The 227,110-nt window shown below is 40.5% G+C and overlaps 10 protein-coding genes, 2 long non-coding RNA genes and 6 other non-coding genes across 31 annotated transcripts in view; 10 read left to right on the top strand and 8 right to left on the bottom strand.

The window, feature by feature from the left end:
• Positions 1-1,089: 1,089 nt before the first annotated feature.
• Positions 1,090-8,079, bottom strand: cnp (2',3'-cyclic nucleotide 3' phosphodiesterase). The gene is made up of 4 exons (XM_061701368.1): positions 7,975-8,079; positions 5,082-6,343; positions 3,790-3,917; positions 1,090-2,296 (listed from the first exon to the last, which is right to left on the bottom strand). Exons 2-4 carry the CDS (start codon positions 6,301-6,303, stop codon positions 1,844-1,846), a joined length of 1,803 nt encoding a protein of 600 aa, XP_061557352.1. The 5' UTR covers positions 6,304-6,343; positions 7,975-8,079; the 3' UTR covers positions 1,090-1,843.
• Positions 8,080-9,536: 1,457 nt separating this feature from the next.
• On the bottom strand, positions 9,537-14,662 carry odad4 (outer dynein arm docking complex subunit 4). Its single transcript, XM_061701280.1, has 8 exons — positions 14,537-14,662; positions 13,212-13,343; positions 12,974-13,127; positions 12,732-12,787; positions 11,858-11,969; positions 11,482-11,706; positions 10,320-10,527; positions 9,537-9,916 (listed from the first exon to the last, which is right to left on the bottom strand). Coding segments are annotated over exons 1-8 (1,014 nt in total). The 3' UTR covers positions 9,537-9,915.
• A 467-nt stretch (positions 14,663-15,129) lies between these two features.
• dnajc7 (DnaJ (Hsp40) homolog, subfamily C, member 7) lies at positions 15,130-23,776 on the bottom strand. The gene is made up of 14 exons (XM_061701279.1): positions 23,667-23,776; positions 22,096-22,184; positions 21,856-21,980; positions 21,669-21,782; positions 20,986-21,060; positions 20,798-20,916; positions 20,370-20,523; positions 20,124-20,288; positions 19,820-19,911; positions 19,657-19,730; positions 18,126-18,272; positions 17,900-18,052; positions 17,753-17,815; positions 15,130-16,464 (listed from the first exon to the last, which is right to left on the bottom strand). The coding sequence occupies exons 1-14, from the start codon at positions 23,738-23,740 to the stop codon at positions 16,427-16,429; spliced, it is 1,482 nt and encodes a 493-aa protein (XP_061557263.1). The 5' UTR covers positions 23,741-23,776; the 3' UTR covers positions 15,130-16,426.
• A 906-nt stretch (positions 23,777-24,682) lies between these two features.
• Positions 24,683-28,539, top strand: nkiras2 (NFKB inhibitor interacting Ras-like 2). 2 transcript variants are annotated; one of them, XM_061701459.1, is made up of 4 exons: positions 24,683-24,705; positions 24,904-25,113; positions 26,156-26,397; positions 26,511-28,539. In XM_061701459.1, exons 2-4 carry the CDS (start codon positions 25,020-25,022, stop codon positions 26,751-26,753), a joined length of 579 nt encoding a protein of 192 aa, XP_061557443.1. In that variant the 5' UTR covers positions 24,683-24,705; positions 24,904-25,019; the 3' UTR covers positions 26,754-28,539. The 2 variants fall into 2 exon arrangements, with proteins under 2 accessions (XP_061557443.1, XP_061557442.1); XM_061701458.1 differs by lacking the exon at positions 24,683-24,705 and having other exon boundaries at positions 24,724-25,113.
• A 2,608-nt stretch (positions 28,540-31,147) lies between these two features.
• LOC133415268 (uncharacterized) lies at positions 31,148-32,323 on the bottom strand. Its single transcript, XR_009770107.1, has 2 exons — positions 32,065-32,323; positions 31,148-31,612 (listed from the first exon to the last, which is right to left on the bottom strand). It is a non-coding gene; the product is annotated as an uncharacterized LOC133415268 (long non-coding RNA).
• A 1,150-nt stretch (positions 32,324-33,473) lies between these two features.
• znf385c (zinc finger protein 385C) lies at positions 33,474-146,800 on the bottom strand. Of its 4 annotated transcripts, none has more exons than XM_061701603.1 (10): positions 146,633-146,800; positions 112,694-112,984; positions 58,086-58,228; positions 53,177-53,287; positions 46,336-46,534; positions 40,652-41,011; positions 40,261-40,448; positions 38,810-38,905; positions 37,905-37,994; positions 33,474-33,683 (listed from the first exon to the last, which is right to left on the bottom strand). In XM_061701603.1, exons 2-10 carry the CDS (start codon positions 112,980-112,982, stop codon positions 33,606-33,608), a joined length of 1,554 nt encoding a protein of 517 aa, XP_061557587.1. In that variant the 5' UTR covers positions 112,983-112,984; positions 146,633-146,800; the 3' UTR covers positions 33,474-33,605. The 4 variants fall into 4 exon arrangements, with proteins under 4 accessions (XP_061557587.1, XP_061557584.1, XP_061557585.1 ...); XM_061701600.1 differs by lacking the exon at positions 33,474-33,683 and adding an exon at positions 33,808-36,674; XM_061701601.1 differs by lacking the exons at positions 33,474-33,683; positions 53,177-53,287 and adding an exon at positions 33,808-36,674.
• trnat-cgu (transfer RNA threonine (anticodon CGU)) lies at positions 47,847-47,918 on the top strand. The gene has a single exon. It is a non-coding gene; the product is annotated as a tRNA-Thr (tRNA).
• trnat-cgu (transfer RNA threonine (anticodon CGU)) lies at positions 48,807-48,878 on the top strand. Its single transcript has one exon. It is a non-coding gene; the product is annotated as a tRNA-Thr (tRNA).
• Positions 49,449-49,520, top strand: trnat-cgu (transfer RNA threonine (anticodon CGU)). The gene has a single exon. It is a non-coding gene; the product is annotated as a tRNA-Thr (tRNA).
• On the top strand, positions 49,768-49,839 carry trnat-cgu (transfer RNA threonine (anticodon CGU)). The gene has a single exon. It is a non-coding gene; the product is annotated as a tRNA-Thr (tRNA).
• Positions 90,261-161,619, top strand: LOC133415489 (uncharacterized). The gene is made up of 4 exons (XR_009770134.1): positions 90,261-90,458; positions 91,660-91,763; positions 135,132-135,231; positions 160,337-161,619. It is a non-coding gene; the product is annotated as an uncharacterized LOC133415489 (long non-coding RNA).
• trnai-uau (transfer RNA isoleucine (anticodon UAU)) lies at positions 125,419-125,512 on the top strand. The gene is made up of 2 exons: positions 125,419-125,456; positions 125,477-125,512. It is a non-coding gene; the product is annotated as a tRNA-Ile (tRNA).
• trnai-uau (transfer RNA isoleucine (anticodon UAU)) lies at positions 129,886-129,978 on the top strand. The gene is given in 2 exon segments: positions 129,886-129,923; positions 129,943-129,978. It is a non-coding gene; the product is annotated as a tRNA-Ile (tRNA).
• On the bottom strand, positions 156,918-168,542 carry dhx58 (DEXH (Asp-Glu-X-His) box polypeptide 58). 2 transcript variants are annotated; one of them, XM_061701598.1, is made up of 14 exons: positions 168,084-168,542; positions 167,397-167,526; positions 167,139-167,325; positions 165,258-165,363; positions 165,159-165,190; positions 164,392-164,582; positions 163,534-163,647; positions 163,320-163,452; positions 162,240-162,425; positions 161,384-161,622; positions 160,690-161,001; positions 160,293-160,483; positions 158,815-158,914; positions 156,918-157,344 (listed from the first exon to the last, which is right to left on the bottom strand). In XM_061701598.1, the coding sequence occupies exons 1-14, from the start codon at positions 168,158-168,160 to the stop codon at positions 157,159-157,161; spliced, it is 2,184 nt and encodes a 727-aa protein (XP_061557582.1). In that variant the 5' UTR covers positions 168,161-168,542; the 3' UTR covers positions 156,918-157,158. The 2 variants fall into 2 exon arrangements, with proteins under 2 accessions (XP_061557582.1, XP_061557583.1); XM_061701599.1 differs by having other exon boundaries at positions 165,159-165,363; positions 168,170-168,542.
• Positions 168,543-168,598: 56 nt separating this feature from the next.
• Positions 168,599-186,303, bottom strand: kat2a (K(lysine) acetyltransferase 2A). Of its 2 annotated transcripts, none has more exons than XM_061701596.1 (17): positions 185,705-186,303; positions 185,320-185,443; positions 182,498-182,643; positions 182,309-182,398; positions 178,824-179,197; positions 177,600-177,706; positions 176,191-176,295; positions 175,978-176,114; positions 173,831-174,039; positions 173,630-173,756; positions 172,607-172,717; positions 172,394-172,537; positions 171,575-171,689; positions 171,463-171,499; positions 171,102-171,165; positions 170,843-170,927; positions 168,599-169,419 (listed from the first exon to the last, which is right to left on the bottom strand). In XM_061701596.1, the coding sequence occupies exons 1-17, from the start codon at positions 185,933-185,935 to the stop codon at positions 169,226-169,228; spliced, it is 2,400 nt and encodes a 799-aa protein (XP_061557580.1). In that variant the 5' UTR covers positions 185,936-186,303; the 3' UTR covers positions 168,599-169,225. The 2 variants fall into 2 exon arrangements, with proteins under 2 accessions (XP_061557580.1, XP_061557581.1); XM_061701597.1 differs by having other exon boundaries at positions 176,239-176,295.
• A 390-nt stretch (positions 186,304-186,693) lies between these two features.
• On the bottom strand, positions 186,694-201,361 carry rab5c (RAB5C, member RAS oncogene family). 4 transcript variants are annotated; one of them, XM_061700198.1, is made up of 7 exons: positions 201,191-201,361; positions 192,842-192,911; positions 191,638-191,912; positions 188,836-188,987; positions 188,535-188,657; positions 188,354-188,447; positions 186,694-187,649 (listed from the first exon to the last, which is right to left on the bottom strand). In XM_061700198.1, the coding sequence occupies exons 3-7, from the start codon at positions 191,804-191,806 to the stop codon at positions 187,513-187,515; spliced, it is 675 nt and encodes a 224-aa protein (XP_061556182.1). In that variant the 5' UTR covers positions 191,807-191,912; positions 192,842-192,911; positions 201,191-201,361; the 3' UTR covers positions 186,694-187,512. The 4 variants fall into 4 exon arrangements, with proteins under 4 accessions (XP_061556182.1, XP_061556181.1, XP_061556184.1 ...); XM_061700197.1 differs by lacking the exon at positions 192,842-192,911; XM_061700200.1 differs by lacking the exon at positions 192,842-192,911 and having other exon boundaries at positions 191,722-191,912.
• A 2,585-nt stretch (positions 201,362-203,946) lies between these two features.
• On the top strand, positions 203,947-222,072 carry LOC133415026 (plexin domain-containing protein 1-like). 2 transcript variants are annotated; one of them, XM_061700812.1, is made up of 13 exons: positions 203,947-204,069; positions 210,628-210,734; positions 211,112-211,255; positions 214,647-214,716; positions 215,802-215,924; positions 216,892-217,010; positions 218,161-218,257; positions 218,322-218,417; positions 219,474-219,555; positions 219,630-219,690; positions 220,728-220,836; positions 221,572-221,729; positions 221,805-222,072. In XM_061700812.1, the coding sequence occupies exons 1-13, from the start codon at positions 203,997-203,999 to the stop codon at positions 221,922-221,924; spliced, it is 1,359 nt and encodes a 452-aa protein (XP_061556796.1). In that variant the 5' UTR covers positions 203,947-203,996; the 3' UTR covers positions 221,925-222,072. The 2 variants fall into 2 exon arrangements, with proteins under 2 accessions (XP_061556796.1, XP_061556797.1); XM_061700813.1 differs by lacking the exon at positions 221,805-222,072 and having other exon boundaries at positions 221,556-221,668.
• A 2,275-nt stretch (positions 222,073-224,347) lies between these two features.
• LOC133414373 (LIM and SH3 domain protein 1-like) overlaps positions 224,348-227,110 on the top strand; it is a 37,926-nt gene continuing 35,163 nt past the window's right edge. For 2 of the 4 annotated variants that reach the window (XM_061699669.1, XM_061699666.1), the window contains exon 1: positions 224,349-224,686. In XM_061699669.1, the coding sequence (XP_061555653.1) occupies positions 224,618-224,686 (69 nt within the window). In that variant the 5' untranslated portion in view covers positions 224,349-224,617. Of the gene's footprint in view, positions 224,687-227,110 lie in introns of all 4 variants that reach the window. The other 2 variants (XM_061699667.1, XM_061699668.1) reach the window with 2 other exon arrangements.

The raw sequence follows: 227,110 nt of genomic DNA, 5'->3' as shown, positions 1-227,110 counted from the left end.
TTTTTTAGAAACATGTATTTATTGATTTTGTTTTAACAAATCACATCCAAGTGCATTTTGACAAAGAATAGTATAGTGACTATGCAGCTAGTATAGTGATTATACTATTATTATAATGTATAATATAGTATAGTCAAATCAGATGACAGAAATTTGACAAAACTGTGGTTTGATCATCCCAAAAAATCAATTCACTGAGACTTGTAGCATTTTCATTTGAATCACGGGCTCTTGTGAAAAAGCGCTGCTGCTGCTATCAAAACAGCTTCCAGTGGCTTCAGTTTTTCAGCGCGTTTGTTCGCCGGTAGCTTGTCGTAGTTAGCATGTGTCGTCTGGTAATTAAATTCTTTGAAAACAGCCACAGCCTCTTGGCAAATTAGGCGGACACAGTTGTTTCGCATGTCAGTGAAGAAATCCACTTGTCCTGGACACTGCTGCCCTCGTTGTCAGCTTTCCTCTTTTTAGTTTCAGTTGCCATTTTAGAAATGGGGTAAAAACAAAAGTTCACCAAGGGGTCACACAACGAGAGTGCGGCCACAGGTCTACTGCCACCCTCTGGTGAAATATAAAATGGCTTTTTTTTTGTATGTCTGTATTGTTTACTGTGGTAAACTGTGCTGGCGGCCCACATATTATTGATTTTATGACATGACGCTTCGGGCCGGAGGAAATTTGGACACGGGCCGGATTTGGCCCACGGGCCGGACTTTGGGCATGCCTGATCTATGCCAACGACAGAACAATGAAATGCTCTTCCACTAGATGGCAGAAGGTACTATTAACCTGTGTATCCAATATCCACCTGTCATTCATACAACAGAACAGAACGTCTGTGTTCAACTTGACAGGCCCAGATTTCACATTTACTTTTTGGTATCTGTTGGGTTGTGTCCTGCGAGTTTTTCACGAATCGAAAATGTGCCAGCACACCATTTTGGGGAAAATAACGTAGTTTTGTATTGAAGTGGGTAACAATTTCTAACAGCACTCAAGTGGTGACTGACATCTGCTGGTCATGAATGCATCACACAAAACTATGGCACTTAGAACACTTTTGTGCCGTCATTAATAAACAGACGGGGCGCAACATTGCTGTAGCAACACATGATCTTGGTTTTTATTATTAAGTGTACAAAACAAGTGCAAAAATAGTCATTCATAAGAGCTACACAAAGTTGGCCTTCCAAACAAACAAAAAAAAGTTACTCATTGAAATGTAAATTAATTGCTCAAAGTGGCTTTAAGAAAAAAAAAAAAAAAAGTGCGACAAGATTTGGATTTACGAGCATTCATTTTAGGTGCAAGCAGCTGAGCAGCTAATGCCAAATTCATCCATCTCCCTTTCAAAACAACAGTGCAAACGCGTAAGGAGGCATCTCTAACGCATAAGTCACGAAGACAAGACGCACAGCTTTGGCCTATTTGCTAGTGTAACAATCACTCTCAATGACTAGTTAGTCTGTTTGAGTAAGACACAACAAGGTAGCTTTAAAGCAGTTTGGAATGTTGACTACGATGTAAGTCTGGTATTGGGATGCGTGCAAAGGAAGTAACATGATTTCTACTTGTGCACAGGGCAGCTAGGATGCTAGCTGAAAGGCTGCTACTGATATGTGTGAGCAGCTTAAGTGAACTATATGATCTAGACTGAAAGCGTAGTGAACTACGCTGAAGGCATAGGGAGCTATATGAACTAGACTGAAGGCATTTTAAGTAGTGCAAAAGGGCGGGAGGCACACGGCTTCAAGATTCCAGCTAGCTACATTTGAAGCCCTTAACACTGCACAAAACACACTCTACTACATTGGAATTAACCAGCCAACCCATGCCACGCCTCATGTCTTCACAAGATGGCGCAGTTCTTCTTCTTCTTGGGTTCCTTTTTGCCCTGGTCGTGGGATGGCCCCCTGCGCTTGTAGAAGCTGGAGAAGCACGCCGCCGCGCACACGGGCTCCTTGAGCTCCAGCATCCACCTGCCTTCACCGTAAAAGCGCAGCGAGCCGAGCTCCAAGTCGGTGACTGGTTCCACCTGCTGTAAAACCAGGATCTCCAGCAGGTCCAGACCCGTTTGAACCGGCTTCACGCCCTCCACACAGCCCAGGGTGATGTGGGCGCGGCTGCCCATCGGCAAGGAGGCGGCGCCGGGGACGGAGGACTCCGCCTCCTTTTCGGCATCAGCCGGCCACAGCACGAGCTGCTCCTCGGTGAGGCTGACGCGGGCGCCGAAGGTACGAGGTGTGACGAAAAGAGCGCTCACAGTTAGATCGAACACTGAGCCGTATAATTCTGAGACCGCCTGAAAAGGAAATAAAACCCATCAGTGTCAAGATCTTTCACATAAGAGGTTTAAGTGTGAGTGTGCCCTACATACAAATTACATAGCACCTGCTAGCTTAAGGCTAGAATACAATGGGAAACACCATTGTACACACCAGGCTAAAAATGTATTACACATTAACCAACAAATAGGAACACAAACAAGTGTAGGCAAGACATCTAGATAGATCATTTACAATACTCACTGCCATATATTATATATACTCTGCAAATAACTAATATTGCTATGCCAAGAAGCATAAAGGCGTCAAGTCGTGAATATATTCATGTCGGTGTTCTACTGTTCCCAGATGGCGAAGGCGCACAACAGCAGAATGAGCAGCACAATGTGCATTGATAGGTAAAGCGACAAACTTGTCTTTTTGAGTCTACTGAATGATTTTATTATAAGTTTTCATACATTCATTTCAATTAGACGGCTAATTTGACATACGTGTGTTTTGAGCTACGAGTGACCACAGAACCAATTGAACTCTTATCTCAAAGCTCCACAGCAGTCCTTTTTCTTTATACGGTACTGGGTTCCCACATGGACCATTAGGTAAGGGATAGAAGTGTAAGTGCATCTTCTTCAAACAGTGCAGCTCAGCCTCTGGTTAGCGGACATCATGGCAAAGCAGTAAATGCCATTGTTGTTTTTCTAGCATAATTCAGACTGTTACTGTTGTCACAAACAACAACACTGAGCATTTTGTTCCCTTACTGTACCAATGTAAAGCTAACAGTGACGCTAAAACTAGGGTACATGCCAAACTGATTTTTTTGGCATACTGTAACTCCAATAGCCACCACCACCAACTGGCTCAGGACTGACTGCCTTTGTTTCTTTCACGGACCATTTGTTTAGACTCAAAAGAGAAATTTCTAAATCAAAATGGTTGCCTAAACGAGTGGCAAGCAGCAGTGGCTCTCGAGCCGAATTCATTGTCGATAGTAAATGCAGTAAAACATTGGATATGGGTCTTTTGCTGACATTTTTGGCCATCAAAAATAAATGGGAGGAGGTAACATTGAAACTGATTGTGCATTACTGAAAACTCAGGCAATCAATTTCTGCTCATTGTACCCTGCACAGATTTCAAAACAACCTGTGGCAGATGCAGCATAAGAAATCAAAGCTTAAAAGAGCTTCGTACGTTTCACAACAGTGTGCCTCCGTTCAAGGGAGCGAGTCTTCTATTTACGAATGGGTTCCAGTCACACAGCCGCGACAAATCTTGAATATGTACACAAGTCAGAATGTGCCGCAGTCTGTCACTTAACTACACTACCACAATAGCAAAATCATAATTACAGTAAATATTTCTATGAAAAAGAATTAAGCCAAAACCATAAAACAAAATGTACGGTGGGAACTTTGGGTGCCTTCTCATCATGTTGGGACAGTCCTAACTGAGGGACATGTGTGCCGATAATTTTGTGTGTAAAACTAAGCCAACAATGGTGCCTTACTGGTTTCTCTGCATATTCTTTGGCTCCCTCTGCCTTCCCGTAGTCACAGAATTTGGTGGTAGAGTGGAGGCTTCCTTTGGCTTTGTAGTACTGCTCCAGAGGCACCTCCTGGCCTTCTTTCACGGACGCTGCAAAGACGAGGAGAGATGAGTCAAGAGCAGTTGTGGGAGGGAAGGAAATTACTGCACTTTCCCCCCCCATATTTGTCCTTTACTTGTGTATCTAACTGAGGAATCTTTACCACTTTTACAGACCTGTACTTTCAAATACTTTGTCAAAACAGACTTAAGTTTTCACCCTTCCCAAATGATAGCATCACAATGTTAGAAAAAAGATGCAAACGGCTACACGAATGAATTGTGGCAAATTGGTCATTTTCCGACTAAAAACAATTGTACTTGAACGCTACATGTAGTTTAATTCTTCACTTTATTGCATTCATTGATAATCGATTGCACTACTAGATATTTTGGTAGTTTGGCATTTGTCCACTGAACGAGTTTTATTCGATTATATTTTAATTTTGCATTTTCTATATAAAATCTGTTTTGTAAATAAATGATGAAAAAGTTACAATTTTATAATTTTAAGGATACATACCATTACGATAAACAAATTTTTGACTTAAAGGTGTTGAATCAGTACTTATACCAGTCTGTTTTAACTGTACTCCATTTAAAGGGAGTTTATAATCCCCTCCCAAAAAAATACTTGTCATATTTCTTAAAACTGTCAATATGATGACATAAAAGAAATTTGATCTGTGGAATAAATAAACTCACCATCTTGTGCCTCTAATTTGGTTTGCAAATACTAGCTGCTGAGAGGAAAACAACCAATCAGAGACAGAAGTTGTGACTTACGAGGTGTCAATCATTTGTTGTGCATTAGCAGGCATACACATAGCAGGCGCACCCCTGCAGCTCACAAAAAATAAAACCGATATTTACTGTTATAGTAACACTCAATTACAAATAAAATGCTTTTCTGGGGCAACAAGTTGGTGCGCGACAAACGATTGACACACTGTTAGGGCAGATCTTGTATCTCAGATTGGTTGTTTTCCTCTCGGCGCTTTCTTTTATGAAATTAGAAGGCGGCCAGAGACTGCAGATTTTTATCCGCAGATCCTATTTATCATGTACTACTGTCAAGTCATAATGACTGAACAAATATGACAAAAAATATTATTTTTTTTTTAAATGCAAACTTCCCCTACAGTAGGTGAGAACTTTTGCCACCGCTGGTCAATGGCAGCAAAAAGTCAAGAGGGCACAAGCCGCTTCACTCACAGCCAACCGCGTTCTTCTTGAAGTCGTCCAGTGTGGTCAGGAAGTCGCTGCTTGTGGACCTGAGCTGATCCTGCACGAGGGGCAGCAGGAACCAGCCAAAGAAGAGCGGCAGGCGCACCTCCTCCAGTTGGCGTTTCATAGCGGTGATGGTGGCCGGTTTGCGTCCGGTCAGCTTGGTGAGCTGCACCGCGTCCGTGCTCCATTCCGTGCGCGGCTCCAGGAAGACCACGACCATCCGGTGCTCCCGGGCCAACTCGCCCAGGCGGGCCAGCCGCTCCTGGGTGTGGTTGGTGTCGTCCACAACCACTAGCACTGAAGGGGTGTCGGCGCAGCAGGCCACCACCGCCTCATCAAGGGCCTTGTGCGTGTCCGCGCCGGAGTCAGCATTCTCCGCATAGTCATCGGCACAGAAGACGGAGCAATGTTCCTTGTAGGCATCGGCCAGGGCGCGGGACAAGAAGGTCTTCCCGCTTCCCGGGAGGCCCCTGATGACGACCAGGGTGCGAGAGCTGCGCAGAGCGTCTTTGGTCTTCTCGTGTTTAAGCAGAGGGAACGACAGGGAGTCGGCAGAGGGAACAGTTGCAGCGTCACTCGCCTCGGCGCCTGTTGGATCTGCTGACTTGGCACTTTTTTCCAGCGTGCCTTCCTTCTTGGGCACTACAGGGGGCACCACTTCAGCCTGTTTCACCTCCTCCCCCTGCACGGTGGCTTCAGCTGGCTTCTCTTCAGACACTTCAGTTTTCTTGCCATCATTTTGTGTCAGAGCCTCTTTGACAACTTCTTGTGCTTCAACTATAGCCTCTACTTTCTTCGGGCTGGGAGGCTGTGGTTCTCCTGGCTGCTGCGGCACAGCCTCTTCCTGGGTTGTCTGCGGCACTAGCTCAGCTTCTGGGACCGGCTCAGACACTGGCTCTGGCTCATTTTCTTTTTCGGGCTCCAGCTCTTGCTTCTCAGGCTCTGGCGCTTTATCTGGTTCTTCTGGTGCAGCAACAGACACCAGTGGCTCAGCTTCAGGAGTTTCACGAGGAGAGTCATCTTCGACGGGCACGGTGTCATTTGTGGCCGCAGCGCTGCTGCCATTCACTACCAGAAGGAGGTTCTCGGCAGCTGCTGGCTTCTCAGGCTCTGCGGACTCCGCCAGTTGCGTCGCCACTGCCACCTCCACCTCCTGTTGTGGACTCTCCAACATCTCGGAAACCTCACCGTTGTTTTCAGGGTCCATTTTTGGCTTGAGAGGTTCACCACTTCACATTAACAAATACCTTAATATGCAACACAAAAGAAAACATGTCAGCCAGATTAAATCACGAGCCCTTTTTGTAGTTGCATCCTTTATACAGGCAGTCTGAGCGACCTGACACTCACCAGTTACAACATTAGGCACATCTGCACCATCTAACGAGATCCAGTAAATCTAAAAATATGCCATTAAGTCGATATGATACAATAAAACATTTTTAAAACACTTGATTGACGATATTAGAGAGATAACTAGACCCCTGTTTGATATTTTGAAGCTATCTTGTACCTAAAAATCTTATAACAGCAAATATGAAAAGTCAAAACTTACATTTTAAAGATTAAACAAAATACTTAGAAATACTAATTAACAAATTTCAACAAAAGAAAAACTTGAAACAAAACAATTAATTGCAAATGGGAAATAAAAATAACTAAATAGAAAAATGAACCAAGATTTGCAGAAACAAAACTCAATTAAAAAGGTAGATTAACTAGTAAACAAATAAAAATAGTGGAAACAAAAATATTTAGCAATAGTAATTTTAAAAATATGGCATTTTAAAAATTATTAATCCTGTGCTACTTTGAGGGATTCTTACTGGTATGTATTGGTCTTTTTACTCAGATTAAGACTGGGTAAAAAAAAAGACCAATAAATACCAGCATGTTACACATAACTTAAATACTTTACACCACTCTTTTACCTCGAAGTACAATAAAGTAACTTGAATGCCCTGAAGGCATGACTAAGGACTCTGGCAATGATACTGAAGACTTAAGCAAATTGATTTGTTCCTCTTATTTCAATTTAAGGATTGGGCAACTGTACCGAACGGTTGCAGTACATTTTAAATTAAGAAGGGGGGCGACATAAAATGGCTCCCAAATACACACCCTGTCCTGTAATAATACCAAATGTTACTACACAAACTAGAAACAAATGGAAACAAAAACCGGAAGAAAAAAAAAGCACATACAAGAAAAAGATCATTTGAGCCGCTGGAGTCAACCTGAAAAGCGCCATCTATCGAACGAGAGGCAACAATTTCGATTTTATACCCATATCTGTGTTTCGTTTACCAGATGTGCTAACGTGTCGTGTCATGAGACGGGAACCGGGATGCTTCCCCAACAGTAAAGAAAAACAAACAACAAAAACATGACAAATTGTTAGGTCACGTTGATAACTACGCAGGTAGTTTACCAAAGACGAAAAGAAAACAAAAATTTTCCTTTTTAGTTAACATGTCGATACCAACAGCTGTTGTGTGGGTGACGCAATGGATAAACTGAACACGCGTTGTGCTTAAACTGGGGGGGGGGGGGGGGGGGGGCACATACGGTTGAAAACTAATGTGCCATTACAGTAAGCCAACTCGTTTAAAGTGTGCGTAGTTTATTTATTTTTAAAAAAACAAAGCGAGAGCGATGCTGGAATCTAACATGTCACACAAACTATTAGCATGCAAGTCAAACGGAGTACAACTGGCTATCATCCTCGTCTTTGTGCGGAGTACAAAGTCGACGTCGCTAATTCAATAGTTCAGTTTACGCCACACTGCCAAAACATGCCAAGAAAAACAGAGGTAAATATGTTTCGGTTTTTTTATTTTATTATTATTATTTTTTTTTGTTCGGTGTGCCAACTTACCACCACGCGCTCGTCGGTGTACAATGACAAGCTAGCCAGGCACACCCACGCCCGCGCGACACCCTTCTTCAAGGCACAAGTGCACGCACGCACAGCGGCGGGGACGCGCACGTTGAACCGGGACCACGGACACGCCCTTCAGAAACCGGAAGTGTGGGTAAAATGAAACTGCGAGGAAATTAAAACTGACGACTGATAAACTGATTCATCCGATTCACTCCGTTCCAACTTCGACATGCTCGAAAAATTCACTCGACGCGTGCTATTACTCATCTAAGCCGCAAAATTTTCACATTACCCACAATTCCACATTTTACACCCAAATAATTCCCATTCATTCCCAATGACACTTTCAACAAAATACTTTCACATTATTCTCTTTCACTTTTAAAACATTCAGCTCATTCAGAACTTCTTCACAACACAGAACACAAGATATTAGTGTTGGTGAGATGAAGCCACCTGCTGGTCAGGTGTATAATCACGGGCAGCTGTATCTTAATGTGTATACAGTCTTGCTCACCATTATTGGCACGCCTTCATTTGTTTGCATAACCTGTATAATATCTTCAGAAATAGATGGAAATGTACCAAACATATCATCAGGGTCTTTTATTTGGAGGTCCAAAGTAGTTCAACAAAGGACATTGTTGTTGTTGTTGTTGTTTTTTCAACTTAGATATTGTCATTTCAAAGAAGAAGAAGAAAAAAACTGATGAGGACTCATTGCTGGCCGTGTTAAAACAGTCCATTTTTTTTCCTTTTGAACCATTCCTGGGTGCTTTTGGATGTGTGCTTTGGCTATGATCTTCACCTCAATCCAAGTTTTCTTTCACCGGGGAAGAGATTTTGCTCTAAAATCTTGATAATTTTCTGATTTCATGATACTTGTGATATAGTCAAGGCCTCGAGTATACTACATTGAGTGAAGCAGCCCCACAATATTAGGGATCCTCCACCATTGCTTGACTGTTGGCAGGGTTTTCTTTTCCTTAAAGACTTCATTGTGCAGTCTTTAAACATACTGTTTGTTTGCATTGCCAAAAAGCTCTATTTTTGTTGCACCTGTCCATAAAATGTCGATTATCATTTGCTCTTTTGCGTCAAACACAATTTCGCTATAGAAAAATATTGTATATTCAGGCGATATTCCACATTTAGTACTTGAACTTCATGGGTGCCAATAATGGTGAGCAGGACTGTATAATGGGCATCTATGAAATAAGGGCACCTATAAACACTATAAGGCTACATTGTTGAAAAATCAGACAGCATTGGAAATATCAAAAACACTTTCAATGTCAAAATCAGTTTCTTGCACCTAAGGTAACAAGCTCATTAAGTGCAAGATTGCCAACCTTCTGTGTTACTACTAATCTGACAGTACAAGTTTAGTTCAGCAACAATGAAATATCAGGGACACAGACGAACTGCAAAACAGCCTTTAACCAGTAATGGCGCATTAACAAAGAAATGACAACACAGTGTGTATTGAACACTTGCCAGTTACATTGCCCATTACAGTATCTTAACAGCTGTATTCTGAAATTATTGTGGCGAGTAGGAAAAACATTCACAAGCTAGAGAAGAGATTCACATACTCATCTAGAGTAAGTTTAGGGACTTTGCACGTCTAGACTCTTCAAATAAAACTCGAGAGATTGTGCAAACCAGTGCAAGCAGATCCGGGCAGTTTTAATGTGTTGTGTTGTGGCGTTTGCATTTCCATTGTGATCGGTCTCGGCCGCTGTACATTTACTATACATCGCGCATCACCGCGGTCATTATTCAGCGTTGCTCGGATATTGCAGCGATTGCAACGTTGGCGTCCCTTTGTGACCGCAGGGCGGCCTCAGTCGGAAGCGGGCGGTCACCGACAGACTGATGTGGGGTGTGGGGGGCGCATCACTGGATATCTTCTCGCCACCTACTGCTCCCAACTCTAGAGGGAAAAAAAACGAAGGACTCATTAGAACGCTTGTTTTATTTTATTATTGCTTTTTCACAAGTGGTGCTTTGTTAAAATAAAAGATTGACCACTGCTTTTCCGGGTTTGTCGGCCACGTTGATGTCTCCCTCCATCAGCGACATTATGCCGGCACACTTTTCGAAGAGGCTGTGACTTATCAAGGGAACATTTCCTACAGGTGTGTGTACGCACAGTTTGATAGGTTTGATTTATTTATTTAATTTTTTTACTGTACGGCATTTTCATCTTTTGCGCATACGTCCGCTTTCAGTCAGAAACCTTCGCACTTTTTGAGAAGTGAGGTGACTGCAAGTTGAGGAAGACTATTTAACATGTTGAAACCTTAATTATAATATCATATCTTACATATTCTCACCATTTTTCAGCCAAGACCAAGTCCTTGAGGTGGTACTCCCTCGCTTTGTCCATCTCCCCGAGGTCCACCAAAGCGTTCCCAGTGAAGCTGTGCGTGCTTCCCAAATCGTGCTTCTCATCCGGCACGTCCTTCTCCGACCATCCCTGCACCATTCGCAGAACCCCCTGAGCCTTCTTCGAACTGCTGTTGCTCTTTCCTGACGCCAAATCTATCACCACTCCCCACAGTTAAAACAGTTAATCGACTTCAAGCTATAATCGTCATTGTGCAGTCGTAAAGTCAATCAATCAAAACCTTTATTTTACCGGAAAATCAAACCCACAGAGACCGAGGCCTCTTTTTCTAGGGTAATCTGGCCATGAAAGCAAAGCACAATTCCCGACACGTCATAACAATAACAATGTATACGTAAAAGAGCACAGTACAATTACAATCTGAAAACTGTCTGTCTGCGTAGAGTACCATCCAACCAGAATGTAGACCAGTAAATACTGAACAAATGTCTATAATGCAAGCACAACAAAACAACAGCAGTCTAGCATATCACAACACCATGAGGAAGATTTACAAAGTTAATGCGCACAGAAAAGGGTTACACGTCAGAGCGGGTGCCACTGGTATCAAGAAATTCTGCAACTTTTAGATTAAAACTATACAAAGAGACTAATGAGGTCAGTTTAAATGGACTCTGAAGGTCATTCCAGGACCAAGGGCCAAAGTAAAATACTGCACGCTTCTCTTACTGGCCTCAGTTTGCAAGGATAGCACTTGAAAACACACCCAGGTGCTCGATTTGACATTCTAAAAAAATCTCGATTTTTGTCCAACCAGATGCCGAGGTATTTGTCTGTCTCAACAAACTCAATATGAGTACAATCAAGGGTGGGATTAGAGGTGAAAGAGGCAGTTGACCTAGATGGAGCGAATGTCATTGCTTTTGTTTTTCTACCTTTCAATAATAATAATTTGGAATCAATTTGTTTGTTCTGCGGGATCTCTGTTTGAAAGGGACTTCTGATACCCCTGCCGAAGGGTTGAAAATGGAGTTACCGTAGTACCCCCTTCAGAGAATAAGGCAGATACGGTAAATCCTGGCTTCAACAGGCTGTATAAAAGGGTCTTTAAGAGAAATGTAATGCTTTAAAATGTCCTCTTGACTGACCTGCGTCAATGTCCTCCAGGCTCTTTAGTAAAAAGTGCGCAGGTTCCGAGGGGGCACGGGCGGGCGCCTTGCCCCGCTTGCTTCGCTGCCGTCGAGGGTCTTCGGGTGGAGGACGCGGGGGCTTCTGCTGGTTCCAGAAGTCAGCGCAGTAGTCCAAGTACGTAAGGCAGCCCTGGATGAGGTCCTGCAGTTGCTCACCGTTCCTCGTCCTGCTTTTCACCAAGGCTGGAGATCAGCATGAATCCAAACATGATTAGATGATGACAGAGGTATTACTGTAATATTTTTTTTTTAATTTGAAAAACAACAAAATATGTTGCGCTGTGCTTTTAATACAAAAAAAAATGGTGAAAACAATGACGAGAAACAAACATACCTTCATCCTTCAAAAGGTTCTCTAGATATTTCCTATCCTCGTAAAACTCCCCCAGAAATTTCTTGGACTTCTTTTCTGTCTCGGAGGCTTGAGGGTTCTTGTATGTTGTCATCTGCTGGGTGAAACTGTTTGTGTTAATCATAGCAATACGTAAAGATACCGTAATTTCTCGTGTATAGTGCGCACCCCCAAAGTTGACCTCAAAATTCTGGAAAACTCTTCTACCCATGTATAAGGAATTTACAATGCATGATTTTACTTCTACCCATATGATCAAAACTAAGTCCTTTTTCAAAGAATGATTCTGAAGTTAAGCACTTTACTTGAACATGTAATACTTTTTTATTTACTTGCTCTTATTTTGAAATTCACAGCCTTACTTTTATTTAGTAAATGAGAAAATACATAGTTGTGCTCATGTTTGATTAACCAGGCAAAATTTGCAAGATGGGTACAATTCTAAAAAAAAAAAAAAAAAAAAAAAAAAAAAAATATATATATATATTTCACAAATTCTGCCAGGGTATGTAAACTTATGAGCACAACTGTACATACAGTCTATGCAGTCATACGTACCCCTGCCATATTGGAATGAAAGTGTAGGCTACACCTTTTTCATAACCTCTAGGTGGCGGCATATTAGAATGAAAGTGTATACCTCTCATAACCTTGAGGTGGCGGTGACATTGAAATTAAAGTGTACAGCTTCTTCATAACCTCTAGATGGCAGCATACATGTATAAAATGTGAAAGCTTTTTCATTTCACCCTACACCTATGTATAATGCGCACTATTGAGTTTTAAAAAAAATTTTTGGGGGGGGAAGTACGCATTATACACGAGAAATTACGGTAAAATGTTGATGTGTGACTACCTGCTCATCTTTTTGCAAAATGTCTCCTTTAAGCTTCTGTCTGACAGCAGCAGGGACTGAGTGGGGACACATATGGATGATGATATGGACAAAAGTATTGAGACAGTCCTCATAATCAGGGGTTGTTAGGTAGTTGTTGGTAGTTGGTCCTGTGAAGATCATCAATGGTAGTTGTTCATTGATGATCTTAGCAGGACATTTTGGAAAATTGTATGCTTCCATCTTTGGAGGAAGCAGCATACCTGTTATGACGTTCTCGATGGCCTCCTGCGCTTTCTGGATGCCCAGCTGGAAGTCTTGAACTTGTGGACGCAGCTTCAGCCCTCGGTGGTAAAACACAAGCGCGAATTCAAACTCCCCCATGCAATACAAAGCCTCGGCCTTCTGGTACAACCCCTTGCGTAAAAAAATACATAATATTTATCATTTATTCCATGCAATGGTATACTGTGATGTTGTTGGAAAAAAAAAAAAACATACTTTAAAAAAGGACTCGTCTTCTTGAAGTGAAGCTTCGGCGTCCCTCAGGGCTTTTTCGTACTGACCCATCTTTAGGTAGCACTTGGAGCGGCCCACAAAGCAGTACTTGTCCTTTGGTTTTAGTGTCAGAGCCTGTTATATGATATATAATACTATATACACTTAATACAGTGCGAATCCCTGCTATTCACGGGGGATAGTGACTGAGCCCTACAGCAAATAGTGAAACTCTGGACAAAAAGATTTGTCATTGCCTACAGATGCCACAAGATGGTGACCATTCTTTCCTATTAGACAAAGCTTTGACCTGACTTAAATGAAGCTCCTCTCCTCAGTTCGACATAGCGTGAGGCAACAAGATGCCACCAGATAGCGCCAAAGCAATATTTTTAAATTAGACATGGCTTTGAGCTGAGCACAAAAACTCATGAGTTCTCGTTTTTTTGTGTGCCCCAACACTCTTAGTGCCCCGAGTGGCTGCCGTAACCTGCTGACGCACGTATGCATTATGCACTCCACCGATGTTTATTCCCATCATTCAGAGGCTTATTTTTTTTTTTACCGGATTACTTACAGGTGGTGTGACTTCACAACATGAGCCTCCGGAAGTTCACCAAAGATGACAGCAGCAAGGAATGAACTTTCCGCATCTTAATAATATAGGCTTGAATTCCTGTACCTCACAATTAGAAAGGGTTTTCAGTAGGCCAAAAATGTTAATATATATTATATATAAGAATAAGATTACATTTGTAATCTTCCGACTGTTTGACATGAAATCACTGTGTGCAGGAATTTATTTACATTTTCAGGGACAAAGGTTAATTTTGTTTGGAAGCAGCAACTATTAGTCATGTTCACTGGCAGTTTTGTTGTTAGAGATCAATCCCAAAGGGAATACTTTTGATAATTTACTGTTGCTAAATTGTCAAACATTTAAAACGCTGAAGCATTCACACCTTGGAATGTTGGAGAAAACTCACACAAGCACGAGGAGAACATGCAAACTCTTCGCAGGAGATTCGAAGCCAGGACATCACAACTGTGAAACTGACCCCCCACCATTGGGGTAAAATGGGGTGTTCTCAGATTTGCGTAGCTTTCAAGACAAACATTTTTCCAGAGTTACTTTATAATAATAATAATAATAATAATAATCTAAACAGAAAGAAACAATGCATTTCCAAGCCAAATTGAAAATATATTTTTTTCACTGTGAACAGGGTTGGGGATTAGGGAAAAGGCAGTGTTTTATTAAAAAAATATATATATATTGATGCCAACTTTTGGAGTGTGAGAAAGTTGTGGATCATGTGAGCGCTCACCGTGCTATAACTCTCCGCCGCCTTCTCACACTGGCCCCTGAGCAGCAACCAGTCGCCTTCTGCCATTGAAGTGGAGAAAACACCCTTGGCCTTCAGAGTTTTGCACTCAGACTCCGTTTCGGACATTTTCCACTGAGAATTTAGTCTATATGAGCATAAAAAGAAAAAAGAAAAAAAAACAAACAAACAAACGCAGCCGAAGAGGCACTCCTGTGGCTCGGTAACCCGGCAACCGCGCTAACAAACAGACCCAACAGCGCCCCCGGCTGTACAATGTGCGGACATGCAGAATTTCCGCCAGACAAAACTTAAGGTACACTTACTCAAAGAGAACCAGCTTCAGCGATTGGAGTTGAATCGCACATGTTACATGTATTTATACACTGCCGTGAAAAAAATATTTGCCACCATTCTCAAAATTTGTTCGCATCACTTCTCCACTTTAAGATCATCAAACAAATGTTAATATTTGTCAAAGGTAACACAAGTTAACACAAAACGGCGTTTATAAATGATTTATTAAGGTGCTGCGTTGAAAAGTAACTGCGTCCCTTGTTAAATCGTCAAATATCTTAGCTGAGTTGATATTCACTGACCACACCCAAGCCCGACCTGTGTAAAATCACTATCACAATCACGATACAAAATCATGAAATCTTTTTAGTTAGTATGTACTAAATCTTTAAATTTAGGGATTTCAGTTTCTAAGTTGAACTACTGAAAAAATGTTTTTCAAGATATATTGTTAAGATGCACCTGTACGTAAAGATGTTATGCACATTGGCATTTATTACATTACTATGAGATTCCCGTTGCCAAGTGTTCATTTGTGAGCTTGCAATGTCACTATTTTCCTGCTCTAAAAACTGAAACTTCTACAAAACAGGAATAATAAAATCTCATTTCATTTAAGATTAAACATTTATAATTAATTTAGAAATTTCTTAGATTACCATACCTTCGTAAAAGTATGACATTGTGCCGTTTCACACAAAAATCCCAATAATTCACACAGACCAAAAAAAAAAAAAAAAATCAATCTAGTATTTGCATTGTTGTTGTTTTATCTATTTTGTTGTAATAACATGTAAAGAAAAGGCAGGTGAGGCCTCTATTTTATTGACATGGTTGATAAAAACAGGTAGGTTTCACCAAAATGACAATGAGAACAAAGGTGAGGACGCCCCTATTTTTCCCACCTTATTAACGTCATCAGGAAGTATGTCTGGACCCGATTGTTTTTTTATACGCAACATTCTAAATATACTCCCATCCATTAGTTGTGTTGCATTTTAATGCTTGGAAAGTGATATCTTCCTTGTGATTTGTTTCTTGGATAAGAAGCTGTGACTGGCGCTGTGGGGGGAAGAAAAAAATAAATAAAATAAAACTACAATAAATATTGAAAAAGGATGACCCCCCCCCCCCAAAAAAAATAAAATAAAAAAAAAACATAATACATTCCAGTCACATTTGCAACTCCACAATCTGTAGATGTCAAATATAAAAAGTGGGATTCCATACACACAATGGACACTGGCGAGGACGCCGTTCAGCGACCGTCCCGATGAGATACTTTAAATAAGAAAATGGCGGTTGTGGTTTCATGCAGAGCGGGAAGCAGTCTTGGCTTCCCACATGGAGGCCCTAACAAAAAAAAAAAAAAAAAGTAGCTGCACGACGTTCACTTCAAATGTCTTCCATGTACGGCTTTTCTGTGTTTGGATGGTGCGTGTGTCAGTATGTGTGGTTGCATTGCGTCAGTGGCGTAGATGACGAGGATCCGTATCTGCTCAAGGATACAGACGGCGGGTCGGGGTGGATGGAGGGGCGGCGCGCATCGACAAGTCCCGCTGGTCCTAGTGCCGGACCAGCGGGAAAGCAGACCGGTTAACCGAACTGGAAGAAGAAATTTCCTGGTCCGGAGGCTGAAAGGTAAACAAAAAGTCAGACCAGTGACAGCCTGCTTGAGGTGGACACCATTAAAGTCACGTTTAATAAAAGAAAAACAACAACAATAAAGTACAGTACAGTATCGACTACAACTGGGTCTAACCTAAAGAAAAATCATGACGGACATTAAAATACAGTAGCATAGTAGGCTCAAAGAATCACGAAAAATGAGGCAGAGGCTTTATTCCAAAAAAACATTTAAAAATGATCGTAAGCCACTGTAACATTTTGCAGTTTTAATATTATCACTGCGCTTAATTATAGGGAAATTAAAAATCTGTACTAAAATAATGATTCACTTAAGCTGTACTGTACATAAATAAAAAACTACCTAAATTATTGTTTGAAAACTAACAGTTCTACAAGATTAAATGCAATTGTTATGCATTTAAAACTTAAATATTACTGAACTGTACTTTACAAGGCAGCACGTTGTATGACTGGTTAGAGCATCAGCCTCACAGTTCTGAGGACCCGGGTTCAATCCCCGGCCCCGCCTGTGTGGAGTTTGCATGTTCTCCCCCTGCCTGCGTGGGTTTTCTCCGGGCACTCCGGTTTCTTCCCACATCCCATAAACATGCATGAATTGGAGACTCTAAATTGCCCGTAGGTGTGAATGTGAGTGTGAATGGTTGTTTGTTTATATGTGCCCTGCGATTGGCTGGCAACCAGTTCAAGGTGTACCCCGCCTCCTGCCGGAAGATAGCTGGAATAGGCTCCAGCACGCCCGCAACCCAAGTGAGGAGAAGCGGCTCGGAAAATGGATGGATGGATGTACTTTACAAATGTAATGTACTGGATTTAAAAAGTTTAAGCCACCGCAACATTATAGAGTGGTGTGAAAAACTGTTTGCCCACTTCCTGATTTCTTATTTTTTGCATGTTTGTCACACTTCACACAAAAGTGAACAACATGCATACCATTTCAACACAATAGTTTCTTTGTTTTGAAATTTAAGCCCTTTCTATGCTATCTTTCTGGGTTAGTGATGCAAACCTATTTAATTCAAAGTCCAATTAGTATTATACTTGAAGCTACATGATGACTTGGAGAGCAGCTAGGTCTTTTATTTTGAAATTTGAGAAGCTTTAATGCTTCCCTTCACTGTGATTGAAAGATAATTAATGGCAGACAAAAAAAACAATTCTATTTCCTTTTGCAGCTTCTTTATGAACTTGCACTATTATGATTTTAACAGAAGTAGGATACAGGTAGGGTGTTTTAATTTTAAAATATAACTTGATTCTATCACATGAGCTTACCTTCAAAACTAAAACCTCCTGGACCGCCAAAGAACGCCTTGAAAATATTGTTGGCGTCGAAATCTGGTGGGAGAGACAAAACGTGAGTTTGCACAGAAGGACTGCAGGGCACCGTGCGTTGACAGGAGCTCCTCTGGCCGCGCTCACCGCCCATGTTCATGCCCTCGTCCTCCAGGTCCTGTCCGCTGTCATAGCGCGACTTCATCTTGGGATCCGAAAGCACGCTGAAGGCCTCGCCCACCTCCTTGAACTTCTTCTCTTCCTCCTTTTGCACCTCTGGGCTGGCGCCGCTGTGGCGATCTGAAAAGAAGTAGCGGTCAGTCAGGGTAGAAATTGAGGGGGCGGGTGGTGGGCGGTAATTTGAGTGACACACCTGGGTGATGCAAGAGCGCCCGTTTGCGGTACGCCTTCTTGATCACCTCATCGGTGGCGTTCTTCTCCACGCCGAGCACCTTGTAATAGTCTTTTCTCTTGCTTTTCTTCAGCTCCAGCTGAGCGTGTTTGAGCAGCTGCTTGTGCTCTATGACATGAAGAAGCATTAAGAGGCTCAAGCTGTGTGGAACCACTCCCTATTCACTACATCTATCTTCATGCTAAAATACAATGGAAAATGCCATTGGCATGCTAGTGGTTAGCTTCAATAGTTGCGGTTTTAGAACCTTTTAAGCAAACGGGTATTTGAACACAAACTGTGGAGCAACACCGCATGGACAGGTAATAACAATATTAACCGGCATGCATTGGTTATCATCTACAAAAAAAACATCTACAACTATTAGAGCAACTTATTGAGTAACTTAACATAGTAATAGAAGTCCTATTCTTCGGTTGCGTCTGCATGACTGTATTATACTGCCTCCAAGGGGTTAAGGTGGGCACAAAGAATTAAAGTGTAGCATAAAATCATGATGCACAAACTGTTTAACTCTTTAAATTAAATGTAATTATGTTATTACTTTGTTTTATGAAGTATAATATTATAGAGTGCTATTTTACTTTATTAAAAACAAAAAAACTTTTTTTTTTTTTTTTTGGAATGGCTTGATAACATTTTGTGTAAAGTGCTTGTTGCGCATTTTTGCACAAATGTTTAGGAATAACTATTATTGCTGGAAGCCAGAAATATGGTACATACAAACTAAAACATTCAAAATTACTTCAATCATTAACAAAGCAAAACATGTCTCGGACTACAATGCACTCATATATACACTTTATTGTACACTGGTCTTGCCATATTTGAACTATTGTATAAAAGTGTGGGGTAAAAATTACAAAAACGTGCAGTTAGAAACATACACAAGGTTGGATATTTTTGTCACACAAATACATTATTTTTGCAGTCAAGAATATAAAAACTTTTTGATGTAGCAAACTTTTATACTGCACAATTCCTGTATAAAGCCAATGAAAACATTATTACCAGGTAATATCCAAAAACTACTTAAAGAGAGGGACGGGGCTACAACTTGAGGGGGTGTCGGAACTTTAAAGAACAAGCAGTAAGAACAACCAGGAAAAGTTTGCGTGTATCTATATGTGGGGTCAAATTGCGGAATGGATTGGGAATAAAGCTTAAGCAATGTCCAGATATTAATCACCTCAAAACAGGGTTCAAACAAATGATGTCGCCATACAAGGCTGAAGGGTGTTTTCAGGAATTATTATTGTTGTTTGTATGTAACTGTATAAAGGGTCATTTTGTTTGTATATATACTAGTGCTGTATAAACGGAGACATGTGTTGTAAAATACACTAGAAGTAATAGTCACAAAGCTGCAAATAGCTACATATAAAAATCCATGTATAGTGGTTTGGGAAGTCTTCCACAATCATTAGGGAATGAGTGAATGATTTCGAACATGCCTCAGTGTCTTGACAGCCCAGCGAAGTCTGCTTCTTACCTTTGGTCTTCTCTGTCTGGTAGACTTTGTCGTAGTCGTGAACCGCCTCTTCATACTGCTCCGTGTCCATGTAGCTGCAGGGTCAAAAACGGACAGGACGTTATACTACGGTGGTGTCACGTGAAATAAATGTACCTGCGTACACACTGAAGTATTTTGGTACCATTGCGCTCTCCGCAAATAGGCCTTGATGTAGGTCTCATCCAGCTTAACGGCCTTTGTGCAGTCTTCGATGGCCTGTTCTACTTTCTTCAACTAAAAGACAAGAAACAGAGATGCGCTGGTCCGATTGTGTTCAACTGACACGGACAAACTGTGTGCTCCCTTCTTTAAAAAACTGCTCCTATTGAAATGCTCCGAAACGGATGGGGTCATAGCGCAAATCAAAAACTTTAGATGCATCGTGAGATGTGAGGTTCATGACCAATTGTCATCAGCCACATACGAACAATCAGCAGCGTGCCTACTTTGGCGCCCACAGTGGCTCTGTTACAGTACAGCTTGGCGTTGGTCTTGATGTTGTTGGGGTCTATTGTCAGCGCCTCAGAGTAGAGGACGTAGGCGGCATCGAAGCTGCCCTCCTTGAACGCCTTGTTGCCTTCCTCCTTCTTGGCCTTCAGTGCCTTGGCGTTCTGAACATAACACAGGGTTGTGTGTTAAAAAGCTACAGAACAAGTCTTGAACCCTCCATAAGAAAACTCTATAATACTGACTCTACAAGCAAGCCGCGCTTTCTCATGGTCCGGAGCCATGCGGAGGGCCTGCACGAAGAACTGGACCGCCTTGTCGATGCAGTCCTCGTAGTACAGACAAATGCCGCGCACATACAGCGCATCTGCGTTGGTGGAGTCCATTCTTAAAATGTCACTAAGAGTGTAAAAACAGCATTAGATACATGCACACTTTTAAACTGTCGCAAAGTATACAACCAAGTATTGTCAAATCATGAGAGCGATAACGTATATTCATTGTTGTAACGAAACGGAGGACAACTACTTTGCTATTGTATGCAAGTAGAATTTTCGCCTGTTTGTACTTTACAACATTATTTATTGTATATTTCAGGCAACTTTACTCCACATTTGAAAAGTGCTGTTTATTTAACAATACAGTCGTGTACAACAGTGCAGCGTCAAGAGACCTGGCCACGGACTGAGCCTCCGGGTAGCGTCCCAGCAGGGCCAAGCACTCAGCTTTGAGTATCTTGAAGCGATGGCAGGCCGAGGCCGACTGCAGGGCTCTGTCCATGCAGAAGACCACCTGGAGACACACAGACACACACACGGTGACATAATGTCACGGAGCCTCGCCGAGGGTCTTAAAACTTACCATGCGGTAGTCTCGCTTTTCGAAGCCGATCTCTGCCATCCGCTCGTACTCCAGGATGGACTCGGCACTCTTCAGCTGAAAACATCATTTCAGGGAGGTGCCGTTTATTTTGAAATTGTTATAATACCACCCTACTATTATTAGCATTGACCTGTTTAACATTTATAAGATTAAAAAACACAAGTTTATATTGACAATGCAGTGTGTCACCCGACAATTGGGACAAAGTATTTCATTCTGAAATTAGACCAGATACTGTGCCGCTGTCGTGTCTAATAATTAGTAGTTTTTCCCACTTCTACAGGGAGAACATGATCAAAACTCCACAAAAATATTTCAATGCAACTGGGAGGAAGGCTAAATTAAAATTTTAGCAGATTCTTATGTTTAAATCATTGTTATTAACCTGGGGTTAAATATCTAAGAAATGACATAGGCTAACAATGAGTAATTTGTAACTTCTATACAATGACTTTATGATAAAATTGTACAACGACATTTAAACACAATTCAGAAAAGGCCTCTGAGTTTTTTTTTTTGCCTTGATGATCAAAATTATATGACAAACATTTCACCGGGATTGCGAGATAGGCTGACTGTTCCATTTTGAAATTTGAGCAGATTGAACTCTAATGAGGAAAATTCTATCAATTCCATTCAATCAGATACCAGAACCAGCTGACCTCCTGGTGTGCTTGGCTGTTGTCGGCCTCCAGCTCCAGAACCTTCTGGAAACACCGCGAGGCCGCCATGGCATTGCCGAGGGACAGGTGGCACTTGCCCTCTCGCAGGTGGCCCTGAGAGCCAGGTAACTTTATTTGTACGACAAAATAACACACGGAACGTTCGTAATACATTTTCTTAACGCACCTTCATGAAGGAGTTATCCAGACGCACTGCTTGCTGGGAATCCTCCAAAGCCTCGCGGTACCGACACAGCATCATCAACGTGGCTGCTCGGTTGCCATAGTAACTGGCGTTCTTTGGACACATGTCTGCATGTGCAATAAAAAAAACATACAAACAATAAAAAAAAAAAAATTAAAAAAAAAGAGTAAAAATGGATTGATCTCCACCACAAAACTAATAGGAAATATCGTTAATATGTACCGATGGCCTTAGTGTAATAATTTAAGGCTTCAGCGTAATCCTTCTGGATGTAGAAAGCGTTGCCTTGCTCTTTGTAGCAATCTGCTTCCCTACAGTGGACACAAATGCACATTTAATCTACATTTTATTCATAAAGGAAACAAATAAAAGTGATCTTAAGGCACTTATCTTTAAAGAGCACAACACAGGACAGTGCACACGAGCGATAGCAGGAACCGTTGTGGCAATAGCGCATCATATGTAACCTGGCGGAACGCCAAATTGTTTGCAATGTATTGTCGCTGTCGAATAAAATGTATCCATTTCCACATTTTGGGTTAGTTTTCAGTTTCTCTGTACAGAAACGCAAAATTTATATTTCAAACAAAGTCCCAAAGTATCTGCTAAATTACTTTTCACTTGTAAGACTCACTAGTATTGGAACCAGGGCAGTTCAACTGATTTTGTCCCTTGCAAATACAAAAGCCTTTTGGGTAATAACAGTTTCATGTACAGCGCAGCATTGCAATGGAACAAATTGTCAAAGGAAATAAAAACAATCACTGACTACCTTCAAAATAGCCCTTAAAAAGTAGCTACAAAATACACAAATGCAGTTATATATTTATTTTTTAAAGCAATCTAATTTGCAAGTGTTTTTTTTTTTTTTTTTTTAAATATGCATTTACTTGTACAGCTATATTGCCCTGCTGCTGCCGTTACCTTGCTGTTTAAATTAATTTCACTGCCATTGACTGCTGTTGAATTCGAATATCCATGTCAACATAGAGGAATGGCAGTGAATGAGTTAATGCACCTTCAGCGAAAGAAAGAATAGCAAATTTCGGTGATTATTATGTACTGCTGTACATAGCTTTTATCATTTCATGTTTGAATTTTATTGTTCTTATACCTGTTAAATTGCTGCTGATTTGATGTTGCACTTTCATGTCTTTGTTTTATGTTGTATGGTGTAGTTATGTTCTGAGGACCAAAACGGAAAGAAGCCCTCAGGCTTTGTTTTTATCCTTGGTGATGATACTCTTTTCTGTGCTATCAACAAATAAAATCAATCAATCAATTAAAAACCAACACCGAGTGGACTTTGAAAGTCAAAGTCAGCTGACAACTGTAGTGGAAAATGAAACTAAGTGTAAGGCTGTGAAAGGACAGCAACACTGTCCAAATTTGAGTATACTCGTTTGCTAAACATAGAAAGGAGCCAAGGAAAATATGACACCAAGCACATGACTTTTTTGGGGGGAAGCCTGTCATTGATTGCCTGTAACGTCACGACCCCTCGGAACTTTCGAGAATGGCCTTCTCACAAAAGTCATGAAAAAAATACATTTCAAATTTATTTAAAATAAATAAATAACGCCACCGACAACTTTAGCACGTTACTATCAGGCGCATGGAGGATGTCGGCCAGTGAGAAGAGGACAATAATATAAACGCCTCCATGTAGGCAAATAGCGGCTAGCTTTGGTAGCTTCGTGACGCGATGACACAACTCGGAGGCGTTGCGGGTTTTAAATAGAACTCGAAGGCGTCGCCGGGTTTCCGTTTTGGCCGCTGTCAGCACGTCCTACCGTTCCAGTTCCTCGTCGCTGAGGAGTTCGATGTCGTGGTCCATGTTCACAGAATCGCATCTCTCCGCCGCCATTTTGACGTGAAGGTGGAGGGGGCGGGGACAAATGCTGCAGTCGTCGTGACGTCATCATAAACATGAAGTCGTTCCTCTTGTCAGGTTCAATTTAAAAAAATAATAATAAAAAACCGTCATCTATTTTTCTGGGTGACATCGATTGATGTTTTATGTATTTATATATATATATATATATATATATATATATATAAAAGTTTGACATTTCAATATTTAATTTGTTAAAATGTTAGTTAGCTGGACAGTGACAAAATTTACAATGTGTAAGGATTATTTTCTACAGACGCCTCACAAAAAAAAAAAAAAAATAATAATATATATATATATATATATATATATATATATATATATATATATATATATATATATATATATGTTATTATGACATTACCATCATGGTTAGTCGGTGAACTGTAAAAGAAATAGGCCAAGATTATTAAAACAACGTAAGCTTTTTTTTTTTATCCCAAGAACGTCAGAAGGAGGCGGGGCATACGCGGGCGAGCGCTCCGTTTTAGGATAGTGTAAATTTGACACACACACACACACACTCACTTTTCAATTTTGTTTGAATAAAAACAACTGTAGATCAATTTTATTTTATCTTGTCTTATTTTATCGGATTTCTTATTCATTTATATTTGACAGGGCTTGGGATTTGTGAGTAAAAGTGTACGATTCGTCGTAGTTTGGGTTTTCTTCGGGAAACAATGCATCCACACGACTTGCCCGGGATGAATGGTATCGCCTCGAGCCACGCAACCAACAGTTTTGCCCCTCAAAAATCGTCCGAAATCTTCTTAAAAAGGCAAAAAATTGTCCGAGGCAATGCAATAAGACAACATGGCGTCCATAAACCATGCGATGTAAATTTAACCAATGCGGAGCAGTGCGGTGAGTTCAAAGAGTGTCCATTTATGTACCACTAGGTTACGTCACTACAACTCCCACTTCCGGACTCGGAGGTAAGCGTAAACACACAATACTGCGCGTTCAAATATAATATTTTGATGGAATACATATGTTTGACCACAACTCGCACACATCGGCGCGTTTGCCTTTAAATACACGCTTTGTTATGAGTTGTTGCTTTCGCGAACTTAGCGATTCGCTCTGCCACAGCTGGTTTGTAGCTCAAGCTAAGCTAGTTTGTTTTTAAACAGATCGAGGAGCCGAACGAAGGAGGAAACGCCAAAACGACGTCGTGGAATATTTATCCCCCCCCTTTTTTTTTTTTTTTTATATAAACTCGTCCGGGAGCAGAAAGGGGGACGTCGTCATGGGCAAAAGCTGCAAAGTGGTGGTATGCGGCCAGGCTGCAGTTGGTAAAACTGCCGTGTTGGAGCAGCTGCTGTACGCCAATCATGTAGCAGGTATTCACTCACTGTCACTTGCTGACAAGCCCATCGATTACTCGTTGCTCGATTATTTAATTTTTTTTAAATTGAGAGTTTATATCTGGGGTGGGCAACGTATGGCAAACAGTCAGGGGCTCCTATTCAACTGCTCCTCTCTGTTGTGGCCAAAAAACTAAATAACCAAACTGTTGAACTTTGGTTGACTCAAAACACAATGATGCTAAAGTACAAGTCACCAAATCATTACATGTTCAACGGCATTACGAAACTATACAATTTAGTAAAGCATCGTTCTGGCCAGCAAACTTTTTGCAGACAAAATGGAAAAGACGTAAAAATATTTCAACAATTTCTAAAATATTCTTTTCAAAAGTCAAAATCCTTTGGTTTCTGTCTCTCAAATCTCCTTTTCTCTGTCAGAGCAGAAAAATTGTCTGCGGGTTGAAAATAAGACATCCTAAGACTGATAAACATATTTGACATGTTTGGTAACACTTATCCAGTCATTTTCAAACTTAAAGAGTGATGGAGCCCTATTTGAAATACAAAAAAAAAAAAAATTAAAATCCCCTGAAGCCTACCAAAACCTCAACATGTGAGACTTAAGATTAAAATAATTTAATAAAGAAAATGATAGTTTTCATAACCAAAATAAGTGTACGTGAACATGGCGATATAAAAATGCAGTCCGATTAACTCATTCAAAGTTTAATGTAAATAAATGTTTTTATCCCTCAACATAAACAATAATTTGGTTAATTAACATTGAAATACAGTATGAACATTAACTCAGACTGTTTACTTACTACGCGTTTCAAAACATGGACTATATATCGAGCACAGCTTTACAATTCCCTTTTATAGATAGGTTGGTATTTGTAAATTTCATAAAACTCTATTATTAAATTAAATTAGCTACATTATCAGCGTCTAACGGGTTTACTCAAATACCCAAAATGAGCTGGGAAAGGCTCCATCACACCCGCGACCCTAGCGAGGATAAGCGCCATAGAAAATGGATTAATGGATGAAGATCCTATGTGTCTTCCAACACCAGGTTCCGAGCCCATGGAGACCCTGGAGGACATCTACATCGGCTCCATCGAGACCGACCGGGGTACTCGCGAGCAGGTGCGCTTCTACGACACCCGGGGACTCCGCGACGGCATGGAGTTCTCCCGCCACTACTACAGCTTCGCCGACGGCTTCGTGCTGGTCTACAGCATCGACAGCAAGGAGTCCTTCAAGCGCATGGAGGCCCTCAAGAAGGACATCGACCGGCACAGAGATAAGAAGGAGGTAAATGACTTTTTCAAATATTCCAGGTCACCTTAAATGAGAAGTAGTAGTAAAGATGCGGATACAAGAATTGATTTTCACACACTGCTTAAAAATGCTGTGCCGCGGCGCAGGTGACCATCGTGGTCCTGGGGAACAAGCTGGACAAGCAGGAGGAACGGCGCGTGGACGCCAACATGGCGCAGAACTGGGCCAAGAACGAGAAGGTGCGCCTGTGGGAGCTGTCCGTGGCCGACCGCCGCACGCTCATCGAGCCCTTCGTGTACCTGGCCAGCAAAATGACGCAGCCGCAGAGCAAGTCCACCTTCCCGCTCAGCCGCAACAAGAACAAGGGCAGCGGACCCACGGACGGCTGAAGCACCCACGGGCAAAAACGCAACGTACGCAGTCGGGGGCGGGGAAAAGATTTCCCCTCCTCTTCTTTTTTCGGATATTTATCACACTTAAAGCAAATGTTTCGGATCGTCAGGCTAATTTAAAAATCTACCAGGTACAGCTCAATAAGTTAGAAGTGTCAAAAGATTAATTTAGTGAAGTAGTTCCATTCAAAAAGTCAAACTCAGACATGCACTACAGACACGTAAACTCACCCTCTCTAAAAACTAGAATATGTAATAAACATTCAAGAACCAATGGAATTTTTTTTTTTTATCTAGTAGAAATTAGGTAGGAATTTCCCCACTGAAAAATTATTGTTTAATGACTCTATATAATGTATGAGTACTGAAATACATAAACCTTTCTACCATATTCAAGTTTGAGATGTACCTGTAAATATCTGTGTTGGGAATTGATCTGATGATCGAAGCACTATCAGAAGCTCTAAGCTACTTTTACAACCTTAATTTGTGCCTTGACATTGTATTATTTCTTCCCAATAGTCCATACTCTTCATTTCGCAGCATTTCTCTTGGCTCCACTGCTTTCAGTAAATGTTCGATTTTTTTTTTTTTTTTTTTTTGGTCCACTGAGATTTCAGCCTCTATCTGTTGCCATGTCAATCTAGTCTGCCCATGGCCTTCAGAATCAGTAGTGCTGGGTGAAACGAAACAGTGGTACCTTGATTTACAAGTGCCCCAAATTGTGAGTTTTTCCAAATAACCAGCTTCAGACACAAACCCCATGATGACAGCTACTGCGATCACTCACTAGGACACGCCCCTTAAAGGCACACAACACCAATGTAGTGCGGTAGTGTGTGTTTGTGAGACTTAATTGCAATTTATAAAACTGGTTTATTTCTTCATATTCTCGTTTTTATGTGGATGCTTTTACAATACAGTGCTTTTCTTCATGGAACAAATTAAACGTTTTAAGTCGAGGTACCACTTTATTTGCTATTGGACAGTTTCTTTAGCCAATCACATTTTAAAATGCGTGGTCCTCGATGACATCAGAATTTTTCCATGCTCTGATTGGTTGATCACAGCAAAACCTTTTCCAGCCAACTGACTCACAAAAAAGCGTCAGTAGCGATCTGCACACGTCAATACATTTGATAATCAGCATTTCTGTTTTTTATGTAATTTGTTACATTTTTTAAAATTAATATTGATTGTGAAATTCTCCAGATTGATGTACGTGGCACAGTTGCATGCTGTTTTATTGTTTTTGTATATTATTGATGGTAACTGCGATGTGAAAGTGGTGATTTATCACAACTGTGCGGGGAAAAAAATTAGAAGACAAGAAAAGGCCCAAATGTTTTTCACGTCACTATATTTGCGTTAGCGTTCAGACTGTTAATCATGTCCCTTTAACGGCCATTCTTCATTTTCGAGCCATCGTAGCAGACATGCTGTTGATGGTGTGTGCCTGTACGGTAAATGTCGTCGGGGAGATTTGTTAGACTGCTTTTCTTCATTTACTGTTAAATGACTCAATCATTATGGACAATTCACAAAAGCTGAAGGAGTAACAATGTTAAATAAGGAGGGCAGCGCATACTTCCGAAGGACCATGTACAATAACATTGTCATTACACCTTCGTATGGCCCTGTACACGTGTATCCATGTCTATCGGCTCAATTGGGCAGCTTTTTTTCAGGGATCAATTGTTTGCTTGAAATGTGTTTTTGTTGTTAAAATAGTCCAACCTTTAAAATTGAGTGTGTGTTAATATAAATGGTATTTGTGCCTAAATTGTCTTGTATTGTTGTCGTATGTAAAGCACAGCTATGATGTCAGACTGTCCTTCAAGGCAACACTTGACGACTTCGAGAAAAATTAATATCCATCATCTCTCTGGTTGTTGCCTTCACGTACAGACTGAATGCAGAGCATTCTCATACAACTTTAAAGCATAATTAAGTCAGGTGTTATCTTCAGGGACAGTGTACAATCATAAGTTTCCATAAATAGCAACTGAGCGATGGTTTCAAATCCCTCCGATGCTGTGTGAGGAGAGAAATGAATGTTCAGACTGTCCTTGAAGGCAACGCTGAACTTAATTTTATAGTATCACGTATTTATGGACATTTGAAAATGGCAACCTACAATTAGACACTGTCCCTGAACAGCCATCTTAATTTGACAATCTTAGGTTGTTGTGTGAGGAACACAGGAACAGTCTGAAATCACACAGACTGTCTCCTGAACCTGAAGGCAACACTACATAGCTAGATAGATCACGACATAGAAGTCAGATGAAAATTTCCAGGCAAGTTCAGACAATTGCGGTTGTTGTGCAAAGAAATCTGCAATTCCAGACTGGAGGCATCACCCTGCTTAATTAGATGGATAAATATGCAATACAGTACTAATATTTGAGGGTATTCATAGTGGTCGTTTGGTTATCGGAATTTCAAACAGTCCCTGAAGGCAACAACTGATTTGAATAGTTGGCTGATGGATAAATGGATGGTTCTCAAACCGTGCAAGAGTACCAATAGATGTACGCGGGCTCCCTCTAGTGGTATGCAAAATAATCAATGAATTAAACATTCACAACTGTTCATAAAGCTACTGTGGCTTCAAGTACACTTGTTGAGTGCAGTTCAGTTCTATTTAACTTTAAGTATGATAAAAAAGATTAAATGAAAATCAGTCTTTTAGAATAGTTTTGAATCATTTTAGGTACAATTTGTGTTTAGCTTTTATATTGAATACATTTTAATTGAATCCATATTTAAATACAGTTCTTATTTTCCTATATTCAAGGGCAGTGTTCATGTTCAAAATGTGCTTGATGTTGCAGTGGATTACAAAATTGTTAAATACACATTTTAGGAATAAAACCTCTGCCTTGTTTTTGATGAACACTTGGGCCAACTACACTACTGTATTTTAATATTGATTATTATGGTGGTACTTGACGGTACCTACAAAAGTCAAAATTAAGTCGCTCTGTTGTTGTTCGACGCAAATTGAGATTGAAGGCAACAACCAGACCCTCTATAGTCAATTGGTTATCGTTAGTGTCATTGCGTAAATTGGCCACCAGAGAGCGCTCCGACATCGGAGTTCTCCGTCCAGCGTCCCTGCTGGTTCAAGTTCAACCTGGAATTTCTAGTGGCAGGAAATTGTTCAATTTAACTGATTGACGAATACAAACAATTTGAACATATATATGTCAAAAGCAAACATGAATGATGATATCTGGGAGCCATTCCAGGGCGCGGGTTACACAAGGTCACAGATGTTAACGCAGTGAAAAATGACGCGCTCAGTTCCGCAGTCGCGCTCGCTGCCTGTAAAGGTTAATAATGCCAGATGAGGAGGAAAACCTCAAGTGGAACATTTATGAAGCGTTATATTATTACACACGGCGCAGTCGCCCCCCGCGGGTGATTGCATCTCATATGTCCCATTCCCATCATGTTCTTTTTTTTAATGGAGGTCATTTCACGCTTTGTGCTTTGACTGAATAAAGTCACATTTATATAATTTGTGTTTCAACTTTGCTGTTTTTAGGCACAAATGTAAAAAATAAAAAATAAAAAACATTAAAAAAAATTAAATTCAAAGAAATGTTAAAATAAAAGTATTCAATTCTAAGAAAATACAGTGGTGGTGCTTTCTGCATTGAAATGAATGGAGATGCCATTAATCCACCCTCCCAAAAAAACTATTTTTATCATCTGATTTTTAATAGGGAAAATAACAGCATACAATATTGTACTTTATAAAAACAGTGTAATACTAGAATTAAATAGAATGTAAAGAATTAAACATTATGACTTAATGCTTCATTTCAATTCCTGGTGCTGGTCCTTCTGGTGTGCATGATTTGGCCACCGAGGGGCAGTAAAGGACGTTCATATAGACCCAAACGAGTAAAACTAACCACTACTCTCAGTGAATCAGTAATGTGAAATAATCAATCCATCCGTTTTCCGTACCGCTTCTCCTCACTAGGGACATAGCCGTGCTGATATCAAGCTATATATATGGAAGCTTATGGAAGGCTTAGTGTTACATTCAAGAACAATCTACCCATTTGCTTGAACAGAAAAGTTTTCGATCAATGATGGAATGGATGAAATCATTAAACGCACCGGAATACACTGGCAACAAATTGGAAAATGTCGTAGTGGTTGGAAACGTGAAGAAGAGGTCTTCATCCTGCAGTGGATAGATAATGGCTGATGATGATGATGATGATATATATATATGTTATATATTATATATATATATATATACACACATTAGGAATGTAACGATTCGCTTTAGCAACGATTGGAAATTTATTTATATGAAGTCCACCTATATTTAAATTTACTGTAGTATTGATTAATAGTCCAGCCAGACATGAAGTTAAAATCATTTATTTTCATGCCTAGTTATACTGTAGAGTCATTAGCACATTCCTCACACTATTCATTTGTTTGTAGTCAATCTGTTACTTTACACTTATGTTTTAACATCCATCCACCGCTTAGCCTCACTAGGGTCGCGGGCGTGCTGGAGCCTATCCCAGCTGACTCTGGGTGAGAGGCAGGGTCACACCCTGAACTGGTCGCCAGCCAATCGCAGGACACATACAGTATAAACAAACAACCATTCGCACTCACACCTACGGGCAAATTTGAGTTTTCAATTAACCTACTGCTGCATGTTTTTGGGGGGGATTTGGGAGGAAACCGTGGTACCTGGAGAAAACCCAAGCAGGCAATGGGGAGAACATGCAAAGTCCACACAGGCAAGGTCCGATTGGAACCCGGGTCCTCAGAACTGTGAGGGAGATGTGCTAACCGGTCGGCCAGGGTGCCGCCATCTGAAATAATATTATTATTTTTTAAAGAGGAAACATAAAGAATACAAACATAACATAACATAGGCCTGTATTGCGATATTGTCTGTCTACGTGTTGCTACATCATTTGTCTTCACACATCCATTGCTTAAAGGCTTAGAACACCGCGACTATCGATGCTAATAGCCCATCAGTGGTGTTTTCTATTATGTGTTAGCATTAAGCTAGTGGGAGCATGTTGCGCATATTTTTTAATTTTTTTAAAATAAATAAACAAAGTGTAAATCTCTTTGTTTTAGGTTTAGTTTTAACAGTAAACTTTATCCGGGAGTGGCATGTACACTATTTAACAAACTGCTGCTTATTGTGAAGTGAGTTGAGTTTACTGCTAGCATACTGTGCTCGTATCTCAAGTTTGCACTCACAAATCAGAGCACAAAAAAAAAGAAAAACCTCTCAAGCGCTTTCACCAACCTTTCTGTCTTGGTTCCCGGTGATTGTACATCAAAAGTAGCTTGAAGTTCTCATAGTACTTGTGTCCCCCGGGTCGTAGAGGACCGCGGTCAGCATTTAAAAAATATTTTTTTTGCATGTTCGTCATGCTTTATCCTTGATCGTTTTTGATGACTGCAAAACCAAAAATGCATCCATATTTCTGATTTAAGCTTCGCAGGAAGTTCTAGTTAAGTTCTGCGTTCTGCTCAATGCGTCGTGAAATTTCCTGCACTGCGCATCTCCCATGAGCCCCTGCGCACTTTGCAAGAGTTCATGGGAGATGCGATTTGCCTCTCAGATTGGTCAATAGTGCCAGAAAAAAAACTACTTGTTTGATACTGCCATGACCCCTTGCGACGGCATAGACAGGTAATCTTAATCGCGTAGCTAAACGTCTATCAGAAAAAGTACTAAAAAAAAAAGACACACGCACATCCATATAAAATCTGCCATGCTTAAATTCATACATCCATAAATCGATACAATTGATTGTTTACCTTTCAAAACGATTAACATCTTTTTATTCACGAAGGCTAACTGGCCGAGGACAGACCGATTCAATTGGATCGTAGGAATATAAATCGATATATTGACATAATGAATGAATCGTTACACCCCTGACAGGCTTAATATTTAACATTTGAAACAATCGCTTAGTTGTTGTGTGAAGAAACCCATGATTTCACACTGTCCCTGAAGGCAACACCCATTTTAATCACATTTTAGGCTGTTGCATAAAGAAAACTATGATTTTCGACTATCCCTGAAGGCAACAACGGGCCGGCTATAAAGACAGATGAAATATGGACATTATAAACAATCCCAATTTTTGTGTGAAAGCTCAGATTTCATACTGTCCCTGAACTAAACACCCGATTTAACAAAATTGATAGCTAGACTAAATGTTTGAGGACATATGAACAATTTGCTCATTGTTATGTGGGGCAACTTGGAATTTCAAATTATCACTGAAGGAAACACCTGCCTTGATGATATTTCCAGTTGTTGTGTGAGGAACCCTAGAATTCCAGACTGTCCCTGAAGGCAACACCTGACAAATATTTAAGGTTGTTGTGTGAGGAACGCTAGAATTTCAGCCTGTCCCTGAAGGCAACCCCCGACTTCATAGGACGGATAGTTAAACATTGGACGTTTGAAACAATCACTGTTGCTGTGTGGGGAAACCTATGATTCCAGACTGTCCCGAATGTATCGCCTGACTTAATCAGATCAATTGATGGCTCAATTTAAACATTTAAAGGCACTTCAATCCCTCGATTGTTGTGTCAAATGCTATGATCTATACCACCAGACTTCATAAGACAGATAGTGACACTAAAGAGACACACTAACCCACACAAAAAAAAACGTGGAGCATTTAAGAAGTTCTAAAAGCTTTTTTTTATTTTCCCAAAAAAATTCATGGGGTACAAGCTCTCTTCATGTCTTGCCGCGCTTGTCGTCGCTGTGACGATGGGCCGAGCCATACCCTGAACGTGGATGGATTGGTCACAACCCGGTCACCCCTGAGAAGGCCTGGAACACTTGGAACTTTTTTTTTTTTTTCTCATTTCCCCTTTTGAAAAGAAGGCCTTGCACTTAAAAAAGAAGAAGTAAATAATAAACAATAACATGAGCTAGTCTTCCTCTATGGTACACATAACAATATTAACTCTGATAAAAGCTCTATACGTCCTCTATGGGGTTTGTTTCTACACGGAACCTCCACAAGACAGAGAGAGGCTGGCTGCTTTTGTTACGGAGAGGCGGGAGATGGCGGAGACTGGCTTTGTCACGACAGATGACGCAAACGCACACACACACACACACACACACACAACTATACATATTGCACAATGAGAGAGAAATGCATAGGACGTGCTTCAGTCCATCACTGAGAGGAGGAGTCCCCGCCTCGTGATTGACGGACAGATCTGCATGGCGTGAGGAAACTGGAAGCTATTGCTTATAAATGTCAACCTTTGCGATCACCTGATTTGTTTGTTGGTGTGTACGAAGCAATTTTAAGGTGCTTTTTTTTTTGGTGGTTGCTATGGTTACACTGTGCTTTTGTTCCCTCCCACACACTGTGCAGCGGCTGTCAGTCAAACCCTCCTCCTCCTCTTCGTCGGTTGTCCGTTTGTCAACGTGTGAAGTGTTCTGGTGGTTCGGGTGGTGCCAAATGGACACGTGGGGTATCAACTTGTGGACCTATGAATGTCTCGGTAAGACATTTTAAAAAAAGGGCATCAGGTGAAGCAGGACTTTTCAAAGTGTGGGACAGTGAGCCTCCTCCGAGAAAAAAAACCCATCAACAAAACACAGGAGCTAAAAAACGAGCCGTTTTGCCGATGAATTAGCTTAGCATGTAAAAATAATAAAAAATAAAAAAACGTCCTTTGTTCGGGAAATGTTCTCAAGCTGCCATGCCTTCTCCTTTGAAATCCTGTCTCACAAATACGTACTTTTTTGTTTACAGTTCCCCACGTTTGTTATTCGCCATTTGCACACTCACCTATTGGCACACTGTTTTTTGTCACCTATGCATTCGTTAGTCCCTGTAAAACTTTTGTGCTCAGGCCAAATCCCTGTCTCATATAAAAGTAGTACTTTGGCACCTTCTTGGTGCCAACCAGAGTATGTTGTGGTGAGGAGCGTCTATTAGACAGGCTTATTGCCCTTACTAACACAAAAGTAGTGCTTTGTTGCCATCTTGTGGCAATTCAAAATTTTTGTGGAGGGGCGGCAATTGCTCACAGGGCCCTGTCCCCTGCAAATAGCAGGTTGTAGTTGTAACTGAAATTAGCTTAGCTCAAGGTAGCTTAGTATATTTAAAACACATACATTTTTCTTTATTTTAATTAAGCTACTAACGCCACACTCCTCACAGGTTTCTCCATGTAGTTGTGGCTGAAGTTAGCTTAGCTAAAGTTAGCTAAGCTGCAGTTAGCTTAGCACATTTTGAAAAACAAAGGATTTTCTTTATTTTTATCCAAGCTACTCTTTCTGCCTCACATATATTTTTGTCCACATAGTTGTAGCTAAAGTTACGTTTGCACATTAAAAAAAAACATTATATCATTAAAAATGTCTATTTTTCTCAAGCTGCCATCCCATGCCCCTTTAACTCCATATAGCTGGTTAGCTTAGCAAATCTGAAATAAATAAATGCTTTTTCCTTAAGATGCTGAAGTCCTTTACCTGATTTCCTTTCGCCCATGTAGTTCTAGCAGAAGTTAGTCCATTTAAAAAGAAAAATCTGTTTTCCTTTATTTTTCCTCAACCTGTCCTGACATCTTGCTTTTGAAGTGTTCTCCCTTACTGACACTTTTGTCCAAGTAGTTGTAGCTGAAGTTAGCTTAGCACATTTAAAAATAAATCAATGCTTCTTCTTGATTTTTCTCAAGATGCTGAAGTCCCTTGCCTCACAAAAACTTCTGTAGCTGAAGTTATCTTAGCTCATTTAAAGCAAAGCTTGTTTTTTCAGTATTTTTATTAAGCTGCTGTTCCTCTTCCATTGGGTTCCTCTGCCTCACAAATACTTACTGTCAATAGCGTCAAAGCGGCTAAAGTTAGCTTATAACATTTAAAAAAGAAGAATCCTTTTATTTCAACCTGCGTCTCCACCTACTTTGAATTCTTGTGACTCACAGTGCGTATGGCGTTGTAGCTGAAGTTAGCTTAGCAGAAATGAAACGTTTTTTTTCTCCCTTTCAGAAATGAAACGTTTTTTTTCTCCCTTTTCCTCTGCCTCACAGATACTTTTGTCTAAGTAGTTCAAGCTGAAGTTAACATTTAAAAAAATTTGCTGTTTTTCTCAAGCTGCTGCAGTCCCCCATCTGTCTAATACTTTTGTCAACATAGCTGAATTTACATGTTCTTTGTTTTTGTCAAGCTGCTGAAGTAACTAAATGCTAACTGGTTAGCGTAGCATATTTTTAAAAAGGTTGCTGTTTTCCCCTCATTTTTCTCAAGTGGCCACACCTGCTACTTAGAAATCCTTGCTTAAGAAATACTTTTGTCCAGATAGTCATAGCTGAATCTACATTTTCTTAGTTTTTTTTTTGTCAAGCTCCTGAGGTTCTCTGGCTCACACTTTGGAAAGCGCTGAAGTAAAGGGAGATTACCTTAAACGTACAGCTAGACTGGTCTACGAAACGACACGGTAACAGCCGTAATGTCCCCCGAGCACCCCTCACCCATGTAATGGCTATCAATGCGGCCTCCGCTCCCTCACTGGTGACTACTGGAACGGGAAGAAGGCGTGTTGGGGGGGGTCCTGCCATTCTTTCCTTAAGTCAGGCTGACTGCATAGTTTGGTCACACAGAGAGGGGGGACACCTAGGGGGGCATTAGTATGGGGAGAAGATGATGGGCGTGTGCGCGGCCCGCAGAGGCCCCGGCGCGGGCCGGAAAAACGCAGGCCCCAGGAAGGGTGTCTGCATGAAGGCGGCGGAGGCGGCGCCCAACGGGTGGCGCAGCGCCAGCGGGTTGGCGGCCACCGTGCACAGGGTGGGCGGCGTGAGGGGGCCGGGCAGGAAGCCTGCAGTGAAGCTCTTGGTCAGCTGCTTCTGCAAGGCCAGTTTGGTCTGGAGAAGACACAAGAGCAACACACAGAGGACATGTTTTACTCTGTAAACATGCGGCCCCGACTCAACGACTCACCTGCCAACCAGCACTAGGGACACACTCAAAAGAATAATTGCACTACCAGATTAGTCGAAATATTACGAAAAAATAAAAATTCTACATTGGTGACTTGAGATTTAGTTTAATTCGTTCTGTGACAACGCTCTGAACTCAAAGCACTCATTTCACAAATCATCTTTCCCCATTGAAATACATAGAAATACCATTAATCCGGAAAAAGCAGGAGGTAAAGTTGTGTTGTTGTTTTAAATACACAACATGTAATTCTCTTTGTTTGATGTTGAAGAAAAAAAGTTGTAGATTTTCAGGAAAATATTTTTTTAAGGAAAAAAACATTTGGGGAATAAAAGAAGAATATATTTTTGCCATCTCTAATTTTAACAAAAATGTTTCATCTTTTCTTGAAAAATGAGGTACTATTTTTGTAAGGTCACATTGACATTTTCTATTGGTTTTCTGGTAGCGTAATTATGATTTTTTTTCTCTTTGTGTTCTTTTTGGTGTCCCTATATTCCTTGGTGTTGACCAGACAAGGATGAGCATTGATGCATTGCTTCATGACACACATACACACACACACACAAACATCATCTGAGCGCTCAATGCATTGACACTCATTATCAGAGAGAAACAAGTTAATGCTGAAACATACATCCACATACTGTATGTATGTTATCCTCATTCAGTAAAAACATGAATGGACTCTTCAAATCAATGTCATCATTGTTGAAGGCACAAAGGTGTCATTTAACGGATGCGTGGTGACATCCTGTATGGCTTGTTTCCATGACATTGTTTTTAACTCCTAATGGATAAAAACAGTTGTTTTGGTTGTTTGTTTCTATGACAACTGTATTGTGAAGCTTGCCAACTAATAGCAAGCAATCAAAACAACACCTCTCACCTTTGCGTTTGGTATAGGTAAATATCCAAACGTTGAAATGTTTCATAACTACGTTCTTCTCTCACATCTCCATGATCGACTTTTATATTTTTGTAGATTATTCAAAACAAATACAGCCGTCGTGCACGAAGGGAACTTTGATGAATGCCACATTCTTCTTCAAATGTGAAATTTAAAAACAAATGTGAAGTCAACTTTTATGTTCTCATCCGAAACACGCTCACGCGGTCGGAGAGAGCCCCCTCAACCGGGCCGGCCCACTGACCTGCGAGGAGATTGAGGTGAGCCTGTACTGGCCCAAAGCTTTCTTCATGGCCGACACAGCCGCGCCTGCACAGCCGCTCCATCGCATCCTCTGTGGGGGCATGCAGCTGGTCAGCAGAGACAGACAGACCTCGCAATACTTGAAACACAACCACAGCCTGCATTGGACAACAACTACGTACTTTACCATTGGTTTTCGTTTCAATACAGTTACACTTACTTCGAACAATTACATTGATTAAAGACATTGAACACGTCCTTCCTTCCTACCTTCCCTCTCTCCTTCCTCCCCTCCTTCATTTCAGACTACCCTTGTTTCCTCCCTTCCCTCCACCCTCGCTCCCATCCCACCATACCACGCTTGTATCCTTCTTTCTTTCCTTTCGTATTGTACATCCTCTTTTCCTTCATTCCTTCCTTCCTCTTTCCTTCATTCCTTCCTTCTTCTCTTCTCTCTTGCCTTCCAGCCTTTTCCTTTCAGACATCCTTGTTTCCTTCCGTCTTTTTTCCTTCCTCAATTTCCTTCCTTATTTCATCCTTTCCTACATCCTTTGCCAGTTCCATCTTTTCATACATCATTTCCTTCTTCTTTCCCTCCATCATTCATCCTTCCTTCTAACACCCTTCCTTCCTTTTTTCCTTCTGTCCTTCTTTTCGAACCATCTTGCCTCCCCTCCGCTCCATCCCTGCTCCTTTTCATGCATCCTTGTTTGCTTCCTTCCTTCCATCCTTGAATACATTCTTGGTTCCATACTTCCTTCCTTTCCAACAATTCGATCCTTCCTTTCTTCCATATTTCCTCCCTCCCTTCCTTAAATAAGTTAATTCAAAAAGTATTAGTTAACCACACACATGCATGCACACACACACACACACACACACACACACACACACACACACACTCACTGCTAAGCTGGTCTGCTGGCTCTTGCTGTGTGGGGTAAATTTGGGCTTGGGAGGTTTTCCAGCCACTCGATCCTTGTGCCGTCTGCTGTTCATGTGCTGAAAACAATAACAACAACAACAAAAACAACAACAACAACAACCCATGAGCATCATCAGCATCTGCTCGGTTACCATCGTCATCTTCATCTTCCGTACAAACAATGCAGAGCGGTGACTGAAGCGTATACAAATCCTGCCGCTTTCTACCCGATTAACTTTCTTGCCGTCCTCTCCTGGGAGGAACGCTTTCGTGGGATCACGGTGGAAATGTAAGAATGTGATCGCAATATAACCACACAGTGACTCAGCAATTCTCTATTTTAAGAAAACATCTTCAGAACATCATCATATCTGTGGAGCTGAAGGAGACAATCTGCATATGAAAATACACAAAACATGACAATATTCAATATACGCTATGACATGATGAAAAAATACACTAAGGTTTCAGGAAGCCAAAATACAAGACTTTCGAAGACTACTTTGATCAAATTTAACACCGCCTGTTTATTAAACATGTCCATTAGGAATGGGCCTACATGGGCTAATAAACCAGGATTAGGGTTTCGAACCAGGCCCGTGGTTTGACGTTAGGGTTTTAAACAAGGGTTAGGGTTTCAATCTTGGGGTTAGGGTCTCTCAAATTAGGGTTTAAAGCTGTTTAAGATTAGGGATTTCAAGTTAGGGTTCCAAGAAGTGAATGTGGGGGTTTAATATTTCCAGGCATGGTTCAAATTACGGTTTAAAGCCTTGGTTAGGGTTTAAAAATAGGTTTAGGGTTTTGAGTTACGGGTTGAAGCCTTGGGTTAAGAATTTCAAACAAGAGTTAGAATTTCAAGATGAAGTTATGATTTCCAAGTAGGGTTTCAAACCACTATTAGGGTTTAAAGACAGGGTTAGGGTTTCAAGGTAGATTTTTAAATGATTATTAATGATTGCTTTGCAAACTATTAGCACACAGTTTTGTTTTCATTATTCCGCCTGAGGCATCCTAATCGTCATCCTGATGATGCTGAAGAGTGCAAAGGTGAGCTAATTATAGGTTACTGTTTGTACAGCAGCTGACACATCTGCTGGAGTCCTTTTTTATTTTCTCTACAACAGTGGTTCTTACTTTACTTCACACCAAGTATCCCCTAAAAATACACTCCATATACCTCTATCATGTTTTATTCCTAGCATAAAGTATGTTTAATATTATAGTAAGCTTCACTAACATGCACAGTTTGAACATTAACATTGCGCTTACATATAGGAAAATAAAACAACTGGTCTTAGATAATGATTTAATTAAAATGTATTGCACATAAAGGTTAAATAATAGTTTTTACCGAAATAAAAATTTAAAAACAAAAAGTTTTAAAGATTAAATTGCACAGGGCGCCATTAAGTCTAGCAGTGGCACTGCTCACCTGGCTGAGTTGCATCTCTGAGTTGACAAAGATCTCGCACAATTCGCACTGAAAGCTCTTGCTGGACACGCCCAGGCTGCCTTTGCTAGCCAGCCTCTTGCTCTTACAGTTGGCACGAGCCGCCGCCATCTTGCCACGGCGGCGGGGCAGCACGCTCTGACCCTCCAGCATCAGCTTGTGCTTCGTACCTGACAGGCACCAACAACATGATGGATAACAACCAGAAAGATACAACCAGAGGGACACAAGCACACCACACAATCACAACCGGACCACACGGACCAAAGGAGACGGACACAAGCAGATGGGCACAACCAGACAGACACAACCAGAGGGCTTGAGCGACATTAATTGGAAAGAAAATATCATTATCATTATTTCACATCTGTACCGCTGTTGTGGGCTTCTAGCTGGGATGTGGAGTTCATCGTCACTTTGCAGACAGGACAATGGAGGTGTGCTTTGCTCTTTTTGCCGTCCTCATCCGCCTGCACCTCCACGCCGGCATCGGACTTGTCCGCCCGGCCGCCCAAGTCCCCGACCTCCACGACTTCGGCGACATCCGATGCCTCCGGGTTGCCGGAGTCAGAAGCCGTCTCAGACAGCCGCGAGGACAGCGAGATCTGCGGCGGGGAGAGCGCCGCCAGCTCACTGGCCGACACGTCAGACACCGGCGTCAGCATGACTGAGCTCCTGGGACTCTCCGCCATCTTGACGTCCAGGGCGGACGCTTCCAGGTCTGACTGAAGTCCTGCAGGAACATACACAGAAGTGGACCATTTACATTGACAACACACAAGACTTTGAGAAGAACAATACCTGAATGGGTTAGGACTGAGTCGAGACCATGTAGACCGAGTCAAGAAAGATACTCTGATGGGTTGAGACCGAGTGGAGAGCAACAATTCGAGGTTGAGAACAAGTCAAGACCAAGACTTGTATGGGTTAAGACCGAGTCAAGACTGAGACTTGTAATGGGTTGACATCAAGTCGATACTGAGGCGTTGACGGGTTGAGACAGAGTCAAGGCCAAGATATGGATGGGTAAGACCAAATCAAGACCAATATTTGGATGGGTTGAGACCAAGTCGATACCAGGACTTGGATGACTGAGTCAAGAACAAGACTTTGATGAGTTGGGATGGAGCTGAGATTAAGACAGGTTAAGACTAATTCAAGACCAAGACTTGGATGGGTTGAGACCGATATTTTGGTGTGTTGAGACCGAATCAAGACCAAGACTTGGAGGGGCTGAGTCGAGCCTAAGACTACTTCGACAGGGTGATACAAAGTCCATACCTAGACTTTGACAGGTCGAGACCAAGTCGAGACTGAGACTGAGACAGTTTGAGGCAGTAATAAGACCGAGACTTTGATGGGTTGAGACTAAATTGAAACTGACTGAGGGGGGTTGAGCCTGAGTCAAGACCTCGACTTGGATGGTCTGAGACCGAGTCGAGACAGAGACTTTGACGAGGTGAGACAAAGTCAAGACCAAGTCTTCCACACACAATGATGAAAAATCTAATTTCTTGTAATTTAACATTGCTCATCCATTAAGTACAGTATATGTGGCTAATATTTAGTACCAACTGGACAAAATCTCTCGGACAAGTCATCTTTGAAGGACCCCTGGAAAAGAACAAGATTAACCTACAATGACCGCTTCAAACAAAAATAGCAGACTTCCTGTCTATTCAGGCATGGGTTCTTGTGAGTTTTTCCTGGGTTGACTCGTGAGAGACGCAGCTACAAAGTTTTATTTTGCCAAGTGAAACTGGCTATGGTAGCCTCATTTTTTTTAACTCAACTTATTCGAGTTTCCTGTTTTTTGGCAAGTTGACGCTCGACTTCAACATCAAAATGTAGTAATAATTGGGAAAAAAAATTACTACTACTATTACTATTACTACTTGTTTTTGAAGGACCCCTGAAAATGAGCAGCAGGACTCTAAAATGGCTGCTTCAAACGAAAATGGACAACCTCCTGTATCTTTGTGGGTATGGGTTATTAAGACTTTTTTTTGTGCCTCTAGTTACTCTATGATTGACATGACTGCCAAAGTTCAAGTTACTGAGTTATACTGGCTTTGGGGGCCAAATGTTCAAGGCCCCTCATGTCTGTATTCTAGTGGTCCAGTCTGACTCGATATAAGCAAACATATCGACTGCAAACCTGGCTGATAGTCACCAGAGTTCCATTACACAGCACGTCTTCATCCCCTGGGGAATTGGCACACTTTACCCTGGACGACTGAGTCCAACTGTCACTGAATACCTCCATTTCATTTGCCGCTCTTCCTCCTTTCCCACCATTGATTTTTCCTTCTCTAACCCTGAGTAAATTCAACATTGGAGATAAGCGGTGTTCCTGCCACAGAAAATGAACCTATAGACAAGTGAGATTATAGCTTAATGAGAATCCCCCCCCACCGGAAGGATTCAAGCTTCTCTGTGGGATCGCAACTGGAGAAGCCTCCTAAGCGGGAGTGATAGCGATCCATGGATTAAGCAAATGGGACTCCAAGTGCTGAAGGAACTTAATTCCGCAGAGAATTTTGCTCAGTTTCAGGTGTTGGATGAAAAATAGGTACTTCTGAGTTGGACAAATCCCCAGACAATTAAACTGAAACCAGGCCACAAACCTTCCTAGAAAAGAGCTAATGAGAAATCTCATAATAAATCTGGAATAGAGACAGGCATTTGACTACATTTTCTGGATTGACTAAAGACTAATGAACAAGGATAATTTTTGGTATTTTTACTGAGGAGTGCCAAAAAGTGATGGACTTTGGATCTGTTACTCTGCCATCACAACATTTCACAATGTCAGCTCAGAAAATTGGGAATCGAACTGCTTGGTACACATTATCCGAGATTTCAATGGGTTCGGATTGAGCCAAATCCAAGACAATGATGGATTGAGACTGAGTCAAGACCAAGACTTTGACGGACTGTGACCGAGTCAAGCAAGATTTTGACGGGTTGAGATCGATTCATGACCACCACTTGGAATGCTTAAAACCAAGTCAAGACCAATTCAAGACAGGTTATGACCAAATTAATCGAGATCAAAACTGGGATGAGTTGATAAGAGAGTAAAAAACAAGACTTTGTTGGGTTGAGACTGAGTCAACACTAAGATTAAGTTATGGCTCGTGTGGTAACATTGGGAGAAATTAATGAAAAATTAAAGGTAATTGCAATTGTGCATTTTCTCGTCAAAGCACTGATGGAACTGTAGTTTTATTCTTCACTGGTTTTGAGATTAAATCACAAATCCACTGTGTCTGAGTCAGAGACACGACAATTCCAAGACCCCCCCGAAACAGTGTTTCCCAACATTGAGCCAAGGCACCCATTTTATTCTGCTGTATGAATGGCAACAGGTGGCTACACGGGTTTATTGTACTTTATGCCATCGAGTGGAAGTGCATTGTCCTGACTGTCACTATTCAGTATATCGCTGCCATAGACAGATGAACAAATATTTGTAGTTTAATAATTTTCAAACAAATTATATCAATTTGGATAATTTCCTGCGACACCCCTGATGATCTGTCATGGCACACTAGTGTGCCACGGTACCCAGACCGGGAAATCACTAATCCAAAACAGTCTCCTGACTGATCGATAAAGCTTTGTACCAATCGATGGTGACAGAGATGCTCAGCTGGAAGCGAAAAATCCGTGGGAAGTTTTGGTGCTGCTAAATAAAAAGAATCTTTTGAGTGCCAGCGTGTCCCAGGGCTTGGCAATGGGTCGCAGACACGCTGGCCAGATTGGCGAACTGTCAGCGCGAAGAGCAGACGATTGGCAAGCGCCGGCGGGCCCTCGGAGGAGGGCAAACACTCGCCGCTCATTTATGGATCTTTGGATCAATGTTGCACCGGCGATCTTTCCTTTTTTTTCTCTAAAGCAACACAAAAATGAATCCACGCTTGAACAGTTCAATTAAATGGGCACACTGTTTGATAGTGAAAATGTAGTGGATTGATCCGGTCGATGTTGGGCGTCATTATGTACACCAGAGGTAGCGATCCGAGGAGTGGACGAGCTCACGACGTTACAGCTAATCATCATGAGTGTAGACTTCCTGCCACGAGTCAATCAGAGATGACTGTGATTGATGCTTGTCGTCATCAACGCAGGCTCGCCGTCTCCGGGTACAACGCCTCCGTCCCACCCTCCCCCGCCATCGCTCACTCGACTGCCAACACTTTGTCGTCTTTGATATCGTCCCTTAAATGGTGACATGAAGACTTGAATCACATGAGTGCATGTCTGTCTCCATCAATACATTGTAGACATTGATGACTGCTTAATTTGACCTCTGACTTGCAATATTGGGTCTGAGTTGAGACTGAAACTTGCATGGGTTGAGTCCAAGTCGAGACAGAATTATACGTTTCTTTTAGTTTAGTATTACATCCCCGTTGCCAAAGACAAAACATAAAAAGCTTGACTGGCATGTGATCTCTCTGTTCTTGTTGGGCTCACTGGTATGGTGAATAATGCCAGGCAAAAAGTGACTCACACGACTGTTAGGAAGAATCGATCTATTAGTCAATGTTGCTGCATCTGCTTGCTCAGAAAAATCTGTTTCACCTTTTAATAATAAAGAATACATGCAAAAAGTCTATTCCCTGGTATGTACAGTACCTGAGTGGTTGGTGCTACCTGTAAAAGAGTGTCGGGTGTTAAAACTCCACAACCCTGTCCTAAATGTATAGGCAACAACACATAACGTGATGACATGGCATTTTGGTGGAAACATGTTAATATATTTTTTTCTTAATTTGGATTATTTCTAAATGTAAGTGTATTTATTGTATTTTTAAAAAATAAATGTTTTTGTAATATGTTTTAATTTCTAAATTTGATTTGAATTTTTTAATTTTCAAATTAAATTAAAAATAGCATGTAATTATATTCTATAAAAACAATGTATTTTGGTTGTTTTTGTTTTTCCAGACGTGTAATATTGATGACATCTGGTTGAAATATGAAAATCTGGGGGAAAAAAATTATTCAGGTATTTTTTTTCTTTTTTGTAATGTTTTTTTACAAAAATGAAATAAATACATTTCTTTTTTATTTTTAACATTTCTTTTATTTTTAATTTGATTTTCACAATACAAATGTGTATTTTCTCAAAACTATTTTGGTCAGATGCGGAATCCCACCGACACCTAGTCTTTGGAAATGAGCAGCTAATTTCCTTTGAGGTACCTCCGACGGACAACCTGAAAAGCAGCATCATCGGAGAAGGTGCTTGGCTGCCAACGGGGATTTAATAGCAGAGAACTGAAGTGATTTATGCGGATGGGATCCAAATGCGAAGAAGCTCGGTCTGTCGTCAATTAGCAGGTAACGTCACTTGGATGATGAAGCGCCCGATGACGTCCGTGGAGTTGTTTAGAGGAGCAGGTGTGTTATTGGCTCCTGGTGTTCATTACAGTCTGGCAGGATGGCGCTGGCTGGCTGGCAGCGGCTCGCACTGCTGCATTTCAATTTCACGTCGGGCCAATCATGCAATTATCGTCGTCATAAGAGCATAACAACTATCTTATCGACTTCGTCTCTGGTGCTTTGCTTCTCCATCATCTCTTTCAATTCAGCCTTCATTTGTTTTTCCCAGTGCGCCCCAAATATTAACTTGAGATGTTATCTTTTCCACCTTGTCCTTCCTCAAGGAGACTCATGCCTTCTGTTTTACCTTCACATCATTTCCTCTCTGATGTTCCTGCTTGATCAAAGAGAACCAGTTATATCTGGAACCGAGCAGAAGAGCGTGCAATTCATTTAAGCCCGACTAGTCGGCTGCCTAGACAGCCTCCTTGAGCTATCGAAACAGAGAGTTTCGACACTGGGGTAAATAAATATATTAGAGGAAGTTACGCTGAGTGTTCACCACAGTGCATTTTTCCCTCAAAATCAAATCATCTGTAAGCCATCTATTTCTACGGGTAATGTTGTAAAATGAGTTTTGGGATTATAGTTTGTGGTATATTTATGGGTTAAACTATTAATATAGGCAATTATATACATGTTTTCCAGGCACATCTCACGTACTTGTTGCTTCCTCTGAGCTGGAGTCCACGACAGAAGGCGGCGCCACCACCTCCGACGTCTTAGTCTTGTCCCGCTCTCTGTCCCGCACCCTCCCGCCGGACGAGGCCTGGCCGGCCCGCCGCTGTCTGTTCTTCTGAGCCTCGATGGCTTTGAGCTTGCGTGCGTGCTTGTGGCCCTTGTAGTGAGCCTCCGCCTGGTTCTGCAGCACAGCCAGAGAGAACGAGAGAGAGAGAGAGAGTGAGAGAGAACAGGTTAGCCGGAATTTTAATCGATGTAATAGATTTTCGGGAAAAAAAAGCAAGCGGCATGTTAAAAATGTACATTGTTTGAGTGAGTCTGGTCCAGCCTGACAACGGCGGCAGCACGCCGGGATGTCAGAGGTATAATTGTGTGTGAAATACGCAACAAGAGTACACAACTATAGTCTGTCAATGTGCACAGTGAGGGACGCCTCTCAACACAAGACTCACACACACCGCACATGCTAATTGAGACCCCCCGCCCCACCACACGCACACACACACACACACACACACGCACTGAAGTACACTGCGACTGCTCACATCTTAATCGGAGAGCAAAGCACACCGAGTAGTCCAATCGGAAGAAATTGATAAAGATTACAATGTGGAAGCTGGAAAAAAAAATTCTAATTGAATGTTAATTCTTTTCAAATTTCATTCTTATTAATTGAATGTATTTTTTGTAGTAATTTTTTTCAGTTTACATTCATCCATCTTCTCTGTGCCACTTAGCTGCACTAGTATTGCAGGTGTGCTGGAGCCAATCCAAACTGACACGGGGTGAGAGGTGGGGTACACCCTAGAACTTATCACCAGCCAGGGCACAAAACATGCACGAGGACAGTCCTCAATGAACATACCATCCATGTTTTTTAATTCAACAACTGTTGGGTTGTAAAGCTTGTAAACAGAAGCTCATGGGCTTAACTCCCATCTGTGCCTTTGAAATAGTTGGAATCCAACAAATGTTTTGATCGTCACCGTGTGAGAACTATCTTTACAGGTAATAATGACACACGATCCCCATCTGTACCTTTGTAAAAGGCGTAAACGTTTGTTCAATAGGTGTTTCTGCCCTTGAATGAGTTACAGCAATTTGGTACTCAACTACTTTTGTTCCAGGTCAAGGTTTATGTTGCGAGAGACCTCGGCAAAGCTCAACTAGTTGGCCGTTGCAGTGGCCAAGTGGTAAGGTGTTGATTTTGTAAACCGAAGATCATGGCTTTGACCCCCATCTGTACCTTTGACGAAGGTGTAACAGTTTGAAATTCAATCGGTATTTCTTATCCTCATGAAGATGTCACATGAGACCTCAGAAAACCTCAATTGCTTGAAAAAGTGACCAACTTTTAAGGTGGCATTTTAGTAAACCAGAGATTATGGTGTCATATCCCATCTGTGCCCTTGAATGAGTTGCAGCTATTTGGAAATGGTTCGGCCGGTCGTTATATTATGAGAGACCTTAGCTACGCGCAACACAAATTGGCAGGTGTAGTGGCCAAGTGGTAAGGCGTCGGTCTCGTAAACCGAAGATCATGGGTTCAATCCCCATCTGTACCTTTAGAAAAAGGTGTAACAATTTGAATTTCAACAGATATTTTTGAGCCTCATGATGTCACACGAGACCACAGCGAACCTGGATTGCTTGAAAGAGTGGCCAAGTGGTAAAGTGGCGTTTTAGTAAAGCAGAGATTATTGTGTCATACCCCATTTGTGCCCTTGAATGACTTGCTGCAATTTGGAAGACTGGTCTTTGTTACGAGAGACCTCAGCAACGCGCAACACAAATTGGCAGTTGTAGTGGCCAAGTGGTAAGGCGTCGGTCTCGTAAACCGAAGATTATGCGTTCAAACCCCATCTGTACCTTTGTAAAAGGTGTAACAGTTTGTTCAATAGGTGTTTCTGATCCTGGTGAAGATGACTTGCAGCAATTTGGAACTTGTTCCAGGCTGGTCTTTATTTTACGAGAGACCTCGGCAAATTTGAACTGCAATTGACAGGTGCAGTGGGCAAGTGGTAAGGTGTCGGTCTCGTAAACCGAAGATAATCGGTTCGACCCCCATCTGTACCTTTGTAAAAGGTGTAACAGTTTGTTCAATAGGTGTTTCTGATCCTCGTGAAGATGTCACACAAGAACTCCGTTACTTGACAGAATGGCCAAGTGAGATGGTGGTACTTTAGTAAACAAGAGAGTATGGTGTTGTACCCTTGAATGAGTTACAGCAATTTGGTACAAAACTATTTTTGTTCCAGGCCAAGGTTTACATGAGACCTCCGCAAACCTCGATTGCTTGAAAGAGTGGCCAACTTTTAAGGTGGCATTTTAGTAAACCAGAGATCATGGTGTCATACCCCATCTGTGCCCCTGAATGAGTTGCAGCTATTTGGAATGGTTCGGCCGGTCTTTATATTGAGAGAGACCTCAGCAACGCGCAACACAAATTGGCAGGTGTAGTGGCCAAGTGGTAAGGCGTCGGTCTCGTAAACCGAAGATCATGGGTTCAACCCCCATCTGTACCTTTAGAAAACGTTATAACAATTTGAAGTTCAACAGATATTTTTGAGCCTCATGAAGATGTCACATGAGACCACAGCGAACCTCGATTGCTTGAAAGAGTGGCCAAGTGGTAAGGTGGCGTTTTAGTAAAGCAGAGATTATTGTGTCATAACCCATTTGTGCCCTGAAATGACTTGCAGCAATTTGGAACTCGACTGGTCTTTATATTGATAGAGACCTCAGCAACGCGCAATACAAATTGGCAGGTGTAGCGGCCAAGTGGTAAGGTGTCGGTCTCGTAAACCGAAGAGTATGGGTTCAAGACCCATCTGTACCTTTAGAAAAAGTTATAACAATTTGAAGTACAATAGGTATATATAGGTAGGTATTTCTTATCCTCATGAAGATGTCACATGAGACCTCAGCAAACCTCAATTGCTTGAAAAAGTGGCCAACTTTTAAGGTGGCATTTTAGTAAACCAGAGATTATGGTGTCATACCCCATCTGTGCCCTTGAATGAGTTGCTATTTGGAATGGTTCGGCCGGTCTATACATTGAGAGAGACCTCATCAACGCGCAACATAACTTGGCAGGTATAGTGGCCAAGTGGTAAGGCGTCGGTCTCGTAAACCGAAGATCATGGGTTCAACCCCCATCTGTACCTTTAGGAAAAACGTGTAACAATTTGAAGTTGAAGAGATATTTTTGAGCCTCATGAAGATGTCACAAGACTTCAGCGAACCTCGATTCTTTGAAAGAGTGGCCAAGTGGTAAGGTGGCGTTTTAGTAAAGCAGAGATTATTGTGTCTTACCCCATTTGTGCCCTTGAATGACTTGCAGCAATTTGGAACTTGTTCAAGGCTGGTCTTTACGTTAAGAGAGACCTCGGCAAATTTGAACTGTAATTGACAGGTGCAGTGGCCAAGTGGTACGGCGTCGGTCTCGTAAACCGAAGATCATGGGTTCGACCCCCATCTGTACCTTTGTAAAAGGTGTAACAGTTTGTTCAATAGGTGTTTCTGATTCTCGTGAAGATGTCACACAAGAACTGTTATTTGAAAGAGTGGCCAAGTGAGATGGTGGTGCTTCAGTAAACCAGATAGTATGGTGTTGTACCCTTGAATGAGTTACAGCAATTTGGTACGAAACTATTTTTGTTCCAGGCCAAGGTTTATGTTACGAGAAACCTCGGCAAAGCTGAACTAGTTGGCCGTTGCAGTGGCCAAGTGGTGAGGCGTTGATTTTGTACACCGAAGAGCATAGGTTCAACCCCCATCTGTACCTTTAACAAAGGTGTAACAGTTTGAAGTTCAACAAATGTTTTTGAGCCTCATGAAGACGTCACACGAAAACTCAGCAACCCTCAATTGTTTGAAAGAGTGGCCAACTGGTAAGGTGGCATTTTAGTAAACCAGAGATTTTGGTGTCATACCCCATCTGTGCCCTTGAATGAGTTGCAGCAATTTGGAATCTGGCTGGTCTTTATGTAACAAGAGACTTTGGCAAAGCTCAGCTGGAGTTGACAGGAAGAGTGGCCAAGTGGTAAAGAGAATCCCGATTCCTTTAAACAGGTGTGATTGAAAAGTGGTAAGGTGTACGTCTCTTAAAATTAATCCTATGGGTTTGACCCACATAAATCACTTTGATTGAATTGGAAGTGATGCAAGTGATACGGCATCAGTCTCAGAAGCCAAAGATCATGGATTGGAGCCCTTATCTGGGCCTTAGAATGATTTGGAATTCTACGGCAACATCAGCAGCAGCAGTGTTTGTAGGATGTAATAACGCGTATGCTTTGCATGATGAAGAGGCCTATAAATACAGTGGCTGTCACGGCCGAGCGTGCTGTGACTAATGTGCTGTGAAAAGGCTTCAAACATTGCTGTGATGCGACCAATTCCGCCGCCAGCTGAGTCTCCCCGTAACCGGTGACACTTCCTCCCTAAACACTGACACTGATTGTCTCCCGCCAAAACATGAAACAATGCTACTTGGCTTGATTTCACAAGCACTGTGCATTTTTATTTTGATGGCCACTCTTTGTTGCTATAAATAACCTCAAATAACCTCAAAATGCTTGGGAAAGGTCCCTCGATGGAACCTTTAACCCATATAGGTTACTACTGGCCAACCTTTAAGAAAGGAAAGGAGATATGTTACACATTTTACTGTACGATCTTTAAAGTAGAAGGTGAAGCGCAAAACTCTATGTAAATAACCTGAAGTTTCACGCTAGTCTTAAAAAATGTAACATTTATTTTAATAAAAAAAAGTACAGACAAAATAGTTTTACAGAACAGTAGTGAATATGAAGGTGAATAAATAGCTTCATGAAGGCTAACATTACAAAACATACAGAAAAATACAGCTGTAAATATGAAATATAAAGTAAGATAGAAACGTGTGAGTGATGAAACTGTGTGAGAGAGAAAAAGGACAGAAAAAGTAAAAGAAAGCAGGCTAGAAACTTATGTCAGCAATACTCGTCGGTTAGGAAAAGTTAAGTTGAATTAATTTTAAGAAGTGCTGTCTTTTCCTATGTTCGAAAGGAAGGAACTATTCATCTCGCCTTGACCCAATGACGTTTTGCGCAAAGGTTAAGGAAAGGTGGTAAAAAGATTTTACTTTCCGAAGAAGCTCAATCATATTACCGTAATGTCTGTTAGAAAGTGGGACGAGTGGCAAGTGGCAAAGCATTGGTCTAGCAAACTGAAGATCAAGGTTTCAACACCGGTTTGCGCCTTTGATTTGAGTTCAATTTCAAAATCGTATTTACCGCAAGAATGGAAAAATTAATGGCGTGTGCTTCCCAGGCTAATGTTACAAGTGAACGGTTAACTAACAGACAAACATAACGTTGATGGCTTGAGCTGGTGGAACTGAGGTTTACCAGGCAGGTAAGGTTAGCGCAGCAATATGTGTACTCGCATAATTTTGGAAGCTTGCGGCAGTCTAGTTTTGATTGCCAGGTTATCACTTGACAAAAGGTTCAGATGCGGTTTGAAACCCAGTTTGCTTTTTGCATTCAGTTATTTGTGGTAGGCATCTGCCAGACCCAGTAAGCCAAGAGGTTCTTTATTTGTGATATTGCAAAAATGTTGAATCGAACGGCTAGTGGGATTGCACAAAAATGAGACAGGCAATTTCTCAGTAGTCTGCTAACTACCAATTGGATGAACAAAGAAAGGCACCCTGGGATCCATGGTACAGGAGTGAAGTTAGCATATCGTGTCAACTCTGGTTACTAGTGAGTATTGTATTGGTCGCTGTTGGTTAGCAGGATTATGCAAAAATGACAATCAAATTCCTCAAAACTTGCATGCTAACAAATAAACAGAGGAAAATAAAGGCACTGACAGGGTCAAACCCATGAATTTTAGTTTACACGGGGTGATGTGGGTAATTTCAACAGAGACACGAAGTCACAGACTGGGGTAGAACCCTTGATTTTCAGTTTACGAAATCAACGCCTTACCGCATTTTTTCCACCAAGCCTGACAGCAATGTTTAGTTGCAGATTGTTCCTTGCAATAACAAGAAATGGCTTCAAGACCTGGAAGATAAATGGAGTGAGGTTCCAGTGTGGTGAGGGTAATTTCAACAGAGGGATGGCTCTCTGGTTTACAAAAACAATGCCTCATCGCTTGTCCACTATGTGGAGACAACAAAATTGTCTTGCTTATATTACAATAAAGTTAACAGAGTAGCTTCTAGATGTTTCCTAAGCATTTTACATACATCTATTTGCGATACACAGCTCGAACTGGTAACAGGGTCCATCAGACTTTACATACCTACACTACACACAGACAGCATCAAAAGTACTCAGTATCTTCTTCAAGGCCCTGAAGGGGATTTGGGAGTTGAACCAGCAGAAAATGTTGCACCTTCTTCCTCTTCTGAAGACTTTATCACTGATGCCTGCCAGTTTGTTTATGTGCATATGCATGAAACGACCTGAGCCATGTGACTCACTCCCGGTGTGTGTGTACGTGTGTGTGCGCGCGTGTGTGTATGTGTATGTGTGTGAACGCTTCCTGCTGAGCCTGCTGATTGTTTCTGCTCGTGGCTGATAAACGGAGGCTCTCCCTGCTGTCTAATCCCTTGTGCCGAAACAAAAAAAAAAAAATAAGGTTTGATAAAACACACACAGTTTTTATATTTACAAGAAGTCACAGTGCAAGTTGTGGACTGCTCGGAGGAAGAAAACCAAAAAAGTGTGGTTCCCTGTGGCAAGGTGATTCAGCTTTCATGTGTTAAAAGGTTGATTTGTTCTCGCCGTCCAACCGCAAACACAACTGAAATTAAAATTTTTCTTACCGTGGAGTTAAAGCGCAGGTGGCAAATGTTGCAGGAGATGATCTGCTTCTTCTTGAAGGGCTGCGGGACGCCAAAGGTGTGATTGATCACTGCCTTCTGCACGGGGTCCATCTGAAAGAGAAAAATCCATAATCAATACACTATCTATACAAGAGAGGCTCATGTAATTGGCTGCCTAAAGTGGCTGTGCACATGTCAAAACTTTGAGGAAGAAACAGGTACATTACTACTTAAGAATGCCACAGAATCGCAGTCATCGCAACTGTCAGTAACAAATGAGATTTGCTAAGGTCTAGGCGTGTTGGAGCCTATCCCAGCTATCATCGGGCAGGAGGCGGGGTACACCCTGAACTGGTTGCCAACCAATCGCAGGGCACATACAAACTAACAACCATTCGCACTCACATTCACACCTACGGGCAATTTAGAGTCTTCAATTAACCTACCACGCGTGTTTTTGGGATGTGGGAGGAAACCGGAGTGCCCGGAGAAAACCCACGCAGGCACGGGGAGAACATGCAAACTCCATACAGGTGGGGCTGGGGATTGAACCCCAGACCTCAGAACTGTGAGGCTGACGCTCTAACCAGTAGGTCACCGTGCCACCCTCCAAACATGTTAAAACTAAAGATTTTACAAGTGCTTAAGCAAAGGGAGGGACAGAGTGCAGACCCGTGACCTTCAATTTGGCTTACTCTTTGTGCACTGCACCTTTCAGTAGCACAAGAGATTTGGTGAAGTCTTGCATGTAATCTTGATGAGGATTGAAAATTCCCCAAAACTGAATTCCAAACCAAGATCAGATTTGTTTAACAAAGGCACTAAGAGGGCTTAGAGCCGTGATCTTTGGTTTACGCGACCAATGCCTTCTCACTTATTCACCCCACGTAAACTAGAGAGATTTGCCGAGGTCTCGCGTAAAATCATCATCTGGACTGAGCAAAATTTGCCTGAATTCCAACAAGTTCAGGTTTGCTTAGCTAAAGTAACAGATTGGCTCTTCAGGTTAGGAGATTGAAAATTAAGAGGCAAGATTTGCTGAGGTCACGAAATCAGGACCCAAACTGCACACGTTCAGGTTGTTTCACGCAAAGGAAAAGACGGTGTCCAGACCCATGATACTCGACTAACAAGATCAACGTTTTACCACTTGGCCACCAAGCCTACCAGATTTCGGGGTTAAATTCCAAATCATACAACTTCAGGTATGTTTATCCAAAGGAACAGACTGGATTTGGACCTACAGTATAATCTTCAGTTTACTGGACAGACACGTTATTACTTGCCCACCACGCCTGTCAGTACCTAGTGAGATTTGCTGAGGTCTCGCATGAAATCATCATGGGGACTGAAATGGCCAAAAGTCTTTAGTTGAATTCCAGTGTACACAAGTTCAGGTTCACTTTTCGATTGGCACAGAGAGGGTTCAAATCTCTTGATGTTTGGTTTACCAGACCCACGCCTTACCATCTGTCTACCGCAGCTATCCCTTTGTAGGAGAAGTTTACTGAGGTCTTGCGTAAAATCGTGACGTGGATTCGGGATGGGGGACAACAAAAACTTTGTCAGAATGTGGTTTGGACGTGTGATCTTGAGGTGCCGAGACCACCGCGTAACAGATTCTTGCAGGAGAGATTTGCTGAAGTCTCGTACAAAATGATGAGAACATTTTAATTTTTTTTTTGTGGAATTCCAAAGTAGTCAAATTCAAGCCAAGTTCAAAGGCATGGACAGGATTTGGACCAGTGATCCTCAGTTCACAAGACCAACAGCTTTCCAGCTACTCACCACACCTGAAAACACAGTTGTTCTTTTTTTAATTATTATTTGGTGATAGAAACAACTTTATCCCCCCCTTTCAGTATTGGTACGGAAAAATCCACTGCTTGATTAGCCAGTAGCAACATTCACACATTGGTTCCAGAAAAGTGGCAAATCAGAGTTTTTGCAGCAGTACCTTAAGAGTTTAATTCGTTCCGTGACCAAGCTCGAAACTCATTTTACATAGAAATGGCAATAATCTGTTCCAGACAACAAAAAACACCATTTATTTTGTTTTGTGTTTGTATAGAAAATAAATACCACTGTATAGCAGAATCTGAATATAGAAAGAATAAAAGAGAATGTAAAAAAATTAACGACTGTATTTTAACATTATTGTCACCTGAGGGTGAAAGTAACCTTCTTCCTCCACGTCCATCGTTCAAAAGTAGCTTGTGGGTACATATTTGTTTTAGGAATGTTCCCATTGTGTGTCCGCAGACATCCTGAGCGCCCTCTGCTCTAAATGCCTCTTTTGTTTTCTCCACTCTGCCGCAGACAGACCTGCGGATCCTGCCCAGCGTGATGAGGTTTCAGAAGGGAGGGACGCTAGGGATGGTGTTTAGCTGTAGAGACAGGTGCATCTATCGCCCTTGCCTTCCCTTTCTCCCCTTCGCAAACATCCAGGACATGAGAAAAGCAGCTGAACGGAGCATGTGATTGATGTCAGAGCTGCACCCGCCACCACGGAGATTTATTATCTCCTCCGGGAACTGAGGTGACACCCGCCTTGGTGATATTTGCACAGTTCGGCCATTTTGTTTTGATAATGTATTTGTCATTCAGCTCAATCAGCAGGAGAGGTGTTTCAAGATGGGTGCTTCACTTTATTTGCAGATTGATATCATCATACGCCAGTCGCAGTCATTCAACACAGTAAAAATCATCTGTAAATGGACACAATATCAGTTTCTGAGATCAAGACAAATTACAGTGAAGCATACGACTCTCTTTTAAAAGTGCAAAAGAAGTTACCTCATTCTGCTTGCCGAGGGCGCCAATCTAAGATTCAAGAGTTTAGCTTTGTTTCTTCTTTCTGTAGCTAACCTTCAATGATTGAAACACGAATGATGCAACGATGAACACAAATACGTTCACGTAAGTGAAACTTAGCTATGTAATTTACAAACGTGGCTACTGACTTTAAATGAACGATTGCACAAAAACACAAGCATATGGAATGTCCCAGTTTACAAACACTTCATTGAAATATCGAAAAGCTGCTTTGGCTAGGAATCAAACCGAGGTCAACTGCTTGGAAGGCATCTATGCTAACCACTATACCACCAACGCAGGTGAGAACTGCATTAGACCATATCCTTGGTATTAGCAATGACAAGGTCTGGATTGTTAAATTGTATTCCCTAACCCTTCTTTAGGCAGCTGTGAATGCAATTACTGTTGCTAAGCAAAACAGCAGAAACCCCCCTTTTGGTTGAGATCCAATTCATTCAACATCAAGTTTCTTTGTCCAAAGACGAGCTCAACACGTGATCTTCAGTTTGCAAGACCGATGCCTTACACTAATTCTGGCACCAGAATACAGGTATAACAAAGAATGCTTACTATATTACACGGTTGTATACTTTATCTCCATGTTTGCTTTGTCCGAAAGTAACATGGAACCCCCCAAAAAGCCAAAGAAAAAGACCCAAAAAAGTCGGGTAGTTTGGTTGACCTCAGAATTTTTGGCCTTCAGGAGATCTCCTCATCAAAGGCACGGACAGCGTTCAGAACCATGACTGACATTTCACTGACACTTTTCTGTTGTATCCACATCCTTGCTGCATCTGCATTATTTACACACTTACAATTGTACATAAACATTTTAAAAAATCTCATATTTTATCTTATAGTCCAATTCTATTTATATTTTCACGTCTTGGGACTTACTGGGTTAATCTGGGTCCTCCGGTATTGGACTTTGTGCCATATCATGTGTAAATGTGTTTTTGTATGACAGTAAAATTCTTTCAAATCTTCAACCACTTACACTATGTTTATTGCTATTTTTTGGGCGCTATCACATTAAACATGATCACAAAATACGCTTGTTAGATCTGATACTGCCTCAGAAGCTGGCAAATTTGCAGGTAGACTTTAGCATCGAATTTCTAACGCTAACCATTCTTTAGGCAGCACCAAGCATCCAACTTCAGGTTCATTTCTCCAAAGGCACAGACGAGTTGAACGCGTGATCTTTATTAGAGTGACACCGTACCATATGTCTACCGTGTAAGACAGTAACATTGTTCTACTTTTACATTTCTCCCTTCGTGTTTGAGGCAATTTCAGTCTTCCCACTGCCTCCTGAGACAAAACAACTCTGCCGCCGACATTGAACACACAAGGCCATTGTGTATTTCGTGGCGCCTTTCTTTCACCACACGTGCCGGTTTCTCCGTAACGCCATGTAGGCGACGCCAGGGAGCTGAAAGCGTTGGAAGGCGTGGGCGGCGGCCAACAAAACAATAGAGCTGGACACTTTTCACGCATGCATTTCTGTGTGTCATCCACACACATGCAGACGTACACACACTCAGACTATGTAGTCTGCCTTGCTTTCTGTGGCTGTGAGGGTGCAAAGTAGTTTATGTTTCATTTAGCTGCAGATGGATGCTCAGAGAATGATAGCAGAGGAGAACACACAAACACACACATGCACAGACACACACAGAATACAGAGGCCACACCTGGACACTATACCAACTTTAAAACCTGAATTATTCATAGCCAGAGCACTCAGAGAACGCAGACCTCCACCACGTCTTTGTCACCTGTGAAATCATTCAGTCAGCATGAACCATCTTTATGTCATGTCATACAGCCAAAACATATTAAGAGCATTCAAGGACTTTAATCTCAAGTGGAGATTTAAGACATTATCCAGCAATAGTGTCCATGTGTTAGGACATAATAAGATAATACATACAGTGTTACAAAGCACCTCTTGGAGCCTATAATTTGACTCGTCGATAAGGTTTGTTGCCCATTGAATTTTGACTTGACAAATCAGATCACCATAGACCTACTCCTGGATGAATGGACAGTAAAAGGTGATAAAACGGAGTGGCGTGACGTCACTCACCGTGTTGAAGTTGGGGAAGAGGCTGAGAGGCGAGGACCCGTTGAGCCGGAACGGCAGCAGGTGCTTGAGGTCCAGCTGAGGCTGCAGCGGCTGTCGCGCCACGGGCAGCGAGGCCAGAAGCGGCCCGCCCTGCCCCGACGTACCTGGACACCAAAGATGAGAAGACAAAACGTAAAAACGACGTAAAGAGAGAGAGGAAAAATCAACTCCATCGATTGACAGCTTGGAGACTTGTAAAGTGGAAAAAACAGAACATTAATGATGATAATGTAACAGATTCGGAGAAGAAAGATATTCTCCATTCATGTCCTTATTTAAGAGAATTGGTCAATATTGTCGGTTACAAGAATGATTATTAACGAATTTGACACGTATGGTTATTCCGTTCACAACATAACAAAGGTATGGGAACACATTGTTCTGATAGCATAAAAGTCCAGCTAACGCTAGCTCGCTCTTAAACAACATGAGACATGTAACGTATTTTATTTTCTTCTTCTCAGAACCAGCTCCGTCTCAATTAAAAAGTGTTTTATGTTTTTTTTACTTTTGCAGTCAAGTACATTGCAAAAACGTAAATCAAGATTGAATATCTCAAATAAACCAAAATACTTGTTCTTTGTCTGCCAAGATATTTGTTTTAACCAAGCAGTTTTTCCCCCTTAAAAATGTTAATAAGGTATAATAACTTGTTACAAAAATTTTATTACAGATTATAAATAGGTTTATCTTAAAATAAGAATTTCTATAGGTAGTATAAATACACTAAGTTTAGGACATTGGTGGGTGTTTTTTGAGGTTAGCTATGTTTACTTCTTTGAAGAAATCTTGCCTAATCAAATTTTCCTGTTTTATTCACTGGCAGATAGTTTTGGTTGAATTAAGTAATATATGCCCCATTTCATTTAATCTATAGATTTCAGAGTCTCGCTGTAGTTTTTCACTTTTACTTAAGGGCAGGCGTTGAATCAGTACTGCTACCTTTACCAGTCTTTTCAACTATCTGTACTTCTACTCAAGTACGGAGTGAGTACCTCTGGACGTTTGCGAGAGAAAAAGAAAAAGAAAAAAAGAAAAAGCGCTCATTTAGACTTTGATTGATGCCTGCACTGCAAAAACTGGTCTTGTGCAAACAAGGTAAAAATGAATGAAATAAGGAATACATTACTAAATTACAGCTATATGATCTGCCAGCAGAAAAGAAAAAATGGACAATGGCAAGATTTCTTAAAAACAAGTTACCATAGCTAGCCTAAAGAAAACACCAATGTATTTGCGTATTTATACTACACTTATAGAATAATCTTATTTTAGGCTAAAGTTACTAATAACCAGTGCCAATATGTTAAGATTTTTAAGGAAATAAACGTGTGAAACAAGTGAAATACTCTAGCACAAAAACTGCCTAGTAAGAAGAAATATCTTGGCAGACAAAGAACAAGTACATTTTGCCTTGATTTAAGATATTTAATCTTGGTTAGGTTTTATTTTTCGCAGCGTATGAAGCTCTGCTGCACCTCCAGCTCCAATACAATGGCTCAGGTGGGAGTGCACCCCCACCGCCCTTCATGTACATACACAAAAACGCATCATTTCATTACCGACGCAAAGCAGCGAGGGGGTGTGGAGGTGGACGGAAGGAGGGGCGGATATCGGATTTTAAATGGAGCTGGGATGAAGAGATTTCTAATTTTCTGCTTGGTTGCATTTCAGTGCGCCGGTGCGCCATGGCGGCGCGCAGGCATTTACACAAGCGGCAGGATCAATCATCGGTGTCAGCCCCGGGTCAGCGGAAAAGGGGGTTTGCATCGGTAGGTGATAAGTTACAGCACAGACAAAAAAACAGCAATCAGTGACCTCACAATGAGAGGCGAAGGCAGGGCAAAATGCACCATCAAAGGACACTCGGGAACACTCTGGTCGGAACACTTTTTCTGTCTTTTTTTTCAAAGCTCCGCATACAGTTGATGGGCTCTATTTTCGTGACTAGCACAAATTTGGCGCGGCGTAAGGCGTGAGGGGGCGGGTTATACCGGGTTGTCATAACTTCGTAGATGCGCGCATGCAGCATATTTGACAAAAGGGACTGTCTGTGTGGGTGGGTGTGAACGCAGCAGGCTTAATTCGCCGCCAATTTACGCGGTTTAGGTCATTCATTCCATTCTTTGAGGTGCAATGACGGTCTCGCATGGAGAGAGTGAACCGTGCGTGACTGGAGCATTGTCGGCGTGTGTGACAAAAGACGTCAAGCTAAATATTAGTGTAACCACGAGTGGGTCGTCAGGAAAGTCAATTCTCAAGTAGAAAAAGTAAAAACGAATGCTGAATCAGAATTTTCGCATTCGAATGAAAACGACTCCATGTACTTTTTTTATTCTGACAAATGCTGCAAAGTCATTGCTTATTTCCGGCGCCACCTACTGCGCATCGCTTCTGTGCATGTACGCATTGTGGATTCACTGAGAGCGCCGTAAAGTTTGTTTTAAAAAAAAAAAGGGAAAAAAAGGATGCTTGCTGTTAGCGTGTCCAATGAGCTGAATGGATACAATGAGGCCATCGCTATTCGTTGGAGGAGGCGACCGCGGGGGGAGATTTAATGGGAGAATGTTGAGCCCACGCAGCGTGCCATGAAGCTGCTCGGTAGCAAGTAGTCTACCTAGAAAGGCGGCAGTCTGGTCTTGTCAGTGAGGATTTATGGCTCCCACGACCAGCGCATAACAGACCATTCTACCTGTGGCCAAGCTGCAGTGAGGGATCCTCATTAAAGTAAGACAGACACTCACATGACGAGTCGCTGATGTCACACACCGCCCCACCAGGCCCCGCCTCTTAAAGGCACTTGCATGTCAACAGACTCTACAATACGTACAGTATTTTCTAAACAGTTTAAGCTTCCAATTTTTTTGGTGTGTTAAAATATGGTTACATGCTTAAAAAGTGTTTTTAATATGTTTAAATGGAGTTAAGAGTGTAGTTATAACTATAAAAAAATAAATAATCATATGGCCTCTCTAGATTGTGGATTTTCACCCATTGTAGGTTTGGAATGTATCCTCTGCAATAAACGGCGGGTTCACTGTATACTGAAACGATGATGATCTTACTCTCAAAAATATACTTGGGATGAAATATGCGCCTGGTTGGTTGAACACAAAGCTATTTTTCTGTTGTATGAATGGCAACAGGTGGACACATGGTTAATTGAACCTTCTGCCATCTGAAAGCTTTTTATTGTTCTGCCAGTTACTATACGTCGCTGGTACAGATAGATGAACGAAGACACATTATTTATAGAAAATAAATACACATTTTCTTTAATTATGATTACACGATGTGTAAAACTGAGACGATTGAAGACTAATTTATTTTTTGGGTTCCTAAAACTGTAAATTAACCCAGATAAATGCGGCCTTCTGCATAACCATTTGAAACCCTGAAAAATCAATAGGAACACCTTTTGTTTGCTCCAAGAAAAGTCCACTTTGAGATACATTTTGGAGAATACAATACAAGGAAAACGCAAGAACACAAAATCAATACAGTAACCAAAAATATACTTTTTTGACCAATTTTGATTTCAAATGTCTCAGGTAAATGACAGAAATTGAGAACTGGTTATATGGATACATTTTCTAAGATTTATTTACCCGCATTGAGTGCTCTGTGTTGTATTTGAATACACTTGCACGTTATTTTATTTTTTTTTAACTGCTAAGCCAATCCCCTGAATAGCACATAACAGAACATTTTCAGTTTACATAAGACAATTAAAATGTTTCTTTTGTAAAAAAAAAAAAAAAAAAGAAGAAAAAATGGCCTAGTCTAGAGAACCTCCTCCCTGAAAATGCTAATATTAGAATTTTCTTATTGCATATTTACTCACATTTAGGGCTCCGTGTTGTATTTTATTGTGTGCTTTTTTACTAGTGTCTGGACTCTGGTGCGTCTTGAACTTACTCTGGGGACCAGTAAAGTTTCCTGAATTAAATTTGAGGTGAACGTGTTCACAGCCCCGATAACTCAATGAAACGGCGACATGCTGTTGACATGAATGCTCTTTTATTTATTTTTTTGATAAATGGAGGACACCTAGGGGGGAAGGAATCCTAGGAGAAATGTGCTGTGGAATCTGAAAATATTCCAGCCTACACAAGTCAATAAATTCAAAATACACAACTGTTTTACCCCTGCTTCTTTTTATATTGTCAGTATTTTCAGCACCACTTTAGGATATTAGCAGTTTCCTCTGGGGTTTTTGTGGATTGGCAGATATGATGGAAGTCCCTACTGGAGACTGTCTGACACCCGCAGACAACCTACAAAACTCTCTGCCAAGATCAGAGTAAAAATATTACATTTTGCTGTCATAAATGCTGGGAAACACCCGTTTGTTTTATTCCTACCATAAGAAATTTACTAGAAACAGAGAGCAGAAAAATAACCTTGCTTGGAGAATGATCCACACGCTGCTTCACCAAGTCTTAGGCCATAGACATTATCTGATCACACTATGGACATAGAGTATTCACCACATTAGGCAATCAGACTGAGTAGCATCAGTTTATGTAGCACCTGAAAGTGAATGTAAAGGGCACCAAGAATAATCAGCAGCATTGTCTGTGGCAACTGTGCATGAGTAATATATACTACACATATAAGCAGGTGTGAATGGCACACATGAATAGATACAATATGTGGTGGCAGTCAGCAGCAATGTAATAAATGAATGTTAAGGACTATGTACAGTAAGTGGAGGAAAATGGGAAACGCTACATGACAAATACATACTACGTACACAGAAGTGAACGAAAAGAGCACCAGGAACAATCAGCAGCATTGTATGAAACAATATAATAATAAATAAGAATAATAAACACTATATATATGCCGTAGTGAATGGCAAACACTATGTGAACGAACAGTATCTATATAGAAGTCAATATGAACGGCAGAAACAATACAGCAGCAAGATTGTACGTATGTAGCAATACATGAAATTATGAGAACATCAGCAGTGTTAATGTGGAGTGACAACTATAAAACACAAACTACACTATACAGTATATACTAGTGATACACCAAAATTTTGGCCGCCGGAATATTTCGGCCAAAAATAGACAAAAAGTGCATTTTCGGTTTCTGACCGAAATACTTTTTCCACCTAAGTAAAACTACCGAAATAACGTTTATATAATATAATAATGTCACATGTTGATCACTGATGACCAGTGCGCGAGTGCGTACACATCAGAGCAAAAAAATCATTTACTATTAACCATAAGTGTCAACAGTCAACCATAAACGTGAAATACGCATCAATGTGAACTAACAGATATTTAACAAGCTATATCCGTCACCGCTGCTTACGTCACTTGAGAAAATGAACCTATACTTTAAAAGTACATTAATATCATACATCCTTATCATATGACCTTTATTTGTCCCACAATGGGGAAATCTGCATCATTTCAGCAGCCATTGTGGATACAGGAAATACTAAATTAGCATGCAAGAGAAGACATGGCTAAAAATGCATTCACCAGGTTGATGCAAGAAATACTTGAGCAAATATTGAAGCCATCATTTATTAACAATTACAATTATAGAGTAATGATTACGTTGTGAAATAGAAAAATATGCAGATTTTTTCCCATCCTATTACATAATATACTGCAATAGCTGTCTCACGGTAATGTTCTTGACATAATTTTAAAAATATGGAAATTCAGAATAATTGTTCTGAAAGTGAATTTCTATAGGTTGGCAGCTCGGCAGTCACAACCATAATTACAATTTTACTAATAATTGGCATACTTTTGTAATTAATAATTGGTGGGAAATATTTATTCTTATATTTTAATTAATGTAAAGTGCTCTGGGTTGCATTTTTTGTTTGAAAATAAATACAAATAAAGTTTGATCAATAATTTCGTCCGGCATTTCAGTTTTCAGCGCCCGGGCTTTTCAGTTTCGGTTTTCAGCTTCGGTCAAGAACTTTCATTTTGGTGCATCACTCGTACGTACGATATACTATATATGCAGATGTGAATGTGAAGACAAAGTCGTGAGAACAGTCAGCGGCGTTGGACGTGACGCCTATGCTTGGATACTATACCAATATGGCAACTCTCAGAGAATCTGCGCGATGGTTTTTACAGAGCGCAGCACCCAGGAGCTCTTTTGTGGACTTGCAGGGAAGACAGTTATCAGCCGATAAAGCTCAGCGACTCCCCAGGCAGCTTATTAAATCAGCACCTGCGCGTGTGTGTGTGTGTGTGTGTGTGTGTGTGCGTGCCACTAGACGGGTGTGACACACAGCAAATAGAAATAGTTGCCCAAAGGTAAGTTTGCAGTGGTTCTGTGCGTGTGTGCTGGCTTATTGCAGCCCGCAGCCGTGGACAACCTCTTTCTATCACGACGCGACATTGTCTGTTCATTCCACGCTGCGTTTGTGTTTGTCCAAAGTCCGCCTGGGTCCAGGCCCCAAACCAAAATGTCCGACTTCTTCTTCTTCTTGGTCATGGACATAAGCGATGGTGAGTCACTGCGTTTGGTTACGCAACAGCCAGTGTCACGCCGCATCTGTTGGATGTGTGTGCGTGTGTGTGCGCATACGTGCGTGTCTCTGTGTGTGTGCGTGGGACACGATCATGGATTCCAACAAGGGATAGACACGATTAATTGATTAGTGGAACGAATTTTGTCGATCGTGTGGTATCATGAGTAGATGACATCTTTAGACCATGAAATAATGAAACCATGAGACCCTGGCATCATGAGAACATTACATCATAAGAGTATGAAAAAAAAAGCATCTGCGCTTCCAAAGTCCAACAGCCTCCGCTTCTTTTAGCCGTCGACTTGAACAAAGTGAGAGCTGCGCTTTGTGCATCTGACAAACTGTCCAAATGAGTCGTGAAAAAGGACGGGAACATTTAATTTGACTGCGAGACAGCCACAAAGTGACGGTGAGCGGAAAACGATGGTGCACGGAGGCGCCGAGTCACCCTGGGAGCCATTTTAGATGGACGACATTAGCCACGCCGTCACTTTTAATTAAAGACAGACGCTTTCCGCCCCACTCTCCGCTCTGATAATAACCGGCGGACCTCAAGGTTGGATGTGAACGCGCTGATAACGAGGCAGGAAGCTCACACTGATAACTGGCACGATATGAGCTACATCTACAGGTGTGTGTGCTCATCACGCATGCACACTTCCAGTCTGCTTTGGTTCTCCTGATGCATTTACAGGTGTTTGTGTGCTAAGTACATGCTGTGCTGGGGAAACTGCGACTGTACCACTGGATACAAAATTGAAGCACAGTGAGGATTGTGTTCAGCCTGAGAGATTCAACTAGAGAGGGCCCGAGTTCTTCTACTAGTAAATTCTCACACATTTGATTGTACTTGACAGTACATGGTGTCATGTTTTCTTGGGCTAATGTTTTCATGGTGCCATGGATTCAGTGTTGGGACTAACTATCCATCCATCCAACCATCCATCCATTTTCTGAGCCGCTTCTCCTCACTAGGGTCATGAGAGGGACAAGAGAGGCTCATGTAATTGGCTGCCTAAAGTGGCTGTGAACATGTCAAAACTTTGCGGAATAAACAGGTACATTACTACTTAAGAATGCCACAGAATCGCAGTCATCGCAACTGTCAGTAACAAGTGAGATTTGCCGAGGTCTTGCGTGAATTGAAACCTCCAAACATCCATCTTCTGAGCCGCTTCTCCTCACTAGGGTCGCGGGCGTGCTGGAGCCTATCCCAGCTGTCATCGGGCAGGAGGCGGGGTACACCCTGAACTGGTTGCCAGCCAATTGCAGGGCACAAACAAACAAACCACCATTCGCACTCACATTCACACCAACGGGCAATTTAAAGTTGTCAATTAACCTAACATGCATGTTTTTGGGATGTGGGAGGAAACCAGAGTGGCCGGAGAAAACCCACGCAGGCACGGGGAGAACATGCAAACTCCACACAGGCGGGGCCGGGGATTGAACCCCGGTCCTCAGAACTGTGAGGCAGACGCTCTAACCAGTAGGACACCGTGCCGCTGGGACTAACTCATCACATGTAATGAGATTACATAATTTAACTACAAAATGTATGTAATGGTAATACATTACATTACTGAGAGAACGTGTATTTTAATTACAGTTGCTTTGGGAAATTTCCATTATTACAATTTTAGTTACATTTGAAAAACGCCACAAAAGTTCAGACTTTTTTTTCATATCTCTTCCTCCTAAAGCCAATGCTTGTGATTGGCTCTGTGTGGTCATGTGCCATTCTGCTGTCGTCTCAAACATGACATAATTTTCCAAATCTGACCTTGAAGGACCACCTGGTGGTTTGTCAGCGATTTTGAAAGGGTTAGACTCATAATTACACTTGAAGAGTTTCATCTTTTTTTGGACTTTTTCATGGAAAAAATCTACTGTTCTCATGATGCCATACATGATGTAATTTTCTCATGATCTCATCTCACATCCTTATGATGTCATGGTCTCAAAGCTTAATTTTCTCATGATCTCTTGTTTCATAGTGTCATGTTCTCATGATGCCATACATGATGTAATTTTCTCATGATCTCATCTCACATCCTTATGATGTCATGGTCTCAAAGCTTAATTTTCTCATGATCTCTTGTTTCATAGTGTCATGTTCTCATGATGCCATGTTCTCTTGGTCTCATGAGTTCACTTATGTTTTCATGGTGTCGTGTTCTCATGATGTAATGGTCTCATGGTGTTATGTTCTCTTGGGCTCACGTTCTCATGTCATGTTTTCAAGGTGTCATGTTCTCATAACGTCATGTCCTAATGTTATGTTTTCATGATGTAATATTCTCATGGATCATGTTATCATGGTGTCACTGATTAAACGAGGTGAGGATTTCATGAGTGTGCATGTGTTCCTCCATCAAAGAGCATGATAATGTTTACTTTGGTGTGCTGTGGTTGGCGTGGTGACAGACAGTGCGGGGTGGATATAAATAATGAGTTTTGTCAGGCGAGCGGCGAGTACGCCTTTCGCCACCGAAGCCAACCTGAGCGCGAGTGCGGGGCCCATCTGTCAAGCTGAGACAATAAGCTCTGAGCCATGCGCAAACAAATTGCTCCGCTTCCCCGCCGTGAAGCCCCGCCAGGCGACTTGGCTGCGGGCGCTAAACTCCTGATGTTACACGGGGAAACAAACCAGACAGGACATTCCAACACAACAATGGGCGGCTAGTGATTGTGAAAGTGAAGGAACTTTCGCTTTCGAGCCTGAGGCCTGATGTCCACATCCAGACAGATACTTCTAATCTACTTCTAAATTAAAGGTCTCAGTCTCGGTCCACAGAAAGAAAACACATTCAAAGGCTGTCAAGGGCAAGAGGAAGCAACACTAGAATAACCAATGCGCAATGGTGGAAAAGGGGAATCATATTTATGGACTGATCATAAAGTGACGTTAGATCATAAAGTGACGTTATTTATATCCACCCCGCACATGACATTTTTGAAAAGGCATGGCTGTAAGTGGTCACAATGTAACGTACATTTCCTGTCAGAATAATGTATATAATGGACCATTAAAAAAAATCAGGTAAATAGATAATTATTATTTTACTACTACACATAAAAAACAAATAAAACTAAAATATAAAGACATTTTTTTGAGGTCTCAAGCACTGTTAAACATACATTTCAATCAACGTATCCCTCCAATTCGATAAAAACATCGAATGCACAGGGATAGCGGAGCAAACTGGCATGACATCTTTTCCAGAAAAGCGCTAATAATTGTGTGACATGAGGGAAATTGTGACAAACGGTTCAAAGCGTCTGTTTAAATGAAGCTTGGCATCATCATTAGCATTAGTTGCGATCTTCATCTCATCTCAAATTGTACTACATAAAATAATTCATTGGTAAGATTGACAGAAGCTCCGACGAGGCTCATTTCCTCTGGAAATTGAGTCATTTACAGAATTACAGAATGAATGGTCGTCCGCGCGCATCGGCCGACCGATCATCGACTGTGACGACTCATTTGCGGACTGATTAGACACAGGAAGTGGCGAGAGAAGCACTAGCTGGTCTAATTTGAAGTGGTTAGATGGTTGTCCAAGATGCAGGTGGCTAACGAGGCCGTGACAAATACAAGCAATGAAAATGAAGTCGCTGAAGGATGTGGAGCTAAATCCCGATGTCGCTAATGAAACATATTTATTGTGTGGCTATCTGTACTTTGATATCTTAATCATTATTAGTCAAAAGATATGCTGCTTGCGACTATCCCTCACTGATCGAAGAAGAAACATTGACACGTTATGCTCGACAAGTGGATACACGTACTTGGATGTCGTCACGGAAATGTTTAGTCACGACAGTGCATGATATTCCGCTTGCTACATAATGAACTAAGAAAGACGAAAAGAAAGAAGACTGACACTGCTTTCTTGATGAGATTACACTCAAGATTTTTTTTAATTTAAGACAGTGCATGCTCTGCGGCTCACCTCAATGCCTCATTGAATTCAGGAAGAATTTGCCGACACTACGTGATCAACGTGAGGGTTGTCGTACTTTGGTGTCATCACGGAAATCGTCTTTCGTCAAGACCGTGCCAGATATGCTGCTTGCTGTTATGGCTCGCTTAACTCAGGAATTAGAAAAATGACAACATTGACACGACAGTCGTGATCTTTGGCTCGTTGTACTTTGACCTAATGAAAATATGATTCTCACATCAGGACTGTGCATGATATGCTGCTTTTTATTCAGCAAGATGTTGTCAGTGGTTCCTTGATGTGTTTACAGTGATACTTTCATGTCGCTGTCATTGAAATAACCTATAGTCAAGACAGTGCATGATATGCTGCTTGCCGCTACATCTCACTGAAATCGAGAAGAAGACTTTGACACTACATGCTCAACATGTGGATGTGGATTAATATATATTGCTCTTATTGAAACGAGATTTGTTAGTTAGGACAGGGCATGATATGCTGCTTGCTGTGATGCATCGCAAAGTAAAAGACGCTGACACTGGCTGTTCAACGCGTGGATAGACACAATGAGGTGAGTATGGAAATGCTCTTTCGTCAAGACAGTACATGATAAGCTGCTTGACCAAGGAAGCATAAATAATTTTTGGTGACAAATTGAGATGCTATCTAAGCCGTTATGTTTGCATGTGATCTGATTTTCTACGTGCAGACAAGTTTATATATATATATATATATATATAGAATGTGTGTGTGTGTGTGTGTGTATATATATATATATACACACACACACACACACACATTCCACAGCATGGAGAAATTCACTTACATGAAAATTAAATGATTGGCAATAAAAGCCCTGCAACTAACAAAAGTTTGGACAGTGTAATGCATAAATTAGACTTGAGAAAACAATACATAGGAATATGAAACCCCCCAAAAATACTCAAAAATAATTGGAATAAAGTTTGGTTTGATGCTGAAAAACAATTAGGACTCGGCTGCTTATTTTCCGCTACATTTCCATTACTTGCGGCCTCGGGAGTAGCGACGAGCTAATTCATTCCGACCTCCACAGTAATTGTCTCAAATCAGGCTCCTCGCCGTGGTTAGAAGAGTACATTGAGCTGGAGGAGAACATCTGCGGGACTTTGTGTACGCCTCCCGGAGTCACGCCTCACCGGTTCTATTTTCTTTTTCAATCGTGAGCGGAGTACGCAGCTCGACAAAGGTGACATAATGCCGGCCGAATGTCGGGAGACGCGTGATGTTGGAGGGAATTTGAAAGCATTTTTGGGAAAAAAATAAACAATGTTAGCAGTGTATTACAGTGGTGCCTTGAGATACGAGTTCAATTTCGTCTGTGACCATGCTCATAACTCAAAACATGTCTCTTATCTCATTGAAATGAATGGAAATCCCAATTATGTATCCATTCCAGCCTTCCTCCAAAAAACAACAAAATTATTGTAATTTGTATTTGACACAATAAGGAAAAATAGCAGTCCATAATATTGTACTTTATAAAAAAATGTGCTGCTCTTTCTGGTGTGCACTCCTTGGCCACCTGGGGACAGTATAAGACAGACACACAGATCTACTGTCCAATGAGACGTCACAACTCCTCGAAGTTCATCAGTATGGCACTAATATTACATTAAGAATATTTGACTGTGAGTGCTGCTGTGTTGTCTGACCACATGTCTTGCCACATCATTTGTGTTCAATCCAATGCTAAAACTGTTATACCACTGCAACCTAGATGTTATTTGGCGTGAGCATTAAATTAGGACATGGAAGATAGGAAGTGGACGCGAGGAAGTTGAGGATGGGAAATGGAGGACAGGAAGTACAGGTAAACAGGTGGAGGTTAGGAAGTTGACTCAACTTCCAAGCCTCCATCTGTACTTTTTACACAGCACAGCGACACAGGGAAAAGGCTGGCTTTGACGGGCAGCGTGAAAGGGCCTCTCACACTCGCGGGCACTCATCAGAGCGGTTGCTTACCTGTCGCCCGCTGTAAACAGGAAATGAATAATTCAGCATCCTGAGAATCTTCCTTGCCAGCTAATGAGTCTGAACGTCCTTGAGATTTTGCGGATGGGCATTTGAAGCAACGTGCATCAGCGACATGAGAAAACTTCAAACTGGGTTTATTTTTCCATGCTGCTTTGATATTGATATCTATAACTTCCTGGTTTTCCAAAAATCACCAGTCGCGCTCTCGCTGAGATGGTGCCTTCAAGGGATATTTGAACACAAACAGTGGAACAACACATGTAAAAAGGACCAATATTACCAAGGGCTGCGAACGAGTCACTGCTGAGGTGAATAAACTCGCGAATGAAACCAAAAAAACAAACGCCAAATCATAATTTTCGCATTCCAATCGCAACAGATCAAAGAACAACATACTACTTACTTCATTCTGACGATAGCTATCGACAGCCTATCTTCGTTAAGCGGGATTTTCTGCAATGACCTCCACCAAACAAAATTTCGTTGACTAGACATAAGTAACACAAATGGGGTGTCATTGTTTCCCATTACCCCAAGATGGGACCGGCTCGCTGAAGAAAACAAGCACAGGGCTCACATTAATTACAATGGCTACATTCATTGTAATGGTAAATTGGATCATTAATATAGCAATCTCCATCCATCTCTGGGGTTAGGTTCCAGACCACCCCCGCAATAACTGAAATCCGCGATATCAAAATACCCTATTTAAATACACCCTAGGCATATTTTTAATAGCATTTACAGCACTTACATTTTTTAAAGGTCTTTCAAAACACAAGAGCAAGAGCAATGATAAAAATATTCTCCAAAAAGATACTGTATAAGTAAAAACTGTAATAACAGTCTCGTCTCGATCTAGCGGGACCATATAGCGGGGGTATGCTGTCCTGTAATTTGATTTGAGTTTTTACTGTACATAAAGCTGGTCCGTGGCACAAAAAAAGATGAACAAAACAAAATAAAAAACATTTTATTCTTAATTTAATTGCTGTTATTTTACTACTAATATTAATTGCGATCCATGATGCCTGTTACTGTATCCGCCTGCACCCAGACCTGCCCAAAAACCCCATTTGCGCACCCTTTTGCATTTGAAGAATATGGGCCAACTAATTCGGAGCAAGGTTTTGACAACACCCACACACTTACTCGCCTCGCTACATCCGCAGTGGCATACGGGAAGTTGCAGGTGAAGAGGCGGGAAGATGCCAGTTGGGTCTGTAGGGTAGCTGAAGTGATTGCTTTTCCCAGCTTCTTATCGCCGCACCAGAAGGTGTACTTCTCACAATTATTACACTCGAGCCACACATACACACACACAACACAGAGCTATACTTCTTTACGCCTTCATCCCCCAGTCACTCGTTTCCCGCTCTCTTCTGGCCAGGTGAAATCCCGCCGGTTCATAAAGATCCTGTTATGTCTCAGCTCCAGCAAACGTCTGCACGACCTCTGATAATAGTCCATATCTGAGGAACTGGAGGCTGCGTTTTGCCGCGTCGACCAGTCACCTTGGTTGTTGTTTCCACCTGCATTATCGCTCTCGTGTCATGTTAGAGAGCTTTCGAGGGGGAATTCACAACTTCCACAACGGCTACAGGGGCAAGTAGTAAATAGTGACATCATTGCACAGCAATGAAGTTTAAGGTGTAAGAGCAAGTCGTGGCTAGCTCCGCCTTTTAGGTACCTACCACTGAGCCGACCGATGGGCCGTAAATTGTGACGTGGAACGGAATGTAGCCAATCAAGGAGCGACGATAATAACACCAGCCATTAACTTCATTTGAGAATGCACCTCTCGCTTGGACTTCAGAAGGCTTTTTTTTATTTATTTATTTTTTTCCCATTAAAATGTATCCCAAGACCATCCCCATTGCCTCCTCTCATGTGTCCTCTTCCATGTTTTGCTTTTTTCCCCCGTGGTTTCTTCTTCGTTTTTATTAGAGCACATTTGTCTTGTCTTGGAGGACTAGATTCTAGATCGGTGGCAGAACAGAATCTTTATATGTGTGGTGTTATGTGTTGAGATAATCAGAGCATGCCACACACAGTATGATTAAAACTGTGAAATGCCTTATTTTGTATGCGGGGTCTTTCACAGATAAACCATCTTTTAAGATTAAAAAAAAATCCTTATGTGTGTACCTGGCCTAACATCCACTTCCTTATCTCCACTTCCCAACCTTCGCATTGCCGTAAGTTAGCTGGGATAGGCTTCAGCTCTCCAATAACCCTAAACACGATAAGGGGAAGGGGTCGAGAAAATGGATGGGCGGAAGTAAAGATTCAGAAGTGAAGGGTCAGAGGTAGGAGTGGAGTGTGTAGTGGAGTGGAGCTATGTAAATTGAGGATAGAAAATGGAAGTTAGAAAGTGCAGGTTACGAAGAGGAGGATAGGAAGTGGAAGTTAGGAAATAGAGATTAGGAAAACAAATCTCAGATTCTCAACAGGTTTCCTCAAACGTGATTCCGCTGAGAGAATGCGGGCGACGAGCAAGGAATAAAACTAACATCTTCTCCCCGCCTTCAGCCGAGTCCGCTGACAGACGACAAAGCGAACTGTCGCCTCTGGCTGAAGCGTGCGTCTTGGGGATGGCGGCGACAAATGACACGTCTCTTCGCGTGCCCTCACTCCCCCTAAAAAGCCCCTGGAGACCTTGGCAGATCCCAAAAACGGATTAATCCTGATGGGAAGTTGCTGAAGGCTCCTCGATATAATGACAGTCAGGATGCACTGCAGTGGGATTGATGAACAGCCACAGGCTGGCCATCTTTTTTTGAATTAAATCGTTATTATTTAAAATCTTGATTGAATCTTGAGCGTCGGGGTATCTGTTACACCCATGCTAATCAGTAAACCGTACTTTTCCTGTACATGACACTAAGTGGCAGTAGAAGACACACAACAAACCACCGTATGAGAAAATACCAGCTTCTGAAGTACACTAGCGCAAGACACCATTATGGCGATTAATGCCTCAGGAATAATAAAGTGACATTGGAGCTGACGAATGGAAAGCTTTCAGCCCTCATCTGTATCTTAGAAGTATACATTCTTAGGGGATTAATTGATGATCCATGTGTTACAAGGCAAGCATTGCTTAAAGTGGGGTATCTTTGAGAGGGATACAACTTCGTAAAATTTGACAATACAATTTGTAATTTAAAAAATATATATTGTACTTATAAAAACAGTAGGGATAAAACAAATAAACAGTACCAGATGTTCGAAAAAATAGACTTAAATGGTTAATCATTTTAAAAGAAATTGAGTGGATTTTTGTGACCCTTTCAACATTTTAGAAAAATAAAATTTAAAATTATTATTATTATCATTTTATGTCTCACATTTAAATAATGTAAGCATTTTTTTTATTTTCACTGTCAAAAAAACAGTAGGGTTTTGTAGAAAACTTTTTTTTTTTTTTTTACAATTTACCATTTTAAAAACATTAGGAGTTATGTAAATGTTTTTTTTAAATTTTGCAGCAAGTCACCATTAAAAAAGGTAGATATTTAAAACTATTTTTCTAACATTTTAAAAATGTTGAGGACTTAAACAAAAATACAATCTATATTTTGCCTTTTTTTCAATAAAATAAAACTAAATGAAATGTTTTTTGGTTTACATTTTATCATTTGAAAAAAGGTCGTTTTTTAAAATTTTATTTTGCTATTTAAAAAACAATGAGGATTTATTTTTTTAAAATGTTTTTTTAAAAGCCATCAATTTGGATGCCCGCTTTAAACAAAACTTTGCCATTTGTTTGGACATTTCAAATTTTAGAAAATGGCAGGGATTTTTGTAAATGTGAACAATTCCATTTGGAAGGTCATCAACATGTACATTATCAGTAAAATGTATTGGGAACATTCGTGGAAGAAGTGCTATCATTTAAAAAATCCAGACTGATGTATGTAAAAATGAAGCGACTTGTCTATTGTGACGTGCAAGATAACAAAACGCTGTGCTGACCTTGGGCTGACATATACGCCAATACGGCGTTAGCATGGTTGGGTGCGCCTGCCCGCTGAGAAAAAGAGGGTTGGATGTTAATCTGGCTTTAACTACAGCGGGGGATCACAACACTCCAGACAACTGCACTAATCAAGACACAGAGAGCACCACAGCGGTGACAATTACCTCTGATCAGTTCCATTTTGCTGACTGGAGGACAGCCAAAGTCTCGATACATTATACTCGATTACACTTGAACAAATGATTTGCTACCAAACAAATCATTCAAAAAAACTGCTCACTGACTTTATATCAGGGAACTGCACTTTTTAATAAATGCTACTGGTTTCAAATTAGGGTTTCAAGCCAGAGTAGGGTTTTGAATTAGTGTTTAAAGCCAAGGTGAGAGTTTCAAAATAGGATTTCAAGCCAGGGTTGGGGTTTCAAATTAGGGATTGAAGCCAAGGTGAAGGTTTAAAAAGTAGGGTTTCGAGACTGAGTTAGAGTTTTAAATTAGAGGTTTAAAGTAGGGCTAAGGTCTTGAAACTGGGTGTTTGAAATTATGGTTAGGTGCCTAAGTTAAGGTTTCAAACAATGGTTAGGGTTTCAAATTAGTGTTTCAAGCAAGAGTCACAGTTTCAAATTAAGGTTTAAAGACAAGGTTAGGTTTTCAAGTTAAGGTTAGTGTTTCAAGTTACCGTTTCAAATGAGGCTTAGGGTTTGAAGCCTAGTTTGATTTTCAATGTAAGGGTTTGAAGCCAGAGTTAGGGTTTTGAGAAAGGGTTACAACTTCAAATTAAGGTTTCAAAACAGGGTTCGGGTTTCAAAGAAGGGTTTGAAGCAAAGGTTCGGGTTTCAAGTTTGGGTTTCAATCCAGGGTTAGGGGTTCAGGTAAGGGTTTCAAGCCAAGTTCTATTTTTAATGTCAGGGTTTTAAAACAGGTGTAGGGCTTTTTGAAAACAGCATTACAGTTTCAAATGAAGGTTTCAGGTCTCAAATCAGGGTTTCGAGTCAGGGTAGGCGTTTTAAATTTGGGTTTCAAACCTAGAATAGGATTTCTTATTAGGGTTTAAGCTTGGACCTGGCTTTTATGCAATGGTTAGCCTTTCAAACTATGCTTGTTGCCTGGGTTAAGGTTTCAAATTAGGGTCTGAAGCCAAGTACATTGTTAAAAAAATTTAGAGTTCCAAGCCAGGCTTGAAGTTCCAAATTAAGACTAGAATTTTGTTTTAGGGTTTCAAGGCTGGGTTAGGGTTTGAAGTTTGTGTTTCAAATTATGGTTTGGGTTTCAAGTTTCACAGGTCATTTGTTGCCCGGGCCAGCTTTCTACATGCAAATCCAAAAATGTCACTCAATGATGCTGAGTGATGATCAGTGATGTCCAATGAGCCACTAAATAAAGGCAATCAGCTGTCGTAAAGGGCGCAGAGCTGCTAAATTATCCTTCCCAGTGTGCTCGCCAGCGTCTGCCTCAGGCAAACACGTCTGCTAGGTCGGGGCTCGTCGCAGAACATCAGGGAGTATTGCAACGCCCTTACCTCTCATAGCTTTTACTAATCTGTTTCATACGTCCCCCGAGAGCAAGAAGAGGGTAAGTGCACAGCTAAAGAGACAAATTGAGCTGCTCTGGTCCCGGATATGTTGGGGATGGAAAAGCTTCGGGATCAGAGCGGCACAGCGTGACGCCGCCCTTACCGCCTGCCGCATGCGTCCACCGTCACCGGGAAGACAAATTCCGAAACCACTCAACAGTACAAATGCACTACACAGTGTTAAAGTGCTATGCCGTTTGCTTAAAATCTTTAATGTAGGGTTTCAAGCCAAGGTTAAGGTTTTAGGGCTAAGTGAATTTCCGAACTGTGGGATCAATAACGTCATCTTCTTCTTAAATTAGAGTTGCAAGCCTGGGTTTGGGTGTCAAAGTAGGGTTTCAGAACTGGGTTAGGGGGCTAAGTTAGTGTTTGAAACTTGGGTTGGTGTTTCAAACAGGGGTTTCAAGCCGAGGTTAGGGTTTCAAGACAGGGTTAGGGTGACATAGTAGGGTGTAAGGACTTGAATAGTGTTCCAAGTTAGGGTTTTTAAGACAAGGTTAAGGTATCAAAGTAGGGCTTCAAGAGTGGGTTAGGGTTTCAATAGAGAGTTGGGGTATCAAAGCAGGGTTTCAAGACTGTTAAGGTTTCAAGTCAGGGTGTCAAACAAGGGTTAGAGATTCAAATCAGCATTTGAAGCCACGATTAAGATTTCAAATAATGCTTTGGGGTTTAAATAAGGGCACAAAGTCAACGTTAGAGTTTCAAATTATGGTTTCAAAACAGGGTTGGGGTGTAAAAGCAGCCCTTCTAGGCTGCTTTTAGGGTTTCAAGACACATTTCAAACAAATGTTAGGGTTTTAAATTATACTTTGAAGTCAAGGTTAGAGTTTCTAGTTTGAGTTTGTAGACATGTTTAGGGTGCCAAAGTAGGGTTTTAGACTGGGTTAGCGAATCAAACAAAGGTTATTGTTTCAAATTAGCGTTTGAAGCCAAGGGTGTGGTTTCATGGTTAAGGCATTACGTTTGGGTTCAAAGCAAGGTTTCAAGATAGAGTTAGGGTTTCAAGACAGGTTTAGAAATTAGGGTTCTGGACAAGGGTTAGGATTTCAAAGTAGGTTTTCAAACCAAGATTCGGGATTTAAAAAAGGCTTTCAAAATAGAATTCCAGTAACGTCACTGCCTTCGTTGTGCACTATGCAATCACAATCAAGATTTGAAAAGATTCAAATTCTAACATGAGTGACACAACCTCTCCTACGTGATTAGCTCGTCCCGCTTAATCGCTCCTTATTAGCAGCACTTACAACGTCATCCCGCGTCATTGTAGGCCATCAATGCAGGACATTTTCAACATGGGAATCAGATGCTATTCTCCTATAAACACTCCACAGCAGCACAGCGTTAGTCGAGTGGGGGGGATGTGCAGCCGTGGATAAAAAGACAACCTTATCAGCTTCTGCACGGAATGAAGGCGCTAGCTCCGTTGAAAGAGGAAGATAAGCCCACTGAGAGACGGTAGCTAAGCTAAGCCTTCAGACTGGAGCTGGCATGCCGAGGGAATGGAGAGAGGAGACTGACTGAACGATAGCCCTTCTGTGTGAAAGGTACAGATAGTTAACAGGGACAGGCCATTCGAAGTTGACCTGTGAATTTTCCAGCGTCCAATGTAGTATCAGAAGCGTCATAGAGGTACAATATCGTGTGTGAAAGGGATTCGCCCCAGAAAATGGAACAGGGTTATAAAGGTGTTAAAGAAGTGAAACGTTGACATAGGCACCCTTTCGTCTCTGTTACGGCTTCGATCGGACGTCTGAAGCTGTAAAATCCACCTGTCGACTTCAAACCACCATTCTGTGCCAGCACCTTGCATACGGAACAATTACACGGCAAAAAAAGGTGTACCCCTTTTGACGTTCTCCAGTTTTCCTTTGCCCTCATACACCGTGCCACCTCCGTTTCACCTCTGATGCTTCATCTGAAGCTGGGAAAAATGCAAATCGATCTTCGCCCCCCTCATTCCATCTCAGTACCTTTCACACAAACGACACTGAAATGCAGAAAGGGGCCAGAATGTTACACTCCGGCTTGCTGTTGCAGTCGTTCCCTGAGATGACACGAATTACAGGTTTTTTGAGACAGTTTGGCAGATAGTGAACATCTCTTCAAAAAAGAGGCTTCCAGCTGTTTATTGCCACTCTCAGTTAAAGTTTACTCTCAAAGTTAACATAAAAGAAAGAGAATTACACATGTATTTAAAACAACAAAACAACTGTGTCTTACGAATGCACCCGCTAGCTTAATGCTAACACATAATGAAAAATGCCATAAACGGGCTAAGGATTAGCAACGATAGTTGCGATGTTATAACCCTTTAAGCAACAGACAAACGATGCATCAACACATGTAGACAGACAATGTAACAATACTCACAGGCATATATTCTTTAGCCTCTGCAAAAAACATACAATATTATTGCAATTGACTGAGTGTAGTGGTGACTGTTCTTCGTTTGTGTCTGTGTTACTGTAAACAGTAATGGCCCCCAGGTGGCTCACTAAGAGGCCAGTTTATGTGCCGTGGTAGGTGCTGCAGTTTTGGTCAGCAACAGCACAGTTAACTCTTTTATCTCTGTGTCGTTACAATAACATTTACGAACTGAGATAATTACACCATTTTTACCCATTTTTTTGTAAATGGGAAAAGAGAGGGGCCTATTTGTTTGGAGCGTTTCTTGCCTTATTTATTCGTCGATGGCTTCCTCCATCTTCTCACATCCTTTCACTCGTTCTCCCTCAAGTATCTCTCGTTTGTTGAACTCAAGGTCGGAGCTTTGAGCTAAGGAATCGTTGCCCATTTAAAGCTCAAAGACATGGAACGGGAAACACACTCGCACGCGCACTCACACACACGCACGCACGCACAATGTGTTCGGGAACATCGGGAAACGTTATATGTTGCCCCAATTTGCCTTCAATGCCTGCGTCTTTAGCCTTAGCACCAGAGGATAAGTGACTCTCTGTGCGTGTGTGTGCGTGTGTGTGTGTGTATGTGTGTGTGTGTGTGCGTGCGTGTATGTGTTGGGAGGCACAACACAAGACCATTACTCATGTTGTCAGAGCCATCGCTCATACACCTCGTGGCATCCAGAAGCCGTCACTTCAGCAGCACACGGGCCAATCAAAGGCAAGACGTCACTTCAGACCAATGACTATAACTGTCACTCGCAGCCGCCATTTTCTCACCAAAAAATGGGGGTTGGTAGATGGAGGGGACACCAGAGGGGCTACCGAGGGTCACATATGAAGAATGCATGCAAACATATTAATAGCGAGCATATGTATTGACAATATTGCACTGCAACCCAACAGAAGAGCAATGGGGACATTTAACGTTAAAAAAAATAGAAACCATAATTATTTGTCAGTAGTTGGCGCTGTGAAAGGAGAATGAATAGGAATATATTTACAGGCGTGAATGGGAATAACCTGAGATTCTATAGTGGTTGTAATGGTTAAAATAACCAAATTTTATGCAAATCTAATGGAATTACATACATTGCATTCTGCATCCACACACAGCTCAATTTTTATGTTTGTTTATCCATCCATCCATTTTCTGTACCGCTTTATCCTCACAAGGGTCGCAGACGTGCTGGAGCCTATCCCAGCTATCCTCGGGCGAGAGGCGGGGTACACCCAGAACTGGTCGCCAGCCAATCGCAGGGCACATATAAACAAGCCACCATTCAAGCACACATTCACAATTTAGAGTTTCCAATTAACCTACCATGCATGTTTTTGGGATGTGGGAGGAAACCAGAGTGCCCGGAGAAAACCCACGTAGGCACGGGGAGAACATGCAAACTCCACACAGGCGGGGCCGGGATTTGAACCCCGGTCCCCAGAACTGTGAGGCAGATCTGCGAACCGGTCGGTCACCGTGCCGGCCTAAAACATAACATGTTAAAAAAAAAATTTTATTCAGCATCCATGATTTTAATATCATCATCTAATTTATAAATAATTGCAATTAAAACAACACTTAAAAAATCCCTTAGAAATGTATGTATTTTCATTTGAATATAAATTCAATTGAAAACTGCTTTAAATGTTGAACATCATTTAGTCAACATTTATTCTGATCAATTATGATTTTAATAATAGGCAGCACCGTGACAGACTGGTTAGCACAGCTGGCTCACAGTTCTGAGGACCCGGGTCCTGTCTTGTGTGGAGTTGTTCTCCCCGTGCCTGCGTGGGTTTTCTCCGGGGACTCCGGTTTCCTCTCACATGGCAAAAACATGCATGGTAGGTTGACTAAATTGCCCGTAGGTGTGAATGTGAGTGCGAATTCCAGTCATTTCCATTTATTAGTAAGCAGAATGTAACATTTTTAACATTCACACCATTCCTCAGCTAAATTGTCCAGAAATGAGCCATCATTTTACAGCCCCGCATAACCACTATGTTGGATTTAATCTACATAAAGACACACTAATTATCAAGTGGCGCCAAACAAAAGCGTACGGTGTTAGAACGGCTTGCATTGCAAGTGACGTCTCCCACAAAGAGCTGGTAAAAGATCAGAGGCTGCTGATGAGTTTCCACAAAAAAACTGCCACCACCTGCAGGGGATGCGCGAAACCATCAAACCACATCACAAAGCCTTGTGACAATAGCATCACGTCCAGCATTCAAATAAATACATTAAGACATAGGAAAAGAAAAGAATGTGTTTGGCGTACAACACTTCAGTTAGGGTGAAAATAATATAACATGCGTTTTCTTATTATGATGCTGCATATTTAGGTTTTGATAGATGCTGCAAACACTGCAGAGATGACACAACGAAAGCTAACACAATTTGACTGCAGAGCTGTTTGTCGAGCTAATAAAACTGTGTGCGTGTGTGTATGTGTGTGTGTGCGTGCGCACGCGAGCAGCCACCTTCACGCCTCAGGCCCGACGACGATGAACGCCGAGGCTCGGTAGGTTCATCCATCAACCAGCATCGCATCTGAATGTGAGTGTGTGTTTTTTGCTACACACTCTCTCTCTCACACACACACACACGCACGCAGTCACATTTCCAGCCAAAATGTACCCACAAAGAAAAATGACACCGCCATTAAAAAAGTGGGTTGTCAAAGGTTGTGCTACATACAGTTAGATAGACAAGCGCATGCACAGATACACAAATTGTGGGTTGTGCCACACAAAAATAGAAAGACAAGGACACACATACTACACACATAACAGATGGATGTCAAGGGTTGTGCCACATGAAGATAGAAAAAAAGAATACACACACCAAGAGTGGGTTTTCAAAGATTGTACCACAAAAATATGAAGACAAGAACATGTGCTTACACACACTAAGAAATTGTTGTCAAAGAGATGTGCTACATACAAACAGAAAGATAAGAAGACGCACACACAAAGTGGAATTGTGATGTCAAGCGTTACGCTTTTATGTACGTAATGAATGTAAAGATGGAACACGCTCACACACAGGTGTTCCCTGCAGAGCTGATCTGTGTGAACTAGAGAGACACGGGCGTTTAGCCGAGTTGAAAGGAGGCGGAAGGAAGGTCGCTGCCTTCTCATTAGGCTTTACACGATCAGGATTTTTGGGACCGATCACCGATCAGCAAGTGTAAAAAAAACGATATCCGATCACAAGAGGGAGCAATGTGTCTATTTATATGACTTGTTCATTTACTGTATATACTTCTGCACTGTGTACTGTATCCATCCATCCATCCATCAATTTTCTGTACAGCTTATCCTCACAAGGGTTGCGGGCATGCTGGAGCCGTCGTCCCAGCTCAAATTATTCTCTAGCATTTTAGACAAAAGTTAAAACACCAATGACCTCTAGGGGGCAGTCAAGGATTGGCCACAGACATAAGTTTCGGTCAAATCAACATTACATGACAGAATTAATGGGTGCTAACTTACTGCAATTAAATTACTTTATTGGAATTAAATTACTTTAATAAATAATGTTAATGACATGCTTAGTCTAACTTTCTCACTGTCCCAGCTATATGGACGGTGTTGTCCAGGGTTCGAGTCCATTTGACTTTGTTTTTTCTTCCCCCCACGCTGCGTTGCTTGATAGGGCTCCACCATTTACCCGAGCCGGAAGGAAATGCTTCAACCTGTTTTGGTGAATGCGGAACTAGATTGCACATATACTGCATTAGCTAACGATGTTTACTGTAGACCTGCAGTTGTGTAATTTAAGACAGTTGTACTTTGAAATAGGTATATTGCACTTTAACTTCTTCTATTAAGTGTGAGATGATCCCAAAATTTGGACATTGTCTGTCTTCAACGTACTCTTTCCTCCTGCGTCATGCTTATTGCTCTGCTATTGCTATATGATGTGGCGAGGGATTACTGTAAATTAACTGGTTTTATACAGTGAGATGACTGTACGTACTGTAGTATTCGTATGTTGGGTGTGTCGCTTTTAAGAGGCGTGGCCGAGTGAGTCTGGGTGTGAGCACCTGGGCGTGAGGTGTGGCCTACAGCAGCTCCTTGTGAGTATTCTCATTTTGTATTTGTGTGTTTGACTGTTTGTCCTGTTCAAGTGAAGGCGGCTCTCCTTGCCCGCACACGAGGGTATTATTTATTTATTTTCCCAAAAAAAATTCTCATTTCACTCAAACGACTGAGCATCTAAAGCGTTCCAAACACAAAGCAAAAAAATCGACCGAGGGGCTGCTTGTAACTCTGGGTGGGGAAGATAAAAACTGTGAAAAAAAAAAACTTTTCCATTCACGTTCCGTGCAAAGCGACAACCACTTCAAAAGCATGGTGGCCATTATAGGCTCTATGGAGTGCGAGTTTTTCTACTGGTCTAAATCAGCGTCTAGACGTGTTAATCGTGAAAAAAAGATCAGTGAGTCAAGGAATACGTCAGCTTACACTGTAAGTCTGCTTATTTGCTACTAAGCTCTCTCGTAGGCCTGCTTGTAACGCTAACCCCCCCTCACCAAACACCAACCCACCCACCCACCCCGGATGAGTAATTAGCTCTGATTGAGCCCAGGACCCCTGTTTAGTGCAGATTACCCTCCCCGTTCAACAAAAAGATGGAGAATGGCACCCACTCCCTGAGGGACAGGCCTGTAATCAGGCCTGCTCAAGACCTCTGATGCCTGCCTGGAGGGGGGCAGGGGGGCTCGTCGCTGAAACCCCTCCAGCCCCACCCCAAAATGAAAAATAAAAAACGGTGTTTGCTTGGCGGGTCCCCCAAAAAGGACATAACAACGCAAAATCAACTGCTCTCGTTCGACTGCTCGTGTCTGTTGTGGCGGCGTCCATTTGAGAGCATCGCAGGCCCGACGAAGACCTGAAAATCGACAGCCGCCTTCCGAAGGAATTCGTCACGTTGAGAGGAGCAAAACAAAACTGTCCTTCCGCGGATATTGCACGAATTTTTGCTTTTGTAGCGGGAGCAGATAAAGAAGTAAAAGTCAGAGTGGCAAATGTCCATCTTTGTTGTCTCAGGGGTCACCTTGTGTCAATAAAAAAAATATATATATATATTCCGAATCTACCTTGGGTTGCAATTATAAGAAAAGTCTACTTAATATGTCTGGTTCAATTTTCACATTTTGATCCATTTACATATAATTTTGTTTTAAACAGTGCAATTTTCCATCTTCAAAAAAAACATAAACAAATAAGATTTAATCTGATTCAGTGACAAATGAATTAAAACCGTATTTTTAATTTTGAAGCACAATAGTTTTTTTGCTCAATGCTCAAGTAAGCCTAAAAATATTTTTAAAATACCCACTAAATAGTATATTTTTATGAATTAACTGATTGCACATTCCTTACCATAAGAACATTTTTTAAATTTTTTTCCATGTGAAAAAAAATATGTTCAAATCATGGGTGATATTTTTAAGGGCACGTGATAGTGGATTATAATGATTATACAGCTTTATTAAAATATTATATATTTTGTGTTAATTAACTGATTGCACATTCCATATAATAACCCAAAAATAATGTTGTGCATTTATTTCTATTTTAAAAAATAGAGCTAAATGGTGAGTAATTGTTTTAAGGGAAAGTGACTTTTATTTATTATTTTTACAACAGAACACGGTAAGATGCATGTAACATATTAAATGTTTTATATACTTCATATGTTATTTTCTATCGAAATGGAGGATAAAGTTCTTGCCGTGTCTGAAGAGGAGGAGGTGGATGCTGTGCGCTCTCTTTAACATCGCAAAGAATACATCCCAGTTTAAACAACCGTTCATTCATGAGAATACATTCAGGGGACTTTTGTTGGTGTTTAATAATTAGGAGCAGAGGACTCACCGACAAGCATGGCGGCAGCGTGTTCGTATGTCACTCGCATGTACTTCACCGCCTCCACAGGGAGCACAGGTGAGCACGGAAGCGTTCAAGAAGGTCCTCTCCCGGGTTTGATGTATCCGTGCAGTGACAACCGCCACCCCGTCGCCCCTGTCTAATCCCCGGGAATTCCGTGCCGTACCCTCAGTTAAAATCTCTCCCGCCGTCGCTCGCTGCTCGTCTCGGCTTAACGGAGGCGAGGAATGAATGAGGTGGAAGAGACGAAAAAAGCGGAACAGCCCAGACTCTCTCTCTCTCTCTCTCTCTCTCTCTCTCTCTCTCTCGCTCTACCTGGACAGCACTACAGATGGCTGATGTCAATATTATGTCTTGACATAATATTTCCACCAGTTCCACAGTCAAAAGAGGTGAAGAGTACCGAGATGACTTATTGGTAACCTTCCATTTGAGTCCTGACGACATGGGTAGGGTACCGAGTGGTCACTTCCATGTGACATCGGGAATGGGAAACAAAAAGTTGTAGTCGAAACAAAGTCGTACAGTTTATTCATCATCTTTAAAATGTTGTGCCGGTACCAAAATAACCAATTCGTACTGTACCATCATTTGGTGCCCTGTGATTGGGGTTGGATCACCTATTTTGAGTTTGTTTATTGCCAAATGTTGTGAAAGGGGACCAAAACATTTACGATTACCACTTTTCAGTACCCTAACTGCAGTGTTAGGACGCTGTGATGTCACATTAAGATTCCACACTTTAATGTGACGCTACAATGTAGAACTACGATGCAATTCCACAATGTGACACTACAATATAGAGCTACGACGTAGTACTGCGATTGTAACACTACCATAGTGTATGTAAAGTGTTTGTCATGCCACAGTGTAAAGCTACAATTTAGAGCTATGGTCTAAAAGCTATATAATGTTACAATGTAACGCCACAATGTTGAGCTATGATGTAACGCTACCATGTAACACTTTGATATAGAGCTACCATTTAACATTACAATGTAACGCCACGATTTAACACTGTGATCTGGCGGTGCAATTTAATGCTACGATGATGATGATGATGATGATGTATGTATGATGTAATGCTGCAACGTTTTTCACTTAAACCACAACAAAACTGAGATAACTGTTTTTGGCAGTAAAGAAAAGAGAATTGATGTTCGTAAATAGCTGGAGTCACTCTGTTTAAAAACCAAAGACCAAGTCTGGAACCTTGGTGTACTGATAGATTCTGACCTAACTTTCAACAGTCATATCAAATCATTTACTAAAACAGCCTTCTACCAGCTGAAGAACATATCCAGAGTGGAGGCTTGCATGAGCCAAGTAAACCAGGAGAAACTCATCCATGCGTTTATGTCAAGGAGGCTTGACTATTGCAATGGCCTTCTGACTGGACTCCCCCAAAAGAGCATAAAACAGCTGCAGCTCATTCAGAATGCTGCTGCTCGAGTTCTGACCATAACAAAGAGGTCAGAACATATTACTCCAATTCTAAAGTCTCTACACTGGCTCCTACTGAGCTTTAGAATAGATTTTAAAGTTCTGATACTGGTCTATAAATCACTAAACGGCTGAATACTTGAAATAAATGCTAACGGAATATAAACCCAGTAGGGCTCTGAGATCTAGACTCAGGTCAAATAGTGGAGCACAGAGTCTAAAGCAAACATGGTGAAGCAGCATTTAGCTCTTATGTTGCCCAGAAATGAAATAAGTTGCCAACAGAAGTGATCTACGCCCCAAGTGTGAATGTTTTTAAGTCGAAGTAGAAAACGAGAAAAACAGCATTTCCACTTTTAAATAATCTTTCTTGCCCTGTACGCTGTTAATTGTATTTTTATTTTTGTTTTAAATGTTTATACGCTGTTTTTTTATGTTTTGAAATACTTTTAATAATGTAAAGCATATTGAGTTGTCTTGTGTATGAAATGCGCTATACAAATACATTTTCTTTGCTTTGTTACAATGTAACGCTATGACGTAACACTACAGTGTAAAGCTAAAATGTTGGGCGACGATGTAGCGCTACAATGTAACACTACAATGTTAGAGCTAAAATGTAACGCTGCGATGTAACGCTACGATGTAACGCTGCAATGTCAAGCTACGATGTCGGGCTGTGATTACACACAGCTATGTCTTGCTACGACAACGCTACAATGTCTGGTACGACATCATGCTACGACTAGAGGTCCAACAATTAATTCATTCATCTACAACTAATCGATTATCAAGTAGCCTCTCAACAGTAAATATTCAGATTTCTGTAGTGCTTCATGAAAGGAGATCGATTATCTTTTTGTTTAATCAAAAAAGGACATTTACAAACATCTGCTTTTACTTTTGAAAATAACGATCAACATACTGTAGTTCCCTATTTTCTGACTTGTTACCGACCAAACCAGTAACTGAATCATATTCAATTTATGGAAAAAGTAATTGTCAGTTTAATCTATTGTAAAAATAATCATTTTCAGCCATTGTAAGAATAACCTGTAATTGACATGTAGTTAAACCGAAAGCAGCTTAAAGGGTACCGTATTTTCACGACCATAAGGCGCACCGTATTATTGGGCGCAGGCATGGTAAAACATACGCTGGCATGCAAAACAATGTTTTTAAAAAGGCAGCGGGAGCAAAACTGAGTTGGGTTGTACTTTATTTAAGTATTTAACAATGTACTCATGTTATTTTTTGATCAATCCTCATCCACAAATCCATCAAAGTCCTCATTTTCTGTATCCGAAATGAACAGCTGGGCAAGTTCTCCATCAAACACGCCAGGTTCCCTCTCGTCATTGTCGGAGTCAGTCTCGTTGCCGTGCGGCTCCTCAGAAATGATGCCGGCTTTTACGAAAGCTCAAACAACAGTGCAAGCAGACACGTTAGCCCAAACATCCACAATCCATTCACAAATTGTGGCGTAACTCGACCGGGCTCTGCCTCCTAGTCTTAGTAAAGATGTGTTCGCCATCTGTCATCCATGGCTCCCTGTTTACACCGATGTCCAGCGGTTGGAGTTCATTAATCCATTGCTCGAGTTGGTCTTCCAACTCGGGCCACCTCGCCTCGTTTCCGCGGCTTCGTCTTCTTGACTTGGCGAAGCTCGTTTTCCTGCTTCCTCCACTTGCGAACCATGGATTCGTCGATCTTGAATTCTCTCGCGGCTGCTCGATTCCCATGTTCCTCCGTGTACCTGATAGCTTGCAGTTTAAACTGTGCTTCGTAAGCGTGTCTCTTCGTAGGTGCAGTTTTCGACTGCGGTCAAGCCAGCCTCCACTCGTAAAGTATTCAGTCAAGCCAGCCGCCAAATAGATAAATAAATACACAAATAAATGAATAAATATTGAAATATAAAACTGTAATCCAAAATATTTTTTTATTTGATTAATCGATGGAATAATCGAAAGAATAATCAATTCTGAAAATATTCGATAGTGACAGCCCTAGCAATGACATCATTCAACGATGCCATGCTACAGTGTCACATCATATCTTCAAAGCCGCCCTTCGATGTCACCCTCTGATGTCATGCTACAATGTTGCGCTGCCGGGATGTCGTGCTACGATATAACTCTATGATGTCTGTCTACGATTTCACGCCGGAATCAGATTTCTTACCAACTGTGATTAGCGGGAAAGCAAAAACAGGGACGATCGTAAAACACACGGGAATAAGTCCCGCGTTCGGACCTTTATTAACATCAAAGCTGCAGCATCGTGTATGTGTGTGTGTGTATCTGCGCACGTGAAAGGCGTCTGCAGGGAGAGCGAATATGAGGGACAATTCCTCTCCATCGCCGCCGTCACCTCTTAACTTCAGCTTAAAAGAGGAGCCTCTTTTAAGATGCATCACTCCATGACACACATTCAAGGAGTGTTTGATTTCTGTTTGTTCTTATGCTTTGTGTGTTTGTGTGTGTTTATGAGGGTGTGTGCGTTATTGTTGAAGAGGCTTGATGCATTGCTGAGCTGTCATGGAGCCACGCCAGGGCAGCGCGGGTGCTATCAGGAACTTAATTACAGCCTTAAATGTCTCCCTCCCGCTTCTCAATGCGCTGCCTTCCTCTTCTCTCCAGCTTTGTCTGCTCCAAGTGTGCTGTACATCCATCTCACTCTTCGTCTTGTATCTCTTTTTTTCCTTTTTCCGTCGGCCGTGGCAAAAATGTGTCTGGGCTGTTCCCAACATCCAGAAATACCAATCTGGATTTGTCACCTATCACCATCGTATCCAGGCGTTGTCATCAATATATGGGTCATTTGTAAATGTTTTATCATTATTTATTTATTCAACGGTAAAGGCATGCCCCACTGAGTTTCCTCTTGAAAATCTATTAATTTTACTGATCTGAGTATTTGAATTATTGACAGTTGTTAGCCATCAAAAGGTCCTAATTGTTTCTAAGGGGGAAAAAAGCAAAGTAATACTTTTCAAATGCTAAAATGTCTTTCCTGTTAGGTGTACCAAATGAAGCTTGCTGATTTGCATCATGTTTTTGTCCTTTGTCTTTGTGTTTGTCATTCAAGCTGTTTTTACTGTTAATGCCACTGGCGAGAGCCTCATTATGTTGTTGCAACACACCAGGATGAGGCAGCCATTTTGCATATACACAACAGCAGATAGTAAAATAAATGGTGTTTTCTTAGAGATATGAATACATCGGTACGTATTTGTGAACGTGTCGGAACATTTGAATGTCTTTGCCGTTATTACGATTGAACAAAGACAAGAGTGACGAACTGAGTGAGGATGTAGACAGCCAAGTTAGTTGGCTATCTACAGCCAGCTTCTCACTTATTCCTGTAAACAAGGAATCTTCTATGAGGAGAGGGGTGCATTTGAAACCATCCGTTTGTGCTGTTCGACAGGAAGAACTGAGTGACATAGTGACAAAGTATCTCCTCATGCTATCTAGCTATCCAGCTAGCCCGGTACTACTTGAAAGCAAAAACACAACCTGGATGCAGATCTTCTGTGACTGCTGTGGTGCATCTTTTTGCGCTGTTTGACAAGAGGTAGCACTGAATAAAGATATACATTGGTGTCTAGCCACCAACTGGTTGTCTTTTTTTGCTGAGATGCACATCACATGCGATCAAAAGCTATCGTGCTATAGGTATGCATTATGTTTATTGGTAGTGAATTTAAGGTTAGAAAATGAGATTGATTCCATCTTCTGAGCCAGCCTTCGCCCCCTTAACTTTCCCCACAAGGCTTCATCTTCCCTCGAGCGGAAGGTGTATACACCCTTTTGGCTCAGTAAAAAGCACTGAAGCGCTGACGTCCATTATGTTGCCGTCGCTGGAGTGAATCACAACTGAAGTACAAAGAAAATCCAATCATCCCAGCGTCCGCCCGTCATCTTGTTTCACGGCTATGAGAAACAACAGCTCAGCAGAGCAAATAAAGGGCGTCTTTGGCTGTTAACACTGAGTATTCAGCCGGTTGGGTTGCCGAGAGCAACTATCTATGGTGTGTGGAGAAGGTCAAGCTGTCACACCCCCGTCAACAAGTTCATTAGTTCCAGGAGATTCCTGCCTCACTATAATAAATCTTCTGTTAGAGGAGAACCTAATTTTTCCTATGCCCCAATTATCGTATTATTCTGTTTAAAATGTTTTGTTTTTGTTATAATTTTGTCCCAGTTTTTGTACATCCGCTCCCTTTTCGCACAGTTGAAAATGGTTTGTACCCAATTCATCTGCCTACCCGCATTACTTGGTCTGTCACAATCCTGTTTTTGTTTCCGCCCAGCTCTGGTTTTTCTTTCTGTTTGCAGTCTCCATGGAGAGTGGTGGTGGTTGTACTCCTGTGTCGCACCTGCTGGCACTTTTCATTCGTGGGGTATTTAGATGCAAGAGAAACGGAAGGAAGATGCAGAGTTATTGTTCACTGCTCATCACCATTGCAGCAAGCATTGTGTTCCTCTCGTGGTTGTTTCTTGTTTGACGCATCCTGCCAGTAGTTCCCTACTATCAGTCAGTTCTTCGTAAGTACTACTATGATTTTCTGTTTCTCATTTTCTGCCTTGTGTAGGTTTTTAATTTTGTGTTTTGTTTGGTAACTGTAGTCTTCCTTCCCTTGTACTCGGTCCACCTCTTTTTGGTTGTTCTGTGTTGACTCTAGCGTTTCCACATTGACCTTTTGCTGACGTCATGCTCTTTTGGTTTAAATAAATACTGTTAATACGACTTGGTTACGTTTGTTTTCTCTGGGTATCCACTATCAGCGTTTGACATACCTTGACACAGCCACTTATTTCCTGGAACTGATCCCCACACAAAGCATCCCATACGCATGTATAACTTTACTGTTTTCGTGAGTCAGCGTCGCACCCCTCATCAGACGCATTTTGAAGGTTTTTGTGTTTATTTGTTGAGTGGGACTGAAGAAATTTCCTGCTGCTGGCCCTTTTATAAAGAACACAAGAAACACCATAGTAATTGTTTACCTGTTTCAGTTTGGTATGGTACACATTTTTCACAGTCTCCATTATAAAAGGTGAGGGATGGGCAGACCTTGGTCTCTCTTCTGGTCCTCCGTAGTGGACTGAAATTAACTGTACTGCTTGAGGGAAATGTGCTTGAACTGCATGCTTGGTGGGTTGGTCAAAAGATGAATATGCATTTTGTACCGTTTTCCTTGTACAGGGTCACAAAGTGACCTGACTTAAGGATGGGAATTTGACTAAATTTCCTTGATTGACTACTGTGAATTATTTTTTGATTTTTTTATAATCAATTAGCTGCGGTGTTTTGGTTTAGTTTTCTTTGGTGAATTTTAAGCTATTTTAGGCTGTGGTAGCGAGATCATCGGAACTGAAGGGCACCGTGTGTAATACAGAGACATCTTTAAAGCTCTGGCTCCCCTACAAAGTCACAAACTCCCCTTGCACCTCTCTGCTGGTCATTAACAAACAACACACACCCCAGGAAGTCTCGTTGGTGTTTGCTTTGCAGTATGCAACAGATGTGACAAAGAGTGTTACCGAAGTGAATCGTATTTGATGCCTTTTAGTTGCCAAACTAGGGACTCATCGTTGCAGCCTGTCTGGGTAGCACATTAGTAGTGAATCCACAGCACATACTGTACACTTCTAATGTTTTAGGGCCTTTACACACAATTAACACAACCATAAGCTTGACAATTTCGAAAATGTGTTATGATTCCGACCACATTGTGATTGACAGGTTCATTTAGGGAGTTCTGGCGGTTCCTATCTGGCCGCCTCAGTTTTGCCCCGCCAACCTGCCGTCGAGACACGGCCAGGTAAAGATTGACAGCATCTTAAAAGGTGAGTAAATAGCCAACATTTTATTTTCAAAATGTGGACCGTCAACCTAAAATACATCTACATTGGAACCTCAGCACATCATAACTGACTAACTAAATAAGTGACAGCAAGACACAACGGCTTGCATGAGCACTGAGAGCAGGCCAAAGTAAACCCAAGAGTGACAGACGCTAATGGGAGACAGATGGCACCTGAACGCAACACTCACACTATTGTTTTCCTTTCATTACTGACAATTTCTTGTGCATGAAATCGATATATACGTTATTTTCTCGGATATATAGAGGCCGGGGGGTTGGGGTGGGCTGGAGTGGAGGCCGTTTATTGACTTAACTGCAGAGAGTACCAGGCATCTAAGATGTATATTAATGAGTAGTTCAGGCCTCTGCCCACACGGAAGGATAGATCTCCTTTGTTTTCCTTTGAGCTTGAAACCTTGAGCAGCTTTTGCTTTCTCTTTAAAAGCCATTGTAAACGTTAGCTTGAAGGATACCACTTCTGTTTGCAATGATTGTCATTTGTATCTCAGGGCGTTTGGTACTTGGGCACCTGGTGTTGTCTAGTAAGTTCATTAGTCACAGACGGAATACTACAACGTGCAACAACGCAACGCATACATCCTTGTGATTGTCCCTTGTAGATGAATAAAGCATCTATTTAGCTAGCTATTGATCTACAACAAATGCTACGACTTATCATCATACAACACAACACTGCATACACTATTGATGCAACGCTATGAAGCAACGCTACCTATGCTATTGTGAATTTCTCTTATGGATGAATGAAGTATCTATCGATCTATCTATCGATCTATCGATCTATCGATCTATCGATCTATCTATCTATCTATCTATCTATCTATCTATCTATCTATCTATCTATCTATCTATCTATCTAATCTCTCTCTCTCGCTCTCTCTCTCTCTCTCTCTATCTATCTATCTATCTATCTATCGAGCTAGCTATCTATTTAGCTATCTAATCTCGCTGGCTATCTATTCATCTAAAACATACGCTATGACATAATGCTAAGACATAATGCTAAGACACAAGGCTAAGAAGTAAGGCCCACAAACTTCACTACAATGCAAGGCTAGGACAAAAGGCTACGATTTCGTCCATTAATTGTCCATTTTATTCATAAATGCCATGCAATTTTCTTTTCTTGCTGACAATACAAAAATGTTCTTTCATGTACATCTATGTTGTTCTGCACATGTTTATCCATTCGCAACTTAATACCGCAATTGAATTCCAGCTCTGGTAATCCATCAGTGATAAGCTACTAATGAAGCAATTTTGGCTGCGATAGTTTGTTTTTGTTGTGGTAATAATGTATGACAGCGGTGGATGAAGATGGCACCTAAGTAAATAAGTGAAATGATTCAGGGGCTGGCAGCCGGGCTGGCTTCTCCGACATAATGTGTTGATGCAGAAAGACTTGCCCTGTTTATGTAAGAGCCCCAACGTGGTGGGCGAGTGCAGCCAACTGTTCCTAATATAAACCTGGAAGATTCTTCTGTGAATGGAAATATATGTCAGACATTAGTCACATCCGCACCTCCACATTTAGCATAGTATACAGTATTGGGACAGGAGGTGAAAAGTAAAGAAAATTCAGTATCACTGCCATACATGAGACTGTGTGTGTGTGAGAGAGAGAGACAGAGAGACAGAGAGAGAGAGAGAGAGCAAGAGCGCTGCTGGGTTCCCTCACGTCAATAAAGCATCAATGAGTTTTGTCAACTGGGGTTCATGAGTGGATGCGGAGAAGAAGGTGGTGGAGTAAAAGTCACTACTGAGGCGAGCCAAAGGTGAGATTTCTTTCTAAACCTGCAATTGAACTTTGAAAACTACATTCTGCATGGTCTTAAGGCTGTGCAGCAAGTGCAAACTTCAGTGCAATTCTCAAACAAATTATGTACCTAGCAACCATGAGAACTGAAATTCAAATAAATATTTTGATTAAACAAATGCCACCAGACACAATTTGAAGAAATACAGTACAATGGTGCCTTGCGATACGAGTGACTCGAGTTATGTTTTTCAAGATATGAGCTGTTGTTCGAATAATTTTTTTGCTTTGACTTGCCAGCGCAACAAGTCTTTACAAAATGGCTTCAAGTTGTTTATTGCCCATCCCAGTGGAAATTTACAGTTACACTACAGATAAAACAAAGACAATTACACTCTGTGTATTTAAAACATCCACAAACCTTAGCCTTTCAGTCCACTAGCTTAATGCTATTGATAAATAGCATCTTTAACCCTTTAAGCAACAGACTGAAAACAAATGGTGCAGCAATACATGTAGACAGACAATGACAGTATTCACAGATGTTTTTTTTATTGTGAAGACCGACAAATATTAATGCCGTACTGATGGGATGAGAGAATGAACAGTATATGTGTTTGTCTGTCTCATACTGCCCCCAGGTGGCCAAGGCGGGCACACCAGAAGGAGCATCACAATGGCTATTCAATTGATGCAGTGTGACAAAAATAATTATTTTTAATTATATTTAATCATGTTATTACTGTATGTTTATGTGTACAATATTACAGAGTGCTAGTTTTCCTCATTAAAATACACATTACAACAATTCTTGTTGTATGTTTTGGGGGGAGGGGGGGAATGCTGGAACAGATTAATGGCATTTTAATTCATTTCAATGAGAAAAGATGATTTGGGAAGTGAAGTGTTGTCTGGTCACGGAACGAATTAAACTCGTATTTCAAGACACCAGTGTATATCAGTTCTGTTTATGGGAATCACGTGTCTTGACATAAGTTGGTGCTGGTAATTCAGTACTTGTAGTCCAATCGTTACCACCATCATGGAAGATACTGGAGGGAAAATAACGGTCTGGAGAGGTACGGATGGTCCAATGGAAACACAGAAATGTGGCTCAACTCTGTGAAAATGAGGGGCCTCACGTTAGGCCCTGAAACATCTGTGAAAAACAGTCCACAGACATCAAAGGCGATAAGGTTTGGGTCTTGGAAGACGCGCTAGCTGTAAAACTAGGCCACATCGGATCCTCAGCCAAACACCAAACTCAGCACGGATGACAAATTTATTCTCAAAAGGTCATGAAAGAAGAATAATAATAAAGGATTTCAAATGTCATTGCTGCGTATGATTAAACGTATACTTTATCATCTTTTATGTAAACAAAATGTTTTTTTTATCCTGGTTACATGAGCGCTGTGGGGCTGTTCCCGCATCACATTGCTTCCCGCAGGCCGCCTGCCTGTCAGGCTGCATGAGGGCATTGGGTTGGCTTTAACGTTGACGAGCAGCGACAGCCTGCGCTCTGACTGGGAGGAGTCTAGCCGAGCGAGCCAAATGTGCCAGCGCGGGCAAACACATGCGCGCAAATAAACAAACCCACGAGTGTACACCAACGCATTGTTTGTGTGTGTAGCGTTATGCATGCGCAACTGTGTCACTTCGGCACAAACTTGAGTCAGGAGGCTTTGATGTTGTCGCGTTACATTTATGTAATAAGGGCACTCCTTTCCAAACCCCTACCATCCGGATAACAACCTCGGTGGTAGGGTGGCGCTCCAAAGATTGAAGTCTGTTGACTGGTTGACAGGGAATGGTCATTCCGGTGTGCCAACAGAAGAAACGGAATGGAAAGAAGGCACATGAAGACCTAAATTTGAAACAAATTTGGGTCCTCTGTAGCACTTTCTGCTAGACTTTACACCGATTTTATCGGGCTGATTGGTATCGGCCGATATTTAGCATTTTATGCTGATCAGCTGATCAGCTTTAATGTCATAATTCGCCGATCCTATCAATGACGTCTTTGATTGGCTCCGCAAAAGACATTTACTCCGCGTCGCCATTGTGCACAGTATATTTGAATCCAAAAGCTAGTTTATTTGTAGCCTTTTCGCGCGTCTTTTGACGTAGTGTTGGAAATATCTGACGGCCAATAAAGTCAACAAGGCCAATAAAAAACAAACAAAAAAAAACACGTTGGCGGTGTGGAACAGACAACGCATCTGAGACAGACAACACGTAATGCCTGGATCAGACAAATTTGCTCTTTCACGATTGCACTATGTCAGACTACTGCAATAAAATCTTGTATTCCGATACCACTGCATCCCGTTTTTTACGATCGTTGGGCTTTACCTTGTCAACTCAAATGCGACCGGATACACTCGTTACCGTGGCGACGACAACAAGAGTGGAAGGCGCCGACTTTGTATTAGAAGGACAAAATGGGGAAAAACGTGTGTCACCGGTGCTCAGGACAGGAGAGGACGTTCGTTTAAGGCTTGCTGGAGGTATGTTCACATACTTTGAATACGATACGGCTCGCATGGAGGCAACAAAACGTTCTGTAGCCTAGCAAGCTAGTGGTACCACGAACGGTTGGACGTAAACATGCCGCCATTCTGTCGAATCATGCTCTAAAGCTTCGGTGTGGGTGAAGTAATTTAATTAAAAATAAAGTAATTCAATTACAGTAAGTTATCACCCATTATTTCTGTCATGTAATGTCGGTTTGACCTGACTGATTACAATACACGATCTGACTAGAGCAGTGATTTCCAACCTTTATGGAGCCAAGGAAAATATTTTATAATTGAAAAATATCACGGAACACCATCCATCCATCCATCCATTTTCTGAGCCGCTTCTCCTCACTAGGGTCGCGGGCGTGCTGGAGCCTATCCCAGCTGTCATCGGGCAGGAGGCGGGGTACACCCTGAACTGGTTGCCAGCCAATCGCAGGGCACATAGAAACAAACAATCATTCGCACTCACAGTCGTGCCTACGGGCAATTTAGAGTCTCCAATTAATGCATGTTTTTGGGATGTGGGAGGAAACCAGAGTGCCCGGAGAAAACCCACACAGGCACGGGGAGAACATGCAAACTCCACACAGGTGGGGCCGGGGATTGAACCCGGGTCCTCAGAACTGTGAGGCTGACGCTCTAAACAGTCGGCCACCGTGCCGCCTCACGGAACACCAGCAAACAAAAATGTCACAAAAAGTGGATACATTAATTACTGTATGGACTTCCTGTCATCTAGACACATTCCTCCATCTTGTGATCGGATCGGTTATCGTTTTTTTTTTCAACTCACTGATCGGCCCCAAAAATCCTGATCGTGTAAAGCCTACTTTCGGGCGCAAGTCCATCAAGGTAGCAATCTCAGTGGTAGGACACGAAAAGAAGACACAAGAAAACCCCTATTGGATTCAAATTTGATTTCTTCACACCACTTTGTGCGACCATATATTGGGGTAACAACATACGAGGTGCCCTTTGATTGGCTGGTGACCAGTTCATGGTGTACCTCTCGCCCGAAGATACCTGGGATAGGCTCCAGCATGCCCGCGACCCTAGTGAGGATAAGCGGTACAGAAAATAGATGGATGGAACAGACGAGGTAGAGAGTAGCGCTACAAAGACTGAAGTCTGTTGACTGGTCAATGGAGAATGCTCATTCCCATACGACAAAACCAGGAACTGAATGGGTAGGAGACCCAATTTGGAACCAGATTTGGTTCGATACCCCAGTTTCCAAGCCTTGTGGTAGGAAACAAAGTCACACTAAAAGTCACTAAGTCACTAACACTAAAGTATGTTGATTGGTTGACAGAGAACAGTCATTCTCATGGGACAACAGAGGAAACGGGACGGGACGAAAACACACAAAGACCCAAATTGGAAGCACATTTGGTCGAAAATAGATTGATGCAATAACCCAGATAAAAAGAAGAGAAGGAAAGCAGCGTGAAGACAAGGACTGACTAACAGCTTGACAGAAGCGAGCTAACGCCGCCGCGGGGCTGACAGACACGAGATGGAATAAAAGATAGAGGCAGTGACAGGGAGTCAATGCAGCGGCGACGCAATAGACAGATCGGCCACTTCTGTCAGCCTGAGAGGAGCCGCTGCTCTCTCTTTCTTTGTGTTGATTTTTTTTGACAAATGAGCTTCTCGAACGAATCAGTCTACCCTCACAAGCTCCGTTACGGACGAACAGGACAGATTCAAGAACTTTTCGGCCATTGCCGAGCCCGTCATCACTGCAGAGAGGTGCAATTATTCACTGATATGGATTATTGATTGTGAGGAAGTGGGAGAAAAATGGATACCTGTGCTTACTGATTTGGAGACCACATTTTGTGGCTGACAAAACAAGTCATTTCTTTTGGATAATTTTAAAAGCCAATGAAAACATTTCCAAAAGCATGCAAAGCATAACAACAGGGAGCATGATTTGAAAATAAAACATTTATTTGTTAACAAACTAGTAGAAGTTGATTTTTAGTAACAATGTAGCTTCTTTCAAAACATGCAATACATGAGGTTACAACTAAATACTATAGTTGGAACCTTTTCAAATTTATCTTAATGAAGAACTGAATTTATCAGTCCCGTTAAAACCCTCATGGAAATATGAAGTGAAGTGGGACGCTGACGTTGTAAAATAGGCTTATATTAATGATGGAAATAGGACTTTTCAGTTGCAATATGCATTTTTATTTGTTTCACAAAGATAATTTAATTCATGCAACAATAAAACTGTAATTGTGGACTGGAGTTAACAGAGTTACGCTCTCTAAAATTTGCGTGGCGTAGAAAAGAAAACTCGCTGTCCTCATGGTAGGGCGCTTCCAGGTTTGGTTCGCTTTCCGTAATAGTGTTTTCGCAGTGTTATTCTAAACTAAGAAGGTCCTGACGACTGTACATAACCTTTGCCCAAAATTGAGTGGTATTTCCAAGCGAAAATACACAACAATAGAACAAAAAAATGGCACTAAGTGTGCTGTAACGACATGGCCATTAAGATTGCTGAAGTACCGTGTGGATGGACACAGTCTGAAATGTCAATGTCTCTGATACCAGATCCTACGGTGTAAAATCAACTCTTAAATTTGAATATTGATAGATAGATATTGATAGATTTGATACTTCAGTTATTTGTGGTACTGTAGTTGCAGTATTGTATCAGAAACAAAAGCTGTGGTATAGAATAGCAGACGCACACAAGAAAGTGCTTTGGATACATATTGACAGGTAGCATCAAAATCGTATGAATGGCAGCCAAAATAAATGTGAGAAACACTGAATACATTACCTGTGTTGGAGGGAGCATTCAAATGTATACACTCGCACGAACGCAACTGGATTAAATTCTTACTCGCACACGGTGAATAAAAGGTCACATAGGCGACCATTTTGGTCGCGGTCTCGAGCCCTGGGTGGAGCTAGAAACACTACGGTAGGTTGACACACACACACACCCTGCCGGTCCTTGACTTGACCTCCAATCTATCAGACGGGGATAATGGCGCTTGATTTACTCACGCACTTCAGAGCACGCGGCGCTATTACAAATGTCCGTCCTTGCGGTGGCCACATTGTCTCTGGGAGAGAGTGGCATCTTATAATTGGAAAAAAATAGAACGGGGATAGAAATTAGGCTTGTGTGTGCGTACTGACGGTGCTAGATGGGCATGACTTGGAGTTCAAATTACATCCACATACAAATATAGAGTCTCTTATGTTAGGAAAAAAAGGTCCTTCGCTGGTTAATCCCGGTGGGCCTATGGGGGGCTCTAATCCTGTTATCAGGCCCAGCAGATGCTGTTGACAGAACAATAAGCGGCAGCACCCCCACCCCACAGAGGAGGTCATGAGCCAAAAGATGACTCTTCACACTCATTTGTTTCCCGCTATTCAAATCCCATTCTGCTCCGTGGAGCGCAGTCACAGTGTGTAGAGGGAAAGCTAACGGAGTATAGATGCGGTGCGGGGGGACTGACCTCAGGAATGTTAAAAAATAATACAGTCCAGACACACTAAACACACACCACAGCTTCAAACAATCATCCTTCCACCAAACGCTGCGAACAATATATATATTCACAATTAATGCTACGGACGCCCAAATAGGGTATCATGGCTATGGAGAACAGGAGATCTAAAAATAAACCATTTTGAAAAGAGGCTACCCAGCTCAGAACAGAGATGGAAATTGGGTGGTCGACAAGAGGGGGCAAGTGGGGCAGCGACCCACCAGATAGAAATAAAAGTTGCAATATAGAAATAAAAGTTTCATCACTCGTTTTTCATTTGTTGGTTGATTCGTTAGTTTGCAGGGTTAGACTTTGGTGAAGATCTGGACAAAAGTGCAGATTAAGGAAATGATTTCCAGTTTCCACTTGCATTGGGTCCAAGTGGGGCAGTAACCCACAAGATCCCTCAGGTGGTGCAATGGTGGAAAGAAAAAAGAACTTGCCGTGTATGGCACTTGGTTTTTAAATGCCAATTACTGCCACCTACAGGATCAGAGAGGAACACCATGGTTAAAATTCAATTTCAGTTGGGTGTTTTTGTCCATTCTGTTGTGAAAAATTCAATCCACCTTACATGTCAATAACTACAACTTCACAGTATGTTAGCGGCAGAATGCTACATGGGGCTGGGTTGGCTTTTCTCCCGCCTCTCCATGACTTTTTGCTCTACATCCCAGCTGAAGCAAATCCCATTAAAAAAAAAAAGCCTTTCATCTGATGGCACTTCATTACGGCGCATAAACGCGGCGGAGACCAGCGTGGATTAGCCGATGCCATATTATACATACATATATACACGCGCACACATATATTTTATATATAAATAAATACATATATATATATACATATATATATATATATATATATATATATATAATACCCTCTTCGCAAACTGTCGGATTATGTGAACCATGATCATGCTTGTATGCAAAATAATGAAAAATAGCCCAGCATCCCCGGAAAATTATAGCAGATTCTTGGGAAAAGAACAAAGAATAAGGAAAGAATAAACAAGCAACGTCACAATGCGTGTGTATGTGAGTATGCGCATGTGTGCGTACAAATGTGTGTGTGTGTGTGTATGATTGGACGCTATGGGTCACAGGCTTTCAAAGGCAATTTCTGAATGCTTATTTTAGGCAGAGCCAGGCTTAATCTTGGCTGCTCGCCCCAACGAGGGTGCTGATTAAAAGCTAATTATACGCTACAAATAGGGCCTCGGGTGCACACAGACTCTGCTGATTTGACACGCGGCCCCTGACTCTGGACTGGACGCGCACCCGCGGGGCGTCATGCGTGTCCTCTCTCTCCTTTGCGGAACATCGCAAGGGAACAACACAAGGATGCTAGGAGGTTTGTAGCCATGTCACCGCATGTGTCGTTTATGACCTAGTATCATGTAAAATATAGACATTCAATATAGAGCAGCCCCAAATTTAAATGGGGTGCACAACAAGATGAAAATGTTTCCATAAGTTGAATTCAGCTGGTAGTTGTTATTATATATTCATATTAAAAACACGTTTCATCCATCCATCCATTTTCTGAGCCGCTTCTCCTCACTAGGGTCGCGGGCGTGCTGGAGCCTATCCCAGCTATCATCGGGCAGGAGGTGGGGTACACCCTGAACTGGTTGCCAGCCAATCGCAGGGCACATACAAACAGACAACCATTCGCACTCACAGTCACACCTACGGGCAATTTAGAGTCTCCCGTTAGAATACATACAAAAAAAAAAGATATTTTTTAAATGAATCCAACTCTTCACTAATACTGTACCTTATAAAAAAATATATATATTTGGTGTCAGCTCCCATTCTAGTGGTACGTGAAAAAAAAAAAAATCATGCCGAAGTACAATTCAGTTGTACTTAACTTTTAAGTATGGTACCTTTGCATAATGTTACAGTGACTTAAAATAAGTTAAATTTATGTTTTAGGGCTAAAACCTCTGTTTGTTTTTTTGTTACGGTATTTTAATATTAGTCACGATGGTGTTACTTGGAGTGCTAAATGTTTTTTAGGTGTAAAAGGTTTGAGAACCCCTTGTTTAAGAGATCTCAGTTACCACCATACTTAAATCCATAAAGCCTAATAATATGTTAGTTCTGACCTTGGTCTACTCTTATGTAAATTCTCAACTTCTCTTAAAAATCAAGCATTTCCTTGTTGACCTATTAGCCTCTTGTCGTTGACATCCTGACTTCCTTTCGGCGTGCTAGTAACCCTCCCTGCAGGGAGCTGGCAATAACACACGGGGGGGCAAAAAACAAACAGCCAATAGCCTTTTGGCCATCTCGCAGTCGTTTGCTATTTACGTCTCTCCACGCGTGACACGGACATTTTTGCCCAACTGCTTATTTTCTTACCGCCGCTGCCATTGCGCTACTCTCAATAAGCGTCTCAATAAAGCCTGGTTGGTGTGTGTTAGAGTCGGGCCGCTGATGCATTGGTTTTATTTATGAGCTGAGAACTCATCCTCAGGGATTGGATATACTCTATAATTAACTTTTTTTTCTTGTGCAGTACAGAAAGATGGACATTAAATGTACCATATTTGCATAATGTTTAATGTCCTATACAACAGGAATGTATTATATTTACATCCAATTTAATGTACGGTACAACTGTAAGGCGCCATATTTACATCATATTAAATGTACGCACTATGAATGCATCATATTTACATCATATTCAACGCCATACACAACTCTAATATAACATCCATCCATCCATTTTCTGAGCCGCTTATCATCACTAGGGTCGCCGGCGAGCTGGAGCCTATCCCGGCTGTCATCGGGCAGGAGGGGGGGTCACCCTGAAGTGGTCGCCAGCCAATCGCAGGGCACATACAAACAGACAACCATTCACACGCACAGTCACACCTACGGGCAATTTAGAGTCTCCAATTTATGCATGTTTTTGGGATGTGGGAGGAAACCGGAGTGCCCGGAGAAATCCCACGCAGGCACGGGGAGAACATGCAAACTCCACACAGGCGGGGCCGGGGGTTGAACCCAGGTCCTCAGAACTGTGAGGCTGACGCTCTAACCAGTCATCCACCGTGCCGCCTAATATAACATATTTACAGAATTGTTCTATACAACTAAAGTAACATTTAATGCTCGATACAAATAATGTACAGTATTCACATCCTATTTGTACTATATTTGCATATTTAATGCATTGACCTTTAATGTAGCATCCTGACATATTTAACATTACATAAAAGTCATATTATATATTATATTTACACCATATTTAATGTAAGCAGTGATAGTGTGCCATACTTATATTATATTTAATGCTCTATTTAACTTGACTATAACGTATTTACATATTAAATGCGCTATACAACTCTAACGTAACATATTTCTATACATCTCTAATGTACAATATTCACATCATATGTGTACTAAATTCTCATATTTAATGCATGGACCTTTAATGTAGCATATTGAAATCATATTTAACACACTATACGAGTCCATTGACAATATCTACACCGTATTTAACGTAAGCATTGCTAATGTACCATATTTACATTATATTTACTGCTGTAGTTGAATTGAATGTACTGTATTTATATATTTAAAGCACTATACACCTTGAATGGACCATATTTACTCTATATCTAATGTTCTGTACAACTCTAATGTACTATCTTCCCATATTTAATATTCTATACAAGTCCAAAGCACATTATTTACATCATATTTCATGTATGCACCACAAGTATATCATTACAGTTCATGTATAAACACCTTCTAGTGTATTGTATTCAATCTGTTTTCCAACTCTACGGTACCATGTATACACCTCATTATAATGTCTATATATACATAGAATGCCCATATAATTATAGTGGAACATATCAACACCATATTAAATGTTTTATTTCCATATTCAAGTTTCTATACTAGTCTAATGTAACATATTTACATATTTGTTGTTCTATATACCGCTAGTGTACGATTTACATCATATGTCTATATACCTATAAGCTAACATATTTATACCATATTAAATGTTCTATACAACAGTAATGAACCGTATTTACATTTTATGTTGTATAAAACTCTAATGTACCACATTTACATTATGCCATATTTATTATCTAATACTATATGCTATACAATTCTCAAGTACTATGTACATATTTAATGATCTGTACATCTCTAATGTAAAATGTATTTTAGGGTGTATACACAATGATGTGTAATCATCTATTTTCCATCTGAGGACCTCTGATTTAAGCCTTAGAAGTTTTGCATAAATGCATCTGTGGAGTTTGACGTTGAAGCCCGATGGTGCAATTACAAGTGTTGTCAAGTGTTGACATTTAAGGTTGACTTGACCCACCGTGAGGGGACGGGGGTTGTAGCGGGGGTTACACGCCAGCCAGTCCTCCGTGTGTTAGTTCTGTCCAAGATTCTTTGTGGGGCGAGGAGTGAGACAAAGGCAAAAAGTCACCTCGCGGGTACTCGGGCAGCCGGGTTGTCGACAAGCGAAGGAGGAGAGCGCTACACGCTCAACCTGGTGTCAAGGTCACCATTCCATCACAACTGGAGCACACCAAGTGGACTCCAAGCCTCCTCCTCCTTCCTTGCCTGTCTTTATTATCGGCTTGAGGCGGTGGGCCGGAAAATTCTTATGGAGGAACAAACCGGCATCTGCATATTCCAGCCCCCGTTTGGCGCCTGCCACCAGCGAATAAATTAATACATGAATAACAATGAAAATCATCCGCTCTAAATGTTGACATGCGTGTGTGTGTGTGTGTGTGTGTGTGTGTGTGTGTTGTCTCTTCTGGTTATACTCATGGGAGTTTATTTGCATAAAGAAGTGACATACTGACAGTGCATAAATATTTGTTTTATTTGTCATATCACAGAGGCTTTGAGTACATATACTACAGTACATACAGTAGCTTAAGGCAGGGTGGGAAGTTGTTTAAAGTGGCACATTTGGGAAAAATAAATAAACTGTAAGCGAGTGATACAAAAAGGTGTAAATTCAGATTTCCATGGTAGTCAATGGTATTTTTATTTTATTTTTTTTACAAACACATGGCCATTCTCGACTAACCAACGGGACAAGCACATGAATCGTGCCACCCTACACTAGTGTGTCGTAACGTACCCCAATAAAAGTGTGTGTAAAAGTGGAACTGTACAGGACGAAACTGTTTTCATGATCTTGCAGGAAAAAAATCAAAATTTTCAAACCCTTCACAATGGAAATGGCAGAACGCATACCGTGCCGAACTAAACCAAACCGTACTGCTTGGCGGAAACAAAGGTTTGTCAGAACGTCATTGCTTTTGATCTTGCGTAAAAGGTCCAATAATTTGGAAAAGTGGGGCAATAAAGGTTGGATATTTTGGGACCCTTAACAAAAGAAATGACAAAAAAAATGTGTATCACGTGTAAAATGTATATATTTTTTTTCTCTTTCGAGACACTTATTAATTTACCTGCTAACTTGCTGTTTATAGTTGGTTACGCTCTTTAGTTCTCTCAGCAGTTCCAGTCAGATATCTGTGAGAAGTTTACTCTATCGCCGAAGCACTTATTCTGGTGTATGAGGACGACAATTCACGATCGCTTAGCAGTTAGCATGCCTTCTCCGTCTTCTCCTGTTAATTACTCCTCATCCTGTGATAACGATACCTGTCAGAACTGTTGCTTGCCGCCATGAAGGCAAGGATTAGTGACTCAGAGGAGCGGCTATACCCCGTGGAAGGACAGTTTAGTCGCGCTAGCTACAGTATCAAGCCACAGGTCGTAGCTAGCTGGTGCAGTGCAAGATAGCGTAGCACCTAGCATTCCCACCGAAGTTCCCGAGCAGCGGGGAAACCAGGGATGACAACATCATCAAGTGTTGTCACAATTGGTCAGTACAGTCCAAATCTATACCGTAGGCCAAATTGATACCATGTAAGGCACATATTGTGCTTGATTACGGAATTATTATGAAAAGCAGGCACAAAAGTAATAGTTCACGCGGTATGAGTCCTATATTTTGAGACATTTGAATTGAAAACTAAAAAAATATGTACCGTACCGTCTTTAGGATTTCTTGACTTTACCACCACCTTTTTGTGTTTCTATCCATAATCTCGGGTTTTGATTTGTGAAAAAAATAAATTCCAATGTCTGCCATTGAACCTTGAATGTATGGTGGTGAAAAAAAAATGTCTGGTCCCGCCTTGGAGACTCCATCCGAGGTCCCCCATCATGCTTTTATTCCTGCCAACCTCCTCTGTGTCTGGGTTGTAATAAGTCACTCTGGTGTAATTTTGCCCCTCTGAAGATGGGCAATCATCGTGCTCAGAGGATGGTTGAGGTGAAGGCGAGATGAGGGTGAGGGATGGGGGGTTATGGAGGATCATTTCACCTGCCCTGAATGAGAGAACTTTTCATGTGGCTTTTAATGGCGACCACTTGGATGGACAAGAAAGGGGAATTGTCCAGACGAGAGCGAGTGAGTGAAAGGCTCAGCAGGCAATGTAGTTCCTTTGTAGTTTCTATGTACAATATATACAGTACAATATATAAGTATCATCATTGATGCTATGGGAGAGAGGTGTCTAGATGGCACTCCTAGCGACTAACTGGGGCACAGGTTCAGGTCGTTCAAATTGGCTCAGCAGTCTCTTGAAAATGTCCATGTGAACTGAGATGATTGAAAAATGTCTAAGTTTTTTCCTGGTGGAAGGCTGTTATCTGAAGGAGGTGTTTATTTTTCTATTAGACTTTGACACACAAAAAACGCTGATCTTTTCACCTGTGTCCTGATTTGATCGCATAGCGCTTCACCAGAATTGATATTTTCTGACATTTAGCAAACTGGCAAAGCATACAGTTCGTTGAACACGTTCAAGAGCTTCTCTGCAGACAAATGCGCTGGACCCGGGAAAATGCGCAGCCCTTCCCCCACCGTGGCTTGCTCCCGCCACGTTTCTCGCATCGGCGCATCTCCTGTACGCCGGCCTTGCGTGCCCGCCGACCTTTTCCCAGAGTTTGAACCCGCCGTCACGGAGAGGGCGCACCCCGGGGCAGAGCAGAGACGACGAGGGGAGAAGGATAGCGAGTGGGTCGGGCGCAAAGAGCAGGATTCGCTAGCCACGTCACATTTGAAGAGATGTCAGAGGCTTTAAAAATTTTTTGTTTACATGTGGTCCTACTGAGTTTTGAATAGGGGTGTAATGGTATGCCAAAAATGACGGTTCGTCGTGTACGTTGGTTTAAAGGTAAGAGTTAGGTTCACATTGGGTACAGGAAGTGCTTTTCCTTGGTGTAAACAGGAGCAGATTTAATGACATTTAAAATGAAACATAAAAAAAACTGATAGCAGTAAATTCTCTAATACTGTGGTGTCTTGAGAGACGAGTTTAATTTTCTGCGACCGTGCTCGACACTCAAATCACTTGTATCTCAAATCATCTTTCCGAATTGAAATGAATGTAAATGCCATTAATCTGTTCTAGAACCCCCTGCCACCCCCCAAAAAAATTGTTTTTTTTAATACGGGAAATAGCACTCTATAATATTGTACTTTATAAAAAAGATACAGTAATGACACAATCAAATAGAATTTAAAAGAATAAAACCATTTTTGTAACTACCCACCTTCACCACCTGGAGGCAGTATAAGACAGCTCGACAGATATACAGTATTGTCCATGCACGTCTGTACAGTATAGATGCCTAAGCTTCTCTCAGCTCCTTGCAGAGGATAAAGAACATATGACTGTGAGTACTGTTATATTGATTGTCCAAATGTGCTGTTGCACCATTCTTGTTTAAATAGCAGTTGCTTTGAGGGTTTTATATGCATTTCCCATTATGTGTGAGCATTAGCATTAAGCTCCAGCGCAGCACTATAGAAAATGGATGGCTATACAGTAAGAGCTTAAATTATTTCTCTTTAGGAAAGTGCAACATCAACACTTTGTCTTCTTTATAGGAAATGGACGAAAGGTGCAACAGTAACAGTTTGCGTGACGGTCTGAATTATTATGCTATAAAAACACCAATGGCATATCACTAGCCATGACGTTTGTTTATTGCGTAAAAGCGTGGCTAGAGCATGAGAAAGCCTCATTTTCTGTCCTTTTGCTAATATTATCAATTTTCTATCACATCCAAATACAGTGGAACCTCGATTTAACGGACCCAGAAACAACGGACTTCGGATTTAACAGATAGAAAAGTGTCAGATTCTCATTGCAAAGGAGAATCAGTTCCCACTAGCCTTACCTGGATAAATGACGGATACATAAATAAATAAACACATACATTAATAAATACATCCATCCATAGATACATTCATACATACATACATCCAATACAAAGGACATCAAACCAGCAACTACATGAACATTTCTCTCAATGACGTGACATAAAATGCTAGACCTCACACACCCACCTGGCGGTCAAAGGTGTTTCAGAGGTGTCAGGGTGAGGGACATGGGGGCGGGGGGTGGACAGGGTGGAGTGGGGGGTTCGAGAGAAGTAATTTCCATTTGTCGAAGAGGAAAAAAATGGGAAAATGGCATGAGGCGACGCAAAAATAAAACACAGATGCGCAAATGCATTCATGCAGAAAATCCTAGCCTTTAATCCAATCCGTCACGCTTTATTAAAGCAGCGGCGCGGCGGAGGAGATGGCATCAGACGGGCGGCCATGATGGCGAGCGCTCGCCTAACACGCACGGCAAATTTAAAAGCCCAAAAAAAAAGTGCACACATCAGAGGAAAATGAGATATGGAGGAGCGTGAAAAAAATGCTAATTCCTTCTCCTCCTCCTCTCGTTTTGGTTTGGCGGTATCCCGACGACACTAAACACACACATACATACACACACATAACGCGTGTGTGTTCTCTTTACTGGGTCAAATCAGGCCTCTCTCCCATCATCATGTCATCAGCTGCTTGTCGAGGCTTCCGTCCACACGAGATATGAACAAGTGCGTCGGCCCCATTCTGTACGCCACACGGGGGTCTTATTGCAACGTTCCTGACAGCACTAATCATAAATAAATAAGTCCTCTGTGTGTCCTGCTAAAGGGCTTGACTTCATCTGCAGACATTTACAACTAGGATGGTAAGAACTGTTGGAACTGGGGGTCTCGAGGGGGCTCGACTTGGGATCCTGCTTTTGCCATGGTCAATGAGTCATGACCTACTTCTATTGGAGTCAAAGCAGGCGAATACATTTGGTCAAAAACACGTCATCTTTTTTTAACATTGCACATGTGCAACATTTACATCAAAGCACATTATCAGGGTAACTGAGGAGGAGCAGGATAATTGCATGTCTGAAAGTTGTGAGACGAGGACAAGGGTCTCCAGTTGTGCACGGAAAGTAGAGACAAAACATTTTTTCACAATGACACAGAGGGCAGAGAAGTAAATGCAGCGCTGCAGCCAAGTGGAGGCTATAGGAGTCTATTACTGCAGTGTCACAGCAATGGCATTTGTTGTCAGATGTCCACAAGCGTGACAATGAATGACCAACAGTGAGGAAACTGCAAAACACATGCCGCATTGAGCTCATCAGTAGAAACGAGCTAACAAGCGACAAAGGAGAACAAGACTCTCCGAATTTACTTCTCAGATTTGTAAACAGTATGGAAACCAATTTTATCCGAGAGGAGACTGAGGCCATCTGGAAAACTGTGTGCTACAGCGAAGTGTCAATTTGCGACTGTGGTGTATGATACTGCAGCATTCCAAACTAAGGCAATACAACAGGGTAAGATAACGTTTTGCATCATTTCTAATCACGTATCCCCAAGCGTTACAAAGAACTAAGACTAATGGTAACCTGGAAACCTGCGAAATACACGTCACTTTAAATGTATCAGTCGAAAAGGGACATGCTAGAAAATATCTGAGGAGAACGAGGGTCTCGTCCTGTAATTGCTTCTAACATTTAAAAACCATAAATTGACCAATTTTAATTAAGAGGAGACTGAGAGCAGCAAGAAAACAGAGCCCTGCAGCAAAGTGGAGACTGTGGATTAGCAATGAGACAAGATAACATTAGCTTATGTTTTGGATCATTCCAAGCCTCAAATGATCCTTCAAATGCTTGTTCACTGACAAGCAATGGTTTTAGCCAACCATAGGATATCAGTTTAACAAGTTTGGAAGCCCGGAATGATCAGGTGCTAGAAATAGTACCTGCTTTTGCCAATGGAAAAGCATTAGTACCGAGTGGAGCCTTATCAAGCCAAGTAGTGCAGTGGAAAAGGACTTCTGTAACTCCTAAAACGACACGTGACCAAAAGCTAGTGGAGATCTTCAAGGTCAGAACATCCAGTGGGAAAAAGCTGCCTTCATATTGCCTGAGAGGCGACTCTCAGGGCGAAAGAAAAAGCTTTAATAAGTGACTCAGACAATGTGACATTTTGGTCAACTCTGACCTTCTACCGCCCGCAATATAATCACTTCATTATTACATCGCAAGACTTTTTCTGCCCCCAATTCACACTTTAAGCAACTTCATTTGAAAACACAAAGCTACTCAGTAGCGACCCCTGAAATATATCAGCCGCTGCCACAAGCTTCATCAATTTGATAGTATTTTCTCTCATGACAAGACCCTTGCCTTAAAATGAAAAGCAAGTCAGCAGTTTTGCTTTGAAGCGGCCATTGTAGGTTGATTTTAGTCATTTACAGGTGTTCTTCACAAAAACTCGTCTCAGAGATTCTGTCCGACTGCTCCGAAATTAAAAAAAACATACACTAAATAGATGGATGATGTTATGTTTTGAGGGATTTGAGTTTTTGCCATTGTGTGTGGGGAAGCACAGCGGCAATGGAAACTCTAATTTTTTATTTATTTATTTATTTATTTTTAAATCAGCCAGTGAAGTCAATTTCACTTAACACCGCAACATTTGTTGAGAATGTCTATCATGAGCACTCCTGCAATTAAGTCTCAAGATCTGCCTGAAAATAAAGTCAACCATTTGATTTAAAGCAGCCATTTAGGCCATTTCCAACGGTATTGCATAGACGAACTTCTAGACATTTTGTCTGACTGCTACCAAATTTCCAAAACGTACACTAAACAGGGTTTTCATCATCAAAAGATGGCGGTGAAGTTTAACCATTTTTGGCCAATTCAAAGGGTCAAAGGGTCAGAATTAAAACAAAATCTCAAAGAGCCAAATGAGCGTCAAACGGAATCGGGGGAGACTCGATGGCTGGGCCGTGATAAATTGCAAAGGATTATAGCTCACAGCGCAGGATGTGTTTGATGATTCGCCATGCAACAAGAATGAAAAAAAAGAAAAAGCTCTGCTTCAAAGGGTCTGCGCTTATTTTATTTACTTTGTTCGTATTACCTGACGTTCACAACCAATGATGAACATTAGTGGATGTGAAAAGACAACGGACAGTTTCGCCATGCACGTGTTTTAGTGCATTTGGCTTCCGCACATGTCCAGCATCAACGCCAGAAGGAACAAGAGGGAGGTTAAAAAAAACATTAAAAAAAAAAAAAAAGAACCCAGACCTACTGTCAGCTCAGTGAGGCAGAGCGGGAGGACAACACACACCGACGTATTCAAAGACACACACATTTTAAAGAAAAAAACTTTTTTGGAGGGGCGGAATTTATGAATATATAAACATATCTGCAAGTGTGTGGGCTGACAAAAACACTTATTTACTTACTATTTCCACAGAGGACTTTAACATTCTAAAAATAGCCAAAGGAGACACACATACACATAAGCAGAGGGGCAGAGGAGCTGAGGACACAGCAGGGCGGCGTGCAGCCTGAGGGAGTCAGCAGAAGGTGAGTGGAGATAAGGCTCTGCGATTGTGACTGCGCGTCAGAGAGAATCTGCACACAGCATCGGTTCAGCACGGCTACATCGCACCACATGCACATTTACATCACCTGCAACACTACTGCCGCCGACGGTACGCCCGGACCAGACAACTCCGCGTCAATCCACTGTTTTAATGTTTAACACCATAAGACAAAATAATGCGTTTGACGGCGAGTCGGCAAACTTGGCTAACGTAGTCCGCCCACACACAAATGACGAAAATTCTAAAATATCTGTCATTTTAGAGTCGCTCATCCATCTTGTATACGTGGTTCTAATTTGCAAACAATTGGATAGAATCTCAAGGTCGAGTTTGTCTTTGAGAGTCCCCTGGAAATGACCAAATTGACCCTAAAATGGCTGCTTCAAAGCAAAATGGAAGACTTCCTGTGTATCTTCAGGCATGGGTTTATGAGACTTTTTTGTGGATTTACTCATGCTACACATGCATACCGAATTCCATGTTTCTAAGTGAAACAGGCTTCAAAGGCAAAATTTTCCAAAAGGTCTGCGGTGCACTTCTGAACCAATGGCGAGTGACCAAAATGTCACCTGCATACTCCGCCCACACGCAAAGTAGGTTTCTCACAATTTCGTGTCATCCAGCTGTCTGGTATATGTGGTTAAAATTTGGTAACCATCAGAAAAAAACTCTCAATCAAGTTTGTCTTTAAAAAGAAAAAAGGCCAAAATGAGCCTCAAATGGCCATTTCATACCAAAACGGCTGACTTCCTGTGTCTTTTCGGGCATGCCATCTTGAGAGTTTTAATGGATCTACCCATCACAAACATCCATCCATCCATTTTCTGAGCCGCTTATCCTCACTAGGTCGGGGGAGTACTGGAGCCCATCCCAGCAACCACCCTGAACTGGTTGCCAGCCAATCCCATGACAAACATGATTACCAAATTTCATGTTGCTAAGTTAAATTGTCAAAACACTTGTGGGTGCTACCAAGCCAATTTCTGTGATTCTTACCAAATTTCCACCTGCATTAAAAATGTTCACTTGGCAGGAACACAACCATTGAAGATTGGCTTCACTTTCATTAGCTTCTTACTCACCCGCTCATGTATAACGAGTGTATGTGCCTACGGCAAACATGATCCAATTTCATCTCTGTTGGGTGACCAATGCGAGTGAGCTATTCAACATTCAGCTTTAAAAATTATATTTTGCCCACCCCGCAAAAAAACATGTGCTGGATGACACCCAACCCGCCAGGACAGCCCACCTTTGCTGTTTGCCGCCTTGCCTGCATGACAGTTCTTCTTGAGCCTCTTCTGGTGCGACTTGCCATTGTAGTGAATCTGAGCCTGCGCCGCCGAGTTGAGCTGGATGTTGCAAATGTCGCACATGGTGTAGCTGCGCTGTTTGCGTTCCCTCTTGGGCCTGTGAGCGCCCCCCAAAGGCGGCCGCCTGTCCGCCACCGCCGCCTGGCCGCAGTCCCCGCCGTCCGTGGGCAAGTCGGACCGGTCCGCCTCAGAGCTCGACAGGGCTGATTGGTTGCAGGGACGCTTCATAGCTAAGCAAAAAAGGCACAAAACAGCAATTACAACACCAGATGGCTCGACTTTTTTCCCCCATTCAAAGCATGCACAGTATTGTGTGGACACGGTTTACTGTTTTCCGAAAGGCTTCCTTGCTACTGAAATGATACATATGCGTGTGACGCTATGGTTGTAATCTTACAAGTGTTGTATTTTTTTCAAGACTATATGCTGTACGTTTTCCTCATCACGTCAACTTTAAAACTATTACTATTGCCTATGTATTGTATATGTATTTTATGTGAACACAACTTTATTTCTCAAAAGAAATTTGTATCTTAAAAAACTTGAATTTTGAAATTTGCACCAACTAATAATACAATCCTTTATGTAATGTGTATTACTGTTCACCCACAAGAAGGCGCTACTTCCCGCCATTCAAAGCATGTGCCAATATTTCACGCCTTCAAATGATAATTATGTGTCGGTATTGATGAAGGATAATTGTGTGCATTTAAAAAGAAAAAAAATTGGGATGAATGTCAGAATCTTGTAAGAATAAAGTTGTATTTTTTCCATGTGGAATTTCCACTTTAACTTTGTGATAGTACCATTGTATTTCTCTAAAAAAAATGTTTTTAAATTTAAAATTAAAAGTATGACTTAAATCTTGAAAAAATGTTAACTCATCGTATCAGCATTTATGTCCCCCCCAAAAAATATAATGGGAGCTTCGCCGGGGTGGGTGTCGGGGGGAGTCGGGCCTGCCTCGCCGGCCGCCGGGCAGCGGGGCGGCGCGGGTCCGGACTGGGGCCATGATTAGGAGGGACGGCCGGGGGCATTCGTATTGCGCCGCTAGAGGTGAAATTCTTGGACCGGCGCAATACGGGCGAGAGCGACGGGCGAGAGCGAAAGCATTTGCCAAGAATGTTTTCATTAATCAAGAACGAAAGTCGGAGGTTCGAAGACGATCAGATACCGTCGTAGTTCCGACCATAAACGATGCCGACTAGCGATCCGGCGGCGTTATTCCCATGACCCGCCGGGCAGCGTCCGGGAAACCACAAGTCTTTGGGTTTCGGGGGGAGTATGGTTGCAAAGCTGAAACTTAAAGGAATTGACTGAAGGGCACCACCAGGAGTGGAGCCTGCGGCTTAATTTGACTCAACACGGGAAACCTCACCCGGCCCGGACACGGACAGGATTGACAGATTGACAGCTCTTTCTCGATTCCGTGGGTGGTGGTGCATGGCCGTTCTTAGTTGGTGGAGCGATTTGTCTAGGTTAATTCCGATAACTCTCATAAATTATGGCTTTTTCCTCAAAGCACATAAACAAAAAAAAAATGCAATCATTTTACAGTTAATTTCAGTGTGGATTAGGGCTTTCAGTTCTTTATTTCTATATCTTTATTTCTATATTTGTCCACCAGACGGCACTACTTTCCCCCATTCAAAGCATGCAGCAGAATGTCACACATTTGATTGTTTTCTGCGATAATGCCTTGCTACTGAAATGATAAATGTGTGCTGCTATTGAGCTTATGAAATTTTATTTTTTCGAGGGAAAAGTCAGAATCTTATGAGATTGAAGTTTTATTTTTTCCTCTTTAAATTTCAGCTTTACCACCGTAATATGATGACGTTATTTCTCTAAAAAAAAAAAAAATAATAAAACGTCCATTTTATCTAAAAGATTATGACCTTTTCTAGGGGTACACAAAATAATGAATTATACGGGCTTTAAAAAATTTTTCCACCAGATGGGCGTACTTTTTCCTCATTTAAAGCATGCAGCAATAATTAAAAAATGTTTTCTGTGACCCACATTGCATATCTTTCATGTCCATATTCTTTTCCACACTGCATTATAAACCTATTCAATAATAAATAGTTAAAATTACTAAAAAAATATCATTAATATAGCATATGAATATTTGAGGCTGAAGTCGATTGACTCATTTAAAATGGAAACAGACAAGGATATATCATGTTTTGACACTGAACATGATACTGAAACGCTGATATCTGAGCTGAAATAGCTCTGATACCCCAAGCTGGTGCATGCTCATCAGAAAACACACAAGCAAAACAAACATGATGGACCACATGTAGTGGCAGTGCACTTGGGATGCACCACAGGGGGGAGACAGAGAGCTTCAGTGTGATTCAGTGAGGTCTGGTCTGGTGCGACCCGATCCCTCTTTGTCCCTTGAAACAAATACAACACAATACACAAGAGTATTGGGACTAAGGGCTAAAGCTCAACCTCTGATTGATTAATTTTACCCTTTAATTAATACATTAAAGGGTAAATGCTTTTGTATTTAGACAGATAGGCCCAAAATTATTCTGAATCTGGACAAATGTGGGGCAAAATTTAAATGACATTGCGACTGGGGGAATTTAGTTTACACTGTAAGTGTTCATCATTTACAAAAATGTGTATTAGGGACACACTGAAAAGAAAAACAATGAGAAATAAAGTCGTAATCTTATGAGAAGAGTCATATTCTTTTCCAGGATAAAAGTTGTATGTTTTTCCTTTTTAATTTTCAACTTTAAAAACAGAATGTTATGAAAATTGTTCTACAAAAATAAAATTTTATTCTCATTATATTACTACTTTTTATCAAAAAAAAGTTTATTGTCATAGTTCTGACTTTTTATCTTGTAAGAATGTGATTATCTTGAATTAATATGATGCTTTATCTGTTGTCGTAATAATATGACTTTAATATTGAAGAAATATTAGTTTTATCTTAAAAGATCTCCATTTTTATCTTGAAACAATCATTTAACTTAGTTCACATAAAAGCCTGACATTTTTTTCTTTAAAAGTACTACTTTTCATAATGAAAAACAACTATCTTCATAATATTACATCTTTTTCCTAACAACAACAACAAATAAAATTACTAGTTTATTTTTTTTTTGCGAAAGAAAATCCTACTTTATTCACACTATCTCAAAAAATACAACTTTATTCTTGTAATATTACAGCTTTTCATTCTGAAAAAAAGTATTTTTTATCTTGAAAATATTTGGCCTTTTGTCTTGAAAAAATATGACTTTATTGTCATAATAGTGCATCTCTTTTCCTCCAATAATCTGAAAATTTTTTAAAATTACTGGTAAATTATTCATGATACTGTGTGTGACCTCTTACTTTTTGTATAAAAAAAAACATGACTTTATTCTCATAGTATGATGTCTTTTTCTCGAAAAACTTTTAATTTCAGTTTTGAAAAACAATAACCTATTTCTTGTAATATTCGGACATTTTATTTGGTGGGGAGAAAAAATGTAAACGTAAACCCCAGCAGGAGGTTGTCTGGCCTGAGATGAAGACTCTCCGGGTAGGAGGAAAAAAAAGATGTTTGTTTCATATGCAGCTACTGTCACTAGAAATAAATAAATGAGAAAGGTTGGCCCGGCGAAGGGGGGAAAAAAAAAGTCCCTGAAATAAAACCCGCTTCTGCATTTCTGAGTTATTTACGTAAATACCACAACCACTCACACACACTAAGACACACACACACAAACACACGCGCGCACTGAAAAAGACATCACGGCAGGCGGCGTCCATGAAAAGCTACATGTTGCCAATGTGGGAGCACTCAAGAGGCCCCATCAGATGTTTTGTGCGAAGTTGCACCCTGGCATCGTATAACAACATCTCTGTGGTGTTCAATTCCGCAAACCTACGCATACGCCGGCGGCCACTCGGCCAGATGCCCCGGAATTACAGTGGTTGTTGGAGGGAAAAGCCTTCATAGATGTAAAGAATATAATATACAGCGGAATACTGAAACCATTCTATTAACATACTGTATAAAAATCTACAATCTAGCATGCATTTTATGCCTACTAGGGGGCTATCATTTCATTTGATAGCTACTCTATATAAATATACTGTAAGGATAATTGTGTTCATCTGAAAATAATAACACAGAGAGGAGGTGTCCAAGTTTGTGCTGATTCAAACTTTGATCGGATTTTGAAAAATGTTTCCAATCTCCCATCATAAAACCTAACAGTACCTTAACAGTCATAAAAGTGTAAAAAAAAAAAAGATTAGAAATGATAAAAGACGAAAAGACATGATGAAAAAATACGACTTTTTAATCAATTTTTTTATTATTGTTGAAAAAACTGACTTTTTATCTAAGAAAAATATGACTTAATTCTCAAGTACTACATTTCTTTATTAAAGAAAATACAAATGTGTTCTTTTAATATTTTTTTTTATAAAAATGACTTTATTCTCATATTAGCCAACAACATTTTTCGTGAACATTTATTTTACATTTTTTGAATATAAAATAAAATATTTGTTTATTCTCATAATTCTGATTTTTTTTCTCTGGAATAAATGTTTTAAAATGGTAAAATAATATATATATATTTTTTTTTATTTATTCTTGTAATATTTCAACTTTTTATATCTAAAAACATATTACTTTATTCTCATATTATACTTTTTATCTATTGTAATTAAAATATGACTTTATCTTTATCTAAAAAAACTACCATTTTATTCATATATTTCAAGTTATTTGAAAAAACAATTTTGTTCTCATATTTCAACCTCTTATTTAAAACAAAATACGACTTTTTTCCTCATAATATTAAAAAAATACTTTTTATACTGAAATATATAACTTTTTAGCTTAAAAAATACACCTTTATTCTCATAATATAAGTTTTTAATCTACAAAATAGGACTTTTGTCTCATAACTTTTTATCTAATTAAAATATGACCTTATCTTAAAAAACTAGCACTTTATTCACATAATATTACAACTTATTTTTAAAAATATAATTTTGTTGTCATAATATTTAAACTTCTTATTAAAAACAAAATATGACTTTTTTTCTCATAATATTACAAAAATGCTGAAAAATCCAACTTTTAGCTTGAAAAAATACTAAGCGTAAAGACTCTTAAGAATTTATCCCGACAAAATGCTACTTTTATCTATTTTGAAAAACACGTTTTTAATCTCGGCGGCACGGTGAGCAACTGGTTAGAGTGTCTGCGTCACAGTTCTGAGGACCGGGGTTCAATCCCCGAGCCCGCCTGTGTGGAGTTTGCATGTTCTCCCCGTGCCTGCATGAGTTTTCTCCGGGCACTCCGGTTTCCTCCCACATCCCAAAAATATGGATGATAGGTTAATTGAGCACTCTAAATTGCCTGTAGGTGTGACTGTGAGTGTGAATGGTTGTTTGTTTATATGTGGCCTGTGATTAGCTGGTAACCAGTTCAGGGTGTACCCCGCCTCCTGCCCGATGATAGCTGGGATAGCCTCCGGCACTCCCGCAACCCTTGTGAGGATAAGTGGCTCAGAAAATGGATGGATGGATAGATGTTTTATTCTACAAAAAAAATAGACCTTGATGCTTGAAAAGTACAACTTCATTCTTATATGGCAGCGTAATTGTTTTCCTTTTCAGTGTGACCCTTACACTCCTTTGTGATAATAATGTACATAAGTATTTGTCATTATTCTTGTGGTCTTTTTACCCTCTCTCTAAATCCTTTGACGCTCGCCTGCAGGATGGCCAACATGGCAGCCGTCAATGACTCAGCAAAGCCGAGCAATAAAAAAAAAACATTTACGATACAGCGTCTGCGGCGACCACATCCGAAAATACACCCGAATTTACACCCAACCCTCGCCGGCTCCGAGCAGCTGTAACCACAAGCCCACCTTGAACAGCACCCCCGCCCATCTACTGCGCCCACACTTGGCACAGCGGACAAAGGGTCCCCCCGAAATCACTCCAATCTGAACACATGATCAACGACTTTTTAATTGGATGAGATCAACTCCCAGAATGTTCTTGACTCCTGCTTCCTTGTGTCCCTCGAAGTCCCATTTTACCATGCTTAACTGCCATCCAAGTGTAAAAACAAGTTAAGCAATAGCAAAACATAAAAACAATAAAAGAGCATGACTCATTTAACATTCTTGATCTGCCAGAATGTTCTGTACTCCTATTTCTATGCCTATGTCCTTCAAAATCACATCTTAACGTGATTTACTGCCATACAAGTGTATGACAACAATATAAATACTATATATAAAATGATAATACAATATACTGTATAATATACAGTCAAATCCTTAAATATTGGGACGTGGGCACAATTCCCATCTTTTGGGCTCTTATCACCACCACCATAGATTTGAAATTAAATGAACAAGATGTGCTTTAACTGCAGACTTTCAGCTGTAATTTGAATATGAAACCGCATCGCGCAGTGGGTGGCGGGCCTTACTCATCAACAAAAAAATGTAAATCTACTTGAAAACCTAACACAGGCTTTCGTAAACACCAAAGACAATTAAGTCTTCAACAAGCCGAACGTAAGCATTTTGGTGTCAAATTAGTTCAGTTCCTTATAATTGTACGTAACTAGTCTTGTAAACATCAAAGACAACTTAAAGTCTTCAACAAAGCTAACATATGTGTTCTTTTAAACATCAATGACCATTTTCAATTGTCTCCAACAATCCTAAAGTAAGCATTTTGTAAATAGGGAAAGAATAAGTCTTTACTGTACCGAACGCGTGTTTTCGTAAACATCAAAGTCAATTTAGAGTCATCAAAGCAACTGTACTCTTGTCGTTCTTGTTCTTCTTCAATTAGACACTTGTTGGTCTTGTTGGTCAACCAAGAAGAGTCCAATTTCCTCGGTTCAACTTGTGTGGATTGCCATGACCCGGATCACTGGGAATCTAACGTAAACATGGAAAACTAATTTAGAGTAGTCACTGTCATACATACAGTTAATATTGAGTTTAGTTTGATCCTGGAGAGGATTTTCTACAGCACAGGGGTCAAAGTCAAGGCCTGTGGGCCAGATCTGGCCCGGCACATCATTTTATGTGGCCCGCGAAAGCAAGTCATGCGTGTCAACTTCCATGATTCTTGCTAAAATCTATACCAAAATTTTAAACTGTCACACGGAATTAGTAATAACTTGGTGATATTGCAAGCATTATTTTGTTACCAAACCCCTTTTCACAGTAACTTCAATAACAGTTGAACAAACTTTCATCCTTGACTTCTGATTTCAAAACTAGTTCTCCATCAGTTTGTTGTGTATATGTAAAAATATGATGAGGCCTCTAAACATTTATATGGTTGCACAGTTAAAACGACCCTCTGAGGGAAACCATAACTGCTATGTGGCCCGTGACAAAAATGAGTTTGACACCCCTGATCTACAGAGCTATTATTTGAAAAAAACATACTTGAGTTTACTTTTTCTTCTTAAAGCCTAATTTGGGCGGCACGGTGGCCGACTGGTTAGCGCGTCAGCCTCACAGTTCTGAGGACCCGGGTTCAATCCCCGGCCCCGCCTGTGTGGAGTTTGCATGTTCTCCACGTGCCTGCGTGGGTTTTCTCCGGGTACTCGGGTTTCCTCCCACATCCCAAAAACATGCATCAATTGGAGACTCTAAATTGCCCGGAGGCATGACTGTGAGTGAGAATGGGCATGTGCCCTGCGATTGGCTGGCAACCAGTTCAGGGTGTAACCCGCCTCCTGCCCGATGACAGCTGGGATAGGCTCCAGCACGCCCGCGACCCTAGTGAGGAGAAGCGGCTCAGAAAATGGATGGATAGATGGAAGTCTAATTTGAAGATTTCACAAAATGCAACACAATGGTCCTAAATGAGTGAAAAGTGCTGAGTGTGAGTTATCGAAATGTTTTCTTGTTAAACATTGGTTGGCCTCAATGTCGAAATGTGCAATTGACTGATAGTTGAAAACTACTGAATTGAGAGCGGCGGCACGGTGTTCAACTGGTTCGAGCGTCTGCCTCACAGTTCTGAGGACCGGGGTTCAATCCCCGTGTTCTCCCTGTGCCTGCGTGGGTTTTCTCCGGGGACTCCAGTTTCCTCCCACATCCCAAAAACATGCATGGTAGGTTAATTGACAACTCTAAATTGCCCGTAGGTGTGAATGTGAGTGCAAATGACCCTAGTGAGGAGAAGCGGCTCAGAAAATAGATGGATGGATGAATTAAGAGCGAATATTATGACCCCACCCTCCAGCGTGCCTTGTAAAGTGACCTCACTTTCATAACTGGCATACCGGCGCGCCCATCCTTTTCCAGTTCACCACTTATTCATTTTTGCAAAAAAAAAAAAATGAAGCCATCCAGTTCTCTCATTTGTCAAACATTCTTGCCTTTAGCTAAAGTTAGCAGGAAAACAGAGCATGTTCACATGGAACCACAAAGTCTTACTGGGGAACTGCCCATGAGGAGTAACCACAGATATACAGGGAGGGGTTCCGTCCAAGACTGGATATATTTAGACTGGGGCAAACCCCCAAGATGGCCACGCATTGAAGTTTATTTTCTATTCTTTGGGCCCATTCTTAGGTTGATTGTGCAAGCACCTGGCACAACCGATCTTGTCCAAACAACTCTTGTGACTAAGAGATGCTTAACATCCAATTATTATTCATCCCTGGCAAAGAGCTAGCCGAAATGCCGGCGGTTTTCAAAGTCACGCCAGTGTTTTTTTTTGGCGTACGCTTGAAGTATTCCCTTCCAGACGCGGCGTGAAGGACATCTGCCACCGGTGGCGTCAACACGGAGAAGCCTGAGGTGCAGTCGCGGTAATGCGGAGTGACAAGCGCGAGCCTACCATTAACTCTTATTTTACAGCCTCTTTCTCTAAACATACTCAAAGCCATTTAGCCTTTCCGCAGTGAACTGACAACATGATGTTTTGAGATGGTTGCAGGTCAATAACTCAAACACGCCTGAGTGAATCAGAGACATCAGAGTGTTTGTTGTCGGCATTCTCGCACATCAAGAAGTCTAAAGAGACATGTTAACATGGCATGGACAGTTCGCTTGAGACTGGACGTCCACATTTTTTCTTCCTGAGAGGCACAATTTGTATACGCGTCATGGCAGCAACTCTAAGACTATGGTCATACTGCAGTTCAATTCCGATTTTTTTGCCTAAAAGTGACGTCTGATTTTTTTTTTTTTTTTTAGGTCAATGTGAACAGTATAATTATTTTTTCAAATCCGAATTACGCCTCTTTCTTATGCGGATATAAAACGGATATGTATCTGATCCGACTGCAGTATGGACCATCAGGTCGCGCTCATCCGACCTATACGTCAAAATGCGACGTCTCAACTGTTTGACAAAACAGACAAGCGCAAAAAGCAATAGCAGACAAAGGATCAGAAGACAGTCAGTGGCATAAAGAAGATGCTTTAGAACTGATCAAATTGTCTCTAAAGTTTACAAAAAGGCACGTTAAAGACACAAAATGGTATTCAATGTTTAGGAAAAATACGTTAGGTTTATTAAAGGTCCGTCCATCCATTCTCTCTCCCACTTATCCTCACTGGGGTCGCGGTTGTGCTGGAGCATATCCCAAACTTTACAAAAAGTTATATTTGTTAATTGAAAACTCTGTCGTGGCGAAATTACTGAGCAATCATTACGCTCATCTGAAATGAGCATGAGAAATGCAGTGAAACAGTGGGCACGTCCAATACCCGGGGAGCTTCTTTTTAGAGGTAGGTGCCTTGCTCAAGTCTTAAAAATCTAACTTGGGACCCTTAGGTTACCAACCACACATTCAACCACTTTAGCACAGCTGCTCTGTGCGTGCTGACACAGTAAAATTCCATTTTATTGGCAGCGAGGAGTCTCAATGGCACGACTGTCCCAAAAAAAGTTGATATAGAGGGATGCCTAAACGCTGGTTCAGCATTCAGTACAGGTGTAATTCCACTATGGGGGTGTGGGGGGTTGGTTGGGGGGGAGATAGCCACAGTATTATTATTCCGGGATTAGCAGTAGTGTCCGTATTGGCATGCGAGCTGCCCTTTGCTATAATCTGTCAGCGCATCCGTCATTCCCAGTGCCAACACTTGTTTTTCATGTTGCCAAGATACTCCACAAACTACAGCCAATAAAATAATTAGCACAGGGAGGCACCGCTGAAGATTCTCTCTTATATTAAGACATACTGTACATTAGGTTTGTCCAAGACTACAATTGTCTGCGATCACAGTGGCTACAAAAAAAAGTGTTATCTTAATTGAAGATTCCATATTGTTTTTGTTTTACCAAGACAAGTACACACACACACATATATATATATATATATATATATATATATATACACACACACACACACACACACACACACACATATATTATCAGCAGTTAGCAGAATGACGCAGACAGGGAAGGAGGAACAAAAAAACTTTAAAAAATAAAATATTGCTGATCTTTCTGACATATTTTCAGCATAAATATGAGAAAACTATTCAAATCAGGTTGAGGCTCGTGTGTGAGCTTCCCTCAATGCCATTGACTTTGCAATCTGAGCAGACCTGCACTCTGCTGAGCCTGAAGGAGGAGGCGGAGGATGGAAATGAATAAGTCCAAAAATAAATTACAACACTTTTTTATGGTAAAATTTGATGAATAGTCATAAATCACACATGCATGATGTCATAACTCCGCTTGCAGATGTGCGCTATCTGGGTCACGAGCAGCATCTCGCGAGTAACCGTGGGTCGCTCAGTGATGGATGGACTGCAGTTACACACACACACACGAACACACACACACACACGCTTGTGCGCTCACACACCTGACGCCCTGTTTGAAACCTGTTAGAAAAACATCACAACCCGCACTCGCTTTCACATGCACAGACACAACACTGATACAAGTGTGACTTGGACTTCCACGTGTTTGTGCGTGTGTGAGTGTGCCTGTCCGCGTGTGTGCGTGTGTCACACTGCTTGCCACAAACGCTTGCCCAGCTTCCCATTTTCTGTCAGCACCCCGAAGAGATGGAGAATAAACCTATTAGCAGAGTTAAACTAGGCTAATTATGTAGTACACTATTAACACACACAAGGGTAAGAGAGCATGCAACGTGTGCTGTGTGTGTATGTGTGTGAGTGTGCGTGTGTATGCACATGCATGTGTGTGGATTTTGCACATTGTGTTTTGTTTCCTTTACAACCACCAAAATGAAGTTGTAACTGAATTCTCATTTATTTCTCATCAGTTTCCTCTCTTTATGTCATTATAATATAGCTAGAGCGACCATGGCAATCTGCTTTTTCCTTGACAATTGCGCCTTATTGCATGTGGTTCAATAAAAAAAAAAATACAGTACAGTATTCAAAACTTTTTCCCGGCAAGAACACCTGGGGTCACAGCTTTTCCGTTGCAGCGAGTCAGTATGTGTCCAAATGTGAATCGCCAGGTGAAGGGTGGGAGTTGCTGACTGATTTATTCAAATTACAGTGAGCGACTCAAAGAGAAAAAGACAAGTGAAATCGGAATTAGACTAATCGGAAAAACTTTTGTTATTCAAAACTTTATTCTTGTTATCCATCCATTCATTTTCTATATTGCTCATTAGGGTCGTATTTTTTGCCATATATAGTTTTTTTAATTGGGGGTTGTTTCAGTCATGACTGCATGTTAGAGGGTTGGCCACAAGTCTATCTTGAGCTTAGTGTCTTCGAACTGGCAGTCAAGCAGATGAACACTTCAGTGGGTCAGTGTGTTACACAATGAGCGCCTTGTTGTTGTGGCCAACTCCTAAAATAGTGTCACGGATACTCTAAGTGGACAGCGGTGACAAACGAGAGTGTCACCGGGCGTCATATCGGGACTATACTTAGACGCACTGCGATGTACAGCGTGTATCAGGTGTCATTCCTAAAGGTGGATGCTTGAAGATGACAATCATGGATTTGACAATTGGAATTTGGAATAAAGGAATGATAGCAACAGTTCCATTTACACAATTGGTTACCCATGCGGTACTTATAAGAAAGTAAATTGCTGATGTTGTGATTTCGATCCTTTATTGGAACAACTTTATCTTGTCAAATTTGCATGGGACAAAATATAAAACAAACACCTGTGGCTTCCAAACATAAGTGAAATAATTGCCTATTATGAATCATTTATTCCCGATAAGTCATTATGATCAGGGCAGTTCAGAGTCATCGCTAAAACAGTGATGACGAATGGGATGGCAAAGAAAATGGCAGCCGAAAAGGACAGCAAATTGCGTACAAAGATGTAACGTGTTTTCACCCTCCAACACAATACAATACAAAAACCTTCAGCCAGCAACCGCTATTATCATCCCATTATCCATCATCTCACTCAATAATCATCCCGGGTAGGGGAACGGCCATTACGACCTATTTTATACAACACTTGATAACAACGGCAGAGGTAGGCTTCATTCTGTTTCCCGCATGTCAAAGGGAGTGTCATCTACATTCAGGAGTGACTCTGACCGATCTGTGACAGGGAGATGCTACGGGAGAAAAAAAACAGATGGAAATGATTCTTTTGATGCATGTTCTGGTTGGCTGGCACAGAAAAGATGAAAGCCATCTACAACTGCCCAAACAGTAAAGATGCATAATATGCTCCAGTGGCGCAATTGGTTAGCGCGTGGTACTTATAAGACAGTAACCAGCAGAGTGATGCCGAGGTTGTGAGTTCAAACCTCACCTGGAGTAATTTTGCTTTCAGCTGTTAGCCATTACTTTTCAAATGAGAAGAAATTAACTTTGATAATTAGTCTCTTTATTCATGCTTAAATGAGAAACAAGACTCCAGTCACTAGTTGGTAACAGTGCTCAAAATAATCAACATTCCTGAATTTATAGAGCTGACAGTGATGGAGGAGGAGAGATGGAAATGTTTTCTGACAGGAGTGAAAAGAAAAAGACGTTTGTGGCAAGAAATACCGTAATTTCTTGTGTATAACACGCATTTTTTCCCCCATAAATTGTCAAAAGTCAATAGTGCGCATTATACATAGGTATAGGAGAAAATGAAATTAAAAAACTTTCACATTTTATAAATGCATGCCGCCATCTAGAGGTTATGAAAAAGCTGTACACTTTAATTCTAATATGCCGCCACCTTGAGGCTATAAAAAAGATGTAGCCTACACTTTCATTCCAATATGACAGGGGAACGTACGCATGACTGCATATACTGTATGTACAGTTGTGCTCATAAGTTTACATACCCTGGCAGAATTTGTGAAATATTGTTTTTCTTTAAATATGACTGAACAACAACCATCATTCATTTCTTTATGGTTATGTTTTGTTTAATGATAATGCTTTTCTGAAATGCTTGACAGTTTAATTTGAATCCCATTAAAATAAAATTAAATGTGTTTCGCCTAGCCCTTCATGTTTTCTTTAAAGAATTGTACCCATCTTACAAATTCTTCCTGGGTAATCAAACATATGACAACAACTGTGGGTTTTTTCATTTACTAAATAAAAGTAAGGCTGTGGATTTCAAAATAAGAGCAAGTAAATAAAAAAAGTATTACATGTTCAAATAAAGTGCTTGACTTCAGAAAAATTCTTTGAAAAAATACTTTATATTTTGATCATATGGGTAGAAGCAAAATCATGCATTGTAAAAATCCATTATACATAGGTAGAAGGGTTTTCCAGAATTTTTAGGTCAACTTTGGGGGTGCGCATTATACATGGGTGCGCATTATACACGAAAAATTACGGTACTAGTGACGGTAACCGGCATAAACCCATTAAAACCAGGAAATACGACGAAGCCTAGATAGCCCTTGGGTTTACCATGAATATGGTAGGAAATGAGGAAAGACCTATGTGTGCTTAAACCTAAAAACTCTAGTAGCGGACAGCATAAGACCAAACAAATTAAGATGGCACCTGGAGAACTCACACCCCAGTTATGTCACTCAGCTTTTGGACTTTTTTCATCTTAAACTTGAGTATCGCCAACTACCCTATCATTTTGTTAGTGTGGCATCATTAAATGAAAAAAGACTTGTTATCCTCATACAGTTCCCCAGCACATCGCAAGGAGCAAAAAAACCCTCACATCATAGCAGAGGCGCTAATAATCCCGGCAGCTTTGGACATGGTCGCAATCATGCTAAGGAGACTCTACTCTTTCTTTTGGTAGGGTCAGTGCTGCATGATGTCACAGAACAATATTCTGGGGGTCTTGAAAGATCAGTCAAAATGCTCTAAAAGGGCTGGCTGGCAGTGGATGAGTGAATCAGTCTTTGTGGCTCACTATAACTTGAACTGCTGTTAGTCTACAGCTACATACTTCATCAATAAACTATGTCTGGTACACAATCAATACATAACCATCCATCCATTTTCTGAGCCGCTTATCCTCACTAGGGTCGCGAGAGTGCTAGAGCCTATCCCAGCTATCAACAGGGCAGGAGGCGGGGTATACCCTGAACTGGTTGCCAGCCAATCGCAGGGCACATTTAAACAAACAACCATTCACCCTCACATTCACACCTATGGGCAATTTAGAGTCTTCAATAAACCTACCACGCGTGTTTATGGGATGTGGGAGGAAACCGGAGTGCCCGGAGAAAACCCACGCAGGCACGTGGAGAACATGCAAACTCCACACAGGCCACACAGGTTGGGCCGGGGATTGAAACCTGGTCCTCAGAACTGTGAGGCAGACAATCTAACCAGTCGGCCACCGTGCCGCCAATACATAACCATATAGTGTTAAATGTGTAAATTCATGACAGAATGAGCAACCTCAAACCTGATGGACCTTGATTCAAACTTAATTCAATTGCCCTGTGTTTGGTTCAGAATTCATTTAGCATCAGTTAACGTGTTTACAATATAATGTTACTTCCACCAGCTAGCAGGTGGTCAATGAGTACCTGGGGGCACACTGTAAAAAAAAAAACATTGGTTAACCGACCTTGAAATGTATTGCGAGTAAATCTGTGTGCTGTCAATCAATTAAAAAAAAGATGAGGATGAAGAGTCTATCAACAAACACAGATATATTGCAAGGGTTATACACATTTATCTGGTCAATGACTTTCTCCGAGCGAAGGGCGGTGGATTAGTGGGAAGTACGGGCTTAGCGTGTAATTCAAAGCATTTTCCATGAGTGATTAACATGCCAGTCAACGGAGGGGGATGGGCACGGACCCCTGGTGCATGTCATCGCTTTGGCATGACAGATCATTCAATACCCAGAAAGTCTGCAAAGAATGGTCCCTTATTCTTGGGAAGTTTGTGTCTTCTACTATTTTTTGACACACCGGCACACTACATTGTGGACACACACACACGCAGGAGATTAAATAAGACCGCTACGATTTTCGTCATTATTACCATCTGACAATGTGGCAGAATCAGATCAAATCAACAAACAGAAGACATTCCTCGATGAGTGGCACTGTATTTTTAGGACGCTATTATACGAAATGACTCTCTATCTATACATAATGGAGCAGCCCTGTGCGCTAAGCTAGTGTTTCATCTTCACAGCGGAGGCTTAGGGCTGCAGTTTAAAGGGGGTTAAAAGACCTCAGACCGCTAACAGGCGTTCACACAAACTGAGATTGAGACAATAATAAAGGTCAGAAGACAAATAAGCCGCAATAAGGCTGGGATTTGGAGGGTATGCGATGTATGCAGCCTTGACCACGCCTGTAATTAAAAATACTCATACCTCAAATCATCTTTCCCCGCTGAAATGAATGGAAATGCTATCAATCTATTCCTTCATTCCCCCCCAAAAATTGTTTTAAATATTTTTTAATGAGAAAAACAGCACTCTATAATATGACTACTTTATTTTTAAAAAACATACCGTAATGACATAATTAAATAGAAGTAAACAGTTTTTGTCAGACTTTATTCACAATACACTTTGTGCTGTTCATTGTGGTTGCCCGCATTGGACACCTCGGGGCAGTAGAAGACTGACATACGGATATACTGTACCTCTCTCTGCTTCTCCGTACAGCTGTAACATTAGTCCTTCTTGGCAGAGGATGAAGACTATATGCCTGTAAGTATTGTTATATTGTCTGTCTACATGTGTTGCAGCACCGTTTGTGTTCAGAGATCCATTACTTAAAGGGTAACAACACCGCCACATAAATGCTAATTGTTAGTCCATGTGCCGATTGAGTTTCCCATTTGTATGTAAGCATCAAGGTAGGAGAGACTATGTGGTTGTTTTAAATACACGTGTAATTCTATTTATGTTTAGTTTGAGTTTAAACTTCGGCTGAGTGGCACTAAACAGCTTGAACCCTCTTTTTTGAAGACTATTTACTAAGTATATCTGGCAAACTGGCGCTTGTTGTAAAGTGAGTTGAGTCACCTGCCGCCATACAGCATTCGTATCTCAAGTTTGTGCTCACAAGTCAAAGCACAGAAATCGCCCCATAGACGGCTCATATCTCGGAAAAACTCGTAAATCGGGTCACCTTAATCTCAAGGCACCACAGTATTTGACATCCACACACACTAATAAGGAGTCGCATACATATTATGACAAAATGGAGGCGTCAACCCCACATTGTAGCAACCAAGGAAATGCTAGCCTGCTTATTCGCTTGAACATTTTGCATCAGTGTCACAACTGAGTATAATGTAGTAGATTAAGTTTCATTTTGTATAACAACTTTCACCTCACACAAACCCTCTCAAAAACATTAGCTCAACTTCAAATGCAATCAGCGAGGGAAAAAACAAAAACTGTGTGCACAGACGTCCTCATTTAGCTTCATTACCCTCCTTTTAATGCCATCACACAGACCCACGCACATATGATAATAGTCATTAACATCAAGTAAAAAAAAAATTTTTTTTTTTAAAAAGAGAGAGAAATTAGCATTAGATAAGGTCAATATACGAGAGTGGACATGAGGGACAGTATCCACCCCTCCCATTTGCTCTTGTTTTTTTTTTAGCTTCATCCATGCGTGCCAGGCCGATCTGCTGTAATTTAAAGGTTGACTTGTTTAATAAGCTGCCACATTTGCACGAATTTGACAAAGACACGCTCATGAAAAATAAATGTTAAGCTGACATTCACAGCTCCAGTGGCGCAATTGGTTAGCGCGCAGTACTTATATGACAGTAACTGCAGAGTGATGCTGAGGTTGTGAGTTCGAGCCTCACCTGGAGCAGCTCATCTTTAATTCAATTGAGCTATAGATTAGCCAACGGTTCATAACCTATCATGGTTTAGGAGACTGTCTGTAGTACAGCGACCCTTGATATATTTGTTCAAAGCTGACATGCGCTGCTAACATGAACAGCATGGCTTCGAACAGAGAGGAGCTAGTTTACAAAAGCACAGTCAATGTTACTAACTTTACAAGCTTTCCGAAACCTGTCGTGACTATTTTTCAAAAACGCGACCAGCGGGTTTTATACTCTCTAAGTAACTGACCACACAAGCGCAACCATTTCCACATTGTTTTCCCAGTGACAAGAAAGGAGCCCGGGAAGGCAGTCACGGAGTTAATGTTGCTAAACACTGCTAAGGACATGGTGGCCATTTGAGCACTGAAAAAGCAGTGATTTATCCCTGTTGGAAACTTTTGACTGAGATATGTGCTCCCAAGCCACAAATATTTGGCCAAGGTCCCCTTGCCTGATCTGTACAACTAAGTGTGCAGTCCAGTGTGATGGCCCATTTTATGATGTTAACTTGTTGAATATTTCAAATGTGAATTTATTAACTATCATGTTTCAATACATGCTTTGGCAAATGGGCCATTTTTTTCAAGATAACACATGCAATTTAACATTATCTATAAAGTAAAAAAACCTGCATTTTTTTCTGTGAAAATTGATGCGCATTGCAAAGTTTTTTTCTGTAAGCGAAGTGGAAAAAAAATTGATCAAAATGTTAAAGTCCCTGTACAGTGAAAATGAATATTTAAAATTTTACACACCACAGAAGTGTTGTTAACAACCCTGCCAAATTTGAAAGATTTTTAAAAAATCATAGATAACAAATTATGTAAAATGAGGCTTCAAAATCATGAAAAATCAAGCCATTCCCCTCCCTCTCAAACGCTTTGGCAGTGTCCACTGAATGTGTCAACTGTCAATCAAATACCACTTCTATGACCTGAAAAAAAATGGATGTTACTTCATCGAGCGTTTTTCTTATGTCTTCGCATAACTATATTTGAGCCACAAAAATATATCCACTTATAGCCTCCCGTGGCTGGAATCTATCCCACCAGGTCGTTGTTGGGCTTTTCATTGCTGCAACAACGAGGCACTTGATACAGGTCCGGGCAGCGTGAAGCCCCTGTCCACATGCTGGCTGTCACGTCTGACTTAAAAAAACATATTTTTTACCTCGCTCTTCCACTTTCAAAGACATGCACGCACTCACAGCTGACAACAAGGCGCTCTAAAGCAAGCACGCCAGCGGACTATCCAAAGGAAAGATGCATTTTCCAGGTGCAGGATTAGCTAGCCAGCTAACTGCACATCACAATTGTGTCGGATAAACGCTGATGCGATCGAAGGTGTGAAAACATTGCTCGTGATGTGTATCAACAGGTACCCTATCATTGTTTATGATAGTATATAGGTTTAACAAAACAAGCAGGTTCCAATGTATTTTTCTGCATGGCAATGAACTGAGCAGCAACCATGTTTTACATTTAATCAATCAACTTGCACCTCATCCTCCATCACTCCCTCGTTCACCTTATTTCCTCTTCTAATGGAAGACAAGATGAGTAAGGAGGATGTGATCAAATGGAGCGTGTGTGTTTGTGTGTGTGTTTTGACATGGAACGCTTTAGCATTAAAATAGTAAGTGATGCGTGTTAGTACAAGTGAGTTATTTGTGTGTCCAAAGTGTGTTGTTTAAAAGTGAAGCAGCGCTGTTGTGAGTCACCACAGCTACAACAACCTCCTCCTCTTTTGACTCATGCAATTTGCTACTCCTGCATTTGTACTTGTGTGTTTGTGTGTGCGTTTTTGCTGGTGGGTAGCAATCAAGAGCCCACACGTCATCGCCATGACAACAGTGACAGACTTTCACTTGCTGACGATACCGTACATATGACCACCACACACTAGACAAAACAAAAAAGTTGCTGTCACAGGAGATGGACCTGTAAAAACCACAGAAAACACTGTAATATCCATGCCAGGACAGTAGGAGGCGATGTCACTTCATAGAGGCACACCAACTGAGGCTCTTAAGGCTTCTTTATACTTGCGCGGGCAGTGACTGCGCTGACGTCACTGCGGCTACCCCGCGCAATTTGCCTTGATAGTCGAGCGCAACCCATGCGCGCAGTTTTGAAAATGTGCTGCAGTTTACCTCCAAGTCGAGGGTGTCACTACGGCTGGTATTGGCTAGGACACCACAGGGTGGAGTTTCCTCTGCATTTTTTGGCCATTTCAGATAGCCGTTTTTACTTTCCTTTTCGTAACAAGGAACAAAGCGACAACAATGACAACCGTGGAACAGTGTCTGTTAGAACAAATGGACCTAGGTGACCAGATGATACGTTTAATTATGCTGCAAAATCGATCAAGAAGGCGGCGGCGTAGGTGGTATGTAGATCCAAGGGGCACACTGAGTACGTCATCACAGCATGTGACTAAAACGGACCAATCACCAGAGATTATCTCCACGGCATTCTACGCACAGCAACAATTTTTGCCATGTGTGCGTCAAGTGACGAGAGGGGCCGAGCGGGCCAATGCGTCGGTCATGTGATTCAATGGGGGCGTTGCCGGCCGCGCGAGCGTGGGAGTATAAAGAGGCCTTTAATGTTGTGACTACAGATAAAATGTCAATATCACGATAATAGTGTCTAGAATTAGCATGGTTACCAGTGTCACGATATAGTAATCCTCGGCACATTTACAATTCACAAATTCACTTTTTCGCGTTTTTATCTGTGGGACCTGTTCCCAGCTATTCCTTAAAAAACACATTACTTTTTTCTAGCTAATTTCGGAAACATTCAAAGATGCCGCCAAAGCCTCTGTCTAAATAGAAATTGGTGACAAGGATGTACAGTATGTTGAAGTGATACATCTCGACTTAGAGACAAGCTTTGTATGTTGGCGAGGAACAACATTTAGTCGGGGTTGCTCGTGGAAGTTACGGCGAGTCTTGTACATATACATGCAAACGTCTGGTGCATTTTTTTGTATGTATGTACTTTTCTAAATTATATTACATAATAATTGATTGTAAATTATTTTGTGGACCCCCCGCCAAGCTAAGACTCATGGATGTCCTCCAGAGACCCCAGATTGAGAATACTCTACACAGAATACAGAGGTTTACTCTCTGAGACTCTAAATACAGTATTAACAATTAAAATGTAAAACCGTTGCCCTTAATGTGGGTTTACAATATGACATACATGTCATGTAAAGGCAGAGCAAACTATTTATCGTAAGGAACACACACGACACCAATTTGTGGTCCACCAAAGTACATGGAAAACACCTTAATTTTGCCACCCTTGGCTGGGCTAAAACCATCAACCTTTCAGTTAAGATGACAAATGCACTAACCAATTTCACCACAGAGAAAGTCACATTTAGGAGCATCGCCTACAGTTACATGGATCACAAAGCAGCATATAGCCTCCAGATATGTATTTTTTGGACTAATTAAAATTAAATTCTTTACAATGTAGGAAACATAGCAATGCTATTTATTGATGCGACTTCTTAAAGCCTTGATTTTGGAAAAGACTTGTATTTATTACCATGAAAAGGACATATCAATACAATAGAAATAGAAATGTACCGTATATTGAATTAAATGCAATGAAAAAATACTGCGGTGATCTAAAATTAACTTCAGAATTTCAAATATTAGTTCAACTAACTGTTTCTGTCCAATTTTATTATTTTGGAATTAAGAGAATGTTTTGGGGCATTTTTTTATGCTTTGTTTCATCATGTACATATTCTATTATGCTGAATTTGAAGAATTTCCCTGGTGATGGGCTAGATAAAATAATACAAAATCTTGTAAAAAGTCACAAAAAGTAAAACAAGTCTTGTACCGTGAGTGCCCTTTAAAAATGTTGTACACTTTCCTTTTAATTGGGATTGACGTGTCAACGAAGTCACTGATGTGTGCCAAGGACACACGCCAAGCACGCTAACAATTAAAAACGTCACTTAATGGGCCCACATCACTGCTATTCCGAGCTCGTGTGGCGGGAGAATGCCGCATGTCTATTAGAGGGAAACCAGAACGCTCCGGTGAAGTGGGCCAAGGTCACAAGCGGCGCTTCATTTGCAGGCGGCGCTTGGCGTCGCACCGGCACTCCACGGGCATTAGCATAAACGCCAACCTGGGAGGAGGCTTTTAAGCGCGGCAAAAAGTGGCCGTCAAGGATGTGTAGTCGTTTATGTAACAAGTCTCCCGGGTGTGGAGGAGAGGCACGTGCCCTCAGCGCTCATTACCCAGCCTGGTAAAATGCCTCAGCGCACTTCTTACAATATAGTATAACCAAAAAAACAACAACAAAAATGACACCATTATGGCAGTGCATTTACAAAACAAGCATCTAGTGTGTTTTTGATGTCCGCTTATTGATGAAAACAACTGAAAACGCTGTAATAGAGCATGCCAGGCCATGAACTGATGTCACTTTGTAGAGAACGACCCAAAATGCCAATGCACAGGTATATGTGACATGTAAGTTGTTTTATATTACCGTCGCTAAGGAGGCCATTTTAGCGATCCCGTTCTTTAGACGGTAAACTAGAGTATTTAAGAGAAAATCAACAGCGCCTCAGAGCACACCAATTTGCATCCATCTCTTCAAGACATCCATCCATCCATTTTCTGAGCCGCTTCTCCTCACTAGGGTCGTGGGCATGCTGGAGCCGATCCCAGCTATCATCGGGCAGGAGGCGGGGTACACCCCGAACTGGTTGCCAGCCAATCGCAGGGCACACACAAACAAACAACCACTCGCACTCACATTCACGCCTACGGGCAATTTAGAGTTGTCAATTAACCTCGCATGCATGTTTTTGGGATGTGGGAGGAAACCCGAGTACCCGGAGAAAACCCACACAGGCACGTGGAGAACATGCAAACTCCACACAGGCGGGGCTGGGGATTGAACCCGGGTCCTCAGAACTGTGAGGCAGACGCCCTAGCCAGTCGCTCTAACCAGTTGCTCTTCAAGACAAGATTAATCAAAAACAGAATTATGTCATTTTCAAAAACGAGAACCCTTTTCCCCATTTTTGTGTTTTCGGGCTCCAAAACAACATTTTGTTTAAATCTGACGGTTTGAAATGTTCCCGTGTTCAGAGGATTCTGGATCGACCCGGTCCTCTGAGATCACACTCCACAGGCAAGAAAACAGGAGGCATTCTAAATCAGACGTCCACAGCGACTCGAGGAATCAAAGGTGAGTGTGTGTATGTAAGGGGGCACATATGGGAGGGTGGGCGTTGTAAATGCGGAGGAGGAGGAAGTTAAACAGCAACACACAGAGCTCCAATGTACGGCCTTCAAGGCAGTACTGTGCCTCGTGGGGGCCACAGGGCGGCCCTCTGTGTGTTTTGGAAGGTGGGCGGAACGTTCAGGGACCGCAGAAACCATAGGTCTGGGGATGAGCACCCTGTGAAGTGGTCAGCTTGTCGAGCCTTGACTAAGCGCAGTGTTAAAGGAAAAAGAAATTAAAGTAAAATATTTGAAATTGGTGAAGGATCAACTTTCTATCCAGGGGTGGGAAAGTATAGCCCGTAGTTTGAAACGCTTAACATTTAATTATGTTTGTAGTTTAGTTAAGTTTGCGATTTATTTTTAAGGGCGGAACTATCGGGACAGAAGAAGGAGCCAAAATGTTGTGACTCCATTGGTTTAAGTGACCAAATTTGGATATGAGCAGAAAAGCTGAGAAATTTAATATTTTATATGTGGCTAAAATCAGATACGATTCTTCCAGAAGATACATCTTATCAAACTAATTGTAATTCTGTACTGGCCATAAATAAACTAAAAAAATTAAAAATAAAAAACATTGATTTTACATTCATTACAGGCCTAACATGAACACACAGACTTAGAAAACTTAAAATGATTGATTTCGTCCAATGGTGCATCAGCAGTCCCTGGAACACAAGCTAAGGCTGGTCAAGTCAAACTGTGCAGGAAAGCACGGCTTAAAGAGCATTTACACATTACAGCAAAATGTATTATTCAGCGCTCATTAAATAATTTATTTTATTTATTTTATTTTGATTTATTTTAAGTACACATTAGTAAAATAAACCATTTTCATTTTATTAATTGTTTCATTAATTATAATTAAATTAATTATCCATCCATCCATTTTCTGAACCGCTTCTCCTCACTAGGGTCACAGGCGTGCTGGAGCCTATCCCAGCTATGCATCGGGCAGGACGCTGGGTACACCCTGAACTGGTTGCCAGCCAATCGCAGGGCACATACAAACAAACAAACAAACAACCATTCGCACTCACATTCACACCTACGGGCAATTTAGAGTCTCCAATTTATGCATGTTTTTGGGATGTGGGAGGAAACCGGAGTGCCCGGAGAAAACCCACGCAGGCAGGGGGAGAACATGCAAACTCCACACAGGCAGGGGCCGGGGATTGAACCCGGGTCCTCAGAACTGTGAGGCTGACGCTCTAACCAGTCGGCCACCGTGCCGCCTAAATTAATTATATATAAGATTTTTTTAACATGAGCATAATGGATTATTTGTTGAAATTAAATATTTTTCATAAAATACAAAAATGTTCTGCTCTTTCTGTTCTTTGGTAATCAGCAGTAGAGCGTGGTTTGGTTTCACCAAAAATACCCGTTTCAGACCAAAATGTGGAAAAAACAAGCTTTTTGTGAAAAGAAACATGTCAAGCAGAACAGCCTTTGACGCTAATATTTTTTACTTTTGTAAGACGTCAATCTATAAAACAATAAAAACAAGACTGAGAACGGGCTTTTGATTGGGAAATAATCATTTATTTACAGATATACAACTATGAAACGCGCCATGAGCGGCGCTGATGTTGAACGTCATCGGCCTTTTTTCCATGCAGTTTGTCATTCACTCCATGAACTACGTCATCTTTTCTCACGATTGCGACTGACTTTCTACTACCTACCTCGACCTATACTCTGTTTATACCATACATATACAAACTCTGTTCTAATGTGAGGTGACTAAACTTGTCCGACTTCCAACGTGTTGGCATTTCTCACCCTCATAACAGACATGACAAGCCGAGATTCACCGCCTAATCTTTACCTTCTACTAAAAGTTGTGCTGACCAAGTGATGCAATGCCGCGATCTACAGGAATCTGTTAGTCATTACAGTGGTCTAAAATCCTGAATTTCACAAACAAGCTGGGTGAGACCCTCTTCCACGCCTACCAGTTGAAAAACAAACTAAATGAATATATACATACATCAATGGCAGTAAACAGTTGGATTCCAGTTGACGAATATAAAAATTTGTTTTGCTTGACTTGTATTATTAAACTATTTTACATACACATTCTAACTTCTTTTTTGTTGTCTTTTTTTACCTATGATTTGGTCAAATCAAATATGGCCCTTTAGAACAAACATTTGCCCACTCCTGTTCAATTCCCTTATAGATAACATGCTGTAAAATCAAACAAAGTGAAATGATCACCAAGGACCACAATGTATTTGCATTTTCAAATAAGAGATGTTTGCCGAAGCCTCTTGAATTTTTTTTTCACTTTTCTGAGGTTTGTGTGGACAAATTGTGTCTCCTCGGGACAGCAGTTGCATCCGTTTCATCTTTTGTGCACGCTCTCACTGTGAAAGCGACACTAATACTGCTGTTAACCTCATCCTCGGCTGTTTTGTCAGCAGAAAAAGCCACGGGAAGCCAAAAAAAAAAAAAAAAAAAAAACAGTGAAGGATAGTCTCTTTGCTGGGGGGGACAACAATTTATGGTTCAATTACGCCGCATGTCAGGCCGCCATGAGCTTGTGATGACTGCGCTCGAGCTCGGGGGGGATCAAGTCAACACGCTAACTAATGTAGTGCCAAGGGGGGTCGCTTCAACACCAAAACAGGTGAGGTCCATTTATGAAAAAACCAATCCACTTCCTCTTCTCTACTATTACACATCATATACATGCTATTATCATGATTAAATGGTAATAATTGTAACTTTTCTAATCATTCAACCCTTTTATATAACTAAAGAAGAAAACCAGGATACGTTGTTCCCGACCTATTTGCGATTCGCTCCTCTCTTGTTGTTTTTTTTCCAATCCACCCTCTTATTTGCTGAAAAACTCGCCTTAACACTGATTATGGGCTCTCTAAAACGCATTATAAGGAATCCCACTTGCAATCCTTGCAAGACTGCAACATGATTGGCTCCAGCAAATATATAAAAAATATATAAAAATAAACAATACAAAATAAATAAGTTTGTTATGGTTAGGATTAAGGCTAGGGTTGGGGCTAAAACGGTTTAGGATGGGTTATAGTTACGATTACAGTAAGTGGGACTCACATTAACACCCCCACACTTAAGTCACATACTTAACTTTCCTGTCTGGAAGCAGTAAGGCGTGTTCTACCGCGATACAGCAGCCAATCATAGTGCAGCGGTGCGTGTCCTAGAGCCAGTAATATTGGAGTAGGGCCTGTCCAGCCAGGATTGCGAGTGGGATTCCTAATTACGCCGCTGAAACGCCCTAGAATGCCATAAATTGGCACTGAAGCCCTATCTATTGGCACAAAGATACCATAAAATGGTGCCAAAAGACCTGTCTTCCTGCCAAGGAACTATGTTGAAGTGACCCATCTCCCGAGAGACAATTTCAGTACAGTATAAACATTTTTAAAGGCTGTCAGTTACTGGCAGTTTTTTTACAATAGTCACTATTTTATAAACATTCCACAGTATTCCTTTGTGCTACACTGAGCATAGCCTACTTCCTTTTCCAGTGAAACTAATACTGTATACAGAGAGAAAAAGAGAGAAAATGTGCTGGTTTTCACATCACAAGTCTGTATTGTTTTCATATCGCAATATATATTGCAGGGTTTTTAAAAAAAATCGCAATGTAATTTTTTGCCCAATATGTTTACAATGTGTTTAAAAAGTGTGTTATAATACTATTAAATCTGTTTTAAACTTTGGAGGGGTATTTTAAGGCTCAAACAAAGAAAAGGTTTTCATATGGTTTCTCTATAGTGTGGATTATCACCGTATGGATTATTAGTGGATGGGCTAGACCTACTACTTTATCGCAGGCTTGTCTTCTTTCATTTTGTTTGAACGGATTGGACCTTGTAAGCGCAAGCAGGATATTTCAGCCGTTTTGAGAGCAGCATTAAACACTGCAACTGAATCAGAGATCGTTTTGTTACTTACCAGTCAATATGAGCAACATAGTATGCCTAAACTTTTAAAGTGCGATCGACAGATTGCTAAAGAGTTGTGAGGCTAAGCTAATAAAGCTCTCATTCTTCCTTTGCGCGCTTTCAGTGTGAAGAAGGCGATAAAAGGCGTCCAACCGCGGAAAAGACGCACTTTTGTTCTGGGGCGGGGGGGAATACGAGCTAGCGGGCTATCTGAGGCTGTGATGGATGTTACCACTGCCGTCAATACCCAGCCTCCACGTCGTGCAGCACATTCGATAACCAGCTAAGACGACGCAATGTCCTCACCGCGGTTTGGAAGTCATTCCAGGCCGATCAATGCGGCCACGGAGGCGGCAGACGGCGGGTGGCGGGCAGTTGGAGGCTTTTCGACATTACCTCCCACCCCCTGTACTGACTCTAATAGCCACTATCCATTACCGTGGTGGCAGGATGAGACGTTTGCCACGTGGAGATAAAAAAAATAAATCGGTCACAGTAGCCCTAATCCACAAAGCCTTGATTAATAATGAAAGCAGCCTATCACTCAATCTTCTTTTAATACTTTGAAGCACCTTAGAAACGATCACTGTGACTCCGATTCACTAGACTAAAATGATAAATCTGGTTTCACACGTGTAAGAGTGGATTTGTGAACTTTGTAACAGCCTTCTATTTATTTTTAGTGCGTGTTGTCGTTGCTGCAGCACACTGAAGCTGTGTTAAACGCTCGGCAGCATAAACGCTTCACTGTGAGTGTGTTTGCTTAAGCGTACACACTGAGGCCACTGTGTATGTGCAGGTAGCGAGGTCCGCCGTTGAGAATGACTTCGTTGAAGCCAAACACAAGGGACGGAGCGTTGATGGAGCCCCTATGGCAGGTGAAGAATGTGATATGTTTTGGGGTGGTTTGTTTATGCAACAATAGTGTTTTATAGGCCGGAAAATGCAAACAATTGTTTTGTCTGGCGAGGCCTCGAACTTCGCTGCTGAGCTATGTCCACACGCCACTACAAAACCTCCAGTGTTTTGCCATTGTGCGCAATCCATCTGTCTGGTATATGACGCTCAAATTTGGTAGCTATTCGACAAAATCAATAGGACAAGTTGGTCCTGGAAGGCGCCCTGGAAATGGTCTCTTCAAACCAGAATGGCTGACTTTGTGTGTTTTTTCAAGCATGAGACTTTTTTATAAGTTTACTCATGATATAGAAGCTTCTCAAATGTTATGCGTGAAATGTTAAAGTGAAACTGGCTTCAGGGACAAATTTTTCTTTTAATTCCAATTCATTAGCAAGGTGGTCTAGTGGTTGGTACTGTAACACCACTGCAAGCAGGTTTCAGGTTTGATGCTGGGCCATTTAACCTCAGTGTTTCTTGATGCGTTCAAGTGCAGGCAACTTTTATTGTTTGTCAATGTATCGTTATATTAGAATTCTAAGTAAAAATGTACAATTTTTTGAAACTACAAGAGGGAAAAAAAGTTAAAGCTGAGCATGGGCATGGGCTGCCCCAGGGCAAGCTGTATCACTGATGCAGCTCCCCACTGACATGCGTGGCAGCTTCTGTTGGGTCTTTCCCCAGGAGGAGAGCTTCCCTCTGGGCATGCCGGTCAACTAGGCAGGGGGCGCTTGCCGTGGTGGTAGAGAGGGCCCTGAGGCAGGCTTCGTGCAGCTGTCAGATTCTCTTTTTGCACTTCCCCCTGTTTTTGGTTCCACCCCCATCTTCCTACATCCAGCCTAACATGAGGCAACGACCCAGGCCAGTGGAGGGGACTTGGGCGCGAAGGGGGAATGGAAAAATCTGGATGTGTCTTCGTACCAGCTACAGTTGGGGGATATGGCCTTCAATTAAAATCACAGATCACACAAAAAAATCTGATTTTAATCGCCCCCCTCCCCCCCCTTGAATAAGAAGAAAAAGTCTGCAATGTTGCTCATTGTCTGATGCTGCAAACCCAAGCCAATACCAAATGACTGATAAAACGGTGCCTCTTACAGGGGAGATTGAAATTTTCTAAACAAAATCACTTTTTGTCATATTTGTTAAAATGGTCAGTATGACTTTTACATTAGTACAAGATAAATATCATCTGTTAAAAAATAAATAAATAAATAAATTTGCCGTCCCTAGCTCCATCTTGAACCTCTAATTTGAAATCCAAGAAATGCCAAAGGAAAACCAGCCAATTAAGAGACAGAAGGCTCGATTTATGCAGTGTCAATCACTTGTCACACATTCGTGGGCACACCCCCTGCAGCCTCAAAGAAAATAAAACCTCAAACCCATAACATTACACATAAGGTACTTTTCAAAGGCAACAAAGTAACAGGGCAGCGTGAGCCCGCGGGGGTGTGCCCGTGATGATACAGATATATATACTATAGATATGTCTATAAAATATGGGAATTAACCTGTATATTCACTTTTTATGACATTTTTATTTGGTGGTGTCCAGAGAGATTTTTGTATGCAAAATATGTGGCTAGCCTCAATAAAGGTTGGGAAACACTGTGGGCTCCTTGTTGGAGAGCGACACTATCAATATTGGATGTTGGTGTACCACAGGCGATACCAACGCTGCACATCACAATATCAATACTGTATTTTCTCCCACCTTGAGTGGAAGCTGTGTTCATCATTAATTAAGCCTGTTGAAGTCATGTGTGCTCATGAAGCAATGAATCTAGACAGCTCAGTGACTTATTCAGTCCAACCTTTAACACACTTTCTATTGTTCCCATAATACATTTCATTAAAGCTCCAAACTAAATATACAAGTTGGTGCACCGCGTTGTCCTCCAGTTAATTGGGAATTAAGTGTGTGTTTGCACTGGCAGGTCAACAAGCCGCGAGCGACGTCATAGCTGCGGCCAACGCTTTGAACTTTTCGTGGAATCGAAGCGAAGGTTGCTAATGATTTTTCAAGAAAGGTCAGCTGACGTTTGGATCGTCTCGGTGTGTGCGGGCTTAAAGCCTCGGCGTTTGGCGGTCACCCTGGCTCAGCGGGTGACGCGAGCAAAGACGGCGGCCGTATGGAAACCGACGGAAGGACAAAACAAAATGGGTGGCGGGCACGGCAGGAGATAGTGAGGTGAGATAGCAGCTTGGAGGATCGTTTCACCATGAAAGAGGAAAAAGACCGCATAAGAAGAAATCAGGTTTTAACATCTCAACTATCATAGAAAGCTTGTAATATTATATGAATGCTCGTTGTGATCCAATACAGTCAGTAACACATCCGAGCCAATTTACACCAGATTTTAGTAAAATTGATTTAAAACTGTCACGGAAAATATTATGTGGCGTGCTGAGATAAGCTTCTTTTTTACAATCATTATTTATGCATGTAATGCACGGGCTCCCACGGTTTTCCACATATCATATGAAAAATGGGAAAAAACATACTGCATTACAAATTACTACATTTGAAAACTGACAATTGCACATTTTCAGCCCCCTGATTTAATATGATTTGGTGAGTTTCTTAGTTTTATGTGTTAATAACTATTTACTGTACTATATCACTATACTTTGAGGTGTCACAAAACAAAAAAGTGTTAGCGTCAAAGTCACTGTTCTGCTTGACGTTTCTTTCAACAGAAAGCTCGTTTTCTCCACTTTTTGGGTCAGAAACTGGCGTTTTGGGTGAAACCAACCCATGTTCTACTGCTGAGTACTATACTAAAGAATGAAAAGAAGAGTCTGCTCTTTCTTTTGGGAAGTTCAGTGCTTATAGTGTCACAGAACACAATATTCTGTGGGTCTTGAAAGATCAGTCAAAATGCACTAAAACGGCAATATGGAGACCTCTGCTTGGAAAATGACTGGCAGTGAATGAGTTAAATATCTAGACTACATTAGACCCTGCAAATGACATGATGTATATTGCACTACAGCTTGGTTCAGACTATATTTAAGAGACAAAATACATTAGACAAGGGTTGTCAAACTCATTGAAGTTGAGGGGCCACATACAGCCTAATTTGATGTCAAAGGGGCCAGACCACTAAAATTATGCCATACTTCATCCATCCATCCATCCATTTTCTGTACCGCTTATCCTCACTAGGGTCACGGGCATGCTGGAGATACTTCATATCATATTAAATAACAACACGATTTTCCCCTTTGTTTTAATGCAAAACAAAACAAGTACATCAGTAAAACCTTTAACTTTAATGCCATGTTTTATTATTTTAAAAAACAACCAAAGTTTAAGTCACAGGTAAAATATAGTATTGCACTTATGAAGACTAGGAATGACTATAATTCCATTTTCTACCTAATAATAAGAAGAATTCTCAAAATTACCCTTTGTCCCCACCACCACAGCATATGTCTTTTCACTTTTAAATTCCTCCTCGGGCCAGATTGTACCCCCTACCGGTCCGGATTTGGCCCGCGTTCCGTATGTTTGACACCACCGCATTAGCCCTGTGTTCGCCACGCTATTACACCCATATGTTTACGTGAATACTTGGCAGCAAAGGTGACATCCGACAGTACACAATGCACACCATTAAGACACCTCACAGAAACACTCAAACGACCACACAGACACTAAATGAAATTAAATATCACAATGCACAGTCCGGCATAACAACACAAAAGATTTACAGAGCATCCAGCAAATATTTTACATTATGAAGCACACTCCCGGCTTTATTTTCTCTCATTAGCAGTGAAAAATTGCTATGATTATTTCCATGCGTGCCAGATATTGGCTGTCAGTCCCAATAGATCTGATTAAAAGTGAATATTTGGGGTAAATTATGTCATTTGAATGTCACTGCATGAAAAAATGTCAATGCTGCATTGCTCAATCAGACACACACACATCATTAGTGTCATAGTAGGAGTGCACATGGCAAGTGAATTTCACCACTTTAAGGCCACTATTGCACCGGTTTTACTGCAAAATACAGTATATTGCACAATAATATAACAATAAATACAGTTTAAATAGGTCGAAAGCAGTTATTGAGTCACCTGTTTTTTGTGTTTTTCGCATTGATCATCGGCGAGGCTGAAGTCATATTAGTAACTGAATTGACATTATTTCCCCTTATGTTTGTACTAACTGCCACTACAATTGCTGTCGCTGCACAAAAAGCAGTACAACAACAATATTTTTGCAACAATTTATCAAATCAAATATATCAAATATAATATTAGAATATTAGAATATTAGAAGTCTGGTGTTAGTGGTGGAGACTAGGGGTGAGAATCACAATGCAATAGTGGTAATTTGATAGTATGATGATACCATTATTAAGTGATCAATGTGTAAATCAGAAAAGAAAAATCTATGATCAATCTACAATTAGTCCGTATTCACAACGCTATGATCAATATACAATTAGTCTGTATTCACGACGCTATCGTAAACTCATGTTTACATGACTACTTGATACCAAAGGTGACGTCCCCTGGACATAATTAAAAATGAGTCATTTTGTTGTAAAATGTCATTCAGTTATATTTCTGACTTTTCAAAATCACCACTGTAAGACCACTATTGCAATAATTACTGCACAAATAGAGTATGTTACTCGGGGTGCAATGATGACACCTTGTTTTTTGACCGAGTATGAGTACTCACATTTGTAGATGTGTAACAATTAATCGATTATCAAATGAATCGCTAACCATTTTGATAATCAAAGCATCATTTAGAGTCATCGTTTAACTAACGAATCCTCTGATTTCAGCCTCTCAACAGTAAATATTCTGTGATTTCTGTAGTCTTCCATGAAAGCAGACTTATTATCTTTGTGTTTAAGCACATTAAGGCATTTGGAAACATCTGCTTTTACTTTAGGAAACAATGATCAACATTTTTGCCTATTCTCTGACATGTCGCAGACCAAACTAATAACTAAATGATAATCAATTCAGGGTCAAAATAATAGCCCATTTATGCTATTATGAAAAATCAGTCCAAACACTAGGGCGTGCTATGTAAATGGCGAACATACATAAAAGATGAAGAAGAATGTAGAGTCTGGTGGATATAAACATAAGACGCCATGTTACCCCTGTGTGTTAACAACAAAATAAAGTGAGTAAAATAGAAATACAAGACTGCTTCTTGAGAATGGACAACTGAAGTGATACTTTATTAAACCATTGCTTACTTTTCGGTGCTCTCCTCTGCCACCGCCCGAGTGAACCATAATTTGCAGGCAGCTAAGAGTTTCGTCACTCAAAAGTATCTCCATACAGCTAACAGGGCTCCTCGCCGGACGGTATATGGCTGGCTGGTAAAGTGGTATCGGTGTGTAGTTTCGGTGCATTTTTACAAATATCAGTACTGAACTGATGTACAGTTTCGGCGCCAATACCAAACCGATACTGGCGCATCCTTACATATTCCAGAGTAATCCAACAATGAACAGTGTTTAAATTCATCCGGAAATGAGTCAATTGTCTGTTTTTCACTGATTATCAGTGAAAACACTTGGCTCAAGTCATATTAGTGACTGAAATGGACATTGATACCATCTTGCGTATCAACTGCCCCTACACAGTAATTACCGTTGTTGCGCAGAATACAGTAGCAAGATTTTGGAGGGCAATTTATTGAATATGCGATTAGAACTTTGAATGTTTAGGATGGTAAATGGAGGCAATGTTGCCATTGACATCTACCAAGTGTTGGTTTTTTTGGCTCGTGCCATCGAGCATCCCGTTAATCTGTCATCAACCGCCTAAATTTGAAACCCGAGCGCCACTAAAGCATCCTCAAACTTGTTAAACTTAATTCACAAACCCTTTTTCTGTGAAGTAAGTCATTCGAATTTCATTTCACTATAGTTCTGATTACAATATACAAAATCACACACATATGTACATACTGATAGGTATATTTCTCTACTGCAATAATTACTGGACAAATGCAGCACATTACACACTGATCCAACAATAAATAGGGTTTAAATGCTTCCTAAACTGAGTCATTTGGCTTTTTTAAACGGATTAATAGTGAAAACAGTAGGCTCAAATCATATTAGTGACTAAAATTGACATTAATTCACCTTATGTTTGTATGAATAACCACTATAATTGCTGCTGATGCACAATAAGCAGTGAAATTACAATATATTAGGGGAATATTTATAGACCGTAGCACTGAAACTTTATTCTGTTGGACACAAAATGGAGGAAATGTTGTGTCCACCTTAATGGCGTTATAATGCTTAATATGAATTGTGTTGTGGCAAGTGCCATCCAATATTTTTTTTTTCATATGTCGTCACCCGCCTACATTTACAACCCCTGAACATAAAGGAAGCATCCTCGCTCGCTCAAATTTACACAACGTTCATTCACAAATACTTTCCGACATCTTTTTTAGTCACTTTCTCTCGCAATTTGGCACCAAGTTTCACTTCCTGGACGACAAACTCCATTAAAACTTACCAACACGTTCCAGGTGTCCGCACCTGAAGCTCTCGCCCAGCAACAGGCGAACCGGCAAAACGGACACGGGGCGACTTGTCAAACCGGGGGCCCGGTTCTGTGTTATCCCTGCCCGGTCCGGTGCTCGTCGGTGATCCTAAGCAAGCGGCGGTCAAAGTTTATCGAGAACCACTGACCGCCCGAAGAGAAGCAAACTGAACCATCCGATGCCGCCAAGAGTGTGCGCGTGCACTGTGGTCAAGCTTGCACAAGGATGGATGCCGGCGAGATTGTACCGGAAACTGTGTTTCAAAATGTAGGCATTAATCGTCAGTCAGACGTTTGGAAATGTTCCTGGGCAAGGATATGTGCTTCATACTCCGTATTTGCTCGCCTGTATTATGATTTCAACATTTGATTTGACATGAAGATGTGGTTTACGCAGCATTGATATTGATGTTTCCAATACAGCTGCATTATGAACTGTTTTATCTTGAAACGTTTATACGGATGTGAGTGTTGCCAGGCTGTGAATGGCAAATGGATAAATTTTCAAGTACAGTAACTGTCTGGAACTCAATTAACAACCTCAATATGTACTGTATTTATATTACTATATCAAATGAATTATTAGTAAAAAAAAATATGTTCAATTCAATTCAAACTACAAAAAAATAGTCCTTTTGTTATGTTTTCTTAAAATTTCAAAATACCTGTAATTATTAGTATGTTATTATATCAAATATATTATTAAAAATGTATTACATCCAATTTAAATGTTAGAATATTAGTAATTTTTCTTACGTCAGTATATTTGTAGATATGTTTTGTCGTTATTTTATTGATATGTTGAATACTGCAAATATTACATCCAGTTTAAACTCCAGAAAATTCTTGGCATTTAAAAGATTAAAAAAACATTTTTTTTTACTTTAGTGTCCCTTTTAAAATAAATGTAATCATGATAATGATAATCATACCAGTACGTTTTTTTACTTGGGTTTCACGATAACTTTGTCATTAGTATTTATTTACTTATTTCATGTTTCAACTACCCACAGTGAAAGGCCACTTTCTTCATTTTAACTTTAAAAGGTTATTACATATATATATATATATATATATATATATATATATATATATATATATATATATATACACACACACACACACTGTTGGCTTCATCAAGCCGTGATCTCCAACTCTCACTGGAGCAGTTCACAGCGAAGTGTGAAGCAGCTGGGAGGGGAATCAGCACCTCCAAATCTGAGCCCATGGTCCTCAGTCGGAAAAGGGTGGCATGCCCTCTCTAGGTCGGGGATGAGATCCTAGCCCCAAGTGGAGGAGTTCAAGTATCTTGGGGTCTTGTTCACGAGTGAGGGAAGAATGGAACGGGAGATCGACAGGCGGATCGGTGCAGCGTCTGCAGTGATGCGGACTTTGTATCGGTCCGTTGTGATGAAGAAGGAGCTAAGCCGAAAGGCGAAGCTCTCGATTTACCGGTCGATCTATGTTCCTACCCTCACCTATGGTCACGAGCTGTAGGTCGTGACCGCAAGAACAAGATCCCGGATACAAGTGGCCGAAATGAGTTTCCTCTGGAGGGTATCCGGGCTCTCCCTTAGAGATAGGGTAAGAAGCTCAGTCATTCAGGAGGATCTCAGAGCAGAGCCCCTGCTCCTCCACATCGAGAGGAGCCAGATGAGGTGGCTGTGGCATCTGATTCGGATGCCTCCCGGACGCCTCCCTGGTGAGGTGTTCCGGGCACGTCCCACCGGGAGGAGACCCCGGGGACGACCCAGGACACGCTGGAGAGACTACGTCTTTCAGCTGGCCGGGGAACGCCTGGGGATCCCCCAGGAAGAGCTGCATGAAGTGGCTGGGGAGAGGGAAGCCTGGGCATCCCTGCTAAAGCTACTGCCCCCGCGACCCGACCTCGGATGAGAGGTAGAAAATGGATGGATGGATTTTGTCAGCACCAAAATGAGTTAAGGCGTTCCTCGGGGTGCCCTGCGAGGACCATTATAGTTTTTTTTCTCTCTCTCTCTTATCCTTGGCCAGAATTTCAGAAAAGAAACACAAATTTAATGCTGATCATGTAGAATTGCGATACAGATGCTGTGATACCGTGATACTGGTCTTGTTGTTTGGCCACAGCATGTGTTGCGATAAACAGGAAAGCCAAGCAGACCTGAATATAGAGTGGGGTGACCCCAACCCCCCCACCCACCACGAGAGGTATACATGGACGACATTGTCACCCACGAAGGGCGATGACTACTTTTTGGCCTCGCTCTCATCCTCCTTGGTGCAAAATGCACTGGCCTTCTGACAAGAAAGTCCCGTAAAAATAGAATGTGGGGTCCTGAAGCATAACACTTCCCCCCAACCCTCCTAACCGCCTTAAATATCTTAAAAGAATCGGTGTTGTTGTTAACATACTAACAAGCTTGTATTTATGTGTATTTTATTAACGTGTTCGGTTCAAGTGGCGTGACTAAAGGTCAGGAAGTTCAAGCCTGGCAGGAGGTCCAGTTTCTGAGGTCGGGTGCACCTGTCCGCTGTCGGGCTCTCTGGGTGCCCTTTGGGTGCTGACAGCTCTGCTTATAGACGCCAAGACAACACAGTGCACATCGCCCGTCATGACGAGATCAAGCAGATTATCCTGATTGATTATCTTGTGGTATGAAAGTGATTTTTTTCCACCCCGATCTGCTCCGAAAAACGGTCGGTGACAACACTCGTAAATGTTAAACCTGTTCAATATTTAAAGCAGGGTACACGCATCCTGACAATCAGGACAAATTTGAGAACTGTTCTTCCCTTTCAATGAAAAGCAACAAAGGCCTGATTATAGGACACCTCTAACGATGATCAGGATTGTTCATCCTTTGGTGTGAGTTTTGTTAAGAATGATTTTCCTTCCCCGATCTACTCAGAAAACGGTCAGGGCCGACAATTGAAAAAACGTTAAACCTGTTCAAGATTTATTAACCACACACAGACATTCAGGCGTAAGCATTTTTCCCCTTTTTCAATCAAAGTCAGCAAAGGTCCAGTTAACGGATTTCTCTCAAGATTATCCTGATTAATTATCTTGCGGTGTGGGGTGTGTGTGTTAAGAGGGATTTCCTTATCAAATAAGGCAATATTTCAATTTACCTACTTGTCATATATTTGAGACAATTCTCTTCTAGCCTCGTGGAGTCTATAGTCAAGCACGAACACTTTTGGTTTTGAATGATTTTCAACACAGTAGATGTAACTGAAGTTATCTACAGTAAAGCAAGATCGCTATTCATTTTAAATGGGACCAGATCCTCGAGGTAACTGATACTGGTACTGTCAAGCCAGTATTTAAAAACAAATTTACATGGTGTACAATTATTTATCTATAGTAAAACATGTTTCCTTTCCTGCAAGTTGATTGCAAATTGATGCTTTATGCTCGGTCTGAGCAAAAACTCAATTGGTTTTGCGGGATAGATTTCTGAGGGACCTGTGTACTGTGTTGTTAGCCGCATTAGCGGGCACATAAAGTGTCCTCAGCCCTCCTCCCACTCGCGCCGCTCTCAACAACCTGTATTGCATCAACCTGGTCGCCACGGCAACCGGAGCGCCCACCACAGCATATTGCGTCTGAGACTGAAAAAGCCATCTGTGAGCAACCACTCACTCAAGGAGTTTATTAACTTTAAAAGTGTGAGTGCAGACAGGTGGCAGGTGTGTGGGAAGAAAGACAAAATGGCAGACAACATGCTGGTTGGTTGGTTGGTTGGTTGGTTGGTTGGTTGGTTGGTTGAACAAGGCGGGAGGTAATCAGGCTTGGGTGTGGTCAGTGAAAATGAACCCAAAAATGTGAATAGCCAAGGGGGGTGGGACCTTTTCACACAGGGTCAGGTAGCTTTTATTAGTTTGTTTTCCCTTAACAAATAAAATCACCATTTAAAAACACAATTTAATCCATCCATCCATTTTCTTTCACACTTATGCTCACTAGGGTCGCAGGCTGCTGGAGCCTATCACAGCTATCTTCAGGCGGTGTACACCCTGAACCGGTCGCCAGCCAATCGCCGGGCACATAGAAACAAACAACCATTCGCACTCACATTCACACCTATGGGCAATTTAGAGTCTTCAATCAACCTACCATGCATATTTTGGAGATGTGGGAGGAAACCGGAGTACGCGGAGAAAATCCACACAGGGACGGGGAGACCATGCAAACTCCACACAGGCGGGGCCGGGATTTGAACCCCAGTCCTCAGAACTGTGAGGCACCCCACCGTGCCGGCACACAATTTTATGTTATGTTTATCATGTTTTATGTAAAAGCCAAATGTGGTAGTTGATAAATAGATTTATGTGATGTATAAGAAAAGAAGTGAAGAATAGTGCAAGTGGGTTCATGCTTTTAACTTCAGTTATTGAGTTCGTCAAAATCCAAAATACAAATATCAAATTTAAATATATTGTATAAGTGTGAGGCCTAGAGAAACGTCTGGAGGCAGAATAATAATAATAAAAAAAGAAGACGAGTACAGTCGTGGGCTCACTTCAAAATTGTCTGAATATGTATGTGACACAAAGCATTTGAATGGACGTCTTTGATTAAATAACATTATCATTATTATAGAATGAGATAAAGATATAATAATGATAATAATATTGCTGGTAGTTTCGTAAAGTTCATTGGTGAGGAAATGAGACTTGTCATGATCAAAGATAAGACCGTTATTATGTGAGAGCCAATAATTACCTCAGCCAGAGAGCCTCCTTTCATCTTTGTTCACCACTTCCTGCCTAGGCTCCTTGTAATATCAACCAACACCGTAGAAAATTAGCACAAGCGTATTGTATTGCTCTTATGTTATATTAACATATCATCTTTACTATACTTTAATGTTCCTGTCGGCGGCTGAAGGTTACTCGTGTCTTCGGGCCTGTGAAAATGTCACAAAGGCCCCGCTTCATTATCAGACACGTAAATAGACATTTCCCTCCAGATCAAACCCACTTTCCCCTACTGTGACCCCGGCCGCTAGGTCGCGCATACTTCAGCGCGCTACACCATTGCGACCGCCTGCAGGGTATCAATGGCACTCTCTCGTAATCATTGTGATGTCATGAACTGCCGTCGTCATCCTCCGTGTGGATTTTAACTGAAAAGACACACAAGGGAAACATTAGGCTGAGTACCTTTGAATCACACGGCTTGCAAGTAAGCACCAGCTAGCTTATAAAAACTCACACAAACAGGGCACTTAATGTATAGTTAGGTGGTTAGTTAATTAGTTAGTCAGTCAGTTAGCTCGTTAGTTAAAGATATTACTGTCCATCTTTTTGTTACCGTTATTGTCTTGTCATCTTTCACAGACTAGGAAGTTGCACGCTAGCTAACAAATCGACAGCGCTTTGTCGTTAGTTAGTTAGTTAGTTAGGTAGTTAGAGCCTGTCCAGTTCTTTTTTCCTTGTGCATGTTCCAGCTACACGGAAGTCATTTGTTAGCGAACAAACCAACACCAATATCGCAGTTAGTTAGTTACATAGTCAATTTGAGTCCGTTCATGCCCGATCACGTTCTTTTTTGCTTGTGCGTGTTCCAGCGACACGTATTCTCCTATCCAGACTACTGGTCCACACGCTGCGCGTAACCGAGCAATGTGTACTCACCCACCAAAGAGGCATAATTCATTGAAGTCTGAGGCTGGCTGTAAATTATGGAGTATCGAGTTCTCCTGAGACTTGTAAATGCCATAGAAATCCATTTGGAAAATATAGCATGCCTTCAATGAAATTAACTTCCGCAGTGGATATGTCAACGTCAATGAGGACGTGCGCACCACTTGTCTAACACACTACACTTGTATTAGCATGTGTTTTTGTATTCTGTATGAAATAAATCCAATAAAAGTAATCAGAATACTGTGCATATGACTGAATGTACATTTGTAGGTCAATCAATAGAAATGCGGTTGTGCCTGCCAGTCTTTATCAGCCAGGCTCTGGAACCAGCTGGCAGCACAGACGGCGGGTGAGTCACTTAAACGTATTTTATGACCAAAATTGATCAAATAAAAACAAATAATTCCAAATCTCTAACTCCCCATTGCACCATACAACTAGTGGGGAAAAAAACTCCAAACTGCCAGCAGTTCATTTGAAACGGAAAAGCTACCTGCAGTGTACCTGAAGCTGAAAAACTCCTTGCAGGTGAAAAGAAGTTCACTGGTGTCGATATTTTCCGCCAATTAATATGATATAATATGTCGACATTCAGCCATCGCCGTAATGTACGGACACATTACGGTCGTTGGGCAGTCAGGTCAGCGAAGGTGAGCGTTATGGGCCAGATGCGTCCCTCAACATCGGCACCGGTCAGCCGCCTCCCGGCCGTCACCGGGCTGTCGGGGCCAGTTAACCGAATCAAATGTGCAATGTGATGTTTCGCCTTCACGGGGCGCTAGATTTACAAGCCTCTGGAGTGCGGATGAGGAAACCTGCTTAAATCCACAGGAGAATGCACGCATGCTGTGCAGTTTGGTAGAGAACGCCCACATTTTAGCGTTGCTCCACCCAGAGTACGTACCTGGCAGATTTGAGTGGACCGCGGAGTGCACACAGCCAGCAAAGCATGCCTTTTCTGACTTACACACAATGGCCCTTAATTAATCCAACTGGCTTCTCAGATCATAAATTATTTTTTAAAATATTTCAAATTATATAATTCTTTAAATTACGTTAAGGTTTTTTTTCATTGGAAATTATCATTCAATTATTATCATGAAAAATATATCAAAATGAAAGCTCAGAGCATTGAAGTGCAATTGTTGGTTTGCATTGAATTTGTCCTCCACTGTTTGTTTCCCTGAAAAAGTGTTTTTCTCCCGGCATGAACTTTTGTGACGTGGTTGCGTTTTGTCAACATAACGTAAGGTCACGCCAGCCTCGCTCATTTCCGCCTGCTCGCCAAGTCCTCGCGCCACGCCACTCTCTGCTTGCCCTTCAATTTCCTGCCACTGTGCCAGACGACGGCATGCCGTGCCAAAAGCATTTGAGAACAAAATAAACATACAAACACACACAATACACACACACGTATATATATATATATATATATATATATATATATATATATATATACACACACACACACACACACAGTATAATAAATCAGTTTCTAAGCTTTTACCTGAAAATTTTTTCCATTTGAGAGGACAGAGGGAAGTCCTTGAAAAATGAATAAGAGCGTGATGTGAAATAGTGAGACAGAGCACAATAAAGAGTTACCAGTATAGTGTTGAAAATGAATAAGCAGGCAATGCAAAATAATGAGACGGAACAGCATATAGTGTTAGTCTTGAAAATGAGTACGACACACACGATGCATAATAGTGAGATGAAACATAATGCAGTGTTAGTGTTGAAAACTAATAACACTATGAAAAATAGTGAGACAGAAATAATTTATTCAAAAATCTTAAATGCGACTTGAATCATTGCCTGCACAGTTACAGTATTTCTCAATTGCTAAAACACAAAACTCTGTTGTCTGAACCAAACGCTAAGGGCCCTAAACCCACTTTTTGAAATGATCACTCTTTTGCTGGAATCTTAAGCACTTTTCGCCAAATTAGACACAACTTGCAAAAATATTTTCACCCACTAATACACATTTTGCAATCTGATGCGCAGCTAGGAAAAGTGAAACTCAATTAAAGCTCGGGCATCGCATCTCAACATAGACACAGCAACTTAAAATTGTCACAGCAAAGGGTCTGAATACTTCTGGCAGTGTGATATTTCAGTTTTTCTTTTTTAATAAATCTGCAAAAATTTCAACAATTATTTTTTTTCTGTCAATATGGGGTGCTGTGTGTACATTCATGAGGAAAAAATGAACTTAAATGATTTTAGCAAATGGATGCAATACAACAAAGAGTGAAAACTTTAAGGGGGTCTGAAAACTTTCCGTACCCACTGTATGTATTTCAGATGAAATACGGGCAACTTTCATAGACTGTGTTCTTGTCTTTGGTTTGACAATGAGGAAAGCGGGAATGCGGCCTGACCTAAGCAGATACAATGAGTTCACCATAGTCCCAAGATCCAGAGACGTGAACAAGTTGGCCTAATTGCCTTTTCATGACGTACACGTTTACAGTAAGACTATACCTTGTACACAAAAAGCTGTTTCAATCCATCATTTTTCCATCCATGCCTATATTTTTTACTTGAAGAGCCAAACAGGATTTTTGTTTTGTTTTATGAACAATAAAGATGATTTCCACAGTTTCGTTGTGTTTTCCCTTTTTTGTATATTGTGTGTAATGACTGTTCAGTGGTGTTTTTCATTATGATTGACTCGGGGTGTGTTTTGAGGCAATAGTTTAGTTTTGCAGGAAAAATCAGGGCTTTAGGAAATGTAGCTTGAATTTTTGGGATTTGTGTTTAAGGTGTTGAGAAAATGGGTGGAGGTTTCAAGAAATGTGTTTTAGCAATTGAGGAAATCATCAAGAGACTATTTATAGAGTATTTTTTATTATTTTGCAAAGGGGGGAAATAGCGTCGAGACTTATAGAAGTCGGGTAGAGCAGGGGCAGGGTTTCCTGGATACATGCATGAACATGAATGCATGACTGGCATTGCCTGCCTACATGCTTGCATGCACGCAGACACACACACACACACACACACACACACAGACATAAACACACAGAGGTGTCTAATTGCAATCAGCGTCCTCTGCATGTGCAAAAGGAAATAATCAGCGTTGATTAGAGACGCTGAGTCGGATCACAGTCAATCATACCGGTTTCCGCCTCCTCCCCACCAAGTCAGGCGTGGTGGAATCATGTTTTTTTTTTTTTTTTTTTTCCCCCCACCAGCCTGTGTGTTGTATCAAAAAAAAGAATGTTGTTTTCCATCATTTGCACTTCATGGTTGATGATGCCAATGGGATCAATTAGTTGTGATTTCTTCAGCAACTCCTAATGGTGTTAAATGTGTGTTCAATGAGCCGGGCTGTAATACACAAGCACATTATAGATACAGTGATAGGATATGAAAGTCATATAATGATTGTGGAGTACACATCATTTAAAAGCTGCTGTATCCATCAAAAGTGTCAAAGTAATATCGTGCTATATGTTGGCTTTTACATTGAGATGCTTTTCATTGGCTTATTTCCCTTAAGGACCCCGTTCCTTAACCTTATTGTAATTGCTTTTTTTTTTTTTTTTTTTTTTATGTACCACTAATTCTAAGGAATTTCAGTTTTTGATAAACCACATAAGAAATGTACAATGAATCTTGTTTTTGAAAAAACTGTGATGCAAGTCATACGTTATCCTGTTTTCTATTGCTTCCATTGTCATTATTTTGTTGTTGTTTGTAATTGTTTTATTTTGATTACTTTTTGAAAAACCTAAAAGATTTTATTTTATAGTTTAATTAATTTATTTTATTATTATCAGTTAGTTTTTATTATTCAAAGTTTTACCTAATTATTAAAATGCATTTTTACATTATATTAATATTTTCATTTGCTCATTTTTCGTTTTTTTATTCTATCATTTTCTAGTATTTGTTTTTGTAGTGCAGAATATTTAAGAAAAATTCTGCATTTTTATATAATTTTCTTTATACAGTTTCAATTGTTTAAGTGTATGTTTTTATATTTTCTACTATTGTAATTATTTTAGATTTTAAAATATTTTATTATAATTAATTATAATTTTAATTTGTTCATTATTTTATATTTTATTGTATTTTATTGTATTTTGTAGTATTTGTTTTGGGAGTTTTTCAAATATCTGTCAAATTATGACTTGTATATTAACTTATTTTCTAGTATTCTAATGGATTTTCAGTTTTTATATTTTTTTTCAATGATCGCAATTGATTCATTTTTACTATATCCTATTTTTGCATGTATTCATTATATATTTTATTTTTCTATAGTTGTATTATTTTACTACTGGCATTTATTTTGTTAGGCTTGGTTTTATTTTTTTTATTTTTTCTAGTTTTGTATTTACGTATTATTTTCGTAATTATTTTACACTTCAATTTATTTCTTTAGGTTATGCTATTATTATTTTTTGTTACAGTTCCAGTTTTCTTTTTTTTAATTTTAGATTTATTTTTTTATGTATTATTTTTAATTGCTCATTTTTTTATTTCAAGTCTGCGGTCACCAGTGTGAACAATTCCTGACACAACATCGCCTTCTAGTGGTACATGAAAGCATTACTACCACGTTCTGTAACAACAATTAAGGCAAGAAACAGTAATGAAGGCAAAAAAGGTTTTCTTTTATTTTAATTTTTTTTTTGCAGCATACATGACATAGCATGCGATAAAATGCATATAAATACAATTAAAATTTATTTACAATTACGGTAATTACAAATACTGTACTACAGTTCATTAAAAGAGTAAAAAAAATAAATAAAATTGAAGACCCAGCACAGGAGAAGTCCTTGTGTACAATACAACAACAGTTGTAAACAAACTCATATTAACAAGCAGTCAGCATTAGCTTGTTAGTCCACGACGTCTCGGTAGTGTAGGCGGCAGTATTCGCTGAAGCTGAAGTGGTCCACGCTGAACGGGACGTCCTTCCACTTCCTCACCGTGGTCCTGCCGTCGGGCGTCTGAAGGGCGAAGTGACGGATGGCCACGTTTGGCAGCAGCGCCACTTTGCGGTACTTCACCTCGTAGCCCCACCGCTGCAACGCAATGCATCATGGGACACTAAATATTTGCCATGCAACCGCGTTTTTGTTAGACCATCAGGTTTGAAGCAGGAAATCATCCAATTAAATGTTATTCTACGCGATGGAAGAAGGCGCAGTGGTGCCTTGAGATACGAGTGACAAGACTTGCGTGTTTTTCAAGATACAAGCTGTCGTACGGCCGATTTTTTGGTTGCAAAAATATGAGATACTTCACGACTAGTGCAGTTTAGCAGACTGTAAACAATTCTTTAAAAAAGGGGGCCTTCAAGCCAGTCAAACTGAACATAAAATAAATAATTACACATTGCGTATTGAAAACAACCACATCGCTTTGCTTTAGAAAGGTTTGTTTAGCCTAATGCTAACAAACAATGCCAAACGACATAGCCGGGCTACCGAACAGCATCAGTGTCGCAATGTTATAACAACACACAAACGGTGCAGCAACAAGTGTGATGGATAGCATAAATTCACAGGCTTTCTTTATCCTCTGTGAAGAACGCCTAATGTTACTGGGGCTTATCGAGGAGTTTTAACCGGCTCCGTGTACAGTAAATCCGTGTTATCGTGTCCCCAGGTGGTTAAGGCGCACACATCAGAGGGAGCAACACAATGTCCACTAATTTGAAGCCAAAAAAGGGGCAAAAACTGTATATTCTTTACATTCTATTTAATTGAGTCAGTATTTTTTTTTTTTTTTTAAATAAAGTGTAACATTATAAAAAAATAGTAATAATCATTTAAGAACACATTGCAACATTTGTTGTTGTTGTTTTTGGGAGCGGCTGCAATGGATTAATGGCATTCCTTTTCATTTCAACAGGAGAAGACGATTTGAGTTACGAGCGTGGTCATGCAATTAATTAAACTCATAGGTCAAGGCACGACCGTATTGCTTTTCAGACAGCGTGGCTTGAATGTGGCTCTGGATCTTCAGCCAGCCAGGCAAGGTGCCGCCGAGTGATAGGCGGAGAAATTTAGTGCGGGGGTGGGCTTATGTAAATTTTTCAAATTGTGACATCACACTCCAGTGAAATTGAGAGGGGCTCGACCTCAGACACATTTTGCGAAACTGGCAGATGACTAAAGATTTACAGTGCAGTGTCCCCTCGTTACATCTCGGTTCTGCAGTAGATTGCAGATTTTTTTTTCCCATATTCATATCGTGCATAATTCACTACATCGCAGGATTTTGAACTTTTTTTTGTGTTCTTAGCCTTTAACTTCACAACTGTCCAAAAAAATAAATACAAAAAAACACACATTACAAGGAATAAATGATACAGTGTACCGTACTACTGTACATTACTTTATGTTTAAGAGGTGTATAAGAGAGTATAGAAAGTGTTCATAAGAGTACGTTAGAGGTTAATAGGAGTATGTGGAAGATTAATAAAAGTCTGGGGAGGTTCATACAGCTGTAAAATATAATAATCCCAAAAATATGCGGTCCACCGTTACCTTGTTGCAGTTGTCTTTGTTGCACTTGATGATGCAGCCTGGCACCCAGTCCTCAAAAGTCTTGTCTAAAATGACCACATCGCCCTTGTTGTAGTGACTCCTAAGAGCAAACATCCTTTCATACTATTTCCTGGTCAAAGTGATCAAACGTGTATGAAAAAACATGTAAACTTATCGTATGTCTTCTAATAACAAAACTTATTATTTTCCTCATGTTTGTATGTTCTTTACAATAAATATCTGTCATGGTCTATGTTTTGGTTTGGTTTCATGTTTTCCTGTGTTCCACACTTTTCCATGTCCCGTGTGCTCATTTAGTTATTGCGTCCACCTGTTCTCATCCTTGTGTCAACCAATCAGCTCCCTCCAGCCACCTGTGTGTGTCTCGCCCAGGTGTTCCTCGTTGCCTCGTCAATCTCTTTGTCTTTAGTTCACTGGTTTCTTTAAGTTCTTGTTGGTACACTGTCATTGTCGCTCAGTTATTTCACCAGTCATGTTTTGTTTCCAGTTTTAGGTTTATTCAAGTGTTTCTTTGTTACTTTGGTTGTCAGTCGTGTGACTTTGTTTAGTTTGCTTTTTCCATGTTCCTTGTTTGCCTTTTTTTTTGGAATTGCACTCCTGCCTTGCTTCCCTGCACTTGGGTCCTCCACGTTTTTGCTTTGCCTTCCTCGCCTTCAAAAACCCTAACCGTGACAAGTATTACTCTAATCAACCACTATTTGAAAAAATATTATAACAACATTCACATTTTTAGGATTGACAATGAATAAATTAACGTTGAAATGAATGAATACGAATATGTAAACAAATACATGTAAAATATTTTTCATTTAAATAATAAAATATTCATTCTTCTCACTGTTTTATAATTATACCTAAAATTGTGTAATTAACAAATACTTTTAAAGATAAATACAAAACGAATATGTAAAGCAGTTAACTTTTGTAAGAAAATAATTCATACTCATGTGAATTCTAATCAATTATAATTAACTAATTATTTAACAAAATATTTTTTAAATGCTACATTTAATTTACTAGTCTTGGCATTTTATTGAATGAATTAACACATAATTTCATGAGATGAATACAAATACATAAATGAATAATAATGGATGAAAATAATTCATTCTCATTTCTGAATTGTATTTTTATGTTTTGATTCATCGACCAAGCAGTTAAGCTCCATGCTGGGTGTCCAAGTGTCTCACAGTCTCATGCTGGAAGTCAGAGCTCCCAAAGCAAAATGTATATGTAAAATTGTGTAATTTTTATTTCATTTTTTGGATTATTATTCATTATTTACAATAAATCCATTAAGAAATTAGAAAAGGGGATACATTAGAAAATTAATCCATTTTGATGAACCAATTTTAGAGAAGAAACTGCTAAATTAATGCAACAATTATTATTGGCCTCTTTCTAATGGAAATGCGCAGTGGGCCGGATTAAAGACTGAAGCGGGGAGCTGAACTCACTTGAATTGTGGGTTGACGTTGACATAATGCATTTTCTCCACCAGCTGGATGTCGCTGCCTCGCATCACGGGCGTCAAGCAGTTGGAGCACAGCAGCTGGACGCTGTCTGCCGAGTAGCGGCTGTGCTTCTCCGACCTGTGGATCGCCGCCTCCCGGCTGGAAGCGGCCGCCTCCTCCTGAAGCTCGGCTGTCTGCGGACAGACGCAGAAGAAGCCGGAGGTGGTGACGAGGTGAGATGGCGCATAGACACAGACGCCTCATTGGTTGTCCCTCACGGCAGAGCTGACCCATAAACTAATGCGAGTCAACGTCATAGAGTGGAAACCCAGAAAATGTACGTCGCTGGCATGGATAGAGTAGTGTATTAAGTGACATTGGATCTTGCCGGCTCACTCACCTTGGTCCTGCACTCTTCTGGGCTCATCTGCTGGATTCTATCCACAGCGCTGGCGGTGAGCCCCTCTAGGTAAGTATTGATGCACTCCCGTCGCTCCTCGCGCCCGCCGCGCTGGGCGATTAGGCAGTAGTGGCTGTCTTGGGCCCGGGCGCGACCGCTGGCCTGCTGCTGGGCGATCTCGTTGGTCAGCAGGCCGTAGCGCACCACCAGGTTGCATTGGGGGATGTCCAGGCCCTCTTCGGCCACGCTGGTGGTGATCAAGAGGTTGACAGAGCCCAGGCGGAAGTTGCGGATGGCGTCGTCACGCTCGTGCTGTGGGAAACGGGACGATGGATAATACGTTGTGAATATTTACAATACATTGTAAATCATGAAAAGGTAATTGCTTCCTTCTGAAATCCTTACTAATCCGTACTGCAGCAGGACAACAAGTCCAAAAAACACCAACGAGTACAACTTCTGAATCGCTTAATAAAAAACTAGACAAAATGAAGGTTTTGGAGTGGCCGAACTTCAGACTTGACGCCGATTGAAATGTTGTGGCATGACCTTAAATGCTCGAAAACCAAATTAGAGCACTGTACATTTAAGCTATATTTGCGCTTGTGGGATCGAAGTGGAATGCAGGTATGCTCCTTCAATGTTGCAATGAACCAATTTTCCTCTTTGTCTTGATCGCTGTCCGCTAGCGCACCTGTGTCATGGCGGTGCTGCCCATTATGACGGCGGGCTTGACGCCGGCTAAGTGCAGACCGTGGTTGGCGAGCGCCCATTGGTGTAGGCAGCGCGTGCTCTTGCGGGTCTTGCTGAACAGGATTCCTCTGGACTGCACGTTGGGACTGAAGTGTCTCAGCAGGGTGGTCTCCAGCTGCGCCATCTTGGGGTTTTCAAAAAGCACGTCACGCGCCAGCATCCTCAGCTTGTTTTGGTTCTCTGTGGGTGAGGGACAGGTGAGCAATTCCAGGCAAATGAGTCCCACCTTGGAAAAGTTCACCTCGACGCAGTCAAATCTGGATTCAGCGTTAGTACAACAAATGGCAACCAGGCCAAACCTGACCTGTCTAACAGGTTCAGTTTGATTTTTCCTTTTACATTTTGATTGATGTGCAATCTGGATCAAATTTGTCATTGGATGATATTTCAGTCATAAATATCTGAACATGTTTGCTTAGATTTTTCATTTTGAATTTGAATTTGAATTGATCTGCAATCCTGATCAAATCTGGATTCAGCATTAGTACAACAAACTTCAAACCTGACATGATGATCTGGTGAGTTCATCGATCATTTCAACATGTTCAATTAGATTTTTCAGTTCTATTTTTATTCATCTGCAATCTGGATCTCATTTGGATTCTGCATCAGTGCAACCAATCGCAACCTGGCCTGATAAATTGTAAATATTTGAACATGTTTTATTGAATTTCTAAACTAAATTTGTTAATTGCAGATTATAACTGGATTTCAGATCATCTCTGTTGCCTGGGGGTGACGTACACGCATAACCTATTTTGGATTTCCACCAGAATTCCAGACTAACAAGCGCCCACCTTTGAAAAGATCCACCAGAAAGCGGTCAGTGTCATCGATGACGGTTGTCTCTCTGCCACTGTAGAAGTCCTCCAGAGAATCCACCGCATTCTCCATCTGCAACGTGTCGTTGACCAGCAGCGCGTCGTTGTACTCGCGCAGATGGATGGCGCACTGTTGCAGTCGCCTGTTGTACTCCATTACACCTGCAAATGTGGATTTGCTCGACATTACAGACCCTCTAAAAAAAAAAATCTAATTTGACAGACATTAATTTTAAGTTTGCAACCATAATTCGTTGTAATTTGTTTTTTACATTAAAGCCATTCATTAATACTAAAACTGATTTTTTTTTTTTTTTAATCCAAATATGATCAAATGCTGTATTAGTGAACATCAGATTATTTTTTGCCCAATCTGGATTCACTTTGGTTTGGTATTAGATGCATCCATCCATCCATTTTCTGAGCCGCTTCTCCTCACTAGCGTTGCGGGCGTGCTGGAGCCTATCCCAGCTGTCATCGGGCAGGAGGCGGGGTACACCCTGAACTGGTTGCCAGCCAATCGCAGGGCACATACAAACAGACAACCATTCGCACTCACATTCACACCTACGGGCAATTTAGAGTCTCCAATTTATGCATGTTTTTGGGATGTGGGAGGAAACCGGAGTGCCCGGAGAAAACCCACGCAGGCACGGGGAGAACATGCAAACTCCACACAGGCGGGGACGGGGATTGAACCCGGGTCCTCAGAACTGTGAGGCTGACGCTCTAACCAGTCGGCCACCTGTGCCGCCGTTTGGTATTACAGCTTCCATTGAAAAAAACAAACAAACAAAAAAAACTCTCAGCATATATACAGATTTTAACCATTTAAAAAAATAACAAATGTTTGGTGTTTTATGACTTAATTAATTCATAATATTTATTTATTTTTATTTTTTTCCAAAACATACACCTTGAGTTCTAAATGTTTGAATTGTGACAAAATGTGCAATCTGAATCAAATCGGTATCCAATCTGGTTTGACATTATTATTTTTTTTTTGTAATTTCCTTATAGGTGATTAAAAAAAATGAATGAAATGCAATACGAGACCTCTCTTCTGCAGCGTGACCACATTGTTCTCGTACTCCTGGGTGCCGAACTCTCGGTGCGTGAAGTCGACAGGAGGCTCCATGAAGCGGTGGATGCGACGCATCATCCACTGCACGTGATCACCAAACGGATCCTAGCGACACGCGCAGAGTCCATGAACTTTTAAAATGACAATCATGACAAAATGGTGGCGGGCGAGGGGGGGGCGTCTTACTTCCTTTCTTTTCTCCACAATGTCAAAGGTTTTGAGGGGTCTGGGGACTTTAGTGTTGAGCTCCTCAGTGAAGTTTTTGGTGGAAACGATGGCACAGTCCAAGTTGGCGCAGATCTGACTGACACGCACACATACACTTTAAACACACCTATTTATTTGACTATAAACATAGGCTTATTAATCAAAATAATAAAACAAACTAACTTCTAAAACTATCAAGTTTAGTAAAAATATATATTTAAACAAAAACAAAGTATTAATAATAACAATAATAAACAAATAAATAATAGTCATAATAATAATAATAACAATATAAATAATGCATAATAAGACTACACTAAACCTGTATATATATAAAGATTTAATAAAATTATTAAAATGAGAAAATTAATGAATATTAATAATATAATAAAACAATATCTAAATTAAAATCATTTTAATGAATATTACATCCTCAAAATAATCAATTTGGAAATAGTAGAAATAATAACAGTAAGAAATTGGAAATATGAATATTTATAAGTTTTAAAATAAGTTTGAGTTAAAAATTATAATAGTAAAAAAAATTATAATAGTAAAAAAACTAAACTCAAACAAAATCTAATCTAAAAAAAACTATTGAATGTAAATCAAATGAACATGAAAATAAAAACTGAAATTAAAAATAGTGAAAAATTAAATGTTAAACAATATTATCGTAAAATTACTATTATTATTATTATTATTATTATTATTATTGAAGACTATTAATGACAGTAATCCACTAAAGAATGACCATTGAACAAACATTCAATGAAATGCAAATCAAATGAAATGTACTTTACTGTTTGTATGTACAGGTAAGTGTTGCGTACGTACCTTTAGTATATACTGCACAGCTTTTTCCAGATTTTTGGCGCCTCCCGTTCCCGGCGACGCCGTGAGGCCGAGGACCTGCGGCAGCTGTCCGTCGCCTCTCATCTTCTTCGTCAGGTAGAGCCTCATGATGTTGTTGTACACCGTCTCCTTGCGCGTGTGATGACACTCGTCCACCACCAGCAGTGTGATGTCTGCAACGGCATTACCATGATATAGTAATCCCTCATTTATCCCAGGGATTACACTCCAGAAAACCCCCGTAATAGAAGTTTCATCAAAGCAATCAATGTCAATAGGAGATGCTTCAAAAGAGGTGCAGATATTCTATTTGTGCACTTGAGGTCGCCATCCATAAACTCAGGCCTTTAAAAGGTAGTAGCAAAAACATCAACCGATGTGGACGTGCTAAAGATGAGTGATTTCCTGGCTAAACCATTAGGCACTGTGCACAAAGCATCATGGAAAGTAAGGCCGGCAGATCCTGCTGCTTCCAAAACGGCTTTGCGGTCTCTTAACTGCAGTACTGTAATTGTGAAAATCAAGCTAAATGTTGCTCTTTGCTTGCATTTGTTCCTGTCCATATTGTTGGAGATGTGCAGGTGAGTAACTGCACTACACTGATCAATTAAAAAACAATAATAATGTGATGCACTAAATCTGCAAAGAGTGAACCACAGCAAGGGATTACTGTATTACCAACTGTTACCATGGCAACATGCCAAGAGGCGGGCGGGTTAGGCGGTGGTTTCCGCTTCTTGCCGACCCACCTGAGAGATCCACGTGCTTGGTTTCCTCGTCGCTGCTGAGTGCGTTCAAAAGGATCTGCGCCGTGCACACGAGTACGTCCGTGTTGCGCAGCACCTTACCGAGGAAGTCCTTCTCCTCGCTGTCGCTGCTCACCGCCGTCACGGTGTAGTCGCCGCCCAGGCAGGGGAAGAACTCCTTGCTGTAGTGCTGCTTCACCAGGTGCACCTGGACATCAACATGCGTCAAAACAACACTGAAAACAAGAGTGGGCTAACTCCCATTTTTTTTGGTCAAGTTAAAAGCAGAAATAAATAGAGACAAGGCGTATCTTTTACAATCTAAAATGTTGTTAAATACTGGTCTTATAGGTTTTCCAGATACGAGCAGATTATTTGCTTTGACTTGCAAACTTGAGAAACGAGCGCTTGTGGCAGTGAATGAACTCACTTCACAACAAGCCGCAGTTTGACGGATAACATTGGTAAAAAAACACAGTAATGACATAATTAAATAAAGAAATTTGCTAGTTTTTGCCACATTTTTGCTTCAAGCTGCTCCATCTGGTGTGCACGCTTTGGCCACCTGGAGGCAGTATAATACAAACATATGGATATACATGGAGATAGCTCCTCAATCAGCTGCAGTAATGTTAGTTTACTTCGCAAAGGATAAAGAATATATCGCTAGCATCGACCAGAATCATTGTCGACAATCGTCGACATTGTTTCTGATATAAATAAAGGTTGGGAACCACTAGCTTAAAGGGTTATAACACCGCAACATGGATGCTCTTTGTTAGCTTAACTATGGTGTTTCCCATTATGTGTCAGCGTGATTGTCATGTGATTGTTTTAAATACACGCAATGTGTAATTCTCTTTATTTGATGTTTAGTGTGGCAGTGAATCGTTTCGCCTACTGTCGCTTGTCGTGAAGTGACTTCACTGCCACCGTACGGCGCTCGTATCTCAAATCATTGCTCTCAATTCAAAGCAGCTGAATGACCTCGAGAAATTCCTAAATTGGGTCACTCGTATCTCAAATCACTACTGTATTATATATATATAGTCATTGTTACCAATCTACCACCACTTTCCAACCAAATATATCCCAGGGCATGTTTCTCTATGTCAGAGAAAGAACTATTGACTTTGAAAGCACATTTGTACGGAAGCGTATTGCATTCACTTGGATTAAAAAAAAAAAAATCCTGTTTTTCTGAGTAATTTTTTTGAGGGCTTTGTTTTTGTGACTATTTTTTTCTGTTTTTCGGACTCATTTTTACCCACCTGTTTTTCTGACTCATTTTTTTCCGAGTTATCGGGACACATCGAACTCACGCGAGAACCTGCGAACTGCAAGTGACTCTTTGCGGAATCCGTAGTAAGCAACATTACCGGCTTATTCAGTTTGATCAAGTTTTATTTTGATATGGGTTTAAGACACTGGAAGATACTCCTGTCTTAGAGTCACGTAGATGGTATTGTTATTAGTTTGTCGACATTACGCAGGGACCTTAATTGAACCGGTAAGGTAAACGTGTATGGACCAGGTTGAAGGTGTGCGAGCAGTAATCCGCCATTAGTGAGTCCGCAAAGAGTCACTTGCAGTTCGCAGGTTCTCGCGTGAGTTTGATGTGTCCCGATAACTCAGAAAAAAATTAGTCAGAAAAACAGGTGGAAAAAAAATTGTCAGAAAAACTGAAAAAAATAGTCAGAAAAATAGATGGGAAAAAAATTTGTCCGAAAAACTGAAAAAAATAGTCAGAAAAACAGGTGGGAAAAAAATTGTCAGAAAAACTGAAAAGAATAGTCAGAAAAATAGATGGGAAAAAAATTTGTCCGAAAAACAGAAAAAAATAGTCAGAAAAACAAAGCCCTCAAAAAAATTACTCAGAAAAACAGAAGGTTTTTTTTTTTTTTTATCCAAGTATATGAAATACGCTTCCGTACATTTGAGCCCATGGTGGCTGAGGTTTGAATGTTTTTTTTTTTGCTTTACCTTGGTGACCAGGACCACCACTTTGCCCCCGGTCGTCTTCTGCAGGTGCTTCTGGGCCACGTAGACGGCGACTCTTGTCTTCCCCGCTCCCGTGGGCAGCCACACGATAATGTTCTCCCCACGAAGCGCCCTCTGGGCCACCTCCTTCTGGTAACCGTGCAGGGCCAGATCTGACATCTCGGCAAGTCTTGGGCACGCGAATAAAAGCGGCTTTTATTTATAAGCAGAGTGGTTAAAAGATGGGAATGTCGGACTTACCGGGTAGACGAAAGCGATCTGTGTGTGTGTAGCCACTTCCTGTTCACACTGATCAGTTGAGATCAAATGAAAGTAAAACCCAGTAGGCAGCCGTCGTCGGAATGGAGGTCGGCCCTTTAAAGGAGAGGCTCTGCAGGAACGACAGATGAGTTCATTACGCAATTACACGGTTATAATACATCTATAACTAAAGACTAAAGTCACAGTGTGGAAGACATCTGTTTTGAATGACTGTGACTTTTACGGACGATTTTTAAAATGTGCCTGTGTGGCGCGTGGACTTATAGACAGGACACGCTAGGGGGATTCATAATAATAATGCGCATGGACGTTTTTAGCCAAGTCAAGTCATTCTAATCTAAGTGAACGCTGCACTGAAAATTGGAGAAGTCGCAGCACACTTGAACGCAGCCTCATTCTCGTGCCAACCACACAATTTAACCACAGTGATCCAGTTTTGTTACGATTTTTCTTTCTTTCATAACGCTCTTCATATCGTAAATCGGCACACGTTTCCCCCCGCTAACGTTTTTAAAATCGTAGAAAAAAAAGAGAAAAAAGAGCATGAAAACATAAAAGACTGTTATAAAGCAAGAAGTTTCAATTTCCGAGCGCCCAACGAGAATGGGAATTCCCCCTTCATTCTAATTTCCGAGGAAACGCAAACATAACTTTGGGAATGGCTACCTTCTCGACAGCACCGACAACGGAAATGTAGTTAAAAAAGACAAAAAAGTATTGAGATATATTATCCAACCATCCATTCTAAATACCGCTCATCCTGTTCAGGGTCGCAGGAGACCTATCCCAGCTGATTTGGGGTGAAAGGCGGGCTGCACGCTGAACTGGTCGCAGGGCACATACAGACACTGACAACCATTCACACCGTCACTGAGTGGGACCTCAACCCACGTGAAACGAGATGTGACGAAGTTAGGACTTGTTTCATCGTGCTGCTGTGTCCGAAAAAGCCGGCTGTCGGTGGCGCAAAACAACTACAACTAGCACACCAATTTGCCTATCCCATTTTAAATCCGTCTAACTTAAAACCCAAGTGTATAATAGTATATATAGTAGTAAATAGTTCAATTAAAATAGACAATGTATCAAACGTGGATTAGAGGAGGAAAGGGGCAGAGAATGTGCGGTGCTGCATTCACTAACGTCTGTTGAAATAGATTGCGGTAACCAATGAAAGACCATTTACAACGAAAAAAAACCCTTTATTGTCATCAATAGTACTACAGTGACAGTAATTGTCATTTGAACTGTGACGTCAAACGTAACGTTTCATGGTTCAAGTAGAAAACAACCATGAGATTATTTAGTTTTTTACTGGATGTATGTGAAGGCAGCAAATTCTTGTGTAGCACCCAATTAATGCACTTTTTAAGCAAACATTTTAAGCCAGAGGAACAACAAAATGTATATTTTTTTAAACCTCTGTTCTATCACGTTTTAAGCACAAAGGAGCTGAAAACACTAACAAAACAATTATTGTGACAGTGTTGGTGACAAACAAGACCTAAAATGTTAATTGAAACATGTTGACTTTCTAGCATTAACTCCATTTTGTGCTCTTATTTTCACATTTAAATAAAAAAATTGCAACAAAAGGAAAGCAAAAAGCGCAGCCGGGAGCTTCAAGTGTGTCAGTAACTGAAGGCAACGTGGCTTTCAAGTCCAGTATTTGGCGACTCAACAAGAGGAATGATGTGTTATAAATAAAATTGGTTTCTGGTGAGAACCTTTGGTACTGCGTTGTGTCGTGTTCGAGTCCCGTGCAAAAAACAAAACCCGACAACAACAACCCAAAAAAAACACAAAACTCATTTCTCAATGAGGCCGCCGTCTTTGAGCTTGAAGTAGAAGAACTTCTCGAGCGTGTTGGCCGACTTGCAGTACTCGCTGTCGGGCGGATTGTACTCTCGGCAGTTGGTGATGATGCGCTGCAGGTCGGCGATGAACAGCTTCTTGGTCACGTAGTAGCGGTTCTTCAGGCGCTCTGTCATAGTCTTCAGGTCTGCGGACAGATGTGGATTTGAGTTACAGTGGTGCAGACCTTCGTTTTTTTTAGATACGAGCTCTCATTGGGCTGCTTTTTTTTGCTTTGACTTGCGAGCGCAAATTTGAGATTGGAGTGCCGTATGGTGGCATTAAACTCAAACTCGACTCACTTCATATTAAGCAGCAGTTCGGCAGATAGTGAACAATTCTTCAAGTTGTTTAATGCGAATCCCAGATAAAGTTTGCTGTCAAACTAACAGAGAACAAAAATAATTACAAGTTGTGTATTTCAAACAACCAACTTTGCCTTAGAAAAATGCCCCCGCGAGTTCAATGCTAAAAATAATTGAAAACGCCACAGATGTGCTAACGATTCGCATTAATAGTGGCAGTGTTATAACCACTTCGGCAATGGCTAATTGAACACAAACGACGAAGCAACACATGTAGACATACACTATCACAATAGACGAGTACAGGTTCTTTATTTGTACATAAACGACTAGTATTACAGCGTAGTGGTGATTCTTCTACGTTTTGTGTGTTTGATTCTGCCCCCCAGTGGCTAAGGCAGCCACACCAGAAGGTGCAGCACAACCAATTGAAGCATTTCTGAAGCACAAATCGTTGAATTCTTTACATTTGGTCGGATTTCGCATTATTATGAGACGTAAATAAACTTTGCTCAGATTGGATCGCTCATCTTCCCCAATTTACATACGGAAGATTGGCTCTGATTGGTCCATATCACGGCGTATGCTAGTGTTGAAGCTTGGGCCAGGGCGGCCAAGCATTCGAAGCGATGTCGCATCCTACGATGCAACGTTCAGACTCGTGTCCCTCGCAAGAGTTTGATAGCGTCAATTATTTGTACACACTGAACGTCCAATAGCTTCATTTGCGGCATGCTGATATGCTCCTCCCATCTCGGTTTAAGCGGCCATGGCCTAGCGCGACAAGTCACTCTGGCTGGTTCCTTTGATTTTTACAAATGTATTCCCTTCGCAGTTCTACTCCCCATTCTAGCCCCTCCGCCCCACAACCCTCGCGGTCGGCGACGAGCGGCCACGACGGCCAGCGGGACGCCCGTCCCCCATTACTATCATTGTGAAGCACAACTCACCAAGCGTTGGATTGTTGGCCAACTAATGGGTAACGGGACGTGGGTGAAAATAAAAAGGGGATAGTTTGAGAGTTTATGCTCGTCATTCGCTTCCATTCATTGGAATTGAACCTGCCATGATTACTGCTGGCGAAAGAATTAACGTGATAAATTTTTCCGAGAAAAGTCAAACATGTAAAGACTTCAATAAACAATGTTTAATATTTGTCATATCTTTAAGATCTTTTAGCTACTATGTTTAATATTTAATATTTTTGAATATTTCATATATGTCATATCATCATTATCAACTAATATGTAATCAGTATCAGCATACCAATGGGGAAGCGGATGATCTCGTAGTAATCGGGCGCTTCAGACTTCTTGACGGGCTCCATGAAGGGCCAAGCATCAGGATGAGTCTGCAAATTCAGAGAGCGCATGCATATGCCAAAATGATAAAACAACAGGTAGGCTACAAAATGCAGTCTATGACCTGAAAAAAAAATAAATGTTTGGTTTGAGCCAATATACCACAGTTTTACATTAAAAAGCCTTTTAACCTGGATATGCTCTTACAAGTACGTGTACGTTACCTTTATCTGGGCCAGTAGGTTCTTGAGCATGTTGTACAACACATCAGGGTCCTTCACTTCTTTCCTATAAAACACACGTCATTGCTTTTAGCACCAAAAGCAGATTATAAAATCCTTATTTTAAATGATTTAATAAGAAAGGGCCCCTTTTAAGGAAAAACAGGTGTTACCATTATATCATACAATAGCGTACAGCTTTATATAAAATGAATCTGATTTTCCAGCTTTTCCAGCACCTGACAGTTGTTGTACATGACAAAATTATTTAAAAAAATACACATTAAAACTAAGTGATACTCCTTACAGCCTTTTCCTGTGAGCCAATAATAAAACAGAGCTAACAAATCCACACTGTACTTACACTTTCTCCTTGGCGCTAGGCTTCCATCCCGTTTCTCCTATGGACAACGACGACAACGTCAACGCACTTACATTATATTGTGTTGTTGTTGTGTTGTGACACAAACACTCACGTATGCCGGGAATACTCTCCACGGGAATCTGCCGCACGCCCTCCTTGAAGCACGTGAGGCCCGGGTAGACCTTCCTGATCTGATTCTGCTTCCTCTCAATTAGCTTCTTGATGATCTGACCAGGAGGATGCCACCATTGTTAAAGAAAAACCACATCACTCCAATTTTACCACCACTTCATTGGATCCCAGTCTGCTTTAGAATTTATTTTAAGATTTTACTGATTACTTTTAAAGCACATATGGGCCTGGCTCCGAGCTACATAAACTTTTAACCACGTATGAGCCTAGCCGCGGCCTCAGATCCTCGAGTGAAGGCCTTATGTTTGTTCCAAAGTCAAGGCGTGAAACTAAAAGTGATGAGCATTTTCCATCAGAGCGCCTCGACTTTGAAACGACATGCCAGTGGCGCTGAGACGTGCAAAATCAGTGGGATCTTTGAAATGACTTCTGAAAAACACACTTTTACAGCCTGGCTTTTATGTCACGGCATCTTCTCCAACCTCTGTATTTATTTATTTACTCTTTTTTAATTATTGTTTTTTAAGTAGACTTCATTTTATTTTTGGGACTTTATGTGTTTTAAACTATATTTACCCAACTCTTTTTTTTATCATTCCACAGTAACCCTCTTGGTCTCTACCCTATCGTTTTGTTGTTGTAGTTTTTATATGATTATGACGTTGGTATCCTACTGTGTTTTTATCCATTGTGTTCTTCTCATTCTGTCAAAGCACTTTGCAAATGTGTTTTCTAAGGTGCTCCATAAATGAAGTTAATATCAAAAATGATTAGAACTGTATCTGGTTGGATGGCTCACCTCTTTCTGCCTCTTGATGATGTGTGACAGTTCTGTGTAGGGAATCCTGGGGTTCAACTCGCACTCCATCAGGGTGGCTCCCTCATAGTCTTTAATGTAGCCCAGGTAGCGACTCTTGGGCACTTTGATGTCTTTAGAGAAGCCCTGCCAGAAGGAGAAAATGAGTCCAATTTGAGGACAAAATGGTTCGGAAGTAGAGAGTCGGGAGCTCACCTGCTTCTTGAAGTAGCCGATGGCATACTCGTCGGCGTACGTGAGGAAGTAGAGGATGTTGTGTTTAATGTGGTACTCCTTCAGGTGGTTCATCAAGTGTGTGCCGTAGCCCTGACGAGGGGAGGAGAGCGAGGATAGACAGGATTTTGGTTTGAGTCTAATCCTTCAAAGTACTTTGTAGAATATAAAGAGACAGTCATTTGGCTCAAAGTTCAAATAAAAAATTCTTAAAAATCGAAAAGTTAGTCATCAGAACACAGATTTTGTCAATCAATAAACTTTTTTTAGAGTTAAGAGAAAAGAAAGGAAAAAAAAATCGCAATTAGTAATCTTTTTCCAAGATTAAGTTTTTTTTTCTTAATTTTTTTTTTCGATACAAAAACCACAAATCTACCAAGAATAAAGCCACATTTTTTTCAAAATAGTCATCCCCCGAGACTAATTTTTTTTCGATAAAATTTAATGGTTTTCTACTTAGATGTCATACTTTTTCAAGATAAAATATATTTTGTTAGAATTTCTTCATTTCATGAGGATAAAGTAACACTTTTAAAGATGAGTATTTTAAAAAAATAATCTAAATTTATGAGAATGAAGTTTTTTTCCCCCCCAAATTTTTTCCCCCCAATAAAAAAAACCTTTTTTTATATATAAGGTCATAACTCTTCAAGACTTACTCCAATCATAAAATTTATTTTATTGATACAATTACATATTTTTAAATATAAAATGACATGCAGTATCTTCAAAGATAAAATGTCAGACTCTTCCAAGAATAGTACAGTAGTAATGTTTTATTCTTTCTAGAAAAAAGGTCATATTTTTGAAATTTCTATGAGGAAACAAGTACAGAAAAAGAAACTAATGGAAACAGAAAACAGTCCATTCCAGGGTTCAAACTGCTACCATTAACTGTGCAGGCAATGTTTCAAGTAACTATATTAATGTTCATTTAAGTATAAAAATAAGTTAACCCCTGTCAATAGTTAAACAATGAGTGACAAAGAAGCTAGTTTGGCATACCTTGACTTGCTCATTGGAGGTGACAGCACAGAAGACAATCTCTGTGAAGCCCTGAGTAGGAAACATCCTAAAACAGATGCCCCCGATGACACGGCCGTCTTTGATGAGGGCCAAGGTCTTGTGCTTCCTGTTTGTCGAGAAGAAAAACAGTTAGGAGACATATGGAGTGGGTATGCAGTATGAGACGGGTGGAAATCTTACGGGTCAAAGACGAGGCGCGTTATGTACTCTTTGGGCATGCGAGGTAACTGGTGCGAGAAGACATTCTGCAGGCCCACAAGCCACATCAAGATCTTCTTGTTGGACTTTTGAGACAGTGAGTTGCCAATCACGTGGAACTCGATGATGCCGCGACGCTCCTCCAGACGCGCTGTCTCATCCCGGGCCGCATTGGGCGTCAGCAGGTTGGTCTGAAAATGGAAATGTGCCCCATCACGTCAATTCTGTATGCCACTGACAATTGTGTTAGATTTTAAAAAGAACAATATTACTTAAAATGTTTTAATATTAAGAGAATGTCATATTTGTTTTAGATAAAATGAAGAATTTTTTGGAGGTATACAGTAAAGTCGTAATATTGAGAAGAAAAAGTAATTTCTTTAGAATATTTTTAAATATTATGAGAATAGTCTTTGAGATGAAATGTCACTTAAAGAAAAAGTTGCAATGTGACGAGAATATAATCTTATTTGATGAATAAAGTCAAGAAATTACAAGTAACATTTTTTAGAAAAAAGTCATACTATTATGAGAAAAAAAGTATTTTTCAAGTTGTAATATTACGAGAATAAAGCTGTATTTTGGAGAAAGAAATTGTAAGATGAAGTGAAAAATAGTTTTTTTAAGAGAAAATGTATGTAATGTCATTTTTTTTATGTCGTATTTATTTTTTATTTTTTAACAAACAAAGTCGTACTGTTAGAGGAAGAAAACAATTAGGAAAGAAAATGTAATATTTTTGGGAGATAGAATGAAGTATTTCTGGAGATGGAAAGCTGTAATATTATGACAATAGAGCTGTATTATTTTGACAAAAACGTAATATTAAGAGAAAAAATTTTTTCAAGGAAATTGCATTTTCGCAAAATGTCCTATGTTTTTGAGAAAGTTAGAATACAAAAAAAAACCCTCTCTTTTGAGAATGTATTTTTCAATATAAAAATAATTTTTTTCGAGACAAAATGAAGTATTTTCTCGAGGTATGTCATTTTATGGACAGTCGTAATATGAGAATAAAGCTGTATTTTTGGGAAAACTAACTACGAGAATAAAGCTGTATTGTTCGAGAAAAGAGTCTGAAAATGATAATATTTTCTAGATAAAATGATTTTATGTACTGTGTAATGTAATGCATGAAATGTATTTTTTTTTTTTAAAAGGTGTACCATATTTTTTGGACTATAAAGCGCACCGGATTATAACGCGCACTATCAATGAACAGGTCTATTTTCATACATAGGGCGCACCGGATTATAAAGTGCATTAAGTGAAACACAACAGTCAGATAAGTCACTTTTACAGACACCATAATATTATGTTGAAACACGGAAATTATTACTCCGCGAGGCACCTCACTACGGTAGCCGTAATGCTCAGACAATCCGGCTTCGTAGTTTACCAAATTCATACTAAAACATTTTGACAGATTTTTGAGCGGCGTGTAACACATAAAATCGGTTCGAAGTCAGTAAGCACAACCAGAATTCTTACATAAAGTGCACCGGATTATAAACCACACTGTTGATTTTTGAGAAAATTTAAGGATTTTAAGTGAGCCTTACAGTCCGAAAAATGCGGAACTATACAAGATATTTTTTACGACACTTTTTCAAGCTAAAATGTTGGAACCTAACTATAATAGTCATATTTTCTGATAAAAATTTTAAATTTCTGGACATTTTTCCAAGAAAAAAAGTAAATTCTAAAGTTATCATGCAGATAAAGTTTTATTTTGAGAAAAAAGCCACAGTGCATTGTCAAAAAAAAAAAAAAAAAATGTACCGGCATTACCAGATAACTAGCAACCCTTTACTGCTCAGTGACTGTTTTTTTTGTCAATGTCTTTCTGTCTCCAAAGTGTTCTCTTTCAATTGAGTTTCTGTTGTTGTACTAGAGCGGCTCCAACTACCGGAGACAAATTCCTTGTGTGTTTTTGGACATACTTGGCAAATAAAGATGATTCTGATTCTGATAATACGAGAATAAAGTCATTCCCCCCCCCCAAAAAAATACAGTCATAACATCACAAGAATAGTTGTATTTTTGTGATGAAATATCAGGTTTTGGGAGGATAAATACTAATATTACCAGAATAAAGTGGTGTTTTAATTCAGGATCAACTGACTGACCTCGGGGCCCAACATGGCGGCGGGGTCTGTGATGGTCATCATGACCTCGTTGACCAGCTCCATGGGAATGTCCCCCATCACGCGGATGCGCTTTGCGTCCTCCAGCGTCAGCGCCTCAGAGAGTTTACGCTTCTCACCTGGAAAGGAAGAACATTTAAGAATCAGTTAAGAATAAGAACTAGTGACAGCCTCAACACATCAAAGACACGGAACCTGGAACTGGCTCCGAACCCGTCGCGTCCAGACCGCCCAGAGACGCACCCGCGCTCAGAGCCTTGGAGAGGGCGGACGAGCTCGACACCGCCGCCGGACTGATCACTGGAAGACATAACACACATCATTTCTCTATTTTCCTAAACCCACACTCACCAGCCAATTCTTTAGGTACACATGCACTATCAAATGATATCCCATCCAATCCAAACATTGTTTTTATAAAGATAATGCTACATTTTGATTAACAATAAAGTCATCTTTCATCTGCGAAAAAGGCACATTACATTATGTCCTACATAATGAGTTTATTTTTCCAGAAAAAATATATTAGGTCAATGTATGTGAAAAGAATAATTTAAGAAGAAAAAGTCAAACAATGAGAGTAAAGTTGTTAGTTTTTGTTGTTGTATTAGTAGTATTAAGAGAGTGAAGTCAGGGTTTATTTTAGATAAACGGTCTTAAGGTTAATATTTTTGAGAATTGTATTTTATTTTTTATATATATATATGTATTTTTTATCCATCCATCTCTGAGGTGGGATTGCAGGAGCAGCAATTTAAGCAGGGAAACCAAGACTTCCCTCTCCCCAGCCACTTCATCTAGCTGTTCCGGGAGGGTTCCCGAGGCATTCCCAAGCCAACCTTAGGAGACATAGATTTATATATTTTTTCTATAAAGCCATATTTTTCAAGAATAAAGTTACATTTTTTCCCAAAATGTTGTAATTTATGACAATAAAGACATTTTCAAGATTAACAGTTTTGGAGATATATTTTTTAAACAAGAATAAAGTCATATTTTATTTTTTTAAATAAAAAAGTCTGACAGTCCTAACCCTTTTTCATGAAAACAGTCAAAATATTTAGAGAATAATCACAAATATGGCATATAGTTGTTATTTTTACACAATAAAATGTGACTTCTTGGGGGAAAAAAGTTATTACGAAAAGCATTTTTTGAGATAGTCTTAAAAAGACAGCAGTAATACAGAATGAAAAGTAATTTAAAAAGTCATAATACTTTGAGAATGTTGTATTTTTGTTGCCAAAAGTTAGTAACATTACTTAGCATAATTAGACTATTTATTACTTAGCACACCATCATGTAACATCTTAATCTTGTTCCATCTCCCGCCCCCCCTTGGCTTGATTAGATTTACATTTCTTTTAGTTCCTTCTAAATGCTGCTCTTTGTATTTTAACTGTTTATTGTTTCTATACTATCAACATTCGCGAATATGTGTGAATATTGCGGCTGTGACAATTTAACTTCCCTCATGGAATGAATAAAGTATGTATCGATCTTACATCAAGAGAATAAAGTCATATTTGTCTCGTGACCGTGTGTATTTTTTACACGTTATAGGTAAATACATTTTAAAAACAATTTCCATTCTCCTGCCTCACCCGTCTGATGTCCCAGCTGCGCACCATCGGCGGCAGGCACGGTGAAGTCGGCCTCCCAGATAGGAGAATTTTCCCCGTAGATTTCCTCCTCCAGCATGGACAGAAACCTGACAACAAGATTAATTCGTGTTCCGAAAAGTTGATACAAAACTGCAACGCTGTGGAATTAACTGACTTGTTAAATTGTAGAATGTAAGACTTGAAGTTGGAATGTGAAATGTGGAAGGAGGAGGTAAATATGTAAAATATCTCTCTTAATTTGGGAATTTTACTGTGAAAATGTGGGAATTTGGGAAATGTGTAACAGTTTGAGGTTAAAATGGTTTTAATCATTCAAGAAATGTGGAAGGAGGACGTTAAGATGTAGAATCTCTTAAATTTATAATTTTATTCTGGAAATGTAAGAATTTGGCGATTAAGATAAATAGTTTCTTAATCTGTATGTCCCGAATGATCTGAACAGTTTTAAATTAGAATGGTTTGAATTGGTCAAGAAATGCGGAAGGAGGGTCAATATGTAAAATATTTGCATTTATTTGCTAATTTTGTCAGAAACAATATGAGAAAACTGAAAAACATGGTAATTTGGGGAATGTGAAAATAAGTGAATAAAACGAACAGTTTGAATTTGGAATGGTTTGGATCGGTTGAAATAAATTGTGAAACAGGGATGAGTTAAACTTGGAAAATGTCTCCATTCATTTCAAAAGGAATTATATTCATTAAAAAATTGGGAATTGCCAGAAAAGTAGGAATTCTGGGAATATGGAAAATAGTTCCTAACATGTCCAGAATGAGATGAAGGATTTGAAGTTGGAAAAAGTTTAAATCACTGAAGAAATGTGGAAAGAGAAGAATGGCGAATATTGACAGAATAATCAGCATTCACACAATTCTAAATTGAGCCAGTGAGAACGAGAGCGGACTTCTGTCATTTTTAAGTGCAGCAATTAATGAAGATCTTTCAGATGACTACTGGTCTAAAATCAAGGTTGAGTTCTGATTCTGGCATATTGGGGGCAGGCCATTATTGCACTCAGTACCTTTTTTGTTTTGTTAAAGACAGATTTGACAGATGTTTGGATTTACACCACTATTGTAATTTTAGTGGCATCTATAAAACTTTTTATCAATCCCCTTGAAAATGAAAAACATAGAGTCAGCCCATTCTAGTTCTTAGTGGCTCAAAAGATGTTTGTTTGAGACATGTTGACATGCACTTACTTGGGGAAGTGAGTCAGAATGAGCGTGCGCTTCTCGGGCAGAAGCTTGTCCTTCTCCACACGGAACTTCTCCAGCAGCTGGCGCCGCGTGACAGAGAAGATGGACTTGAGCAGGCTGCGTCCGAAGACGTGCGTGGTCTCATAGCGCGGCAGGCTGTCGTTGCTCTGCGGCACGTGGCAGTAGCACAGCCAGCGTGTGTAGTCCACCTTGTAGGCCGTGCCGTCGTCCTTTTGCGTTCGCTGCCGGTACTGTGTGGGCGTCTCCAGCTTCCAGTAGTTGAGGCACAGCAGAAACATCTTGGACAGCTCGAACATAGTCTGGCGCTCCTTGGGCGCAAGGTGACTGAATTTGTACTGCACAAAGTTCAGCACGCCCTTTGGAAAAGAACACAGGAGATACAGTGGTACCTCAATTCATGCCTAGATCAGAATACAGGACTTTAGCCCCGATATTGGCAACAAAACACAAAACTTCTCGTAGTGTGACATAATCCATGACCAACGATTTGGGCAAACAACAGCCATACGACGCCAAAATGAAAAGTCTAGCATGTTTGATTTCTTGGTCTTTTGATCTTCTGTGTAGTGTGACATATCAACGACAACTCTCTGACAGCACGATCCACTGTTGTTATCATCGCCATGGTAACGGGTGTATTAGAATCAGAATAATCTTTATTTGCAAAGTATGTCCAAAAAACACACAAGGAATTTGTCTCCGGTAGTTGGAGCCGCTCTAGCACGACAACAGACACTCAATTGACAGAGAACACTTTTGAGACATAAAGACATTGATAAAAACAGTCACTGAACTTCAAATAATGTATGCAGTTTAAAGTGACTTGTAGTGCGATAATCTGGGACAATGTTGATTGTGCAAATGTTGCAGATACTCCTCAGTCAGTGTGCAAGTGGTGCAGATGCTACTCTGGCATGAGTGGCCAGTACTGGTCAACAACAGATATGCAAATAGAGCAGCATGGCGAGACTACTATAGTGAGTGCACAAGTAATATATAATTGGCCGGACAGAAATGTGACAACAAACTCAAGACAAAAAAATTGACAGCATGTTGAAATGGAATTGTAGGTTAGCTGTTTAAGAAGTTGATTGCAAAAGGGAAGAAGCTGTTGGAATGTCTGCAAGTTCTAGTTTGCATTGATCGGTAGCGCCTACCTGAGGGAAGGAGTCGGAAGAGCCGGTGACCGGAATGTGGAAGTTCCGAGAGGATTTTGCACGCTCTTGTCTTAGTTCTGGCAGCGTGGAAGTCCTCAAGGGTGGAAAGGGGGGTACCGACAATCTTTTCAGCAGTTTTGATTGTCCATTGCAGTCGGAGTTTGTCCTTTTTTGTAGCAGCACCAAACCAGACTGTGATGGAGGAACACAGGACTGATTCGATGACTGCTGCGTAGAACTGCCTCAGCAGCTCCTGTGGCACGCCATGCTTTCTCAGAAGCCGCAGGAAGTACATCCTCTGATGAGCCTTTTTGAGGACGGAGTTGATGTTGATTGCCCACTTCAGGTCCTGAGAGACTGTAATTCCCAGGAACTTGAAGGTCTCGACGGTTGACACAAGGCAGCTGGACAGCGTGAGGGGCAGCTGTGGCGAAGGATGCCTCCTGAAGTCCACGATCATCTCTACAGTCTTGAGCGTGTTCAGCTCCAGATTGTGTCGCTCCAGCCGCTCCACTACCTATCGATATGCAGACTCGTCACCGACCTTGTTGAGGGCGATGACAGTGGTGTCATCTGCAAACTTCAGGAGTTTGACACCCGGGTGCATTAAGGTGCAGTCGTTTGTGTAGAGAGAGAAGAGCAGCGGAGAGAGGACACAACCTTGGGGCGCCCCAGTGCTGATGCTGCGTGTGGATGAAGTGGACTCCCCCAGCCTCACCTGCTGTGTCCTGCCCGTCACGAAGTTGTAAATCCACTGGCAGATGGCAGGTGAGACGCTTGAGGTGGTCCAGCACGAGATGTTCAAAGGACTTCATGACCACAGATGTGAGATGTCCAGTCATGTTTAGCGGTGACACGTTTTCTGGTTCCGCCTCCCCGACAGTGTTTGATTTGACAAGATAATGCCCAGTGATCGTAAAAGACGGGATACAGTGGTATCGTAATAAATGTCGTGTAGTGTTGCCAGTGGTTGACCGAGATACGGCAACATTTTATGGCAGTAGTCTGACATAGTGCCATCTTTAAAGACCACATTTATCTTGTAGTCTGATCCAAACATTACAAGTGACCCGATTTACAAATTCGCTCAGTCGATTTTTTTGTCTTTACTTGTGAGCGGTAGATGCCGGCAGTGAACTTCAAAATAAGCAGCAGTTTAGCAGAGGTTAATGCTTGCTTTTCAAGTGGTTTATTGCCTGTCCCAGTTGAGGTTTACTGAAAAACTAAACATAAAACAAAGAGAAATGCATACCACATAAGTGTCTGACCCGGTATCGGTCGATAATTAGCATTTTATGCTGATCGGCTTTAATGTCATAATTCGCAGATCCCTCCGCAAAAGAAATTTACTCCGCGTCGCCATCGTGTATAGTATATTTGAATCCAAAAGCTAGTTTATTTTTAGCCTCGTGTGTCTTTTGACAATAGTACTCTTAATGTCTGACCAACAATAAAGTTATTTTAAAAAATATATGGCGGTGTGGGACAAACAACACGTCTGAGACAGACGTAATGCCCGGATCAGACGACAAGACAAATTTGGTCTTTCACGATGGCACTATGTCAGACTACTCCAATAAAATCTTGTATTCCGATACCACCGCATCCCGTTTTTTACGATCATTGGGCTTTACCTTCCATCCTTCCATCCATTGTCTTACGCTTATCCGAGGTCTTGTCAACTCAAATGCGACCGGATACACTCGTTACCGTGGCGACAACAACAAGAGTGAATCGGGCCGACTGTATTATAAAGACAAAATGGGGGAAAACATGTGTTGGCGGTCACCACTGCTCAGGAGAGGACATTCGTTTAAGGCTTGCTTGAGGTATGTTCCCGTACTTTGAATACGATACGGCTCACAAGCAGGCAACAAAACGTTATGTAGCCTAGCAAGCTAGTGGTTGGACATAAACATGCAGGCGTTCTGTCGAATCATGCTTTAAAGTCTCGGTGTGGGTGAAGTAATTTAATTACAATAAAGTAATTGAATTACAGTAAGTTAGCACCCATTATTCCTGTCATGTTGTAACCTTTATGGAGCAGTAAAGGAACAGGTCATTCAAATAGACACGTTGCTCCATCTTGTGATCGGATCGGTGATTGGTTATCATTTTTTTAAACTCGCTGATCGGCCCCAAAAATCCTGATCGCGTAAAGTCTATTTTTTTGACAAAACGTGTCATAATATTACGAGAAGAAGTTGTATTAAATTGTAATCTTAAATGAATAAATTGGTGAAGTCCAAATTTTTTTTTTTTTGATAATATATTTAAATCAAAGACTTTGAAGTTACATTTGACATTCACCTGCTCAATGTTGGGTTTTTCAAAGGGCGGACTGCCCAGTGATCCTTCTACCACTGGCTGGCTCATCTGCAGGATGCATTTCCTCAGCAACTACGGAATAAAGACAACAAAAAACAGGCATACTCTATGTTACTACACATTGGATTGATCTCGGGTTTTCTTAGTCACTGCTTTAATGTGTGCGCTCACCTTGAACAGGTAGAAGTAGACCTGCTTTGTGTCAGTGTCCTCCTCCTTATGCACAGACATGAACAAGTTCTCCACATCCACCACCATTCCCAGCAGCCTGTTGATCTCATCCTCGGACACGTTCTCCAGGTGGGACACGTGGTCGGCTGCAAGACACAAAGAGGCATTGGAATGGAGGCAGGATGTCACTGGAATAACGCTTGATGTATTCAAATTAAAAGGAACATTAAAAAAATAATAATAATAAAATTTACTTTTTAATGTTTTTATACAAATAATTGTATGTCTGAAGTAAATTGTGAAATTAAACAACCAAGTAAATCTTTAATTACCTGCCTATTTCTGAAAATCTGCACTTCCTCCCAACTGTTATGCCACAGTTGGGCTATTTAACATAATATCCACCCCCACACTGAGTTATTCCATCAATGACGTGGTACTTGCTTGTTTTCCACACACTGGGATCTACTTCAAAAAATCCTCAATGGATAATAACGTGTGAAAATAGCTAGGTTTGATACGTTTGTGTAGGTCTGGTTTGTTAAAAATTGATAGCTGTAATGCTTTGGTGCAGCATGAAAGCGATGAAGGTAATTATGCATGCAGATCAATTTCCACCTATTACATAGCCTAGTCAGCTCATCGTTTTTGTAATGCATAGCTCTTAAACCTTTAAAATAGAGTTTAGGGTGATGTATGTAACCACAGTCATTAGCTATTCAACCCTTTTCACTTGTCAAAAGGCTCAACGCAACTGTTATGTCCACTGCTCGCAACATTGACATGCGTCGATATGATTCTTATCGATCAGCAATTTTTTTAACCAAATTTAATTAGCAATTAAACATGATTTAAGAGAAATGTTGGGTCACTCTTAGTACACACAACTGTATATATAGATAGCAATAAAAGGTATAATACCAACATTAATGACAATATGGTTTTTAACTCAAAATATGCCATTTTTTAAATTTCCTGATAAATATTGGTTTTGTAGATGGATTCGGAGAGACGTGAGTCCATTAGCATTTGACAGCTTAGGCTTTGTTTGAAGTTTTTCTTAGCATAGCTCACCAGTTGACATTGGTGCACCGTTACAAAACGGTCTGGAAGGGTTTTTCTGTTCCCAAAATGCAGTTCAGCACCAGTTTGAGAAGCTTTATGGTTGTCAAACATGTAGTACAAGCTACGCTATCCATGGCAAGTATGGCCAAACAGGATCTGTCCTTGACAAACCACGGAGCGGAAGACCTGCTCCTACCACCACTGACAAGAACTCGGAAACTTCTGGAGCAGGCGTTCACACAAAGCCAAGAATAGTCTATCGGGAGCTCTGCACTAGAACTCAGCAACTTTAAAGAGAGATAAAGCTTTACCCTTACCGACTTCAGGTTTTTGATAGGCTTTACACGATCAGGATTTTTGGGGCCGATCACCTATCAGCGAGTTTAAAAAAAGGATAACCGATCTGATCACAAGATGGAGGAATGTCTATTTAAATTACCTGTTCATTTACTGTATATACTTGTGTACTTAATTGCTCAAAAAATTATATTTACAATGAATAATGTATCTTTGTTCATCTATTAATGCCAGTAATGCATAGGGACAGACAGAACAAATTAATGGTCTTCTCTTAGATGGCAGGAAGTACATGCATTAATTAATGTCTCCACGTTTTGTGACATTTTTGTTTGTTGGTGTGCCAATTGTAAAATATGTTCCTTGGCTCCCTAAAGGTTAGAAATCACCGCTCTAGTCTGGTCATGTATTCTAATCAGGCAGGCCAAACCAACATTACATGACAGATATAATGGGTGCTAACTTACTGTAATTAAATTATGACTTTATTATAATTAAATTACTTCACCCACACCGAAACTTTAGAGCATGATAGGACAGAATGCCGGTACAACCGTTAGTGCTAGCAGTAGCTTGCTAGGCTACATAACATTTTGTTGCCTGCTTGCAAGCCATATCATATGAAAAGTAAGTGAATATACCTCAAGCAATCCTTAAAATAACATCCTCTCCCGAGCACCGGTGACCACCAACACGTTTTTCCCCATTTTGTTCTTATAATACAGTCGGCGCAATCCATTTGTTGCTGTCGCCATGGTAACGGATGTATCCGGTCGAATTTGAGTTGAGAAGATAAAGCCCAGTCATCGTAAAAAACGGGATGCGGTGGTATCGGAATACAAGATTTTATTGCAGTAGACTGACATAGTGCAATCGTGAAAGAGCAAAGTTGTCTTGTCGTCTGTGTCGTCTGTCCCACACCACCACGTTTTATTTTTTTGTAAATAACTTTATTGGTGGTTAGATATTTACAGTACCATGTCAAAAGACACACAACAAGGCTAAAAATAAACTAGCTTTTGGATTCAAATATACTGTACACGATGGCGATGTAGAGTAAATGTCTTTTGCGGACGTCACGTCAATGACGTCACTGATCGGATCGGTGAATTATGACATTAAAGCCGATCAGCATAAAATGCTAAATATTGGCCGATACCGATCTGGCCGATCAGATCGGTGTAAAGTCTAGTTGTTGAGCAATATAATCTTTTACTAACTGGCACTGGGGACAGAAAAACTTCTTGCCAGGCGTCAATTTTGTAACACTGCTTCAATGTCAATTGGTGATCCATTGGTTCAGGAATGACAATTCTTACAAAAATTGCAAAGCCTTAGCTGTCAAATGCTGATAGTCTCACATCTGTCCGAATGATACTTGAAACAAAATTAAAAGATGTGTATAGTGACTTTTGGGACACCCTGTATAAAGGATGCTGGTTTAGTGTGTCGGTGGATACCCAGGGCATGTCCACAGCTGCGGCACGGCTCGCTCAGACTGGCGGCTTGTTGCTGCAGGTCGACTCGGGGAGCCGTGGGGGGGTTAGGGTTCTTCCATCCGTTGCATTTACATGTGTCACTGGCCTGAACATGAACATAGTGGCAATGAACCAATTGTAACAACAGAATAGACAACTTCAACTTGATTATTAGGCGACTTGAAGCTAAGCTAACATTGATGTTTAAATAATTATATGAGTATAGCTAGGTAGCTAGCTAGATGGGAAAGTTAACATTAGCTCATTTAGCTGCGTATTTGACATATTAAATGTTTAAATAAAATAATTCCTGTGGAATGCCTTGTTCTGAACTTTGGCCAGCCAAGGGAAGTGGCGAGCTAACTACCTTGCAGGCGGAGAAAACGCCAAGTTTCTCGAGCTTCTTTGCTCGAGGAAAAGCTCGAACTTGGGCTTTCTTCTGGCTGGCGCGTTGCTGCTGGCTCAGCCCAGGCCTGGCCGGGTCGCTGTTACCCGAACCAGAACCGGTCGCAGCGGCGGCGCCGGACCCAGTCGACCCGGCAGCCGACTGGGCTGGGAGGTGCCGGGGTTGCTGGGCCTGAGCCGCCGGGTCCGACATTTCAAAAGTCTTCTTCTTCTTCTTCTATTTCATCGGCTGCTGCGGGTGAGCTCATGTGCTTCATTTAAGTACGGCTGGGAAATTTACCAATTAGCTAAGAAAATTACTAGATACTACGTAGAATGATACTCTACTCACTATGGGTTCATGGATTTTTGTTAAAATAAAGTATTCAAGACCAATAGTCAAACTTTAAATCCGTATGTTACTGATGTACACTAGAATTTTATTGGGAATTTTCCGCAATGTTGATTTATATATACATACATTTTTAAAAATGCTATTTCATATACATCCTAACAGGTTATTGAATCACTGAATGATACGTTACCATACATAATGTAACTCACCAGCTAAGAAAAAAACAAAAAAACAATACGTTGACATTACACAATCCGCTTCGTTTCAAGTACTTGAAGGCAACTACTTTTCCCAAGGATTGTGGGTAATGTATTTTTTTAATCAAAGGCGTTTCCCCTTAAAATGAATTTGAGAGTCCTATGGATGCAATTCTACAAATATATGTATTTTTTTCAAAATTTCACCATTGTGAGTGTTCTCTAAAACTTAAAAATATTTCAGTTAAAAACAATAGAGCCCAATTGGTAATATGTGCTCAACAGTATTTTCTGTCAAATGGCTGTCTGTTGTCGTGCAAGAGCGGCTCCACCTACCGGAGATATATTCCTTTTGTGTTTTTGACATACTTTGAAAATAAAGATGCTTCTGATTAACAGGAACTGAGCACTCAGGAAAAATAACTTCTCCAGGTTTATTGGTAAAATTACATTTTCTTTTTTTTCACCATTTTTGCCACTCTTCTACACCGAGTAGAAATGAAGAAAAACGCAGAGGCGAGTATCTATACTCACAAAGATGAGACAGAACCAGTGCATTTAATACCATATGTTCAAAAAACAAACAAAATTAAGACAGAACAAGAACAAAAACAAAAGAAACAGAAAATAATGCAGAGACAGATGGGGAAGATGTTTGCTTCTGATTGGTTGTAAACCCCACAAATAGCCATACAAATACAAAGAAAACCAATCTTAGTTGTTATTGATGTTTAATGCTCAAACTACGTATGGGTGATGTTAAGGAAGTATTATTTATATAGTTGGGTGATTGTTTGGTAGTCTAAAAATAAACAAATCATAAGGTGTCCAACAGAAGTTATAAGAGGACAATATCGCAGCTACACAGTTCTACCAAGAAGGACGTCTGCCTGTCTTCTTAATTTCATTCCTTCTTGCTGCATTATTTTTTAAATATTTTTTTTTCTACACACATACAGAAACCAAAGTGAGCTTTGAAGATTTTTTGTTTTGTTTTTTATAATACCATAACTGGGATGTTCGTTCCCCTAAGTGTCCACCATCAAAAGAGAGTTTGGAGGGGGGCCTTTAAAACATGATTGGTCGCTGGGCCGATGAGGTCATCGGCCATACACAGTTTGTAATTTCCGCCGTGTTTTGGTCCCAACGCCGTGACATTGTTTGACAGTTGGCTAATCCTATCTGGTCCGCATCATCCAAACTGATAAGTGGCTAGACTCAACTGAAGCCTCGAGAGGGTTAGTTGCCCCCGCCGCCACCCCCGCAGCACTGGCTGCCGCGGCCCTGGGGCGCCGCCTCCTGTAGGTCCACGCCCCCCCGGGCACGGCCGGCGACTCCCGCGCCGCCCTGCGGCTCGTTCTTAGGGAGCTTCTTAGCTGTTTGGAATCACAAACGATGGAAACGTTTTGTTAAAACAGCAATACATTTTTCAACATAGGAGAACTTTCCATTCCGTCCACCACTAACATACTGTATGTGGAATACAAATTATACAGTACACATGAATTTTGTTAATCCACTGCTGAGCTAAATGTTATCACTTTTGTTTCAAACATGACTTTTTGCCTTGCTTATTGTTTGTAACAGATGGCAACTTATATGTGTAGTATAAAAATATATCAAATTAAATGTAGACAATACATTAAGTTAAAAAAATGAAAAAACAAAACACTAAATACAATTAATTTTATAACAAACAAAATACATTTAACTAAAACTTAAAAAATGTAAATGAAATTAACAAAAAATACAAAATAAAAACAGGCTAAAATAAAATGTAATTAAAATGCAAATTAAAATGTAATTAAAATCAGACAAACACTTAAATAGTAAGAAACATTACATAAAAATAACCAATTAAGTTTAAAGAAAAATTTAAAGAAAAATGCAAAGTAAATACAAACGAAAAGACGTTATTTCCAAAAGTTGCATATTTTTCTAATAATACAAATACAAAATAGAAATGAAAGAGAAAATACAAAATTAAATAATCCATGCATCTACATTTCCATCCATCCTTGCGAGTGAGACGATTTCCGTTCACCAAAGTATACAGCCGTATTACAAATATGATGCTTACCTATAGCCATAAAAATCTCATTCACATTCATGGCAGTCTTGGCCGACGTCTCCATGAAGAGCAAACTGTTGTCATCTGCGTACGCTTGCGCCTCCTGATGAAGTGGAGCACAGAAACACACACGTGAGCATTACACCGATAATAAATAACTAAAAATAATAAATACATTTTCAGGATTTACTTGGAAATCAACAGCTCTCTTGTTGGCTAGGTCTGCTTTATTCCCTGCCAAAGCAATAACAATGTTTGGGCTGGCTTGTCGCTGCAGCTCCTTCACCCAGTTCTTTGCACGTGTGAAAGTGTCCTTTAAAAAAAATTGTGAAAAAGGTTTCAAACATAGTATTTAAAATTTTTATGCGCTACACATGACCAAGTGACATAAAAGCTCAAAGGTCGTAAGAATAAGGTAATCATCAACCCAAACTGGAGCACAAGGGTCAGCGAACTAATAGAAAGTCCGCACATCTGGGCTCATCACTCACTGTGTTGGTGATGTCATACACAACAATGGCTGCCTGGGCGCCTCTGTAGTACATGGGCGCCAAGCTGTGATAGCGCTCCTGGCCTGCAGTGTCCCAGATTTCAAACTTGACCGTTGTGTCATCCAAGCATACGGTCTGTGTGAGGAAGGCCGCTACACAGGGAGAGAAGGAAAGTCAGTTAATATCATTATATTGCATTATATCTGTTCGATGGGAAAACGCGTAACTCCAAATGTAGTTACATACAGTATTTTTCTAAATCCAAATTTTGGGGTGGGGGGTTAACTCATCAACTGTTGGATAACGATTAAAAATAAATAAAATAAAAACAAAAAAAAAGTTTTTATTGGACAACCCAACCTTTATTTTAGAGTAAATATCGCCAAGGTTTTATCATTTTATTCATAAAATCTCCCAAAGAATGGCATTTTAGTTAAATGTGGATAAAAGGTCAATGAATTGTTAAAAAAATAATAAATAAAAAATAAAACAGCAGAATCCTTTGCTGGAAATGAAAAACAGATATCTCCAAATGTTGTCTTTTTCTTTTGCGGGTGATGGATGAATGGCCAAAATAATGAAAAATGTGTACAACCAAAATTCGTATTTATATACCCCCCCCCCCAATAAGAGAGAAAACAAGAATGATCTTGCGGTCTGGTAATTTAAAAAACAGGTACTTCATTTCCCCCCCTACTTATTTAAACAACAAAAGGTGGAAGAATGGTCAAAATACACAAAAACATGAAAGAAAAAGTCTTTTCCAAAATTGTTTCCTTTTTAGCTGCAAAATGTGACAAAATAAATATCCCCAAATTGTCTTTTCTTCTTTTTGTATTAATTTGTTTTAAATGGTCAAAATCAAGAAAAACTGACCAAAATAATGACAGTATGGCATTTCCAAATTTTTGCCACACGCTCTTCATTAAGAAAAAAAAAAGCATTTTTGTTGCATGTGGATGCATGAAAGGTCAAAACCACCCATCCATCCATTATCCGAACCACTTATCCTCACAAGGGTCGCGGGAGTGCTGGAGCCTATCCCAGCTATCTTCGGGCAGGAAACAGGGTACACCCTGAAGTGGTTGTCAGCCAATCGCAGGGTACATTTAAACAAACAACCATTCGCACTCACATTCACATTTATGGGCAATTTGGAGTCTTCAATTAACCTACCATGCATGTTTTTGGGATGTGGGAGGGAACCGGAGTGCCCGGAGAAAACCCACGCAGGCACCAATGTCCTGAAAATCAAGAATCTCCAAATGTTGCTAGTTTGTCTTTTTAACCAAAATCAAAAACAATGTCCAATGGCAAAACATGTATCTCCAACTTTCCAAATTGTTTCTTTATACATAAAAACATGTTTGTCATTCAAAAATTAGTCCAAATGCATGGAAATGAAAAACATGTATCTCCAAATTTTGCAAATTTATTCCAGAAATCAAATTGCTTTTATTTCTTAGATTAAGAACAACTGTCAAGATTTGGACATACATGGTATTCATTGGACCATATTTAAAATTGTGGCCAATTATACAAACACGTCTTGAGTCATCCTGTCAGGAAGGGAGGGAAAAAAAAAAAAAAAAAGGCCATAATAAGAGTTTACAAGTACGCAACAGAGGGGGCTGCTGACTCGGCTCGTTGTCACATGACAGAGGAAACCAAGCTCTGACTTCCACAGCACATTGTTGAACACTTTTTCTAATCTTTGACTAGCACTGCCGCTGACGTATTACGCTTTTCCATTACAAGTTCCAGAACGGCCTGGCTCCGCTCTGAGGCGCAGGATCAATAAGAAGGTGACACGCTAGTTTCTTTTCGCACCTTCCATCTCACTGTATTTCATCTTCTGCCAATATGAACAAAAATGTCCGCATCTCCTCAGTTAATCATAGAGCAAAAGCTGCTTTAAGCCTGCCGCACACTGCGCGACGTGGTCGAACGCGACTGGAGCAGACCATTGTGTTGAGTTGGCGACGCACATACACATGAGCGATTCACGAGTGGATGACGTGCGAGCCTGTATAGGCATTTGATGCTGTGTATTCGATATCTTGTACTTTATCACATTCCTTAAACCATAAAATGACTGATTAATAGTTAAGGAAGAGAGCAGGTTGCTAAGGAGAAAGGGTGTTGCTGACAAAAACGAGAGAGTTGATGTTTGAAAGGAGGCTCCATTCATTTGAACGTACCCAGCGTGTTCGTACGTTCACGTACATTCTGGTCACAAGCTTTGCTTTTTCATCCACAGGTACATTATACATTATGAATATAGTTAAGTATTGATGTAAAACAATGTTTGATGCTTTATATACTATTTGTATGTCTTGCTGCGGCACGGCTCACTAAACCCAGAAATGTGTTTTCCCCGTGAGGAAAAGCTTATCGGCGGCGACGTAAAAATGTTTTGAATTTCAGCAAAACCGGTGGCAGGCTGATTGGTGACTCATGAAAACAGTCACTAAATCACACACACTATGCGAGAGTTCAGTCGGGTTCGGCGGCATCGCTCGGTGTACTGCAGCCTTTAGACGCCATGATTGCGAAAGTGATAAGTCACCGCGCTTAAAGAAACATCTGTCAGCCAATCAGATGACAGTTACGTCACAGTCCTCCTCGGCCTGCGCTTTAGAACCAGTTCAGTGGAGGTTCTGAAAAGCGGTGCCATTGTCACAGCTCGGTCTTGAAGCAGTGTAATGGAGAAGTGACCACATGGTGTGGAGCGAGGCTGGTTGGGGCTAGAGCCGGTACAATGGAAAAGGGGCATTAGTGGAGTGTGAAATTTAAACCCACCTCCGATGGTGCTCTCCTGGTACTCGTGGAACTGGCCTTTGACAAAGCGCAGCACCAGGCTGGACTTGCCCACCGCCGACTCACCCAAAAGCACCAGCTTGAACTGGCAGATCTTGTTGCTGGCCGCTGCGGCGCCATTGGTCCGCGCCGGTCCGCCTCGTCCGGCCATAGGTGGAGCTTTATTCGGGGTGGGGGAAGGGAGAAGAATCAGTGGTGGGGTGGCCGGGTTCAGTTAAGGCAGGAGCCAAAAGGAAGAGGAGACCAAGCCAGGGGAACTGAAAAACACAATTAAATATATAAAATTATAATTCAGGCTAACATTTTTATTTTTTTTTACTTTTGCGTGGACAATGTAAGGTTAAGTTCACCTGTACATACTGTAGTAACCGTGTGTTGATGTCTGCCTTTAAGGGGCGTGGCCTACTGAGCGACCTCAGGGGCTCAAGTCAGGTTGGCCAGTTAGTGCACTGTGAGCGTCTGGGCATGAATTGTGGCCTACAACAGCTCCTTGCAAGTGTTCTCATTTTGTATTTGCGGACTTGACTGTTTGTCTCATTTAAAAAAATAATAATAATAAAAAAATAAATTAAAAAAACAGCTGAAACTGCATCGGTAAATGTGGACTGTTTGGCCGCATGCAAGGTCATTATGGTACCATAATTGCACAATTTATTATTATTTTTTAACTTTACTTGAGCAGCGTTGTATGTGAAGCTCTCTACTACTATAAGCACTAATGCAAACAGCATTGTATGCCACCCTTACTATTTTGACTGTGACCTAGGGGCATGACTTGACTTGAACAGACAGCCATTTTCAAACTTTAGAAAAAAACTGTCATAAAAATAATTGCCCAAAACTACAGTCCCCAAGCTCCTTAATAATTTCAACTCTTGCTCCCGGTAATTGGTGCATTGGAGGCATAACGGTAGAGTCATGATTTATTCATCTGTCCCTTTCCGACAGAATCAAAAGCAGAACATTCAGAGCCATTGCTGCTTGCCCCATTAGGGTAATTAGATGTATGCCGATATCACTGTGACAACTGCGTTCGACACAAATGGGCATGGGCACTGAATCTTAGGGTGTTAAAACGCACACACTTTCATCACATTTGGAAGATGGCAAATTCACAGTCTTTCGACTTCTACCCCCCCCCCCCCAACCCCCACTTTTTTTGTTGTGTTACAGTAAACAGTGTTACCTGACTTATGAGTGCACCAACTTATGAGTTTTCTGATGTACGAGCCCTCACTTGGTTGATTTTCTTTGCTCTGCAAGACAAGATTTGAGGTTTGAGGCTCCCAGCCTAGATACATTTTTATAGCCATTTATTAACCCCTGGAGAACAGTGAAAAAACTAACACAATGAGCACACTCAGTCCCAGACACTCACAATATGCAAACTCGTCAACATCACGCGTCACTAATACATACAGTATTTTCTGTCCATTTTATGCTTGCAACTTGTTTTGTGTGCTCAAATGAATTTACATCGCCTTGAAAACATTTATTCATATGGTTTCTCTAAATCACGGATTTTCACCTATTGCGGAAATATGGAATATATTGAGTATCAAAACAGTTTTCAAGCATCAAACTGCACACAAGAACCAAAAAAAAGAGTTGGACTCAACACATGACTTCCTGTTCCTGACACCATCAGCATGTAAGTTGCATGTGCGCGTGTGAGTGTTATAACACCTGGAACCCACTGGTACGATTCAGAACACTGCACTTGAATTAAAATGTTGCGAACATGGAAGTCAGCCAGCTTTTGTGCTGGTGACTGGACAGGAAACGCACAAAGTGCAAAGTGAGCGGAAGAGGTTTTTACCGCTGAGCTTGTTAAAAAGACAGGACAAACCTCACCCGGGTCACATGGCTTGAATGGAGAGGTGTCAAATATGATGAAAGATGAAGTTAAAACATCACAGCTGATGCAATCAACTGTATTTTAAGTGCTGCTGAGCCGGGCTTAATCTTCAACATGTGACGGGAGATCACGACCCCCTCCATAAAATATTCATCAGTAGCCAATCACAAGACTCAAGTGCACCTATGCTATCAAACACCCACCACAGCTAGTCTGCCACTTACATTTGAACATGCCATTTTGGAGTTTTGGGCCATTTTCAGGAAAGGAACTCCTTTTAGGGAATTTACACGATCGCCACTGAATTGAAACCGGGTATACTAGGCCAGTGTTTGAGCCAAGGTACATATTTTATATTACATTACTCACACCACACCATCAAACAAAATATATCACAAAACGTATTTACACTAAAATAATCATGACCATTCATTCACAATTCTATTTACGGAGTGTGAATTCTGAGACCGTTTAGATGAACACAAAGCTATTCTTCTGTTGTATAAATGGCAACAGGTTTAATTTTACTAGCAACGTGACAAAATTGAAAAAAGGCTGAGGTCTGTCAAAAGGCTGAGTCTGATTGGAATGGCCACTTCAAACTGAGTACAACAGACCAAGAATTTTAAAAATCCAGATGATGGGTTCCAGAGAAATGTAGTTTTTCATGTGACACAAAAAAAAAAAAAAAAAAAAAAAAGAAAAAAAAAAGCCTTTTTGGGGAACGTTTTGCAGAGTACTTGCACTCTGTCCGTATCCACCGGGCTGCGGACCAGTACCAGGCTGCACATAGAGCCTGGACAAAATATTTTATTGATCAGTATGGAAAAAAAGTTTTATTTTGAAAATCATGTGCATCTACCTGTGCACCTCAAACCACTCGTTACGGTCGCATGATACGGTAGTAAAATAGAAGGCCCACATGTTTCTTTGAAAAGGGTTGAAGGCCAGATGATGAGACAGAATAAGTAAAAGTAAAATAGTAAAAGAACACTGTATTTAAGAGACAGCATCAGTAGTCTTGCTTAAAATATGGGTTTATCAAAACAGGTGATTCTCACCCACCAAGCCAAAACAGCACTTAGTACCTTTCTTCCATTTCCTACACCCTATTGTTGTGAAGCTGGATTTTCTGCAATGATGGTGACCAAAACACAATTACGCAGTAGTAGACTGAACATAAGACACTTGGGGTGTCTGTCTCCCATTACCCCGACATGGGACCGGCTTGTTAAAGAAAAACAAGCACAGCGCTCCCACTAATAACAACAGCTACAGTCAGAAAAATAGTAAGTTGTATTTTTTTTAATTAATTTCAACGGTCCGTCCAAATATTGCTTTATGTGAAACCGGTCCATCACAGGAAAAAAAGGTTGGGGATCGATGGTATAGAACACAACCAGGAGTAAGTGTGTGTGTGTGTGTGTGTGTGTGAAGGGAAAGTGCAGCTGATGGCTTTCCAAGCAATCGGATGCTTTTTCTGGGAGGTACAGAGCTGCTCACATGAATGGATGCTTTGCACGCATCCCTAATAGACCTCCACTGGGAAGTGGGTCAAGAGACAGAGCGAGAGAGAGCGAGAGAAAGAGAAAGACAGAGAGAGTGAGGAAGAGATAGAGAGAAAGGGAGAGAGAGTTGGACAAAGAGAGAAAAGAAAAGCCAGGAAGGAGGAGCTGTAAAGAGGGGGAGAGCCAGTGAAATATTCATAATGGCCTCCTGTACAGGGCCCACACGACAGTCAGGAATTTGGTGAAGCATCACCTCCTGAAACGTGCACACAAAACTACAAATTCCACACTGACTACAATAGTTGAAGAGTTCAAATGCAAAAGCAGACATCTACATTTTGTGTGAATTGAGTAATATTGTTTTCTATTTTTGGTTCCTGGTTAATGCTAATGAGTTAATATCAATATCAATATTGCTTTAGTAATACACATTCAGAGTGCTACAAAAAAAATAAGATGGAAAATACAAATACACAGGAAAGACCATCAAAAAAGTGAAACATTTTTGGGGATTGTTGAACTATTCTAGGAGTAGCAAACGTTGAAGTGGACTTTCAGGTTCATTAACAGCAGGTTCCCTTGCCCATTGTTCACTTAAAGAAGTGAAAGACGGGAGCGTTGGCGACGGGATCTTTCTTTATGATATCATCTCTCGGACGGTTTCACGCAAATTATCATATTCTACGCTCACCTTCAAGCACAATCAAAGCCATAGTAGCGAGTTCATGCACATCTGTGACGAATGACGAGTTTGTGATGACATAAATGCGCATGGGCTCGTGATTGACTTAAAGTAGATGATGGTAGGGGCAGCAAAATGCATATGGAGCTTGTCTGTTTCTGCAATGAAACCTTTATTTTCGACAGGTTTTACATAGCAGTTGTTTGTTTTTGCAGGGTTAGGAAACGCACGTGATCGGTGGACTGCGTGGCTCTAATTTTGTCTAAATGGTGTTGTCGGCTTTTGCGTTTGAATTGACTTCAGTTGTTGACAGGCCATTCGCGAGCTCAGCAACAACTGTTCACGAAGCACTCAACTGTCTGTTTGTCTGCTGTTCTCCTGTCTGGCGAGCAGAGGCGTTTGAGGTTTAGTGGAAAAGTTTAGGGATGGGAAACTGTTGACACGTCTCAGGAAAAGCAAACAGGAAAAACATCACCAGCAGTTAGCAGCAAGGACAGAAGGGCGGGATAAAAATCTCTGGCATTTCCTTTTCCTCTGACATCTATGAAAAAAAAAGCACCATGAGAATTCAATCAAGTTCAGGTTTAATCTCACAACTAAAAATATGTTTCTAAAATCCAATCATCACACGAGAAGTCATGCATGTTGCTCAAGAGCCCAGTGCGGCGTCAAATACTAATTTTGTTTTTTTGCGATACATATTCAAAGAGCAAACTCCTTACTTACATATTACTTTAAACAATTTAGTAAGCTATTCACACACCTTCACCGTATAATCTCGTAAATACATTATTTTGCATCAAAATCCCTCTCTCAGTTTTGTTTGTGTTTGAGGAGTCACAAAAGCAAAAAATAAGATGGTCTGCTTGATATGTTTCTTTTCACAAAAAGTTGTTTTCTCTGATTTTTGGTTGGAAACCAACCAACCCAAGCTCTGTCGACGATTACTAAAGAACGGAAAAAGCTAGAAACAAACTTTTTTTCTTCCTGGTGAAAGAATAGTCTATTCTTTTGGTAAATTTGGTGCCTACATTGTCATCAAAAATATTCTGGGGGTCTTGAAAGATTAGTGAAAATGCTTTTAAAACGACTGGCAATGTGGGGAACTCTGCTTTGAAAACAGCTAGCAGTGAATGAGATATTAACAATGGCCAACTTATTTTTTACACTTGTTAGACTTAAGAATGTTACAATTTTACTTTGAAAAAAAATGACTGTACAATTTCTAAATGCTTTAATGGTCACAGAAATTATTAACACATTTAAAAATAAATATGTCTATAAAATGTCTAACTCCCTCTGTTCATTACACAAATCACACCTCTTTAGACACGATTATTGGTTGGCTACGATGACTTTTTTTTTTTTTTACTCTTATTTATTTATATTATTTTGGTTATTGTGTTTCATAGTACTTTGCTGTATTTTAGATTGTTCTTTTAATCTTGTATGTTGACCTCAAGTGACAGGAAAGGCGCCCAAAACAAAATGCAAAACTGAACCTCTGACGCTCCTCTACTGCCGAGCTACTATCTCCAAAATGATTTAATCCATCCTTCATGTTTTGTTGTGTTCCGGTAGACAACAAAAGGGTGGCGGCTCACACCAAGTCGAAGACATCAACGAAAGTTACAGCATTATTGTACATGGACTGTCTTTTTGTTTGTTTGTTTCTTGCTGTTGTTTTTTTGTTCATAAAAGATGTATCACTGCTTTAAGAGGACAACGTCCAACTACCATAAACACAATCAAAGTGGCTAGCCTCAAACTCGACTAGTTTCCTCATCTTATAAACTGACACTGAAGCTTATACAAGCACATTAGAAGCTCATCAACAACAGCAACAAGCATAAATTAACCACCCTGAGTTCAATAATAACAAAGCAGATACCTTGGCAGAGAGATATTTTAGTGATCCCAATTGGGAATATGGGTTTGATTTATAGTGTTTCATAAAAAATTCTCTTCATATGTACTTGATTTCAAATAATAATTAAAGCTTTTGGCAAACATAATTGTGCCGCCCAATGCAGCTCAATAACAACTGAAAAATTGAGGTTAATACTTAAGACAAATACAGTGGTAACCTGCCTTAAAAGTGACCAGACTTATGAGTTTTTGGGGATACGAGCGGTCGCTCAGGCGATTTTTGCCCAAGTTGCGAACAAAACATTTGACATCACAAGCACAAAACAGTGGCAGCTAACCTCACGACAAGCAGCAGAGGGTGAACAACTGAAATACACAGTTGCTTCCTTCAAGCTGTTTATTTTCACTCTCCAAGCCGAAGTTTAAACAGGAAACCAAGAGAATTTAAGTATTTGTGCATTTGACCAACGCACATTACCAAACTAAACACAAAACAAAGACATACACCTTTATTTAACAAACATCACATAACTCTGTCTGACAAAAAGTCTGCTAGTTCAATGCTCACACACAAAGCAAAACGCCATAGATGGGCTAATGAAATTAGCATGCATGTTGTGTTAGTAATTTATAAGCAACACATATACAGACAATATAACAATACAGCATTAATTCCCACATATTTTTTTGGGGGGGGCCACCAGAAATTAATTTTGTCCACCAATAAAAGATTAAGGCTTTTGCCGCATGGAGATTGTGCCGCTGGGCTCGTTCTGTGTGTCTGCTCATCAATATAATCAATTTCCTTTCTGATATAAAACTGCAAATACAGTCCCTTAAATGACTGAAGTATCTATGTTGACATTTGAAAATCTATCTTCTGGTATCAGAGGTATCGACTTTCAGACGGCGTAGATGCCCTCACCACTCTAGCAGGCATAATAATGGCCAGACTGACCGAACTAATTAAAACTAAAATGAAGCCACCTCGAGAGGAAACACAAATGTTACCTTCCTTTAGTTTGGGTACAAGACATGTTTTACTGTAAAATCCTCGCTGACCAACATTGCCATGTTTCAGAACCTTCTCTTACGACGTGCCAGTACCAAACACATCACTGACTATCTCTGTTTGTCACCTTAAGTACATGACTCAAAATGTAGCCACTTACAAATCAGGTAGTAGTACACTGGCTATATGTCTCACAGTGTCTTCGGAGGAGGTGTTGTGAAATTCACGCGCTTGAGAGACCTGCTGTTGTAATACGCAAGGTTCACCGGTGCATGCCTTTTTGCTCAGTCTGAAATGCTCCCACACTTTCAGCATTTTGTCTTTTGTCGAATTTGTCTTCACTGACAGTGTTGCCATCTTATTCTGTCTTTGTTGTGTTTAACGGCGGTTTTCAAACAGTGCATTATCACCCATTGTCACCATCTTCTCGCTCCTTGAATCAAAAACTGCACTTTGCTTCTACCGCCTTCGCTAGCGTTGATGATGTAAGCGCTTCACAAATAAGGCAGATCATTTTTTGTACTAAAAATGTCCATGTCAAATATAGCGTTAACAATAACAACAATCTTTATTTAGTCTTAATTTCAACTGTTGGGTCACCAATAGCTAGTAAAAAATTACGGGTGGCCCTCAGTTTACAACGGTAGAGAAATACCACGATTTTGATCACGAACGGCAGGGTGAGTCGGTATACTATGTATTCCTATTCAGTACGCACCCTAACTTCCCACTTTGCGTTTTAGGCAAACATCCACTGCATAAATAAACACAGAGCAGTTCAGCCTCTGGAATATCAGTGAAGGTGCAAAGAAAACTAGCGCTGTTCAAATGCAACTTTCAGCAGTATTTAAAAAGCCTCGTTTTATAGTACAACAATTCTGATTGTTACGGCAGTATAAAGCCATACAGAGTACGAACACATGTCAGAATCAGAATCAGAATCATCTTTATTTGCCAAGTATGTCCAAAACACACAAGGAATTTGTCTCCGGTAGTTGGAGCCACTCTAGTACAACAAACAGTCAATTTACAGAACACTTTGGGGACATAAAGACATTGACAAAAAACAATTGTGCAAAAAGATGCAGAGTCCTCTAGCACTTAGAGCAGTTCGAACGACTAATATTGCAATAGTCCGGTGCAATGACCATTGTATGTCTATCACTCACAATACAGAAAATATTTGGATGCTAAACACTTGTAGGCCACAAATCTACAACAATCCAATTAAAAACGGTAAATAGCAGACATCGCAGTCAAGCTGGCTAAGTAAGTAGAAGGAGAGGGCTTCAATTACATGCCGCTTCACCTCATCGACAGTGCGCATGTAGTATTTAATATATATTTTGTGCTTGCAGAAATACTTGGTACTCAAATACTTTTACTATGTTTTAAACTGTGTTTTAAATTTTTAAATGTATTTAAAGCATTTGGAAGGGGTATTTTAAGGCAGTCTCGTACCGCAGATTTTCAACTATCGCGGGTGGATTTTGAACGCAACTCTGTAAAAGCGATCCCCCATTATATCGCGATTCATCATTAGCGCCCCCGCTGCATCAAGCTTTTTTTTCCGGCTTTTTAAAGTGTACGTACTTATTGTGATGCCCTCGCACGTTGGGAAGGAAAGCCAGAGTCGCAGTCGATGCACATTTCAGCCATGTCTTTATCCAGGGAGAACACTATAACGCAGCGAGCAAACCCACACAGAAACTACTGTAGGCCACAGCTCTCACCTGGACACTGGCACCAACTGTCTGACGTCATATGCAGCTCCCACCAGGCCCTGCCTCTTCAAGGCCCATTGTACACAGATACTACAATACGTAAAGTATGTCCACGTTTTACATTTGCAATTTTTTTTTTTATTCAAAATTTTCACTGTGATTAAAAAGTGTCTTTTGAAAGACTTATGTGTGTTTCAATAAGTTTAAAAGGACTCAGAAGGTGTGGGGTAGGTAAAAAAAATATATAAACCCATTTTCTTTTTATATTTCGGGTAAATCTGGAATGTATCCCCTGCGATAAACGTGGGTTCACTACAGTATGTCGCTGCCGTCGTAAACTAAGGACGCTGCCATTTTTACGACATGTCCGCGACCTCACCCACAAGTTAGGAATCAGCGCTTTTAGGGTTAGCACTTAAGCTACACAACTAGATACGAAAAATACACGTCAGCTCCGACCACTTTCCTTAGCCGATGCTAACCTGTTAGCATCATCAGCTGAGCATAACGGCAAAAGATATCGGAAGGACGGAAGCTTCCCCACCCCCCCCCCCAAAAAAACTTAACATTCCGCTTACGTAAGCAGCCTAACATCACAGTAATAAAAACGCCGTTAAGCTAAAATACAACTAGGCGCTTCCCTGGTTTGTTATTGTGGTCGAAATATATGTCATTTAAGCGGGTGACAAATATAAAATATCGTCTTTTTTTTTTTTTTGATTGACGGTCGGTTCGGTCTCAGCTACCTAGCGAAGCAGCGCCGAACTTGGACTGACATCGCTTTTGAAAAGTCTACAATGTCTATCTAATGTTTATTACTAGTTAGCCGACTCGAGATACGGCCCGCTGGTTTCTAAGAGTTATTTAATGGATTTGACTTACGTCACTTTCTTCTTTGGCTGCTCTCATCTGACGATTTCTTCTTCTTGGTCCTTCCTTTTTTCTTCTTCTGCTTCTTCTTCTTCTTCTTCACCTCCTTCTTCTTCACCTTCTTCTCCTTCTTCTTCGTCTTCTCCTTCTTCTTCTTGGGATCTGTGGCCTTTCCTTCCGGGAACCGCCCACGTTACGTCACCGTTCGCCGAACCAATGACGACCGTGCGTAGGAAGTCTCGCGCTCGTATCGCGAGGATTTGACACGGTTAAAAGAAATACAAAAATGTTAAATGTGTATGCATATTTTTTGTTAGTTTGCTAAGATTTTTGTATTTCATCAGTCATAATAAATGAATTACAAGATAGATACATATGCTAATGTGATTTTGTTTAAACAAAAAAATAATTCATGCTTTCTTTTTTATTCTATTATTTCTAACAAATTTAATTGTGATTAATTAAACAATTTCTAAAATATTTGTATTTTATTATTTATGGAAATTTGAAAACTGTGCCTATTTAAATAATTAAATAATAATTTATCATAATTTTTATTTTTTTAATTTGATAAATGATTCAATTATAGTTAATCAACAAATAAAAAAATAAATACAAAATGTTGAATGTACTGTGTATATGAAAAACATTTATACTAATATTTTATAATTTACAATACATCAATTGACCAACAAAATACATGGACAATAGAGAACAAAGAAGAACAGGTATGGTATATATATGGTAATTATCGTATGTTTTACCTTATTATCAATTGATATATGTATTTTAGTTTGTATGGGAGACAATAAAATGTATTTGATTACTGCTAAGTGCAGTGGATATAAAAGATCTGGAGACCCCTATTCAAAGGCCAGGTTTTTGTTTAAAAATGTACCAAGATAATTAATTTCAAAACTTTTCCCACCAATAATAGGACCTTTAACCTATAGAACTCAATTGAAAAAAATATTTTAGAGAGGGGAACTAAAAATAAACAACTGTGATGTGCTTGCACAAATGTGCACATCCTCTTATAACTGGGGATGTGGCTGTGTTCAGAATTACTGATCATTTTCAAATTCATGTTAAATGGGAGTCAGCACTGACTCCCAAGTACCTCTGATTAACACCAAATAAACTTCAGATGTTCTCCCTCTGCCTGCGTGGGTTTTCTCTTGGTAGGCTACTCCGGTTTCCTCACATGTTCCAAAAAAATTCAAAAAAAAAAAAAATTAATTGAAGACTAAATTGTCCTTAGATGTGAGTGTGAATGGTTGTTTGTTTATATGTGCCCTGTGATTGGCTGGAGACCAGTTCAGGGTGTACCTGTACCTAAATGGATGGATTGATGTTCTTATATACTTATCTTGACATTTTTGTCATCATATCTTACAGCACAAGCCATGGTCCGTAGAGAGCTTCTACAGCATCAGAGGGATTTCATTGCGCAAAGGTATCAGTCAGGGTAAGGAAAAATTTTGTTTTTAATAATAATAATAATGCATTTTAACCCGGGTTCAATCCCCGGCCCCGTCTGTGTGGAGTTTGCATGATCTCCCCTTGCCTGCGTGGGTTTTCTCCGGGCACTCCGGTTTCCTCCCACATCCCAAAAACATGCATTAATTGGAGACTCTAAAATTGCCCGTAGGTGTGACTGGGAGTGCGAATGGTTGTTTGTTTGTATGTGCCCTGCGATTGGCTGGCAACCAGTTCAGGGTGTACCCCGCCTCCTGCCCGATGACAGCTGGGATAGGCTCCAGCACGCCCGCGACCCAAGTGAGGAGAAGCGGCTCAGAAAATGAATGGATGGATGGATAATTCATTTTATTTGTAAGTGCCTTTCGAGGCCCCCAATAACAATGTATATCAATCATACAATATAAACAGAATTTACAAACAAATAAGTCAAGTTTATTTTCAAAAGAGTCTCAAAAGGCTTCACAGTCCCACAGTTGTCAAGAAAAGCCTACTTGAACATCTGAACTTTATTTGGGGTGAATCAGAGGCACTTTAAATGGTAGCATTTGTGTGATTACTCCCCTTTACCATGAGTTTGAATGTGATTGGTTAATTCTGAACACAGACATATTTGCTGTTATAAGAGGGTGTACACACTTGTGCAACCACATTATCTCAGTTGATTATTTTTTACTTCCCCTCTTGAAAAGATTAAAGTTGTTTTCAATTCACTTGTACAGGTTATTGGTCTCAATAATTGTTGTACAAATTTTGGAATGATTTACCCTGGTCTCATTATTTCATATCCCCAAAATCTGGCATTTGACCAGGGGTGTGCAGCCTTTTTATGTCCACTGTCCATGTATAAGTCAACCAGAAATTCATGTTATATTTAATAAAATTTTTAAAAAAACATCTTTATTTTAGTCATTATTATTTGTTATTTTACTATTTTATTTAAATTATAATAACATTTATAAATTGTCCTCAACATTCTGTATTTGAAAACAACGTGAAAAATAAGCACAATAAATAAGAAAAAAAGGAATAATGTTATCAAACTCATGATCCTGTTGCATCCAATAAAATGTAAAAAAAAAAAAAAAAAAAAAGAAATCAGTTGTACGGGATGTTTGTTGAAATTAACACAAGTGATTTTGTGAATGGAATTAGCCTTGTTGATGTGTGGGCAGGTGATCCCGGTGTCCGTTCTTGTTGCCGTGGTGATGGATGATCGGCCCCAGGGAGGAGTGTAGAGTAGCAGGGTGGCGCGTGGAGCAAGTTGAAAATAGAGTCAGTCAGTGAAGGCAGGAAGAAGAAGTTCGTCTACTTTGTGCTGCTATTTTCCCATAATGACATGATGCTTCTCCGTTTGGTGATGATCTTGCTCTGTCTCTCCCAAAAAGCCTTGGCGGAGGTTTCATCCACAGGTGAGGATTTGCATTGAGGCCACACTTCTTTCTATGATATGTCTTTGCATGGGTTTGTGCATTCTGTTGATATTTTAAACTCTACTGGATTTTCACATCCAAGTTTATAGTATACATAAACACAGTTGTCAAATTAAGCCAATCACTGTTAATATTAATACGTAAAAAAATATAGAAAACACTTTTAAGGTCTTCATGCATGGGATTACGCACGACTACACTACTGCATTGAAACATGTTGCAAAGTTCAATTTGAGTGCAAAACGTGACTTCTTTCGCATCCAGTTTGCTAAACACACTTTCACAAGTGCAAAAACAAGTTAGGCACTGTATATAAAGTAGAGATCTCTTATGAAAACACAGGAATTGTTTTAAATTGTGGGGGGAAAAAAAATCATAAAATGTCTGATTTTGGATTCTTAACCAGCATACTGTGCACAATACAATGTAATAAAACTAAAATAAAGTAAAACGACTCCACCTTTGATGATACCTGACACAATCCTTTGTTAGAAAGATCAGGGAAACTGAAACAGTTTTACACAATTGAGTAATACATAGTTCTCAGTCTTTGCACATTTTAAGATATTATCTTCAAACCTGTAGAATGTATTTAGAAACAAATATCTGAATTCACTTTACATGGCTTTTAACTGCTGTTTAATGAAACAACATAAGACTAAAATAAATTAAAACTACTCACCCTTTTGAAGCTGCCTGACAGTGACGTACTCATTAATAACTGTACAATATTATAATATGACAATTCTTGACCGTAATACTGTCAATATTAACACATAGAAACTATAAAAACTCGGTCTTAATGGGTTTGTGTCTTTTATTGCTATTTGAAGATTTTGCAAAGCCGGATATTCAGTGTAAAATAACTTTTTTTTTTTTTTTTTTTACATGCAGTTTGCAACAAAATTAGTGTAGAACAAAATTAACATTCCGCAAGCAAGCGAGCCGCAAAACAGCCTGGTTTAAAATTAGAATTGGACTCATCTTAGTCACTCTGTTGGACAGAGGACATATGTAGTTAAGACAGCGGTGCCAATTGCACCCAAAAAAGCACAAAGACGTCCAATGAGAAAACACTTGAAATATGATTTTTAATGCGTCTGTTTCTTTTACCCTTATCTGTCCCGTTGCTTAAAAATTACGTAGAAACTCAATTATAGAGTCCCGTCTGTAGATGCAAGCCAAAATGAACAAACGTGAACTGTTCCTCCTCTAATGACTGATTAGCCTCGCTGAAACGTTTGTGCTTCAAAGACCTTGCAGCCGATCCAGATGGAATAGTTTGACTTTTATCCTATGCAAAAGTTCATTTTGACTTCATGCAGCATGCACTTGTGCTGGAAGTTTAAGAAAACATTTAGTTCAACTTCCAAAATAGAACACAGTCAAATTTCCCATCGGGAATAATAGAAATAGAGATAATCCATTCCAGGGTCCTGTTGTCATCATAAAACATGTAATAAGTGTACAGGCCATGGTCCAAGTCATGTTTTAACATTCTGAAATGCCATAAATGTGGAAAGTGAAGTTTGACACTCTAGTGGTGCCGTGAAGATACGAGTGACGCGACTTACAAGTTTTTCAGGATACGAACATTCGTCATTCGGACGATGTTGTGCTTTGACTTGCGAGCGCAAACATGAGATGGTCATGCGGAACGAATTGAACTCATACAGTCATGTCCATAAATATCGGGACATTGACACAATTCTCAACTTCGCACCACCACAATGGATTTGAAATTAAATGAACCAGATGTGGTTTCCCTGCAGACTTTCAGCTTTGAGGGTATTTACATCCAAATCAGGTGAACAGTGTAGGAATTACAGGTTTGTATATACGACACTACCACCACCAAACTTCACTGATGAGGTGGTATGTTTAAAATCATGAGCAGTTCCTTTCCTTCCCCATACTCTTCTCTTCCCATCGCTCTGGTACATGTTAATCATTGTCTCATCTGTCCATAGGATGTTGCTCCAAAACTGTAAAGACTTTTTTAGATGTTGTTTTGCAAACTCTAATCTGGCCTTCCTGTTTTAGGCTTACCAATGGTTTACATCTTGTGGCGAACCCTCTGTATTCACTCTGGTGAAGCCTTGTCATTGACACAAATACACCTACCTGCTGGAGAGTGTTATTGAACTGTTGTTGAAGTTTTTTTTTTTTCTAGCTGGGAAAGAATTATTCAGTACGACTCTTCAGAGTGCTGATGGACAATGACCCAAAGCATACTGCAAAATCAACCGAATAGTTTTTTTAAGTCAAAGAAGTGGAATGTTATGCAATGGGCAGGTCAATCACCTGACCTGAATCTGATGGAGCATGCATTTCACTTGCCGGAGACAAAACTGAAGGGAAAATGCCCCAAGTAACAATAAACAGGAACTGAAAACAGTTGCGGTAGAGGCCTAGCAGAGCATCAGCAGGGATGAATTCCAGCGTCTGGTGACGTCTATGCGTGCCAGACTTCAGAATGTACTTGACTGCAAAGGATTTGTAAACAAGCATTAAAAATTGAAAGCTTGATTTATGATTGTTCCTTTGTCCCATTACTTTTGTTCCTTTATAAGGGGGAGGGGGCATATATTGTATATACAAACTGTTGTAATTCCTACACCGTTCATCTGATCTGGAGCTAAATACCCTCAAATTAAAGCTGAAGGCCTGCAGTTAAAGCACATATTGTTTGTTTCATTTCAAATCCATTGTGGTGGTGTTTAGAGCCAAAAAGATAATTGTGTCGATGTCCCAATATTTATGGACCTGACTGTATGTCAAGGTACCACTGTAGTTGCACTGTATCTTATGATAGGGAACAGTAATGCTATTGGCAGTGGATTTGGCTTGGACTGACTTACTATGATTCATTTTTGTTATCAGAAAGCTGAAATCACATCCTCACGTGATTTAGTTTCATCAGAACGTGAAGAGTGATGTTTTGCTTTCTAAAATCAGTACATCGCTCATCTTCATCCTGTAGACAGAGCTGTTCCCTTTGGGCCGTGTTATAAATTCCTATGACAGCGAAAGCCCATTCCAGGGCCAAAATCCATAGACAAGATACTTTATCAATGTTCTGGAATGGACGTACTGCAGAGTGGAACCTCCACAGCCGAAAAACTGGAAGAGTTTTCTGGGAAATACATAATGACCAATATTAAAATATAGTAGTGTTAATCAAAAAACGAGAGCATCCAGCCACCATCAATTCACATTGGCTTCCTTGCAGTGAAAGGACAATACCAGTTGGTGGCAGTAATGCACTATTAAGGTAGTTTGTTAACCGCCCACAGAAGAACAACAAGGAAGAACAAGGAAAGACAATACCTTAGGTACAGTTGTGTTTTGTTATTGCATTTTGTTTGCAGGTTATGTGGAGTGTTTCGAAATATAAGGAATTAAACACGTATCTCAAGACGCCACTGCATTTGAGTTGTATTATGCAGCGGTTAATTTGTCTTTGTACTTGTATACAGTAAAGTACTACAAAAGTTATCCTCGTAAAATTTGATTTTATTTGTTTTTGAGGGTAGAACTTACATCTGCAGTGTCTACATACTGTATAACTGTCCTCTGTTAGTCACCAGAAGGAAAACAAGCGCTAAATGTTGCCGATTGGACATTATGTAGGTTTTTTTTTTTTACACCCTTGAGGTTAAGGATCGTGTGGAGGCCGTGTGATTTTAAATGATGCCACAGATGTTCGAGAAGGACATCTGACCTCCGTCACTTCTTTTTGGAGCAACCACCGCCCAACCACAATATCACCACATGGCCGTTCCTCCAGAGAGGGAGGACACACCCAACTCGAGCACAGCCCCAACGTGGAATGGCCAGAGAAAAAAAATCACCCGCTTACATAGTTTGTGCAGGACACTGCTTTGAGCCACTTTCACCACACGGTTGAGAACTCCTGATATAAAGTTAAAATACTCATACAAAAAAAAATAAAATGGAAAAATGGTCATAGTTCAAAACATTGAACAACCTAATTGAGCAAAAACAATGTAATATTTGGATTCAGTGCATCAAATTTGTCCTAATTAGGCCAGTGTTATCATCATTCTTCTGTGTAACCATAGAGTCCAGATTCTGTGGACTTAATCCTTAACATCAACCGCCCAGTGTGTGTGTATTATTTTTTTAAAATCCAGTTGGAAGGCTGTCAAATATATTGAGCGCCTAAGCATTTTATTTTAATCAACTGACTGGAAGGCTCAACTTTATGTTCAACATCTGCACGCACTCTTACCTCATGGATGCCATAACAAGGTGGATCCATGTTTCATGGTTACACATTTAATCATGATGTATGAGCTAGACTCCACACACTGACAGTTCTATATTGCATCAAGCCACCAATGATCAGCTTTGGATTGTAATGTTTAAATAGGTGTGACATCGGTATCAAGTGTCCCGCACAATGTTAACGCATTAGAAGTTCATCGGACTTTCAGTGTGTTCTTTTCCTCTGTTTGATATGATCAAGTGGAGGTTTTGGAGAAAGGAAGGACGATATGCAAGAATTGCGATGTAGTCGCTAAACCACAAAAGACGAAAGCATTCTACTTCATAAATTATTAGATTGGATTTTTAGGTTAGGGACGATTACACAAAAATACATTAATGGTGGGATTATAAATTAATTCCGAAAATGCCCTTACATTAAGGTACTTTTTGCATAACTAATAATTAAAAAAAAACCAACAACACTGCTTGTGCGTGACGTGTTTAGTTCATGATCAAACAAAACCACACAAAAAAAGCAGCATTCTACTAAACAAGATTAGTTTTGGCTGCGAGACCATTAAATGAAGTTTTTTTCTCCTTTTTTAATTAGAATAAGTGTTTAAAATAAGACTAAATGTACGTTTGATAAGCATTAACTTGTTACAAAAAACATGTGAGACTGTACCGAGCAGGCAACTTTGAGTAATGTGCTTCAAGCCACGACATCAGCCATTTTCCGTTTCAATCGGTGTAGGAAATTCAACAAATTTTGGTCATTAAGGACAAAAAAAAACCCACTATATGAATTGTTGAAACGTAGAACTGGAGAGTGTCACTTGAAACGATGCGTAAAAGTATTTGGAAATAACACTCAAGTGAACTTTAGCTCAGTTGTTGCGGTGCTAATAGCTACGTCAAGCTAACTAGCACCAATGCGAGAGCCAACGCCGCTGGAGGCTTTTGTTGCAGTTGTTGTCGTTGAAATGTTTGAGCTTGGGCGCCAGAACCGGACCATTGAAAGGTTCGGCGGTGTTTCCCCCGCTCAGGTTAATCTGTTCAGTCGCCATCAATCTTCCCCGCCGACAAAGTTAGCAGAGGCGAACTCTTCGCGGCAGCCTGGCTGACCACGGCTCACATTGACGGAGCTTTCCGACGGGGACCTGAACGCGGCGGAGTGCAGCTCTCTGGGCTTTTTTTCTGCCCCTCGCTCTAATTTTGGCTATTAATCCTTTCCTGGGTAGCCTCCCGTAGTTTGCTGAAAGCCCAGGAAATAAAACAGCAAACGTTCAGTACGGAAAACACTACTGATTTAGGGTTAGTAAACACACTCCGCAAGGGAGAAGGGCGCGCGGGCGGCTCATTTATAGAGATTCACCCATGTGACGTCATTAGCACGCACCCGGAACTGAGTTAACTCCAGGCGCGCGGGCCAATTACTACCTGGAACGTCATTTAAAGTGGCCCAAACCTGTTTTGTTAGAATGTTGGCTCAAAATGTGGAAGGTAACTGCATTTTTGTCACTTTTGAGTCAGCATTATTAGCTGAGATAAAATGCAAAGTTCCCACTTTTTTCTCCTTGATTTCTGATTTCAAAACTCCTGTATAGTCATCCATCAGTTGCTTAAACACGATAATAATCCAAAGCAAAGATAATTATTTTAATTTCATGTAATTTAGTGGGGTTTAAATTTCCGGCCACAAAAGAGGATTTTCATCCATGCATCCATTTTCCCGAATGATGTAACATTATATACATATAATGTAAAATATGTGTATTTAATGATTAAATACACTTCTATGGCTTCACAGTCACATTACTGCATTTTATGCAAGAGATTTAGATTGAGCGCTATTAAATGGTTTAACGGAGAATTTATTGTTCTACTGCATTAATTTTATCATGTTTTATAGTTTGTTTTGAAAGTGTGCACAGGCTCTCTACTGTATTGTCTAATTTCGCTTTCGGATACTGTTTTGGTATGTTATGACTCAGTCTGCGTCTGAGGTTGTGCAAGGCTCAAAATGTTTGCGGGTTCTCTCTCCTGCATGTGTTTTCCACACTGTGTCGCTGCTAAAATTAACCTCCTGCATCAACTAGAAAGTAATCATCAGTGTGTGACATGTAATCCTGGACTGGTGCGTGCTTCAAATATGTGGTTTGAAGCACATCTTTTACACAAAATTTTACAAAAGCTTACTTGCCAAAGTGTTACAGGATTGTTTGCAGGATCTTTGTGTTGTCCTGTGTCAATGTTGTTTGATGTAAAACCAAAACTAACCTGTTTAATGTGTGTTTTGGGCAGAGGATAGCTACAATGTCATCTCAGAGGAACATGCCAGGACACGCAGGGCCATTCTGGGCAAAGGACTGTTCATCGACATCTTGACAAACAATATGACAAGTGTGGTGGTAAGTGTGAGCAGTAATATCCGTACCAGTGTAATATTAATATCGATGGATACTAGTGTAATGAAACGGATGGATACATACTTTTCATCTAGATTGGTGCCTTGAGATACAAGCGACGTAATTTGCTATTTTTTTGAGAGCGAAAATTTGAGATACGAACGCTGTATGGTGGCAGGGAACTCCACTCAACTCACTTCCCAACAGACAGCAGTTCGACACCAAATGATACCAAATCCTGCAGTATCATGCACTACAAGTAACTCTATGTAATGGTCAGTGGTTAATTTGTTTTAGTTGGAGTTATACACGGTCCTCTTTTGGAAGGCACATTGTACTGCAGTACACCACGACTTCATTCCAGGCTGTTGTTTTGTCAGGAGGACGGCGGCAAGTATTACACGTGGCGGCGCTTGGGTCCCGAGGACCAAAGAGCGCGGGAGCTGTGGGTGGACATGAGCGACCCCGGGCACGGTCAAGTCCGAGTGCACGGCATTTTGTCCAATTCCTACCAGCAGGCCGCTGTGAGTCTCACACGTAAAAAACACCATCTACCACAGTGATTCTCAAAGTGTGGTATGCAGGCTCCGTCTGGTGGTATATAAAAGCATGACTGAATTAAAATAAAAAATAAAATACATTTAGAACGTGTAATACAATCAAACATAATAGAATGAATGAAAATATCATTTCAACCTGATAGCAAGAAGATTAAAGGTGATACAAATTAAGACTTTTTAAAAAGTTTGCAACTGCATTTAAAATGATTAGACACAATAAAGAAAGTAGCCTAAGTACAGATGAGCTGTGTTCGACTTTTAAATACAATTCATTTGTTTTTAATCTTTTTGTTTTTTATTTAGATTTCAAAATGAATTTTTATGTGCACTGCATTTTAATTGCAGTACTTTTTTCCTATTTTTAAGCACAGTCTAAGGAGTGTTTTGAGATACAACCCTTCGCTTGGACGATTTTTCTGCCTTGACTTGCGAGTAATGACTTGAGCTATGATGAGTGCGCCTCAGACTCTCCAGCACTCCACAAAGTGAAAAAAAATCGAGGAATTAAGCTGAAACCTGTTCATGAAACCTCACTTCACTAATAAATCAGTTTACAAACACATTTGTGGGACAAATGTTACTTTGGTTCACAAACTATGCTTTCTGACATCCGTTCACTTGTGCTTTGTCTCACACAGCGATTCTCTCCGCACGTAACATATTTCAGGAATCTTTGTTTGTTTGTTTGTTTGTTTTTGCTGCAAATTAACCCCCAGTATGGCTCCCAGGAAAGTGAAAAGCGCAAGTGATTGTGTTATTACGAGGCTTTCGGAACATAACTGCTAAAGAAATACAGATGCTGTGCCTGGCGGGGAGAGACACTGGAGTGTGGGCTACACATTGAGATAGATGGCACTCAATCAGCCACGCCATTTGAAGGCACAACACACAAATGTACGACAGTGTGTGTGACTTTTGGTTTAATAACAGACATATTATACAGCTGTTGAGCTTGAGAGGCCAAAACCTGAGAGTTTCATGTTTGTGTTGGCAGTAAACACACACTTTAACACACGAACTATGATCCCTTTTGATTGCAAAAGTCATTTGTCATGCGTGTTCATCTGTGCAGCAGTTACAAAGAGACAAAACAGATATGGGGAAAAAAGCTGGCCAGAGCAATTCAGTGTGGATCATGAAGTCATATTGTCAGGGGAGTCAAAGTGTTGATTCACGGAGAACACGTTGCATTTGATCAGTGCAAAATTCAAAGTTGTTAAAGCAGCAGTGGGCAAACCTCTGTGCTCAAGGGTCACATTTGGTTTTTAAAAGAGACAGATGGGCCAGACTATCCATATTTTTGTAGAACTTTAAAAAAAAAAATGTATATCTAAAATAATCTATTTTTCCCTTTTTTATTTAAAAAATTCAATTTTAAAACATAATTCCTAATTAATTAATTGGTCATAATTAACCAACTGTTTGATTAAATATATTTTTTTAAATGTTAAATGTATATATCAAATTGTTTCATTTGCTAAGATTTTTGTATTTTATTATTTATATCCATCCATTTTCCACACTGCTTATCCTCACTAGGGTCACGGGTGCGCTGGAGCCTATCCCTGCTATCTTCGGGCGAGAGGTGGGATACACCCTGAACTAGTCACCAACCGATCACAGGGCACATAAACTATCAACTATTCATACTCACATTTACACCTATGGACAATTTAGAGTCTCTAATTAACCGACAATGGATGTGGGAGAAAACCCGAGTACCCAAAGAAAACCCACGCAGGCACAGGACGAACATGCAAACTCCACACAGGCGGGGCCGGATTTGAACCCGTGTCCTCAGAACTGTGAGGCAGATATGCTATCCAGTCGTCCACCGTGCCGCATATTGTTCACATATAATTTTATTTATTTAAATCACAAAAGAATAATTAATTCCCATTTTAACTATTATTCATAATTAATGTAACTTTAGTTAATAAATTAAATTATTTAATATAATAAATTTGAAATATTTTCAATGTAAAATTGTTTAATGTACTTATATTTCTCTCAAGAAATCAATTAACCACTTGTTTTAATAAAAAAATAATGCAAAAATAGAACCTGAATACATTTGAATTAACCCTTTGTCTATGATATGTGATATGAATTGAATATGAGCTATGGAGAGGGACGAAAGCTGGTGCTAAAATGAAGTGAAGCGAGAGACGCGTACATTAACATTTTTGCTTGCAGCCGACAGGAGTGACGTCATGCATGCTGTGATTGCGAAATTACAATTTCAACAACCTCACTGATCAGTGGAGACTTCATTCATGTTTCTTGCTCTTATTGATGAACAACTTCACACAACATCTCTTGATAGAGTTAATGCTCCATGGGCTGAATGAAAGAACAGAGGGGGCCGCATTTGGCCTGCGGCCCATACTTTGACCACCACTGTGTTAAAACGTCTTTAAAAAGCTTTTTTTGATAACAGCCTGATCCAGTCTTGTTTATCCCCTCTGCTGTCTTGAAAATTAATCCATTATAGGGTTCTTGCCCACTAACCTCGGTGACCTGATACCACGCCGCCCAGTGCTGTCTTTCCTTCCATTATTTTTAATCACTCCAAATGTTGCATCAGACTTAGGAGGAAACATATTTTGCGTTGATATATGGTTCGCAAATATTTTCTGTAGCCCAGCTAATAGATCATCCTGGTTGATTATCCATTGATGTGGGGTGTGTTAAAATTGGTTACATATGTACATAGTGATTTTGAACATCTTAACCCATTTTTAAACTGCTCAAGAAAAAAAATCAGCATATGTGTTCTTACTGCCTTATAGTGAGTGGTGTACTCGAGATGACCAACACAGCAGACCACACCTAAGAAGAAGAAAAATCATCTCTATTTGCCATTGTGAATATTGAACAAGTTTAAAATTCATGATTATCAGGACTTACCGGGGAGATCAGGGAGACAAATTCACTGTTAAGACAAGCCACACCACAAGATAATTGCTCAGGATAATCATTTGGAGGTATCCAATAATCGTACCTTTGCTGATTTTGACCGAAAGAGAGAAAAAAGGCTCAAATACGTCCGATTTTCAGTGTTTGTGTGTGTGTGTGTGTGTGTGTGTATGTGTGTGTCTTGGTGTGTGTGTGCGTGTGTGTACCCCACTTAAGCTACAGTAACTGCCTTTGTAGAGATAATAGGGTTCACTTTTGACAGACACTGTCAACAAGGATTTCATTTAACAATGTATTTTTATTGGTTACATTTTGCATTGCTGTTTTTCATGTTTTGTTGCAAATAAGGTACTTTTTCATGGTTCTTGTACTGGATGTCATTAGATTAGTTCGGTTGTGCCTCATAAAGTGACTGGTGTGTGTTTTTCATTTGCAGAAAGTTGCCCTGTCGTTCGACTTCCCCTTTTATGGACATTACCTTAGGAAGGTTACCATAGCAACAGGAGGTAGGTTGAACATCTTAGGGGTGTAGGGTTGGAACGGTTTGCCAAACACAGCCAAATCGACTGTGTGGAATTCCTCTAGATTCACTTACTGTACTTTTAACCATGCTGCTAGCAGACTTGAGGGTGTAACTGTACGCCAAAAATAATCTGAGTTCGGTAAATATCTTGGGTTTAAGATTACAGTTCCGTTCCAGAAAGAGAGCTTTTCTTTTGTGTAAAGAGAAACACAATTTTGATTAGAAAAAAAACTGTAAAATGCTGGCAGTAAAGTCGCCAATAAATGAAAAGTTGTCAAATAAACACTATAATGTATACATTCAAATACAAATATAAACATTTAAGAATATATAACATCTTTAATATTTTCTTTTTAGGAACGCGCAACATCAATAGTTGCTTCTTTCTAGGAACAATGCAGACAAGTCAAACTGAACAATAAAATAGAATGAGAATAATATATACAGTCTAACAGCTGAAAACTTTTCATTTTAGAAAAGTGCAACATCAAAGGTTTGTCTTCTCATCAGTTAATGAACGATGCTGACAAGTGCAGCACTAACAGTTTGAAGAATATAAATTCACTATTCTGTACAATAATTAATCATATCTAACCGCTTAAATTTTTCATTTTTGGAAAATACAACTTCTGTAGTTTGTCTCCTTTTTAGGAAATGACTGCTGAAGACAAGTGAAACACTAACAATTTGAACTATAAAGACTAAATATGCTGTACAACATTTAATAATATCAAGTAGCTCAAATCTGTTCTTTTTAGGGAAGTTCTTTTAGACGAGTGTCGGGGTAACAGGTTGATCAGTCTAAATGATTGTTTTATACACACAGTATATATACAGAGAGAGAGAGAGAGAGAGAGAGAGAGAGAGAGAAATACAGAAATTCACATTCATACACACACAAGTTAATAAGTTTGCCATGTCATCCGCTAGGCAGAGACTGAGCTTCACTGTGTTTGTTGTTTGCGAGGCAGTAATACTTCCTGTCCTCTACCTGAAAAATCTGAATTTGAATATGTGTACCGGCACAACCCTAATTTGAAGTATTTTGGTGTTTCTGCTCATATTTAGGCTTTATCTTCACCGGTGAGCTCACCCACCGCATGCTGACGTCCACACAGTACATTGCACCGCTGATGGCTAATTTTGACCCAAGCCACTCCAAAGAGTCTAAAGTGCAGTACATGGATAACGGTACAGTGCAATTATCATTACATTTCATTGCACCTGCCAGCACAAATTTAAGACACCCTGTGTCAGTTTCGTTCTTTGTATTTTAAACAAATATTTATATCTTAATTTATTTTTATAATTTATATATACAGTAAGTCCCTGGTTTACTGTACATAATTTTCACTAACATTTCATTTATTATATTATCTTTGAATCGCTTTGTTTATTCTTATTCTAAATGGCCTTATCAGAGCTCATTATCCCCAACAAAAACAATTTTTGAACAATTTTTGAAAGTATGTGTATTCTGGTGAAAATGTATGCATTTTCAGGATCATTTGGGCAAATTCCCATGTAGCAAGCCGTCAAAGTACTTGCCCTGGAATTTGACCAAAATGGCTGACTTAGTGTTAAATTTCCGACATTTTGTGTGCCCTCTCTTGATGAACATGTCCAGTCAGTCTCGTGTCGATTAGTGAAACTGGTATTGCAGGCTATTTTTTTTTCCAAACTTTCCAGGGTCCACGACGGAGGAAATTTTTCCCAGATTGGCTGCTTCAAACTAAAATGGCCAACTTCCTGTTCAATTTTGGGCTTGGGTCGTTGAGTCGTTTTTTTGTGAATCCTGTCTTGGTGAAGATGTCCACACAGTTTCATCTCAATCTGTGAAACTAGTGTCAGAGGTTTTTTTCTTTTTCTCCCCCCCCCCCCCCCCCCCCCCCCACTAATTTTCCAGGGTGTGTTACTGAGGAAATCTGCCCAAAATGGCTACTTCAAATTAAAATGGCTGATTTCCTGTTAAATTTCAGACATGGGTCCTTGATACTTTTTTTTGTGCGTCCTGTGTTGAGGGACATGCCCACCCACTTTTGTGATGATTAGTGAAACTGATGTCAGGGGCAAATTTTTTTCCCACTTTCCGGGCGGGGTGCACGACTGAGTGGATTTTGGTGGGGTTGAGCTTTGATATTGTGCTTGATTCCTTCAGGCGAGGTGTTTGTGGTCCAGTGGGAGCGGGTACGACTGTTGGGCAAAGAGTCGGCGGGGGCCTTCACCTTCCAAGCCGCACTTTACAGGACAGGAAGCATCTCCTTCAGTTACAAAGACGTAAGAAGTGTCATTCCAGAATTACAGGGCGATTTAGGCACTAGTGTTTATTTGAGAATGTTTTGTTTCATTTTCTAGAAAATAAAAAAATATTATTTGAGTCAAACATTAATAGTACACATTTTATATTTTAATTGCCATATGACAATTTGCTGTGTTACAGACACGCAAGCTCCTGAAAAAATATCCATGTTAAAAATATTGATGAATAAATCCTTTTACATTAAATAAAAGAACATGTATCGTTTCAATACTAATTTCATTTTAGTATTACTCTAATACAGTAACAAAGTTGCAAATCAATGCTAATGTTAGCATTTTACTTAAGCGTACATGTTAGCAGTGTTAGCTGCGATACTAACTGGTCAAGAACAAACTTAACTACATTATTTTTAAAAAGATGATATTTTGTAGTTTTTCGATAATATGAGGTACAGGATTGCGTTTGTTTGAGTGACACACTCCGTTACAGTTGAAAATATCGATAAATGTGAAAAATAGAAGAGAGCTCACTTTTTTCCCCGTCCTCTAGATGGCTAAAGAAGTTTTAGTAACAGAGTTGTGTGTATGTTGACAGACACAACTACAGAACGCAAGTACTCGTATTTAAAATAAATCTTTGATGAAGCAAGTGTTTTAACAATTAAAAAGAAGACCTAGACAAAATCATACCAATAAAAGATGATTGAAAATGTATTTTTCATGTTATAGTTGCTATTTAGGTTGGTCATCAAGAGGCAGGAACAAGGGGGGGGGGGAACAATTTTAAGGAGTACTCGAGCATTATTTGGCACAGTGGTGCCTTAAGACACAAGTTTAATTTGTCCTGTGACCGTGCTTGTAACTCAAAAATATAATTCCCAGTTGAAATGACCGGAAATACCATTAATCCTTTCCAGCCTCCCCCAAAAAATACAATAATTTTGCAATGTGATTATTAATAAGGAAAATAGCACTTTATAATGTTGTACTGTATAAAAACACACAGTGATAGCTCAATTAAATTGAACGTAAAGAATTAAACAGGTTGTGCATCCCGATTAATTCAGTGTGGCTCCTTCTGATTTGCATGACTTGGACACCAGGTGAGACTATAACACACTTATTTAAGTTTGGATGCCATTTTCTCATACCATTGAGCATCTTCCAGATACCACTCCCTCCCAGTGACGTCAGTTTAGCTCAACAACCCGTTAAGGTTGGCCTGTCTGATGCCTTTGTGGTCACGTCATCGTCCCAGTCAGAAGGTTGGCGCCGGTCGTTCCTTTTCAGCCAAACTTGCGATGATGGTGACGTCTTTCTCACTCACAGGCGTACAGAGGCAGACGGTATACGAGTACCATCGGATCGAGGTCGGCGCTGTTAATATCAGCAACTCCTCAGCGGTGGAGTTTATGCCATTGCCTAGTAAGACAACACACTGACAATCAGTAACTCGGGTTGGGCGATTAATCGTTTTTTGGATTAATTTAAGTTTTGCCGTAAAACAGATTTTTCTTAATACACATTTTTTTTGTGGCTTCTGTAGTTCAAAGCAAGTTTCTGCTGATGTGCACCTCTTACACTAACATGATTGCAAACAGAGAGGAGCTAGTTAAGAACAGCATAGTCAGTGTTGCCAACTTAGTTATTTGGTGACTTTTTCATTATTTTTCAAAAAGAGACTTGCAACTTTAATTCCTGCTGGGAGCAATCAGTTTCACATTGTTTTGCATGACAAGACAGATGCCTGGTGGACATCTTGAAAACCTTTGACCCGAGTTGCAGTATGTGCTTTCCTCATTTGAAATGTTAATGTATTTAGGATCATGTCAATGTAGATGTTTGACAAAAGGGACATTTTTTCCAAGACGAAACACTCATTTTAACATCAGCTGAAAAGAAAACAAAATGCTATTATTTCTGTAGCAGTTGATGGACGTTCATGGTGGAAAAAATGGTATAAGGAGAAATAAAGTAAATCCCAGAAAGGGGAAAAAAAACAAAGAGGTTGTTTTGTCATTTGTTTTTTCTATAAGCAAAATGAATATATATATTCTTTCTATATTAATATTCTTATTTCATTGATCAGTCGCTATTTTGGTTATCGGCCAATATACCGGATATCAGCCTATTTGTCAGGATTTTTTAGGGCCCTATATTGGTATCGTCATCGTCCCCAAAAATGCCACATTGGTCGGACTGTAGGAAACATCATCATTTTGATTGTTTGTCCAGCTATATGTTACGTTAGGGAAGTTCGATGGGACCTTTGGAGTGAGGTCGAAGGTAGTTAATAATAATAATAAAATAAAAATAATACCTCTGTTCTTCACATTTTGTATTGTTAAAATTGTCTTTCCGATTTTGATAAGTGCTCTATTCTGGGCTACAGCAGGGTAAAGCATTTTGTCATGTTTACTTCCATCAACACTAACAACATTTGCTAGCCTACTAAGTTTGTTCTTGTCTCCTATTTCTTAGCCTGCCTGCAACACGACAACTGTGAGTGCTGCATCTCATCCAATCAGACTTCTGACTGCAGTTGGTGTAATGTACTCCAGAGGTGAGCAGATAAACTTGACGCACAGTACACTCACTCACGTATTACAGTAGTAATCGACACAAAGCGTGTATTAGGTGTTCGGATGGCATGGATCGACACAGGCAGGAATGGTTGGACTTTGGCTGCTCGGAAGAGGTAACGAATGTCCCTTTTGGTCTATTCAGTCACCATCAGACACTTCTTTATGCACAATTGCACACACTAATTAGATCCAATGCACAAGCTGTGTGAAATAAAAGTTGCAATTTATTTTATTTATGTTTTATTTGTCATTATTTTTAGGGAAAATGACAAAAATGACAAATTAGTACGACGGCCACACTGACAGGAAAATAATTAATGGAACATTATTATGATAATAGAGGTGATCATTTTTCGTGAAAAAAACTTGCATTTTTTAATTTATTCTCAGAACAGTAATAAACGTCATTTTTTCATTTCTAATATTTTGCTGATCTTACTTGATGAAAATGTTTAATAATTATTTAAGGTCTATGTATTTTTCATTGAAAAATTAAGGGAAATTGATAAAAAATGACCTCTACAAATGTGTATTAAGTCCAAACTGAGAAGAAAATGAGGAATGCTAGTATTATGATAATAGAGTTGCCATATTCTCAAGATAATTTTGCAAGAATGTCATCATTTTTCATGAACAAAGTTAAAAATATTCAAACTTTATTCTTGTTACATTGATGACAGTCCTCCATACGTGCCTAATCTCATTTTAACTGATCGAAATATTACATAATAAATGAAGATAAGCATATTTCTTTAACAAAAATTACTTGTTCTTTCTATAAAAGATAATTAGTGCCACACTAAAAAAAATTAAGAATGATATTGTGATAGCAGTCAACATATTCCAAGAGTTATTTTGTAAGAAAAAAAGTTGCCATTTTTCAGTTATGAAGTGGAAAAAAAACATTACAATTGTATTCTCATAACATTGATAATACCCTTGAACATTTCTAATATTTTAATGACCTTATTTAATACAAGAATATAGAAACAGTTCAAACTAAAACCACCAGACTACCATATTGTTGAACGGATAGCTTTCAGCATTAGCAGCATTTATGATACAGTTATTTTATTGGCTCTCATTAGCTTGTCCATTTAATGAAGTAGCTGCTGAGTGTATTTAATAGTTTTTGTGTGTGGGTTAACAGAGGAAAAGGACCAATTGTGACGATTACTCCGAGGAGGAGAGTTCTATCACACCGGAAATGTATAATGTGACCTTGTCGTCTGTGTTGCAAAATGACTGCAATGGTGATGGTGAGGACAATCAGTTATTTATTAAGTTATTTGAAGCGGCTACCTAATGTAAAATTGACTTTTTAAGTGCTTGTATATAAATCGTTGTTTGTCTGGAGTTTCCACCCACCCATCAAGTCCGAAATTACACAACCAAATAAATCTTTACTTATCTGCCTATTTCTGAAAATGTTTCTGTGAGCGAGCAGGTTGGTTGAAAGTGAAAAAAACCTGTTATTTAATCATGTTTAACAAGAAAAATGTTACCTCAAAGTAAATTATAGCACAGCCGCACATGCTTCATTTATATCAGATATACTGTACATACAAACATACTGTCCAACAATGACAAATCCGTATTGCCACGGTGCGGTCTACTTCACATCCAAAGCAGCAGGAAAAGCCTCCAGGCTACTTCCTGGTAGCCCGAGCTCCGCCCCGGTTTCCTTGGGACCAAAAGCGGGTATTCACTTTTTCCACTTTATATTCCAGCCTTCTTCCAAAAATTTACACACAACAATCAATAATGACATTCTTCCAAATTCTACACACAACAATCAATAATGATATTTTTGCAAATTTATTGGAAATCAAAAAATAAGAACGGAAATTATGTAAGCAATCAGTCTTCCACAATACTTTCATGCACCTTTGGCAGCCATTACAGCCTCAGGTCATTTTGAATATGATACTACAAGCTTGGCACACCAAAATAATACATAAAACATCTTCCATAATAGAACGTTCTTCATGCAGATGCAGAGCGGGATATTCCAAGAAGTAGTTTTGTTTGGGCTAACACAGCAGTCTTGGTGGGTGTCGCATCTGCTCTGGTCTTACTCCTGGCTCTGGCTCTTGTGGCTCTTTACATCTACTGCCACCCGACTGCCACATCGCCGCTTTACTTCATCCAGGTGAGTTCTGCACTGCACTGTATGTCGCACACCAGCTGTCATTTTGTTTCATTCTCATGCTTTTCTGTATTACAGCGACACAATAGCTACTGGCCCTCCTTGAAGTTCCACAAGCAGCAGCAGCAGCAGCCTGGCTACGCTGAAGTTGAGGGAGACGCTCTAGAGAGGAGCAGCATGGTCGAAGCTGGACCATGATGGAGCTACAAATACAAACCTAGACTATTATTGTTGTTTTTTTTCCCATTCACCAGTAAGCTAAATTTAAGCTAAAAAATTACTTTATTGTGTTTTGCAATGTAAATAGACACAATCAAATCAATGTATGGATCGGTGAATCTGCATATAAAAGCTACAAATATCAACTTGGGAGTTCTTTCACTGACTTTAATACCATTAAGGTTTTCCATGTTAATTTCATTAGGTAAGTCTAATGCAAGATTCCCATTTAAGTATATACCATTTAATTATTCTTATCAAATAAACATTTAGTTTAATCAATTTCAAATACAGTTTACTTCAAAATAATGCTTCATGTTTATAAAGGCAAAAAAATTTTTTTTAAGTGGAGGTACCTTGGTTTTAACGTCATGGTTGGGTTCACATTGGGTGCAATAAGGGATCAAAGAGCTAAAAATAAAAGTGCTTATCTTTTGTGTAAACAGGAACATGACATTTAAAATGAAACTAAAATAACTGCAAACTGCTAGCAGTAAATTCTCCAATAAAATGAAAATATTTTTTTATAACTACATATGTAACTAAAGGCGGCACGGTGGGCGACTGGTTAGAGCGTCAGTCTCTCAGGTCTGAGGACCCGGGTTCAATCCCCGGCCCCGCCTGTGTGGAGTTTGCATGTTCTCCCCGTGCCTGCGTGGGTTTTCTCCGGGCACTCCGGTTTCCTCCCACATCCCAAAAACATGCATTAATTGGAGACTCTAAATTGACCGTAGGCATGACTGTGAGTGCGAATGGTTGTCTGTTTCAATGTGCCCTGCGATTGGCTGGCTCCCAGTTCAGGGTGTGCCCCGCCTCCTGCCCGATGACAGCTGGGATAGGCTCCAGCACGCCCGGGACCCTAGTGAGGAGAAGCGGCTCAGAAAATGGATGGATGATGGCTATAAGTAAATATTTTTTTATAACTACATTATAATGTAGTTATAAAATAAAATAAAATAAAATTATAATGATGTACAGTCTAACAGCCTAAACTCTTGAGATAAGTTCATTATCAGTGGTTTGTCTTTATGGAAAATAAAGGATGCACACAACAATAACAGTTGTGTTTTGCTGTGGTTTCAGTACTTTTTTGCATAACTTGCTGTTCTCTAACAAGGATCTGATAGGTGTTTGCTCTGAACCAACCAATACCTTTCCTTGACCAATTAGAATTGGTATTTAAACAGAGAGAACGACTTGAATTTTCACATTGAAGCCTAATTTCATATACATGGCGATTTTTTTTAATCATTCATGTTCGCCAGGGTTAACAACGCTCTTCTCTGTGGTGTGTCAAATTTAGACGACTCACTTCAGAAGGACAAGTCACTGTAATTTTATAAAATGGTGAAAAATCAAGATGTTCTCGCCGCTCTCAAACACTGTGGGCATGTCTGCTGAATGTGATGAACCCACGCCCCCGCTCAACTGTCAAGTTTCAATCAAATACCAATCCTACTGGAAAAGTGTATGCATATTCGTCTCGCACCTTTCTTATGGCTATACATACAGTAACTATATGTTTGAGTCACAAAAATACATCATCTTAAAGTCTCCAGTTGCCGGAATCTATCCCCCCGGGTCATCCGAGGCTTTCAACGCTGTGACGAAAGGAGCCGTTCCAGCTCAAAGCCCCACTCCACACGCTGGCTGTTAAATCTGACTCCCCCCCTGCTCACGTTTTCGTCTTTTTCCGCATTACATACGTGCACTCATGGCTGACAACTTGGCGCTCTAACGCGGCCACACCTGCGGACTACCCCCAAGGAAAGACTGGAATGGTGAAAAACTGTTGAATGTAATATCACCATAATTGAGTGCTTTGCAGGTTTGCAGCCATTATCATAAAACGTGTATAATGTACTTAGAAACACATCTCTGAATTCACTTTACAGGGTTTTTAAGTATAGAGTGTGAGAACTTTTTCCAACTCTGGGAAACACTGAATATGGCGGGCCATTGCAAGTGCAGTCAGCAAGGTGTCAGTGTAACCACGCGTTGGAATGACATTCAGCTGGACGCTTTGCAGTGAACGTGGCAGCGGCAGATGTGCACAAATGTGATTCAATTTTAAGCACAACAATGCTGCAGAGCAATTTATGTCCCCCCCCCCAATCCCCCCACTATACGCACATGTAGCACAAGGGGTCAATTCGGATAACGTAACACACAGCCTACAACACAGTCCCCCCACAAAAAACAAACAAAAACAAAAAAAACAATAACACAATAAAAGTCGTCAAAGTGCGTGACGTGACGTGCTCGTGCTTGATCTGTTTTGACACTTGACGATATATATATTTCTTTTATTGGAAAAGAGCCTCCCACGCGATTTCCTTCTAGAATCGGGGGCGCGCGAGTCCGACAGGGAGGGGCGGCGGCGGCGACGGGAAGAGGAGGCGTCGGGGGCGCGCTTTCCGCGTTGGCTGGCTGCTTCTCGCTCCCAGCACGAGTGGACACTGACAGCCAGCTGTGCGGCTACACGACAACGACGACAATAACAGCTGCGGACTCACCGCCTTCGAACCTTGAGCACTCAATTCCTCCGGTGTCCGTTTGGGAGGCCAAAAAAAGCTCGAGAAGCGAGGAAGAAAAAACAAAAAGGGCTTATATCGTCGTCGGCGTCGGTGGTTCCTGTGCTAGCTTACGCGAAAGACGAGCATTCCTCCGACATGAATCCGCTGTGTGGCAGATGTAATCTCGTCGTCTACCCCACGGAAAAAATCAATTGTCTGGACAAGGTAAGCGCACCGGAATCCTTTTAATGGTCGTTCTTGTATTTGTAAAGAACCCCCGTTCACTCACTATTGGTTTACGCATGTTCTTTTGTAGCTTTAAAAGGAGACACCTTGCGGGTATTTTTTGTTTTTTTGCTTTTTTTTTTTGTGAATGAATCGAGTAGAACCCTGAAGGAGACACACAGGTATGGCTAACCTTGCGAGCTAACGACGATACATGGCAAACACATGGCTCGATAGCGCCTTCTTTTCGAATACAGTTGGCAAAATGTAACTTTCAGATATTTTTCTCATTCTTAGTTGTTTTAAAACCTGTCTGGTATCGTTAAAGGGGAGCCACGAGCCTGAGCCTGGTTTGGGCCTGCAGTTTGGTAGCAACCGGTCGAAACCGTTACGTCATCACTTTAAATTCCAATTGACCCCCTCACTTCCAGTTTTACGCAATTGTTTTCACGATAGAATAAATACAATGTGGTCGTTTCCTGCTAGGGGATTCCCTGCTGCCATCGGCTGGCCTTTTGGTGTCCAACGTGGAATGTGTCATACACCATTCCATCGTTAATCCCCCAGGTGATTAGTTTGTCGAGATTCGCTTTCAATCCCGTACAGGAGGTTTAATCTCTCACTCGGGTGGCAAAGTCTAATCAATTGTGGAGCCCACTGGAGCATCATCGTGAGGAAAAACAGGCACTGCAGGATGAGGAGCAATTGCATGTGTTTACAGATTGAAGGCTGTTGTAATTTTCTAGAAGGTTTCTGATTTGTGCACAATTCTTTGTCCCTTATTTATTTGTTGAGGTTATTTTTACTTATTGTTTCAAAACCCCTGTGATCTTTTAACGGGGGGGAGACCGCGCACAAACCCAGGCCTGTTTGGGCCCTCCACCAAGATAGAAACCCACTCACTTCCATTTTTCTGCAATTTCATTCACGATGGAACCGTTCAAATGTGGTAATTTCCTGTCAATGGCTGCCCGCAGGCCTTCTGTTGTCCAACATGGAACTTGTCACGCTCCTTCCCCTTCCTAATCCCACAGTGAGGGATGATTATTTTATCGAGGTGCGCTTTCAATCCCAAGGAGGAGGGCGACATAATCTAACGTTCAAGTGGCAAATTTAATCAATTGTACAATTGTAGAGCCCACCGGAGCATCAAAGTGAGGAGCAGCAAGCACAGCAAGGTCCTGGGCTATTGCATGCACTTGCATATTGGAGATTTTTTAAATTCACCCCCCCCCCCCTCCCAGAAGGTTATTGTTTCAGAAACTTGTGGTTCCACACAAGCCAGAGCATGCATGCTGCAACTCCAGATGTGGGTGTGGTCTGCCTGCTTCTTGCGACAGAGCGGGAGGCCAAGTGGATGATTTGACTAGTGGACGTCTGAAGTGCCATTGAAAATCAATCCCTCACGCCGCTTGTTTGTTGACAGATGCATTATCTCCGTAACCATATGCTGTACGTGCCTTATCCTGACATCTAGAGTGGGCAAACTTCATCCTATGGCGTCCATTTGTACCTTTAAAAAGTACTGAAAGGGCTTAAATTCGACTTTTCAATATTATTACCCATAAACCTTCTGTCCAGAGGTCTTACAAATGCCGTATTCATGTCAAAATATGTCCAGTTTACAAGCAAAAACAATCTGTCAATATTTTATTTTGTTAAGGTGGAAAATAATCATCCAATACTATGGTCACATTAGGTAACAAAATGGCTTATATATTGTCTTAAATTTAGGCTTGTGAAAGTCTTACATTTGGGTTCTAAGAAGTCTTGCATTTAGGCCCTAAAAGTAACAAAATTTAGGTCTTGAAAGCATTTACTTATGGTCTTAAATGTAGGTCTTTAAGTTTTAAATTTATGTCTTAAAATTCTTAAATTCTTAGTCTTCAAATTTGTTCTTAAGTTGGAAGTCTAGGCCTTAGAATTTTTAACTGTCTAAAATGTATTCCATTTAATAGTAATAATAAATTTTTAGGTCTTAAGTTATAAATATGTCTTCAAAAGTTTTAAAGTTGGGTCTTAGTCTTAATTGAGGCCTTAAATAGCTTCAATATGTCTTTAGAAAGGCTTAAATTGAGCCTAAAAATGTCTGAAGTGTAGCCATTACATCTTACATTTGTCTGTCGAAATTTTATATCTTTTAATTTTATATTTTAAATTTAACCCATAAATATTCGCTTTAGGTCTTAAGTCCTAAAATGGACATTAAAAAGTGTTATCTTTTTAAAAATGTCGAAAGTCTGAAATCTAAAGAAAAGCAAATTTATAAAGTGCATTTCATACACAAGTTAAGTCAGTGATTTTCAAAGTTCAAAACTGTTTAAAAAATAGAGAAAAATAAAATGCAGTTTAAAAGCATTTAAAAACAGAGTGGATAACATTAAAAATGAAAGAAAAAAAAAATATCATTTAAAAGTAGAAATG

The sequence above is a fragment of the Phycodurus eques genome, chromosome 16, assembly GCF_024500275.1.
Source record: "Phycodurus eques isolate BA_2022a chromosome 16, UOR_Pequ_1.1, whole genome shotgun sequence".
Lineage (NCBI taxonomy): Eukaryota > Metazoa > Chordata > Actinopteri > Syngnathiformes > Syngnathidae > Phycodurus > Phycodurus eques.
The sequence above is the reverse complement of the archived record's forward strand: the minus strand, read 5'-3'. Positions and strand labels throughout refer to the sequence as shown.

What these genes read in the sequence shown, in the direction of transcription:
- znf385c (XM_061701600.1), bottom strand. Translation starts at nt 112,982, where the DNA reads ATGAAGCGTCCCTGCAACCAATCAGCCCTGTCGAGCTCTGAGGCGGAC. An exon ending in CAAGGCGGCAAACAGCAAAG is followed by an intron (nt 58,229 to 112,693) that starts GTGGGCTGTCCT and finishes TTTGGTGTCCAG; the next exon opens with GTACGTCGGGGCAGGGCGGG. An exon ending in ACCTGCGCTTTAACTCCACG is followed by an intron (nt 46,535 to 53,176) that starts GTAAGAAAAATT and finishes GCTGTGCTGCAG; the next exon opens with AACCAGGCGGAGGCTCACTA.
- kat2a (XM_061701596.1), bottom strand. Translation starts at nt 185,935, where the DNA reads ATGTCGGACCCGGCGGCTCAGGCCCAGCAACCCCGGCACCTCCCAGCC. An exon ending in GCAGCTGGGACATCAGACGG is followed by an intron (nt 176,296 to 177,599) that starts GTGAGGCAGGAG and finishes TATGTCTTCCAG; the next exon opens with TGATCAGTCCGGCGGCGGTG. An exon ending in ACCTACTGGCCCAGATAAAG is followed by an intron (nt 170,928 to 171,101) that starts GTAACGTACACG and finishes CTGAATTTGCAG; the next exon opens with ACTCATCCTGATGCTTGGCC.
- rab5c (XM_061700198.1), bottom strand. Translation starts at nt 191,806, where the DNA reads ATGGCCGGACGAGGCGGACCGGCGCGGACCAATGGCGCCGCAGCGGCC. An exon ending in CCAGGAGAGCACCATCGGAG is followed by an intron (nt 188,988 to 191,637) that starts GTGGGTTTAAAT and finishes CTCCCTGTGTAG; the next exon opens with CGGCCTTCCTCACACAGACC. An exon ending in AGAGAGCTGTTGATTTCCAA is followed by an intron (nt 188,448 to 188,534) that starts GTAAATCCTGAA and finishes CCACTTCATCAG; the next exon opens with GAGGCGCAAGCGTACGCAGA.
- cnp (XM_061701368.1), bottom strand. Translation starts at nt 6,303, where the DNA reads ATGGACCCTGAAAACAACGGTGAGGTTTCCGAGATGTTGGAGAGTCCA. An exon ending in CAAGAAGAACGCGGTTGGCT is followed by an intron (nt 3,918 to 5,081) that starts GTGAGTGAAGCG and finishes TCGTCTTTGCAG; the next exon opens with CGTCCGTGAAAGAAGGCCAG. An exon ending in AAGAATATGCAGAGAAACCA is followed by an intron (nt 2,297 to 3,789) that starts GTAAGGCACCAT and finishes TTTCCTTTTCAG; the next exon opens with GCGGTCTCAGAATTATACGG.
- dhx58 (XM_061701598.1), bottom strand. Translation starts at nt 168,160, where the DNA reads ATGGATGGTTGGATAATATATCTCAATACTTTTTTGTCTTTTTTAACT. An exon ending in AGATCGCTTTCGTCTACCCG is followed by an intron (nt 167,326 to 167,396) that starts GTAAGTCCGACA and finishes CGCGTGCCCAAG; the next exon opens with ACTTGCCGAGATGTCAGATC. An exon ending in GCAGCACCGCCATGACACAG is followed by an intron (nt 161,002 to 161,383) that starts GTGCGCTAGCGG and finishes CGTTTCCCACAG; the next exon opens with CACGAGCGTGACGACGCCAT.
- dnajc7 (XM_061701279.1), bottom strand. Translation starts at nt 23,740, where the DNA reads ATGGCGGCGGAGAGATGCGATTCTGTGAACATGGACCACGACATCGAA. An exon ending in ACAGCCAAGCACACCAGGAG is followed by an intron (nt 21,061 to 21,668) that starts GTCAGCTGGTTC and finishes TGATGTTTTCAG; the next exon opens with CTGAAGAGTGCCGAGTCCAT. An exon ending in AAAAGCGAGACTACCGCATG is followed by an intron (nt 20,917 to 20,985) that starts GTAAGTTTTAAG and finishes GTGTGTCTCCAG; the next exon opens with GTGGTCTTCTGCATGGACAG.
- odad4 (XM_061701280.1), bottom strand. Translation starts at nt 14,662, where the DNA reads ATGTCCGAAACGGAGTCTGAGTGCAAAACTCTGAAGGCCAAGGGTGTT. An exon ending in AAGACGAGTCCTTTTTTAAA is followed by an intron (nt 13,128 to 13,211) that starts GTATGTTTTTTT and finishes TTTTTACGCAAG; the next exon opens with GGGTTGTACCAGAAGGCCGA. An exon ending in TTTTGCAAAAAGATGAGCAG is followed by an intron (nt 11,970 to 12,731) that starts GTAGTCACACAT and finishes TTCACCCAGCAG; the next exon opens with ATGACAACATACAAGAACCC.
- nkiras2 (XM_061701459.1), top strand. Translation starts at nt 25,020, where the DNA reads ATGGGCAAAAGCTGCAAAGTGGTGGTATGCGGCCAGGCTGCAGTTGGT. An exon ending in GTACGCCAATCATGTAGCAG is followed by an intron (nt 25,114 to 26,155) that starts GTATTCACTCAC and finishes TTCCAACACCAG; the next exon opens with GTTCCGAGCCCATGGAGACC. An exon ending in GGCACAGAGATAAGAAGGAG is followed by an intron (nt 26,398 to 26,510) that starts GTAAATGACTTT and finishes GCCGCGGCGCAG; the next exon opens with GTGACCATCGTGGTCCTGGG.
- LOC133415026 (XM_061700812.1), top strand. Translation starts at nt 203,997, where the DNA reads ATGATGCTTCTCCGTTTGGTGATGATCTTGCTCTGTCTCTCCCAAAAA. An exon ending in ACAATATGACAAGTGTGGTG is followed by an intron (nt 210,735 to 211,111) that starts GTAAGTGTGAGC and finishes TTGTTTTGTCAG; the next exon opens with GAGGACGGCGGCAAGTATTA. An exon ending in GGTTACCATAGCAACAGGAG is followed by an intron (nt 214,717 to 215,801) that starts GTAGGTTGAACA and finishes GCTCATATTTAG; the next exon opens with GCTTTATCTTCACCGGTGAG.